This window comes from Mirounga angustirostris, unplaced genomic scaffold (assembly GCF_029215605.1).
Source record: "Mirounga angustirostris isolate CCGP_5_RB_7025 unplaced genomic scaffold, mMirAng1.0.hap1 SCAF_16, whole genome shotgun sequence".
In the NCBI taxonomy this organism is placed as follows: domain Eukaryota; kingdom Metazoa; phylum Chordata; class Mammalia; order Carnivora; family Phocidae; genus Mirounga; species Mirounga angustirostris.
The window spans coordinates 47,041,739-47,287,369 of NW_026991724.1; the positions used below are offsets into that span (position 1 = coordinate 47,041,739).

Sequence of the window (245,631 nt, forward strand, 5' to 3'; positions counted from 1 at the left end):
TCCTTGTTTTATACCTAATGTTAGGGGGATGATTTTAACATTTTGATATTGAGTATGATGCTTGTTGTTGATTTGTGTGGGGGGGTGAGTAAGATATCCCTCAACAGACTCAGGAAGTTGCCTTCTGGTTTCAGTTTTCTATGAGTTTCATCCTGAATGGGTCATGCATTTTGTCAAATGCTCTTTACTCACTAATTTTTTATGTACCAAGATGATTGTATAATTTGGGTTTTTTTTCTTTATTAGTGCATTCAATGTTAAAAATATATTTCATTCCTGAAATAAACCTCATTTGCTCATGATGTAATATCTTTTTATATATCACTGGATTTGATTTGCTAATGTTTTGTTAAAGATTTTTGCATCTTTGATTATGAGAACTTGGTCTATATTGTTTTCTGTAATATCCACCTGAGATTTTGGAATCGTGTTTATTCTAGGCTCACAAAAAAAGTTAGGAAGTGTTCCCTTTTTATGTTTTCTGGAGGAATTTTTGCAAGATCCATGCAATTTCTTCCACGTGTTTAGGCATAGGGTTTTCTTTATGACAAATTTTTAAATAGATTTTCTCTTTCTTCTTCTGCTAAATAAATTTGCAATTTTTTTCAGTGAATTTGTCTATTTCACCAGATTGTCCGATTTGCCATCTTAACGTTTTTCATAATATCTTAAGTTTTTAATGTCTGTATGATCTATATTAATCCCTCATTTTTCGTTCCTGATATTGTTCATTTGTGTTTTCTTTTTGTCTTGGACGAACCAGTTTCATAAATAGCAAGATTTTTGATGTAGTTTTTCTCTCTTGTACATTTGTTTCTATTTCACTGCTTTCTGTCCTTTATTATCTCTTTCCTTCTAATTTATTTAGGCTTGATGTGATGGTCCTTTTCTAGTTCCATGAGATTTGGAAGCTGAATTCTAAGCAGGAAGGTTTTCATTGCATATATTTTATAATATAAGATTTGGGTTATTTGAGGTTAAAGAATTGAACCCTGGCACAAATTAGAAGATGAAAACTAGTTAGGAAGATAACACGGTAATTCAGGGCAAAAAGAATGGGTTGTACTAATGCGGAAGCAATATATAGAGATTGATATAGAGAGGTCATAGAGCCAAAGGCACTTGTGAATAAGTTGGATTGTGAAAGAAAGGGTCAGCGAAATGTATCTTTTCCCTGTGTCCCTCCAGATCTGCTCTCTACCCACTTCTACATTGCTCTGTGCCTCCAAGGTTAATCATTATGGGCTGTATCAATGGACTACACCAGTATAAGACTGGCGAGCAGGAAGAGAGTGAAATTGGACTACATATTTCCCTAGTTCCCTCTCTACCTGATCAATCAAGGTTGGCTTTGACCACCCCCCATACACACACACCATAGGTCTCATTACACCTTTTGCTTGGTAAGCCTTACTTCTCTGTGTCCAGTAACTACTCCTTGCCTTGCTTTTTCAAACTTGGGTGCTATAATTGTTCTCCCAGGCTTGCCAGCCTCAGAAAACTGTACCATGTTTTATTGTTTTGCCTTAAGCTGCCACATATTTGTATATTATCCCTTTGTCAAATTCTCATCAGCAATCCTTTAAGCAATCCCTTAAGTCAGCAATTACCAACACAAGAGGTAATCGGACTGATTTCTAAGGATTTATTGAAGAAATTTATGGGAGCCTGGGGCATTTCCTGAGATACAGGAGAAAGCGAGAATGGATGAGGCCAGTAGAAAGAAAATTGTCCATTTTTAGATACATTCATATTAGAAATCCCAGCAAATATCCAATGAATATAAGTGTTAAGATAAAGAGAAAGATTATTGCAGGCATTATTAAAAGTCATTTACATATAGATGGAGTGACTTGTTTTTTTTAATTTCATTCATATATTTTTAATGATAAATGCTATCCTTGTTAGAAGCTACTTTTCAAATAAATCTGCATGTGCATCTTCAAAAATATTTAAATGACTGGAAAAAAGTGAACTATTCCTCTCTACCACCGAGGGTTATTAAATTTAAAAGAAAAAATACAGAAAATGGCCTGTCTGATTTTTATAACACAGTAATCCAAAGATCTTTTCCAATTGGGAAGAGCAACTTCCAAACATATATCTAAACAGATATGTGTCCAAGGTTTGGACTGCTTTTTGACAACACACAACATAAATCCCACTTAGGGAATAATTGCCTGGGATGGTGCCGAGTTACCAGGTCATTTAAATCGATGCTGTGTGCAACTGCACACTTAAAATTATTTACACTGCTCTTATCCTAGCTACAATCTGTTCTCTCTCGCTAATGCAGTGGAGAGAAATTTACTCCAGAATACCAAAGTCCTTCTGATTTCATTTTTGCTCCCACATCTGCTGCTGTAAGCGCAAGTCCTAGAAATAAAACCAAATAAAGAAGCCCATGGAAGCTTTGGGGGAAAGTGGGTTTTAGAGTAAACATCAGTGAAATCTTCAAAGTTCTGTTTCTGACACTTGGTTCTAATTAACTTTAATGGCTGCTTGCAGTTGTTCATTTGAGAGATTTGGAGGAGGTCTTTCTTTCCTCTTACGTCCTTCCTTCCTTCCCTCCTTTTTTTGGACACAGGCATTTGACACAGGATTGAGGCAGAGGGTGTACTTTGGCATTTTTCATTTGAAATGAGGCTGTGGTCTGTGACTCATGTTACTTGCCCCATTAAAGTTGCTGGCTGCAAAGCTGTTGAAAGTTCTTAGTTTTGTTTTAGTTTCTTATTTCTTAGGGTCCCCCCCCCCCCCCCCCCCCCCCCCCCCCCCCCGCCAAGGCCCCGGGAGGGGCGGCGCGGGAGCGCACCGCAGGGATCTGCTGGGTTTGGAGACTCCAAATGGGATCGGGTGCCAGAGATAGAAACGCTGAGTCAGGCCAGGTGAGCACGGAGTGCGGCAGGAGACTGGGGAGATGGGAGTGATTGACTGCGCACTGATGAGTGGGGCCCTGGGTTCTCGGCTCCTCCGGGGCGGAGATTGGGAGGCTGCCATTTTCACTCTCGGCCTCCAAAGCTGTTGTTTTTGCTTTTGTTTAAAGCCAAATAACCAGATGTGTATACATAAAAATAACATTAAGGTGGGGGCGCCTGGGTGGCTCAGTCGGCTGGGTGTCCAACTCTTGGTTTCTGCTCAGGTAGTGATCTCAGGGGTTGTGAGGTCAAGCCCCACATTGGGCTCTGCACTCAGCAGGGGTCTGCCTGACATTCTCTCCCTTTGCCCCTCCCCCATGTGAATGCTCACATTCTCTCTCTCTCAAATAAATAAATAAATCTTAAAAAAAAAAAAAAAGAATATGGGGGCACCTGGGTGGCTCAGTCAGTTAAGCATCTGCCTTCAGCTCAGGTCATAATCCCAGGGTCCTGGGATCAAGCCCTGCATCAGGCTCCCTGCTCAGTGGGGAGTTTGCTTCTCCCTCCCCCTGCTCTTGTGTTCTTGCTTTCTCTCTCTCTCCCTCTCAAATAAATAAATAAAATCTTAAAAAAAGAATATGAAGGTAGAGAAGAGAAGAACTAGGAACAACCCCTGGTGTACTACAAAATTAAGAGATCTAGCTCAAAAGAAGTGGGCAGCAAAGAATGTGGGGCAGAAAGGAATGTGGCGGTTCAGAAACTAAGAGAATGAAGTACATCAATAATAAAAGAGGGGCATCTGGCTGGCTCAGTCAGTGGAGTATGCAACTCTTGATCTCAGGGTCATGAGTTTGAGCCCCATATTGGACGTGGAGCCTACTTAAAAATAAACAAATAAATAAATAAAACAGGTCATATTTAAAAAAGAATAAAAGAGTTGCCCATTGTCATTCTGCTTAGATTGTAAATAATATGGGGACTGAGATTTGAGAAAAGTATGTGCAAACAGCAGTCATTAATGACTTATTAAGAGCAATCTTAGGGGGTATCTGGCTGGCTCAGTTGAGCCCACAACTATTTATTTTGGGGTCGTGAGTTCAAGCCCTACTTTCAGTGTAGAGATTACTTAAAAAAAAAAAAGAGCAATTTTACTGCAGTGAGGATGAAGGCTCAATTATAAGAGCTTAAAGAAGGCACCTGGCTGGGTCAGTCAGAGGAGCATGCGACTCCTGGTCTCCGGGTTGTGAGTTTGAGCCCCATGTTGGGGTGTAGAGATTACTAAAAATAAATAAATAAATATAAGAGTTTGAAGAGAAACTAAGGAAGTGACATCTGGAAACAGTGACTATAGACAGCTTTTTAAAGAAATTTTAAGGTCCCTGACATTTAGTTTCAACTAGGGCCAAGTAGTTGTTCTCAAAATTATGATACTTATGTACTTATGATGGCATGGATTTACTCCACAACCACAGGGATATGCCCTATGCCCTATGATTCTTCTTCTTTTTTTTTATTATGTTCAGTTATTGAGGTTTATACGGTCTCCACACATCAAACTGATATAACATAGATACTTTAGGGATGCCTGGGTGGCTCAGTGGGTTAAGCGTCTGCCTTCGGCCCAGGTCATGATCCTGGGGTCCTGGGATCAAGTCCCGCATTGGGCTCCTTGCTCAGCCAGGAGCCTGCTTCTCCCTCTGCCTGCCTTTCTCCCTGCTTGTGCTCTGTCTCTCTCTGACAAATAAATAAATAAAATCTTAAAAAAACCAACAAACATAGATACTTTAAATATCCTTACATTTTCTGTATTTTAAGGCCCAAATAGCAGCACTACCTGCTGTTCAGTTAAGACTTGCAAAATCCGAGGGGCGCCTGGGTGGCTCAGTTGGTTAAGCGACTGCCTTTGGCTCAGGTCATGATCCTGGAGTCCCCCATCGGGCTCCCTGCTCGGCGGGGAGTCTGCTTCTCCCTCTGACCCTCCTCCCTCTCATGCTCTCTGTCTCTCATTCTCTCTGTCTCAAATAAATAAATAAAATCTTAAAAAAAAAAAAAGACTTGCAAAATCCGAGCAAGGGAAGGAGCGAGAGCGCTTCAAGATGCGCTGCCTGACTACACCAACTTCGGGCCCTGGCCCAGGCTGCACGTGCAGGGCATCCCACTGGCCCAAGCGTCCACAGCAGCACGTGGCAGCGACCCACAAGTTCGTGAACATGCGGGAACCCTCGATGGACACGAAGGCGGTGACCGACAGGGCGGCTCAGACCCTGCTGTGGACTGAGCTCCTCCGAGGCCCGGGCATGACCCTGAGCTACCTGTTCCGGGAGCCTGCCACCATCAACCACCCATTCGAGAAGGGCCCACTGAGCCCTTGCTTTCGGGGAGAGCATGCGCTGCGTCGGTACCCATCGGGAGAGGAGCGCTGCACCGCCTGTAAGCTTTGCGAGGCTGGCTGCCCCGCCCAGGCCATCACCACCGAGGCCGAGCAGCGCGCGGGCGGATGGCAGCCGCCGGACCACCCGCTACGACATCGCCATGACCAAGAGCATCTACTGCGGCTTCTGCCAGGAGGCCTGCCCCGTGGACGCCATCGTCGAGGGCCCCAACTTCGAGTTCTCCACCGAGACGCACGAGGAGCTCCTGTACGACAAGGAGAAGCTGCTCAGCAACGGGGACAGGTGGGAGGCCGAGATCGCCGCCAACATCCAGGCCGACTACCTCTACCGCTGACGCCCCCCGCCCGGCTGGCCTGCAGCCCCTGCGGCCCAATAAAAAAGCTCTGCACCCCCCACCCAAAAAAAAGACCTGCAAAATCCATATGATTCCATAATTCCACTTCTGGGTGTTTATCTGAAGGAAACACAATCACAATCTCAAAAAGCTATCTGCACCCCCATGCTTACTGCAGCATTACTTACAAGAGTCAAGACATGGAAGCAACCTAAGTGTCTATCAGTGGATGAACAGATAAAGAAAATTACACACACACACACACACACGAATATTATTCAGCCATAAAAAAGAAGAAAACTTGCCATTTGCAACAACATAGATGGACCATGAGGTCCTCATGCTTGGTGAAATAAGTCAGAGAAAGACAAATACTTTATGATCTCACTTATATGCAGAATCTTAAAAGAAAACAGTAATGTGATTGTATATATATAATGTCAATTTATCTCAATAAAAAAGAAAAACCAAACTCATAGAAACAGAGATTGGGATTGCCAGAGGTGGGGTATGGGGGGTGAGTGGAATGAGTGAAGGGAGTCAAAAGGTACAAACTTCAAAAGTTATAAAATAAATAATCCCTGGGATTGTAATATACAGCACTGTGACTATAGTTAACAATATCATATATTTGATAAGATCAAAACATATATTTGAAAGTGGCTAAGATAGTAGATCTTAAAAGTTCTTACTGCAAGAAAAAAATGTGTAGCTATGTTTGGCAATGAATGTTAACAAAATTTATTGTGGTTAATCATTTCACAATATATGCAGATATCAAATCATTATGTTGTATACACCTAAAACTAATACAATGCTATATGTCATTTACATCTCATTTAAGAAAAAAAAAGACTTGCCAGGAGCACCCGGCTGGCTCTGTCAGGGGAGCACGTGGCTCTTGATCTCAGAGTTGTGAGTCTGTGCTCCACATTCAGTTACTTACAAAGAAAATCTTTAAAAAAAATTTTTAAAAAGACTTGCCAAATTTTCTCTAGCTTTGGGACCCGATCAATACTTCCTATTTCATAAGTCATTCAGAAAATGGGTCAGAGCAGCACATTTAAATGGTGTGTATGTTCGTTTTAAAATGTACAGAAACCAGGGGAGCCTGGGTGGCTCAGTCGTTAAGCGTCTGCCTTCAGCTCAGGTCATGATCCCAGGGTCCTGGGATCAAGCCCTGCATCGGGCTCCCTGCTTCTCCCTCTTCCAATCCCCCTGCTTGTGTTCCCTCTCTCACTGTCTCTCTCTCTCTCTCTGTCAAATAAATAAATAAAACCTTTAAAAAATAAATAAGTAAAATGTATAGAAACCGAAACCAAATAAACACTGCTTTTTTTTTTTTTTTTTTAAGAGAGAGCGAGAGAGCGAACTGGGTGGGCTAGAGGTGGGCAGGGGGGGGGGGGGAATCCCAAGCAGACTCCCTGCCCAGTGCAGAGCCTGAGGTGGGACTGGATCCCATTACCCTTTCAGCCCAAGCTGAAATCAAGAGTCGGACACTCAACTGACTGAGCCACCCAGAGACCCCTAACTCTGTGCTTCTGAGTAGAAGGAGTTGCTAAATGCAGCAATGACTTTCATTTGGGTGACATAACTGAGACCTCTGTACTACTGGAATCTAATATGAGTTTAACCTGCCATCATCTAACACACAGAAATTAGGAATCCTGATTGATTTAATGATAAACTACAGTCATTATCCAAACTCCATCCATTTCAATGCAAGCTAAACAAGTGAAGTAGGTGGAGATGTGATAGGAGTCACCACATTTGCATCTTTTATTCTTTGATAATATCACTCTTTTTGCAATGCCATATATATGTATCACTTGCAAATTGCTATTGCAAGTCAGATTAATTTCCAAGGACTCTTCCTACAATAACAGTACTCACTCTTCATATTAAGGAGGAAATATATGGATTCTGCTGTTGTCAAGTATGCATCAAAAAATGGAATAAATGACCATAGTTTCTTTTTTTTAAGATTTTATTTATTTATTTGAGAGACAGACTGAGAGAGAGAGACAGAGAGCATGAGCAGGGAGGAAGGGCAGAGGGAGTGAGAGAAGCAGACTCCCCGCGGAGCAGGGAGCCCAACATGGGACTCGATCCCAGGACCCTGGGATCATGACATGAGTCGAAGGCAGATGCTTAACTGACTGAGCGGCCCAGGCATCCCTCTACAGACATTTTTAAAGATAATAAGAGAATTCAATAAACAACTTTTCAATATTTGACAACTTAGTTCTTTGACGACTTAGTTCAATGACCAATTTTCTTGAAAAATAAAACCTATGAAAATTGGGTGCCTGGGACTGGGTCCTGGAATATTTGGAGCAACAGGGTCCTGGGATCGAGTCCCACATCGGGCTCCCTGCTCAGTGGGGAGCCTGCCTCTCTCGCTCTGTCTCTTATGAATAAATAAATAAAATCTTAAAAAAAAAAAAAACTATGAAAATTGACACAAGAAGAAATAGAAAGTCTGAATTCTCCTAGCGCTATTAAAGAAATTGGACCACTATTTTAAATATTTGCCACAAGAAAACGCCATGCCTGAATTGCTTCACCAGGGAATTCTAAACATTTAAGAAAGAAATAGTATTAATCTTACTCAAACTCATCCAGAGAACAGAAAGAAGGAAACACTCTGCAACTCATTGTAAAAGTCCGGTAATTTTGATACCAAACCTAATAAGGACATTTCAAAATGCATCTCATAAACATAGATGCAAAACTCCTTATCAAAATACCAACAAATCAAGAAAAATTTTTAAAAAATCACAACAAAATAGGGTTTATTCAAAAAATGCAAAATTCTTAGCAAACTGAGAACAGAAGAAAACCTCGTTATGCTTACAATAACATCTAAAATTTCTACATCCAATCACAATGATGAATTATTAAAATTAATGGTGAAAATTGAAAGCTTTCCCCCCTAAGGTCAGAATTAAGCAAGTATGCCCATTCTCACCATTTTGTTGGAGGTTCTATCCAATGAATTTAAGGCAAGACAAATGAATAAAAGACATATAGATTGGATGAAAATAAATAAACCTGTTATTATTCACAGATGACATCATGGTGTACATAGAAAATAAAACGGAATCTAAAGCAATATACCATAATTTAGCAATGTTGCTGGATTCAAATTCAAAATACAATGCTGATTTTATTTCTATGTACTTTCTAAATACTACCAACAAAGAAACTTTTTTTTTTCAACAAAGAAACTTTTTTTTTTTTTTTTTTTTTTTTTAAAGATTTTATTTATTTATTCATGAGAGACAGAGAGAGAGAGGCAGAGGGAGAAGCAGGCTCCCAAGGAGCAGGGAGCCCAACGCGGGACTCGATCCCAGGACCCTGGGATCATGACCTGAGCTGAAGGCAGACGCTTAACGACTGAGCCACCCAGGCGTCCCAACAAAGAAACTTTAAAAGTGATGCCATTTAGGGGCGCCTGGCTGGCTCAGTCAGTGGAGCATGTGACTCTTGTTCACAGGGTTGTAAGTTCAAGCCCCACAATGGGTACAGAGATTGCATAGAAACAAAATCTTTTTTAAAAAACGTTACGCCATTTAAAATAGCATCAAAAACATCAAATATCTAGGAAAACATCTAATAAATGATGTGTAAGATTCTACATTGAAAACCAAGAGTCACATGCTCCATTTACTGAGCCAGCCAGGCACCCAAGGCAACATTTTGAAAGAGAATTCACAAAAGAATCCAGCCAAATAGACAAAAAACATACATAAAGATTCTTCACTTCAGTAGTCACAGGGGAATGAAAATTAAAATCACAGTGTGGTATCACTACACACTCATCAGTATGGCTAAGATGGGGGGAAAATAGACAATACCAAATGTTGGAATATTTGGAGCAACAGAATTCTCATACACTGCTGGTGGAAATATCAATTCATTGGTACAACCACTTTGGAAAACTGTTTGGTATTGTCTATGAAAGCTAAGATATGCCTACCAAATGATCCAGCAGTTTTTACTATATTCTCAGAAGAAATTCATGTATAAATGTCCCAAAACACATATACAAACATATTTATAACAGCACTCTTCTAATAGCCAAGTCTGGAAACAATCCAAATGAACATGTACACTAAAAGGATTAAATTGCCTTGTATTTACACAAGAAGAATAAGACATAAGAATAAGAGAATTTCAACTACAGGGATGCCTGGCTGGCTCAGTCATAGAGCATGTGGCTCTTGATCTCGGAGCTTTGAGTCTGAGCCCTACATTTGGTGTAGAGATTACTTAAAAATTTAAAATCTTAAAAACTGAAACTACACACCATAACATACATAAGTTTCAGAATCATAATGTTGAGCCACAGAATTCAGGTGCAATGGACATACTGCTTGACTCCCTCCATATAGAGCTCAAATAGAGTCATACTAATGTACAGTGTTAGGAATCTGGACAGGGGTTACCTTTGGGATTGGTGACTTCACTATGGTATAAAAATCAATCCTAGGATATTGGTATTAGTCTGTTCTTAATCTGGATTTTGGTTTCATCAGACATTCATAAATTGTGAGAATGTCAGTCTGCCCACTTATGATTTGGGCCTCTTTCCTTATGAATGCTATACTGCTATAAAATTTATGGGGGGAAAAAAGACATCAGGTCGAGTAAACAAGAGCCTGGAATTTTTATAGATCTCATCTGTGTTGGGAGCCGGCACAGAAATAACAAGACAATAAAGACTCATGTTTGGGGCACCTGTGAGGCTCAGTCAGTTAAGCAGCTGCTCTCAGCTCAGGTCATGATCTTGGGGTCCTGGAATCGAGCCCCACATCGGGCTCAGTGGAGAGTCTGCTTCTCCTTCTCCCTCTGTGATCTCTCTCGCTCTCACTCTCTCTCAAATAAATAAATAAAATCTCAAAAAAAAAAAAAGACTCACGTTTGCCTGGGGATTGTAATTGCCTCAGAAAAGGAAAAAGACAAATGCATAAAAATATATGCAAATTTGAACAATGCTCACCACTTCCATCACACCACACGTGGATTATCACAGTTTGCCTTCTAGTGTCCTTTGATCTCCTGAGCAAGAACCCAGGAGGAATATCATTCAGTTAGAATTCAGTCAGAGAAGTAGAACCACTGGGAGGGGTATGGAATATGAGGATTTTTTTTTTTAAAGATTTTGTTTATTTGAGAAAGAGAGAATGAGAGAGAGCACATGAGAGGGGGGAGGGTCAGAGGGAGAAGCAGACTCCCCGCCGAGCAGGGAGCCCGATGCAGGACTCGATCCAGGGACTCCAGGATCATGACCTGAGCCGAAGGCAGTCGCTTAACCAACTGAGCCACCCAGGCGCCCCGAGGATTTTTTTAATAAACATTAGACCTTTCACCAGTGTGGGAGCTGGTAAAGAAGTCTATGGGATGGACCTGAGGTCACTGTAGGTTGGCAGGCCACATAGTCAGGATATAAAAGCTGGGTGTGAAATAGGAGAGAGTGAGAACAAACTGGGACCTGTGTTGGTGTCTCATGACCTCCACCTCCTGCAATGTGGGTGACCTGCAGAAGCCTGCTGAACAAGGTCACCTGGCAGGAGCTGGGGCATCATGCCCGCCGGTGAGTCAGCAGATGAGCAGCACTGTGGGGAGCTGTGGCAGCACCTGGGGCCCCCACTGCCCTTCAGAGCATATGGCTACTTCTTCTCTTCCAACTTCTAAATATGGCACAAACATGGCCCCCACTAACCCTATCCTGAAAGCATTTGGGAAGGGAGTTCTTGGAATTGATACAGTATAAAACCATCATCATCATTCTTTCAGAAAAATAAATAGGATCATGTCCTTCCTCTGTTCAAAAACATCTAATAGCCTCCCCAAAAAGTCAAAATAGTTACACTAACTACAATACTTCAATATAAGCTGGCACTTTTAACTCCTCCTATGGCTCATTCCCAAGTCTCCCGGCAGCGCCTCTGGTCACCTTATTATTCCCTCAACACACCAATAACTGTCCTTCCTCAATCTTTCCTCCACCTATCTCCTCCACCCTCTATATTCTTGCCAAAGGCTGTATGTATTACTTGCTCCCTCAAGTCCTTCAAATATCACACTCTCAGGAAGGGATCTCCTGACTAGGTTACTTAAAACTGAATCACCCAGGGGGTGCCCGGGTGGCTCAGTCAGTTGAGCGCCCAACTCTTGGTTTCTGCTCAGGTTATGATCTCAGGGTCATGAGATCGAGCCCCATGTCCAGCTCCATGCTCAGGGGAACGTCTGCTTAAGATTCTCTCCATTTACCTCTCCCTCCTTCTCTGTCCCCCTACCCCCACTCATGTGCACGCACACACACACTCTCTCTCTCTAAAAAAATGAATAAATAAAATAAAATAAAAACTGAATCACCCAGGGCATTCCTTGTCCCCCTCCTACTCACTACTTTTCAATAGAGCACTTAGCAGCAGCTGAAATACTATGGTATCTATTTAACATTTTCTGTCACTCTCAGTAGAATGTAAACTCCATAAGGACCATTATTTTTTCCTATCATATGTATTACTATATATTACTATATATAGCATCACCTGTAACAGTGACTGGCATATAGTAAGGAAGCATTAAATATTCTTGTTAAAATGAATGAATAAATGAGTAAATGAAGTGGACGTGTAGATCTACCTCCTCTATCTGATCTTTATTTTTTTTTAAGATTTTATTTATTTATTTGACAGAGAGACAGCGAGAGAGGGAACACAAGCAGGGGGAGTGGGAGGGGAGAAGTAGGCTTCCCGCGGAGCAGGGAGCCTGATGCGGGGCTCGATCCCAGGACCCTGGGATCACGACCTGAGCCAGAGGTAGACGCTTAATGACTGAGCCACCCAGGCGCCCCTCTATCTGATCTTTAAATGAAGCTAACTTGTTACTACGTTCTCAGGCATATTCTCTCCACTCTCAAAATGCTCTTTCTTATTTCAACCCTACCTAAGTCCCTATTACCAATATATGTTGTTGACAGCTAAATGTGTATTTCCAAAGCAAATCTTCCATCTGTCCCCCACTCATATATGTGAAGTATGTGATACTTCACCAGACACATGCATGATGCAGATGCCTCAGAGACATAACACATTCCACGTGCCAAAAAGAATATGTGGTATTTCTACACCCCAAGGACAGCTTCCCAATTTCTCAAGATCAAGAAACACCACCACAATCCATCCAGTTGCCCAAGTCTTTTTTTTTATTTTTAATTTTTTTTAATTTTTTTTTAAGATTTTATTTATTTGCGAGAGAGACAATGAGAGAGAGACAGAGAGCATGAGAGGGAGGAGGGTCAGAGGGAGAAGCAGACTCCCTGCTGAGCAGGGAGCCTGACGTGGGACTCGATCCCGGGACTCCAGGATCATGACCTGAGCTGAAGGCAGTCGCTTAACCAACTGAGCCACCCAGGTGCCCAAAGATTTTATTTATTTATTAGAGAGAGAGCACATGAGAGGGGGGAGGGTCAGAGGGAGAAGCAGACCCCCCGCTGAGCAGGGAGCCCAATGCGGGACTCGATCCAGGGACTCCAGGATCATGACCTGAGCCAAAGGCAGTCCCTTAACCAACTGAGCCACCCAGGCGCCCAGTGTGTAGATTCAATTCTTGAAACTTCCTCAAATGTGTAGATTCAATTCAGTATCAGTCAAAATAGCAAGACAATTTTGGGGGGAACTGGGCAATTTGTCTCAAAATTTAGCTATAATTGTACAAGAAAATCCAAGTAATTTTCCCCAACAATTTATTGCCAATATTTTCAAACATACAGAAACTGATTCATTTTTTTAAAATAATATTAACAATGGATTTCCTACCTGATTTCCTAGAACTTATTACAGCAATTAAAGTGTGGGTACAACTGAAGAACAGTCAAACATATCAATGGGTCAGGAAGAAGTGTCCAGAAAAAATTATAAGTAGAAAACTCAACAAATTAGGAAATAGCTGTTCGGTATGAGGGACCAGAATAATTGGTGAATGATTTGGAAAGTATAAAGTTGAAATTGTCAAATCAAATCTTAACAGACAAATAAATTTCAGGGCAAAAAAAAAATGTCATTGGAAAGAGCAGGAACCAGATACACATGCAGATAGAAATAGCAGCAGAGGTGCAGCTGACCTACAAAATACTGTGGCTGATGATGAATTCTGTATGGGTTCTGTGCTTGAGCAAAAAAATGTGAAGATGGCTCCCTAAAGTCCATGTACCCCAAGGTTCAGTGAGATTTCACCAAATCTTTAAGCCCCTGTGAGCACTGACCATGTGTTAGCCACAGCCCCGATCTGTCATATTTACTTTCAGGATTTTTATGTCCCTGGAACACAGAGCAGAAGGCAGGATCCACATCACATGTCTGATTCTAAGACCAATACCACATCTCAGAATTCTGGTTTTGGACCCAAGTATGCTATTGGAAATGAGAACCCAGCTATAAGATACTCACTGGTAAGAATGCCTTCTTCATAATTGGGTCTGTCATGTATTCCAAGGTGTATTATTTTTTTTTAAGATTTTATTTATTTTTTATTTATTTTTTTTAAAGATTTTATTTATTTATTTGAGACAGAGAGAATGAGAGAGAGAGAGCACATGAGAGGGGGGAGGGTCAGAGGCAGAAGCAGGCTCCCCGCCGAGCAGGGAGCCCGATGCGGGACTCGATCCAGGGACTCCAGGATCATGACCTGAGCCGAAAGCAGTCGCTTAACCAACTGAGCCACCCAGGCGCCCTTATTTATTTATTTGAGACAGAGAGAATGAGAGAGACAGAGAGCACATGAGACGGGGGAGGGTCAGAGGGAAAAGCAGGCTCCCTGCCGAGCAGGGAGCCCGATGCAGGACTCCATCCCGGGACTCCAGGATCATGACCTGAGCCGAAGGCAGTCGCTTAACCAACTGAGCCACCCAGGCGCCCTAATAATTTTTTTTTTTAAGACTTTTTAAAAATTTATTTGACAGAGAGAGAGATAGTGAGAGCAGGAACACAAGCAGAGGGAGTGGGAGAGGGAAAAGCAGGCTTCCCACGGAGGAGGAAGCCTGATGTAGGGCTCGATCCCAGGACCCCGGGATCATGACCTGAGCCGAAGGCAGACGCTTAATGACTGAGCCACCCAGGTGCCCCACCAAGGTGTATTATTTTTATTAGAAGATCAGAATCTACAATAAGATATAATTTCTTAGTGCACCAATCTAATTAAGATGCAGATAATGTCTTAAAATTTTTCATGCAGTGCGCACAGTGACACACACACATAGCACTTTCCCATATAAATAAATTTCCCAAATTCAGTCTCGTCCAGATAAGGTCCAGTGGAAACAGAAGACATTAATATTTATTTAAGACATTCTATGAACCAGGCCTATAATTTTCTCTATTATACATTTAATTCATCTTGATCCCACACTTAAGGAATCTCAGACTAAAGTTTAATCAAAGAACAGAGGTAAAAATTGGGACAGAACTAATGCAGGGAAAGAATCAAGGAGACACTGTAGGAAAGTGGGCAAGAGGAAGAGAATCTCCAAAAGATTAGAGAACATCCCTTCCCAGGCGGGCTCTACCACGGATTCTTGTGCGTTCTCATGAAAAGGTATTATTGTCCAGACATTGTGTAGTTTCCCATCTCTGAATATTCACCCCTTTTCTAAAGTTTAGAAACTTTAGACAGTTTCTAAATCTCAACTAAAACTCCACTCACCTGAGTAACTTTTGTTAGAAGATGGTAGACCCAATGTTTACCAGATTTGCCATGGGAGGGAAAAGCTGAGCCCTCAGTTATAGGCTTGGTTATACTGACCTCATCTCTTTAGAGTTGTGATTATTATATTATTTCTAGCATCAATGACAGTGCCTCCAAGAAAAGAATCTCTAAACATTTTTTTTCTCAGCATACTAATTATCCAAGTTAATTATGAGTGTTTCAAGAGAATATCCCAAGATGCTGTCAGAGGGAACTGGAAGAAAACATTTTTTCTGCATTCCCTACAGGGATGAAGTCAAATAATTGTGAGGTCTAAACAGTGAGGGCTTGGAGAATAACACATGACTCTGCCTATCTTCTGAAAACCTCTGAGGGGTATATTTCCTAGAAGATAATTTGTAGATCCCACAGGCTTGAATGACTTCCACCTATCATAGATTTGGTCGGGAAAACAAGAGGCCTTCCAAGGAAGGAGTTTGGGGGATATCTAAACAAGACAGAAGAAGAGCACCTGGTGGGCTCAATCGGAAGAGTGTATGACACCTGATCTTAGGGTTGTTGAGTTTGAGCTCCACCTTGGGTGTAGAGAGTATTTAAAATAAATACATGAAAATTAAATAAATAAATAAAATAAACAAGGCAGCAGATATTGACAGAGACCCATTATAAAAGATAAAATAGGGCGCCTGGGTGGCTCAGTTGGTTAAGCGACTGCCTTCGGCTCAGGTCATGATCCTGGAGTCCCGGGATCGAGTCCCACATCGGGTTCCCTGCTCGGCAGGGAGTCTGCTTCTCCCTCTGACCCTCCTTTCTCTCATGCTCTCTGTCTCTCATTCTCTCTCTCTCAAATAAATAAAATCTTAAAAAAAAAAAAGATAAAATAAATGAGATGGGGCTGTGTGATGGAACAACAATTTACTATGCACTCGGTGTATGGGAGTGAGGAAGTGGAGGAGAGTACAGATCACTCTATCAATAAATGTAACTGTAAAACAGTAACCAGAACTTCCTGGGGAAGAGAGAGAGTTTAAATACTGATGGGTAAGAGCTGATAGATCAGGATTTGTTGGATTACAGTAAAGACATATTTAATATTGGGCGCCTGGGTGGCTCAGTTGGTTAAGCGACTGCCTTCAGCTCAGGTCATGATCCTGGAGTCCTGGGATCGAGTCCCACATCAGGCTCCCTGCTTGGCGGGGAGTCTGCTTCTCCCTCTGACCCTCCTCCCTCTCATGCTCTCTGTCTCTCATTCTCTGTCTCTCTCAAATAAATAAATAAAATCTTTAAAAAAAAGGCATATTTAATATTAATTAGATCAAAGTCCATTACTGGGTAAAAAGAAGAAGCAGGAGGAGGAGGAGAAACACAGGATCCATGCATTAACAAAAAAATTAATCTTAGTCTTAAAGAGGAATACATCACCCACTTAACATAAGTTTAGGAAAAAAGAATGAGTATGGGGCACCTGGCTGGCTCAGTCGGAGGGGCCTGTGAGTCTTCATCTTAGGGTCGTGAGTTCAGGCCCCAGTGGGGTGTAGAGATTACTTAAATAAATAAAACTTAAAAAAAGAATGGGTGTAACATGAGGATCATTCTGAATTATGGAAGGAAACACAGGGATTCCTCAACAGATAACTTCAACCTCTCTATGATGCAGGAGAGAAGCATATCATAAAAGAAAGGAAGAAGCATAAAGATCTGAGGATAATTGAGAATATTTGAAAGCCCAGTGGCAGATAATGGTAGAAAGAGTTGAAAGATGAAGTAGAAGGGATCTACTAGGAAGAATCATAGGAGGAATTCAGGTTATTTCCAATGAAATATTTATGCTCACACCAATCTACCAAGTTGTGTATTCAGCTGCACAAAATTGCCATAGTGTAGCCACAGGGAAAACAGACACTAGATTCAATTAATGCTGAGGTTTTTCCAGGTCAGAGTAATGAAATAAGAAGAGAATTAAGGATACTAGGATTACAAAAGATTGACCAATAAATCACACTACAGAGAGAAAAAAAGAAATATTGGGATGAATTGACATGACGGAAAACTAAGAATATGTGGGGTGCCTGGGTGGCTTAGTCGGTTAAGCATCTGCCTTCAGCTCAGGTTATGATCCCAGGACCCTGGGATCGAGCCCCACCCTGGGCTCCCTGCTTGGCAGGGAGTCTGCTTGTCCCTCTCCCCCCTCCCTCCACTCATGCTCTCTCTCACTCTCTCTCACTCTTGATCATTCTCTCTCTCTCTCTCAAATAAAATCTTTTTTAAAAAAGAAAACTAAGAATATGTATATAATAGGCTTGAGAGGCAACAAGAGAGAATAGGGAGCTATGCAGAAAAAGAGCCTCAGAAATCTGCATGGGTCCCCCCTGAGTCTTTGCTGAATACTATGTTGTACACACATAGGGTGAAACTCCATAAGGTCGTACCTATAAAAGACAGGTAACTATGAACTAAACAGTTCCCAGAGCTCATTCAAAGCTGGAAGGTATTCAAGTTATGACCAGCCAGAAAGGAGAGTCCTCACTAAGCACTTTGGGCATTCAGTGGAGGCACCAGAGGGGCCATGCCTTACTGGTTGGACTAAATATCTCTACAAAGAAGGTTATTCTAAACCCAGTTAACAAAGCTTGAATGTAAGCTTTGAGAGAATCAAACTGAACCACAAGTAAATTAACTGTATATCAGAAGAAGTAAAATTGACAATGTCCATCATTCAATTAAAAGTTACTAGGTATGCCAATAAACCAGAAAAATATGCCCCTAAACAGGAGGAAAAAAGCCAATAAAACAGACCCATTTGTGTATTTTGTTTGTTTGTTTAGTAACTATATGGGACTAACAATAGATTACACACAGAAGAGGTCAGTAAACTAGAAGAATTTTCAGTAAAAACTACCAAAATGAAGCAAAAGAGTGAATTTTTAAAGGTAATAGAGCTTCATTTGTGTATGAGATAATATTAAACAGGTTAATATACACATAATTAAAATCATCAGAGAAAAGGAGGAAATATGGGGTACCTGGGTGGCTCAGTCAGTTAAGTGTCTACCTTCAGCTCAGGTCATGATCTTGGGGTCTTGGGCTCAAGCCCTGTATTGGGCTCCCTGCTCAGCAGGGAGTCTGCTTGTCCCTCACCCTTTGCCCCTCTCCCCAGCTCGTGCTCTCTCTCTCAAATGAATAAATAAAATCTTTTTAAAAAGGGGGGGGTGAAATACATATTTTGGAAGGAATAATAGATAATAAATTCCTAAGTTTGGTGAAAACTATAAACTCACAGATCCAAGAAACACACTTCATAAAAACTGAACTCCTGAAAACTAGTTAAACATAAAGTCTTAAAAGCAGCCAAAGAAAAATACACGTTAGAAGAAGAGGAACAGGGAGGACTGGGTGGCTCAGTCGGTTAAGTGTCTGCCTTCAATTCAGGTCATGATCTTGGGGTCCTGGGATCGAGCCCCACATCAGGCTCCCCAACTCATGCTCTCACTCTCTCAAATAAATAAAGAAAATCGTTAAAAAAAGAAGAGGAACAAAAATAAGAAACATTAATGATTTCTTATCAGAAATTACACAGACCCTAAGACAGTTGAGTTATATTTTTACAGAGCTGAAAGGGGGAAAAAAAAACTGTCAACCTAGAATTTTATACCCAAATAAAATTTCTCTTTCAAGGGAATTTAAAATAAAGACTTTCCAAAAAAATAAGAATAAAAGTAAAGACTTTCTCTGATGAACAAAAACAGAGAATTTATCACCAACAGAGCTTTACTGGAAGAAAAGTTAAAGGAGGTTCTTCAAATGGAAGAAAAGTGGTATTAGATGGAAACCTAGATTTACACAAATGAATAATGTGTGCTGCAAACGGGAAATACACAGGTAAATGCAAAAGGGATTTTTTTATTGTTGATTTCTTAAACATTATTTTTATTTTATTTTTTATTTTATTATTTTTTTTAAAAGATTTTATTTATTTATTTGAGAGAGAGAGAATGAGATAGAGCATGAGAGGGGGGAGGGTCAGAGGGAGAAGCAGACTCCCTGCCGAGCAGGGAGCCCGATGCGGGACTCGATCCCGGGACTCCAGGATCACGACCTGAGCCGAAGGCAGTCGCTTAACCAACTGAGCCACCCAGGCGCCCGCAGCTGTCCTTTTATAATGTCCTCATGGTTAGTCCATCTTGTCACGCACGTCCTAATTTTCTCCCTTTTTGTTTTATTTATCATTTTTTTTAATTTTTTTTTTAAGATTTTATTTATTTATTTGAGAGAGAGGATGAGAGGAGAGAGAGAGCACATGAGATGGGGGAGGGTCAGAGGGAGAAGCAGACTCCCTGCCGAGCAGGGAGCCCGATGCCGGACTCGATCCCGGGACTCCAGGATCATGACCCGAGCCGAAGGCAGTTGCTTAACCAACCGAGCCACCCAGGCGCCCCTTTATTTTATTTTTTAAAAAAGATTTTATTTATTTATTTGAGAGAGAGAGAGAGCACAGAGGGAGAGTGAGAGGGAGAAGCAGACTCCCTGCTGAGGAGGGAGCCCAACTCAGGGTTCAATCCCAGAACTCTGGGATCATGATCTGAGCTGAAGAGAGATGCTTAACCACCTGAGCCACCCAGGCACCCTTAAAATATTATTTTTAAAAAAATGTAATATTATGTTATGAGGTTTATAACATAGGTAGAAATAAAATCTATGTCAATTGCATAAAGAATGAGTGGAAGAATGGAAATATATTGTTATTATATTACATGTGAAGTGGTCCAATATTACTTGATGGTAGACTGATAAGTTGTCTATTGTAAACCCTAGAGCAACAACAATAAAATAAGATATATAGCTATAAGCCAATAACAGGGATAACAATACGAAAAACAACAACAAAAAAACCCCTCAATTAACCCAAAAAGCAAAAAGGAGAAAAAATAAGCTACAGAGGGTGAAAGTAGAAAGAAGATATCAAAAAAGGTAGATTTAAACTCAATGATATGAATAATCACATTATAAATGGTATAAATACTTCAGCTATAAGGGAGAGAATAGTAGGCTGGATAAAAAGGCAAGACCCGGGGTGCCTGGCTGCCTCAGTCAGAGAGGCATGCAACTCTTGATCTTGGGGTCATGAGTTTGAGGCCCTCATGGGGTATAGAAATTACTTAAATAAATAAAATTGAAAAAAATAAAATGGCAAGACACAACCATTAGCTATACATAAGAAATTCATTCTAAAAATTCATATAAAGATTTACAGAACAATTCAACATCTATATGCAAAAAAGAGAGAGAGAGAAAGAGCACCTGGACCCATACCTTACAGCATACACAAATATTAACTCAAATTTGATCATAGAACTAAATATAAAAGTTAAAAGTATAATGCACCCAAAGAAAATATTTATTTCCCCAAAGTAGGTGCAGAATTCTTTTTTTTATTTTTTTTATTTATTTTTTATTTTTTTAAAAGATTTTATTTATTTATTTGACAGAGACAGAGACAGCGAGAGCAGGAACACAAGCAGGGGGAGTGGGAGAGGGAGAAGCAGGCTTCCCACAGAGCAGGGAGCCCGATGTGGGGCTCGATCCCAGGACCCTGGGATCATGACCTGAGCTGAAGGCAGTCGCTTAACCAACTGAGCCACCCAGGCGCCCCGGGTGCAGAATTCTTAAATAGAACACAAAAAGTACAAACCATAAAAGAAAAAACTGGACTTCATCAACATTAAAGGCTTTTGATCTTCAAAATTTACAATTAAGAACATAAAAAGGCAAACCATGGGCTGGAAGGAAATATTTACAGTACTATATCTAACTTATATCCAGAATATATAAACAACTCTTGAAATCTATAAGAAGAATACAAACAACTCCATCTTAAAATGAGTGAGATATCAGTCACTTCCCAAAAAAGATATATAAATGGTCAATGCACACTCGAAAAAATGTTCAACATGGGGCGCCTGGGTGGCTCAGTCAGTTGGGCATCTGCCTTCGGCTCAGGTCATGATCCCAGGGTCCTGGGATAGAGCCCTGAGTCAGGCTCCCTGCTCAGCAGGGAGTCTGCTCCTCCCTCTGCCCCTCCCCCCACTCATACTCTCTCTCTCTCTCTCTCTCTCAAATAAATAAATATAAAAAATAAAAATCTTGGGCGCCTGGGTGGCTCAGTTGGTTAAGCAACTGCCTTCGGCTCAGGTCATGATCCTGGAGTCCCAGGATCGAGTCCCACATCGGGCTCCCTGCTCGGCGGGGAGTCTGCTTCTCCCTCTGACCCTCCCCCTCTCATGCTCTCTCTCTCTATCTCATTCTCTCTCAAATAAATAAATAAAATCTTTAAAAATAAATAAATAAAAATAAAATAAAATAAAAATCTTAAAAAAAAAAAAGAAAACATGTTCAACATCATCAGACATCAGGGAAACACAAAACCACAGTAAGATACCACTATATAAGTACTCAAATTGTTAAAATCGAAGACTGAAGATCATGAAACACTGGACCTCTCTTGTATTGCTGGCAAATGTGAAATGTTAACACCCACTTTGGAGGACAGTTTCAGCAGTTTCTTTTAAAGCTCAACATATACTTACCATACGACTCAACAACTTCAGTTCTACATATTTATTCGAGAGAAATGAAAAATACTTCCACACAAAGATGCATGATGTTCATAGCAGCTTCATTCATAGCAGCCAAAGTTAGAAACAACTCAGTGACTAGATAAACAAATTATGGTATATTCGTAGAACTGTTCAGCAACAAACAATGATAGGATTGAATGGAATTCTGCTCAAGAATGGACAACTGATACAATTACAAGAAATTTCAAAAAACCATTTTGCTGAACAAATCAACCAGGGACAAGAGAGTACATATTGTATGATTCCATTTATATGAAATTCTAGAAAAGTCAAAATTAATCTATAGTGACAGAAAGCAGGTCAGTGGTTGCCTAGTTGCCCATAGCTGGGGAAGGAGGTGTAATTGACCACAAAGGAACATGACAGAACATTTTGGGATGGTGGAAATGTTTTCTATCTTGACCATAGTGATGGTTACATAGATGTATACATCTGGCAAAATTCATTGACCTTATTAACAGTCAATGCGCTTATAATGGTGCATTTTCTTGTCTGTGGATTATACTGCAATGGAGTTGACTTAAGCAGAAAAACAGAAAAAGACTTTCATGTCTGGATAAGATGGAGTTGTCTGAAGCAAACCAGTGCTTCTACTCAGAACAACTAGAAAAGCCAGATCAATTACTACAACCATATTTCAAAGGTTATCAGAGGGCCGTGGAAGCAACAAAGATTAAGGAGATAAAATCCCAGAGAAGGAAGAATCCTTTGGACAAATGCTGAGGATCCTCAGGTCTCTCTGGAGTCATTTGCAAACTCAGTATGGTCCAAAGATGGTGTATCCAGGCTGAGCCACAGAGAAACCCGCAGAGCTTTTGGAAGTTGTGGGAGCATGGGAGGGGTCAACTGGAGAGTTGAGGAGCTTCAAAAAATTGATATCCTACTTAAGACATTTGCTGAATTACAAAACTAGGCCAAGTAGGAGGCTAAATAACTACACTCCAACCCCCAGAAAACCAGAGTTGAATTTCCCATGGTATCCAGGTATGCAAGAGACAAAGTATCCTTGGGGGGAAGGTCCTTGAGGACAGCTGGTGGGAACTGGAAATTCTCTAGGGGCATAGCAAATTGCCCCTGAGCATCCATAGTGACTTTCTACCTTGGTTATTTACCAATCTAGACTCAGAAACAGACTGAGAACTCAGACTTTACCCCGGGGGCAAAAGTCTAGCACTAGAATCAACAAGGAAACTCAAGTGGCTTCCTTCTTGAGACGCATTATGTTTAGAAATTGGTCAGGGTGGAATCCTGAATTTTCAAATATTTCAAAGTAGCTTACATAATCTCCTACCCCTTTCATCCTGATCCCTTATCCAGTCAGTAGTCTCAAAGGTTTGAACCCTTTCTGGGATAGCTGCATTGAATAAAATCACACTGCTTTCTGAAGGTACATGTACTGGGAGAAAGGGGAGGGAGCTAGAGTCAGGCTAGCAGTCCGTGGCTGCAAACTGAAACTAATCCAAAAAGGTGAACACGAGTCAAGAGAAATGAGACCTTCCCCCAAAAGAGCGGGCAAGAGTCTGATCTGTCAGGGGTGGGTGGAGGGGTTCACAGTTCTGGTGATGTCCTCCTCCAACCTGCAACATTAGGACAGGAATCACAAGTTAGGAGGGCAGTTAGTCTGCATCAGAAATACAGAGCTGACTAGGAGCTCAATTTTAGATTGTCCTATCAGAGAATAAGCCCTTTCCTGTGGGCACCTGTAGGTGACCCAGATGGTCCAGCCAGTATGCGCAACATTGTCACACCCCACCAAGGGATGCCTACATCTGTGACAGTCCCAGAGTCTGAGTTATTTTTTTTAAGATTTTTTTTTTTAATTTATTTGAGAGAGAGAGCACACGAGCAGGGGGAGCAGGGAGAGTGGGGGGAGTAGGGGGAGCAAGGGGAGCTGGGGGAGCAGTGGGGAGAGGCAGAGGGAGAAGCAGAGGGAGAAGCAGACTCCCTGCTGAGCAGGGAGCCCAATGCGGGGCTTGATCCCAGGACCCGGGATCATGACCTGAGCTGAAGGCAGGTGCTTAACCCACTGAGCCACCCAGGCGCCCCCAGAGTCTGAGTTCTATTTATTGAGCCTATATCTCCCAGTTCAACACAGCTCAGATTAGGTTTTCACTTAGAATCAGGACCAGGCATTTAGGATCTGTTCATTCAGGATTTTTAAAAAGCCAGCAAATTTTTCTTTCAGCAAAGACATTGCAGGGCCAGAGAGCCATGTTCCAAGCGCAAGGGACAAGTAAAGGCCCTTTTATCTTGTCACACTTAGAGTCCAGATTGATCCACTCAAACAGTGTACCTCAGGCCAGGAAATCCTCAGCCTCTAAGGATTGTCAGATATAGGGCTTGAAGAGCTCATTGGCAAACTGAACACTGCTCCTTACAATTGCAAAAGTATATCTCAACTGGAAAATGCCCTTCTTTTTTATGCTGTCTCCTTTTTTCCTGAGACTCCGACAGACAAAAATCATAGGAAAAAATCATCAGCTATGCACACTTGTTCTGTTTCCAATACTAAAAAAATTTCATTCTAATCCACCCACCAGTGGCAAAAAGCAAGGAAATCATGTCCCGCTAACACTTTTTCTTTGCAGCTTTTTCTATAAGGATGATCCCTCCAGCGTTTATGAAATTAAAAGCATTTAACATTTTTTAAAGATAGATAGATCGATTGATTTGGGGGAAGGGGCAGAGGGAGAGAGAATCCTAAGCAGACTCCGCGCTCAGGGCAGAGCCCCACACGGGGCTCCATCTCACCACCTTCCATCTCACCACACGGGGCTCCACCTCGCTACCCTGAGATCAGGACCCGAGCCAAAACCAAGAGTCTGACGTTTAACCGACTTCACCACCCAGGCGCCCCAAGCATTTAACATTTTATATTTTGACCATACATCCGTATGCGAGAGTAACAAGATGCAAAGCAATTAAAATATCCCCCATCCATGGGGCGCCTGAGTGGCTCAGTTGTTAAGCGTCTGCCTTCGGCTCGGGTCATGGTCCCAGGGTCCTGGGATGGAGCCTCGCATCAGGCTCCCTGCTCAGTGGGAAGCCTGCTTCTCCCTCTCCCACTCCCCCTGCTTGTGTTCCCTATCTCGCTGTGTCTCTCTCTGTTAAATAAATAAAAAATCTTAAAAAATAAATAAAATAAAATATCCCTCCCCCCTTTTGAGTAAATTGAAAATTTACTCAAACCTCTAGCAGTAAATTTAGCATTTACGAGGTTAATAGTACAACTTTCCGGGGGAAATCCTGGCTGGAATGCAAGTGGGGAAGGAGAAAGGGGATTTGGGGGCCCTTTCCTCTCCTCCTGGAGGAGAAAACAAAAACTAGAAGCATCACTCAGGCTGCTTTTTCTCCCCCTCACTTTAAGCCAGTAATGCCGAAAGCAGCTGGGCATCCAGTGAGCCAGGTGTCCTGGAGGTGATCCACAGGTGACCCTTGAAGAACTCAGGGGTCAGGGGCACCGACCCCCACCCCCGCACAGTCAAAATTTGTGTACAACTATTGACTCCCCCAAAATTTAACTACTAATAGCCTACTGCTGACGAGAAGCCTTACTGATAACATAAAGTTGATTAAGACATATTTTATGTTTTATGTATTATATACTAAATTATATAATATATGCAATAAAGTAAATTAGAGAAAAGAAAATGGTATTAAGAAAATCATAAGGAGGGCGTCTGGGTGGCTCAGATGGTTAAGCGTCTGCCTTCACCTCAGGTCATGATCCCAGGGTCCTGGGATCGAGTCCCACATCAGGCTCCCTGCTCCTTGGGAGCCTGCTTCTCCCTCTGCCTCTCTCTCTCTGTATGTCTCTCATGAATAAATTTAAAAAATTAAAAAAAAAAGAAAATCATAAGAAAAAAACGACATTTACAGCACTGTACCGTATTTATAGAAAAAATTTGCATGGAAGCAGACACACGCAGTTCAAGCCCCTGTTGTTCAAGAGTCAACTGTATTATTTTCATATTCCATCAGTAACTTTTACTTCTCTCAAGAGACTACAGCTCAGCACTGTTTCATACCATGGATGACTCCACAATCACCCAGGCACCAAAGGTTCATTATACGCACCCCTTCATCTTCATTTCATTTTCCCAAAACCACTCCTGTCAAATTTCAGTGAGTCAGGGGTACAACAAATTCCAATTCTGACACCAGCTGTATCAGAGGTCCCTAAGATCACCACCCCCAGATTCAATGATTCACTGAGAGGATTCACAAGATCCTGTTAATATTTTATTCCTTGCCTGGGTGATGGTTACCTGGGTGTGTTCACTTTAGAAACTCATCAAGCTGTGCATTTATCAAGACTGCATTCTTCTGTATGTTATGCTTCTATTAAAAAAAAAAAAAACCTAACGTTTTACTTTGCTATATTTTTTTCACTGTGCAACATTTTCTGATATATTGGTCATGAGTCCACTAAATAATTTACTGTGCCTATTCATAAGTAACTAAATATGAAGACTATACATAGTTTCTTTTTTAAAGATTTATTTCTTTATTTGAGAGCCAGAGAGCGCATTCCCACGCATGGCGGAGGCGGGGGGGGCGGTGGGCAAAGGAAGAGGGAGAGAGAATCTCAAGCTGACTCCCCTCCTAGCAAAGAACTCAACGTGGGGTTCGATCTTGCAACCCTGAGATCACGACTTGAGCTGAAACCAAGAGTCAGATGCTTAACCGGCTGAGCCACCCAGGTGCCCCCATAATTTCTTGTATCAGACCTAACTCCTCCACCTCAGAGACCTGTGATAACCTGTGACAAGCATAAATAAGAGACATAATTCTAGGTCCTGTTCTTTATATCTTATGCTGGGATTTTTCTACCACCATGTGCTTGATTATCTCTATACATACCCACCATACACACACACACACATTTTGTCCTTGTTTTATAGTGCCACATATATCTATCTCTTGATGTTGATATCCTCACAACACTACATAATGGTTATATATCAAGTTTGGCTTGTATGTAACTCATTCTTTTATTCATCTACCTAGTAGATAGATAAACTTCATGTACCACAATTTTTTCAACCATTCACTAGTGGGAATCATGATTGGTGTAAGTTTCCTACTTTTACCAACTCCAGTATAAGGAAAACCTCACATGTGCATCATTATGTAGCGATACTTTTATTTCCAAAGAGTAGACTCAAAGAATATTTCTGGATTGAAGGGTATGAGTATTTTAAATTTTTATTTATTTATTTGAGAGAGAGCACAAGTGGGGGCGGAGAGGGAGAGAGACAATCCCAAGCAGACTCCACACTGAGCATGGTGCCCAATGGGGGGCTTGATCTTACGACCCTGAGATCATGACCTGAGCCAAAATCAAGAGCTGGATGCTCAACTGACTGAGCCACCCAGGGGCCCCTGTGTGTGTTTTTTTAAGATTTTCTTTAAGATTTTCTTTTTTTCTTTAAGATTTTATATATTTTTTTAAGATTTTATTTTTAACTAATCTCTACACCCAACATGGGGCTTGAACTCACGAAACCAAGATCAAAAGTCACATGCTCTGGGGCGCCTGGGTGGCTCAGATGGTTAAGCGTCTGCCTTCGGCTCAGGTCATGATCCCGGGGTCCTGGGATCGAGCCCCGCGTCGGGCTCCCTGCTCAGTGGGGAGCCTGCTTCTCCCTCTGCCTCGGCCTGCCGCTCCCCCTGCTTGTGCTCTCTGTCTCTCTGTCAAATAAATAAATAAAATCTTAAAAAAAAAAAAAAGTCACATGCTTCAACTGAGCCAGCCAGACGCCCCTGGTATGTGTATTTTTTATTTCAATATGTATTGCCAGATTGATTTCCAAAATTTCTGTAACGGTACACATTGCCACCAGCAAGATGTGAAAGGATCTTTTTCCCAGCATTCCCATTAGCATTAGCTTTATGTCATTTTTGCTTTTGCCAGTGAATGGTCATACAATGATGTTTCGTTGTTGCTTTAAGTTCCATTTCCCTGGATACTAAAGGCAAAACATCTTTTCATGTTTATTGGCTTCTTGGATTTTCAATTCTTTAATTTGTCTGTGTATATCCTTTGCCCAATCTTCTATTTGATTATTGTTCTTTTATTTGCATAACTATCTTTCATCTGCCTTGTATGCTATAATTTTGCCCATTGTCTTGTTTATGACATCATCTGCCATATGATTTTTTTTTTTTAGAGAGAGAGCAAGAGCAAGTTGGGGGGAGGGGCAGAGAGAGAGAGAATCCCAAGCAGGCTCCACATCCAGCATGTAGCCTGATGCGGATCTCGATTTCACGACCCCAAGATCATGACCTGAGCCAAAATCAAGAGCTGGACGCCTAACTAACTGAGCCACATAGGCGCCCCTGCCATATGATTTTTATATTGCCCAATATATTAATATTTTATTACATGGACTTAAAATTCCTTATCTTGTTAAAGGATCCTGCCCATTACGAAATTGTACATAAAGTCTGTTCAATTTTCTTCTAAGATTTTTGTTGATTTTTTTATCCTTAAGTATTTTATCCATTTGGAATTTGTTTTCTGTATGGCATGAGAGGGGGTCATACTTTATTTTCTTCCAGTTATGCCAACACCAGTTTTTAAATAAACCATTCTCCTCCTGCCAAACTCAAATACCACCTTTACATGTAATAAAATCACATCTTTTGTAAAAGATTTTATTTATTTATTTGACAGAGAGACACAGCGAAAGAGGGAACACAAGCAGGGGGAGTGGAAGAGGGAGAAGCAGGCTTCCCGCTGAGCAGGGATCCTGATGCAGGGCTCAATCCCAGGACCCTGGGATCATGACCTGAGCTGAAGGCAGATGCTTAACAACTGAGTCACCCAGGCACCCCATAAAATCACATCTTTTCTGGGCTCTATTTCTAATGTCCCATAGTTGGTTTTTCATTTGTTCAGCTCTTGTTTTATGTCCTCCGAAATGATTTTACAGAGTTAATTTCATTTAGGTTCTATAACTTTTTTTTTTAAGATTTTATTTATTTATTCATGAGAGACAGAGAGAGAGAGAGAGACAGAGGCAGAGGGAGAAGCAGGCTCCCCGCGGAGCAGGGAGCCTGATGCGGTACTCGATCCCAGAACCCTGGGATCATGACCTGAGCCGAAGGCAGACGCTTAACCGACTGAGCCACCCAGGCGTCCCGGTTCTATAACTTTCTTGTTTAACGTATTGAATTTAAAGTATTTTGCTGGCCATCATTTCTTACTATGGTTTATTTCATAATCATATCTTATTTTGTATTCTTTTAACATAGGCTCCCCAGGCAAACAGAACATAGAAATACTTTTTACCAGGGCGCCTGGGTGGCTCAGTCAGTTAAGCAGCTGCCTTCGGCTCAGGTCATGGTCCCGGGGTCCTGGAATCGAGCCCCGCATCCGGCTCCCTGCTCAACGGGGAGTCTGCTTCTCCCTCTCCCTCTGCCTGCCTCTCTGCCTACTTGTGCTTTCTCTCTATCTCTCTGTCAAATAAATAAATCTTTACATACATACATACATAAAATCTTTATTAAAAAAAAAGAAATACTTTTTACCTTCACAAACAAGTATGCTCTCACCATCTATACTACTCAGGATAACCTCAGGTATGCTGCAGTAACAAATGGCCCCAAAACCATATAATACAAGTACATTTATTGCTCGTACTACATGTCCAACATGGGTCAACAGAAAGCTATACTTATTCTAGTCACTAAAGGACCCAGTCTGATAGAGATTCAACTCAAAATGTGTTTCCATGATCAGTACAGCAATGGGAAAGAGAAGGAACAAAATTAAATGTTGTCACTTCTCACATTTCTTTTCTTTTTCTTTTTTTTTAAAGATTTTATTTATTTATTCATGAGAGACAGAGAGAGAGAGAAGCAGAGGGAGAAGCAGGCTCCCAAGGAGCAGGGAGCCCGATGCGGGACTCCATCCCAGGACCCTGGGATCATGACCTGAGCTGAAGGCAGCCACTCAACCGACTGAGCCACCCAGGCACCCCTGTTTATTTTTATAATGAAATATTTCATATACATTCAAGTAGAGATGGGTACAGTGACAGAAAATAAGGTCGAGGAATCAGGTAAGACACCACAGAGATGTAATCACGGATAAATAAATGATATGTAAGGGCGTTTATCCACATATGCAGACTTCATATGTTCACGTAAATACTTATATTTGTGCATCATTCAGTAGAGAGGTTTACACAGACTGCACTCACATTGTGAAGTCAACAGGAGATGAAGTAAAAACAAAGCAGTTATCGAGTATCAGTCTTTTTTTTTTTAAAGATTTTATTTATTTATTCATGAGAGACAGAGAGAGAGAGAGAGAGAAGCAGAGGGAGAGGCAGGCTCCCAAGGAGCAGGGAGCCCGATGCGGGACTCGATCCCAGGACCCTGGGATCATGACCTGAGCCGAAGGCAGACGCTTAACCATCTGAGCCACCCAGGCACCCAGTCACTTCTCACATTTCATCAACTAAAGCGTGTTGTATGGCTATGCTTAACAGGGTGTGAAGAAGAAACTATTTACAAGCAGTCCAGGTGACTACCACGAGGTTTTTCTGGAAGCATGCAATATTATCAATCTACTTTCATCATATTGGATAGGGACAAGGGTGCCCAGCAATAATTCTATGTCATAAGAAAAATTATAGGAGTGGCATCAGCTTGAATGGTGGAGTGAGGACCACCAAAATCTTTTTGTCCCCCATAACATTAAAGAGAAAACTTGCCCCCCCCCCAAAAAAAGTACAGAAGATAACATTTTCAGGATTCTGGAAATTAATCAAAGGCTTGCAGCAATGTGAAGACCATTCATTCAAGGAAAATGGCAGAATCTCAATAAGAACAGTGAGCTCTGTGGCATTTTAATTTACCCTTGTCCCATTCTCCTGCCCTCCAACCCCACAGTAGCCTTGGAAGATAACAGCTGTCATTCAAGATGGAAACCAGCAGCTGTGCAGTCAGTCACCAGATGGAGTACAACAGAGCTGAAGCTCTCTCAAAGCCACATTCACAAAGAGTTGTCATTATTTGACCTGTGGGTCTTTGGAAGACCCCATTTGCAAGGCTGTCTGTATCTGACCTGACTTAGAGCTTTTCTCAGTGGAAAAAGCCTTATCACAGGTGGTGACATCTGTCAAAAAAGCTCCAGGCAGTTGTTTAACCCCACGAGGGCCCAAAGGAGGGGGGGGGCGGGAATAACAGTACAGGGAAACAATATATGAACTAAAAAGCTTAAAAGGATGAGCTGGAGAATGAGATGTCTATAAGAGCTTTGAAAATCTCTTGACAAAAGTCTGAGAATCTAGAAAGCCGTGCACCTGCATAGAGCTATGAAGAGGCCCAAGGTCGTGTGCATGCCAAGGAAAGACCTATGCTTGCACACTGTGCTGACCTTGAGGCTCTCCACAAGCAGAAAGTGAAGGCAAAGGCAGAGTTTTAAACTGCCAGGCTAAGTGCTGAAAGCATGTCCCAACAGACACACAGGTCCCTCAGTGAAACCTGGGGAACTGGCTCCAGGCATCTCAAGAAATCTGTCCAATCACTAACTGATCCGTAAGATAACTGAGCAGAGATTTCAGTATCCACACACAAGAAAGGACATAGACTTTGCAGAATTCGTTTAGAAAAGTTAGAAAAATCACTAAAATAATCACTAGAACAAACAGCAACAAAAACAAACCCTGGGAAGAAGGGAGCATATGATTTTCAGAGTTGCCCATTATAACAGTCAGAATGTCCAGTTTCCAACAAAAAAAAAATATTATGAAACATGCAAAGAAATAAGAAAGTATGGCCTGAAGCAAATGCTAGGAAAATATTCAAAAATATATATTTAAAAAAACAAGGAAATTAAAACCATATGATCATCTCAATAGATACAGAAAAATATTTGAAAAAAACCACAATAATATCATACTTGACAGTAAAAGACGAAAAGCTCTCTCACTAAGATCAAGACAGGAACCAAAATAACAATATTCTATCTCACCACTTCTAGTCAACACTGTAGCGGAGGTTCTAACAAGCGAAATTAGGCAATAAAGAGAAATAAAAGGCATCATATTGAAAAGAAAGAAGTAAAACTTTCTATTTGCAGATAACATGATCTTGCATATGGAAAATCTTAAGAAGTCCACAAAAATCTATTAGAACTAATAACTCAGTGCAGCAAAGGCATAGGATACAAGATCACGATGCAAAAATCAGTTTATTTCTATACACTTGCAATGAACAATCCAAAAAGGAAATTAAGAAAACAATCCTACTTATATAATAGTATCAAAAAGGTACAAATACACAGGTGTAGATTTAACAAAAGAAGTGCAAGACTTTTATACTGAAAACTACAAAACATCATTGAAGGGAATTAAATAAATGGATAGGCATTGCATGTTCATGAATCAGGACTCTTATTATTGTTAAATGGCAATACAACCCAAATCTATTGATACTACCCAAATTCTGGCTTATCCAAAAATTCATAAGGAAATGCAAGGGATCCAGAATAGCTAAAATAATCTTGAAAAAAAAAAAGAACAATATTGGGGAGCTTACACTTTCTAATTCCATTTGACTACAAAGCTATAATAATTAAGACTGGGTGATTTTGGCATAAGGATAAATATAGATAAATGCAATAGAATTAAGAGTCCAGAAATAAACCCATACATCTACGGTCAATTTATTTTTGACAAGGATACAAAACAACTCAATAGGGAAAGGATAAATCTTTTCAACAAAAGTTCTGGGTGGGGCGCCTGGGTGGCTCAGTTGGTTGGGCATCTGCCTTCGGCTCAGGTCATGATCCCAGGGTCCTGGGATGGAGCCCCAGGTTGGGCTCCCTGCTCAGTGGGGAGTCTGCTTCTCCCTCTCCCTCCACCCCTCCACCCGCTCATGCTCTCTCTGTCTCTCTCTCAAATGAATAAATTTTTTTAAATGTTTTTAAAAAAAGAAGAAAAAAGAAAGATTTTGACTAAAACCACAGTAGCGTGACATCTCACATCCAGATGACCATCAAAAATTAAAGTCAATATCAGGTTTTAATCCATAGAATAAAACAAATATCCATGAGTCCATACTGATCTAAGGAAAGGATCTGGTAAATAGGCAAATGGGGAGAAGGGACAACTCTTTCTCTCAAAAGAATTCAAATGCATAAGTGTAGAAGGAAAAAATGACACAAAAATCTCTATTAGGCACATAACCTGGTAATAACTTGCAGACAAGAACCACTGATGGATGCTAAAATTAGTAGGCAAAAGTTTGAGGGAACCAGATTTGTATAATCTCAAAGTATCTCCCTTAATTTACTTATTAATTACAAAGGGAAAGACAGTAACTTTATAGTGGAGAAGTGCAGCAGACAGCAGTATAACCAAGTGGTCAAGATCAACATCACCAGGTACTGGACACCAGGAAGCCCCAGATATAACGCACTGAGAAAGACACAACATCATTCCTGGGGTATGCTTGAAAAAATGCCTAATTCAATCCAACCATAAAAAACAGCAGACAAATCCAACTTGAGGGACATTCTACACAACGGCTGTACTCTTCAAAAGTGTCGGGCGTCTGGGTGGCTCAGTTGGTTAAGCGACTGCCTTCGGCTCAGGTCATGATCCTGGAGTCCCGGGATCGAGCCCCGCATCGGGCTCCCTGCTTGGCAGGGAGTCTGCTTCTCCCTCTGACCCTCACCCCTCTCATGCTCTCTCTCTCATTCTTTCTCTCAAATAAATAAATAAAATCTTTAAAAAAAAAGTGTCAAGGTCATAAAAGGCAAGGAAATAGAGAGGAACCACCACAGACTACAGGAGGCCAAGGAGATGTGACAAATAAATGCAGTGTGGAATACTGGGTTTGATCCTGGAACAGAAAAAGGACATCAGTAGAAAGATTGTTAAAACTCAAATCAGGTGGGTAGTTTAGTTAATTATATGGTGCTGATGCTAATCGCCTGGTTTTGATCATTGTACTATAATGGTAACATCAGGTGAGGAGACACAGCGGAACTCCCCGTACGATCTGCAACTTTCCTCCAAATCTAAAATCATCTAGCATTGTAGCTTCCGCCTCACTCTCTCTGGGTCCACCTGCTTTGGGGGAGGCCAGATGCACGCTGAAGACCTGAGACCTTCTACCACCATCCCCCAGCCCCAGGCGAGCCTTTGATGACTGCAGCCCCGGAAAATGTCTTCACTGTCAGGGCTCCGAGTCAGAACTATTCATCGAAGCCTCCCCAATACCTGATCCACAGAAAGTATGTGTGATAATAAATGTTTATCGCTTTGAGTGGCTCTTTAAGAGAAAATACTGCTTTTGTGTACAGTGGCCACCAGATGGCGCCCGGGCCCCAAGATGGAAACGGAGCGGCGGCCAACATTCTAAACAGGTCAATTGCCCCTGACTTAGTTTACAAATGTATCACAATCCTAATAAAAATGTCATCAGGGTTTCTTCGTGGACCCAAACAACTTGATTATGAGGTTCATTTGGAAGTACAACATGCAGAGATTGGGGGGGGGCGGGGCGGGAAACTGAAAAAGAGGAAGGAGGAGAAGGAAAAACCCAAGGAGTAGCTCTAGCAGATATTAAAACCGATATAAAACAATGTATTGTTAGTGGGTGAATAAGCATATAGATCAAGGGGAAAATTATAAAATCCAGAAATAGAACCAATTGCTTATGTAAATGCATATAACACTATAATAATTTTTAATTCAGGAAGGGACTTTGGGGAAGTTTGGTTTTTTTGTTTGTTTATTTTTGGGGGGAAGTTTTTTAACTTAGTAGTGTTGGAGCAACTAGACAACCAAGAGGAAAAGCTAGAATCCACTCCTTGCACTGGATATCACATTAAATTCAAAGTGTATCAAAGATCTAAGTGAAAGAATACAACCCTCAAATAATATGAGAAAACACTGCTGAGTCTCCCAATGATGCAGGAGCTGGGTAAATTTTCCAAACTATTCCTCAGAATTTCCAAAAATTTGTCAAAAGAAGCAAGAAAAGAGAATCTTGTTAAATGGCCAAACAAAAATGAAAATATTTTGCAACTTCAAAAGTTAAACCCACCCTACACAAATTAAAAAGTACAGATGACAAAATGAGAAAAATATTTATAACTTGTATCACAAAGGGTTCAGATCCCTAAAATACAAAAAAGCATCTAAAAATTGAGGGGAGGGGTGCCTGGGTGGCTCAGTCCATTAAGCTTCCACCTTCAGCTCAGGTCATGATCCCAGGTCCTGGGATCAAGCCCCACATCGGGCTCCCTGCTCAGCAAGGAGCCTGCTTCTCCCTCTCCCTACCCCAGCTCGTGCTCTCTCTCGCTATCTCTCTCTCTCAAATAAATTAATTAATTAATTATTATTTTTTTTTAATGAGGGGAAAAAGACCAAGAATCCTTTTGAGAGTGGGCAGGATATATGAGCAGAAAGCTCACCCTATAAGGAAATGCCAATGTCCCCTACGAATATAAAAATATGGTCTACCTCACTCATAATTTTTTAAAACCACAAATTAAGAACTACACTGAGGGGCACCTCGCTGGCTCAGTCAGTGGAGCATGAGACTCTTGACTTCGGGGTTTTGAGTTCAAACCCCATGTTGGGTGTAGAGATTACTTAAAAAAAAAAAAAAAAGATTTTATTTGTTTGAGAGAGACAGAGAAGAAGACAGACAAGAAGGGGAGGGGCAGAGGAAAAAGCAGGCCCGAGGCTGAGCAGGGAGCCCGATGCGGGGCTCGATCCCAGGACCCTGAGATCATGACCTGAGCCAAAGGCAGACGCTTAACCAACTGAGCTGCCCAGGTGTACCTTAACAGAAAGACTTTAACACATGGAATACATCATAAGGAATTGCCAACTTGTTATAAAGTTGTTTTCTAGGCAACTGAGAAGGTACCAAGAGGACAGCGGTTCTTAAAACTTCAGCAGAATAGCCTGGAGGACCCGCTTGTTAAAACACAGACTGCTGGGCCTGAGCCCCAGTCTCTGATGGGTCTGGGGGGTGGGGGCCTGAAACTGCATGTCTCACAAGTTCCCCAGGGGCTGCTGACCCTGCTTGCTGGTCCCCGGGAAGGGGTTCCCGGGAGGCAGAACTTTGAGTGCTAAAGCAGGGAAAAGTCCTGGGCCAAGCGGAACAAGTTAATCATCTGACTTCAGCAGTCTAGCAAACCCTATTGCCAGGATCTCACAGAGAACCATCTGGCAAAGCAGAAATGTGTTTTCCCAGCTCCGCATCACAACGCAGAGCAGAGGAGGGTGGGTTTGGAGCTTAGAGGGAATAGCTTCATCACTGATACTGACTCCTCATGGTCTTCCGGGTCCTCCGCAGTCCATCCCCGGGGCCCCATCGAGTGCACTTTAGACATAGGTAAAACCGATCGTTTCAGACTCTTGCCAAAAACCTTTCAATAGCTGCCCGTGACTTTGTGATTTAGAGTGAAAAACATATGTTGGGTCTTTGTCCCCCTTCCTGACACAGAGTCCCTAAAACCCTTGGATTTCCTTAAGTGGTAAGAGTGATAAAATGGAAGGAGTGTCTTTGGTTATTCAAAACAAGCCCCTTTCTTTTCTTTTTTTTTTTAAGATTTTATTTATTTATTCGACACAGAGAGACACAGCGAGAGAGGGAACACAAGCAGGGGAAGAGGGAGAGGGAGAAGCAGGCCTTCCGCTGAGCAGGGAGCCCCATGCGGGGCTCGATTCCAGGACCCTGAGATCATGACCTGAGCTGAAGGCAGATGCTTAACGACTGAGCCACCCAGGCGCCCCAAAACAAGCCCCTTTCAACCACACCTGCGTTTAGGTTAATGCAGCAACTTTTAGAAAGCCCCTAGGATGGTGCTGTTTGCTAGAGAACCAACTTCCAAGAACTTTCAGCCTCACCCCCACTCACCTCCAAGAAGGGAAGAGAAGCTGGAGGTTGAGTTAATCCCCAAAGCCAATGATTTAAAGATTGATTGATTTATTTATTTGAGAGAGAGAGAGAGCAGGGGGGCAGGGGCAGAGGGAGAGAGAGTCTTAATCAGACTCCAAGCTGAGCAAGGACCCCAATGAGGGGCTCGATCTCATGACCCCTGAGATCACGACCTGAGCCAAAACCAAGAGTGGGATGCCTAACTGATTGTGTCACCCAGGTGCCCCCCAAAGGCCAATGATTTAAGAAGTCGTGTCTAAGTAATGAGCCTCACTCAGAGCTTCCAGGCTGCTGAACACATGGAGATGCTGGGAGGGTGGTGCACCTGGAGAGGGCATGGCGGTTCCACATCCCTCTCCCCAGCCCCTGCCCTATGCATCCCTTCCATGTGGCTGTCCCTGAGTTGTATCCTTTACCATAAACCAGTAATCCTGTAAGTAAACTGTTTTCCTGAGTTCTGTGAGCTGTTCTAGCGAATTATGGTCCTCCAAGGAGGGGGTCACAGAAACCACAATTTGTAGCCAAGTCAGACAGAAGTTGCAGGTACCCCGCGGACCCAGTATTGGCGATTGGCATCTGGGGAGGGGCCCACCTTGTGGGACTGAGCCCTGAACCTGTGAGGTCTCATGCTAACTCCAGACAGATAGAGTCAGAATTGGATTGAATTATAAGACATCCAGGGGCGCCTGGGTGGCTCAGTCATTAAGCGTCTGCCTTCGGCTCAGGTCATGATTCCAGGGTCCTGGGATCGAGCTCTGCATCGGGCTCCCTGCTCCACGAGGAGTCTGCTTCTCCCTCTCCCACTCCCCCTGCTTGTGTTCCCTCTCTCGCTGTGTCTCTCTCTGTCAAATAAATAAACAAAATCTTTTAAAAAAAAATGAATTATAAGACATCCAGTCAGTGTCCCCAGAGAACTGGAGAACTTCCAGCTGTGAGAAAATCCCCCACACATTTGGTGACCAGTGCTGAGAGTAGGTCCATGAGTAGGCAGGGTAACAGAACTTTTCCTTTTCACTGCCTACCAGCCAATCACAGTGGAATTCCAGCTTTTTTTTTTTTTTTAAGATTTTATTTATTTATTTTAGAGAGAGAGCATGGGGGAAGGAGCAGATGGAGCGGGAAAGAATCTCAAGCAGATTCCCTGCTGAGCGCATGGAGCCCGACGCGGAGCTCGATCTCACGACCCTGAGATCATGACCCCAGCCAAAACCAAGAGCTGGATGCCTAACGGACTGAGCCATCCAGGCACCCCTGAATTCCAGCTTTTTAATGCAGCATAAAAGGCTCTTCAAAGTTATTTAAAAAAAAAATCAAAACAAACCAAAACAGAAACCGAAGTTATTTGCAGTTATAGCCTAGCCTCGTCCCCTTTCCTGAACTTTATGTTCCAGAAATATATAAATCTTCATTTCCAAAGTGCTATGCTTTGAATAGACTATTCCTGCATCTGGGTGAAAAACACATAAACCCCCTTTATAGAGCAAAACATCAGATTGGAAGATGTGCTTCCCCCTTTAAGAATGGAAATTAGGGGCGCCTGGGTGGCTCAGTCATTAAGCATCTGCCTTCGGCTCAGGTCATGATCCCAGGGTCCTGGGATCGAGTCCCACATCGGGCTCCCTGCTCAGCGGGAAGCCTGCTTCTCCCTCTCCCACTCCCCCTGCTTGTGTTCCCATTCTCGCTGTCTCTCTCTCTGTCAAATAAATAAATGAAATCTTTAAAAAAAAAAAAAAGAATGGAAATTAGTTTTCAATCGATAAAGCATTAGCTGGATTTGAAGGCCAGAGAAAATCTCAAAGCAAATGTATTTTTGAATTCCACAGTATTTACTGTTCTTGAGCTTCTAACACCCAAGGAGAAAAAAAATGAGAAGACTCTCAGTGCTAATGAAACTTGCTAGTTTTTCTTTCCTGTTAAAGATATTTATACCTGAATTCTTTTTAAGGCCCCAAACACTTTTAGATAAAAAGCAATGGTTGGTTTGAAAATTTGAGATGGTTTATAAAATCATATCTGATGATATAAAAAATTCAACAGTAGTTTGCTAAGCTTGTTGTTTCTTTTTTAGTAATCTCTACACCCAGCATGGGGCTCGAACTCACAACCCCAAGATCAAGAGTTGCACGCTTTTCCCACTGAGCCAGCCAGGTGCCCCTACTAAGCTTATTCTTAAACTCAAAGGCTATTAATTAGGTTCCTTGTATGGTTATGTGGTTAAGAGTGATTTTGTTTTTCTTCTCTCTTTCTACAGCAATCCTCTTTTTTTTTTTTTTTTAAACAAGTGATTTCTGACCAGTCTTGTTTGGTTTTTCTCCATTATAAATTCATTTGTGAGGACTTTAAAGGCAAACTCGAAGATCCTCATAGGATCCCACAGGATTCAGCACCTCCGTCCCCTGAGTGGGATTATAACTGCATGACTGTCTTTCCACTATGCCGATCCTCCTTTTGGGCAGTAACTGTGGGTTTTGGTCTTCTGACTGCACATTATCTTTCCTCGGGGGGACACAATATCTTTTTTTTTTTTTAAGATTTTATTTATTTATTTGACAGAGAGAGAGAGCACAAGTACGCAGAGAGGCAGGCAGAGGGAGAGGGAGAAGCAGGCTCTCCACTGAGCAGGGAGCTGGACGTGGGGTCAATCCCAGGACCCCAGGATCATGACCTGAGCCAAAGGCAGCCGCTTAACTGACTGAGCCACCCAGGCGCCCCGAGGGGACACAATATCTTTTCTTAGGGTGGACGCTCATCAGACATTTGTTGAGTGCATGCAACAGCACTTTTGGTAAGACTGAGTTCCAAGGCAGCCCCAAATGATGATTATTTCACCTCAAGCAAGTTTATGGTTACGTGAGTCTCAGCTGACTGGAAGGTGGAGTGCAGTGGGTATGAGTGAGTGCTCCGGAGCCAGACCGCCCTGCTCAGCTGCTGCCCAAACTGTGGCCTTGTGCAAACGACCCAATTGCCCAGGGCCTGCTTGCCTTTCCCACAGAACAGGGAGGGTAATGATGGCTCCTACCTCATCCATCCCAGTGAGAATTCATGAGGTGATGTGTATTAGGTCCAGAGCATAGGGCTTGAGACATTTTTTTTTTAAGATTTTATTTATTTAAGAGAGAGCACAAGCAGTGGGGAAGAGGCAGAGGGAGAGGGAGAAGCAGACTCGCCACGGAGCAGGGAGCCCGATGCGGGACTCAATCCCAGGACCCTGGGGTCATGACCTGAGCCGAAGGCAGAGGCTTAACTGACTGAGCCACCCAGGCGCCCCAGGGCTTGAGACTTAAGAGAGAATTTAAATGTTCACTGTTGGAGCTATTTTCTTGGAAATGTGGTCAGTCAGTGGTACTCACTTCATAGTTTTAAGAACTAAAAGCAGTGGGGCGCCTGGGTGGCTCAGTTGTTAAGCGTCTGCCTTCGGCTCAGGTCATGATCCCAGGGTCCTGGGATTGAGCCCCGAATCAGGCTCCCTGCTCAGCGGGGAAGCCTGCTTCTCCCTCTCCCACTCCTCCTGCTTGTGTTACTGCTCTCGCTCTCGCGCTCCCTCTGTCAAATAAATAAATAAAATCTTTAAAAAAAAAAAAAAGAACTAAAAGCAGTAATACGCTCAGTGATGAACAGTGATCTGGCAAACAGCAAGCTCTTGCTCAGTAAGTCCCTCACTTCAGATTCCTTCTGTCTCCTAGCTTTCCTGGGGCAGCTCTGTCTACCCCCCCAAATGCACCCTGCTGACCGGCTAGCTCGGTTGCTTCTTGTGTCTCCCCCAGGGAAAAAAAAAAAAGTGTTCTCCAAAAGAAGGACCCAGATGAGAGCTGCTCAGCCATACCACTCTCCATCTCTCTGACTCTTGCTGTGAAGTCATTTGAAAAACCAGAGCAACTTTCCTGGGCCTTGGGGTCACACCTCATGGGAAAGAGCTAATTAAGCGGGGTTAAGTGCTGGCCTCGGGTTTCATCACGGCAAACGCCACTCAAAGGCAGGGTCACCCCTCTGGGTTTCCAGCCAACTGCCCAGGGCCTGCTGGTTGCAGTGCTTCCTGCATCCGTGTCCCCAGGCAGGCAGCTGCAAGGTTGCATGAGGGTAGGGCCCTGCCCCCACAGGACAGCAGGTACCACAGGGTGGCTGTGGCTCAGCTCATGCCTTTGGGGGTGGCCCTGAACTCTCAGAGACCTGGTAGTGACAGAGGTCACAGTGCCTTTGTAATAAAAGAAGCCTGCTGTCACCTGCTCCAGCACCACCCTGGTGAGGACAGGGACTAAGGAAGAAGGAGCGGTTCTTGGGTGACGGGAGAGTCACTAACCCAGGGACCACAGCCGGCGGATGTCACCTGGCTACAAACGCACCTGAGCCAGTTTATCTCATTAGTTTGCTGGGGCCACTGTCACAAAGGACCATAGACCGGGAGGCTTACACAACAGAAACATATTGCCTCACAGTTCTGGAAGCTACAAGTCCAAAATCAAGGTGCCAGGAGGGCTGGTTCCTTCTGAGGGCTGAGAGGGAAGGATCTGTTCCAGAATCTTCTGCCTCTTCACATCGTCTTCCCGCTATGTGTACCTGCGTCCAAATCTCCTCTTCTTATAAGGACACCAGCCCTACTGGGTTGGGGCCACCCTAATGACCTCAATCTAACTTGATACCTCTGTAAAGACCTCTCTTCCACACGCTGAGGAACTGGGGGTTTGGCTTCAACACATGCGTTGTGTTGGGGGGAGAGGGGGAGGGGAGGAGAAGGGCACAATTCATCCCTCACAGCCAGCTTGAAAGTCATGAGTCATGAGAGATCTCAGTCACCCAGTCATTGAGAGCACTAGGTCTCCATCCCACAACTCACTGCCAGGGAGCGTGTCTCCTCAAAACAAGGCTTGTCCGAGTGCTGTCACTATATAAACACCGATTAGCAGACCCACAATACAACAGCCATACAACCTCCTCCGTACAATCAGTGAGGCCCAGGTTCTGCCACGCGAGGCACGTTCATTGTATGGAAGGTTCCCTGGAAACAGATGAAACTGTTTGCTAGTCATAGGTCAGCCAATCTCATCACGATCGGGGGGCAGCAACCCCCAGACCAGGGGGTGCAGGGTCCGGAAACTCCAAGGCTATGGTGCCATTGCCAAGAGGCGAGGCTCCTTGACTCACAGGACTCGAGCCTCCTTAGTGTTGTCTACCCAGGCTACCTCTTGACTATCGCTCATCTTGCTAAAGTGAAAGCAGTTCTAACATCTGTTACACTAATTCAAAGACCCTCTGTATTGCTGGAGAGAAAGATCGTTAAATGCCCACAGTAGCCACCTCTGGAGCGTGGCCCTGTGATTAGGATCTTTCAAATGATAATCCCACGTGCAGTGTAGATCCAAACAGAACATCCACATAGCCATCACTCTGTCCCAGGTGTCTTTTGTTTTTCTTTCAGATTTTTTTTAAAGATTTTATTTATTTATTTGAGAGAGAGAGAATGAGAGAGAGCACATGAGAGGGAGGAGGGTCAGAGGGAGAAGCAGACTCCCTGCTGAGCTGGGAGCCCGATGCGGGACTCGATCCCGAGACTCCAGGATCATGACCTGAGCCGAAGGCAGTCGCTTAACCAACTGAGCCACCCAGGTGCCCTCTTTCAGATTTTTAATAACCGTCTTGGCAACACTCTTCTTTCTTTTAAAATAAAAAATATAAATAAAATAAAATAAAATAAAAAATATAGGGGCACCCAGCTGACTCAGTCGGAAGAGCGTGCGACTCTTGATCTTGGGGTTGTGGGTTCAAGCCCCACATTGGGTGTGGAGATTACTTAAAAATAAAATCTTTAAGGGGCACCTGGGTGGCTCAGTCGTTAAGCGTCTGCCTTGGGCTCAGGTCACATGATCCCAGGGTCCTGGGATCAAGGTCATGCTCCCAGGGTCCTGGGATCAAGCCCCACATCGGCTCCCTGCTCCGTGGGAAGCCTGCTTCTCCCTCTCCCACTCCCCCTGCTTGTGTTCCCTCTCTCGGTGTGTTTCTCTCTGTCAAATAAATAAATAAAATCTTTAAAAAAAATAAAATCTTTAAAAATGATAATAAAAATGAATAAAATAAATGTATCTACATAGGGTTTGTAATGACAACAATCCCCCACCCCACCCCCCTGCCCTGCCCTGCCCATCCTCAACCCCAGCTCTGCTCCTCAGAATGTGTGGAAGTATCTTAAAGTCAATGCAGACAATATGACAACTCTCACCCGCAAAGCTCTCTCTTCCTGGACACTGTAGAGCTTGAATTTTACCAGTAGGGGGGAAAAAGGAAGTGGTGATGAAGCCTTTTTTTCTGAGTAAAATGAACTACAGGTGCAGTTTCAGAGGTGAAGTGAGACAGCAGAATCAAGGAGTGGAAGGAAATCCAATATGGCAGCATGAGGTTCTTAAAACTGAGATGTCCCTTGCATGCCATCAAATTTAGCATTTTCAAGGTATAAGTCAGTGGTTTCAGCACATTCTCAATGTGCTGCACCCATGACCAGAAGATTTTCACCACCCCCAAAAGAAACCCCAACCCCATTAGCAGTCACTCCCCACTCCCCTCTTCCCTCGGCCCCTGACAGCCACGAATCCACTTTCTGTCTCTTCCGATCTGCCTCTTCCGGACATTTCATGTAAACAGAATGATAGCAGTATTTGTACTTTTATGTCTAATTTCGTTCAGCAAGCATAATGTTGTCAAGGTTCAGCCACATGATAGCATGTCTCAGAACCTCATTCCTTTCCGTGGCTGAATAATATTTCATTTTATCCCACATTCTGTTTATCCATTCATCAGTTGATGAACATTTGGGTTGTTCTCACTTTTTTTTTTTTTTTTTTGAGAGGGAGAGAGAGAGCAGGGGTGGGAGGGCCAGAGGGAGAGGGAGAGAGAGAATCTCAAGTAGGTTCCACGCCCAGCGTGGAGCCCGACGTGGGGCTCGATCTCACAACCCTGAGATCATGACCTGAGCCGAAATCAAGCATTGGACGCTTAACTGACTGAGCCACCCAGGCGCCCCTGTTTCCACTTTCTGACCACTACAAATAATGCTGCTGTGAACGTTCGTGTACAGGTTTTTGTGTGAACGTCTGTTCAGTTCTCTTGGGCATTTACTTCACAATGGCATTGCTGAGTGAAGTGGCAATTCTGTGTTTAACTTGCTGAAGGACAGGTGTGTAGGGCCAGAGCTTGTGTTAGTTGACTGTTGCTGTTGCCACAACAGAACACCACAGACCGGGGGGCTCAGACAACAGACATTTACTGTCCCCACAGTTCTAGAGGCTAGAAGTCCAAGATCAAGACGTCAGCAGGGCTGGCTTCTCTTGAGGCCTCTCTCCTCAGCTCGAAGATGGCTTCCCTGTGTCCTCACATGGCCTTTTCTGGGTGTGTGTGCATCCTGGGTGTCTCTTCCTCTTCTTACAAGGACAGCAGTCCCATGGGATTAGGGCTCTACCCTTACGGCCTCATTTAACCTTAATGACCTCCCTAAAGGCCCCATCTCCAAATTCAGTCACACTGGAGGTTAGGACATCCACACAGATTTGAGGGGAAGGGGCGGACACGGTTCAGTCCCTAACGAGGTGATAAGGCAGGAGGTGAGTAGGGATCAGGACCAGATCACGAGGGCCTTGGGTAATACAGGTTTGGGGACATTCTTCTTGACCCACCCACCTCCAGAGGTCCCCAGGGAATTGGCTCCTTTCTGTCCTTTACCTTCCAAGTAGGACTAAGCACTGAGCACAGCTCAACAGTGCATTCTTCAAGGTTGTCCAGGTAAGAGTAGACCCAGTGAGGGGCGCCTGGGTGGCTCAGTCCTTAAGCGTCTGCCTTCGGCTCAGGTCATGATCCCAGGGTCCTGGGATCGAGCCTCACATCGGGCTCCCTGCTGGGTGGGAAGCCTGCTTCTCCCTCTCCCACTCCCCCTGCTTGTGTTCCTGCTCTCGCTATCTCTCTCTCTGTCAAATAAATAAATAAAATCTTAAAAAAAAAAAAAAAAAAAGAGTAGACCCAGTGTGAACCAGCAGAGAGAAACTGCTGGAAGAGTAAATGCCTAGGAGGGATTATGCAAATTAGATACAAGGGACCCTCCTCTTCCTTGCTTCCTTCCTTCCCTGGGTCAGCTGTCCAGGGCTATGGAAAAGAACCTAAGCCTTCAATCCCTGCATTTAACAGATCTGAAGGCCTAGTGTGCCAGGGATTGCACTAGGCCCTGGGGGCCCTTGCAGAGCTTTTGTTCTAGGCCCATTACCATCCAACATGGTAGCCACCAGCACAGTTGGCCAGTCTGAACAGAGACGTGCTAAAGTATAAAATACACAACAGATTTCAAAGGCTTAATATAAACTATCTCATTACTAATTTTTATATTGGAGGCATCTGAAATGGTGTTTCCATTATATTTGCTTAAATAAAAAGTATATTATTAAAATTAATTCCGGGGCGCCTGGGTGGCTCAGTCGGTTAAGCGTCTGCCTTTGGCTCAGGTCATGATCCCAGGGTCCTGGGATCGAGCCCCGCATCGGGCTCCTTGCTCAGCGGAGAGCCTGCTTCTCCCTCTCCCACTCCCCCTGCTTGTGTTCCCTCTCTCGCTGTGTCTCTCTCTGTCAAATAAATAAATAAAAATCTTTATAAATAAATAAATAAATAAATAAAATAACATTAATTCTATTTATTTCTTTTTACCTTTTTTTATGAGACTCCTAGAAATTTTGAAATCACATATGTGACTTACATTGTGGTAGCTCACATTCAATTTCTCTTGGACTGTGCTCTTCTAGACTAGGGTCCACCCAGAGACCATGTCTGATCAAGCTCATTTGGGAATCAAAGGGGACCTTGATCTGGACCACCATTCATAAGGATTAGGGAATTTGGAGCAAATGCCTCTAGCTGATGTATCTGTTTTAAAATTAGCTGTAGGGGCGCCTAGGTGGCTTAGTGGGATGAACATCTGGCTCTTGGTTTTAGCTCAGGTCATGATCTCATGGGTTGTGGGATCAAGCCCCGCATTGGGTCCCGCGCTCAGTGCAGAGTCTGCTTGAGATTCTGTCTCTGCTTCTCCCCGGCTTGTGCTCTTTCTCTCAAATAAATAAATAAAATCTTTTTTTTAGAAAAATGAACTGTAGGGCCAGAAATAAATGAGAAAAAGAGGGAAAGAAAGATGAGATCAGCACATAGCTGGGGAGACTGGGAGGGATGTAAAGAGTCTCTGAGGCTTGAGAGCCAATTTCCAACTTGCCCTCTGTGCTAGGCAAAATCATGGCCCCCCAAAAATGCCCATGTCCTAATCCCTGGAACCTGGCAATGGATTATCTTTCCTGGCGAAAGGAACCTTGCAGATGTGATGAAGGATTAAGGATTTTCAGTTGAGAAGATCATCCTGGATTATCCAAGTGGACCCAATGTAATCACCAGGGTCCTTATAAGTGAAAGAGGGAGGCACGAGGTTCAGAAGGGGGTGTGGAGGTGGTGCCATTGCCAGCTCCGAGGATGGAGGAAGGGACCACGAGCCGAGGAATACAGAAGCTAGAAAAGGCAAGGAAATGGATTTCAATTCCCTCAAGTTTCCAGAAGGGATGCAGCCCTGTGTTCTAGCCCAGGGAGACACCTTTCAGATTTCTGACTTCTCGAACTAAAAGATAATAAATTTGTGTTGCTGTAAGCCTCTAAGATTGTGGTGATTTGTTCAAGTATAGTAAGGAAAGCCCTGGGTTGGGTCTTCAATCTGCCTAGAGGGTCTTTGGACAAGTCGCTTTTCCTCTCTGCTAAGGCTGGGGGCAGAAAGGTTGGGGGGGATGGGTGGCATTCTAGCAGAGAGGAGTGACATATTTGTCTGCACTGGGCACAGATGTCATTACGAAAATTAGGACAAAACAATTGCCAAAAATCTGGATGGCTGTCCAGCATCTCATTTAGTTCTGAGAACAGCCCCATGAGTTAGAGAACTATTATTATCCCATTTTAGAGCTAAGGAAACCAAGGTCAGAGAGGTTGGGTAACTTGCCCTTGGTCAACCTTGGTCTACAGACTTGAGAGGCACCCTTTGCTGATGGAAGAGATTTGACCACGGATCCATAAGTTTCATTAATTCATTTATCCCACAGATAGCTGGCATTCAGGGTTGACTGATGAACAACTCAGGCCAGAAGAGTCTCATCATGGGACGGCGGGGGCGGGGGGTGGTTACTGAGGGGCTGTTTTCATAGTACTATGTGCTTCTGAGCCTCAGAACCCAACGCCCTCCCAGGATGCCATGACCAAATTCATCATGGTTCCTGTCTTTGCTTTCCTTGGGAATCCCCCCCAATACAGGCCCCTCTCATCATCCCGGGTTCCTTCTCTCATCTCTGTTGTTCTCTGTGTTGTCTTTTGCTCTACCTGTCTCCTCCCTCCTTCATCCTTCCCAAACTCTTCCACCCTGACCCCTGCAAACCACTCCCTGAATATTCCCTCCGACTATTACCCTAACTAAAACCAGCTCCTTCCCTGGAGATATCCCCACAGTCCTAACTGAAGGCTCTCCACTCCCCCAACTCACCAAACAGCTCAAGGTCTAGAAGAGGAGAGGGGTGGTCTGCATATACCACAGAAACAAATGAGCCCAAACCCCAGTGGTTCACACATATAAAGGTAGAGACTCACCCATGTCCCCTTGTCCAACGTGGGGTGGCTGGGCTCTGCTCCACACCTTTGTGCATGGACCCAGTCTCTTCATTCACAGGAGCCTCCGAAACATTGCAATAGCCTGGCAGAGAGAAAAGACACATGGGCCACCGTGAGCTAGCTCTTGAAGCTTCTGCTCAGAAAAGATGCACGTCATTTGCGTTCATATTTTTTTTAAGATTTTTATTTATTTATTGAGAGAGATAGTGACAGAGAGAGAGCATGAGAGGGGGAGTGTCAGAGGGAGAGGCAGACTCCCCGCCGAGCAGGGAGCCCGATGCGGGACTTGATCCCGGGACTCCAGGATCATGACCTGAGCCGAAGGCAGTCGCTTAAACAACTGAGCCACCCAGGCGCCCCCATTTGTGTTCATATTTCACTGGCTAAAGTAAGTCATATGGCCAAGCCTGATAACTGGGCATCCTTCAGGAGAGACAGCAAATATCGTGAACAATAATACCATACGCCATTGTATTGGCACCCCAGTAGTGTTTCCAGATATTATTAATCCTTCTTCCTACTCCTATTTTTAAAGATTTTAATTATTTATTTGAGAGGGAGAGAGAGCATTGCTCATGAGTGGGAGGGAGGGGCAGAGGGAAAGGCAGAAGCAGACTGGGCAGAGCCCAATTTGGGGCTCAATCCCAAGACCATGAGATCATGACCTGAGCCAAAGTCAGACGCTTAACCGACTGAGCCACCCTGGTGCCCCGATACTCGTATTAAAAAAAAAAAAAAAAAAAAATCCTGCTTCCCCTTGACAGACCTTGTAGAGTGATGTCTAGACCCTCTTGTCTTCCAGCTCTTCACAGTCTCACCCGAGAAATCTGAGTGTCACACTTAGCTCTCCCCTCTCCTTCACCCCCTATCAGATCCTTTAGAATGTTCCAGAGGTTCTCTGTCACTTCTCTCAGTCCCCACAGAAGCTACCCTCCTCCAAGCCACCATCATTTCTTGCCTGAACTACTGCTGCAGCTTGCTCTGCAATTAATCCACCATCTACCCAACAAACAGGGTAGATCCAGTCACACCGCTTAAATCCTTCCATAGTTTCCCACTGGCCTTCGGGAAGAGTCTAAAATCCTTACCTTTTCCTAGAAAGCTCTTCCCAGCAGGCTCCCGCCTGCTGCCTCAGGCCCTGGCCACCATCCTGGTCACTACACAGTCCAGCCCCTGGGCTTCTTCGGTGTCATGCACCGACACTTGAATTACTTTATGGTTTTCACAGCATAGTTCTCTTTGCCTGGAACTCTCTCCTCCCACCCTAACCCCCTTCATCTCTCAGGTCTCAACTTCCTCACTGAGGCCTTCAGATCCAGTATTCTTTCTGTGCGAGTGCTCCTGCAGTGCCCCCTATTGCCCCCTGTGAAACACTCAGCACACCCCATGGCGCTTGCTCAGTGCCCCTCCTGCCCACCCAGACTGGACCAGCATGAAGACAGGGGCTGTCTGCACCACAGCTACATGTCAGCACAGGGCTCATGCTCAGTAAATATTTTTTCAGTGACACAATGAACTTGTCATACATAGAGACCGAGGGAAGGAAATGATCAAGGTTGACAGCTGCAATGAGCTAGGAGGAAATTAGCCTCCTGACTTAATCAAGAGGCAGAAGAGGCTGGGACACTTGTACCAACTCTGGATCCCCTAGTCCTGAACTCACCATACACCATTCCCTTCCTGCCTTTCCCTCTATGTTTCTAGACCTCATAAAGTGCCTTCCTCCCCCACACCTATTGAAAGAAATCTGGTTCCATGACTGAGAGCGTGCTTCTTTCTCTCCTCCCTCATCCTCAGCCCTGCTGTTCTCACCTCTCCCCCAGTCCTTCCCAGTGCGTCCCACAGGTCCTCCCAGCCAAGGCAGCTGGAAGAGGCCGGAGCCTCACCAAAATGTTGCTTGTCCTCAGATTCGTTCCTGAGCAGAAGGACGTGAATGACACTCTGAAGGAAGAAACATCCTGAGGCATCCGTGAGACATGTCCCAGGCCCGGGCTTGTTAAATCCGGCTGCCAAACCAGGCTGTGTTATGGGTGTGATGTGAACAGCTTTGGAAAGGCTTCCGTGTCAAGGCCTAGTTCCTCCTTCTAGGGCTAACACGGGTCTGAAATTATAGCACTGGAGATGGTATTAGTTTACCGGGGCTGCCGTGACAAAGTACCACAGACCGAGGGGCTCAAACAGCAACAGAAATGAACTTTCTCACGGTTCTGGAGGCTATGCAACCAAGATGGAGGTGTTGGCGGGTTTGGTTTCTGCTGAGGCCTCTCTCCTTGGCTTGTAGACTGTTCACATTACTGGTTCAATTTCTGTTTTTCTTTTTCTTTTTTTTTTTTTTTAAGATTTTTTATTTATTTATCTGAGAGAGAGAATGGGAGACAGAGAGCATGAGAGGGGGAGGATCAGAGGGAGAAGCAGACTCCGCACTGAGCAGGGAGTCCGACGCGGGACTCGATCCCGGGACTCCAGGATCATGACCTGAGCCGAAGGCAGTTGCTTAACCAACTGAGCCACCCAGGCGCCCCAATTTCTGTTTTTCTTACCAAACCCCGGTTGCCTCCAAACTGCCACCTGGAGCCATATACCTAAATTTTGGCCAATTGGATATGAACAGAAGGAAGGTGGGTGTCTTCTGGGTCATGTCCTTAAAAGGAAGCTAATGGCTCCTTACTTTGAGTTCTGTCTTCTCATACACTAGGACATGAATTTGGTGACAGGGGGATGGCTTCAGCCATGTAAGTCAGGATGATGCTCAGAGCAGGGCGATACAAAAGGTAGGACCTATGACCTCTTGCGGGGGAGCCGCCTACCCACTCTGGGGCTTTTTTTGTGAAATGAATGTCTTCGGAGGCATTCTGTTCTAGCTTCCCTTTGTTCTACCTCAGTCCAAACTCTAATTCAGACAGCTCTAAAAATCAAAAATATAGAAGCCCCCCAAACTTAAATAATATAATACAAATAACTCTCGAGTTAAAAAAATAAAATATCAAAGAAAGAAATCCTTATAACTGGATGGCAATAAAAGCATGACCAAAAGCAGTGTTTGAGGGTAATTCTAGCTTTCAACACTTTTTTTTAAAGATTTTATTTATTTATTTGACAGAGAGAAACACAGCGAGAGAGGGAACACAAGCAGGGGGAGTGGGAGAGGGAGAAGCAGGCTTCCCGCGGAGCAAGGAACCCGATGCGGGGCTCGATCCCAGGACTCTGGGATCATGACCTGAGCCGAAGGCAGTTGCTTAAGGGACTGAGCCACCCAGGCGCCCTAGCTTTCAACATTTTTATCAAAGAAGATTGAAAACCGGGGCACCTGGGTGGCTCAGTCGTTAAGCCTCTGACTTCTGCTCAGGTCATGATCCCGGGGTCCTGGGAACGAGCCAAGCATCGGGCTCCCTGCTCAGCGGGGAGTCTGCTTCTCCCTCTGCCTGCCACTCCCGCTGCTTGTGCTCGCTCTCTCAAATAAATAAATATAAAATCTTAAAAAAAAGAAAAAGAAAAAGAAATTACATATGAAACAATAGAGAAAATCCAAAAAACAAGAAAAATGCTTTCAGGCGGAAATAAAGTAGAAAAATCAGGGAAAATTAACAAAAAAACAGAAGTTGGCTATTTGAAATGCTCCAGGCAAAGCTGTTGGAGAGAAAAAAGAAAGATGCCAAATAAAAATGTAATTCATAGTGAAAAGGGAGAAAGAACTACAGATATAAATATTTTTAGAGTAATAAAACAAAAATTCAAACTCTATAAACCAATACATTGTTTTTTTTAAGAGAGTGCACAAGTGGGGGCGGGGAGGGGCAGAGGGAGAGGAAGAGAGAGAATCTTAAGCAGGCCCCACACCCCGCAGGGAGCCTGATCTCACAATCCTGAAATCATGACCTGAGCTGAAATCAAGAGTCAGATGCTTAACCAACTGAGCTACCCAGGCACCCCTAAACCAATACATTTTAAAATGTTGACAAAATGGACGGATTCCTGTAAGAATAGAAAATGCCAATATTTAAAAAAAAAGAGGCAACAGCCTTTGAATAGACCAATGAAAGACCATGAAAGAACCAGAAATTTTAATTAAAAGAAGCCCCGGAAAGTTCACCAGGGGGGGTTCTACCAAACTTTCAAAGAACAAATAACACCTGCCATATACAAATTATTACAGAGAAAAGGAAAAGAAATTCATTTCATGAAGCTGGTATATCCTTGATTCCTCAACTGAATAAGGACAATATGGGGAAAGAATATTAGAGACCCATTTTACTTTCTAAATGCACACACAATTCCTAAATAATATATTAGATAAGAAAATACAAATAATTTGCTACAAATAAAATGGCATCGAGTAGGTTTTAATAAGCATCGGAAAGGTAACAATGTAATGCACTATATTATGGAATAAAGTAGGAAAGTCACATGGTCGCCCCCACAGATTTAAAAAAAATTGATAAAATTCAACACCTACTTATGATAAAAGTTCCCAGAAAACCAGGGATAGAAAGGAACTTCCATAATTTGATAAAGACTAATCTATCAAAAACTTCACACTTAATATAGAACCTTAAGCTCATTCCCTTTAAGACCAGTAAGCAGGGACGCCTGGGTGGTTCAGTCGGTTAAGCGTCTGCCTTCAGCTCAGGTCATGATCCCAAGGTCCTGGGATCGAGTCCAGCATCGCGCTCCTTGTTCAGCAGGGAGCCTGCTTCTTCCTCTGCCTGCCGCTCCACCTGCTTGTGCACTCTCTCTCTCTCTCTGGCAAATGAATAAATAAAATCTTAAAAAAAAATAAGACTAGTAAACAGACACAGCTGGCCTCCTTCACCATCACTATTCACTCCTGGGGGTCTTAGCCATTGCAACAAGCTATTATAAATATTACTATGGATATACATATAGTCTTTATAAATCTGTATATAAATATGTATATAAGGAAAGGGAGGAGAGATAACCAAATTGTCACTATTTGGATGTGATTTGGCATTCCATATAAAACCTCCAAACTGTTGGGGCGCCTGGATGGCTCAGTCCTTAAGCGTCTGCCTTCAGCTCAGGTCATGATCCCAGGATCCTGGGATCGAGCCCCATATCAGGCTCCCTGCTCAGCAGGAGGCCTGCTTCTCCCTCTCCCACTCCCCCTGCTTGTGTTCCCTCTCTCGCTGTCTCTCTATCAAAAACTAAATTTAAAAAAATCTAAAACAAAACAAAACAAAAAAACCCCTCCAAACTGTTAAAACTAGTAAGAGATTCAGCAAAGTGACCAAATAAAAGATCAAATTGGAAAAATGAATAGGATTCCTCTATGCAATAGCGAACAACTAAAAACTCTAACAAAAAAATTAAGATTCCACTCAGAATAGTAACAAAAGTTAAAAAGGCATGAGGGTGCCTGGCTGGCTCAGTCCCACGTAGGGTGTGGAGATAACTTAAAAAACAAAACAGTCTTTAAGAAAAAGAAAAAGTTAAAAAGGAATCTAGGTACCCACCCATCCATCCACAAGACATTTATGAAGAAAAAATGTTACTAAAAGGACACAAAAGAAATCAAACAAATGTGGAGGTGAGCCACGTCAGTGAATGCAACAATTAATATCATTAAGATGGCCCTTCTACCTAAGTCAATCTATAGCAAGCTCCAATTCCAGAAAGATTTTTTTTTTCTGTGAAACAATAAATGGATGCAAAAATGCATGTGGAAGAATCAAGACCTGCAAATAGGTAAGAATGGCCAAAGCGGGGCTTGGGTGGGGATTTTCTGAATCAGATAAGATATACTAACAAGTCAGAGTTCACAAAAGGAAACAAAGGTGATATGGCACATGAACAGACAAACTGATTAAAAGAACAGAATGTAGAGGCCAGAAATAGACACGTGTATCTAAAAGAACTTGCAATATTTCGGAGTAAGCATCCCAATCAGAAGGGAGGAGACGGATTGGTAATGGATACTGGGGAAACAGCCTCCTTACAAGAAAAGTGGGTTCCCTACCACTCACCATAATACAAAGGTCAAGTAAATGGATTAGAGACCTAATATTAAAGATAAATCTATAGGGATGCCTGGGTGGCTCAGGTTATGATCCCGGGGTCCTGAGATCAAGCCCCCTGTTGGGGCTCCCTGCTCAGTGGAGAGTCTGCTTCTCCCTCTGGCCCTCCCCATTTGTGCTCTCTCGCTCTCTCTCTCTCTCTCTCTTAAATAAATAAATAAAGATAAATCTAGAAAGCTAGTATATTGGGTGCCTGGGTGGCTCAGTCATTAAGCGTCTGCCTTGGGCTCAGGTCATGATCCCAGGGTCCTGGGATCGAGCCCCTCATCGGGCTCCCTGCTCTGCGGGGAGCCTGCTTCTCCCCCTCCCCCTCCCCCTGCTTGTGTTCCCTCTCTTGCTGGTCTCTCTCTGTCAAATAAATAAATAAAATCTTAAAAAAGAAAGAAAGAAAGCTAGTATATTACTTTCCCAGAGCTGCCAGAACAAAATACCAGAAACTGGATGGCTTAACATAACAGAAATGTATTGTGCCCAGTCTTGGAGGCTAGAAGTCTAAAATCAAGGGTCAGTAGGGCCATGCTCCCTCTGAAACCTGTATCGAATCCTTCTTTGCCTCTTCTAGCTTTTGGTGGTGTGCAGGCAATCTCCGGAGTTCCTCGGCTTGCAGCTACATAATGCCAATCTCTGCCTTTCTCGCTGTGTGTCTTCCACTGGCTGTTATCTTATAAGGCACCAGTCGTATTGGATTAGGGGCCTGCCCTACTCCAGTATGACCTCATCTTAATGTAAGTAATCTGCAACTACCCTATTTCCAAATTAGATCACATTATAGAGTACTGAGGGTTAGGATTCCAATGTATTTTGGGGGAAGGGGGGTGGAAATAATTCAACCCATAACAGCTAGGAGAAAAGTGTAGACCATCTTTATGACTTTGGAGTGAATAAAGATTATTAAGCCTAGAACACCATAAACTATATAGTGAAAATGAGATGAACATGACATATTAAAATTAAAGGTTTATCCCAAACAAAGACATAACTGAAAAAGTTAAGTAATGAGTGAAAAACTGGGAGAAGATATTTTTGGCTTCCAAAAAAAAGTGATTAATTTCCAGAATAAACAAAATCCTGCAAATATTTAAGAATGGAAAATCAATAGAAAAAAATGGGCGAAAAATAGAATGGACAACTAACACAAAAGAAAATCCAAATGGCTAACAAGTCTGAAGAGATGTTCAACCTCACTCATAATCAGGAAATTACAACATGTTAGTTTAAATCTATCAGAGTAGCCAAATTTAGAAGCTCAGAGAGGAAAAAAAATGAAGTAAAAATAAATAAATAAATAAATAAATAATAAATAAAATAGAAGCTCAGAAAGGAACTAGTGTTAGTGAAGATGTGTGGAATTTGGAACTATCCTGCACCTCCAGTTGGTATAATTCAGTATGTATATTCTATGATCCAGCAATCCCAATCTTAGGTGTATAATCCAGAAAAACTCTTGCACAAGTCCCAAAGGATACAAGTACAAGATTGTTGATTGAAATATTATTTGTAGTAGCAAAGAATTCAAGGCAATGTAGATCTTCATTAGTCGGTGAATAATTAAGGATGGTGAGTTAATAAACTGGACAGCTATGCAGCAATCAGAAGCAATGAACCAGGGGTGCCTGGCTGGCTCAGTTTGTGGAGTGTGCAACTCTTGATCTCAGAGTTTTGAGTTTGAGCCCCAAGTTGGGTGTAAAAATTACTTAAAAATAAACAAAAATTTTTAAAAAAGAAGCAGTGAACCAGACACATAAACAACAACATGGAATGTTCTTAAAACAATATTGAGTGGGGCACCTAAGTGGTTCAGCCAGTTAAGTGTCCGACTATTGATTTCGGCTCAGGCCATGATCCCAGCATCTTGAGATTGAGCCCCGCCTTAGGCTCCATGCTCAGCAAGGAGTCGGCTTGAGATTCTCTCTCTCCCTCTGCCTCTTCCCCACAGTGCATGCACATACGCACGCTCTCTCTCTCTAAAATAAACAAATCTTTTTTAAAAAACAATATTGAGCAAAAAAAAGTAAAAATAGAAATTCACTTAATACCATTTTTGTAAATTAAAAACATATAAAGCCCTATACATCTTTTAGGAATATAGGCATATTCCAAGAACCATAAATTAAACGCATTAGAAAATGTGTCTATGAGGTGGAGGAAGAGATAGAAGTGGGAAGGGAGATATGAGAGAAAAGAAATGACATAAAAAATATTTTTACACAAGTTACTGCTAATAGTGTGTCAGAAATAAAACAGTATGGTAAAATCAGTTCTCAGAAAAAGAAAAAAAAGAATGAATGAATGAGAAATGTTTCTAAGAAAAGGAAGCAATACAAACAAAAATCATAAGGAAGGACGGCAAAGGATATTTCATACTGATGAAAGGAGTAATTCACTGATGTCATGTTAATATCATAAATCTTCATGCACCTAACAACATAACTTTAAAATGTATTAAGCAAAAACTGGTACAGCTAAATGGAGAAATTGACATATCCTCCCTAATAATGGGAGAGATTATTATACGTTCCAGAAGCCAACAGATCAAACAGAAAAAAAAGTAAGGGTGTAGTAGATAAGAATTAGAGAATTAATAAACCTGTATAGTCAGATCTCTGATCCCAACAATCAAAATGCACATCCTTTAAAAACATACAGAACACTTCCAAAACAAAACAAAAAACCCACATTGTATCACAGGCCATTCCAGATTGCAGAATAAGGTAGACGGTTCCCCCAAATCATAGAACAGGGCTATCATTTCCCTAATGTCAAAACTGGGTGAGGAGAGCACAAGAAAGAAAACCAAGGGCCAATTCCATTCTGAAAACAAATGCAAAACAACCCTAAATCAAATATTATTAGAAGGCTGGCACAAGACAAGGATTGGTCATTATCACCACGATCGGTAACATTGTATTGGAACTCTTAGCCAAAGGGGAAGGGGTGAGTTATAAAGAGTGGAAAGACTAAACTGTCATTTTGTTACAGCAACAGGATCATCTAGCCAGTAAAGTATGGAGAATTAAAACAAGTAAGAGTGAGTTCAACAAGGTAGCCAGATCCAAGATTAGTAATAAAAACACAACAGCAGTAACTGATCAGAAGAAAAAAATCCACGTCATAAATAAATAAGTAAAAACAGTAAGGTCCCAGTGAGTGAACCAGAGAAAACATGTACAAGATACCCAGGAGAAAATTATACCTGTATCTAAGACAGAAGACTCAATATTACAAAATCATAAATTCTCCCCAAATGAATAACTTATTCATTACAATCCCAAACAAAATCCAAAGCATTTGTTATGGAACTGACAAGTTCCATCCCACTCCCCATTCCCCTCTGTAGGACCCACCAGGTTTAGAATCAAGCCAGGTCCCTTTGCTCACCCAAGTCCTGACAGCCACTTGGAAACCACCTGTTCTGCTGCTCACCTGCCTCTCTCTGATTTGAGTCAACCCATAAGCAATTGGTAAACAGAGTAAAAATGTCGGCATAACACAAGCATGTTAGTTAATATCAATTTTTTTTCCAGGAAGTTAATATTTTGAAGCAATCAGGGGCAAGCTTTCTCACAGTTAAAGGGGAAGCCTTAGTGATCAAAGATCTTCACACACAAAAAGCTGCAAATCTGCAGAAGTCTCTTCCTTTAGATCCACAGTGGCTCCTTTTGGTGGTTTAAAGACCATAATGCTTGCTGCAAAGCTATGGTACGTGGCCAAGCTGTGAATGCCGATGAAGAAACTACAGTGATATTTTCTCATATCAAAATGACAGATTAATGAAGACAACCCTTAAATCAGACTTCTAATTTTGATGGAAATGGTCTCCGTTAGAAATTAATATCTCCAGACCAGCATCTCCAAAAAGGAAGCACAAGCCCCAGCCTTTAAAGGTTGCAAAGAAGGGAATGAAGGTGTTGCTAAACACGAATATCCGTGGAAATTTAACTGTGCTAGTATTTCTATTAGAATCCTTATTGGCTTTGTAGCTCTCTGATTATAAAGTTTCGTACGTTTTGAACAATCTGTCCCTAGTTTTATTTTTCCTATAAAGCCTTGTTATTTTTAGCACACTGTTTTGTAGAACTCCAAGCTTTTTCAGGAATGCATATATCAGTTATGGCAAAACCGCCTATACTCAGAATAAGGGGAGACTGTCTTCCAACAAGCATTCTTGGTAGGTCCTAAGTTTCCCTGACATGTAACCAGGAGACCAGGTATCCACTTCCTTCTCAGAGTGGAACAACTTCCCAGGAGCTGGGGCGGGGTGAAGTTTGGGGGGTAGTTCTCTGGAGTTTGGGAACCAGAGCCCATCATAGGTCCTCTCTTCTCTCCTCCCTCCAGACCTCCGGACCACTCAGGAGAAGCCAGTGAAAAGGCCCAGAATTTTGCCGCTTACAAGCTCACAGATCTTGGGCCAGTCACTGAAATTCTGCAGGACTCAGTTTCCTCATTCTTTAAATGGGAAGGCAGTGTTTTTTAAAAATCATGTTTAATTTAAAAATCAGCCTTTGATTCTTGCTTTGCCATTTACACCTCTGTGCCCTCGGACAAGTGACTTTGCTTCTCAATGCGTCACCTGTAAAATGGGGTCTTTGCGACACTTTAATGATGCCACACGTGCAAAGCACTTAGCACAAGATGCGCATTAAGCCCCAATAAATTGGAAGTTCCAATTCTGGGAGGCGGGGAATTCTCGAGGGTACGAGGTTTGACTGCTGAGGCAGAAGAACCCAGAACTGGTGGGGAAAGACATGGCTGTGATTTCCCCACGGACGGTAAACACGTCCTGCCAGCCGGGTCCTGCCCGCTGAGGCCTCCCCATCAGCCGGACCCCCTAGCTTGCAAGAGCCACCAACCCGCTTCCAGCGTTTGGGGCCGCCTCCCGCCGCGCGGGTCGGAGAACGGACTACATTTCCCGGCGTGCACCTCGGGTCGGGGCCCCGAGGGACCGGTCGGCTAAGAGGACCTTGTCCCAGCCGCGTTAGAGGCTGGAGGCAGTAACCACTCAGGAAGCTCCTGTATTTCGCTTTGCGAAGCTAGTCAGCCACCGTCAATCCCACCTTGAGCCGCGGACCCGCAGGGTCTGTGAGGAGCGCTTGGCCCCCTCCTCCTTCCCTCCTCCAGGGCGTCCGGGTCCCAGGGTCCGAGGCCGGGCTTATCTCCCCGGGAGGATTCCTTCAGCCCCGCGGGGTCCCCACTGTGGCCCAAGGTTGGCAGCGGGGCTCTGGAGAGGGGTGGAGGGGTAGAGGACAGCCTCGAGGCCGCGCAGCCGGAGACTACAACTCCCAGGCGGCACCGCGGCGGCGGCGAGCACGTCACTTAGGCACCGCCGGCGGCCCCGGGCAGCGGCGCGGGCGGGGGCACGGCTGGGGCCAACCGGGAGGCCGGTGCTGAGGATGGGGGCCGCCCGGCCGCCCCGCGCGTGAGAAGGCCGAGGGGCGCGCCACCCCGTCCCGGGGCGGGCGCCCCCCGGGCTCGGCCACCCCTACCCCGCACGGCAGTCGTGGCCCGGGATGCGGAGCCGGGGGCCGCCGGTGGAGCTGCGCGGGGTGAGAGGCGCGGGGAAGGGGGCTGCCTGCTTCCCTCACCCTCGTCCCCCACCGGCGGGCCCCGGCAGGAATTCGGGAGCCGCGCGGCCAGGCCCTCTTAGCGCCCAGACATTTGGGGGGACAGGTGAACCCGCCGCCCTACCCGCACCCCGCCCCGCCTGGGCAGCTGAATCAGAGGGGACGACCCTGCCCTTTTAAGGAGGCTTTTTGTTGCTCCTGCGGAGGGCTCTCCCCCCACCCCGCCCCCCAGCCATGGCCTCCAGGAACCCCCTAGAACCCGCAGGGACTGCCCCCCATCCTGGCCGCCGGGGCCCGCCCTCTGCATCCCGCGGGCAGCCGGTGTGAAGCGGCCTCCTGCAGCCCCCGGCCCCTCCCCCATGGAGGAGGAGGAGGACGGGGGGGGGACGGCCAAGGAGTGGGGCACGACCCCCACGGGGCCCGTCTGGACCGCGGTGTTCGACTACGAGGCGGCGGGCGACGAGGAGCTGACCCTGCGGAGGGGCGACCGCGTCCAGGTGCTTTCCCAGGACTGTGCCGTGTCGGGGGACGAGGGCTGGTGGACCGGGCAGCTACCCAGCGGCCGCGTGGGCGTTTTCCCCAGCAACTACGTAGCCCCCGGCGCCCCCGCCGCGCCCGCGGGCCTCCGGCTGCCCCAGGAGATCCCCTTCCACGAGCTGCAGCTAGAGGAGATCATCGGCGTAGGGGGCTTTGGCAAGGTCTACCGGGCCCTGTGGCGCGGCGAGGAGGTGGCTGTCAAGGCCGCCCGGCTGGACCCTGAGCGGGACCCGGCAGTGACAGCAGAGCAGGTGCGCCAGGAGGCCCGGCTCTTCGGAGCCCTGAAGCACCCCAACATCATTGCCCTCAGAGGCGCCTGCCTCAGCCCCCCACATCTCTGCCTGGTGATGGAGTATGCCAGGGGGGGCGCACTGAGCAGGGTGCTGGCGGGCCGCCGGGTGCCCCCTCATGTGCTGGTCAACTGGGCTGTGCAGGTGGCCCGGGGCATGAACTACCTACACAATGATGCCCCTGTGCCCATCATCCACCGGGACCTCAAGTCCATCAACAGTAAGTGGTGTCCTCCCCCCAAAACTTGCTTCCACAGAACCTTGTGAGGTCGAGCGTAGGTGGCGGGAAATGGGGACACCAGTAGACGCTGCCTAGGGCGGGAAGGGGCAGCAGTATACCTTCCGGGCCAAGTGAGGCAGGCCTTGCCCGTTAAGGGAGGAAAAGGAGGCTCAGAAAGGTTGAGGGACCACCTGTCCCCCAGACTACGGTCACAGTAGCTCAATAAATATGACTGGCCCTGCACTCCTGGCATAAAACAGCACAGATGCAGGGCCTGCCCTCAAGGCATCGACGGTCCAATCCTGATGCCAGAGTCCGCCACACAGAGACAGAAAGAACCTAGCCTGGAGTTGGGGTTTCTCAGCCTCCGCACTATTTACATTTGGGGCCGGATGATCGTAGGAGGCTGTTTAGCAGCCTCCTTGGCCTCTACCTGCCAGATGCCATGGGCATCCCCCACCCCCATCCCCAATTATGATAACCGAAACTTGTCTCCAGACATTGCCAAATGTCCCCTGGGGAGCGGGGGAGAGGGTAAAGCCACCTCCACCTGAGAACCACTTCCTGGAGTACTCCCAGGCCTCTGCCCCAGCTAGCCGAGGCAAAGTGGAGGTGAGGGAGGAGGAAAAGGGATGTGCCTTACGTAAAAAGCTTCCAGGCTGCCTGGCTTATCCCAGGCTCTCAGAAGTTGATTGGTTGGTTGAATGGGAACTGGGGCCAGGCAGAAGGGAAGGCTCCCCAGGACGCCCACCTAGACCCAGGAGCTTCTCCTGATGTTAGCACATATTAATTGAGCACCTATTCGCAATGGTTTCCACCCTTAACCGTCCTCCCAAACTGAAGATTTCATTCATTCCTCACATATTTCCCCGAGCGCCTGGGGCGTGCCACACCCTGCCCTGGGTCCTAAGTATATGACCCGGGAAAAATCCCACCTTCCTGGCTCTCCTCCCATCCTTCCTCTGCCCCACCTCACTCCCTTTCCTTTTGACACTGATGTATTCATTCTTTTCTTTTTTCATTTGGTGTTTGCTGGGCCAAGTCATGCGCCAAGGAGCGGGCTCAGCAGTGAATGAGGCCAACGTGTGCCCTGCCCTCACCTGAAATGTGACGGGTTCCCCTTTGCCCTCACCTTTGGACCCCCACATCTCATCTATTTCTGATTCCTGCCAATTCCACACCTTGACATTTGTTTGAATCTATCCCATTTGTGTGTGTGTGTGTGTGTGTTTGGTTTTTTTTTAAAGATTTTATTTATTTATTTATTTGAGAGAGAGAGAGAGAAACAGCATGAGAGGGGAGAGGGTCAGAGGGAGAAGCAGGCTGCCCGCTGAGCTGGGAGCCTGACGTGGGACTCGATCCCAGGACTCTGGGATCATGACCTGAGCTGAAGGCAGTCGCTTAACCAACTGAGCCACCCAGGCGCCCCGTGTTTTTGGTTTTTTTTTTTACAATTTTGTTGCTCTGCCCCCGCCACCGCCACCGCCACCGGCAAACCCCTGCAGCAGAGGGATGTGTGTTCCTTACCTTCCAGGCCTCGCATTTGGGCACTAACAGAGCTGCCAGGAGCTCGAGGGGTGCCAAGCGCTGTGCCAGGGCTGGGGAATGGAGCGGGAAACACAGAAGGCTCCTGCCTTCCCTGATGCTCGAAAATGCTGGGCAAGTGGACGCAGGACGGGCAGCATGCTCCTCTTGAAGGCTGAGCATGCTCTTCTTGGCCCTTCCTCACCCCTGCTGATTCAGCAGCCTGAAGGTGGGGTGTAAGGACACACACCTGGGCCCCCAGGGTTTCCTGCAGCCAGTGTCACCAGGACATAGGGTTGTTGGGGCTCTGTAGGCCAGGGCTGCCTGCCCCGGCAACGGGACAGCTCCATGCCTGGGACAGGTCACAGGGCCTCCGCAGGAGCCCCTCACCCGATGTCGCTCATACACTGGTTCATTCAACCAGTATTTGGAAGCAAAATTAAGTATACAGGCCCCTTCTTAAGCTCTGGGATTTCAGAAGTGAACCAGGCAAGATCTCCCCATATGGAAGTTAGAGGCTAGTAAACAGAAGTTGATGATCGATATTTAGATAGATAAGTAGATAGATAGATGACAAAGTTTCCGGAGAGTATCAGGGGCTCTGAAGTAAATAAAACAGATCAAGGATGAGGCAGAAGGAGCTCTTTCAGTCAGATGGTCAAGGGAGGGAATCCTGGCGCAGAGACCTGAACAAAGACGACCAGGCCTTGTGAAGGTCTGGGCAGGGCCAAGGTCCCGACGTGGGAATGAGCACACCTTGTTGGAGAAACAGGGAGGAGACCAGAGGGGTTGGAAGAGGAGAAATGAGGCAGAGTTAGGAGATGAGGTCAGAAACGTAGGCAGGGCCCAGATCAGGATGACCCTGGGGGTGATGATGAGGATTTGGGGTATTTTATTCAATGCCATGGAAGCCATTAGAGGGTTTCTAAGCAGGGGGTGACGCAGATGGGAGATGCAGAAATTAAGTGTGAGACCGTAGTGTGTTTCCTCTATCACAGGGTCACCCACAAACAGGAGAGGTGGGGACCCAAGAAGGGAGGGATGGAGTCACATGCTAGAGAGTCGAGGGAGGCCTCTGGGCTTTGATGATAGTAGAAATAGCTTGCCGTTATGATGGGAGAAGTAGCCAGGAAGGGTCAAAGATCCAGGTGGAGAAATAAGGGCCAATTTTGGCGACATCACGCACGAATAATAATAGCTAACATTTTGTAAGGACGTGTTGTTGCTTCAGGCCATAAATCCTTCTTACAACCCTCTAAGATAAATATGACCACCATCTCCATTTAACAGAGGAGAAATCTTCACGTTAAGAAGAATACATTAACAAGGTTATGCAGTTAGTAAGTGGCAAAGCTGGGATTCAAACCTCGGCAGGACTCTGCACACTTTGGGGCCTCTGTTTGACAGAAGCTGGTAGAATGTCATAGCAGTTAAGAGATTGGGCTCTCAGGTCAGATCTCAGCCAGGTCTTTGCTGCAGTTTTTGAGCTGTGTGATCTTGGCCAGGGGACTTCATCTCTCTGAGCCTCAGTTTGTCAGTCGATAAAACAGGCTGCTTTCTAGTTAATTCATGTGAAGGGCTTAGCACAGTGCCTGCCATATAGTGGGCTGCTGGTAAACACCAGCTATGATTATAATTGTTGTTCGTAACAATCCCAGGCAGCAAGTTGGAGACACTTGATATGCTTGGGGGATACATCTGTCCGATTTTGTCACTGTAATGCTGCGAAACAAGCCACCCCCAAAACTCAGTGTCTTAAAGCTTGATGTCATTTATTACTGCTCACACATATGCACGCCTGCTGGAGGGTAAGCTGATTTAGGCCGGGCTCAGCCGGAGAGGCTTGACTCCAGCTATCTCCCATGTCCCTTGGACCTGCAGGCTAGCCAGGCATGGTCTTGTGGTGATGGCAGAAGCACCAGAGGGCAGGCAGACGGGTGAGGCCTCTCAAGGCCCAGGCTGGGAGCTGGCATTCTGTCACTTCTGCCTCATCCTGTTGACCAAAACAAGTTACATGAACAACCCCAAGTAAAGGAGGGGGAAATACACTCTGCCTGTTTCGGGGAAAGAAATGCACAGTCACGTGGCGAAGAGTGTGACGCTGCAGAAAGGAGTAGAACGGGGGCCCCCCCGCATGCAATTTGTCACAAGGGGTGACAAAGACAAAGGAGAACCACATTCATCCCTTCTGCTCATGCTCTGTAGTTCCCACCCCTGGGCTGGCTGGGAATTCAAAGCCTGGACAAAGGAGAACCAAGGTGTTGGATACCGACCTTGCGATGAGCTCCCCAGAGCCTAGGCTGGAGTCAGGAGGGTAGCGGACCCAGGGGAGGCCCCCTCCCCCCTCATGGGAGCCCCAGGGCAGGGACTGGACAGCATGGAAGGGTCCGCGGTATTCCAGACCAGGAAAGGAGCCGCCGCAGAGGGGGCAGCTCGAGGTGGGGGAGAGAACAAGTAGGAGATTCCAGCCAAGGCAGGGGCCAGGACACTCGGGTCTACAGCCCAGAAGCTCTGGGGTGACCCGCCTTTCTTCCTCACCCCCCAGTCCTTATCCTGGAGGCCATCGAGAACCACAACCTCGCAGACACGGTGCTCAAGATCACAGACTTCGGCCTCGCCCGCGAGTGGCACAAGACCACCAAAATGAGCGCTGCGGGGACTTATGCCTGGATGGCTCCAGAGGTTATCCGTCTCTCCCTCTTCTCCAAAAGCAGTGACGTCTGGAGGTGCTGACGGGGGCGGCTGGGGAGTCCTGGCAATGGGGGAGGCGGGGGGGGGGTCAGAACGGGAGGGGCGGTCTCCCGCCGAAGTGAGGATCCGGGCCTGGGGGGCCCGCTGGCAAGGTCAGGCCCTCCAGGCACCAAAGCAGGCGTCTGCTCTGTTTGCGGAAGTGGCAGCTGAGAAAGACTCGGATTTGAGTGGAAAATTCCAAAGATCTAGAGATAGGGTGTCAGCACCAGGGCCCTCAGACACCATCCAGCACACCGCCCCACCTGTCAGCAGGAAATTGAGGCCTTTGGAGGCCTCTGTCCATCCATCCTTCCATCCATCTGTCCGTCCGTCCTCACTGGGTGCTAGGGATACAGCACCCTCCTGCCCACAGGGATAGTAAATAGGAAATAAACATACAGGAAAGCTGGGGAAATAGCTGGTTTCAAGTTTAAAAAGTCATAAAACAATTTTCAAAAGATAGTGAGCTAATCCCCCAGAACAAAGCATCAGATAGTATTAAGAGCCAGGAGGTTTGATCGAAAAGCCCTCTGAGGACCGGAGGATGACTTTAGGGAAGGCTTTTCTGGGAAGCGACCCTTGAGCTGAGTTTGGGCTGACAGGAAGGAGAGGCCATGCACAGTTTGGGGGAAGAAGTTTCCCAGGCAGAGGGGACAGTGCCCACAAAGGAGACACCGGCGTGAGAACGAGCTTGGTCCATTCCAGATACGACTACAAGGCCCACGCGGCTAGCGCACGGCAGGCAAGGAGAAAGGTGGTAGGAAATGACAGAGGAGAGAAAGCTGGACGAGGGACCAGACGCCGGGCTTTATTCTAAGTGCAGGGGAAAGCCGAGTGGCCTTTATGAACGGCATGGTCCGGCCGAGCATTGCAAGGCTCCCTGGGCTGTAGGATGAGGAATGCGTTGTAGGGGACAGGAGTAGTGGGGGCGGGAGGCCAGTGAGGAGGCTGTTGCCCTCACCAGCGAGACTGGATGGTGGCAGCTGAACCTCTTCAACCCCTGGCCTTCTCCTGGGAGGGAGCCAAACCCGGGTCAGTCCCCAGCTGAGGCACCAGATGGACCAACCAGCAGTCATGGCTTTGGGGCAGACAGATCAGACGGGAAGTCTCCATGAGAGCAGCGCAGCCCTTTGGGGAAGGTTCTGCGTGGCTTTACATTGAGGCATTCATTTATGGTACCAAACATTTAACAGAGCCAGGTCTCAGTGGCAAGGAGCAGAAAACCCCAAACGAAAACAAACGTAAGTTTCGGCTCGCATGTAAAGCCTGGGACCACTGTGGTGCCCCCCGCGACAGGAATTCAGGATCCTGGGGTAAGGGGGGGGTTCCTCAACAGGGGTGTCATTGACATCAGGCAAGATCATTCTTCCTTGTATGGTCCCGCCCTGTACTTTTCAGGACACCAGGTATAGATGGTTCCTGGCCCCCAAACATCACTGTGGCCATCCAGACATCCCCACGGGTTTCCAGCGACGTGGGGAAGGTGGGGGTTAATGCCATGTCCAGCTGAAAGCCACTGTTACTGTCCTGTCCTCCACCTTACGTGGCCTCCGCTCCCAAGCTCACTTCATCATCCAAAATGGCTACTTGGGCTCCAGCTTTTAGGTCCACATTACAGCCAGTAGGAAGGACAGAAGCAGAAAAGACACCCCTTCTCTCTAAGGACACTTCCTGGAAGTGAGTTGCAGAGGACACACCCTCCCCCATCCCACTGGCCGGAAGTGTCACCACAGGGGCTTCCTTAGCTGCAAAGGAGGATGGAAAAGTATTTTTTTTTTTTAAATGAGAAATGTTTTTTGTTTTTTTTTTTAAGATTTTATTTATTTATCTGAGAGAGAGAATGAGATAGAGAGAGAGAGCATGAGAGGGGGGAGGGTCAGAGGGAGAAGCAGACTCCCCGCTGAGCAGGGAGCCTGATGCGGGACTCGATCCCGGGACTCCAGGATCATGACCTGAGCCGAAGGCAGTCGCTTAACCGACTGAGCCACCCAGGCGCCCGATGGAAAAGTATTTCAGACAGGATGCGCACAGCTCAGATTCGCCAGCGCTGGTCCTGAGAAGGGAGACCACCAGCTGTAGGAGAGCGGACGTTGTGTCCATCTTGCTCCGGGGCCTAGAACAGTGTCTGGCGCCCTGCAGATGTGTTTCTATGTCGAATTAATGCACGTGTGGATGTGGGGGAGCCCAGGGACCTACTGCATGCCGGGCGCTGCACAAAATGGTTATTAGGCTCCCGAGGGAATTCAGATGGGCCCACAGGTGACTAGCAGAGTGGTGCACGCCCCGGTGTTGTGTATCCATGAAGGGCACTGCCATGGGCACATCAAGCAGGCCTGAGTCCAAGTGTGGACTGAGACCTGTCCACTTAACTAGCTATGTGACCTTTGGGCAGACAACTTAACCTCTCTGAGCCTGCACCTGCTCGTCGGATAAAACGGGGGTCATACCAATACCTTCTGCCTTACAGGGCTGTTGTGAGGATTACTGAGAGCGCCTAGCACAGTGCTGGCCTGGAGTAAGTGCTTTATAAATGTTAAATAGTGTTAACTTGTTTTTAGAGGTAAGTGCCGAGGGTTCTTCTGGGAACAGAGGAGGGGCCTCTAACCTAGCTTTGGAGGCTGTGGAATCAAGGAAGCCTTCCTGATAGGGCACCTGAATTCTGACTTAAAGGACAGTTACACAAAGGGAAGGATGTCCTCGACAAAAGGAACAGCATGTGTGAAGCCAGAGGTTAGGAAGAACGGGGCTTGTTCAACTTGTTCACTGTGGCTACAAGCTGACGCTGGGGTTGGTACGGGGGCGAGAGCACTTAGAGGCAAGTCTACAGTGGTCATCAGAGGTCAGGGCTAAGAAAAGTGGCTTTGCCCCGTGGGCACAGGGGACACACTGAAGGTTTTCAGGTAGGGGTGAGGGGAGAGAGAGCAAAGGCAAGACGTGAGAGAGAGAGCCAACCCCACAACACCCATTTGAAATCAGGCCAGCAGAAGTCAGTCATGTTCTTGTGGCCTCATTGGGAGATGTTGGGGTGAGGGAGGCCCACCAGGGGACCGGAGGCAGGGCTGGAGTGTAGGTGAGGATTGGGGTGAGATGCAGCATCACCCCTCCCTCTCCCCCACCTGCAGCTTCGGGGTGCTGCTCTGGGAGCTGCTGACGGGTGAGGTCCCCTACCGTGAAATCGACGCCTTGGCCGTGGCGTATGGCGTGGCTATGAACAAGCTGACGCTGCCCATCCCCTCCACGTGCCCCGAGCCCTTTGCCCGCCTTCTGGAGGGTGAGCCAGGGCCCTGTGGAGATAGGCTCAGCTCGGGCGGCAGGGGCCCTCGGGCCAGACCTCACCCCTTCACACCCATCCATCCCAGTGGGTCCAGGAGTGAGGGAGAAGGGGCCGCAACCATCGGGCCACAAACTGCCTCCAGGGACCCCAAACTTTTGTTCTGACCAGGCCCACAGCTCCTGAGGGCAACCTGTTAGCATTCACTGGCCCCAGGATTCCTCCCTGATTCTTGATTCTGCCACACGTGAGGGAGTGGGTCCCCAGGTTTCTCTGCCAGAGTCTCACTGAGTTCAATGTTGCCAGGAGTTTGGCTCTACATTCCTTCCCCTCGGCTCCATGGAAGTTGTCCGTCCACAGTCCCCTGAAATCCTGCCTGCCACGGAGCAGGCTGATGCCCCAGAGCACGGCCACTGACATCTCCCCTCCCACCGCTGTCCTCCCCACCCCCACCCCCACCCCAGAATGCTGGGACCCAGACCCCCACGGGCGGCCAGATTTCGGCAGCATCTTGAAGCAGCTTGAAGTCATTGAACAGTCAGCCCTGTTCCAGATGCCACTGGAGTCCTTCCACTCGCTGCAGGAAGACTGGAAGCTAGAGATTCAGCACATGTTCGATGACCTCCGGACCAAAGAGAAGGTGAAGGCAGGGGATAAAGTGGGAGGGGTGGAGCAAGCTCCTGCATTCCGGTGCCTTTGGTGGGGCAGAGGCCCCTCCCCTGAGCCGCAGTCTTTGAGTCCATGCAGAGCCAAGGTGGCCTTCTTTGTATATTAAGGAAAGACAGCCTGTTGATGGATTAATAAGAAAAGGCACCCTGCACTGACGTTCTTACAAGTGATACCACCTGATGTGTGGGATCGGTTCTAAAACACAACAGCCAAAATGGGAGGGAGGGAGGAGACAAGGAAGAAATGACAAGAAAAAAAGGATTTGCAAAGTATAAATAAGTTGTTGACCTCGAATGATGAGTACACTGGGGGCTCTGTCTCTGCTTTTGTGGATGTTTGAAGTTTTCCAAACTGAGGAGCCAAAAAGTTAAAAATCAAAGGGGTCAAAATCAAGCCACCCCTTTCTTTGTGCAAACAGCCCCGTGTCCTGGCACCCAGCTGGTCTGGTAAAGAGTGAGCTGCCCCACGTGCCGCGCCCCGACGGACCCAGCAGCCCCGGGACCATGGGGGGCGGGGCAGGGGGAGGAGATCGGTAGGGCCCCTGTCCCCCAGCCGCCCATCTCCTCCCCAGGAGCTCCGGAGCCGGGAGGAGGAGCTGCTGCGGGCCGCCCAGGAGCAGCGCTTCCAGGAGGAGCAGCTGCGGCGGCGGGAACAGGAGCTGGCGGAGCGCGAGATGGACATCGTGGAGCGGGAGCTGCACCTGCTCATGTGCCAGCTGAGCCAGGAGAAGCCCAGGGTCCGCAAACGCAAAGGCAACTTCAAGCGCAGCCGCCTGCTCAAGCTGCGGGACGGCGGCAGCCACATCAGCCTGCCCTCCGGTACCGCCCCCCGCGCCGCCCCCGGAGGCCGCCTCGAGCCGTCGCACGCAGGCTTTACCTCTTCCTTTTAGTTTGTAAACGTTTTTTCCGTGCTAAATATATCACCCACATGGAAAAGGACCAGAAAACAGCTTCAGGAGCGCATATAATCACCCGCATGAAGGCGGAGAGAACCGCCATCCACCCCTCCAGATGCCCTCCTCATGCCCCCTCCAAACAGCCCCTGCCACCCCCTGCCCCAAGAGTAACCTCTGTGATGACTTTCAGGGCATTCACTCCTCTGCGTCTCTTGATTGTTTCGTCTCCCACCTATTTTTTATAATTATCTTTTAGTCTGCTGCTTTCTCCCCGCTTGCCAATAATTTGTTGAGGAACATCATTTATCCTGCGGCATCTCCCACGGCGGGAGCGGATGTTGCGGCTTGCATCCCGCTGTCATCCTTAACGCGCCCCTCCGTCCCCTGAATTTCCTATAAAGTGGTATTAAACCATGTGAAATTGCTGACGTTCAGCCTTTTTTGTTTCACGTGGCTTAATCAGTTTCAAGTTCAGGTTTGGGCTCTTGTTTCCCCACAGCCTGCTTCCTAGGCACTGTTAACAGTGCTCACCTCCGTCAGGCCCATGATGTCTGCTCGACTCTCTCTCTGGGACATTAGAAGCCATAGTGCCGCGCCCAGAATAGCACTGGCCAGCAGAAATCTAATGCGAGCCACACGGTGAAGTTTTAAATCTCCTCATAGCCGCCTTAAAAGCTGGAGAGAGAAACAGGTGCCATTGATTTTAACAATATATTTTATTTAGCCCAATATATGCAAAACGTTACTGGGTCCCATGCAATCAACACAAGAAACACTGTTAGAGATTTTACCTTTTTTCATACTCCACCTTTGAAACCCAATGGACGTGTTACAGTTACAGCGCATCTCGGTCCAGGTGCTAAATTTTCATCAAAAAATACTTGACCTGCATTTGGATTTCATGAAATTTACAGTTGAGAAAGTAGATTCTCTTTCTCTCTCTCTCTCACACACACACACAAGTAGATTCACATACCCAAATTGTTCAAAACACGCTTCAATGTTTTCAATAACAGAGCTGAGTATCTGTTTTTAGTTTAAATTTAAATTCATTGCAACCACACAGATGAAGTTTAAACTCTCCAGTTCCTCAGCTGCAGTCCCACATGGCAAGTGCTCCGTGGCCACATGTGGCTAATGGCCACCACGTTGGACACTTAGCCCTAGATCCGTAGTCAATCCTTAGTTAATCAAGGACCCAATTAGGATCTTGCCTCTCAACCTCGCACATACACCAGACATCTCTGGCCGGCTCGTCACAGTTACAAGGCTGCCCTTCACTTCGGAGTTGCCGATGCAGAAGGCCCAAGAGTGAGCACCCCCCACCCCCCACCCCCGGTCTCCAGGTGAGATGGGCAGTTTGGGAATGCAAAACAGTGGCATTCCCATCCAGTACTCCTATCCTTCTACAAAGGGACCTTCTCTTTGGTTACCCACGATGCTGTTTGCTCAGGGAAGTCTCTTTCTTTTCGCAGGCTTCGAGCATAAGATCACAGTCCAGGCCTCTCCAACCCTGGACAAGCGGAAAGGATCCGACGGGGCCAGCCCCCCGTCGAGCCCCAGCATCATCCCCCGGCTGAGGGCCATTCGCCGTGAGTATCTTCCCAGGCCCTGATCCGTCAGTCGTCAACGACCTTTCTCTGTGCACATACCATACGCTGAGCCGGAGGACCGACAGGGACAAGACAGGCAGGGTCCCCTCCCTGATTCGCATCGGGGAGACAGACCATAAATAAGCCAACAAGTCCGTAAGCGGGACAATTTCCTGCAGCGATAAGCGCTGTAAAGGAAAGCAGGGAAGGGAATAAAAGAGCAGAATGGCTGTTTGACATCAGGAAGGTGGTGTAAGGACCTGGGGTTTGAGCAGGGACCTGCGGGCTGAGAAGGAGGGAGGAGGGCCAGGATCTGAAGGAAGTATGTCCCTGCCAGAGGGACCGGCAAGGGCCAAGGGGGGTGGGGGGGTGGGAACCAGCAAGGGAAGGGTCCCGTCTGCAGTTAGAATCCAAGGTCCCTTGGACTTGTTGGTGGAGGGCGGATCCGAGAGTGAGGCAGGGAACGCAGCGGGCACAGACTGGCCTCCAAGTGGCTTCTCTGGGCCCAGTGACTCCTGTGGACGGTGGTGGCAACAGCAGTGGTGGCAGTGGGACATGGGGCCGCAGTGGGCCCCCAAAGAAGGAAGAACTGGTTGGAGGCAAGAAGAAGGGCCGCACCTGGGGACCCAGCTCCACCCTGCAGAAGGAGCGGGCTGGAGGGGAGGAGAGGTACTTGCCGCTGGCAGCCCACCGCTGGCCCTGCCCCTGCCCCCCCCCCCAACCCCCGCAGCCAGCAGCCAGCAGGTCGGCACTGCAACCCCTCCCCCATCTCTGGTGCCCCCTGCAGGCTGAAGGCCCTGGGGGAAGGAAGCAAACAGTGGTCATCTAGCGCCCCCAACCTGGGCAAATCCCCCAAACACACACCGATCGCCCCAGGCTTCGCCAGCCTCAATGAGATGGGTAAGAGGGTGAGGGTGCCTTTAAAATGGAGAGGGAGGGGCATCCGGAGGGAAACATCGCCCGAGAGGAAGAGGTGACCGCTCCCTTCGGGTTGGGGGGTAGGGAGGGAGCCGACGGCACTGGACCCGTGGGTCGGCAACATTCCTGGAAGGGGGGGGGCGCCCATGGGTGCAGGGGGCTCTGTGGGGGGAAGGACTGGCGGGACTTGGTGGCCGCACTGCCGGGAGGGTCTTTCGGGGCAGCCCCCTCGCCACCAAGTCCCCTGGGGGCCGCGGGGACAGCGGGGGCGGCGGCCAGCCCCGGAGGCGAGTGACCGGCCCTCTCCCGGTTGCAGAGGAGTTCGCGGAGGCGGACGGAGGCAGCAGCGTGCCTCCCTCCCCCTACACCACCCCGTCCTACCTCACGGCGCCGCTGCCGGCCGAGCCCTCCCCGGGGGCGCCCGCGCCCCTCTCCCGGCCGGGCCACGGCGGCCGGCGGCGCTGCGAGCTGGCTCTGCTGGGCTGCGCCACGCTGCTGGGCGCCGTGGGCCTGGGCGCCGACGTGGCCGAGGCGCGCGCGGCCGACGGCGAGGAGCAGCGGCGCTGGCTGGACGGCCTCTTCCCCCGCGCCGGCCGCTTCCCGCGGGGCCTCAGTCCGCCCGGGCGCTCGCCCGGCCGCCGCGACGACGCGGCCCCCGGCCCGGGCCTGGCGCCCTCGGCCACCCTGGTGTCGCTGTCGTCCGTGTCCGACTGCAACTCCACGCGTTCGCTGCTGCGCTCAGACAGCGACGAGGCCGCGCCGGCCGCGCCCTCCCCGCCGCCCTCCCCGCCCGGCACCAACCCCCTGGTGGACCTGGAGCTGGAGAGCTTCAAGAAGGACCCCCGCCAGTCGCTCACGCCCACCCACGTCACGGCCGCGCGCGCCGTGAGCCGCGGGCACCGGCGGACGCCGTCGGACGGGGCGCTGGGGCAGCGGGGGGCGCCTGAGCCCGCGGCTCCCCGCCCTGGTGAGTGAGGCGCCCCGCACCCGGGGCGCAGAAAGCGACCCTCCTCCCCTGCCCCCACCAAGGTCCGAAGGTCCCAGCCCGGCGGCGAACCCCGCCCCAATGCCAGGGTGGCCTCCTGCTTTGCATGGGAGGAAGGGTCTGTGTCCCCACGGCCGTCACTGCTGGGGGCATGGTGGGTCCCCGGGTGATTGAGCCCCAGGGATGCAGGAGAGGTGGCAAACCGCAGCGCCTCCAGGGGCCGGGCGGGTGACATTATTGGCAACAGTAACAACCATAGCGAACAGTCCTGTGCTGGACGATGTTCCCCATACATTTATTAACAACGACAAAGGCGAGCAGCATGGGAGTCAACTACCTACTACCAGGCACTGTGCTACTTGTCCTAAAATTACCGTTTTATTTCCCCTCGCCTAGGGAGGGTGCTGCTCTCCTGCCCCTCAGAGACCGTGCTATGCCTCGGGTCTCTCCGCAGGCCTGTGTGCATGCACCCAGCACCTCAGAGGGGGGTTGGGGGGATGACGGCTTTATCTAGAGGGGTGACAAGGGAACAGGCTCTGACAGCTTAAGGAAGATGCTCAGAGTTGATCCCAGATGAGTGAGCGCTTTGGAGCGCTCGGGGCCTAGGTCAAGGTCGCACCCCCGGCTGGAAAGCGGGCCCAACAAGATCAGCAGATACTTCTAAGTAAGTCAGAAATTCCAGTTCTCACGTAAAGGTCCTGGCTTTTCAATGCCACCCTCTGGCCCACCCCATTGACCTCATCTGATCCTCTCTTACCAGGCCCTCGAGAACCCCTGGACTTCCCCCGCCTGCCCGACCCCCAGACCTTGTTCCCGACCCACCGCCGGCCCCCCGAGTTCCCTGGCCGCCCTACCACCCTGACCTTCGCCCCAAGACCCCGGCCGGCTGCCAGCCGCCCCCGCCTGGACCCCTGGAAACTGGTCTCCTTTGGCCGGACACTCAGCATCTCGCCTCCCAGCAGGCCGGACACCCCAGAGAGCCCTGGACCCCCCGGCATGCAGCCCACGCTGCTTGACATGGACATGGAGGGGCAGAGCCAGGACAGCACAGTGCCCCTGTGCGGGGCCCATGGCTCCCGCTGAGGCCCACCCTCCACCGCCCGCCTGGGCAGCCATGAATGTAGCGCCCCAGGCCCCGCCCCAGCCTGCCGTGCCACAAGGCGAGGGGAGGCCCTGGGCAGGATACTCACTCTATTTATTGGGGAAGGGGGGAGGGGGTCACTTAATTTATTCCTTTGTACCCCAGAGGGTGGAGCCCAGTGCCCACCCTGCAGTGGGTGGGGGAGAGGGTGGGCAGGGATACTCAGGGACAGGGCATCATAGGGATTCGGCACAAAATGCAGCATTAAAGGTAACCCCTGCCCCCTACCGCTCTTGGCTGTGTCTTTCCCCAGCCCGGGGCCCTGATCCTGGGTCATCCCCGGGAGGGCACCCCCACACCCCATCCCACGCTTCCCCCCCTGAGCCTCTGGGTCTCTGATCCAGAGGGTGAAGCTCAGGCCACACGTCCCCTCCCTGGTCCCCACAAGAACACCACACAAAGAGGTTATGGTCACCAGTGACAAGTGCTTTACCAGCAAACACACGAGTCGGGGGGGAGTTACACGGTGAGGTGGGAGTGGGGGGGAGGGCAAGCCCCCCTCTGCTGGCCTTAGCCAACGACATCCCGAGTCCCGGCCCCGGTCCCACTGTCTTCCCGCTGGAGGCTGCAACGGTTCATCTTCAGCTGAGTCAGCTGGATGTAGCGTAGGACATTGGTGTCTGCAGGGGAGGTGGGCACGGCATTATCTGGGTGTCCCGGGGCAGCGGGTGACATCTGCACCACAACAGTTCACACCTCATTGTTCCCAGCCTTCAGTGGCTCCCCCGCACAGCTGCTCTTGCCAGAGCCCTTCTCCCAAAGCCCCAGCCACAACAAGCGGAACGGGGGGCCTGTCACCCCTCCATACTCTTGCTTTTGCTGTGCGCTCCGCCAGGAACGCCTCTGCTCAGACGCGGCTGGCATACTTCTGCCCACCCTCCAACAACTGCGACAAGTCTCTTCCCTCCAAACCTCTCACCAAGAAAACTCATCTTGCTTCTGCTCCCACAGCCCTGGGTCCTGTACCTGTCCTGTTCCCTTGTCATTGGCCCTCAATACAAGACTGATATTGTGTCTGTCCCCCCCCCCCACACACACACCCTATGATGTCCTAGAGGGCAAGCAACAAGCCTCCAGCTCTGCCAAGCCTCCCCACCCCGACCCTGACCCCGACCCCACCCCTGCAAATGTCTTAGCTGTGTCCGCCCTGGGGTCTGCCTCCCTGCAAGTGCTCCGTGAGCAGTGGGTTGGTGTGTGAATGGGTTAGTGAGTGGATGAATGAGAATGGGGGGTGGGTGGAGATGGGGGGGTGAGTGGGTAGGGAGTGGCTGAGTAGGTGAGTGGGAGGCATCGATGAGTCAATGATTGAATAGATGGGAGGTGGTTGGGTGCATGTCAGAGGAACATGGGGGAGGGGAGGGGTGAGTGAATGGCGGGTGCGTGCCTGAGTGGGTGTGTAAGGAATAGGTGGATGGAGAGGTAAATGCTGGGGGAGGCGGCACAGCTCTCCCTCGAAGCAGTTCTGCCCTGATCCTCCCTTGTTTGTTTCCTCTGCTCTAGCCCCTTTCCCTGCTTCGCCCGGCCCTCACCTGTGGGCTCCCGGCTGCGGGCCTCCTGCAGGTAGCGCAGCGCGCGTGCGTAGTCGCCCAGGTGGTAGAAGGCAATGCCGGCGCGGTAGGTGGCCTTGAAGTTGCCCTGCTGCTTCTCCAGGACCTTGAGACAGTACTCACGCACCCGCTCATAGTTCACCAGCTCCGACTGCAGCAGGCAGGCTGCGGAGACACCGGGACCGGTGGTCGCAGAGCCTGGGGCACCCCCAGCCCTCACCTGACTGCTAGGAGCCAGGCCTTCAGGCTGCAGGAGCCCCCAGCCCTTTCAGGTGGCTGAGCCGGGCCTAAGAGATTGCTCAGGCCACCTGGGCCGCCGATCTTCTGACCAATCAGGATAGAATCAATCTGCGCCGCCGCTAGAGGGCGCGAAAACAGACAAGCGCTCGCGGGCGATTAGCTGGGAAGTTTCTGCAGGGGAGAGTACTAAAGGCGATCTCAGGTGAGGGATGGGGCCTTGAATCGCTAATCCAGGGTAAGATTTTCTCACCTGAGGTTCGCAGGTGACAGCCCAAAGCCCATTTCTTGCATCCCAGCCCTTCCATCCCTGTGTTCCCCTACACCCCAACCCCTCTCCTTGATAAGCTCTTGGGTCTCCCTTCACAAACCCCAGGTCTGCGTCCTTCAAGCCTCCAGCCCCCCCGCCCAAGGCTTCATGGTTGCCCGTCACTCCCCACCCCTCTCCGTAGGCACCCTCTGTGCCCCCCCCCCCCCCGACGGCCCCATACCCGTGAGAGAGTCATAACATTCCACCTCCGTGTTCTCCACCAGGCGCCGCTGCTCCTCGCTGAGGCGGGCTGGCCCCGGGCTGCTGGCGGGCCCGGGGGAGGGGGCGGGCAGGCCTCCAGGGCGGGACCCCTGAGCCGCCTTCAGCTGCAGCAGTGCCCGATGATACTTGCCGATGGCTTCCCGGAACTTCTTTTCTCGGTAGCAGCGCTGGCCCTCCGCCTTGAACGCCACGGCGGCCCGCAAGCTGCTGTCGAGCGCCGCGCCCAGGCCCCCCGACGGCTCGGGGGCAGGGCTGGGCCGAGCCGAGCCATGGCGGGGGCCCGGGCCCGGCGGGGAAAGGGCGGGAGGCGGGCGCGGCGGAGGCTCCGGGGCCGCGCTGAGCATCAGCACCGGGGACAGCGCGCCGCGCTGCATTGTGGGAAACTCCTGCGGCCGCCGCTGCAGCTACCGCATCGCCCCCCGCGGGGCCGGTCCCCACCCTTTCTCCGCCCCCGCACCTCCGGCAGCCGACTCCGCCTGCCCCCTATGGGTCTGGAGAACCCCTCAGGACTTTCCCTTTCTGTCCTCCAAATCAGCCCCAACCCTGGGGAGAGTTCAACCGGCCTCTCCCTTCTTCCCACTCCCCTTACCTCCCACCCTCCTGCCTGCTCTGCTCCCCCCTGCCCAAAGCTCCCAAAGCTTTCTGGAAGGAAAAGACAAGTCTGGGGGAAAGAGCCGGGAGATAGCAACCTCGTGGAAAGCAGGTTTTCAGATCCCTAGGCATTTCACATATTTAGATAGGAACACGGTTTATGGGCTCGGGCTGCCCGGATTCAATTCCCTGCTTTTATTTCTCACTAGTGGTAGTACTTGGGCAAATCACCCAAATTACCTGGAACTCTCTATCCTCATCAGTACCGTAGGACAATGATAGCAACTTGGAAACTCATTTGTTTATCTATGCAACAAACAAATATTCACTGATATCTCTTCTGTGCCCAGCTCTGGTCTGGGTGATGCTGAGAAAGAGCAGGGACTGGGACAGCCTCAGCCCCTACCCTTACTGAACCCCTAGTCCAGCGGAGAGACAGACCAGTGACCAGACAGTGACAGCCCTGATGGGCTAGCCTGGGAAGCTCTGGCAAAGTGGCCAGGGTGGGACGGGAAAGGAATAGGGGGTCGAACCCTGGGTGGGGGAGGCACAACGGGCTGTGAAGGTCCAGAGGAGGTGCCTGCCCTAGACTGAGGTGGTGAGTGAAGGCTTCTTGGAGGAGGGGATAACTCAATGAACAAGAGATCTGCTTTTTGCCCTCCTCGAGCTCACTGACTGGGTAGGAAAAGCAGTGGGAACGCAGACAAGTGACAGCCCAGAGTGAGCAGCACAATAATACAAGAGTGTACAGAAAAGAAAGCACGTGAGAGGCTTTTAAGAGAAAAGCAGGGTGAATGAGACAGTTGATCTTCAACTCTCCTTAGCTGCTTACTTGGTGGTGGGACCTTGGCTTCCTCCTTGCCTTCCTTCTGTGTAACCCGGGGATAACAAGTGAGTTTACTTCAGAGTAGTTGTAGGGACAGAATCATGTTATGCAGATAAAGCAGTTAGCACAGGGCGTGGCACAGGATGGACAATGAACAACCCATTTCTTATCACCAATGAGACTGTGGGGTATGTGACCCTAAGTGCCTGGCTGAGTCAGCATCCATGTATAGTTGTTGAAGGAATGAGTGCGTGAATAACTATGTATTACCACCCTCCCCTGCACCCTGCAAGACCCTGGCTTGGGCCTCAGCCCCAAGCACCAAGCTTAGATTTCCACTCTCCCCTCCCCCTGCACTGCACATTCTCTTCTTGGAGGCCACATGGCAGGTCCCACCCGACAGGTCCAAACCTGAACACAGCACCTTCCATCCCAATGGCCATATTTGCTTCTATCTCTTATCGAGCTTTGCCGAGTGGGTTTCTCCCCCTCTCTGGTCCTCCAACCTTGAACATCTCCAGGGCAAAAGCTTCCTCCTCTGTTGCACCTTCAAACCTAAGCTTGGTTAAGAGTCTAATATATTCCTGAGGTTGGATTCCTGAGATCACCTCAGGCGTGTTTTAATTTAAAAAGTGTGGAGATCCATTGATTTATAACAAATATTTTCTGAGCACTTACTAAATAGCTAGGTGCTGAGGGTTCGGCAGAAACGGGGGACAAGTGTACCTAGCTCGCAGTCCTGCTAGGATGCAGTGCTAGTAATTCCATAACACCTACTAGGTGTCAGGCACTGTCCTAAAGCTCTACATCTATATTATATTAACTCACACCCTCATCACACCTCTATGAGACCGGTGCTACAATTTATACCCATTCACACCGTGGCACTCTAGGGGTTAAGTACATCAGATCTCATTTATAGAACACTTGCTATCAAAGACCCATACTATCACAAACTGATGACTCCCACAGGCCAGCATGTGATGTGCTGGGCTTGTGCAACCATTAAAAAATACTGAATTAGTTGCTAACATATGGAAGTAGAGATACTTATGGAATTGTAGATTTTCAGCTTCACTTGAACAAAATCTGAAAATCTGGCCACATCGAGGTAGCATTCCTTATGAGTGGGGCAGCTTCCCACAGTCCCCATCCCTCCTAGTTTCTTCCCAGCCCTGAGGCCGAGAGCCACTCGGGTTGCCGCATCTCTGTCCATTTGTCTCCAGCAGACGTTTGCGCTGGGGAGCCTAGTTTTAGCTCGCCGAGCCGCGCTTGCGGCAGTCCGCCAGTGCCGCCTGGCGGAGGGGTCCAGAATTTGCATCGTGTCTCGCAGCCGCCATTAAGGGACTCGGTAAAGAGCATCCAATCAGAAAGATGAGAAGCCTGGGGAGTAACCAATCAAAAGCGAGAGAGGAGTCGGAATTCGCCCAATGAGGACGGAGAGCGCTCAGAATTAAAAAAAAAAAAAAAACCTCTTTTATTGAAGTGGGAGACGGATACACACGGACAGTCTTTTTTGGTGGGGTCTCGGGCTTAGGGAGGCCCGGGCTGGGGGCGGCAGAGCAGGCGGGCGGCGGCGAGGCTGGTGCCCTGGCGCTGGGGTCGCGCGTACTTGAGGAAGATAGCGGCGCGGCCGGGCGCGGGGCCTCGGAGCGCGGCGCGGGCCATGCATGGCTCGAGCGGGCGCAACTCTGCGGGGCTAAGGCGGGGAGACGGAGAAACTGAGGCGGGGGCAGGGGCAGCGGTGAAGACGACCTGTTCTCGGAGCGGGGGGGCTCGAGGCTGAGAAGACACGTTGCCTGGGGTCCCCGAGGACCGTTCAGGGGCTCTCTCGAGCCAGTGGAGAGCCGGAACCTCGGGGAGGGACGGAGCGGGGCTGAGGATGGACAGACATCCAGCTCTACCCTGGGGGAGGCGGGGGGGGGGGGGGGACGGGCTGGGAGAAAAGAGGACTCACCCTGACCCCATTTGCGGCCACAAGGGGAGCTGGGGGACCCGAGGTTGGCAGATCTCTCATTCTCAACCCTGGAACGCAGTTCGGATCTCCCGAGGCCCGGAAGATATGCTATCTTCCACCCAGGGGCAAGGTTAAGGGTCCCCAAATCTGGACAAACACCTCATTCTGACACCCCCAAACTAGGCAGACACCATTTCCTCTCACACCCAGAAAAATCAAGTCTGGGTGCCCCCCCTCCATTGTCTCTCATTCTCAGAGGGGAAAGACAGTGACCAGGAAAGTAGGTTCCTGTAGCCACAGGGGCGCTCCCCTGGAGCCGTACCTGTAAAGCGAGGGCTCGAGGCCGGAGCCCGCCCCGTCGAGCAAGCGGTGCGCCAGGCTCAGCGCCGCAGCTGCGCGCCGACCGGGCTCCCATCCTGCGGCCTCGGCCTCCAGCAGAGACAGCTCCAAAAAGTAGGTGGCAAGTAGCACCACCTGCCAAGGCCCACCGGGAGATCAAGCCACGCCCCTCTCCCGGTACAGGCCACGCCCCTACCCGCGGGAGATTGCCCTTCTGCCCCCTTCCCCCTCTGCACCTGGGGGCTGCTCCCGGCCAGCGCGGCCAGTAGCCCGAGGCAAAGTAGCGGGCCCGGGTGATGCAGCCGGAAATCCAAGCGGCTCAGGATGCGGCGCTCGGCGCGCAGAAGCTCGGCCCGCGAGAAGGAGCCAGCGCCCAGGAGGCAGAGGGAGGCCGACTGCGGATGGCGGGGAAAGAGGTGGGAGTCTTCGGCCCCGGCTGGTTGCTCCCTGCCCTGTAGCGCCTGGGATCGGTTCAGTCTCCGTTCTGAACCCCGATTTCCTGGTCTGTAAGATGGGTCTATTGATTTGTTCTCTGGAAGCCATGGAGAGCACAGGCTTCAGAATCAGAAAGACCTGGGTTCGACTTGAAACCCTACCATTTTCACACTGTGTGACATGGACATCATTGAAACTGAGACCGAGTTTTCTCGTCTATAAAACGGAAGTATTTCTCCGTACGTCACCTGGCAGCTCTGATAAGGCACGGAGTTCTGATCAGGCACTCACTATAACTGTTCAAAACTGAGTCCAAGTCCCACCTGTTTGGGGCAAAGTATTCCTCTCTCCGGGCCTCAGTCTCCTCCTCTGCTAAAGGGACACATTGTATCAGGCCTCATACAGATATGCTGGGATTCCAAGAATAGATAAAGCGCTAGCTCGGCACACAGGAGGTGTTCCCATCTGTGACGCAACGAGCGAGGGTTCCACCTTCCCAAGCCCCACTCCAGAAAGTACCTCGGGAAGCACGCACTCTTCCATTTTGCAGGCCACGAACAGGCAGGCCACGCCCAGCAGCTGCAGGCGGTGTAGGCGCACTCGGCCGGCGCGCAGGTACGAATCCAGCAGGTGCACCGCCAGGTAGAGCGTGTCCCCCGCCAGGCCCAGGTACTCCTGGGGAGGGGCGTGAGTGACCACCAGGGTTCTAGGCCGCGACGCGGGCTCAGCCCTGCCCCCTGCCGGATACGTACGTGCACCTGGATCAGCCAGTCCACCACTAGCGCGCGCATCTCTGGCGTCACGGTCGGGGGCAGGGCCCTCCGGGGCAGCGCGCGGCACACCTGCGGTTGGGCAGGAACGCCCTCACTCTCTCCACCTGTGCCTCGGCTTCTCGCCTGAGCTCCAGCCCCCAGTGCAGCAGCCTCCTTGCACCAACTGGCCGAAGCGTGAGCGCCTCACTGAAATTGGCCTCCAACGTCTTCTTCCAAATGTGTTTCTATTCCTTATCCCCCATTAGAGCCTTGGACTTTGTTCTGCACGCCTCCCTAATCCACCTCTCCAATCTGTAGCCCCATGGCCACGGCTCCTCCTGAGCATCTCCCCCTGGGTCTCCAGACCACTAGCCGACACCAAGCCTCAGCCCATCCTCCTCAGAGCAGCCAGAAGGGTCTTTCTAAATAACAAAACTGGCCAAGGAACTCCCCAGCTTAAAACCCTTCCACGGCTTCCAGTACCCTCAGGAGAAAACCCTAATTGCTCTCTCAGGCGCTGCCCCCTGAGCCAACACCACCTCTTCCCTCTCTCCCTTCACAACCCATACTCCAGCTACACCAGCCTTCTCTAGCCCTAGACTAGGACAGGCTTGTTCCTACCCCAGGGTCTTTGCACTTATGCTCAGTTCCCTCCACCTGGAATGGTCCTTCCCCAGCTCCTTGCACTCAGTTCCCTCCACCTGGAATGGTCCTTCCCCAGCTCCTTGCACTATTGAGCAACAGCTCAAATTCCCTGGACTTTTCCTATACAGAATTCTCCCTGCACCCATCCCGCTTTGTGTCAGCACTTTATGGTCCTCTTAGCATTTTCAGTCTGGAGATGTCTGGTGTTCCCTTGTGTGTTGTTTGCCTCCCTAGGCTGCTGGTACCACAAGGGCAGGTATCTCTCTCTGGATCACAGCTGTCTCTCAGTTCCTAACAGAGTCCCTGGCTGGGGAGAGACACTCCCCACCTCACTTTCTGAACAACTTCATGCCTGCAGTATTTCTTCGGACAGTGCCTGGCCTGCAAAGGTATCTGCAGATGACCGTGTCTGCACTGCAGTCTCCCTTCTGCTGTTACCGCCTACGTTTGCTTGGTTGTCCACAACGAGCGCAGACTATGTTGTTCATCACAGCACCCCCAGGGCCTAGAATATGCTCAAAAACATGTTCATAAATTGCTAAGTGTTTGTGAACGAATACATGCGAGGGACAAGTAGGAGGGGCTGCAGGGAGGTGTGAGTTTGGGAAGCCTTGCGGGGTGGGTGTTGGGCCAGCCGCCAGCTTTTACCTCGTCTAACCCGAACCCCTCTGCTGCCCTCCGGGGCGCGCTCACCATGACTTCGGCGAAGATGTCCCCAGCGTACTCGCGTTCTCCCTCCAGCCCCAGCGCGCTCAGCGCCTCCGCCAGCCCCGGCGGCGCGCACGGCCCAGGGGGCCTCTCCTGGCTGCCCTGGGGGATGCTGTCGGGGTGTGGGGCGCTGGGAGGGTTGGGGGAGGCGGCGGCGGGACTCTGCAAGGGAGAGGGGTGGGGGTCAGCACCTGGAGAGGGACCCGGGCCAGGAGGCGAGACCCTGGCTGCTGCATCTCACCAGCATCCTCCACGCTGGCGTCCGGGGACCAAGCCAAGCACCCCTCTTCCTGCTGGAGCGAAAGACCCGCCTCGGCGCTTTAAATTGCATGCGCGCTGAACACGGCTCACCTAGGCAGGTGCAGAGGTGATGGCGAATACTATGCAGATTGGCTCTGGCTCCTCCAAAGCTAAGGTCAGGCAGCTGGAGTCAAATCCTCTTCCTGCTACTTACTATGGGATCAGAAACAGCCCCTCCGAGGCTCCCTTTCCTCAGCTGTAAAGTAAGGACTTTTTCAAAACTACTAAGACAAGTGGCCAGCGATGGGTCTGGACTAGCTCAGTGAACTCCTCACTGCTCCCTGGTTTCCATACCCCACAGTCTACCCCCCCCACCGCCCCCACGCAGCCAGAGGAATCCTGTGCACACCCAAGTCAGATCGCACTCTGCCTCTTCAGAACTCCATCGTGGCTCCATCTCTCTCAAAGTCCACGAGGTCCTTTTTGATCCTCCCACCCATCCCCACACACCTTTGAGTTCATCTCCCAACCCTCCCCCAACTCGTGTCTCTCCTACCACCAGTCTCCTGGCTCATTCTCACCCACACCAGGCACGCTCCTACCTCGGGGCCTTTGCACTGGCTGTTTGCTTTGCCTGAAATGCTCCTCCCTCAGAGATCCCTTATTTAAGGTATTTACTCAGACGATACCTTCCCTGTGAAAAAGGCTATCCTGAGAATTTCCTATCACCACTCTTTGTAACTTACACTCTCCTTAGCACTTACTGCCTGATCTTATTTACTGCTTCCCTCCCAATGAGAATGTGAACTCCAGAAAGGCAAGGCTTGTCTGGTGTTTTGTTTTAATTGCTGTATTCCCAGTGCCTAGAACGGAGTTTGGCACGTGGCAGGTACTCAGATATTTCTTGGATGAGTAAGTGAACAGGCTGCACATAACTTAGAAATGGTGACCTGGAGGGCCTCTCTGAGGAAGTGATGTTCGAGTGAAACCTGAAAGGCAAGGAGCCAGGAATGCAAAGGGAAGGGAGAATATTCCAAGTGGTGGAAATAGCATGAGCAAAAGCACCGAGGTAGGAAAGGGGTTGCTATTTTCAGGCACTGGGAGGTCAGCAAGGCTGGAAAAGTGAGCAGAGGAATGTGAGATGCTGAACCAACGACTTCCTGTCACACAGTAACACCCAAACTCCTTACCTTGGCCACATGGTCCCTTCAGCCCATTGTTACCTCTCTAATCCCATTTCCTTCTGTTCTCCCACTCCCTCGTTCTATTTGACACACCCTCTTTATGTTCCCCAAACACATCCAGCACCTGCTGGCCTCAGGGCCTTTGTGCTTGCCCTTCCCTTTGCCTGAACACTTGATCAAAACCTAGATATCTACATTTTCAGAGTATCTCTACACAAGATACTAACTACAAAGGGAAAGTAGGAACTTTCCAGTGGAGACACCTGACAAGACACCTTAAGCAAGGGATCAAAGTCATCACCAGTCATGGGACAGAATCTCCTCTCCCTCTTTGAGGATGCAGGGAGAAGGGCACATTTCTCAAATTTTCTGTTAAAGGTAGCTTGACTATAACTGTGAGGAAACACCAGGCCACAAGCCGTAAATGAGGGACGTTCTGTGACATAACTGCCCTGTATCAAACCTGACAACCGAATGTAACAGGAGTCATCAGCCAGGGGACTGTCCTTCTGTGTACAAGGACAGGAGTGGGACCATTAGTCAAATTTGATAAAGACCTGAGAGAAGAGGGTTGTTTTCAGTATTCAGTTCCCGACCTGGTTAATTGAACTGTGGTTGTGCAAGAGAATGTTCTCGCTTCAGGGCGGATATGTAAACACGGAGGGGGAGGAGGGAGTGAGCAGAAAATGGTCACAGGAACCTGTGTGAAGGGTCAATGAGAATGCTTTGTACTTCCTTTAAAAATCAAATTTTAAAGTAGGGTTTATGGGAAGCTGCAAAGAGAGAACAGAGTTCCCGGACACCCCACACCTACTTTCCCCTACCAACCTCCTAGTGTAGTGCATTTGTCACAAGCATGGACCAACTGGGATAGCACCCTCATCGCCTATCGAGGGCACTTCCTGCCAACAGGAGTTACAGGGTTGATGTTGACCTTGATCACTGGCTGATGTAACGTTTATCAGGTTTTTTTCATGGAAAAGTTGCTTCCCCCCTTTCTATACTGTCCTCTTTGGAAGTCACTTTGCAGCCCACACGCAAGGAATGAGGGAGATGCTCCCCCACCTTGGGGGCGCAGCATCTACAGAAATTACCTGGAAGTCCGTTCAGTTACGTCTGTTCCAGCCATTTATCATTTATCTGCTCGCGAACTCCCTGATCGTGAACTTTGGGTAGAAGCCGGCGCTATGCTATTTCTTTTGCTCCTCCAAGTACTCTCAGCCCAGCGGGGTACTTTCCACGGGCCCCCAGGTCCCTTCACGTACCCCCCATCGGGGACGATCTGCTTAGCCCGCTTTTGAGCGGGTCCTTCCTTCAGGGCACTACAAGGTGCTCCAGGCCTAGAACTGTGTTTAGTACTATTCTTTGGAAGTTCTCTTCTCCAAGCCTGCACCTGCAATTATTTAAAAGATAAAGGTAAAAATCTGTGAATCCGCACACTCTGGAAAGCTATCGGACACGTATTAAATTCCAGCCACCCTAGAATGTAGGCCACAGCTGGGAGGCAAGCCACGCAAAAACCAAACCAAACCGAAGGTAAAGAACCTTTATCTGGTGCCCTGTGCATCTGCAAAGAAACGAGCGAGCACCAGGATGAGCACTCAGGAGCTGGGATCCAGGCTCATTTTCATTTTACTTGCTTCCTCAGACTTTGGTGTTGCTCACGTTCTTCTCACACACACACACCACGAGAAATTTCCCACAAGCACATGACAAAAGACAGATTAACCCACTCAAAACTAAAGGTTTCCAATTGGTGAAATTTTATTAAAATGCTCCCCAGCTGAAAGGCCCTTTGGGAAAACTACTACAGAAGGAAGCACCACTATAGCGAGGGAGCTATCTTTGCCTGAGGGAAGCGGTTCATCAGCCTGTGGGCCCCGCACTGGGGACCCGGGGACCCGGGGGCCGCGAGGTGACCCAGCGGACTGAGGTAAGCTCAGGATAACCCCCGCAGGAGAGCAAGGGGTGACGCGAAAACGAACGGGCCCCGGCCTCCTCAGGGGCCTCAACTGGAGGGAAAACTAGGCAGCTTTTTTCTAGAAGCTTCTCTGCTGCTTGTCTTATGACCGCCAGGACATACTCTTGTAATTAAATAAAGTCCACATGAAGTGAGAAAAAGCCACGCATTCCTTGGGTCTTAGCTGCAGCAAATGCAGATTCCTATGCACCGAATCTGACTTTTCTGCTACCCTCACTCAAGATCTCTGAGACTCCATGCATGTGAAGAAGCCCTACCGCCTTCTGGCAAAGTCTGACATTCAATTCACCTGTGTGGGGGCCACCCTGGTCCCCAGGTGTGGGCAGAGTGAGTCAAGCACAGGAACCCCAGGCTAAAGGGGGGGGCCATCAGAGGACCCCAGAGCTGTGAGGGCTGTAACCAGAGCTGCCCCCAGCTGACAGCCACCACGATTCCCATTCATACACCACGGACTGTGTTGGAATTTGGGGGCCTCAAGGCTCCTTGGTTTAGCCTAAGTAGGGAGAAGACAACATGTAGGCAATGCCCAGCTCTAGGGCCCAAGGGCCCCACGCACTGAACCCACTCCCTCGCGCTCACTTCCAGGGCTCAGTGACGCCTCGCACGCCCTCCTTGTTCAGAGCCACCCACCCGACTACCCCACCTTTGTCCTCCCCCCCCCTTTTCACCTGGGCAGCTTCCAAAGACCTGGCATGGTCTCTGCCCGCCGTATCCGCACACCCCAGGAAGCTTCCCAAACCCCTCAGCAGCTTCCACCCACAGGGGTGCCCACCCCAACGGCCAGAGGGCGAGCGCGGCTCCAGGTGCCCAGGTCCTGCCACAGCGGACACGTCCCGGGCGTCCGCAGGGCCAGGCTCCGGAGGCAAGGAATGGCCCAGGGCAGCGGGCCCCCGTCTGAAACGAGTGTCTTTATTGCTTGTACCGTACAAATGGGAGGAATGGGGAAGTCCAGTAAGGAGGATAGAGAATTGTCAAATAAATGACATACACACAAAGAAAAAGACCCCCCACCCACCCAAACCAACCCTGCATCCCACCCTAGGATGTCTCTCTCTGAACTACCCAGTACAGGAGGTGGGGCAGGGAGATCAAAGCCACAACTAAATTCCACACACCCAGAGATGCTGGGGGCAAGGGCGGGGGGGGAGGGGGGCTGGGCAGCAAATGGACCCCAGGTGTGGCTCCCCCACCAGGCCAGCACCCCTCCCCTACGGGATGAAATGCTCGGGCCGGGGACAGGGCCCAAGCCCACACACACCACGCATTCAAGGCCCGGACACGCTTGCCCTCACACACACACACACCCAACACGCATGCACACACACCCCAACCCGTGTGCATCCTCATCCCAGAGGCAAGGGGCCATCCACAAACACAACAGCCTGAGGCCGCACACACGTGCCCACAGCACTGACACACATTCACCTTAAGGCTGCAAAACGTGGGGCCCAGGGAGGGGGGAGGGAGGAGAGGGCCCTGGAGCCTCCCTTGCTCAGAGGCCGCCCCCCCCAACTCCCATCCCCTCTTCGACCCCAGTCCACGGGGCCCAACACTGTCTCGGTGCGAGATGTGTAACAGCAGAGCTGGCAGCCCCCTGCCCCCATCCTTGGCAAGGGCTGGGGCCAGCCCCGGGCCCAGCAGGAGTGAAGGCCGACCGGAAGCAAGCCCTGGTAAGGCACAGGATGGGGCAGCAGGGAGGCCCATCCCCAAATGTTCCTCCTTCCTCATCCACAGGGTCAGGAGAGCAGCTGGGGATTGCTGAGGAAGGCAGGGCAAGGAGGCAGTGCCCATCACCTGGGCCCCCCTCATGCCCCATGGGGCAGATCACGCCCCATCTACACGAGGGATCCCCGAACCCCCAACCCTGGGGCTTCCAAAGGCCCCCTGCCTCTCCCTGGACATTATTGCTTTTCTGCCCCTGTGGGGGAGGGGCCGGGCCGGACAGCCCACGCCAGGCCGCCCTGAGCCCGACCACCAGGGCACTGTCCGCCGGGCGTCGTGTCCCACAAGGTGTCCCACGAGAAGGCAGTGGCGCAGGGGCAGGCGCCCGGCCAGAGACCCGGGTGGGGCCCGCAGCTCCACGCGCCGCCCCTCGCTGGGGCTTATGTTGATTGAAAACCGGAACCTCTCCAACCGCCCGAAGGCTTGGTCCTGGGGCGGGCAGTGGAGAGTCTCCCAAATCCAGGTCTGGGCACAAAGGTGAGGACAGGACAGGATCCTGGAGGCAGTGCTGCTGGGACCGCTGAGGTGAGTTTGGCAGAGGGCTGAAGAAAAAACTGGAAATGGGGTGAGCAGGTGAGGGATGGGGATGCAAACAAAAAAAGGCAAAATATAAAGTCTAAGAACAAAGAGACAGGCCCCCAGGGCGGTGACTGCAGCCGAGCGGGCGTGGGTGTGGGCGTCCGGCGGCGGCGGCGGCACTGCTCACTCGCGGATGCTGGCCGAGTAGGAGAACTGGGGGAAGTGGGTCCGCTGGTCCAGTTCGAGGGAGCCCAGGCTGTCATCTGTGGGGGGCGGGTGGAGGTGGATTGGGGAGAACGGGCCTGCAGAGGGCCCAGCACCCCGAGTGCCCTCCCGGGAGTGGGCAAGGGGAAGGGGACCCGGGCTCAGGAAGGAATGCAGGGAGCATGAACCCCCAGCCGACGGGCCACCCGTGGGGACGGGGCAGAGAAGACTTAGAGACTCCCGCTGACATTGGCCCACCCCCGACCAGAGTCTGGGCCCAAAGGCTGCCCCCTCCGCCAACTCCGCTCCCCCCTCTCACGCCACACTCTGGTCCAGCCCAGGCCTCGCCCTGTCCCCTACCTTGGGGGCCACTGCTGCCCCACCAATCCAGCCTCCAGCTGCCCAGGTGCATCCCTGCCCCCTCCTGCACCAAACCTTTCCCAGCTCCCCACACAGTAAGTCCCTGCTCCTTCCAGAGGCCCCCAAGATCCTCTTGCTCCGGCCCTGAACCCCTTTCTCCCCCCGACTACTCCAGCCTCTGCAACACTCCTACTCCTGGGCTCTATTCCCACATGCCATTCCTTCTGCTCAGCTGCCATGTCTCCTGCTCCAGGAAGCCACCCACCCTGACTCACAGGCCAGGTCAGGCATTTCCTCTGGGTCTCCCCAGTCCCTGGGCTTCTACACCCTAGACCTAACCACTCTGGGCTGTCACCCCACCTGGCCTGAAGCTCCCTTAAGGCAGGGCCAAGGTTGTCTCAGTCACTGCTGTATCCCCATCAATGGGTGAGTGAGAGCAAGAACTCTAACAGGTGCAGAATCAATGCACCACTCCAGCCCCAAAGACAGCTACGAATGTGCCATCGTGGCACTGACAGCTTCCCATGTGCCTCCTGCCCAGACAGACCTCTCCCCGCTGAGCTCTGGAATGTGCTGTGGCCAATGGCTCCCAGTGACCTTCACTGGGTCCAAAGGTGCACCGCCCAAAGGCAAAAAGCCCTGCAAGCAAACTGCAGGCAAACTGCAGGCAAACTGCCCAGACTCGGGGAGGGGGCCCATGAGCTTACTCTCCGGAACTGGGTCAAGGGCAGACCCCACCCCTCCACACCCAGCCAGGGCCCCCCGAGGGAGGGCCAAACACTCACAGCGGTCCGGGGGCGTGATTGTGATGGACTGGGCGGTAAACTCATCATCAAAGTACCTTGTGTCAACCTCAGAGGTGACCTGAGGTTTGAAGGGTGGCAGAAGCTGCGGAGGAAAGGAGCCCAGACTCAGGACCCTGGGAACAGGGGAGCTGGCCAAGGTCACCCTTGAGCAACGGGGCTCCTGCAGGAGCAGGTGGGTGGCGGGGCTCACCTTCTTCTGTACCACGTCCTGCCAGCTGACGCTGAGGAAGAACCTGTGTTCCATGACCTCCCTGGCATCGCTGGGCCCCCCGCCGAGCCTGGGCAGAGAAGGCCATGAGCACCCGCCTCCCAGGCCAGCGGGTTCTGAGCAACAGGCTTTCAGCGCAGGCCCTGCACAACCTTTAGTGATTCTGGCCCGACCACAGACCACTTCGAAGAGGAGGAAACCGCGGCTCAGGGAGGGAGGGCTCACAGGCCCAGGGTCAGAAGCTAGGGATCTTGCAACCTGGACTCTGAGTCCAGAACACGAGCCGAGAGGGCAGGCTCAGCCACCCTCAGCCAGGCTCGGGGCTGCCCTCTCAGTGTTCCCAAAGAACAAGTGGGCAGAGCGCTAAGGACAAGCCCGGCCCCAAGAGAGTTCTCCCTAGGCGCCCGTGGCAGGGATGACTGCCAAGTGCTGGAGGGACAATACGCAGGCACGCGCCTGTGCACTCAGCCCCTCCAGGCCGAGGGGACAGCCGCAGCAGAAGGCACTGGGCTGGGCAGGACAGACTCCAGCCCTCACCTCTGCTTGGGGTCCTTCTTAAGCAGCCCAGCAAGCAGGGACTTGGCCTCGGGGCTGAGCGTGCGCGGGAAGCGGATCTCCTCCATGAGGATGAGCTCGAAGAGGCGCTCGTGGTCCTGGTTGTAGAAAGGCAGGCGGCCGCACATCATCTCGTACATGACCACGCCCAGCCCCCACCAGTCCACCGCGCGGCCGTAGTCGTTGTCCTCCAGCACCTGAGCGGGGAGGAGCAGTGAGGGGCCGGGCCCAGGCCCCCCCACCGCCGGGGCCATGGGGCTCAAAGGGACCCAAGGAGGGCCATCCAAGGGGTCTGAGCTAGGGACACCACACAGGTCTGAGGGCCCCTCCTCCCTTGGCCTCGCGGCCCGGGGACCTCCAGCCGCAGGCACCTCGGGGGCCAGGTACTCGGGCGTCCCACAGAAGGTTTTCATGGTGGCCCCGTCACTAATGCCCTCTTTGCAGAGGCCGAAGTCAGTGATCTTGATGTGGCCATCTTTGTCCAGCATGAGGTTCTCCAGCTGTAGGAAAAGTCCATGTATCGGGGTCATATCCTCCCAAAGCTTTCCACCAGCCACCCTCCTGCCCCCTGAACCCCACGTGCCCCAGCCATTCCCTGGGAGGGCTCTGGCCTGGGGTGATAGCGGTCATGCCAGGGCCTTCAGGTTGAGCTGGGCACACACCCCCAGCACAAGGTTAAGCCCTTGAGGCTCAGAGGGAGGCCAACCCCCAGGGCAGCTAGAAAAAAGCTGGGGTAGGAGAGATGGGAGACAGGCCCTGCCCACCTGCTGCCCCACTGTGGGCTGCAGCTTCCCAATCTGGCATGTGAGCAACACTAGCTTTCTTCCTCCATTTTTTTTTTTTTTTTTTTTTTAAAGTAAGCTCTGGGCCCACTGTGGGGCTTGAACTCCCAACTCTGAGATGGGGAGTTGCATGCTCTGGCCACTGAGCCAGCCAGGCGCCCTTCTTCCTCTACTTTTAACTAAACACAAATGGGCAATTTGAATGGGCCTTTGTGGAAGCTCCACCAGGTGAGACCATTCCCAGACCCCCAAAACCCCCCATGTGCCCCTTCCCTGTTACTAACCATCCCTCCAGCTAAGGAAAACCTCTGCTCCTCCGCTTTTCTTTACAGTTCCCCCACCTAAGGATGCCCCCTATAAAAACACAGCCGCATGCGGTCCATCCCGGATTCCCTTCCACGTGAGCCTGGGCGGCGCATGCGCACGGCCACAGGGGTTCACTCACTAAGGGCTGCACAGAGCCTGGCCGAAGGCCCTGCAGTGCATTCTGGCCGGGCTTGGACAGCGGGCCCTGGGGCTGCTTCCAGCCTGGGGCTAGTGTGGACAGTGTTCCGGGAGTGTGTGTGTGCCCAGGCTCTGAGGGGGACACAGGGCCCTGCCCTGGCCGTGCATAAACCTAGGGCGGAATGGCTGGCTCACAGGGCACACGGACAGTCAGCTCCAGTAGATTCTGCCCAACTATCTCCTACGGTGCTTGGACCGATATGACCACCCCCCTAACCCCGCCGACTCCCTGCACAGAGGTGTGTGTTCACCAGAGGCTCGGAAAGGCCCGCAGGGCAGCTTAGGCAGGAAGGTTGGCATCCTACAGCAAGGTGGACTCAGGAACACCCATAGGGTAGACCCTCCTGGGAGGGGGAGGTCCGGAGTTGAGGGCCTATGTCCGGCTTCCCTGGTGTGAGCCCTGCGGCCCCGGGGCAAGGAGGCAAGCACACGCTCACCTTGATGTCACGGTACACCACGTCCCGCGAGTGCAAATACTCGAGGGCAGAGACGATCTCTGCGCCGTAGAATCGAGCCCGCTCCTCCGTGAAGACACGCTCCCGGGACAGGTGGAAAAACAGCTGCGAGAGGAGGGAGGGGCAGGAGGTCAGACCTCAGCCCAGAGGAGCAAAACACAGGACCCTGCCCACTGGCCCCCAACACCCAGCCCAGTGACGCGGTGACACCTACTCCAGGAACCTGCAAGTGACAGCGGGAAGAACCAAGTGAGAGGTGGTGAGCAGGGACGGACTCCCCGTGAGGAAAACACAGAGTGAAGGACAGTCAGGAGGCGTCAAGGGGAGAGTAAGGAGGGACAGTGTGAGGGGACAGAGGAACGAGGGAGTGACAGCAAGAATGCACAGAACACAAGTCACGAGCAAGTGACAATAAGCCGTGAGACCAATGGGAGAGATGAAGCCAACAATCTGGAGCCAGTGGGTGACCCCTGTGTGCAGAGAGGAGGCTGTGAGGGATGAGGAGCAGGTGACAGCCTGAGCTGGCGCAGCCCAGTGACGAGCGGCGGATTCCTCCCAGGAGGAGAGCTTGGGGAGAGCAGAGCACCAACCAGCCTGCCCGCCCCCCTCCCCATACATTTTCCTTGCAGCCTCACAGGACACTCTCCCTAGCCCTCCACACCTCTCAGCGCCTGCGTGTGCATCCTACCCGACTCACTAGCTGGGTGAACTTGGGCAAGCCACTTAACCTCTCTGAGCCTCAGTCTCCTCGCCTGCAAAATGAAGGTGATGATGCCTGCCTCAAAGGGGGGGGGGGGCACACGAGGTGACATCCAGCAAGGCCCCCACCACCCCCTTCGTCTCACCCACAGTTCCCCTCTGCTCCCCTGACGCTTGGGAAGGAGACATGAGAGCCCTGGCTGGGGAGCTGAGGCTCACCTCACCCCCGTTGGCATACTCCATCACGAAGCACAGGCGGTCGTGGGTCTGGAAGGCGTACTTCAGTGCCTGTGGGGCAGGAAGGTGGCCAAGATGGGAGGTGGGAAGAAGGCAAGCTCTCTGCTGATTCTGCAGGTACCCCCCCCACCCTGGCAGCCGGGGCTCCAACTTCAGCTTTGCCTTTTGGGGTACGTGAGTGAGCTTGTGGCCCTGAGAGCAGTGAAAGGGCTACTGGGCTGAAGGATGCGGTCTTCAGCCTTCAGCTAAGCTTCTGAGAGGCTCGGCCAGGGAGACATTCAGTTCTGAGCCACCAGAGCTGTTTTACCTTTCCTCTCCAGTCAGGCTTGTTGCACGCACATGCGCACACACGTTTGCTGGCTGGGAGTTGGCAACCCCAAAGACAGGATGCACAAGTGATCTGCTGCAATAAACAGCAGTTCTCAAACTATGCTCTAAGGAGCCCTACAGAAAGTTCCTCAGAGAACCCGAGTGACCCCTCTGCTCATGACAAGTCTACTATTCTCTGTCTTCCACATCAAAGTACCTCACAGAATTTCATTTGAACAAGTGCCATGGCTTAATACACCTGGACAGACACTGAGCTAAGGAAACGACCCATCTCATAAGCCATCCTCCAGCCGGTCTATTTAACTGATGGCTGCTGGTCTTGATGGAGACTGTGGCCCAAAGAGGTGTCTCCCCAGACTAAGCTGACAGGCAGCACAAATATACATCTCCTTCTAGGATTACACTTAAAAACAGAAACAAAACGTTCCCACTTTGACCGGCAGGGCTAAACGCCTCTAACTCATGAAGAGTAGCCATGCTCTCCTGGAGCCATCTTGTAATGTGGTATCATCAGTCAGCTGAAGCACTGCCATGAAGCCACCATCTGTGAAGAAGCTGCCACCCCCTGGGTTTGGTTCAGGCCATGTGGTCTGGCCCTGGCCACCTGGCCGACACGAAGTCCATGCTTCATGGTGGCAGGACTGGGCTCTTATTCCTGAGGCCCGCCTGAAGCAGGCCTCTCATGGAGCACAGGGCACAGGAAGGCCAGGCCCTGCCTGAGAGGGAAGTACCACTCACGGTGAGGAACGGGTGCCTGGTGTTCTGGAGGACCCGGCTCTCGGTGACCGTGTGGGCGACTTCATCCTGCAGACAAAGGCTGGGTGAGGGGCTGGCGGGCAACACCACACCTGCCCCCGCCCCCACCTAAGGAATGGGGGAGCAATGCTTCAGGGAAATGCACTTCTATTCCTAGCCGATCCAGAGAGAAAGGCAGGAGTGGCACGGTACCATCTGCAAGCTGGAATGAAGTAACGGTTCCAGGGGTGGCCTGGGTGGCTCAGTGGGTTAAGTGACTGACACTTGGTTTCATGATCTCATGGGTTGTGAGATCAAGCCCTGTGTGGGGCTCTGTGCTCAGTGGGGAGTCTGCTTGCAGATTCTCTCCCTCTGCTCCTCCCCCCATTCGTGCTTTCTCTCTCAAATACATACATACATCTTTAAAAAAAGAATGAATGAATGAATCATCCCAGACAAGGCCAATCAGTGGCTCACTCTCAAAGCCACAAGGTGAGAAGTCGATGGGGACTTTATGACAGAGGGCTCGAGATGTCACCTGCAGAACCCACAGGCCAAGTTTAGCATCTAAGGAGGGAGAAGCAGACATTGTAAGACCCTGGAGCTGACCCCAGAGGCAGGGGGAATCACCACCGGAAGTGCTGTTGCGGAGACAAGGAAGGGATCTGATCAGGACCCTACGCTTGGGAACAGCGGTTCCCAGTGTGTGGTCCCCACACTGGCAGCATCATGTTGCCTAGGAACTTGGGTAAATGCAGATTCCCAGGCCCCTCCGAGACCCACCGAATCAGAAACATAGGGGTGGGCCCAACATGGGCTTCACAGGCCCTCCAGGCCCCTTGAACACGGGCTCAAGTGTGATATCTGAACACACAACAGGCCCCTAAGAGAGCTGCGGAAAATCCCGCACCACTTGCAGTAAGGGACACTGGCTCTTCCCGGGGCTGAGTCTGTCCCCAGGGGACACTTGATAATGTCTGAAGACATTTTCGATGGTCACAACTTTGTGCTACTGGCCTCCGGGGGGGGGGGGGGGGGGGGGGGGGAGGCCAGGGTGCAGTTACTCATTGTACAGTGCACAGGGCGGCCCCATTGTGGAGAATGATCTGGCCCCAAAAGCCGACAGTGCTGAGGCTGAGGAAGCCTGCCTCGGACCAGTCACATAAGCGACTGTTAGTTTTGCTGGATGAGATCTTAGTACCATCATAGTCTTTAAAATCTTCAGCTGTTAAAGGTACATATCTAAGTATATATGGGTGTAGGGCGCCTGGGTGGCTCAGTTAAGCATCTGTCTTCAGCTCAGGACATGATCCTAGGATGCTGGGATCAAGCCCCACATCGGGCACCCTGCTCAGTGGGGAGTCTGCTTCTCCCTCTCCCTCTGCCCCTGCTTGTTTGCTCTCTTGCTCACGCTCTCAAATAAAATCTTTTTTAAAAGTATATATGGGTGAAATTATATGGTGTCTAGAACATGCCTTAAGATACTCCAGAACAAAGGGGAGGGCAGAGCTAATGAAACAAGATGGGCCAAATGTTGACAACCGTTGAAGCTAGATATTGGCTACATGGGAGTCCACTGTATTTATTTTTCTTTTAAATACTTTGTGTATGTCAGGAATTCTCCCTTTTAAAAACTTGAAAGGTGGGGGAAAAAAAAGGGAAGAGAATTCCATTCTGGCCCAGCCTCCTATGGAGAGGCCCTGAGCCGAGCCCCACTCCTAGGGCCTCCCCACCAGCCCATTCTGCTGCCGCAAGCGACCTGCTTTGAGGCCCTGATAACGCCCTGATAACGCCTGCTGGGTGAGACCGAGTCGGAGGCTCCACCCTAGTCCCCTGGTCGCCCGGAGGGTGGGGTGGGCTGGGGCGAGCGCAGTCCCACCACGACCACAGAGGCCGCTGCAGCCCCGGGCACGCCCACCTTGGCGATGATTACTTCCTTCCGCAGGATCTTCATGGCATAGTAGCGGCCGCTGGCCTTCTCCCGCACCAGAATCACTTTGCCAAAGGTGCCCTTGCCCAGGAGTTTAAGATAGTCGAAGTCATTCATGGTCTGCCGAGGAGGGGGAGAGATTGGGGAAGTCAGTGCTTGGCACGTGGCCCACGGGAGGACATTTTAACAAAGAGAAAGGAAAAATCAAAGGCCACTGTTGCCAAAACGCTTGGGCATGAGCAGGAAGGGAGGCTCTGGGCGGCAACTGTTTGCTCTGAAGCGGCCTTCAGACCAGGGCTCCCCCAGGCAGGGGGCCCCGGGAGGCTGGGATATGGGGGTAGACAGGTCTTCACGAGCTCTGAGGATGCAGCTGCCCCTCACTCCAGGGGCAAAGAGCAGCCCTGGGGCACCTACACCCATACATCACCCATCCCACAGGGCAGTCGCAAAGGGTCCCGGCTGCTCCCCTGTGCGCTCTGTATGGAAACCGAGGGCGGCAGGGCCAGTGTTGGTGGGGAGAGGGGTGCTCCCAGACTGGCCGCCTGCCCCCCAGTACTTACCACCTTGGCCCGAGCCTTGCTAACTGCCACTTCCATCTCCTCAGCCGCAGAAGGGTCGCTGGGGGAGCCACACTTATAGTCCATGGGGTCCTCACCTGGGCCCCGCTGCTTGAGGCTGTTGGCGACCATCTGAATGGCCCGCATCCACTCCTCCCTTTGAGGGACAGGTCACAAGAGCCATGAGTCCCACGGACTCTCGGCGGGAAGGACGGAGCCCCACCCCCTCTAATGGGAGCAAATGACCCAACATCTTTGGGCATTCTGGCAAGATCTGTCCGACTGGGGGGAGCAGACGGGACAGGACTGACATTTTACAAATCCTCTGGCTGCAGTGGGTAAGAGAGGACAAGAGTGGAATTAGGACAGAGTCTATCTATGTCCTGGAGTGGCCTGACCTGAGGGACGCTTGAAGTGAGCAGCAATTAAATGACCAAAGAGGGGAGACCACCTTTATTCACAGCCCCCTGAAAATGAGCCACCACCCTGAGCCACAGCGCTCCTCAGGATTCCTCCAGAACAAATGACAAGCGTGATGTTTTGTAAAAGCAAACCAAGAGTAAGTAAAAGGAAGAATTCATCAGCCGAAGAAAGCTGAAGATCACCGGAGGGAGCTGTCTGCCAGGAGAGCTCAGGGACAGAGGTTCCTAGTGGGGCAGAGACGTGAAGCAGAAGGTGGCAGACAGGGAAGCAGGTCCCAGCCAAAAGGAGCTTGGTTTAAGAATAAACTATTTCTGTCACTCACAATTTAGAACTTGCTCGGAAATAGCTTTCTTTTGATACTTGCAAACTGTTCTGTCTCTAGAAAGGGAAACTAGATCTAGTAGAAATACGTGAACACAACCAGAGACCACAAAAAAAGTAGGGGGCTGAACGATACTCAATTTTCCATACCCCTCCCGTGTTTGACTCACCACACAATTTTAGGTGGCTCGACCCAGTGTATGCTGAACCCTCTTTGGATTCTGCTTAGAGCTATAAAACAGGCCCATGAACAGTTGAGAAAAATAAAATGCACACCTAAGAACGAGAAAATTCTAAGAGCCCAAGTGGGCAACCTCCCAAATCGCAGCAATTCCGATCAGCCTCAGTGAGACCGGATGGTCAGCCACGCTTCTTCCAGAATCACCCCCAGCCCCAGCACAGGTGAAACTGTGCTCTCCCCCGAGGCACAGAGGCCCCTGGCCAAGGTCACGCAGGGAGCAAGGGGCCTGAGGAGCCGGGACCACCCTGGGGGCGGCTGCACTCAGCCCCCAGCTCCTCACGTCCCGAGGGTACTAGAGCTACTCCGTACAGCCCAGCGGTCCCATGCGCACATCTCCCCATGTTCTGACGCTGCTGGGATCCGGGGGCACCTTACAGTCAGTGGCCTATCTCAATTGAATTGGGCATTGCTTTTGCTTGGTATTATGGAAAATAATGGTGTGCCTCCAGGGGAGAGCATCTTGCATTTCCTGAAGGGTGGCCACAGTGCTGAGCTCCCCGGGCGCCGAGGGGAGCAGGGAATGTGTGTGAGGAGTCCACGCACGGAACGCCCCTCAGCTCAGAGAAAGGAGGAAGATCTAGATGCGGGGGTGCCTGGGTGGCTCAGTCAGTGAAGCCTCTGCCTTCGGCTCAGGTCATGATCCCAGGGTCCTGGGATCAAGTCCTGCATCGGGCTCCCTGCTCAGTGGGAAGCCTGCTTCTCCCTCTCCCCCTGCGGCTCCCCCCACCCCCCACCAGCTTGTGCTCACTATCTCTATCAAATAGATAAATAAAACCTTAAAAAAAAAAAGAGCTCTAGATGCAGACTTGGGAGGGCCTGAGACAACTTAAGAGAAAAAAAGAAGGTTCCGAACAGGGCAGAGTGTCCTGCTCCTGGAGTTAGAAGCAAGAGGAATGTACGCACAGGCACGTGTGCTCACCGCAGCACGGACCCCTCTGGAAGGGCGTGCATGACACGGGGCCCTAGCCGCCTCCAGGGACGGGAACTGGGAGTCAGGGGCAAGGAGGAGTCTAATTCCACCATCGACCCCCATCACATACACTCCCAGAGCACTCCCCACCAACTTTTACATTACAGATGGGGAAACCAAGGCACAGATTGAAAAAAACAAAACAAAACAAAACACAATTCAAGAAAAACACAGTGGGTGCTTAGTCTGGCAGCTGGAATCACAGAAGGCCCATGACCGTCCAGAGCCAACGGGGAGGGCCGTTCTCGCTCAGCTCCATGGCTTGCTGAACCCACACGTCCCAGCGCACCACCAGCCTCGCTCCCAGGAGGTCGTGCTTCCTAAGACAGATGTGTGAATACCGCCCTCATCAACATCAAGTGCTGGCACACTGGCCCTCCCTGGGCAGAGTCTGGGGGCCCCATAACCCTAACCCATGTGTGTCAGGCCCACGAGCTCAGGGATTTCGTCTGTCTGTCCCTGGTACACACAGCACCTGAGCGGGCACTCAGGAGGTGCCTGGGGAACGAGTGAGCAAGGAGGCCAAAGTTCAAGTGGCCCCAGACGTGGTGCACAGAGGCCCAGTGCACACACGGACACGTCACACCAAGGCCCAACACACATGTAGGCTCAGGAGCACGGGCCTCCAGGCTGCCATTTCTCAACTTGTTTTAACCCATGACCTCTTTGGGAAAAATATAATATAAATCCTTATCCCCACATTCACATTTTATTTTTCAAAAACGGGGGACGGGTGGCCGCATCCCATGATAGGCTTTACCAGATCATAATTGTCCTCTTAGAAATTTTTAAATGCTGACTTCAGGTAGAAGACCAAGGATTGAGAAAGAAAAAAAAAAAAAATCACCAGGGCACCTGGGTAGCTCAGTTCGTTAAGCATCTGACTCTTCAGCCCTGCATTGGGCTCCAAACTGGGCACAGAGCCTACTTAAAAAAAAAAAGAAAGAAAAGAAAAGAAAAAAATCACCAATCTCCTGAGACGTTAAAAAGAACAAAATACGTATATATCTCATGTACAGAGATCCTGAGGTACTGTCACGTGAGAAAAGCAAGTTACAGACTAAGACGCAGAGGGTGCCATCATCTATCATCTCTGTTTATAAGGGAGAACACACAAAGTCCATCGACAGAAGCCTGGATAAATAAACGATGGTTCATCCACACCACGGGAGCACTGGAAGCAGTTCCAAGGGGCCTCCCTGGGCTGCAGAGCTGGTGATGAGGAGCAGGAGCTCCGGAGCCTCGCGGGCTGGGGCTCAAACAGCAATTCTGCCCCCAGGGCAAGCTCACCCATCCTCGGCAGACCAGGGACGCTGAGGCGCAGGTGAGCCGCTGCATACAGAGCATGGCCCACGGGAAGCGTCGGACTCCAAGAAGGTGTTCAAAACGCTGGGTGAGGCCTGGACCTATGCCCTCCACCCTGGCTCACGCTGCCCAGGACCACAGGGAGCCAAGGAACCCGCAGACGTGGAGGAGGTTGTTCAGGGGTGACTGGGGCTCTCCCACTGCCGGACAAACCCCCGATCCTGTTCCAACTGGACCAAAATTACAAGGTTGCAGCACAGAATTCCAGAGAAAAAGCAAGGGCCTCTGTCCAGGGTACTCCTTAAGGGTTTGCAACATGGTGTCTGGGGCAGAGGGGAGCTCCCACCCAGAGCTGGGACTGCTGTGCCTTCCAGCCCTCAAAAGGGAGCCCCCAGGGGGACCAACCTCCTTTCTCCAGAGACATGATGAGAAAAATAAAGGCTCCACAGACACCAGCTCCTTCCACACTCATCAAGAACACTGGAGAGAGGGGGGCATTTCTGATGTGGAAACAGAGGCACACAGAGGTGGAGTCACTTGTGGGGGTCACAGACACAGGAGGTGACAAAGCTGAGACTCACATCTGGCCCTTGTGCTCCTTCTGGCACCATGCCACAGTTCCCCGACAGTAACAGCTTCCTTCCCAGATGAGGCCCAAGGTATCAAGCAGGGCCCTCCCGCAGGAAGGCTCAGGGAATAAGGGACACAGCGCCGTGGAGCCCAGGCTTGGAGTGAAGGAAAGCGCCCACTGGGAGTTCTGGGCCCGGCCACCGTTTTGAGCAGGCCTCCCCCACCAGAGAGCAAGGGGAACACCATCAGCTCGCAGAGCGCACTGCGGCCAGAAGCTGTGCGGGTGCTTTACGTGCCATAACCTCTGAGTCTGCTCCCAACCCTCCCAAGTAGGCGCTGCTACTCACCCCGTTCTATAAACGAGGAGACTGAGGAAGAGATGCAAGCAGGTACCCAATGACACAGCCAGCCAGCAGAAGCTGAAGGACACAAACCCACCAAGTCCCTACCGCCCTCAAAGCACTTCTCCCGTCAACTGAGTACTTTCAGAGGCCTTCTCATCCCTCCTGTGGGCTCCGGGGCCGCGGGAGGCCCAGCGGGAGGAGCCACGCTCCCCCATGCAGCACTACGCCGAGTGCAGACCAGCCTGGGAGCAGGCTGCTGGGCCCAGAGTTCGAGTCCAAACTGGCCGTGGGGCCCTGAGGGACCTTACTTCTCAGGCCTTGGTCTGCATCCCGTGCACCAGGGCACAACACACAGGCTTGAAAAGCAGACTCTGCAGCCAATGGCCTGGCGTCAATCCGAGGTCTGTCCCTTCCTGGTGGCGATGCCAGGCCATCTGACTTTCCTGCGCCTCAGCTGGCTGACAAAGAGAGCGGGGACGAGGTTCATGCACATTAAGGGCGAAATGAGCAGGAAACACAAAGTACTTAGGGCAGTGCCTGGCACAGAACAAGCACCTCAAAGGGCTGCTGTGAGAATTCACCCAGCCAGCCGGCAAGCCTGGGGTGTCTGCAGGTGGTCGCATGGCTGTGGTGACAGAGGGGAATGGAGGGGTTGAGGGCAGGAGGCAGGACCGGTCCAGCACATGCCGGGCTCCATGTTGCACTGGGTTAGGGACAGACATCTTCATCCTTAATGGCCCAGGAAGCCGCTAAAGGGTCTGTGCAGGGGGTGACTTCTGTTTTCAACCTGCAGCTGCGGTGGGGTGCAGATCGGGGGCATGGAGAGCAAGCATCAGGAGACTATGGCAGTCGTCCAGGCAAAGGCTGCCAGGTGGCCGAGGGGCGGAGGAGAGACAAGGCACCAGCAAGCACGATTCCATGAGGGCAGCCTGGGCCAGCCGCTTCCTCCCCTGTCCCCACCACGGCGAAGGACCCGAGCTCCACTGTGGGAGTGACACAGCAGGACCGACACTGCGGCCTGAGGCAGGAAGTGTGTCTGGCAGGTTTAAGGAATCGCAAAGAGACCAGTGTGGCTACAGTGAGGAAACCAGCAATAGAAAAGGATGTGGAGAGGAGACCAGATCACATAGCACTTAGGAGGATATGGCATAAACTGAGGCCCCTGGCTGGCTCAGTCTTAAGCGGCCACCTCCTGATCTCAGCTCAGGTCTTGATCTCAGGGTCTTGTGTTTGAGCCCCGCATTGGGCTCCATGCTGGGTGCTGGGCGTGGAGCCCACTTAAAAAAAAAATGGATGGCTCAGTTGGGTGAGCATAGGACTATTGATTTCAGCTCAGGTCGTGATCTCAGGGTCGTGGAATAGAGCCCTGCATTGGGCTTCATGCTCAGTGCGGACTCTGCTTGTCCCTCCCTCTCTGCTCCTCCCCCCATGTGCACACTCTCTCCACCCCCCAAATAAGTAAAATGTTCAAAAAAAAGAATATGGCATAAACTCTGGAGTTTACTCCCAGTGGAAGCAAAGCCACTCAGAGTTCTAAGCAGAGAAATGACACAGTAAGATTTACATTAAAAGGTCATAATAACATCATGCACTATTAAGTATACCCACTCAGACCAAACATCTGCAAACTTCTCCTGGGAAGGGCCAAAGAATAAATATTTTAGGCTTTGTAGGCCATACAATCTCGGTTACAACTATTCAACTCTGCCAAGTAGGGCAAAACAGCCATAGATAATTTGTAAATGAATGGGCATGGCGTGTTCTAATAAAACTTTCTTTGCAAAAACAGGAGGCCAGCCCGTGGTTTGCCAACCCTGCTCAAGCCCTAATTTCCGGTTTACAGGAAACATAGGCACAGAAGAACAAAGCAAACAGTGCCAAAAGGCAGTAGAATAACACATCCCTAGCGTTGAGACATTCCACAAGACAACTAGCCCGGCTTGTTGGGAAAAAAAAAAAAAATCAATGTTTTGTGGGGGGAAAAGACAGGCCTGAACAAGGTTAAAAGGCCAAAGAGACAAGTACCTTGAAGGAATCCTGGTTAGAAAAACATTTTGAGGACAACTGGGGAAATTCTAGTAGACATGGACATGCAGAGATTGGTAAGTATCTGCTACGAACAGTCAGCTGTGGTAACGGCATCATGACTCTGTAGGAAAAGTCCTCATTCTTAGCAGACGCCTGCTGTATGAAGGAGCAAAGTGTCACGAAGTGTGATCGGAAGTGCACAATTCAGCACAAAACAAAGCCAGATGAGGCAAACACGGCAGATGCTGGATTGCTGAGTCTAGGTGCAGGGTACCTGCACATTCGTTTCTTAGACTCTTTCCACTTTCCTGTATATCTTGAACAAGGGGGCAGGGGTAGGGGTAGGGAGTCTGGGGGGAGGCAGGAGAGGTTCCCAGGAGCCCAGGGAGCAGGCCACTGTGGCCTCTACACAACACCCCCACCCCGCGCCCCCCTCTCCCCAGGCTCGGGCCTATGTGGGGCAGGCCAGTGAGGACAGCCACAAGTGAGCATCCTCGCTCTCGCTAGCTCACTCCTCCACCAGGGTTAAGGCCAGGAATCTGGGGTCTGGCCTCAGAGCAGCCCCAGCAGATTCCTCTCCAGCAGCAGCAGGTGCTAAGAAAAGGAGCAAGGCAGGGCCTGTCCAACCCCCACCATCCTGGTAAAGGGATTCTTCCCCATGCTGAAGAGCACAGAATCTCACCAAAACGGAAAGCAGAGCAGGGCTCTTGCCTACTAAAACGCTTTGCCAGCTCCCCACTGCTCCTTTTCCAGGCTTGCAAACTGTGCACCAGGTACTGCTGAATCAAGGGTTTCCTGTTTACCATCCCCCTGAATCTCTGAGCGACCCTGTGACAAACCCCAATTGATTCACGACCTGCCAAGCCCTGGAGGGATCTCCAAATGGAGTCCACGACCTGGCTGAGCTCACCGGCAAGGCCTCCACTGGCCCTCTTCCGAGGCCCCTGGCCCTTGATTCTTTGGTGACGGAGAACCCTCTGTGGTCCCTAAGATGACAACCTGTCTCACTTCCGGGCCTTTGCATATGCATATGCTGGTCCCTTTTCCTCCTTCGTCTTCCTATCCAACACCTTCCGACACTCAGGCCTTATGTACCTACTGGTCTCCATTTGCTTTTACTGGCAGTCCATGGTTTCTGTCCCCAGCTTTCAGCAGTGTCACACCTCAGCTGGCCTGAGATGGTAGGGAGCTCTGCTGCCCGTGGCGGGGAAGGCATATTTCTAACTTTGGGAGGCCACATGATGACAATTACACTACAGACTATGGAAATACATCTTATGATAGTTTTGCGTATCCTCTAGATACACACTGTCCGAGAGGGAGCCACCACCGAGAGGGAGCCACCAGCCATATGCGGCTACTTAAGTTTAAATTGATTAAATAAAAATTAAAATTCCAGCTCTGTTGCACTAGCCACATTTCACATTTCAAAAGCTCAAAAGGCACCTGTGACTCCTGGCCCCCCTCTCGGACACCACAGGTACTGAATACTTCTGTCATGGCCAAAGATTCTCAGGGACGGCGCCATTTTCCTGGGTTCTCCACAGGGTCGGCTGAATCCTCACCCAAACACAAGCCAAAGAAGTGTTTCTCAAAGTGAGGTCCAAAGGGACAAAGTGGGGGAAAAGATATGTGCTACTCATTACGAAGGTCTAAGCTTCCTGGTACATAAAGGGGTTTCAGAAATGAGATGAAGACTGACTACCCAACAGAAAAATAAGCCAAGGTTATGAACAGACAGTTCAGAAAGGTAAACTCGTGTGGCCCCTGAAGGTAGGAGAGGATGCTCGACCTCACCCGTAAAGACAAAAGGGTCAGTGAAAACCACCTTAAGGTGCCACTTCCCACTGATCAGACTGGTAAAAATCCAAATGTTAGACAACAGAAGGCTGCGAGGACTCTTAGACATCACTCTTAAAAATCACAAATGCATATTCCTGGTGACCCAGAAATCCCGCATCTAAGAACTCCTCTTACAGGCTCGCCTGCACATCCGTCGAATGAGGTAAGCACAGGGTACTTCACCGTGGCACCACCTGGAATGAGCCAAAGCCTGGAAACAACCCCGATCACGTGCATCAAGAACCCGCTCAGGAAACTTGGGGACACAGTGTGCCACTGTCTAAAAGAAAAACCAAAGGCAGTGCGGTGGAGGCGGCAGCTCTCTGGAGACTGAAGAAGGACGCCCCAAGACACAGTGAGGAAAACACAGAGTTCAGAAGTCTGTGTACGATGCTACCTTTCGTGTAAAAAGAACCAACCAGGGGAGCAGGGTGCAAACGTCTATCTGAACGAGCCGGTCCACCCATGAAGCTCTCCAAGAAGACAGAAGAAGAGCGGTTAGCGGGGGGCGGGGGTGAATGGGGCAGAAGTGACAGACACCTCCTGGCACTGTTTGACTTTTGAACTAGGTAAATCTGTATCATCTCTTCTGATGATTAAACTGATCCTTTTAATACTGAATCTCTGGACCATCTGCTTCAAAATCAATGGCGATGCTCATTAAAAATGCAGCTCCCTGGGAGCCTGGGTGGCTCAGTTCGTTAGGCAACTGCCTTCGGCTCAGGTCATTAAAAATGCAGCTCCCTGGAAGCCTGGGTGGCTCAGTTCGTTAGGCAACTGCCTTCGGCTCAGGTCATGATCCCAGGGTCCTGGGATCGAGTCCCGCATCGGGCTCCCGGCTCAGCAGGGAGCCTGCTTCTCCCTGTGACCCGTTCCCCTCTCATGCTGTTTCTAATAAATAAATAAAATCTTTAAAAAAAAAATGCAGCTCCCTGACCCTCCACAGATCTGCAGGCAGTGGGAGGCCCTGACGTGGGCCCAAAGCTCTGTACTGTTGAGCTCCACCCATGATTCCAATGTTACCCTCCAGTCTGAGAACACAGAAGAAGGTCTACAGACCAAGAACCCCTGCTCTTTCTAGCTCTCAGAAGGGCTGAGACAGGAAACTCCTAGGCAGGGGCCCAAGGGACTCTGTCCATCTGTGGACCTTCTCCTCACGCTAGTCCAGGCCACCCTCAAAGGGTGGCCACACGGAGGCCCAAGCTCACCTCTCATCTGGAGAGTCTACGTGGAAGGTCCTCTCGATGACCGTGGTCCACTGCAGGCAGCGTATGACAAAGGTGTTGGGCCGTGGTCTCTCGGTCTTCATCAGCTGGCATTCTGCAGACAGAAAGAGGGGACAGAGCCGGGAGAGTGAGGGGACAGCCCTGCTGCCCTGCAGCCCACATTCCCTGAGCCACCTCCTGCATGCCAGATGGTGCAGAGATACGTTAGTGACAGAGTCGGCCCTGGCCTTGTCTCTATGGGGCTCAAGGTCCAGTGTATGTTGGGGAGGGGGACAGACCACCAGACAGTGACAACTCAGTGGTCAGGGATTTGGGCCTGCCAAGCTTTCACTGGCCAGAGTCCAGCTGGAAGGCACCACTTGCGGTACCACGGAGGGGACAGAGGATGTGAAGTTAGCCCTGTGATCAGATGAGCGGGAGGCCACGCTGTCTGTCTCTAGCTAACGTCAGAGGAACAGAAAAGTGGACTGTTACCAGAGCGCAGGAAGGATGGCAGGTGCCTGACACCACCAGAACCACGGGGCCTGGTCGGCAGATTTAGAACCGCGGAGGCGGTGCTGCCTGGGGCGGGGGGCTGGGGAAATGCCCGGCTCCCCACTGGCCACCAATTCAGCCCTCCCACTCCAGGCCCAGCTGACACAAAGGTGGGGCAGGAGGGAAGGGTGGGAAATGGATCCGAGGGCAAGCAGGCCCTGGACAGGCCCACACCCAAGAAAGGCCAACCCCCGGGTGCCCCTGGACCCACCAGCGGTTGGTTCCCCGAGCACCTGACCTCTGGCCTGGCGTGCCCCGAGACGCACCTGCGACAGAGAAGTTGTTCAGGGGGGGCAGGGTCTGGTCAGGGGCGTCAGGCCGCTCCTTGTATCCAATGAAGGAGCCGTCACTCTTTAACAGGAAGTACCGGGGCCTCCAGGTCTTGATGTATTCACCTGAGCCGAAGCAGGGGGGAGGGAGAGAGGTCAGGGCAGGCAGCCCTGTGTCACAGCACCCCACAGAGGGCACCCGGGTGGGAGGAGGGCCGATGAGAGGGCGGGGAGGAGAGAGAAAACCTCCAGGCAGCCCCTGCTGACGCAGGCTGGGCCAGGCCGGGCGCTGGGCTGGGCCCCAGTGATCCAGAGGTCAGGCCTGGCAGGAAGGCGCCTGCTGCAGTGCCCCAGGGCACCAGCTGCCTCCGCGTGTGGCCAGCAGCAAGCCATCCTGGCCGTCCTTGCCAGCGCGTGGCCCGCTCCCAGGGGAGGCCCAGGCTTCCAAACACACATGCCCTGTGGCCCTGTAAGGCCAAATCCCCTGGGCTGGTATTCACCAGGACAGCCGTGCAGGTGGATCAAATGTCAAAACACTGTGCCAGGCATGGTATAACTGCTGCTGCGCCCTCTGAGTGCCCCTTGATTGCTTCCATTTGTTCGAACCATGAATATCCAGGCACCCCGTGTACACACACCCACACGGCAAGGACCCACTCCTCAGAGGGCCGCTGAGGATTAAATTAAGATGGTGAAACATACCTCCAGAAAAATATGTGTGTAAATGGCCACAGCAATTATTATTCATAATTGTAAAAAGGGGAAACTCTAAAGTCCCATCAGCTAATGAAGAGAGACAGAACGTGGCATATATCCATACAAGAGAATGTTACTCAGTCCTATGAAAAAGTTATTACTACACACTACATACAACATGGACGAACCATAACCTATGCTAAGTGAAAAAAGCTTGGGACCACAAATTATGATTCCATGTGTATAAAATGTCCAGAGTAGGCAAATCTATAGGTGAAAAGCAGATTAGTGGCTGCCTAGGACTGAGAGGGGGAAGTGTGGGGGGAAGTCGGAGGGGAATGGCCAAGGGGAAGGGCAGGGTCCTTTCCAGGGGAGTGAAAATGCTCTAAAATTGACTGCGGTGAGGGGTCTACAACTCTGACTACACTAAAAGCCACTGAACTGTATACTTTAAATTCCTGAATTGTACGGTGTGTGAATTCTAGCTCATGCTCTTAAAAGAACATGAGATGGCCACCATAAGACATCCAGCCTAGGGCCCAACACACCACAGGCACTCAGTAAACGCTTGTTATCATCAGCCCAGCGTGCAAGCGAGTAAAACAAGACTGTGCCAGGCCCCCGACCCCCATGGCACACAGGAAGCAGGACTGCAGGGTGGGCTCTGAGCTGGGTGTGCTGTATGGCCTCCAATAAGTCACCTGACTTCTCTGAGTCTTTGTCTCCTCTCACAGGGAGGTATCCATTAACGGATGACAAGGATTAGGTAACACTCTAGTATATACTGTGTCAGGTGCTACCCTAAGTATCTTTTAGGACTTAACTTATTCAATTCTTTCCAATGTCGATATAAAGTTCAAAACCCAGCAAAATCCCAAATCCAACAGCGCAAAGGAGTATACAGACATGACCAAGCAGGTTTTATCCCAGGAATGCAAAGGTGGTTCAATATATGAAAATCAATCAATGCAATACACATTAATAGAACAAAGGAGGGGGGGGAACCACATGATCATTTCGACTGCGACAGAAAAATATTTGACAAAACCCAACACGCTTTCTTGATAAAAGAATACTCAGCAAGCTAGGAATAGAAGAGAATTTCCTTCACATGATAAAGCGCATCTATGAAAAATCCACAGGTTTTATCATTCAATGATGAAAGACTGAAAACTTTCTCATTAACATCAGGGAAAAAAACAAGATATCTACTGCTTTCACCAAACACTGCACTGGAAGTTCTAGCCAGAGAAAAAGAAAAAGAGATAAAAGGCACTAAACTTGAAAAGGAATAAGTAAAACGAACTTTACTTGCAGAAATCACAAAGAATCCACAAAGTAATGATAAGAGCTAATAGATGTGGCAAGATTAACACACAAAAACCAGCTCTTGTTTCTATATGTTAACAATGAACAGTCCAAAAAGGGAATTTAAAAAAAATTCCATTTACAATAGTACAAGGAGGCAAAAGATGTACACACTAAAAACTACAAAACACTGCTGAAATAAATTAAAGCCCTAAACAAATGCAAAGATGTCCTATGTGGTGCGCCTGGGTGGCTCAGATGGTTGAGCATCTGCCTTCGGCTCGGGTCGTGATCCCAGGGCCCTGGGATGGAGCCCCACATCGGGCTCCCTGCTCAGCAGGGAGCCTGCTTCTCCCTCTCCCTCTGCCTGCCACGCCACCCCTGCTTGTGCTCCCTCTCTGTGTCAAATAAAATCTTTTAAAAAAAGTCCTATGTGCATGGATTAGAAGGCTTCATATGTTAAGACGGCGACACTCCCCAAAGCAATCTACAGATTCAACATGGCATGGCACCTATTGAAATTCCAACAACTCTTTTTGCAGAAATAGAAAAGTCAATCTTTATACTTCCCGATTTCAAAACTTACTACAAAGCTACGGTCATCAAATCAGCATGGTCTAAGGATAGACAGACCAATGGAATAGAACTGGGAGTCAAAAAAAAAACCTCACACATATGATCAATCAATTTTCAACAAGAGTGCTAAGACCATCCTGTGGGGAAACAATAATAGTCTATTCAACAAATGGTGGAACAACAGGACATCCACATGCAGAAGAACAGAGCTGGACTCCAGCCTCACACCATATACCATATATAAAAGTTAACTCAACGTGGATCTACTTAAATATAAGAGCTAAAATGGTAAACTCTTAGAAGAATACATGGGGTGAGCCTTCATAACCCTGGATTTGGCAATGGATTCTTAGATATGACACCAACATTACAAGCAACAAAAGAAAAAAAGTAGATCATTAAAAATAAAACTTACGTGCAAAGGACATTATCAAGAAGATAAAAAGACAACCAGAATGGGCAAAAATATCTGCAAATCATAGCTCTGATAAGGGTCTAGTATCCAGAATATATAAAGAGTTCTTACAACTCAACAACAAAAAGATAAATAGCCCAATTAAAAAACGGGCAAAGGGCTCAAATAGGCATTTCTCTAAAGATATAAAAATGGCCATCAAGCACATGAAAAAATGCTCATCATTAGTCATTAGGAAAATGCAAGTCAAAACCATGATGAGCTACCACCTCATACCAACTAGGACTTAATTTAAAAGAGAGAAAAGAAAAGGGGCGCGTGGGTGGCTCAATCATTTCAGCGTCTTTTTTTTTTTTTTTTTTTCCCTGAAGATTTTCTTTACTTATTTGACAGAGAGAGCGAGCACACAAGCAAGGGAAGCAGCAGAGGGAGAGGGGAAGGAGGCTCCCCGGCTGAGCAGGGAGCCCAACTCTGGGCTCGATCCCAGGACCCTAGGATCATGACCTGAGCCACCCAGGCACCCCACGTCTGACTCTTTATTTCAGCTCAAGTCATCATCTCAGGTTGTGAGACTGAGCCCTGCAACCGGCTCCATGCTGGGCTTGGAGCCTATTTAAAATTCTCTCTCTCCCTCTCCCTCTGTCCCTCCCCCTTCTAAAAAAATTTTAAAATAATAATAATAAAAGAGAAAGAAAAGAAACAGAACAAGTGCTGGTGAGGATGTGGGAGAAAGTGAAACCCTTGTACACGGCTGGTGGGAATGTGAAATGCTACAGCCCTATGGAAAAGTCTGGTGCTTCTCAAAAATTTTAAATATAGAATATGCTGTAGATCATAAATACAGAATATACAACCCTGATAACATAAAAACAAATATATTATCAAATCACACAGAATGCATTAAATTATAATTATAGAATATGTAACCCAATTTATATAACCTATATAAATACCGATTATAAATACAGAACATATGATCCAGCAATTCCACTCCTAAGAATGTACCCAAAAGAATTGAAAACAAGTACTCAAATGCTTGTACACAAATGTTCGTAGCAGCTCTATTCACAATAGCCAAAAGGTAGAAATAACCCAAATGTTCACCACTGATGTATGGACAAACAAAATGTGGTATTCTCATGCAATGGAATGTTGTTTGGCCATAAGAAGAAAAGAAGTGCTGATCCAAGGTACGATATGGATGAACCTCAAAGACATTATGGTAAGTGAAAGGGAGCCGAACACAAAAGGCCACCTATTTTATGTTTCATTTGTATGAAATGTCCATAATAAGTCAATCCTTAGAGACAGAAAACAAATCAAAACAAACCGGAGGCCGCCGGGGCTGGGAGGAGGGGGGAATGGAGAGTGACTGCTTAATAAGTATGGGGTTTCTTTTAGGGCGATGAAACTGTTTTGGAGTGACTGCTTAATAAGTATGGGGTTTCTTTTAGGGCGATGAAACTGTTTTGGAACTAGACAGAGGTGGTGGTTACGCCACACTGTGAATGTACTAAAGGCTATTGAATTGCACACTTTAAAATGGTAAATTTCGTGTTATGCAACTTTTACCTCCATTTTAATTTTTTTTTTAAGTTTTATTTATTTGAGATAGAATGAGCACGAGCTGGGAGGGTGGCAAAGGGAGAGGGAGAAGCAGACTTCCCGCTGAGCAGGGAGCCTGCCATAGGGCTTGATCCCAGGACCCTGGGATCATGACCTGAGCTAAAGGCAGACCCCTAACTGAGTCACCCAGGTGCCCCCATTTTACCTCCATTTTATTTATTTATTTTAAAGATTTTGTTTACTTATTCTAAAGATTTTACTTATTTGAGACAGCAAGAGAGAGAACAGAGGGATAAGCAGACTCCCTGCTGAGCAGGGAGCCCGATGTGGGGCTCGATCCCAGGACCCTGGGATCATGACCTGAGCTGAAAGCAGATGCCTAACCGACTGAGCCACCCAGGTGGCCCCAATTTTACCTCCTTTTTTTTTTTTAATATTTTATTTATTTATTTATTTATTTGACAGAGAGAGAGAGAGTACAAATAGGCAGAGTGGTAGGCAGAGAGAGGGAGAAGCAGGCTCTCCGCTGAGCAGGGAGCCCGATGCAGGGCTCGATCCCAGGACCCTGGGATCATGACCTGAGCTGAAGGCAGCCGCTTAACCAACTGAGCCATCCAGGAGCCCCAATTTTACCTCCATTTTTTTTTTTTTTTGAAGATTTTATTTATTTATTTGAGACAGAGAGAATGAGAGAGACAGAGCACATGAGAGCGGGGAGGGTCAGAGGGAGAAGCAGACTCCCTGCCGAGCAGGGAGCCCGATGCGGGACTCGATCCCGGGACTCCAGGATCATGACCTGAGCCAAAGGCAGTTGCTTAACCAACTGAGCCACCCAGGCGCCCCTCCCTCCATTTTTAAGAGCAAAACAAACCAACCCAGAAACACACACCTAAGGCTACTATCAGTTAGGAAAGTGTTCCTGTTTGGGAAGGGCAGAGGTCTTCTGGGGACTGTCTTGTTCTACATCTTGATCTGGATGTTGGTTTTAGAGTGAGTTTATGATCCGGGCACTCACCTGTGGTGGTTTATATGTTGGTAATAAGGAAAAATGAAAAAAGAAAAAAAAAAAAAAAAAAAAAAGGAAACCTAGGAGGAAAGGAAAAACATCCTCACAACAATCCCATTTTACAGACAAGAACACTGAAGCCCAGAGGCTCCATTACTTGCCCGAGGCTCACGGGGGTTAACTGGAGAGGTGGGATCCGAACTCAGGTTTGCTCCATCCAGAGCCCCCCACTCCTGACCACTACACTGCCTGCCTCAAAACTGGCAGACGGGGGCTGGCCTGGTGGGGACCGGCAGAGGGTGTGCTGAGGCCATGTCAGGAAGGGGACCAGCACAGGGCATGAGGGACTCCAAGAGCTGTGCTCTTGCTTGGCCTGTTCCTTGAGCAGACCCTGCTTAGCAAGAGGCAGCCTGTAGGCCAGGCCTTGAGAGAGCTGGTTCAGGAGGCAGAGGGTAAGTCTTCGCTGAATCTTGGGGTAAATCAGTCTTCCCGCCGAGCCTCAGCTTCCTTGCCTCTAAGATGGAGCCCGCCTCCCAGGGTAGCTATGGGGAACGCAACAAAACTGGGCTCGCCTAGAGCAGAGCCCTGTGCCTGGCACCGAACAGGCACATGGTCAACTGGGGCTCTACTACTTTTAACCACCAGAGGTGGGGTGAGATGCCAGTGGTGCCCACCTGCCCTTGCCCACCTCTGCTCAGAATGGTGGGCCACGGGAGGGCGCTTGGCTGGCTCTGTCAGTAGAGCATACGACTCTTGATCTCGGGCTCGTGAGTTTAAGCCCCACATTGGGCCTAGAGCTTACTTTAAAAAAAAAAAAAAAAAGAATGGCGGGCAACGGGAGGCCCGGGAGCACCGTGCTTCTGGGTGTATACGGTGCAAACCCAAGGTGGGTATGTCCTGGCTAGGCCATCCCAGCAGCCCATCGGGGTCCCTGCAGCATGAATGGAGGTGCTGAAGGCGTAAGAGGGGCTGAGACCCATTTAATGCCGTCAGCGGCCCTAAACCAGACCCAAGCTCCCGCCCCAGCAACAGCTCTCTGGCCGCCTCCAGAGCTCCTCACAGCCCAGCCCAGCAAGCCGCTGGCCTGGGGACACTCAGGAGCTGAGACCCCGGCAACACCCTAGCACCCACATAGCACGCCCACACAATCCCAATCATTCAGTCAGCAATCAGTTATTGAGCACCTACTGCATGCCAGAAACTTTCCTAGGCCCTGGGGATACCATAGTAAATGGCCAGATAAAATCCCTGCCCTCGGAGAACTGAGGTCACAGGCCTACACTGTTAACCCATTTTACAGATGTGAAACCAAGGCTCAGAGAGGCAACAGAGCTTGCTCAGAGTCACCAAAAGGAAGTAGCAGAGCCAGGGTTAGAACTGTGACATCTGCCAAAGCTCAGAAAGCTCCACCGACAGCCCCAAACTCACAACTCACAGCCCACCCTGAGCAGGTAGGGTCAAGGTGCCTCAAATACCACCCCTGCCTGCAAAGGCAGTGGGAAACAGGTTTCCCCTGCCCAGTCTGATGGCGGAGGCCTGGCCCTGGGGATCACCTCCATCCCTCATCACTGCTCTGTGTCTGCAGACCAGGACAGGGCACGATGGGTGGGCACTTCTCCTGGTTCCCACCAGGCGGGCCCCACATCAGCCTCCTTGTCTCTTCAAACACGTCCAGCCCACTCCCCCTCCGGACTCATGGCTGGCCCCTTCACAGGCACTCTCCTGCCCCAGTTAGCCATGGGGCTCACTCCTTGCACTCCTGCAGGTTGTTATCAAATGCCCCTTCTCAGTGAGCCCTCCCTAACCACCTGTTTATGACAGCTCCCCCTGCTTCCTCCCACATCCCTTCTCGCGTTGCTTGATTTTTCTCCATGCCCCTTACCACCACTGCTCGCACCGGTCCCCTTGGGTGCCGCCCACCCTCCCCACTAAATGTAAGGCGCCAACGTGAGAAGGGAACTTCCGCCTATCTGGTTCACTGCCGAGTCGCCAGCACCTGGACCATAGTAGCTGCTCAGTCCGCGTCTACTGACTGAATGGACGCATACGGAGCGCGGCTACCACCAGGCTTCGCCCCCTCCCACCCTAGGAGAAGGTCCACGGAAGCCGGGACAGTCGGCCTCCACCCCGCAGTGCCTGGACAGCTGCCCCTCCCTGCCAAGCCGGTGGGCACCACGCTTCTGGGGCCAGAAGGCCTGGGCTCTAACAGAATAGGCTGGTAGGCTCTTCACTGTCAATGACTTCATTTCTCCAGGCCTCAGCTGCCCACCCGTACAAGCAGACAAGGCCATGCCCTAGCTCCCGGCGCCCTGGGCTCAGGCCGCCTGAAGGGTTAATTAAAGCCACCGCCTGAAGGGTTAATTAAAGCCAAGGTCCTTCCCGTGGCCTCCAGGGCCCAGCACGGTTGGATGCCACATCCGGCTTGCCCTCGCTCTCTCCGCTCCAGCCAGCCTGGCCAACTCAACCAGGCGCGCTCCCGCCTTCATCCCTGCTGTCCCATTCCCTGGGACAGCCTTGCCCAGCTCTGTGTGTGGCTCACCTCCTCGCCTCCCCTCTCCCTCCGGGGCCTCCATCACTGTCCCCTCCTCAGAGAGGCTCGTCCTTAGAGTCCCTACTGCTCACAACGGCACTCCTCACCACCTGACATCGTATGTCTGCTTCTCTGTTCGCTGTCCCCAGCCCCCACTAGAATGTGAACTCCATGAGGGCACCACACGTCCCAGGAGCCTGGGAGCCCGGACGGCCTGGCACACCACACATACTCATTGAGTATTTGCGGAATGAATGAATGTTGAGTATTGCCTCACTGTGTTACTTCAGTTAAGTGACTTCCCCTCCCCGAGCCTCAGTTTCTTCATCTATAAAATGGGGCTATGACTGAGACCACGAATGCAGAGGCAGACTCGAGACCTGGCCCGGGAGCTCATGCCGGATGATGCCCAGGAGCATCCCCAGGCTGCTGCTGAAGAAGTCCATGAAACGGGTTTTAAGGAGCTACTGGCCTGGGGCAGGCGGGTAGGGCTCAGCACCCTGGCTCCTCGGGCTGCAAAGACCCTGTACCTCTGCCTCCCTGGGCACCAGGTGCCAGGAGCAAAGCCAAGGCAGGAGGGGAGAGACGCAATCCAGTGGACAAAAGCAGCCCCTTACCACGCTTGTGGAGCCAGCCTTCTTTGATGACAGACACCTCATTCATGGTGGCAGCGTTGACACGCTGTCACCTAGCTTAGAACAGCTCAGGGCAGCAGGACATGCAGGAGGCACAGTGGACAGAGCACAGTCTGCAAGACAAGAGAGGAGCTCATGAGAACTCGAGGGGGACTCACCACAGCCCCTGGCCTCACGACAGCCCGGCCGGCCGGCCCCTCCAGCCGCTCTGCCTGCTCTGCGCAGGGTGGAGGCGGTGGGGATAGGGAGCCCTGCCCACTTGGCCCAGTCCGAGGAGGAAGATGTGGCCTCGTCCTCAGGGACTCCAACTGGGGGCGGGAGGGGGGGGGCTGACCCTGCCCTCGGAGCCTTACTCTGGAGGGAACGAACAGAGCTCCCCGGCCTAGGCAGGCCTTGCTGAGCGGAGGCAGCCTCTCCACCCACCTTCACCCCAGAGTGGCCTCCACCCCGGTCATTCCCAGGCCCCCACACTGCGGTGACCTGGGATGAATCAGACAGCCCTGGGCACCTGAGGGACTGCTCAGAGCCGCCAGCATCTGCCTGCCGCCCCCCCCCACCCCGACACACGGACACACGCGCGCTCGCACACTCTCTCCGCCCCCTCCCCTCCTTCCAACCTACCACCCTCAGCAAACCAAGTGCCCCCAAACCCCTGCGCCAAGCCACCCTGTGTCACTCCCTCAGCCTCAGCCCCTCTTTGCCCCCACCAGATGACTGAGGGAAGACAAGTTTCCGACGCTCGGGATCTTGAACAAGACAGCAACCTACTGCGAATGCACTTGTCTGGGGCTTAGGAGCCGGTCCCGGGGGCTCAACCAAGGCCCTGGTCCCTTCCCCAAGACCTCCACTTCCGTCCTCAGGGACCAGCAGCCGACAGACTGACAGACGCCGAGGCCGCTGCTTCGTCTCAGGTTCCCAGGGTGGAAGGGAGGAGGGCGGGAGGCAGCCGCCCACTGGGCCCCTACCTAGAGCCACAGGCCTGGAAAGGGGCCACGGAGCCCAAGGCGCCTTTCGCCTTGCCCGGCCCGGGGTTATTTGCGGACAGCAGGTCAGGAGCTACAGCGGCCCCCAGAGAAGTGGCAGCTGGCTCTAGGGACACCACGGGCATCGGCTTTCTCTCATGGCCCAGGGGAGCTGGGGGGCCGGCCACACTACTGCCTGGCATGTGACGGTGGCAGGCCGCCCAGACCCGGGCAGGGAAGGGAGGTAAGTGGGAGGAAGCGAAAGGAGAGACAAGACGGACAGTGACAGGGAAGTAAACAGTGGGGTGAGAGATCACGTTCTGGACTGAGCCGCAAAGGCAGGGCCAGAAGCAGCACAGGGGCTCCCGCCTGCAGCAGGCGGGACCAGCCCCGAGGGGCTCCCGTTCCACAGATGGATGAACGGACGGACCACCCAGGATGGGAGAGCCTGACAATCCCACCAGCCTGCCTTCCACCTCTAACGTGACCAGTCTCTGCCCCTGCCCCGCCCCCTCCCGCCCTGGGGATGGCCTGGCTCACTGGCTCAGGTCCAGTGCTGTCCTCTCCCTCGAGGGCTCCCGCACCCCCTCCCTAGACTCCCCACCCACTCCCTTATTGCTCTCTCCAATCTGTCCCCGTTCACCAGCCAGACCCCTTAAACCTAACCCTATCCTTCCCCCACTCAAAAGGTCTTTCGTGGCTTCCCGCTGACCTCAGGAAAGAGCCAAGCTCCCTCACTTGGGATTCAAGGCCCTTTAGGACCCAGCCTCTACTGACCTTCACTCCAGCTGCCCCCTGCCCCTGCTCTGCCCAGCGGCCCCCACTGTCCATTCACCCGCGTCCTGACGCCTCTCCCAACTGCCCTGGCCTTCTCCCTGGGCTCTGAGTCTCTGCTTTCAACCCTTAGACTCCATCTAAATCTGGCCCCGTTCCTCCAGGTTAAAAACCCTTCCCAGGCCCCCCAGTGTGCTCAGACACAGAACAAAGTCCTTTCCACCACGAGCTTAGGGTCACCTAGAAAGCTCTCTATAAAACCTAATAACCGTGACAATAATTATACCTGGTACTACCTCCGTCTCCAGCCCCCCACCCTCCCCAACCAGGCTTCTGTCTCTCAGGCCCATCCCTCTGGCCTCCATTCCCTGTACCTGTACCTTCTGTGGGTTCTCCCTCCTCCTGGAGGTCTCAGCTGAACCAGCCTCCTCCGGGAAGCCTTCCTGACCTCAGAGGCTGCCTGGGTACTCTCTGCGCACCTCCTCAGCCAATTCTTCCGACACCTATTAAGTGCTAATCTAGTGGACCAGCACAGCATCTGGATATCTGCTGAGTACATAATGAAAGAACCCAAGTCTCCCCAGCCCAGGACCAGACAGAGCCATGGAAACATTTCCAGAGTCTATTCATGCCACCAATCTCCTCTGAGCGTGTCCTAAGCTCCAGACAACCAGAGGGATACCAGAGATGAATCATCAGGAAGACAAGACACGGCCCCTGCCTTCATGAAGCTCTCACCCTGGTGGAGGCGGCAGACAACACACAAGTATGCGTGTAACAATGTCAGGTGGTGAAGAGGCACTGAGAAGCAAAGTCAAGCAGGAGAAAGGGTGGCGGGGAATGTGGGGTGCTATGTTAGCTGTGTGGTAGGGGGGACATGTGAGGAGGGAGGGAGCCACGCTGCCCTGTAGGGAAAAGGATTTCGGGCAGGGGAAGAGCAAGTGCAAACCTCTGAGTCAGGAAGTACTTGTAGAGCGTGAAGAACTGCCAAGGGGCTGGTGTGGCCAAGGAGCCAGGAGAAGTGGGAAGGAAGAACAGTTAGGGCCTGGCGTGAGGGGGTGGTGGGAAGTTCGAGACGTTGTCCCAACATGGGGGCGAACACCACGCTTCCCCTAGTACCAGCTCAGTTCGCAAGTTCCAAAGAACCGGTATGGAGAACCCAAGTCCCAAGGAAGGGTGGCCATGGAAGGACAGGACCGGGTGGGCCTGGCGTCCAATCTCGACGTTCCCCTCCCATCCCCAGCCCGGCGACTTCACCTCCGTGATTCTGCGTGTCTCGGGGTAGTCAGCAGCGCTGAAGCACCCGCTGCGTGCAGAGGCTCGGCCTACTGCCTGGCCCAGACCCTGGGGAACACGTGAACACGTGGGTGAGCATTCAAACACGCAGCTGCCGTGATCAGAGAGAAGCAAAAGCAGCCAGGTATGGCCAACAGTGGTCAGGGTCGCAGAGTCCGCGAGCCACTGCCAGCCGGGTGGCCTTGAGCAAGTGGGGAGCCGGTGCCCTCGTGGGGTCCCTCCTCAATGATCTCAACCGCCCCACCAGAGGGGCAGTGACCATGCCCAGGGGAAGGCAGAAGCTCGGAGAGTGGAAGCAAGCCATTTACCTCGGGTCTCCCCACTGCTCGGCACCCCGGGGCCACTTTCTACATTCTCATTTCAGCAGCTTGGGCAAGGGCAGGGGGAGGAACTGGAAGATCCCCTGCGCCCCGCCTGGATCCCGACCCGTCCTCCCGCTGAGGGTGGCGCCTCGCTGAGGTGTCTATGACGCAGTCCTGGGGTGATGAAATACCAGGCACCGATGCCAAGAGGATGGCCTGCTCCCCAGGGAGCTGCCGGCAGAGGCTGCCCAGGCGGGATGACAGAACAGCCTCTGGAAGCCAGGTGTCAGCACGCAGGGGCCTGCCCTGGCCGCCCCGGCCCAGAGGCAGCACACCCCACGGCAGGGGGGGCCTGCACGGCCCCATCCCCACGCGCTGCTTCCTTGAGTGTCCGGGCCCGAGTCGGACGGACGAGGGCCTGGGCCCGGGCGGCAGCTTGTAGGCTTGAGGTGAGCCCCCTGGGAGACAAGGAGAAAAGAGCAAGGCCACTTCACAAGAGTCACCCACGCTACCAAGGAACGCACACAATCTCGTTATTTAGGAGGAAATACAAGTTACCATCCACCAGGATGGCTGAAATTTTAAAAACGGACGGTGCTAAGTGTTGACAAAGATACAGATGAACAGTGGTGGAAGTATAAAATGGTTCAACCACTATGGAAAACTGCTTGGCAGTAAAAATTAAAACTCAATACATGCCCACACCCCATGACCCAGCAATTCCACAACCCAACCCGACAAAAAGGAGTGTGTTTGTTTACCAAGGGACATATACTGGAATGTTCACAGCAGCAATACTCACAGTAACCCCCGAACTGGAAACAGACCAAATGTCTACCCACAGGAGAATGGAGAAAACAAATGGAGGTAAATTCATACAGCAGAACATTCCTCCACTCACTACTGACACATTCAACAGGGACAGAGCGTAAGAAGGTTACCACAAAAGAAATGAAAGACGACACACACACAACAACACATCAAGTGTGGGTCCATTAGCAATAAGTTCGGAACGGGCAACAACACTACATGTTTAGGGGTACCTTCCTCACTTACAAAACTATGCTGAACGTCAAGGAAACAAATCCACAAAAGTCGGGGGAGTGGGTAGCTTTAGGAGCAGCAGAGGAGTTTCCAGGAGCTGACCGGGTTCTGTTGTGGTCACACCGGGCTCTGTCCTGTGGCCGTTTGTTATACTGCACCACACAAAACAGGTTTAATACCATTTTTCTGTGTCGTATGACAAGAGAAGTAACTATAAAAAAAGAACCTGGGTTTGAGAGTCCAGAGAATGTGCGGAGCCAAAATCAGGCCTCCTGGCTTCCAGAGTTTGCCCTTCCCAAGGCTGGCGTGCCTGGATTTTCCCCTAAAGAAGGTCGGGTCACCAATGAGGAAGGAGGAAGGAGGCGGCATCCAGGGTCCAGAGGATCCGAATTTCACCCCCAGGCTCTGCTGGCTTCCCGGCTGTGTGGCCACAGGCAAGTGACACCCTGCCCTCTGTCGAGTGTAGAGCTTCCCTCCGTACAATTATCCTGCTGGAGAAGGACCACGCACCCCAGGAGGGAGCAGGCACACACTCCGGGCCCCACGGCGTGAGAGTGGGCTGGACGGAGGGGCGGGGACGTCTAGCTCTGCACAGAAGACAGCTGAACAGGGATGAAGATCACTGCTCTCGGTGGTCACTGTGAGCAGGGACAGAGACAGGAGACTCGACAGGGGTCCCCAAGGAGGCTCTGACCACTTTGGCCAGCTTTTATCCGTCTCAAGAGCTGCTGAGTACATGGCTGTCACTGACTTACTCCACCGTTAGTCTCAAACGCTCTACAGTAACTTATTCTAAAACTTCTTTAAGACATTTGTATTACCACCTATCTGACTCACGGGTGTTACTTACTGCTCAATGTTTCCAAACTGTAGCTCCTTCAGGAGCTTCAGCTCACAGAGCCAGAGTCAGATCTGTGAGAGGCAACTTACAGGACGATGCAGGGCCACTGGGGGGAGGTCCTGGTGGCAGTCCTGGGCAGGGACTGGGTCCTGGAAAGGGTCCTTCCAAACCTGTTTCCACATCTGTAAAATTAGGGTTGTGTGGTTCCTGCTGCTCGGGGAGGGCGAGGGAGGGTTGTGAAGGCTCACTGAGCTCTAGCACTTGTCTTCACCCTTTCTATGGGCTCGGACCCTGTGACCACCGAGTCAGAGCCCATCCCTCCTGTGCTCAAACCCTCCGGTGTCCCCATCTTACCCCGAGTAAAAGCCAGAGTCCTTACAGGACCCTCAGGACCCTATGAGATCTGCATGGTTCCCCCTTTACTTCTCCAAATACACTCCATTTCAACAGTGCCTAGTCCTGTGGCTCCTCCAACACACCAGGACATCCCTACCTCAGGGCCTTTGCACCTGCTGCCCCCTTGGTCGGAATGCTCTGCTCGCAGGTATCTGAGGGGCCCCATTCCGCTTTCTTCAGCCTCTGCTCACATGCCACTTTCTTCAAGAAGTCTTCCTAAACAGACAAAAGGGAGCTCCCATCCTACCTCCCCTAACCCTTTATTTTTCTCCATACCTCTACCTCTCCTTATCCTTTTTCTCTGTAAGCATTTTTCATCGCTGTCGTGACTTTATGGATTTACCTGTGTATCAGCTTATTGTTAACCTCTCCCCACTATAATGTCAGCACGGTAAGAGCAGGGGCTCTGGCCTGTCTTGGGCCCTGCTGGATCCTCTGAGCCTTGCAAGGTGCTGGGTACACAGTGGGCACTTAAAAAGTTATTTGCGGAATGAATGCGCAATGTGAAGCCCTGTGCCCAGAACAGGCTCAGAGTGACTTAGGTTCCTTTCCTTGCCACTCGTCAACTCCTTTTTTCCTCTGGGCCCCCCTCCCTGACCTCGTTTCTATGCCAGACGACACAGATGGCATAAGGGAGGCAGGAGGGGAGGCTGAGGCTCTGCAGCTCCTGGAGCTAGAGACAGCAGGGTGGGGCTCCTTCCTGGGGCTACAACCCCCCAGGGCCCTCTGCCACCTGCCCTCTAATCTGCACCTTCCCTATAGCTCCCTGAGGAGGACTTGCTCAGGAGATAAACGCAAAGACAACAGGAACCTGTCCTTCAACAGGCAACACCTGCTTGCGGGAATCTGGGAGGAAACACACGCGCGGGGTGAGCTGAGGGAAGCAGCTCCCTTGTTTGCCGTCCCCAGCTATGTGAACTGGTTCCGTGCTTTGTGAGCGCACTTTAGCAGTACTAAAAAAGTGGCAACCCGCCGTCAGAATTTCTCCTGCAGATCATTGCCTGTGCACAGAGGTTCTAAGGTGGGGTTTCTCCGCCTCAGCAGGAGTGTTACTTGGAACCAAGTAATTCTTGGTGCAGAAGCTGCTGTGTACACAGGAGGAGGCTTTACCAGCATCCCTGGTCTCTACCTGCACACCTTCCCCTGAGCTGTGACTATCAAGGAAGTCCTCACAGGGGCACCTGGGTGGCTCAGTCAGCTGAGCCAGCCACTCTTGATCTCAGCTCAGGTCAGGTCATGATCTCAGGGTCGTGGAATCGAGCCCCGCTTGGGGCTCCTGGGGCTCCGGGCTCAGCGCAGAGCTGGCTTGTCCCTTTCCCTCCCTCTGCTCTAAGATAAATAAATAAAATCCTTAAAAAAAAAAAAAGAGTCCTCACACGCTACCAAATGTCCCCTGCAGGCAGAGCGCCCCAGAGCAGAGCCCACCGCCCCACCAGCTGCGAAGCGCTGTGCCGAGGGTACACTTGCTGAAATCGTGCAAGACTGGAAGTGACCGACACGCCGGGCCCAGGGCTCTGTCACCCTAGCAACGGTTAATGTGGCGGCACCAAAAAGAGGGAGCGGATGCCCATGTGCCCGTGTCTCATTTACCACAGGCCAGGCATACCCAAGTGCTCTGCGCGGGGGAATTCAACCCTCCCGGGCACTTTTACAATCTTTTTTTTTTTTTAAGATTTTTTAAATTTATTTTGACAGAGAGAGACACAGCGAGAGAGGGAACACAAGCAGCGGCAGTGGGAGAGGGAGAAGCAGGCTCCCCGCCGAGCAGGGAGCCCGATGCAGGGCTCGATCCCAGGACCCCGGGATCATGACCGGGGCCGAAGGCCGACGCTTAACCGACTGAGCCACCCAGGCGGCCTTACAATCTCTTTCTAATGAAGAACCGTGTCACGATGTGCAGTGACCACTGCCAGCCCCTCGGCCAGGAAGTGTGGAGCCGGCGGGGCCAGCGGCCACATGGCCTCTGGAGTCCCGCACACCGGGAGCCGGGCCCTGCTCCCCAGCTTTGTGGGCTTCAAGCTTCCCGCCCTGGCTGAGGGGCCCTCCCCGGCACCGCCGCGCAGCCCTCGGACGGAAGCAGCCTCCACGGGCAACCTGCCCATCGGCACTGAGCGTGCGCTCAGCTCCACGGAACATCCCGCCTGATCCCCCTCCTGCCACACAGACGTGCGCCCGCACGGGGCCTCCATTCGGGTGGCTGGAGCCAGCCCAAGCGGAAACGTGAGCCACAGCGGCCTCTTCAGGAAAGCAGTCACGCGATGGACGACTGACAACAGATCTCACGGGGGAGAGCGTCTTAGGCCAGAGGCCACATGGAGGTGCGTGTCTCACCGTGGCCCACGTGGAAGGAAGTGCTGAGAGAGGCAGGACCACGGGGGCAGGAGTCAAGGCTGCCTCAGGAACCAGATGCGCTTCCACCTCGGCTCTGCCACCTCCTGTGGGACCCCGGGCACGTGGCTTCCCCTCTTCCCCTCAGTCTCCTCATCCACACACCAGAGACGGAGCGGTACGCACTCCCTGCGGTGGGGCCTAGAGTTAATCCACACCAAGTCCCTCGAACTCTGCCAGCGAGCCAACCGCTCGGCACCCGGCAGGTGTTAGTGCCTCCGCTGCGGGGAGGCGGGGGGACCCTCGCTTCCCACGTCGCACGTTTCTGTAACATGAGAGTTTTTACCTATCCCACCTCCTCGGCGGGAAGGCCGCGTTAAAGACACTTTTTTTCTCTTCAGTGGCACCCAGTCCCCTCAGCTGCCCCATCGGTCTACTTGGAGCAGGTACAGGACTAGGAGCAGGCTCAAGACGTAGGTGGACTGCAAGAGATACTGGGACAAGAGTAAGCAGAGCAGATTTCCTTCTCTTCCTTGCCACCCCCGCCCACCCTTCCCCCTCAGCCCACCACCCAGGGCCTTACAGCACCCCACGGAAATCACGTCCCATATCGGAGTCGTCCTGGCCACGGGCTCCAAACACACCGAGTGCACCAGGCTGCAGCCAGGCAGAGACCCTCCGAACACAGCTCTGACCCTGTCCCTCCCCTGCTTGGGGATCACATCCAAGGCCTTCATGGAGACAGGGGTCCACCTGAAGTGGCCCCTGCCTATCCTCCTGCCTCTTTGATCAGCAGCACCATCCCCACAGGCACTCTTCCCTTCTCCCGGTCCCTCGAACAATCCTTGCTCTCTCCCCCTCCCTCCCTCCCTCCCTCCCTCTCTCTCTCTCTCACACACACACACACACACACACACACACCCAGGACCTTGCACATACTAGTCGCCCCACCCGGCGCACTGCTCACCCATCTTCACCTGCTAAATCCGTATTTCCTCAGGGAAGACTGCCCTGAGTGCTCCTTGCCCCACAATGAGTCACAGATCCTCAGAGCTCAGCGTCCCTGCCCCCTCATGGCTCTTACCTCGAATGTGCTCAGTCACTTGGACAAGTGTCTGGGTATTGGTGCCTCCCCCATTCGATGGGGTGCTCCACAAGGCAGGGATGGGAATGTCCTGGTCTCCACTGTGTCCCCACCACAGGGCCAGGCCCAGAGCTTCCATAGACTCAGGGTAGGGGTAGCAACCCCAATCATACCTTTGAGGTCGGAGTTGGGTCAAGTGAAGGTGAAACAAAAATCCTGCTTTCATTCATTCCACAAATATGGCACCCAGGCTGTGTCAGCAACTGCTCTGGTCACCAGGGAGGCAGCAGTGACCAAAACAGAGCTCCCTGCCCTAGGGGAGTTTATGGGGGGAGGGGGGAGGGTGGACAAGCCTTAAAGCAAAGCTAAATGAAGAGCAAATTACATGCTGTAACAGAAGTTGACAAACGCTATGGAGAAAAGCAGCACATGGGGGACTAGGTATGTGGGAAGGGGAGAGTGTTTCTGGTTTTATCCAGGGTGATCAGAGAAGGGCTCACTGAGATGGTGAAACGTGAGCAGAAATTCTCCCTGAGAGATGAGGCAGCCACTGGGGCCAGGGGAGAGGGGGGAGAGCACCCCAGGCCCAGGTAGAGTAGCACCAAGGCCAGGTGTGACCGAGTCAGGAGGGTGGAGGGGAAGGAAGCACGTGAGACTGGGGGGGGGGGGCGGCTGGCTGAGCAGGCCTGGGAGGCCGCTGTAAGGGCTGTGACTGTTTCTCAGGGACAGATGGGGAACAGTCTGGCTTGGGGCGCAGCAGGATGCGGAGTTCCTGGCCCCGGTGAGGCAGAGACTGTATCACAACCGCCTCCTGCAGCTGTCCCCAGAGAAGCCCGATGCACTGGCCTGACTCTCTCACCTGCTGGCCCCCAATGGGGAAACTGAGGACAGGAAGGATGCAGTGAGTACCCAATGCTGGGCAGCCAGGACTTGGCAGAAGAAACCGGATCATGTCCGTCCCAGCCCTGAGCGTCTTCCACCTCCTTCTGTCCTCACTCCCAAGAGACCGAGCCCCCTCTCGCACTGGGGCCAGCCCTCCCTTACCATCCCTGACAGCTTGCAGACCTGGGCTGCCCCTGTTGTACACAAATGCACGCGTGCGCACACGAGCAAGGCCCCTCCGGTCTGGCTAAAGGCTTCTTCCCTCACAGGCATTGCTCCACATCATCATCTGCCTGCTTCCCTGGCCAGCAGTTTTGAGGCAGGGTCTGGTGGCATGAGTGTCCATCTTATCCCTGGGGCACTTAGGAGCAAGCACCTTGGGTCCTACCCATGGATAACATTTACTGAGTGTTCATGATGTGCCAGGTCTGGACTCCTATGAATCCTCATGGCAATCCTGGGAGGTAGATGCTATTGTTAACCCCATTCTTCAGAAGAGGAAACTGAGACCCAGAGAGAAGAAATCACATGCCCAAGATCACACAGCGGGTGAGTGCAGGAGATGACTGACCTAGCCAACAGAAGTTTCTGTAGTAGAAATGCAGGCATAGGGGCTAGTGCAAGTAAAAAACTTGTGGGGCACCTGGGTGGCTCAGTCGTTAAGCGTCTGCCTTCAGCTCGGGTCATGATCCCAGGGTCCTGGGATCGAGCCCTGCATCAGGCTCCCTGCTCGGTGGGAGGCCTGCTTCTCCTTCTCCTACTCCCCCTGCTTGTGTTCCCATTCTCGCTGTCTCTCTCTCTGTGTCAAATAAATAAAATCTTTAAAAAAAAACAAAACAAAAAAACTTAAATACAAGTAAAAATTTAGTTTAATTAACTAAAACTCAAAATAGCCACACAGAACTAGTAGCTAGCATATTGGGAGGTGCAGCTCCACAGAACCTCTCTGATGAAGCACCAGGGGGCTGAAGGCAGGAGGGGGGGTGGGGGCAGATGAAGGCTGGGGATGTGCTCACAGGCCCAAGGGGTTGGATCACCCCAGCCTGCTGCAGAGAAGCTCCCATGTGGTATCATCACTCCCAACCCCTGACCCATCAGCCCAGGGAACTGAAACAGGGCTCAGAGGCCCAAATCCATACCTAGAGTGCTGGTCAAGTCAAATCCTGACTGCTACCTTCCAAGATGCACAGGTCGCTTCCCCAAACCTCAGTGTCTTCATCTATAAAACGGGATCTTAATGCCAACCTGAGCATGTGTTTGTATTATTTCAAAAGATGTTTTGTTTTTTGGGGTGTTTTTGGGGGGGGTTGTTTTTTTGGCAATCCAGGGTCATGAGGACCCAATGAGACATGCTTCAAGCACAGCTGGGGATGAGGCCAGCACTTGCAACAGGCAGCAGTTACACAAAGGCAAACTCCAAAGTCAAGGGCCAGCCTGAGCCTGAGTTAGTCAGAGCTATGGAAGTGGCAGCTATGTTCATACTGTCACTAGCTGGTTAAAAGGAATCATCCAGATGATTCATGACATGCCCATATTAACTTGTTGAAAATATCATCTAAATGAGAACACACAGCTAAAAAAGAGTAGACAAGTCGCAGACACTACCCCAAAACACATGCTCAACCCTTGCCACCCCTCCAACCCCCCTCTAGGTCTTGGGACACCAGTTTGAGAAGCACAGACTTGCCTGCCAGACCTGGGACCCGCCACCCTCCTGTGCACTGACCCCACTCCCCCAGCTGCAGTGGCGTGTACTCGGGGTCACCACACTGAGGTGTATCCCTTCAGGGCCTTTACGCGTGCGGCACCTCTGCCTGGCCCATTTCTTTGGGCTTTCACGTCAAGGCTTGAATGCCTCCCCTCAGGAGCCTTCCCCAAGTCCCCCTCCTGCCAAAGCCAGCCAGATCGGTGTTCCCTTCCTCTGTGGCACCAAGCACTCACAGGACAAACGCTACTTCTCCGCCTCCTCCAGCAGACTGGGCGCCGCTCCCTGACAGACACAACTATACACGGCCCATAGTAGGTCCTCAATAAATTATCTGGTCAAAGAACGGAATACACAATGACCAAAAATAGCCAAGGGCGGGCTCCAGAGCCATTCAGGAATCAGACCCCACGGGAAGGAATAGGGGAGTACCTCCCAACTCTCACCCCTGGCCCCTGGCCTCTAGGGAAGGAAGGGGCTGGCCAAGGCCAGGGCTCCGTGGGCACTGTGGGGGGGGTGGAGAGAGGCCACTGCACCCCATCTCCCAAGCAGGGATCGAATGGAGCTAATCCAGTCATTTCCAGAACAAATGAGGCCTACTTCATGTCAGCTCTGTCCAGGAGGGGAGACAGCAAAAAAGTCATTAGGACCACAGTAGTGAGGGGCGCCTGGCCGGCTCAGTCGGTGGAGCGTGCGACTCTTGATCTCGGGGTTGTGGGGTCATGCCCCATGTTGGGTGTAGAGATTACTTAAAGTCTTTAAAACCGCAACAGCAGCGATTACCTCAGAAACAGTGGCCATGGCATTGATCGGAGGCAGAAGGGCCAGTCTCAAAAAGGCAGACTCAACCCCAGATACAGCTGGCTTCCAATTTCCTGTCTGTCACCAACACTGTGACTTTGGGCAAATCCAGTAACCTGCCTGGGCCTTTGCAGGCTCACCTATGAAATGGGAGGAAGAGTTGCGCTGAGCTCCCGGGTCACGCTGAGGATTGGTGAGAGCAGGCACATCAGGCCCCGGAGCGGGCCCGGCACGGAAAGGCCGCCCTGTTAGCGCTCAACAACGACAAAGCAGTCTGCGTAGCTTTCTGTGCCTCAGTTTCCTAACCACCAATGGTGGTGCCTGTTACCCACCTCACAGGCTGCTGTGCCCAAGCTAACAGACACAGGCTGCTCAGAGCCGAGTCTGGCTGAACAGGGGCGCGGTGATGGGTATGATTAATATTCCTGTCAGGAGCCCACCCCAGCAGGAACCTCGGCTGATCGGCCTGCCACCTCCTCCCAAGACTCCAAACACACAGCGGCTCCACCAACCAGCAAGCCCAGGCTGGCTGCGCCCAGGGGCCCCCGTCCGCTCGCAGATGCCCAACCTGACCCAGGCTCACCATCTCCTGCAGCAGCAGCACGGATCTACCAAGCACCCTCCCAGGAGGCCCCGTATCAGGCACTTTCTAACACACGAGATCCCTGAATCCTCCCGACAGCCCCACATGGCAGGGTTGTTCCCATTTCAGCAGAGCAAAATGCACCTCAAAGACATGATATGAGGCCCCCAGGGCTCCAGAGCAACCAAGGGAGAAGCTAGGAACAGGGAGCACACCCAGGTCAGCCCAGACCACTATGCAATGACCCACCCGATGAAGACCTTGAAATCAGACCGGGAGGGGGGAGGGAGGGGGGCAAGGGAGTGGCAGCTGCCCCCCCCCCAGTCCATTTGGAAAGGGCCCACAAGGTGGCAAACCAAGGCAGGCTTGGATTTCTGGCCTCACCCTTAGAAACAACATCTGTGGACGAGCTTCCTGGGCAGAATGGCAGAGCTCGAGGAACTTCCTGCACGGACCTCTACATGTAGTCTCCCCTTAGCCAACCCCGGCTTACCGTCCCCTGCTTCAGGCACCCAGTACAGCCAGGCCCCACGGCGGGTGCTGAGTTGGCGGTGGGTCCTGCCCCCAAGGGGGCCAGGCCCAAGCTCCCACCCCCCACCCCTGCCCCTCCCACACCCGCTCCCTTGTTCCCTCCCTCCTGGTCCTGCTCCCAGGGCTGTCTCCCCTAGCTGGGCCTCTTGCTGCTTGGCTGGTTGTCCAGAAGAGCCTGCCACGGAACCACCCCACCGTGCAGCCCAGAGGCCTGGTGGTTGGGAGCCTTCCACTGAGAGCTCTTGGGAAGTTGAAGAGGCCCAGGGAGGGGTGTCCCTGGGTCCTCCAGAGGCCTGGAGATAACTTCAAAAGACACTCCTTTCCATCCCCTCATCCCAAAGGATTTCCGGAGACCCCAGGAGGTTTGCTCTGAGTCTCCACTCCTTCCAGGAAGACAGCCCAGGGCAAGCCTGGGAAATTCAACAGCCTGGCCTCAGCTTACTGCGCTAAGCCTTCAGTGTGGGGCCCCTCACCCACAATTACCTGGTCTCGGAAGACTCTGGAGCCACACCGCCCAAATTCAGAACCCATCCCCAAAACTGCGGGGCTGGGGACCCAGAACTGGTTACTGAGGCTCTCCAGGCCTCTGCGAGCTGGGAATCAGAGCCGAGTCCGCCCCGATCTAAGGGGTCTTCACTGAAGTCCTCCCATGGCTCCTTCACAGCACTCGAATCCCTACCGCCATGTCACCTCCTCCAGGAGGCCCTCCCTGATCATCCCACCTAAAACACAGTAATATCCGCACTCTCTTTTCTCTGACCCCCATTCACTTTGCCTTCCCAACACTGACCCAACACTGATATCCTTTCCTAGATTCGTTTGCTGGGCACCTATCTCCACTAGAAGATAGGCCCGTAAAGCCTGGTCATCCCAAGTTCTAGAGCAGCAACCGGGAATGTGGCAGATCCTCAGGCACACAAGCGACATGGAAGGTCAAATCAGCCAAGTACAGGTTTTATCAGGTATTACTGTTGTTCAGCACTGTTATTTGATATTAGCCCAGCTGTCGGGGTTGGGGAGGGGTGGGCCCAAATCACCTCACTGAGCCTCCCCCCATCTGTCCCTAAACGGAACAGCCCCGGGCCCTGGGGAATGCGGTGTGAAAACCACAGAGGAGGGAGGCGACCATCACGCCTTCGCCGTTTCTAAGGCAGTGATTCTACTCAAGGGGGAAGTGGGAGGCATGTGAAACTCCCTGACCGGCTCGAAAATCTACCCCCCGCCCCAGGCAGAAGCCTGAGAACCTCTTCTGGCAAAAGGCACTTTCTGAAGCTCAAAATCTGACCAAGCTGTTCCTCAGAGAAGTCTGCAAGGCTCTGACCCCCACCTGCCCTCCGCCTCGGCCTCCCCTCACTCACCCTGCCCCGCCACTCAGGCCTCCTCCATACCGCAGGTCCCTGCACCTCACCAAGCTTTCAACTCTGACCCTGTGGTTTCCCCACCGCCCTCCAAGGCCGGTCCTTCTCCTCACTCACCTGGTCCATCCGATCGGGGATCAGCAAAGAGGCCTTCCTGACAGCCCAACTACGGAAGCTCCCAGTCACACCTGATTTTAACTGCCTGCCTAGCACCTTCCTCTAACCTGTCCCTTGCTTATTCGCCAGGTTGATGGTTTGTCTCCCTCGATGCCACGGAAGGAGTGGCTCTGTCGAGGGCACCGCTGCATCCCTAGCACCCAAAGCGACACCAGGCATGCAGCAGGTGCTCAGTAAAAGCTGGTGGATAAACGAAACCCTTTGGCTCTGCAATGCCTTCGGGATCCAATGCACACTTCTCTCCCCCGCAACCCCAGCCCAGGTGGCTCTGCACAGCTGGGCCCCTGACTCCCATGAGCACTTTTGCTCCTCACCCAGCTTGTGCGCCCACCCTTCTGCCTCGCAGCCTTCAAAAGGGCTGTTCTCACTGGGGTCAAGGCCCTTCCTGCCACTCCCGGGGGCTGTGGTGGAGATTCAGTAAAAGCACATATAGCAGAGGAGTGTAGCACAGCCTGACACCCAAAAAAGAGCTAGAATTTTTACCTCGGAGGAGCTCTGGGCAGCAACTGTGTGGGAGGATGAGGAGGTCTGGGCGCTGCACTTGCTACCCTTTATTTGATTATATGTCCCCACCCCCGCCCCAACCCTCCAAAACCTGTTTCCTCATCTGGAAAATAGAGATGCTAATTTCAGCTGGGCCCTCCTCCTGGTGGTACCCGCCAAGGCTCTGCAGCCTGGGAAGGGCCTCCAAGATAATAAGAATTACAATCGCTAAGATATCCTGAGGGCTCACCGTTTGTCAGGCGCTCTTCTGAAAGAGCAAGAACAGGAAACGTTTACTGGAGACTGTTATGCTAGTGAGGCTATGAATGCTTTCCACCAATTAACCCATTTAACCTTCACGACTATGTATGGGGGTGGGGGGAGGGGGAATGACCATCCCTTGACACAGACAATGAAAGCTCAGAAAGATTGAGGAACCTGCTCAAGGACACACAGCCAGGGAGTGCTAGGGCTGGACTTGAACCCCATGCTCTGAATCACCTTGGTGCAGCTCTTTAGAGGTCAGAAACCAGGACACGGGATTCCCAGATTCTTGGCTGGGCCAGCTGGGGAGCTGGACATCAAGACAGTTGAGACGACTGAGGGGAGGGCATGGGGAAAGATGGACGTATTCAGGACTGCCGACTGAGCACCTGCACAGTGCCAGCCACCATCCTAGGAGCTTCTCATGGATGAACCCATTTCGTCCTCACAACAGTCTGAGTTGGGTGCCGTTCAGAGCCCACTGCACAAGAGGTGAACACTGAGGTCCAAGGTCACACAGCCAGAACATGAAAGCTCCAGAAAACTTGCATGCAGGCCCAACCCATCCTTGGGCAGCGACCTCTAACACGGCTCCCCTATGTCACCCCCTGCACGGCTCCCCTGTTTTCTCCTGGCTCCCAGCACGCATACTGCACCGGGTCAAAAGACACCCTGGCTCAACTCTGAGGAGGGACGGAGTTTCACCAGCTAGCCCAGAACTACTAGACTGGCTGCCGAGATGCTCACAGCAGCCCTGGGCTCGGAGGGTGAGGGGAAGGAAATGCCCAAGGGTGCAGCTGACAGGGGCCAGGGCAGGGCCTTTGAGGTGCCAGAGACCCACTCGAGCTTGGGACCTGGGGAACAAGGAGCGCACGACACTAGAGGCAAGCCGACCTGGGTTCAAAGCCCAGCCTGCCCCCTAGGGTCTGACAGACCGAGGACAAAGCAATTCTTTCCCCTGAGCCCCAATGTCTCATTTTGCAAAAAGGAAAGAAATACCATATCCACTGCTGGGGGCAACTAACCCACGGTTCTAGGTACTTGTAGACAAGAGGTTCACTGAGGGCAAACCGGGCCGGGAGTTCACGTCTTGGTTCTACTACTTCTGACTGACACATCAGGCCAACCCTTTCACTTCACAGTCTCAGTCTCCTCATCTGTAAAATAGGCACTACACTCCTACTAGCTCACAGGAGTCTATAAAACAGGCATAACCGGGCGCCTGGGTGGCTCAGTCGTTAAGCGTCTGCCTTTGGCTCAGGTCATGATCCCAGAGTCCTGGGATCGAGCCCCGTGTCGGGCTCCCTGCTCAGCGGGAAGGCTGCTTCTCCCTCTCCCACTCCCCCGCTTGTGTTCCCTCTCGCTATGTCTCTGTCAAATAAATTAAATCTTTAAAAAAACAAAAAAAAAAACACGCATAACCATACCTATCCTGCAGGTGCGTTTTTGAGATACAAAAGAGCTCACGTGTGTAAAAGGGGTGCCACACGCCTGACCTACTGTGGAGGGCCAATAAACTCCAGCAGTTCACTAGCTCTGGAAATGACCTGCCTCTCTGTGCTTCAGTTTCCCCTTCCAACACGGAGATCGTGCAACAGTCCCTACGGCTCTAGGATGTATTCAGCAAGTTAATCTATGTGAAGCATTGAATAGTGTGTGGTACACAGAACGCACTCAATAAATGTCAGCCATCAGTCTCACAATTATTGTTTTTATTGCTGCTGTTAACCCCATCAGGCAAACCCTCTAAAAGCTGGCAGAAAGAGACCAGAGAAACAAACCCCTAGTGGAGAAAAATTCTAGAGCCTCACAGTCTCGAAGAGACTCAAGGACCTCTAGGAACCACTACCAGAGAAGCCGGTCAGCTTGGAAGCCAAGGATGTGGACCAGCCTTTGACCACATCACCAGCCCCCATTAGCTGGGTCAATGAGGGACTATAGCCAGCCCTCCGGGAACTCCAGACCCGGGGCAAAGGCTACTGGGCAAGCCAAGGTCACGAGCTGGCCTAGGGAGCCCGGGCACTGGCTCCAAGCATTCACTCAGTGACCACACTGAGAAACTAGATCTGTGGGGGTTTTGGCTACCCTAAGTCCTCCAGAGAAACCTTCCTCCCTGGTTCGAGTTGGGCCAGGGCACCCCCACCCAGGTCCCCTTGGCCTGTGCAGAGAGGAACAGCTGGGAAAACAGCTCTCAGCCTCATTGTCGCCTAGTGGTGAGACCAACTGTTATCGCCTGGTGGGGAGCGTAAACACGATAGGAGGCAGGACAGCTAACCAGGGAGTCACAAACAGCCTCATGACTGGGATGGAGACTGCCATGATCTGTACTGGTGCCTGGCTCCTCTGCACCCACCGCCAAGCAAGGTCTGGCCAGGGCTGAATTGGGAAGAGAGGACAAGGTTGAAAGGCAGACCATGGAGGACCAACCTGATTACTCCCTCTCGCTGAGCCTAAGCAGAGAGGAAGAGGGTCTTCAGAATCCCAAGGATCTAGAAGTCCCCAGCCACCTTCCCTTGGCAGGGAGGTATCCCTTTAAACACTCCTTCCTCCTAAGTCTTAACAAGCAGATCCAGGGGACACAGCTCCTCAAATCTAAGCTCAATACCTCCTCCCCTCCCTAATATGGAGCCGAAAACTTCAGACAGAGGCTTCTAAGACATCTCCTGCCCATAGAAACAAAGAATTTGCCGCAGCAGTGCCCCACACACCTTAAAATGAGGTTTAGTAATATGAAAAGGTTGTGGGAAAGACAGCAATCCCAGCGACCATCCAGTTCCCCCCCAAAGTCATTAAGAAGTTCAATAGCGACCCTCCCTCCTCCGGCTCAGTGTAAACCCCCAAGCCCCACCCACCAAACTCGGGAGGCAAAGCCCTTCCTCAACACTCCGCATTACCGCCCTCCCAAAATACTCCCCTCAACACCCACTGGGGCCTGCCCCCCTCACCCCCGCGCGTCCCTCAACGATTATAAACATCACAAGCCTCCTCCTTTGATACAGCGCTCCTCCACGCTCTCAGGATGCCCCCCCCAGCACCTCAATGGTATAACCCACACGGCGCTACCCGGGCCGCACTTGGTACAGCTCCCTCCGCAGCAGCCCCCCACCGCCCTAAACACGCTAGAGGAAAAGCGCCCACAGCCCCGAATAGGTACAACCCCTACACGTCGTGAGGCGCGCGCCGCTCCTCCGCCCGCCCCCCCCGCCATGGCTCAGCTCTCGCACACCGGGCGGGCTCCCTTCCCATCCCACTGGTTCAGTCCGCAGCTCCTCAGTGGTTCGGTCCCCGCACTTCGGTGTGCCCCCCCGCGCCGCCTCAGTGGTACGGCCAGCCGCCCCCGCCCCCGGCCCCTCAGGCGTAGTCCGACCGCCCCCGCGCAGCCGCCCCCACTCAGTCCCGGAAGGGGGGGCTCGAGGACGGCGGTCCCCGCCCGGCAGGCACTGGTGGTACGGCCCGACGCCGCACTGCGGGGGGTCCGGACGCGACCATCGCTGGGGGAGGCGCCCGGGGACACGCGCTGGCGCACTCACCTGTCACCGGCGGCCGCCCAGCCTCTCCGGCGGGGCCCTACTCCCGCCCATCGCCACGCCGCGCTTGGTCCCGCTCCTTGTGTTTCCTGGCGCCGGCAACTGCAGCAGCAGCGGCAACGCCTTCTCCGAGCCAGGCCCAACGGCTCGCGCGGCGCGGCCCCCCCCGCCCCCTCCCCCCAGCCCCCGCTTACCGCCCCCTCCCACCCGCTGGCCGGAAATACCGCCTTCTCCCGCCACAAACAGGAACTGACGTAAAAGAGCGAGAGAGATGAACTCGGAGAGCGCTAGAGCGCAGGCGGAAGGCCGGGCAAGAGGCTGACTCAGAGCGGGACGCCTGCGTACTTTAGGCAAGTTTGGGTCGAGGTGGGCTAGCGAGGTGCCACGCGCAGGCGCCGGACGGAAAGAAGAGACACGATTGCGCAGGCGCAGCAGGACTCTGACGCCCGCCTTCCCTAAAGGCTCGCCGCAGTGGTACTTCCCGGCAGCCCCTGGTCCTTATTTACATACGCTTTGATCTCGCTTTACTGTGATCTCGCCTTTCCCTTCGGTTCCGAGGCTCTTAAAGAGCCCTGGAGCGGGGTTTATGAGAGTTGTCTTTTCACTGTGTCCCGTCACTGCGAGCACAGGCTCTGAAGCCTCACAAACCCAGCTTTGCATTTCCTTGCTGGTGATAGTAGACAGAAGACTTCACCGTCTTCTGTGCCTGTGTGTCCAAATCTGCAAAATGGAAACAGAGTTGCGTCACTGGGCTATTGGACTTTTTTATGTAAATAGAGCAGTTTATAGCAATTAGACACTCTGGGACTCCAAAATATTAATCCTACCTGCCTATCATATATGTGCAATTAAATAGGGATATAACTTTTTTTAACAGGGTAACTTGGTCCTAAAAAGGCTTTAAGATCGCCTTGTAAGAAAAGAGTTTTGCAGGGGCATCTGGGTGGCTCAGTCGTTTAGCGTCTGCCTTGGGCTCAGGTCATGATCCCAGAGTCCTGGGATCCAGCCCCGCATCGGGCTCCCTGCTCTGCAGGAAGCCTGCTTCTCCCTCTCCCACCCCCCCTGCTTGTGTCCCCTCTCTCGCTGTGTGTCTCTCTGTCAAATAAATAAATAAAATCTTCAAAACAAAAAAAAGAAAGAGCTTTGCAGAGATCGTGGTCCACCTGTCAGCTAGTGTCCTAGGCATCTGTCTCCCAGTCCTTCTCTCTCAAAGGTTGGGTCGGGCTTGCTGCCTTCTGAATTTGGGTTCCAGTGTTCCACAGAGCTTGGCAGGTATGCATTGGTTAGGGCATACTTCTAGAAGCCCTAGCTAGGAGTTGAAGAACCCTAATTCCACGTAAGTCTGTGAGAGTGACGCAGGCAATCCAGCTCAGAGGTGGGCCTTAGTTTCCTCAGAGGTAAAGGTAATACTGGAACTAGACCTTAGCTAATGGGTTTCCAGCTTGGAACTTGCTGCTCTGTATCCCTTACTCATGGGCTTCCCCCAGCACAGTGTTGATAACCCGCCAATACCTCCCCCACCCAAGCCCTGATCATTTTAGTCTCTTACTGTCTGGTGACAGGTCTGTCTCAGAGCCCCACGAGGGAAAAGACCAGGACTGCCTCAATCGTCACTGTGTAGCTAACACTGCCCAGCAAAAGTCTTGGCACAGAATATGCTCTTGGGGAATATTTGTTTCAAGAATTAGTCCTTTCCGCTCTAATCTAGACTCAATGTCACTGTGGCCTACCCTCTTTGCCCCCTTCTGTGCTGAACAGTTCATCGCCCATTCCCCTATTTCCGAGTCTTCCCGAGTTAACTGGAATATCTGCCCGTCCCGGGATGGATTACAACACATAGAGATCTCACTGAAACCTCCCGTGTGCTTGTGTATAAATTCTGTGGGGCACCAGTGGTCAAGGATAATGGCTTTCAACCTAAGACCTAGTACACACATAGGTATACTTACCTATGTACATATATACTTGTATGAAAGTGTCATCAAATACTATTTACTGGTATGTATCATGCACTCAGATTTTTTTCCCCCCAGTGCTGTTCGAGGCCCTGCTAAACTGATTTTCTGACCCACTAAAGGGTCATGCCTTGCAGTTTAAAAAACACTAGCCTGAGGGTGAACAACACTCACTGGCTTTGGAGATAGGCCTGCCTTTCCTGTGTCAAAATAACTTCACTTCTCTCATTGCAAAACAGTATCAATAGAATTGACTTAGCAATTGTTACAGGCCAGATTCTGTTCTTGACACAGTTCCACCAAGGCTATCCTGTTGCCATCAACACCATCTTGGAGGTCAGGTACAACAGTACTTAAGGAGCTTGCTCGAGGTCCCAGGACACATTAGGGGTAAGACAGGATTTGAACCCAAGCCGTCTGATACAAGAGTCTGTGCTTTGAATTCATATCTTGCTGGAAAATGGGAAGTCATAGCCCTGTTAATGCCCCGGCAGACCACTTAATTATCACTTGGGAGCCTCAGTCCCTCAATTTCCAAAACAAAGGTGATTGAGGAGAAAACTCCCTAAAACCTCAAATTGTTCTATACCTTCTAATCAATTCTGCAAATGCCCTGCCTATAACTGTAAAGATGAACTACACACGCACTTCTGCGGAGATGGGCCAGTAGCTTCTCATCGGAAGGTTGCCCAAGGGCCTCTTGATTCAGAAAGAATGATTAAGAATCCTTTCCTGATGGGCGGAGAGGGCATCTCATCAAAATACCCTTCTGTCGCCACGGAGCAGAAGTCAGGCCCTAGAATATATTTCAAACCTTGTCAGAGATGGGGCTCCCAGTGGTGACTGGACACGTTGCATGGACCAACCATCAGGAACCTCTTAGGGGCAGGCGCCTGAGTGGCTCAGTCGTTAAGCGTCTGCCTTTGGCTCAGGTCATGATCCCAGGGTCCTGGGATCGAGCCCTGCATCGGGCTCCCTGCTCAGCGGGAAGCCTGCTTCTCCCTCTCCCACTCCCCCTGCTTGTGTTCCCTCTCTCGCTGTCTCTGTCAAGTAAATAAATAAAATCTTAAAAAAAAAAAAAAAAAAAAAAGAACCTCTTAGGGGCGTCTGGATGGCTCAGTGGGTTAAGCGGCTGCCTTCGGCTTGGGTCATGATCCCGGGGTCCTGGGATCGAGCCCCACATGGGCTCCCTGCTCAGTGGGGAGCCTGTTTCTCCCTCTGCCACACTCCCCCCGCTTGTGCGCTCTCTCCAATGAATCAATAAAATCTTAAAAAAAAAAAAAAAGAACCTCTTAGTAGCTGCAAACAGGGAGCTTCCACTCCATCCGCACAAGGTCTGGGGGGGTCTGTGGCAGTAGTGAAGCTGGCCATGGGGAGGAACCCTCTCTGCCACCCGGGCAGTCAGGAGATACAAGCAGGAGGACTCAGATTTACCCCCTTCTTCATCCTAAGCAGAGCATTTTCAGGGGGAGAAAGTCCATAGCATTGATCCGATCCTCAAAGAAGTCTGGAACTTAAAAAAAAAAAAGTTTTTATTTAAGAGAGTTTCCCATGTTCCACAGAAATGTTGAAATATCTTTGACTCCCCAGCCAGAAGTTTACTAAGGCCCCAACCCAGATGCTACTGTTTGGGAAGATCCTTTTAGAGTAAATTTAAGGGTTCGACAGAAGTACAGATGAGCTTCAGGGATTCTGTAAATGTTGGTTCTAGTTTCCTTTTTATACAATATGTTTCTGTTTCAAAAATTGTACATGGAAGACACCATGCGTCGTGCACATTCAACTTTTTAACACATCGGAGATTCCCAAAACATTGACGTGGTCACGAGAGGCTAACACTCTTGTAGGCAGACCTTGGGATGAAGCTTTTTCTACTCTTGGTAAGATCAAACACTTTCCATCTGCTCTGAATACATAGATGGCTTCCCATCACATGTGGAATAAAAGCTAAAGGCCTCATCATAGCCTTCAGGGCCCTCACGGGAGCTGCCCCTGCTTATCTTTCTAATTTTATCTCAAGCTCCTCTTGCCCTTGACCACCATGTTCTGGACACACTAACCTCTGCCCCTCCCAAAAATACAAGCTTGTTTCCACCCTGGGGCCGTTTCACTTGCTGTTCCCTTTGCCTGGACTATTTACCTCCCTGATCCTGATCTTTGCATGACAAGCTCTTTCTTGTCTTTCAGAATTGAGTTCAAATCTCACGTCCTTAGAGTCTTTCCTTGCCCACCCCAAATCCAAAAGAGCCACACTGTTACTAGTTCTGAAAACATTTGAATTCCTGACCTAGCACTTAACGCTAAAGAATATTTTTGTTAAAAAAAGAATATTTTTGTTGTTGATGTTGTAGCTGTCTTCCCCCAAACCAGAATATAAATTTGCCCATGAGGGTGAAGACCTTGTCTTGGGTGGGCACCACTGTATTCCCACCCACTAGAACAATGCCCGGCACACAGTTAGGACTTGCGGGTCAATGAATAGTTGTTGACTGAATGTGGTTTTGTTTGTTTGGGTTTTTTTTTTAAGATTTTATTTATTTGAGAAAGACAGAGCACAAGCGGTGGGGAGAGGCAGAGGAAGAAGCAGACTCCTCCCTGAGCAGGGAGCCCGATGTGGGGCTTGATTCCAGGACCCTGAGATCATGACCTGAGCTGAAGGCAGATGCTTAACCAACTGAGATCCTCGCCCTAGTAGCTTTAACCTTTTTAGTCAAAACCACATTCAGGGCCGCCTAGGTGGCTCAGTTGGTTAAGCGTCTGCCTTTGGCTCAGGTCATGATCTCCGGGGTCCTGGGATGGAGCCTCGCATCAGGCTCCCTGCTCAGTGGGGAGTCTGCTTCTCCCTCTCCCTCTGCCCCCCTCCTCACTGCGCATGCTCTCACTCTCTCTCTCTCTCTCTCTCAAATAATAAATAAATAAAATATATTTTTTTAAAAGCGGTGGGGGTGAATTTTACTTCAGGTTTGTATTTGTCCACTCTCAAAAAGTTGAACAAATAATAATCTCTGAACATTTATTAGTGAATTCCCACATTTCAGGGACATTGCTAGGAACTATACCCATGACGTTAAATGATTCTGCAGGTAGAAGGCTCTGTAAGGTTTATTTTGCAGGAATAAACATAGGCCCAAGGAGGAGAAGCCTCTTACCAAATACCACGTTGCCAGAATGTTGTGATGGCCAGATCCATTCCCACAGATGTCTCAGGCCAAGTCCTCACTTTTATACAAAGCACTGGACTTTACATGTATGGGCCCAGATTTGAGAAACAGAAAGTCACATTTTATGCTGAAGCATATGGATTTGAAACAGTGAAATACTTAAAACAGAGTTTCCTACATTATTAAGAAAAATTGAGATAATATGAATGTTACCTAATTTTTTTTTTAAAGATTTTATTTATTTATCTGACAGAGACAGACACAGCGAGAGAGGGAACACAAGTAGGGGGAGAGGGAGAGGGAGAAGCAGGCCTCCCGGCGAGCAGGGAGCCCGATGCGGGGCTCGATCTCAGGACCCTGGGATCATGACCTGAGCCGAAGGCAGACGCTTAACCGACTGAACCACCCAGGCGCCCTTCACCTAACTTTTTTTAGGTTCTCAATCCTTCACAGCTGCCCGGCTCAGTGGTTTATAAACTATTCCTGCTGTTGCCACAAGATGGCGCAATATGAACTGGCCATCTCCAGGGGAACGCAGGCTGCCTTGCAGGCATCAAGCCTTCCCTGAGCCAGTGGAGGGAACTTTGTGCTGTTACTTAAACGTTGAGTGTAAAGGAAGCTGGCATGACACCTAAATGGAACACGTGATCCAGAATTGGACTGTGAGCCGGGAGGCGGGGGGGGGGGGGGGGGGGGGGGGGGGGGGAGATGGCCATAAGGAACATTATTGGGACAGTTGACGAAATTGAAGGATGAACTGGTGTTTAGAGGAATACTGTATGTTAAATGTCTAGGTTTTGATAGTTACACTGTGCTTATGGAAGAGAATGTTCTTGTTTTCAGGAAGTACACACTGAAGTATTATGAGGTTAAGGGGCATGATGTTCTTCAACTGAACTTTCAAATGGTTCAAAACACGTATATGTGTGTGCATATGCGTGTGTGTACACGCATGCGCTCATGGAGAAGGGGACAGGGAAGAGGGAACAATAAGACAAATGGAGCAGACAGTTAGCAAATCTGGATAAATAACATACAGAAATCAGGGGTGCCTGGGTGGCTCAGTTGGTTGAGCATCAGACTCCTGATTTTGGCTCAGGTCTTGATCTCAGACATGAGAAACCCCTTGTACCATTCTTGCTACTTTTCTAGAAGTTTACAATTATATTATTTTTGAGAGAGAGAGAGCGTGCACAAGCTGGGGGGGAGGGGGCAAAGAGAGAGAGAGAATCCCAAACAGGCTCCATGCCCAGGGCAGAGCCTGACATGGGGCTCAATCTCACAACCCTGAGATCATGACCTGAGCTGAAACCAAGAGTGGGAAGCCTAACCGACTGAGCCACCCAGGCGCCTGAAGCTTACAGTCATATTAAAATAAATAGTTACCGGGGTGCCTGGGTGGCTCAGTCGTTAAGCGTCTGCCTTTGGCTCAGGTCATGATCCTACAGTCCTGGAATTGAGCCCCACATCAGGAAACCTGCTTCTCCCTCTCCCACTCCCCCTGCTTGTGTTCCCTCTCTTGCTGTGTCTCTCTCTGTCAAATAAATAAATAAAATCTTTTAAAAATAATAAATAGTTACCCAAAAATCTTTTTTTGTAGCCAATGAGAATGTCATGAAAGAGTTCTTTAAGTGTTGGTGCTGAAAATCATCAATTTCAGAGATAAAATTAGATGACAACACTGTGCCAGGCACTGTGAAGCCCTTCACAATCATCCTGTGCGGTGGATGCTACCATTACTCCCATCTTATTGTAGAAGAAACAAGCCCAGAGAGGCTGAGTAACCCGCCCAAGATCACGCAGCTACAGAGCTCATGCATTTTAACCATAACAGACCATCAGGAAGGCCAAACGATGGCCACGATACGCTATACTGGTCATTTAGGAACAAGCACTGCACTCAGTGTGAGAGGCCAGAAAAGGCAGCTTTAGGGAAAAGCTTTGAAGCAATGAAGGTAGGTTTATGTGCTCTGAACCCCTGCCTCAACTTGATAGTCAAGTCTATGCCAAAGTCAGTCTTGAATTATGCAAGATTTAGCCAAGATAAAATTGGGAAATCAAGTGGCTGCTGATTCGGAGGTGAATGAACCTGCTAGCCATTAGCCTGGGTGGAAAAATTATACTATTCCTCAAACAAATCTGATTATTCTCTATATTTACTTGTAACATAAATTCAAACTTGTAAAACATAGGTACAGTCCCTTTGCCCCTGCAATCTAACTCCTAGGTATCTGCCCAATGCATACGTCCACACATAAGCAAAATGTGGTGGACACAAGAGGCCCTGTCTGTGATAGAAAGACCTGGAAACCACTAGGTTCCCCAGTAAGAGATTGGTTCAGTATCTCAAGGTGCATCCACACAAGGGGACACCATGCAGCTACTTGAAAAGGACGCTCTTTCCAATAAGCACGTTAAAAGGCATTTAACATCACTGGCCATCAGGGAAATGCGAATCAAAGCCACAATAAAATGGTATCATTTCACACCCACTAGGATGGCCACAATCAAAAAGACAATGTGGGGGTGAGCATGTGGAGAAATTAGAACCCCGTACACCACTGGTGGAAATGTAAAGTGGCGCAACCACTTTGGAAAACAGTCCAGCAGTTCCTCAAAGGGTTAAAATAAAATCGACGTACAGCCCAACAACTCAACTCCTAGGTACAGACCCAGGAGAACTGAAAACATGTCCACACAAACACCTGTCCATGGGTGTTCAGAGCAGTATTAATTCATAATGGCCAAAAAGTAGCAACAACCAACATGTCCATCACCTTGACAAACAAAATGTGAAAAATCCACACACTGCAACATTATTCATCAATTTTGGAAAAATGAAGTACTATGGAAGATCTATGGCATCACATGGACGGACCTCAGAAACATGCTAAGTGAAAGAAGTCAGACACAGAAGGCCACACACTGTATGATTCCATTTATATGAAATGTTTAGAAAAGGCAAATTCTATAGAGACAGATTAGTGGTTGCCCAGGGCTTGGAGCGGGGGGCAGACTATGGGAGGACTTGAAGAAAGATGGTTAAGGGGGAGGGGGTTTCTTTCTGGGGTAACGAAAAAATCCTAAAAGTCTAGTGATAGATACACAACTCTGTGAATAACTAACAGCCACTGAATTGTGTGCTTTAAACGAGTGAATGGATATGTGAATTCTATCTCAATAAAGTTTGTGTGTCTATGTGTTTTTTAATTGTTTTAGAATTGTTTTTGTTTTTTTTTTAAAGATTTTATTTATTTATTCATGAGAGACAGAGAGAGAGAGAGAGGCAGAGGCAGAGGGAGAAGCAGGCTCCCCGCGGAGCAGGGAGCCCAATGAGGAACTCAATCCCAGGACCCTGGGATCATGACCTGAGCTGAAGGCAGACGCTTAACCGACTGAGCCAACCAAGCGTCCCAGAATTGTTTTTAATTGTTAAGAGATACCAAAAAGCATAAAGAATAATACAATGAACACCTGTGTGCCCACTGCCCAGCTTTAAAAACCATGCCTATGCTGTTGGGAGGTTTTTAATTTTTAAGTAATTTCTGCACCCAGTGTGGGGCTCAAACTCACCACCCCATGATCAAGAGTCGCGCGCCCCCACCGCCTGAGCCAGCCAGGCACCCCCACCATTCCTAGACTGTTGAATCTTTTCATGCCCTCTCCAATCACATCCCACCCCCCTCCTGGAGGGAACCATTACCCCACATTTGGAGTGTATCTTTCCTATGCATTTCATACATTTGCTACATTTTAAATAGTAAAGTGATTAAATTCTTAATAAATATTTAAGTAGTAAATAGTTTGCGTATTTTAAAACTACACGTATTCGTCTGCAATTTGCTTTTTGCACTCAAATGTTTTTGCTTTATTCATATTGATACGTGCGACACTAGTTCATTTCATTGATGTACAATATATCGCATCCAGTACACCATACAGTACATCCGATATTGATGGGTAATTTGCCCAGATGGCCACAAAACCATCTCTCATCCCCCCACACTCTTCTTCCCAGGAGACACTGACATTTCTGTCATTGAGAGGCAGGGTCTATGGTCCCGTCCCCTCTAATCTGGGCAGAAGTGAAGCAACGTGACTTCCAATGTTAGCTCAGAACAGGCAATATGGTCTTCCCTGGCTCTCTTGAGCAGCACGCTGTTGGAACCCAGCCACTGTGTTGTGAGGAAGCCCAGGCCACGTGCAGAAGCCATATGTAGGCATTCTGGCTGATAGCCCAAGCTGAGGTCTGAGCTAAGTGGCAGGGTTAACCACCGAACGACTGGGGAAGCATTCAAGAGGACATTGGCCCCAGCCGATACCTTACTGCAACCACAAGAGAGCCCCAAGTGACACAGTCTAACTGAGCCCAGTCAACCCCCAGAAGTACAAGAGGTAATAACTATTGATTTAAGCCAGTAAGTTTTGAGGCAATTCATTGTGCATTAGATAATTGGAACGAGGCCCTGTTGCGTCCATTCTCCAGTTGAGGGACAGCTGGGTTTGCTTCCAAGTTAATGCTATTACAAACAGTGATCCTATGAACACTCTTATGTACATGTCTCTGTATGCACGTGTAAGTTTCTCCAGCATGGTAATGGCCGGGTTGGGGAGTATCACATCTTCAATTACACTACAACCTACCAAATTATTTTCCAAAACGGTTGCTACCAACTGACACTCCTAAAGCAGTGTACCACACTCCCATCACTCCAAATCTTCCCCAACACTGGGGACTTTAAATGTTGTGCCAATCCCCTGGGCACAAAACAGTCTTATTGTATATGTATATGTCTTTTGTACCTTTGATTTTTTTTTTTAAGATTTTATTTATTTATTTATTTGAGAGAGAGAGAGATAGCAAGAGAGAACATGAGTGGGGAAGAGAGGGAGAAGCAGGCTCCCTGCTGAGCAAGGAGCCCGATGCAGGGCTCGATCCCAGGACCCTGGGATCATGACCTAGGCCGAAGGCAGTGGCTTAACCGACTGAGCCACCCAGGCACCCCCTGTACCTTTGATTTTTTTACTGTTTGCATGAATTGATCCAAATAAACATTGAAATGTACACTAATACATTCTTGCTTTCCTATTTTGAACATGCTTGATATATATTGGGGTCCCATATTAAGATAGCATTTCTTAAAAAGGAGGTGTTGCCCCAGTGGCAACGAGCTCATCTCATGCCTAGATCTGGGTTTCGATTCTCAGTCACCGTTCTAAATAAAATAAGCTGGGGCTCCTTGGAGAAATGGTGGGCTCTAGAACCAGGGCAGGAAGTATACAAGACGAGCCTGGAGTATCTGCAGTGCCAGAAAGTACAGAATCCTAAAAATAAAAACACAAAAACACCCACCCCCCAATAATGGAAGTCGGTCAAAGGACCCAGGAGCCAACTGCAAGAGTCCCCAAATGCCAAAGCTAGAATAACGTGAACAAAATAAATCAAGTAGTACTGGATATGACCCAAAATATAAAATAAGTACCCAAGAGTCCCTACTGATGAAAAGAAAATGATTGAATAAGTTAATAGAGAAAAGAGACGCATCTCCCTTGCAGAAGAATTCCCAGATTTATTTAGAATTTATGCCGGTACTTTGCCCTCAAGGAGGTGAAACATAAGCTCCGTGCTCCTTAGGTGTGGGCTTAAAGGAGTGACTGACTTCCGTTCCAAGAGTTCAGTACGGAAAGGGAGAGGAACGTGACAGTGGAGAAGTCTGGCAAACAGCAGGCAATCAAGCCAGGTAATCAAGGTTAGCATCAACAGGGATCCATCCTGTGGAGAGTACGTACCCTAGACATGCCGGGTTAAAATGCCACTTTACCTCTGAGCTCTTCCTCTGAAAAACACGTAACCCTGGTCTAATAACGAGAAAGGCAAATTCCAATGGAGGGACAATCTCTAATAGAGATTGCCCAGTATTCTTCAAAACCGTCAAGACCATCACCCCACAACCAAGAGGGGCCTAAGGAGGCATGACAACTCCCTATGTGTCTACACAAATGCTGGACAACACAAATGTAACATGGGCTCCTGGAACAGAAAAATATATTAAAACTAAGGAAGAAGCTAAGGAAATCTGAATAACGATGGGCTTTAACATTCACGACATCAACATTGGTTCATTCGTTGTAATGAATGAAGCACAATACTGTAAGATACTAATAATAAGGGAAACTGGATGTGGGGTATATGGGAGCTCTATCCTATGTGTACTTCTGTAGGCCTGACATTGTTCTACAAAATGAAGTCCAGAAAATAAAGTCTTAAAACACAAATGTAAAAAGGCGAGGCTCCTGGCCCTGGCATCAGACCCAGTCCTGCCACTTGCCAGCTGGCTCAGGCTTTGAAGTTTGCGGAGGACCCGGCGTTCACAAAGCAGGTAAAGTTCAGTGTAGGTGAACATCAGACCGTCAGAGGCGGGTGTATAGAAGCAGGACTCACCAAACTAAGTCAGCTCAGATCCCCAAAGGAGGGAAAGGAGGGATCGAGGTGGTCACAGCCCAACGCCTGGCCCATCCGGACGGCACCAGGCTGAGACACTGGAGGGAGGGGCAGTGGGGCTGCCTATCACAAGCACCCAAAGTTCCCTGATGTGAGCGACCAGAGGAGGTGGCCTCATCCCAAGATCACCATCCAAACAGAATCATCCCCCGGGGCTGGCTCAGATCTGGCTCTCTGATTTACCATGAGCCCTAGGCCCACTGTACCTGCAGTTCACATCTGTTCATGGGATGAGAATAGGAAGCCCCTGAACTTCATGCTGTTGCCCTTTCCCGGAGGACTCGGTAAGTCTGCTGACTTCACAGAGCCTTAGTACTTCCTGGCACAAAGATGTGGTGTTAGCTCTCAGCATTCCCCAACCTGCTCCCTCCGGGGGTCTCCAGCTACAAGAGTCCAATGGCTCTGAAGTCCCTTTTGGAATGGGGCGACAAGTGTTATGAATGAATCATCTGGAAAATGCCAATGATCTCAGAGGAGAGCCTGGTTCGGATTTGCTATTGACCAAATACCAGTATTTGCACTGAAGTGACATAATTGGAATTCTGAACTGACCCCACATGCAACAAGGTTATCTATCCATTGAAGTACTGCTTGTAATAGCCAGAGACTGGAAGCAACCTGAGTTCCCTTCCAGAAAGGGCTGGTTAAGTAAATATACGTGTGTGCTTATATATGCGTTACTATTATCTTCCTCTGTCTGTATGCCTGTAGGAGTGTGTGTGTCTGTCTGTCTGACTGTCTGTCTGCAAAGCACACACACCATAAACACATCTCTGGAAGGGTTCCTCGAGATACTGGAGATACTGGTGGCCTCTGAGGAGGGGACTGGGGGGCTAGGAGACTCAGGAAGGAACTTCTCCCCATAAAGCTTTTTGTATCTTTTGCATTTTGAACCATGTGAATGTATAATAGCTCAAAAATATTTAATACAACCAGAGGAACAATAACGCACTGCTGTGGGTCACAGATGTGGAGGTTGGTGTGGGGGCATCGCCAAATCAAATGGCAGGGATTCTGAGGCACGGGAGGTGTCTGGTCCGGTCCAGCCAGCAGACGGTGGCAGGATGGGGCGTGACTCTCAAGGCCTGCAGCGTCCCAAATCTGTAAATGCTTCCTACGGCAAGTTGATGCGGTGGTGGTGGGGGAACATGTACATGTAGATAACTCTAGAAAATCCAAAACTCCTAACCTAGGACCCCACCCTCGTCTTTCCAAAAGGTCCTTGTTTTAAACTGCATTCGAGACAGCACAGGGCAGGGGTCAAGGGGCAAGGCTGCCGGTCAGCGGGGTGACACCTTGGGCACTGCACTCCCCTCTGGGTGTCCGTAAAGAGCAACAGTGACCTGACTTCCCTCACGCAGATGAGCCTTTCATGGTTAAGTGAACTATTCGTGTTTTTACATCATTAAACATAAAGAAGCTACCCAGGGGGGCGCCTGGGTGGCCCAGTTGGTTGGGCGACTGCCTTCAGGTCGGGTCATGATTCCAGAGTCCTGGGATCGAGTTCCACATCGGGCTCCCGGCTCATCAGGGAGCCTGCTTCTCCTCTGACCCTCTCCCCTGTCATGCTGTTTCTCTCTCTCTCTCAATAAATAAAATCTTTAAAAAAAAAAAAAGAAATTACCCAGGGCTCTTAAATTTAGTAACACAGAGTTGAAGAGCAGTAAGGAAAGTGCGGAGGCGTGCGAGCCCCTCCTTGGGGCACCACCACCACGAAGGGGCAGCCTCCGGAATCACCACTGTCCACGTCCACTGCCCTCCAGAGGCCTGACCTCACGCAGTGCCCCGCGGGCCTCGCCTGGGCCCTACCACCAGCCCTCACAGCGACGCCCAGCCCTTCACACCCCGGGCCCCGTGCTCGGCCCACTGCCCAACACACAGCAGCCCCCCGACGTGACAGGACTCAAAACCCACAAATAAACAGACAATCGGCTCAGGAAGATGACACAGGTCTGGGGACGGATGGTGGTGATGGTTATACAGCAACAGGAATGTACTTAATGCCACTGGACAGGGCCCTTACAGATGGTTAAAATGGTCACTCATGTATATTTTACCGCATTAAAAAAAAAAAAAAAATGGATGAAGTCTCATCTCATCCTCACCTGCTCTTAGGTCTCCCAAACTGCAGCCCATTCCTTGCTAATCACATCAGTTCTGTTCTCTAAATGAGAAAACGGCCCCCAATTCCCTTCTGGGTCCTCTCCTGCTTCTATGCTCCTCTCCAGCTGGTATCACCAGGCCCTCGGCTTTGAACAGAGTTCCCTGAGCGCTCCCCCAAGCTGTGGGTCCCCAGCCCAGGTGCCACCCCCTCTGAGTCCCAGCAGCCCAGTGCCCTCCTGCCCTCGCCTCCTCCCTCCCCAACCTCTTAGTCTCCACAAACAGCACCAGCTAGATGCTCCGGCCCCTCCTCTAGGTGATCCCTGCTCCCCGCCCCCTGCACCCCAACTTCCCATCCATCTGCGCTGCCCACGCCTCCCTCCTCCCCATGCTTCGCCCCACGCCACCTTCCTTCCTTGCCCTGGCTCCTGCACGGCTGCCACCCTGCCTCCACCCCTGCCCTCCCCACAATTTATCCCCTCACGGGGGCCAAAGCCATCTTCATAAAAGGCAACTCAGACCATCGCTTGCCAGCTTTAAACCCTCCCAAACTTCTCAGGGCTTCTGGAAGATGTCCAGATTTCTCACCTCGGGTCACAAAGCCCCAGGTCATCTGGTCCCTGCCCACCTGCCCCAACCGGTGCTCTGTGGCAGGCCCCTCCCTCCCTGGCCAGCCCCCACCCCCCCACCCCCCCACCCCCCCCCACCCCCCTGCCCTGGCCTTTGTGTTCCTTGCTCCTCCGACCTCAGACCTTTGCCCTGGCTGTGTCCCCTGCCTGGACCCTCTCTCCTCCTGCACCTCACACAGCCGCTTCTGACCGTTCCCAGCTCAGCCCTTAACCTTGCCTCCTCTGAAAGGCCTCCTTACCCCCAACATCGGAAGAGGCCCTGGCCACTTCTGCTCCTCCCTCCCATTCTTTCGACAGCATGATCCCCCTACCGCCATCTGCCTGGCTAGAGAGGTCAGCCACGCAGGCAGGGGCTTGTCTGCCTTGCTCCCAACGGATCCCCAGCTCCTAGAACAGGCCTGGCACGGAGTAAGGGGCTGTGCAGCATCGAGCAGGTGTATGATCAGATCAACAGGAACCTGCTGCCTCACAAGGGAGCCTGCAGCTTGGAAAGCCACCAACAGGCAGAGTGGCAGAAACAGGTAAATTATACGGAGGGGGAGGACACAGTGGCGGAAGAGGAGCTGGGTGAGGGGAAGAGGAAGTCCACCTGAACGGTGACCGTGACCATTACTCCCTGCAGCAAAGACATGGCCCACGTGGAGCCTTGACCTTCACGGACAGAGCCCAACCCTTCGTTGGCACCCCCACCTACACTGTGCTTCGTGTGAAAAACAACCCTGTGACTCACCCTGAAGGAGGGGAGGGAAACAGTTTGAAAGTCACAAAAATATATTAAAACAGCTGTTTTCTTCTCTTTCTCTCTTGGTACTGGCCTCCCTTCCCGGCAATCCTTGCCCACCACCCACCACGGGCTTTCAGAGGAAAAGGTGCCCAGGGCAGGAAAACAGAGGTGCCCCCGCTGCAGCCCAGGGTCAGGGGAGGTCCCTCCAGCCCGTGCTTGAGGGCGGCTAACAGTCTCTACAGGCTCGACGCCACCGCCGACGAGGGGGCCGCTGGGAGGCCGGAGGTGCAGGAGGGTCAGGCAGGACGCAGCGCACAGTCGGGCCTTGCCACGGGGACAGAAAACAGAAGAGAAATGAACAGTGTGAAGAGAGGGAGAGACAGAGAAGTTAAAGGAGCGGGGGTGGGGGGGGAGACAGAAGGGGGAAGGGGCAGAGGGGCGAGGGGAAGTGGGGAAGTCGGGACGTCGGTAAGGTGGGGGGACTCTGGGGGGAACTGGGGAGGCCGGGGAGCTGGGGCGGAGGCAGCAAATGCTGCCGAGGGGCAGGAGGGGGAACGGAGGAGGGAAAAGAGCACTTGGCTCTGGGAGAGGTAGAAAAGTGGGTCCTGCCAAAGGCCACAGTCCAAGAGGAGAGAACAAAGGACGTGAGAAAGGAAAGTCCTAGAGCAGCAAGGCCAGGCCACAGCGACCATGTCGGACTCAGAACACTGGGGTGAGCCCCCAGAAAGCTCGGGCCGGCTCGAATGCCTGAGGGAGACAAGCAGTGTCATCCAGGAGCCAGCAGAGGACTGGGCATGGCCTCACGGGAGCCTCTGCCAGAGCCAGGAACCTGGAGAGGGGCCCGCGCCCCGCCCAGAGGCTAGAAGGTCCTGCGGCCCAGTCTTTTGAACACGCTCACTGTGCCCGCATGGTCCATCTGGGCACCCAGGCCCTCGCTGGAGCTGCTCCCCCGGGGCCCCACCAGAGTCCTCTTAATGGTGACCTTGACCTCGGCCAAGGACTTACTCTTGGTGCTCGTGACCTGGCTGTCCTGGGCCTCGGGCACAAGGGCAGCCTTGCCCAGTCTCTGGATGATGCTGACTTTGGACAGGGACTCTGGCTTCCTCTCAAGCCCTGGGCGGGAGGAAAGGGCCAGGCGTCGCAGTGTCGGGGTGGCAGCCGTCGCGGCCGAGCTTGTGGCCTTGGCTTTGACAGTCAGTGCTGGCTGGGGACTGGGCTTGGCTGGGCCCCGGCCCAGCTTCTTCAGAACCCCGGCATACTGCAGAACAGAGCTGCTGCTGTCATTGTCGCTGTCCCAAGCCAGATCCTCGTCCATCTCTGGGGTGGCCCCCAGGCGGCTGAAAACTCCTGTGGGCTGCAGGGGTCAGAGACGGGACAAGTGAGTCATTTAGTCATTCAACACACATGCGTGCAGTGCTGCCTCACTGTGCCTGGCCTCACTGGGAGGAACACCCATCGGTGACACGGTGACACACTAGCCAGTGGTGAGAGCCACTGACCTTGGCCGAAGTTCAGGAGAGACTCCCTGGACAAGGGACATCTGAGATGAGATCTGAAAGTTCCGGCACATAGGTCTAATAAAGATGGGGAGAGGGTGGGCCACACACAGAAGACCATTTGCAAAGGTCTGCAGGGGAACATGGCAAAAGACAAATTTGGTCATTCACTCAACAGGCATCTCCTGAGTCCCAACTGTCCCTGGCCCTGCCCTCAGGGGGCTCACAGTCCAGTGGGGGAGACAGATCTGGCCGAGGAAATGACACAAACAACTCCCTAATTACGACAGTGGTGCATTCTCTGGACGAGACAGGAGTGCTGGCGAGACAGGAGTGCTGGCGAGCGGGAGACGGGGAAGCCTCCTCTGGGAGTTCAAGGACACCTTCTCCCAGGTGCTGATGTGTAAGCCAGGCCCTCAACGATCAGTCAGCCGAGAAAAGGGCGAGGGCCAAGCCCCCAAGGCAGGAATAAGAATCATATGTATGGAGCACTCGCTCTCTGCTAAGCTCTTTATGCTAAGCTCTTTACGTGGCTGCATCTTCTAACCACATGATCCCGAGTGTGATTATCATGCTCATGATAAGATTATAGGAGGTGAGAAAAAGGTCAGATAAGCCCTGGTGAGCAAGGGGTGGAGAGGCAGGAAACGCAGCCGGGGAGCTCCGGCGCAGTTAATCAAAAGTGACATTCAAAGCGTGCCTACCACGCATCAGACACCCCCAGCACTGTGCAGGTGTATCTCACTTAATCCTCAAAACCACCCGACGAGATGGGTCCTAGACAGATAAGGAAACCGAGGTACAAGGAGCTTAAGTGACATGGCCAAGGCCATGCGGCCAGGGAGTGGCAAAGCTGGATTCACACTGGGCAGGGCTCAGGCCGTGTGCTCCTAAGCACACACCGTCCCTGGGCCCTGCAGGCCAAGGCAAGGAGGGTGGCGCTTATCCTGACCGCGGTGAGCAGCGTCTGATGGGGAGCAGGTGGCCTGTCCTGTGGGTGGGCACACACTGCCGCTGTGGGGGAGGGGCAGGAGATGGGGGGAGGTGGCAGAGCAGGGAAGGCAGATGGAGCCATCACTGGAGCCTGCCTGGAATGGGGGCACTGGGGCATCCCTGAGACAGGGCCTGGGAAAGGAGTCCCTTTAGGGGAAGATGCCGAGACCAGTCTGGGACAAGGAGGTGGGAGCGGCCCGAGGGCAGCAGGCAGGAGTTGGCCAGACCCCAGGCGCTGTAAATCAGGAGAGAGGTCGAGGTGCAAAGAAGGGAACTGAGGCTGTTAAGGCGGGTGAGGCGGCGCAGGGAGCATGAGGGGCTGGATGTGGGACCGACACCTGCAAGGAAGACAAATTAGAGAACTCAGGCGGTTTCCCCATTCCCAACTCACTTTATTCCCCGTCGTCGTGTCTGCCTTGGTCTCGGCGCCGAGGCGGTCAAACACAGACGTCCTCTGGAGACCTGGGAGGGAAGTGAGCCCTCAGCCAGCACCTGCTGAGCAGCGCACGGAGCCCAGGCCTGGCCGAGCATCATGCATCGTGCAGACAAGGGAGGGGAGACACGGCTAGTCCAGGCCCAGGCAGCTGTGGTCCAGGCAGGCACAGACTCTGTGTCTACACCCTGGCTAACACTGACCCACACGTCTCTGGCTAGTGCCAAATGTGGGAAGGATCCGATGAAACTGACCCTTGGGCTCCTTGAGACTGTACAAGTTCAAGAAATGTGTGTGTGCGCAAAGGGTTCTTAATCCCTACTTGTTCCCTTCACTCTTTTTGGGGTCATGGGGCTCTGAGAGCCTGCTGACTAGTGATGAGCCCTCTCCCTAAATCCCAACCCAAATAGCCATTGATAGAATGTTTACTAAGTTATGATATATAAATAGGATGCAAATATAAAATGACCATTAAAAAGAGTGAAAGCATGGGGCGCCTAAGAGGCTCAGTCGGTGAAGCGTCTGCCTTCGGCTCAGGTCATGATCTCGGGGTCCTGGAATCGAGTCCAGTGTTGGGCTCCCTGCTCAGCGGGAGGCCTGCTTCTCCCTCTGCCCCTCCCCTGCCTGTTCTCTCTCTCTTTCTCTCTAATAAATAAAATCTTTAAAATAAATAAATAATAAAAAATAAAAAGAGTGAAAGCAGATCCACAATCCAGGTGAAAAGATCTCAATACAAAAGTTCTAGAATGGGGTGCCTGAATGGCTCAGTCAGTTAAGCATCTGCCTTTGGCTCAGGTCATGATCCCAGGGTCCTGGGATCAAGCCCCACATCGGGCTCCCTGCTCACTGGGGAGTCTGCTTCTCCCTCTCCCTGCACCCCCCACCCTCTGCTCATGCTCTCTCTCTCTCCCCCTCCAAAAAAATCTTAAAAAAAAAAAAGTTCTAGAACAATACCTACAGGACGGTGCTATTTGTGATTTTAAGAAACACTCATATGGGCCTATGTACAAATGCATGCTTGCAAGCTCACAGATGCTGGTCTGGGTAGGTTAACGATGGCGTAGGATATGGGAGTGAGGGAACAGAGTCCGTTGGTACTGTATATTCTTCTGCACCATATGAATGTTTTTCCATGAGGACACGTACAATATTCTAAAGGGAACACTGTGGGGAAGACCCTCTCTGTACCCCAGCTAGGGACTGAACCTCAACCAGGCTCCTCTGGCTCATAATGATGGTTCCCACGCTTTGGGCACCCACCCTCAGCCAGGCATGGTCCCCACGTCACAGGCAAGGAGTCACGGAGTCCAAGTCCCCACCGCTCGGGGAAGAGGCGCCAGACGAGGCACTAAGGAACCCTGCTACACTAACTGCAGGACGACAGGGCGGAGGCGGTGACATGTCCTCCTCCTCTACGGCCACCATCGCTGTCCCCTTGGTCCAAGGCCCCCTGGATCTCAGTAGAGCCTGCTTCTCGGCCAGGGCCTGCAGGCGTGACCAACCCCGCACCATGCAACCAAAGGGAAATGCAGCCTCTACGCCCAAGGGCGCCCCTACTGGGCCGATACCTTTGGCCGCCTGTTGCTGCTCCAGAATCTTGCGGGTCCGGGGGGTGGTGCCTTTGGGCATGTTGATAATGTACTTCCCCTCCATCTCGGCTGTGACCCGGCGCCGCTTGGTGGGGACAGCCAGGCTCTCCTCCTCCCGGCGGGCCAGGGCTGCTGGGGAGGAGGGGGGGAGTGAGCATCTTCTGGGATGGAATGTTCTCCTGAGTTGGGGGCTGGACGCCCAGTGAAGGGCACAAATGTGCCCTTTACTTCCATGTGTTTGAATGACTAGAATCCCTCATCTTCCCAACCACCACTGACTCCGAATCACCAAGAAATTCAGAGGTCTAGGTGCAACAGGGTTGTTGATGGCGCTCAGAATCCCCACTCGGTGGCAGGCCTCGCAAGGCTCCCTGTGGCTCCATCCCTGCCCCCCGTAGGCTCACCTCCCAGCCCAGCCAGAGTCCCCTCAGAAAGAGGGAAAGGTTCAAGAGCTCCAGCTAGGTGGTGGTTTCACGGGTGTAACAATTTTTTTAAATTAATCAAACTGTATACTTACAATGTGTACATCGTACATAAGTAAATTATACCTCACTTAGATTAAAAAAAAAAAAAAACAGCATCCCCTCAACACATCTGAGCCAGGTCACTCCCAGGCTCACCGTCCTTTTAATACTTCAGAAATGAATTTTAACTTTCTTGCTCATGACACACAAATCAAAAAGGCCAAAGACGGGGAGGAGGCGCTTCTAAACACACAGGGCAGAAAGGGAGCACGGGCGGTGGAGGTGGACAGGGCCCTTCCCTGGGCCTCGGTTTCCACTTGTGCCAAGATCTTTGCTGTGGGGGTGAGGCCAATAAAGGCAGGACTGTGGGGCAGGCAGCAGGAGGCGGGCTTGGAAGCCCAAAGGCCGGAGTCCTATTCCCAGCTTTCAGGCTGAGACCTGGAAGAAAAACAAAGGCCAAGCACAGAAGTCTTTGGAGGAAGAGTGTGCTGGGAGAAAGGAACATCAGGGCAACGGCCCACGACGGGAAGGAGCCTGGAAGGGACCCATGGGAGGGAGCCAGGGGAAGAGATGCAGGAGATGGATGCACATTATACGGAGCCTATAAGGACATGTGGGAAGATGACTTTACTACCGGGACAATGGGACGCTCTGGAGAGTCCTAGCCCAGGGTGAGAGGATCAGGTCGAAGGTCTGGAAGGATCCTCCTGGCTGACCTCTGACCCCTGCCTCAAGCACAGGGCCTGGCACCAGTATGGGCCCTGGTGAGCATCTGGGAAAAGAGACTGAGCCACCTACAGTCCACAGCACTGTACTGAACACTTAAGACTTTATGCAGAGAGTAATGTCAATGTTAAGTGTTTCTTTCCACAATAAAAAAATAGATAAAAAATCTAAAACGATTGAACCGCAATGCACTTGTACCGTTAGGTACACCGTCTCAAGGGCTTCCCGCTGTCCCCATTCTACAGCCTGGGTAAGCAAGGTCCACAGAGGTGCAGGGGCTTGACCAAGCCTGAACACTTTGGACACCCTGTGGTCTTCAAAGCACCCTGCTACATTGGGAACATGACCTCCGAATACCATCTGCCAACCCACCCTCACTCCCAGCTCCTCCCGCCATCCACCCAAGTCCCCTCACCAGCAGCCTTGGCACTCTTCGCTGCCATCTTGTTGGATACAGTGACTGAGATCTTGGAGGTGCTGGTGTCCGGCCGCCTGGGGGGAGTGCCAGGTGGGGAGTCGCGGTTCAGGCTGTTGGTGATCATTCGAGAGGCGGCTGCGGGGAGGAAAGGGGAGAGTCATCGTGCCAGGGGCCTGGGGATGGAGGCCAGGACGGAGAAGGAAAGCCTTGGGACTGAATGGGGAAGGGGCAGCTGGAGTCACGCTGTGTCTACACGGCCATGATGGGGATACCTGGGGGCGGGCCAGTCTAACCAGTAGCCAGCCCACCCCTCGCTGCGTGGGGGCCTTTCCTGTGGCCCTAGATCAGCCTGGTTCCCATCACACCTCACCCAAGCTCCTCTCCCGGCTCCACTTCAGCCAAGCTGGTCTGGGGGATCTTCCCCACCCAGCACCTCTTCATAGCACATGCTGTTCCCTCGACCAGGCATGCAGTTCCCTGAGCACCAACCAGCTTGCCTTGGCTCTTCACTCAGGTCTCCTCTCCGATGGCACCTCCTCAGAGAAAACTTCCCGCACCACTCCATCAACCTCCACCGGCCTGACCCTATGCTAGGCTTGCTTTTGTCTCACAACCCTAGTTACTGCTTGACACTAAATGACACAGATTTATCTACTGGTGGGCTCTCTGGTGAGTATGCAGGCCCCACCAGGAGACAATGCCTGTTTATTTCTGTATCCCCAGTGGCTGCAACAGTTTCTGGAGCTTCACAGGTCCTCCATAAACATCCACTGGCAAAAATGAACACTCTCACGGAAAATCCCAACACCCCTACCAGAACAGGATCTACTGCAGGCCAATTTTACAGGTGAGGAAGCGGGGACTCTGGGAGGGGGTCCCTCCGCCAGGCCCCTGAGCAATGGTGAGTCCGTCTCCAGGGAGGCCACGGGAAGACATGCAGTGACGTCCCTCTGGGGATGCGGGACAGGAGTGAGGGCCGTCTCTGGCAGCTCCAGTCTTCTGCAGAGCAGAAGGAGGGATCCCAGGGCACCAGGGGGGAGCTACAGCACGCAGACGGGAGGGCCAGCCCCAGTGTGGGAAGGACATGGGTCTCGTCTCGGGCACAGTGTAGCTGGTTTTAGGGCCCGGGTTTCAAAAGCTCTTGGGGAAGAGCTTCATGCTGCCACAGCTCGCTCCACAGTCCCGGGGATCCCCCACCCCCACTGGCTTTTAGATTTTGGTATTCCATCTTACCCACCCCCCAAAAGCCTTCCCTTTTTCTGCTATGTGCTCTCTCTCAAAACCTGCTGAAGTCCCCCATACTGACCCTTGATGTGCTATTGCAATTATATGTTGCTTGGTTGGTTTTTGAAATTATAAGTATAGCATACAGAAAAAATACATCAAACCCACACAGACCACTTAACAGAAAGTCAACTCCCACGTACCCACCACCCAGGTCAAGAACTGGAGCCTTCCTCATGTGATGTGATGAGCACTGGGTATTATATGAAACTGATAAATTATTGAACACTACATCTGAAACTGATGGATGTGCTAGAAATTGGCCAATTAAATTTAAATTAAACAAAAAGAAGAAGAATTGGGGCCTTCCAAAGTCCAGGGATTGGCCCTTCCCAATCAGACCTCCTCCTTCCCCCTACCAGGAAAAAATGGTCGGTTTTCAGCCCTGCTCACTCCCCTGGTAATGACCGGTATATACCCTTTCACAATTTTCCCAAGACTTTTCTTCAGACAGCTCTGAAGCCGGATAGGGATGGCTTTCCGGAGAGCTGTGCAGACTCTCCTGGGATGACTGGGATGGTCTGCTATAGAAGGTAAGCAGTTGAGAGGCCCTGCCTCTTGCAGTGTACCCAGAGGGAAACGTCTTGCTTGAAAGGGATAAGGGATATGATGTTTCATCACGACAGGTAAGCACCATTTAGGTGGAAGAGAACAACTCTGTCTTTGCCCTAATGAATTTAAGCTGTAGTCAGACGTCAGACACACACAGATACAGACACGCATATTCAAAAGCGTACGTTATAAAGTGTATACAAGTGAGTGTACCAAAAATGCTGTTCTGGAACATTCTTCCCTCCTCCCTTTCCCTCTTTGCCTGTTTCCCCTATTCCTCCCAATTGCCTATTTTCTCCACTAGTATTTTTGTTAGTTTTACTTCTTTAAATTTGTTTTAAACAAAGACCTTCAGAAGGGTATAAAAAAATACATGCTATCTGACTTCAGTTATATACACTTGACAGACTAGCAAAAAAGACTAACAAAAATAGACATCCTGTGCTGTGAGGAATCAGGGTAATGGGTGCCCTGGAGAGGGGGGCAGTGATGCTGGTCAGGTTTCTGTTCCTGGATTTGGATGCTGCTGGCTACACGGCTGTTGGCCTGTGGAAAGTGAGTCAGCTGTACTTTCATGATTGCACCCTTTCCCATATGTAAGTTCAGGCAGACTGTCCCAGGAAAGAACTCCCAATTTGGGGCGCCTGGGTGGCTCAGTTGGTTAAGCGACTGCCTTCATCTCAAGTCATGATCCCAGGGTCCTGGGATCGAGTCCCGCATCGGGCTCCCTGCTCGGCGGGAAGCCTGCTTCTCCCTCTCCCACTCCCCCTGCTTGTGTTCCCTCTCTCGCTATGTCTCTCTCTGTCAAACTGAGCCACCCAGGCGCCCCAGGTTTATTTTTCTTAAAAAAGGTATCACACTGCTGAAAAAAACAAATGTATAAATACAGTCTGTTCTCACCATTCACAGATTCCCTATTTGCAAATTTGCCTCTTCGCTAACATTGATTTGTAACCCCAAAACCAATACTTGTGGCCCTTTTGTGGTCATCCACAGCCAGGCACTGAACGGTGAAAGACCTGAGTCACCTGACATGCACTCGCCCCCTGAAGTCAAACGAGGTGACGCTCTGCCTTCCTGGGTCAGCTCTCACACAAGTAAACAAGTAGGCTTCTCACGGTCTATTTCGTGCCATGTTTTTACATTTTTGTGCTTTTTCTTAGTGACTTTGCTGTTTAAAATGGCCCCCAAGCATAGTGACAAGGTGCTTTCTAGTACTCCCAAGTGATGTGCCTTACGGAGAAAACATATGTGTTAGATTAGCTTCGTCCAGGCACGTGTTACAGTGCTGCTGGTCCCCAGCTTGATGTTAATGCGTCGACAACATATAACAAATGAAAGGTCTTTAAACAGAAATACACATAAAGTCGGGTCTGCACTGAGCAGTTGACAAAGATGTTGTAACCAGAGGCTCACAGGAACCTAACCTTGTATTTCCTCCGCGAGCAGCGACTCGGGACTCGCTAATTCAGTGTTCGCTTTATAGAACTTTATAGAACAGAACAGCCACCAATGCAAATCGGCCGCTGAGAGAACCTCAGATGGCTTTGTTTCACCCCTGCAGACTCCAGATGTGTCCCCCTGACAATTAAACTCCATGAATAAAGGGAAGGGACCCCCGGTGGGTGGGACTCACCGCTGGAGGCGCCGCGGCGGATCTCGCCTGGGATGGGGCTGGGGTTGCAGGGCACTGACTCAGTGGCAGCCTTGCACATGTCCTGTAAAATACAACAACAACAACAAAAACAGGTGTCTGGGTTACCAGAGGGACAAGGGCACGAGGTCCGGGAACAGAAATCTGAGCAACACTGGAGGGATCAGAGCCCGAGCTGCTAGAGAAGAGATTGCAGAACATTTCACCCCCAACCATGAGAAAGCAGCAGAAAGACCCAAACTGAGAAACGTTCTGCAAAACACCTGACCAGTACTCCTCAAAACCGTCAAGGTCATCAAGCACCGGGCAAGACTACGGAGCTGTCACAAATTAACAGAGGCCAAGGAGACGTAAGGAGACTTAAGTGAATTGCAAGGTGGTATTCGCGGAAGAGAAAGAAGACATCGGTGAAAGAACTGAGAAAATCCAAGCAGTCTGTGGTGTAGTTAGTGGGAGCGTGCTACCGTTCGTTTCTTAGTTTTGACAAACGCGCCATGGCTGTGTGTGGTGCTAGCCTGAGGGGAGGCTCGATGAGGGAGATAAGACACTTTCTGTACTGTTGTTGGAATTTTTCTGTAAACCTAAAGTTGTTCCCGAATTTAAAAGTTTTTTTTTTTTAAAGATTTTATTTATTTATTTGAGAGAGAATGAGAGAGAGCACATGAGAGGGGGTAGGGTCAGAGGGAGAAGCAGACTCCCTGCCGAGCAGGGAGCCCGATGCGGGACTCGATCCCGGGACTCCAGGATCATGACCTGAGCTGAAGGCAGTCGCTTAACCAACTGAGCCACCCAGGCGCCCCAAATTTAAAAGTTTAAAGGGGAAAAAAATAGCTTGGCTCGGTGACCTGCTCTGTGGTAACTCAGGGAACGCCCCCAACTTGAGAGAGCGCTCACTGTGGGGTCCTGGCTGGATGGGATGATGGCCAGGTGAAGGCCTGTCCCTGGGTGGGCGAAGCAGCCAGTGTTCGGTAAAGTGAGAGTCTGAGAGCACAGCTCTGAGGCAAGCTTCCTTCTCAGTCGAGTGCAGTGAGCCATAAACGAGTTAAAATGCGTAAAGGATGGAGACAGGTCCTGGCAGGCTATGGGAAAGCCTTGGTAAGTGTCTGCTATCAAGAGTCAACAAGCTCTTCGTTCCAGGTCTGGCGCTTGGTGCCATATACACTATCTGGTAGGTGGCCACAGTCCCCGATACAGGAGTGGAGTGTGAAAAGCCTGTTTCAGAGAGACTCAGGGAGGTAAAGATCACTCGTCTAAGGTCAGTGTAAGTGGAGGGGCCAAGAATGGAATAACCATGCTGTTGGCCAAGTCACTGACTGAGTCCCACAGCGGGGGTTCCTGTTCTGGGGACAGAGAAGAGTCCTGCTAATGATGATTATCCTGAGGAAGATGAGAACTAGTAATGATAATAGAGAGCCTTTACTGAGGCCCCACTATTTGCACTGTACTGGGGCTTTATTGAACTCAATACTTACAACCACCTTGCAAGATACGTCGGCCTAGCTGCATTCTACCAATGGAGAAAGAAAGGCTCAGAGAGGTTAGGCAACACGCCCAATGTCACACAGCAAATGGTACAACCAGCCTTGGAACTCAGGTCTGCCCGCTTTTGCTTCCAAGCCTCCTGTTGGCTCTGCTGCTGTCCCTCCACCGCACCGTAAACCCAGGGACCAAGGGGTTGGGCTGTGCACCCACCTGGCGGTGCACCACCTTGGCATGCTTGAGGATGGCAATGATGTCGCCCACCACAGTCACGCCCAGCTCATTCATGATCTCTTTGTTGAGATCCAGCAGCATGCTCTTCTGGATCCTGCAGGGGAGGGTTACCAGTGAGGCCACCAGTGGGTCAGGATGGATGGGCCGGCCAGCTCCCTTCTCCCCCCACCTCTCCCCTCCTCTCTCCAAGTTCCCGCTCTGTCCCCTCAGCCCCCTTACCTATTATCCACAAACATCACGGCGTAATTGACAGCAGGCCCCGGAGGAATGCCGGCTTCCTTAAAGAACTGGATCCATTCGGAAGTGGCTAGGGGATGGACAGGGCTCATTATTCCCATTATTCTCTCCAGAGAAGAGTAGCCGCAAAACGACGGCTCCCACAAATTAAATGCTCACCACACGCCAGGCTCTGGCCAAGCGCTTCACGCGGACTGTGGAACTCAGCCCGCCCACACCCCTGCGAGGAGCTCGGCAGCATTAGGACTCCCTCACTCTGCCAACCAGGAGACTGAGGCCACAAAGGAGGCCTGAGGAGACTGAGAACACGAAGCCCATGTGCTTCTGTACGGCCCTTCTGCCCACAGCTCTGCCCTGGCTGCGAGCCACCATGATCATCCCCACGCTTGGCCAGTGCCCGAGTTCAGGGAGCCGGGACTCTGGGTTCTCCACCCTGGTCCCCATTGGCAGGCCCAGCTCCCGAGGGTGACAGGATCCACAGGTGACCGGAAAGAAGGGACACAGCCGGCCTGTGAGCGTCAGCAAGCCCTCTCCTCACCACAGAACCAGCAAGCAGAGGCTTTGGTGCTTGGGTTCAAATTCTGGCTCTGCCACCTCCTGGCTAAGGGCCTATGGGAAGTTAAAGCTTGGGGGTCTCCGTTTCCTCCTCTGTAAATTTAGGGATAATACACTCAGTGAGGATTTACCGAGGACCTGGCACAGGCCAGGTCCCGTTCTAAGCACCGGGGATTCCAGGACACAAGACAACGTCCCTGCCCTCATTGAGCTCACATTCCAGTGATAACGCCCACATCCTTACATCCTTGGATCACTGTGCAGACTCGGTGAGAGTCCCCATAAAGGACTTTAAGTGACACCTGGCCCAGGGGACAATCTCATCTCATAGCAGCTGCTGCTATGCTATTCTTATTCTGCCACCACTACCACTGCCAAGGCCAAGAGCAGGGACACACCCACCCATGAAGCCTTATTTTTTCTAAACTTCTCTGTTTAGCCTCTTGGGTGTGACCTTCAAACTGACCCTGGTCTGGCCAACAGGTGTTAGATAAGATCACTAATTCTAAGAACTTTCTTTTCACATTTTAACATCTCTGAAACTAAGAGCCACCTGGCAATCAATGGTGTGCCGTGGTTTCACCGGGGAAACTTTCTTCTTTAATAGCACTACACCCAACAATCAAAACAAGAAATTTGCTACTGCTATGCCCATTTTGCTTACAAGACCACTGAGGCTCAGAGTGGGGAAAGAGACTCTGGTCTAGGTGACTTCAGGGCTCGGGCACAGGCCCAGGGGCCACCCCTCTGCCCACCTGGCCACAGGCCTATCTCCCCAAGATTTGAGGGGAGGTGAGGAGCTCGTGCCCTCAGGACTTCTGCCACCAGCCCAGAGGACAGGGGGCCTTTTTCTGCCTTACACTATCCACCTGCCCAGGCATGGGGCCCTGGGTTCTATTAGCCAAAAGCAGGCAACCTTGTCCATTAAAAAAAAACACATAATGATTCCATTTATACGAAATGTCCAGAATAGGTAAACATCTATAGAGATCTACAGAGACAGAAAGCAGATTAGTGGTTGCCAGGGGCTGGCAGGGAAAAGAGAGTGACTATTGGGGTGCCTGGGTGGCTCAGTCGTTAAGCGTCTGCCTTTGGCTCAGGTCATGATCCCAGGGTCCTGGGATCGAGCCCCGCATCGGGCTCCCTGCTCCGCGGGCAGCCTGCTTCTCCCTCTCCCACTCCCCCTGCTTGTGTTCCCTCTCTGGCTGTCTTTTGTCTGTCAAATAAATAAAACCTTTAAAAAAAAAAATTTAAAAAAAAAAAAAGAAAATAGAGTGACTATTAGTTAATGGGTATGGGGGCTTTCAGGGGAGTGATGAAAAGGTTTTGAAACTGACTGTGCTGATGGTTGCAGAACTCTGAACACAGAATATAAAAACCACTGAACTGTACACTTTTTAAATAGGGGAATCGTGTAAAATGTGAACCGTATCTCAGTTACATTGTTATTAAGGAGGGAAAAGGGGCCACATCGTTTGGGGGTGGCTAGCAGCCTGAAACAAAGTCGAGGAACTGCAAACGTCCCCACATCGGGTTCTTGCCATCATTTCACTAAAGAGAAAAATATGTTGCCAAGTAAATGGTCAGGAGCACCCCCGTTCCAGAAAGAGTAAGAGGGGACACACAACGTGCGTCGTGGACTCAGTGAGGTACGGCTTGCCGTACACAGCAGGAGATGCACACTGGAATATTCACAGCAGCTGGTCTGTTAACAGCCCCAGCCCAGAAGCAATGCAGGATCCACAGCCAGAAGCAGAGAAATCAAGGGTGGTCACTCACGCAGGAAATACTACACAGCCGCTCAAAGGAAAGAACTGCAGCTACACGCAGCCAGAGAGGACTTCCAGCCGTTAGGCGGAGCAAAAGAAGCCACACCCAGAGCAAGAGATAGACCATTCCCAACATCCCAGAAGCGCCCCCCCCCGCCCCCACCACATTCCCTATGTAGTGACGTCTCTCTGTTTCTCGAGGGCAGCCAGTACCTTCCAACAGCATGGATTGGTTTTGCCTGTTTCTGTGCTTTATAGAAATGGAATCATTAAGGATGTAGTCCAGCGTTTGCCTTCTAATTGCTCTCATGACCACACAAGGATGTCCTATGTACTTCTCTATACGCACAAATCTCAAAAGACGTACAAGCTACCCGCTAACCTCTGTGCTTTGGCAATCCCACCGTGCAGAGCCTAAAGAGAATATAGTGATGAGGCTTATGAGAATCCTAACGGCTAACATTTGTTGGGAACCCTGCCCAAGGTCTGACATGTGATAACCTCCTTAACCCTTACAGCATCCCAGGACATGGGGACTGCTAGTTTCTCCATTTTACAGGTGAGAAAACCGAGGCTCTGCTGGGCTCCACATCACCAAGTTCTTAAATGCTAGACTATGCCATCGGGAGGCCAAGATACAGAGCGGCTAGGCCCCGGGCAGGCCCTGGGCAGGCCGCCGCCCCGCCGCCTCCGAGGTCCTCAGGCAACAGCTGTTCCTGCCAGTGACCTGGCCCTCCCTCCCCCACCTCGTCCAAGGTCATACCTCAGAAAGGGCAGTGGGGAGGGGGAGCTCCAGGAAGAAGGCCACAGACTCACCCATAGTCACTGAGACCATTGTCTCTCCGGCCCTGGTGCTGCTCCCGGGAGCCTGGAAGAGAGAACAAGGGCAGAGGGCCCATGAGTCGCTGCCGGGCTGTGAGTGTTTGTCCCTCCTTTGCTGCCTGTTGGGCCTGCCTGCCGGCCAGAGAAGACTGCCCAGGCTGGGGGCTCACAGCCCAGGAATAGCCTGAACACCTGGCAGGAAGTCAGCCTGGGACAGAGCTGCCACAACTCTCATGGTTGCCTGGGACAAGGCCCAGGGACGGCAAATGTCCACAGCTCCATCCCCACACACCTCAGAAGTTTCTGGCTGGGATAAGAGAGGGAGAGAAAAAAAAGGACCCCCCCGCCCCTCCCCCGCTCAAGACTTTAACCATAAATACCCATTAGTCATCCATTCACAAATTATTTACCGACAGCCTACGACATGCGAGGCACTATTCTAGGAGCTAAAGATCCTGAGGTGAACAAAAATACAGAGCGTGGCATCTAGGTGGAACAGGGGAAGGGGGACGAGAGAGTAAACAAGCAAAACGGATCACAATACGGTGAGTCAGAAAGCCCTCGGTGTCACGCAGAACACAGAGAGGGCCTGGCAAGGGAGGGAGGGGTTGTGATTCGAAATAGGGCGAACAGGGGAGACCCCTCTAAAGCGACAGAGACCCGAAGGAGGTGGAGGAGTGAGCCCTGTGGTTTTACAGAGGAAGAGTATTCCAGGAGAAGGTATAGCAAGTCCAGTGTCCAGAGCCAAGAGCCCATCTGGCATGGGTGCGAGACGGCACGGAGCCAGGATGACTGCGGGAAGTGGAGGCGAGGGGACAGGGGGAGGCAAGTGGGTGGAGCTGAGGGCAGAGAGGTGGGCCACCACATCAGGAGAGCCTCGGACAAGAAATGGAAAACCAACGTCCGCTTAGGTAAGACGAGCAGGTGCCAGAAAGCTGTTAAGGACATATTAGCACCACGGGGACTTTCCCCTGAACATTACTGGGCGCCTAGGTGGCGCAGTCGGTTCTGTCTTCGGCTCAGGTCACGGTCCCAGGGTCCTGGGATCGAGCCCCGAGTTGGGCTCCCTGCTCAGCGGGGAGCCTGCTTCTCCCTCTCCCTCCGCTGCAGCTCCCCCTGCTTATGCTCTCTGTCAAATAAATAAATAAAATCTAAAAAAAAAAAAAAAAAAAAAGGAAACTAAAGGGAAAAACTTCCTTGCCTGATAATTCACTGTGATCTGCCTCCAGGACCACTTGTCCCACTCAGCCCTCCTATCCTTCTCTGGCCCTACCCTCTGCTCCAAGCCCTCTGCCCTCTTCCTTCACTATACTCCCTTCTACCCACACCGGCCCAATTTTTTTTTTTTTTTTAAGATTTTATTTATTTGAGAGAGAGCATGAGAGTGGGGGGAGGGGCAGAGGGACAAGCAGACTCCCCACTGAGCAAGGAGCCCCAGGACCCTGAGATCATGACCTGAGCCAAAAGCAGACGCTTAACCAACAGAGCCACCCAAGCACCCCCTGGCCCCCAATTCTGATCCTTCTCCCTTACCCTTCCTCTGCTTGCTCCACGGGGTGCAGAAGACCCTTTCTGCTCACCATCACACTAAATGCCCCTCCCTGCCCCCATTCTGTTGGTACAACAGAGACGGTATGAGAGTAAGGACTCTGGAACCAGACCACGGGGTTCAAATCTGGCTCTAACACTTCCTAGCTGCGTGGTCTCAGCAAGTTACTTCACCAGTCAGGCCTGGTGTCCCCATCTGGAAATAAGGACGGTATAGATGTTACTTCTCTTGGAGGACGGCTAGAACACCAGATGAGCTTCTATGCTCAGAGCACCTGAGGCAGCGCCCATGCACCCTAAGAGTCTGGAAGCATTGGCTATTCTTACCTCCCAGGCCTCCTGTCTTAGCCTTTCCTCCGACTAGGGCTTTGCCTGCCTCCCGGTTTTCCCACGCTCACATGTGCCTGAAATGCTTTCTTATCCTGTCCTCCTGGCAAGCTCTCCTTCACTCTGTTTGGCCGTCACCCACTTTGTGAAGCTTTCCCAAAGTCCCCAGAGACTCTCCTCCAGAGACTCTCCCCTCTGCCTCCAACTGGGGTTCATCCTGACCTTCTCTGATGCTGCTGTTGCATCTCTTATTGATGAACAGGACCATAGACATCACTCTGCCCCCGTACTTGACTCCTAAGTTTGCCTTCTGGATTTTGCCACTGGACAAAGCCAACGCCACCAGCGTCTCTCCAAGAGCAGGGCATGGTGAGGCTTCAATATATCAGACAGAAAGACAACATGTCACATACCAAGCACTGATTATGCCCCAGGACCAGAGCCAGGCATCATGCTGACACCTCACAACCTCCTCATGAGGGAGGACTATTATTAGCCCCATTTTGATCGATGAAAAAAAACCGACTCATCGAGGTACAGTCATTTGTCAAATGCCACATCTACCAAGTGACTTCACTGGGATTCGAAAACAAGTTCTCCCTGATCCACTGCCCATTCGGTAACTCTTGTCCAAAGTTTACGTGCCAGGCACTGAGTATACACAGCTCGGTGTCTCCTCACAACCACCTGGGGAAAAAAAGTTAAAATGATCCCCATGTTACAAATGAGAGCGGCAGGTCCAAGGTCACACAGCAAGGAACTATAGGGCCAGGATTTGAATCCAAGTCAGCCCAATGCCTATGATTAACACTGGCTGAGGGATTACTACAAGCCAGGCGCTGTGGTCAGTCTTTGCGAGGTGTCAGTTAATGCTTACCAGAAGCCTTTGGGAACTGGTATCCTCTCCCTACATCTGCAGAAGTCCCCCTGCTGGACTCAATTGCCTCTCTCCTCCATTAAAAGCCCATCTCCAGCGCTAACTTTCTAAACAGTGAAAATTGGAATGTTAATAATAATAGCAAATGACGGTTCCTAAAACTCAAGTAATTACCATGTATCAGACTCCCTTGCTAAGCCCTTGAAAGGCTTGGATCTACATCCTGACTTTACCACTTCCAAACCCCGCCCCTGGGGGCCAGGGGTTAACCTTAACCTTTCTGGATCTCACTTCCCTCAAATAGAAAACAAGAATGATAGGGGTATCTATTCTTAAAATGGTTAGAGGGATGAAGTGAGTTCATAAACACCAAGTCCTTAAAACAATGCTGGGCAGGTGATAAGTGCTATGTACATATGCATTAAATAAATCAAACTTCGGTGAGGTAGAGAAAGGGTAGGACAGTCACTGACCTAACGTCAGCCACGTGCAAAGTGTGAGCAAAGAACAGAGTATAACTTGACAGTGCCCGTGGGACCGTGATATTCCCTTTTCAAATCTCTTTCAGCTTCCGTCTACAATTTAAATAGACTATTCGGCTTCTGTTGTATTTCAGGTTACGTTTTCCTTCTTTTCGTGGCCAGCAATGCTAGTTTTCCATAAGTACGCCAATACGAAATTTCCTGCTCAAATTAATTGACTGGAGGAAAAATGCATCAGTGGTTTTAAAAAGGAAAATCTACATCTATGAGATCTGGCAAAATTGGTCAAATAGGAAGTGGCAGGATGTCGATTTGCCCAATTCCAGATTCCGAGTTTTTCCTATTGCTGTCTCTGAGCTTCCTCCTACCCTCTACTTCCCTGAAAGTCCCAGCTACAGCAATAACTCTCAGAATCATTATTATCATAGTCCCAATACACTGAGCTCCTACTCAATACTGTGCGAAGCCCTTGTGCTAAGGGATTTACACGCACATTTCATCAGCATCCTCACAACGACCCTATGGTATAGCACTACTAACCCTCATTGTATAGATTCGGAAAATGAGGTCCAGAGAGGTTCAGGCATAGGCCTACTGCCAAAAGCTGGGCTGGGACTTGAACCGAAATCGGCGGGCCTCCAATTGCACGCTCCCACACCCAGACCTTCCATGCCAAGCGCAAACATTATCATCGGTACAGTACTAACAATAACAGTATAGTAACGAAGTGTGCAGTGTGCTAGGCGCTGAACTAGGGTCTCCGACATGCACGAGCAGACCTCTCACTCTAAGCCATAAGGAGGATGCTACAGTCAGATTCTGGCCCCCATTCTACAGAGGAGGAAACTGAGGTTCAGAGAAAGAAGTCGCTTGTCCGGGCCGCAGAGCGACGCCGAGACTGATTCCAGAACCAGGACGCCATCCATCCCCTCCGCATCCTGCCCGGTCCCACCACCCCCTGGCCCGCGCCTCACCTGACCCTCCGCGCCCGCGCCCACACGCGCTGCCCGCCCTCCCTCCCGGCAGCGCCAACTGTCAGACCCTCCTCCCTCGCCCCGGCTGCCCTCCCCGGAAGTACCGCCTTCGCCACCGGAAGCCGGGTCCACCAGCCCGCGGCCGCTCTGGCCCGCCGGACCGCCACCAGCGAGAGTGCGGCCGCAACTGTCACGTGACCTCCCTCTGTCTTCCAGGCGCTTCCCTCCGCCCAGCGCTAGCGAGGAGCGCGGCCAATGAGAAAGGCAAATGCCTAGCCCCCGTCGTCCCGCAGTCCTGCCGGAGTGCGCCTGCGTGCGGCGGGGGTGGCCGGGCGGGGCTCCAGCCTGGAAGGTGCGTGCCGGGCTGGGTCCGGGAGTGGGAGACGTGGAGTGCAGGTACTGTGCGATCTGGGGCGCGGCGCCGCTGCTGCCCTTTTCGTGTTGTCCTTCCCTCTGTAATGCATTTCTCCCTTTATGTCATCCAATGTCCCTTTATGTAGCCATCCCTCCCCTTATTTATGTCGCATCCCGGTTGAATGGTCACCACTCCACTTCTGTCGCCATCACCCTACCTATGTCGCTGTCAACCCCTTTAATTCGCTTGCGTTCTAAGCCCCCGTTGCCACCCTACATTGCAGCCTTTCCGCATTACGCCGCCATCGCCTTATGTCGCCTGCGCCCCTCTTTTGTTGCTATTTTTCCTTTATGAAGTCCTATGTCTCCGTTCCTGCCGTGTCACCTTTGCTCCTGACAGTCACCGTCCATGCCTTATATGCTCCTAGTTTTCCCCATAAGGAGCCACTCTGCCTTCCAGTTGTTTTTTTTCCGTCCATGTCTCCTTCATTTTCCCGTGTCACCTCTCACATACTCACCACCGTATGGGCTACTAGAGCCCGTTTCCTGGGGTATACCAGACTCCCAGCTCTACCATGAAACCTCTGGGTAACCTTGACCACCTGATTACACCTTTGCAATCTCAGCTTCCTCAGCTGTAAACCACACACAGGGACACCTATGTCAAGGATGATTGTGAGGATTCTGCGAGTTTATTCTTGTGATGTGTGCAGCTTGATGTGGCGATTTGGGCTAATAATGTTATTAACCATGTCACCCTCACGCTCATGCAGTCTGCAGTCACCTTCATCACCTCTTCATTGTCACTACCCCCCCTCTTCCCCTCAGCTGCCCTCTTCATTCCCATGGCGCAGGTACACTCCCTGTATCATGATACCCTCTGCCACGGCAACCACCCCACGCCACCCCACGTCACAGTCTCCCATGTTTTCATCTCTGCCACGTCACCCCACCTGAGGGGGTGGCCCATCGGCCATCACAAACCTTGCTCGGGTAAATACTTAATCCCTATCTCTACCTTGATGGATTGAGTGGTTCCCCCACCCCCAAAATGGGAGCATTGAGCTGATGCTATAGCGGGAGTCCAGGAGTAGTGGGGGGGGTGGGGGGGACTAGCTAGCTTAGATCCAGATTCCCTTGACTTCTAGAATCGGGGGTACAGAGAGATGAGGCAGGTCCCAGCACACCTCAGTCAAACCTCAGCAACCCTGAATGCTTGGGTAGAGAGGTAAGTATCTTATTCACTCAGCTTACCTTAGAGAGGCAGTGTGGGACAGTGGTTAGCAATGTGTGCCTGGGAGCTGGAACCCTGGTTCCAATCTTGGTTCTAGCACTTAGTACTTAAATAGTTGCATGGCCTTGAGAGGTGGCTTCACGTCCCTGTGCCTCAGTTGCTGCATCTGCAATATGGGAATAAAAACAGTCACTCATTCAACAAATATTTACTAAGCATGTTCTACATGCCCAACACTGTGCTAGGCTTGGGGGACACAGCAATGAACAAAACAGAGATCCCTGGCTTCATGGAGTTTACATTCTAGCAGGGGTAAGAGACAACAAGCGAACAGGTAAGTAGATTCAATGATGTGTCAGAAGAGGGGTGGGAATACATGGTAAAGGTTACAGTTTTAAATAAGGTGATCAGGGAAGGTTTTCTGAGATGGTGCATTTGAACAAAGACCTGAAGGAGGGGAGAGAGTGACGTGGCTCTATGGGGAAGGGCATTCTAGGCAGAGAGAACAGCAAATGCAAGGGCCCTGAGGTCGGGGCATGCATTGAATATTTCAGGAATAGCAAGTAAGCCAATGAGGGAGGAGGGGGTGGGGGTGGGGTCAGAGGAGGGAGGAGGCAGATCGTCTGAACTCATGGGCCATGGAGAAGACTTGGGCTTTACCATGAGTGAGGCGGGAGCCACGGGAGGATTTGGAGGAGAAGAGAGACTTAATCTGATATGATAGGAGACAGTAGCCGCAGCTCCAGAACTTCTGCCAAGGATGGATTGGCAAGAGCAGCCTGGTTGGAAGGAGAGCCAGAGTTGTCTTCTTAAAGCTGCACTCACATATCCTTTATATTTGGAGAAAGCTTCCGACGTCCCTCTCAAAGACTGGGAGGGAGAGGAGGAGGAGATGCTGGGAGAGTTTTTGAGAAGCCAATGCCACCTCTGGGTTCAGGTGCTATTGGGGGCAGGGCGGGGGGGAGGTGGGCGGTAGTGGGCAGCCACAGATCTACAGATGATAAATAACACGACAGGCAGCTGTCTACACCCGGGACCCCGAGGCAGCTCGGGATCAGATCCTGGCTCCACCATTTCCTAGCTGTGTCCTTTTGTGCCCATGACTTGACTGAGACAGCCCCGTGCTGCCCTCTGGGTCTTTAGTTTTCTTATCTGTTATATGGGGCTAAGAAAAGGACCAGTGTGAGAAATTAAATACATAAAGTGCTTCCAGCAGCTGTTGGCTAAGTAAACAAGGAGCTCTGCCCTCTTCCGGGGAGGGGGCAGGACAAGGAAAAGACATTCTGCCTTATTTTATGTTCATGAGTTGGTTCCACATCATAGTGTCCCGGAACAGAACTGAGCTCTGGGTTCGAATTCCATACCGACGAACTGACGCCGTACAACCTGAGCAGAGATTTCCCTGACCCCTCCTGCCTCATCTGAAAAACGGGGCTAACAATGCTTCGCCCCCAGATGTGCGGGGGCGTGGTGGTATTTTTGAGCTGAGACATCAACCATTTTCCATTGTGATGCTGCTCTGCCCCTCCCCTACTTTATTTTTCCCCAAAGCTCATACTCTATGTTTCACTCCTCTATTGTCACCCACAAGAGAATGTCATCTTTACTAGGATTTTTGGTTTTTTCTGTTTTGTGCTGTATTCCCAGTGTCTACACAGGCCTTACCAGCAAGTAGTCACTGAACAAATACTAGTCAAATGAACAGATGAATGAATTGAGCACCCGCCATGTACCATCCCTATACTGGGTGGTACTGGGCACATAGCAGTGACTGAGACAGCCCCACGCTGCCCTCATGGGTTTCACAGTCCCGTGGGACAGACAGCCTCATCACCAGGCAGGGCCAGCCCAGAGGGCTGGGATTGGGGAAGCATAGGCAGAAGGGTCAGGGCTGGGATGGAGAAGCCCAGGGACTGTTGGAACCCAAAGCAGGGATTCTGGGCCAGCCCAGGAGTCAGGAAGGGCTTCCTGGGGGAGGGGGCACAGGAGCTGATAGGAATGAGCGACATGAAGAGAAGAGAAAGGTGTGCTGGGCAAGGGCAGCATCTGTGGGAGTGTTTGGTGGTAAAAGTGTGGTTTCAGTTCAAGGAACCGAAAGATATTAAATATGGATGCGATCTAAAGGATGGTGAGACAGTAAGCCGAAGAGGTTATTAAGGGGAGATCATTCAGAGCTCTAGGAACCACACTGAGGATCTGAGACTTTGTCCTGAAGACACCAGGGGCTGGTGGGGGACATAGAGAGGTTTTTGAGCAGGAGAGGGTTGAGTTTGACTCAGATGGAGGGGGGACTAGAAGGGTTGGGTGGAGGTTGGGAGCCAAGGGAGGTGGCAGGAGTGGGGACCCAGGTGGGAGAAGGCAAGTTGAGGCTGTGGAAGGGAGAAAAAAAAGGGGTGTGTGGGAGAGACCCTTAGGAGGTCAAGTGGACAAGTTGTGGAGGGTCCAGGATGAGGCCTAGGGCTTCAGGGCAATCAGGGAGGGCTTTCTGGAAGAGGTGACACACAGACTGAGACCTGTGGGATGGATAAGACAGCTGTCCTTAAAAAAAAAAAAAAAAAAAAAAGATAGCTGTCCTTGAAGGAGGGACCAAGGAGAGGAACAGGTTTGGGAGAGATTTTAAGGACAGTTGGGGACATGGTAGATGTGAGACAGTTGGGAACCCCTGGGGAGAAGCATCTAGAAGGCCATGGGACTTCCAAAGTTGAAGTTCAGGGAAGAGATGAGAGCTGGAGAGAGCTTTGGGCCCTAGAGGACATGGTAAGAAGTTTGCCCTTTGCCCTGAGGGCAGTGGGGAGCCACAGAGGGGTTTTGAGTAGGGATGAAACAGCTTAGATTTTTGAGTTCCAACTCAGAAATATTCACCAATCATGATGTGGTTTTGTTGTTGTTGTTGTTTTGATCTATTTAATTGTTTTTCAGACCCAGCATCTTCTCTCCCTAGGAAGGGCACCTTCTAGGGGTCCTTTGAAATAAAGTTTCTACTGCTAAAAACCAAACCAACAAAGAAAGTTTACAAAACCAGTGCTCTGTTCTGTTTTCTGTAGACTTGAGCTCAGACAACTGATTGTTCAGTCCAAAAGGGTCTGCACAATCAAGTGAAAATCAGCTCCTTTTAAACACATTTCTGTTTTGAACCATATGAAAGGTCCCTAGGTTCATAAGTGTTTCCTGTGGTATAGTCTGGTACAGACTGTGGTAGTTCTGCAGCTCTCTCGGATGGCTTGAATCAACCTTAAATTGACCTTGAACTTTACTCTCAGGCCGAAAGGCCATAATATGCACTTACCCATCTGCTCTGGGCTTAGAGCACATGCCGGTTATCATTGTGTATAAAACAAATGTCACTAGGTCTAGAGAGACCTCTATGAAGGTCTTTTCTCCAAGATTCCCATTCTACTGCTCCATTTCTTCTGTTTTCAACAAACATTTATGGAGTGGTTATGATGTGCTGGGCACCCAGGAGTAGAGAAAGAAACCAAACACAAACTTAGCTTTTTAAGGGACACATAAGTAAGGGACACACAGATCTCACCAGCAAGATTGTTTTGGGGCTTTGCTAGTCTGCCTGTCTGCCATGATGGCTTCATTGACTCTTCCTAGCAAATATAAGGTTGATATGTTCATCCTCCCATTGGTCTGAGGATGAAAGTAAGGCTCAGAGAAGGGAGCCTCTCTAACACATGGCTGAGATCTGAACCCAAGGTGGTGGGACTCCCGAGATCTACCCCCTTAAACCATTCAGAGATCCCCCAGCCTCCGCCCTCCCCCCAGCTGAGTATGAGATGATCCCCATTCTGTAGATAGGCCAGCAGGGCTAAGAGAAAGCCCCATGCCTGAGGTCACTCAGTAAGAGTGACAGGTGGGATTTGAATCCTGGGTTCTGCAATCTAAAGCCCGGCTATGAAGGAAGGATCAAATCTCCCGCCCCCCACCCAAGGGTGGGGTGTTCAGGAAACTGTGACCCAGCACGTGTCTCAGAAACCCAGTGGGTTTTGCTTCCTCCTTTTCTGTGGGCTGTGGTATCACACCCCAAGGCAGGCAGGGCATAAGCCAAGGGGCCGGGGATATCCTCCAGGCTGGGAGGGGCACACTTGCTGGCAGAGATGCATCCCATGACCAAAGAAGCAGAGCATAAGGACCAGCCTGGGCATTGCCCTGGAGCTCCATGGGGGTTCTAGGCTACTGGGAACGCAGGAGCTGAGCTGAGGGAAATGCCAACACCTGTTATCCTGGCTCTGTCAGTCCAGCTGCCCATGCCCATCTTCAATTTCACCCTGCCCTGCGCCCCCCAGGGACCTGGGGACGGGGATGCTGGATACTTCTCCAACTGAGGCCATAGTCTTTTTCTGGAGACTGATGTGGAGGAAGGGCCACCCCAGCTAGGAGCCGGGGCCTCATAATTTCATTTCCAAAGAAGTCCTATGTGCATTAAAAAAAAAAAAAAAAAGTAAAGGCCTACAATGGAAAGCAAGCATCTTGCCTTGGGGGTGGCTGGGGAAGGGGGGAAAGGGAGCCTTTTTCTTTTTTCTTTTTTTTTTTTTTGGCTGTCAGAATCCTAGACACAATCACATTTATTGAGAACCTCTTGCGTGTCCATTCTATATACTTGATATTAATTCCTTTAGTTCAATTCTCAAATTTTATATGTTCAAAATACACACACAGTTTATTCATTCATTCATTCATTCATTTAATTTCCTTCAGCCTTCTCCCAAATTTGCTCCTCCTCAGACTTCCGCAGCTCAGCTATTGGGGCTTCTGTCCTTCCTCAGACCAAAACCCTTGCCTGTCTCGCGCGTGCACACACACACACACACATACACACGCAGCCAGAGGGAGTCTGCAAATACCTATATTAGTTCCCTTTGGCTGCTATAACAAATCACCATGAACAGGGTGGCTTAAGACAACCGAAAATTATTCTCCCCGTTCTGGAGGCCAGATGTCCAAAATCAAGGTGTTCGCAGGGCCATGCCCCTTCCTGAGGCTCTGGGGAATCCCCGCCTCCCTGGTCACGTGGTCTTCTCTGTATCTTCTCTTCTGTCTCTTAGAGACACTTGTCATTGGATTTTGTGCCCACCCAGATAATCCAGGATGATACCATCTCAAAACCCTTAATTTAATTACATCTACAAAGACCCTTTTTCCAATTAAGGTCACGTTCACAAGTTCCGGAGATTATGGCCATGTTGGACGTATCTTTTTGGAGGCCACCATTCAACTGACTGCAACACCCAAGGCAGGCAGATCATGTCTCTCCTCTGCTCAGAACATGCCCATGGCCCTGTCCTCCTCACCACAGTCCAGGCAGCCCTGCACAATCTGGTCCTGTCACCTCTCTGACTCATCTCTCTCTCTTCCCCACTGCCTACCCCACTACAGACACACTGGCCTCCTTACTCTTCCCTACCCAAATCAGGCACATTCCAGCCTCAGGGCCTTTGCGCTGGCTGTTCGGTCTGCTAGAAACACTCCCTAAGAAGTCCATGTAGCTCCCTCCCCCGTCCTTGAAGTTTTTTTCTCAGGTATCCCCTTCTCAGGGAGGCTCTCCCAGACCTCCTTAATTATTTTTTATTAAAGATTTTTTTAAATTTACTCATTTGAGAGAGAACACAAGCGGGGGTGCGGGGAGCAGAGGGAGAGGGAGAAGTAGACTCCCCGCTGAGCAGGGAGCCTGACATGGGGCTGGATCCCAGGACCCTGGGATCATGACCTGAGCCTAAGGCAGACTCTTAACCAACTGAGCCACCCAAGCGCCCCTAGACCTTATTTAAAATTGCAAACAATCCCAACCCCACCCCTTCCCCTGCCCTGCTTCTCTATGGCATTTATTACCCTCTAACATATAGTTTACTTACTATCTCCTTTTTTGTCTTCCCTGGTGTCTGTTTTATTCACAGCAGTATTTGCAGTGCCTAAAACAATACCTGGTACACAGATACTAAGTATGTGTAAAATTAACATGGTACTATTGTCACCATGCCCATCTTACAGACAGGAAAACTAAGGCACAGAATCGTTGTCATTTCTCAAGGTCAAACGGTCATATAAGGGCTGAGGCTCATATTCAAATCAGGCATCTGGCTCTGGAATCCAAGGTATTGACTGCCTTGCAAGCTAGTCCAGTCTAAACCACTTATCCAGCACTGGTTTTCTTTTTAAACACCTTAGGGGTATTTTGATAAAAAAAAAAATAACATAAGTTAAAATTAAACCTATTGTTATTAGACCTGTAATCGCCATACAAGTTGGAAGCCAAAAGGTCGCTAACAATTTGAATGAACTCCCTCTATCTTCTTCCTATTTGTGGTGTATTCGTGGGCATCCGTGCCCTACCTCTCCCTCAGTTTTGTTTTTGCTCATTTTATCTTCCCTAATTTTACATCACCTGCAGTTCCAACCCCAGGTTTTTGTTTGTTTTTAAGTAATCTCTAGTGGGGATCAGACCCACGACCCGGGAGACCAAGAGTCGCATGCTCTACCGACTGATCCAGCCAGGCGCCCCCCAACCCCATATTCTTAAAACATTTCTCACCAAGGTGTTCGCAGGTCAATGAAAGGCAAATGTTTCCTGCCCCATGCCTCCCCTCCCCCACCTGGCAACCCTGCGGTCAGCCACCTCTAAGACTGTTATCTTCTGCTTTTCCTGATGACCTCTGGAATATCAAATAACCTTGATCTGTTGCCATTTCTTGCTGGATCCATTTGGCCCATCCTCGTTTGTCCCTCTACAATAAGAGGAGGGAATCTAGCTCTGCTCTGCCCTTGCCAATCTGGGATCGGACCTTGCGGGGGAAGGGGTTTCCAAATTATCCTTTCAGATCTAGGCTGGATCTTCCGGTGAGGGGAGAACCCAGCTCCCTCTTGGAATTTTCTTTTTTTCTCCCTTCTTTTTTAAAAATCACAGTAATGCTGCGCATGCCCGTGGGACGCAGCAACACCTGTGTTGGCTTAATAATTATTCCTTAACCTGCAGAGATGGTTTTTTTCCTCTACTTTTCTGTAAGTCGCTTATATTGCACAATTTTTATAAAAAAATAGGCGTGCAAAAAAAGCAGTCCTCACCCACCCCAAATCCCACTCTCGAGGCAACCACTTCTGACGCTGTTGCTTCTCTCCGTGATAAGCCTTTTCTGCAATTAACCGTTGACTTCCTGCGTGGATGCAGGGGAGAGCGTCCTGCCCCTTTTTCACCGGGAGAGGTGGGCGGAGAAGGGTTCTTCAATTCGTTTCTCCAGCGGTGGTCTTAAATCCTACTTGGGAGATACGAGATGGGAAATGGGAAATCTTGTTTATCCTTCCAGCCAGAGCCTGGACTTGAGAAACCAAATTTTTAAAAATCCCTATCAAAATATCAATTGGCTTTTTTAAAGAAATCAAATACTGTTATCCAAACAGACTCCAGCAGAAAACCCACCGTCTCCTTCCGCCACCCCGCTCTTCCCCCCCCCCCCCACCCCGTAGCTTGGGTTGTCTTCTGATTTTATTCGCTACACCTAGAAATCATATCATTCAACCTTGATCTCTCCGTTTTATTTTATAAGGCTTTTTTAAAAAAAATTTTTTTGAGTAGAGTTGACATTTATTTTATACGTTTTTTAACAATTAATTTTGTTTATTTATTTTTGACTAGGTAATACATGCCCATGGTACAAAAATTCTCAAGGTTTGTAGACAAGAAAGATGTGGGGTTCCTCTTTCTCTTTACCCGCGGCCTTCCTATCCCACACTGCAGCTCTGGGGGGTTGGGGGGGTGGCAAAGCCCATCCCCCAGCCATGTACTCTATCCACCCCCGCTAGGTTGGCGGGACCGTAACTGGGGGACCCCGGCCCCCCTTCTCCTTGCGGTGAGCCGGGGCGGCCTGCGCACTGCGCAGACTCCCCGCTGCAGTGGGCGGAGCCCAGCCTGGTCCCGCCCCCTCCTCGCTCCCGCCCCTGCTCAGCCTGTTGGGGCAGTAGCTGGGGCCCCGCGGAGGTAGCAGCTGCCGCCTGCGGAGTAAGGCCGAGTCCCCCCCGGGGTAAGGTGGAGGAGGATGGCTAGGGGGATGGGCTAGGGACTGGCGGTGAGGCCCCGATAGTCCCGCGCTCCCAGCTTGAGCTGTCTGGTGGGTACCTGAGGGTGATGGCAGAAGAGCCACCTGGAAAATGCTCCCTGGGTGGTCTCCGGCTTGCGAAAAGCCAGGCAAAGATTTGGGGCTCTGCTGACCCCATCCAGAGTTGTCTTTTGGGGAATGTCTAAATTAGAGCTCGGAGAAGGGAAGACGCTAATGGGGAGCAGCGTGAGCATTAATGAGGAGCAGTGTGGGCGCTCGGGGGGGGGGGGGTGCAGAGTGGGCGCTCAGGGCGGCAGGGTGGGCATTATAGACTGATGGGAAGAAAGCTAGACGTTAGACCTTAAGGGATTTCGAAATCCCTGCTGACCAGCGGTCAGCTTCCTCCTTTTGGGGTGACTGGCCCCATGCCAGTGGCCCCCGTGATTGGGGACAAGGAGACCCAATGGATCCCGTGAGCCCAAGACTAATCTGCTTTCCATGATGTTCCCCTAAGGCCCAGAGCACCCCCACAGTGCCAGCTTTTGTTCCCCACAGTTTGGAGACCCTGACACACCCACTTCCCCACCTGAGCTCGGCATATCCCCTGGCTGTCTGGCAAGATGAAGCCTAAACTGATGTACCAGGAGGTAGGTGGATCTGGGGCCCAGTGGGATGGGGCTGGGTACAGTGGACGCCCAGTAGACACCCCCGCCAAGCTGCCCTTTCACCCCCTCTACCATCCCCATCCCCCAGCTGAAGGTGCCTGCGGAGGAGCCTGCCAGTGAGCTGCCCATGAATGAGATCGAGGCTTGGAAGGCTGCAGAGAAGGTAGGAGTCCACAACCACCCTCAGCCTGTCTCCATCATGGGCTGGGCTGCCCGCCATGGGCTGGCTCATCGCCGCCTCCTCCCCTCCACAGAAAGCCCGTTGGGTCCTGCTGGTCCTCATCCTGGCGGTTGTGGGCTTCGGTGCCCTGATGACTCAGCTGTTTCTATGGGAATATGGCGACTTGCATCTCTTTGGGCCCAACCAGCGCCCAGCCCCCTGCTATGACCCCTGCGAGTAAGTTAAGGAGGAGGAGGGGGTCCTCAGAGGGTGGGGAGAGGAGCCCTGAGCCACACCCACTGCCACCACCCAAGTGCATCACCACAGGGTCTTCCCTCCATCCCCAACCCCTTCCCCCAACACTGTTCCCATGACAGCCACAGCATCATTCTCTGTCCAGATCTGTCAACAGATGGTCACACAGAGACACACAGCATCGTCCATGACATTTGTGGACACACAAATGCACACACACACAGAAATCTACATACACAGTCTTCCTTCTGCACGTCTAGACAGACAAACGAACAGACACACAGAGAATCGTGAATACGGGCACACACAGATACATCATCTTCCATCCTCTGTGGGTAGACAGGTGAGCACTCACATTCCAGCCGGTTGTCTCTGGCCCACTGTGGCTGATACCACCCCCCTCGCCCCCCCAGAGCAGTGCTGGTGGAGAGCATTCCTGAGGGTCTGGACTTCCCCAATGCCTCCACGGGCAACCCCTCCACCAGCCAGGCCTGGCTGGGCCTGCTCGCCGGTGCCCACAGCACTCTGGACATCGCCTCCTTCTACTGGACCCTCACCAACAATGACACCCACACTCAGGAACCCTCTGCCCAGCAGGTACCTGGCAACCTGGGCCCTGGCTGTCAGCAGGAGGGGTGGGGGCCTGGGGGGTGGGGGTAGGGTGGTGAGGGGGGATCCCCTGCAGCCCGGGAGATGGGTGGGCACATGTCACACAGCAGGTGGGACACAGGTGATTGAAAGCACTGTCTTCACATGGCCCTCTGGACTGGGGGCGTTTGTCACAGTCATCTGGAGGCCTCTGAATGTCAGGGTGTGGGTTTGCTTATGGGGGATTAGGCTGACAGATGTGCTCGCCCACAAGCTGCCCCCAAACCCTGTCACCCAAAGAAATGGAGGGAGCAGGGTGAGTAACAGCCCAGCCTCGAGCCAGCCTGCCGCTGCTCTGCTGTGTGACCTTGGGCAGGTCACCTCAGCCCTCAGTTTCCTGATCTGTGGAATGGGGCCAATACATAGCAGGCGCCCTTCTGAGAAGAAAACAGGCCCATCCATGCAGATGTCAGCTCAGCATCTGACATGGTCAGCTTTGTCGAAGTGTCCGCCTTATATCCTTGTCACGGTGTGCAGGCACGCTCTTAAAAAACGGAAAACTTCAAGATGCAGAAAAAGGAATAGCCTGGGTGGATAGCCCCTTCCTTGCAAAACACACTGAATTTGTCCCTTCTTTTTTCCTCCCCCTGCTGCCTTTTTGTCAGAAGTGGGCTTAACATTTAGTAAAATTGTGGGGCTCCTCGAGCATCGCCTGAAAAAAAAATAGTTACGGAAGTTAAAAATGATATGAGCACCCACTCCCTGCTGGCTCCCACTGGAGCGGCTCAAAGCACAAAGCACCGCCATAGGCGGCAGGTGATGTGGGTTCAAATCCCATGTCACCCCTGAGTTCTCCAGTGCCCGGTTTTCTCCTCTGCACCTCGGGGATTATACTCAGCCCTGCCTCATCCATGAGAGTGGTGAGAAATCGGTGAGTTCAGATGTGAAGGGGCTTAGGGGGCCCGGCTCACAGTAGGAAACAGGGAATCCTTGGCCGTTATTGGCCTCATCAAGCCTCGGCCATACCTTCCTGGACCCCCGGCCTGTGCCATGGCCCCCAGCATCCTGCAAGGTGCTCGGAGGCCCCTGCAGTGCCAGGCATTGATGCTTCCAAGGCAGGATCTTGGGAAGGTTCCTGGCAGGACAGGAGTGGCAGGGAGGCCCTGGTGGGGCCCAGAGCCCCAGTAATTAAAACAGATGAAAGGTTTTAATAGCCTATAAAGCCATCCCTTGGTGTGCAGGCGAATGGAAAACCTGTTTCCTCCTGATCGTAAATTGAGACCCAATAGGAAAAGAGCCTGTTTTTGCGGGGCGGGGCTGCCTGGGGTTGGAGAGCTGGCCTGCCCAGCCCCTCAGAGGCTGTCCCCTCTCTGCAGGGTGAGGAGGTCCTCCGGCAGCTGCAGACCCTGGCACCTCAAGGTGTGAAGGTCCGCATTACTGTGAGCAAGCCCAATGGGCCCCAGCCACAGGCTGACCTGCAGGCGCTGCTGCAGAGTGGTGAGCTAGGGGGGCGGCTGGGAGTGGGCTGGGCCCAGGGCTGCCTGCATCGGCTCCTGACGAGCTGTTTGTTACAGGTGCCCAGGTGCGCATGGTGGATATGCAGAAGCTGACCCATGGCGTCCTGCATACCAAGTTCTGGGTGGTGGACCAGACCCACTTCTATATCGGCAGTGCCAACATGGACTGGCGCTCCCTGACCCAGGTCTGCCTGCACCCTGCCCACCCGCCCTCCCCGGCGGCTCCCTATCCCCCGGGGCCCCCAGCCTCCAACTGCACCCCTCTTCAGTCCCAGAGTCTTGGTCTCTGCAGTGGCTTCATTCCTACCTCCAGCATGGGCTGGCTCATTGCTGCCTCCTTCCCCCCCCACCCACAGAAAGCCCGTTGGGTCCTGCTGGTCCTCATCCTGGTGGCTGTGGGCTTCGGTGCCCTGATGACTCAGCTGTTTCTATGGGAATACGGCGACTTGCATCTCTTTGGGGTGCATCCCCCAAATCCAGCCCTCACTGCCTCCCCCCTGCTCATGGAAGCCCGGGGTTTGCTCTGATCCCTGATGACAGCTGCCAGCCCCTCTGCAGGGCATTCAAGGCCCTGTCCACCAATTGGCCCTTCATTGTTCAGTTCTTTGAGTGCCTGCTCTAAGCCCAGGCCTGTCCTGGGTGCTGCTGGGAACGTGGTGGTAAGCGATGGATCCCTGGGAACCACCAGTCTGGTGCGGTGACAGGCTGGTCACCGGGCAGTGGCAGCCCAGAGGGTCAGGATGGGGGACCCAGGCCAGAGTATCAGGGAAGGTCTTCCAAAGGAGGTGACAATTCACATGACACCTGAAGGATTCGCCAGGTTTAGCACAAGACAGGAAAGAAGGGACAGCTTAGGCAGTGATCATTTATTGACTCAACAAATACTTCCCAAGCCCCTAATCTTACCAACTCTTGTGAGGAGATGCTGAAGTCACAGCCATGGCTGAGACATCCCCAGTACCTGTCTTCCCGGTGCAGTGTCACCAGAGAGAGAAATGAGGAAAAGCCAAGGGACCATGAAAGCCCAGAGGAATGCCTGAGACAGTCGGGGCAGTCAAGAGAGGCTTCCTGGAGGAGGAGGCTGTCAGCCGAGACCTAAGAATGAGTAGGAGCTTGTTCTGTGGAGGGTAGAAGCAATAGCTTCCGCAAAGGTTCAGGAAACCTGGCTCTTTGGAAAAACCAAATGATTTTTACCAAAACTTGGCCAGATTTTAGCCTCGAGTCAAGTTCACGCCCATCCCGGGACTTCAGTTCCGGTGGTGGTGGCAGGGGGTGGGGGGATGGGAGACTGAGGGGCCAGGGACAGGAAGCGGGGAGGGGGGCCGTGGGTGTCCGTGTCACCCATGGGCGCCAGGCCACCACCCCAAGGCTCAGCACCGCCCTCCCACAGGTCAAGGAGCTGGGAGTGGTCATGTACAACTGCAGCTGCCTAGCTCGGGACCTGACCAAGATCTTCGAGGCCTACTGGTACCTGGGCCAGGCGGGCAGCTCCATCCCGGCCACCTGGCCCCGGCCCTACGACACCCGCTACAATCAGGAGACACCCATGGAGATCTGCCTCAATGGAACTCCTGCTCTAGCTTACCTGGCGGTGAGTCTTAGGGAGGAGGGGCCGGGTCACTCACAGTCTCTGTCCAGCCCTGCCCGGTGTTGGGGTCGGGGGAGGGTCCGACCACTCACCCCCACTCACTCTGCTTGGTCTGGGGCTGGGGCTATGTCCCAACCTCCCCAGGTTTGGGTTTCTTCTCCACAGTGGCTATAAGGATCAGCAACCTTTACGGCTAATGGGGGAGTCCGGCTGGGGTTTATGCACGCTAAGCCCCTAGTGGAGCCCTGCGCTGCCTGCTGTAGCTGCATTCGGCTCTTTTCATTTTAAGTCAGTTAAAATTAAATATCGCTACAAGTTCAGTTCCTGAATTGCACTGACCCACATTGCAGGTGCTCGGTAGGCCCAGGGAGCAAACGGCTGCCATGTTGAACAGTGCAGCTATAGAACGTTTCCATCACCGTGGAAAGTTCTCTTGCCCCGTAGACAAGGCGCTGCTGTTTGTAGCTCTTGATATTGCCCCCGCTAGGGGTGGCCAATCTGGGTTCCCTTCTGTCCCCCCCCAAAGCGAGTCACCTGGCCAAGCCCGGAGTCATTGTGGAGGGCCCCAGAAAGGCATGGATGCAGGGATGCATGACTCATTGGGGTGCTTCGCTTCAGTGGTTTCGCACAGAAGCTTAAGGGTTTCCCATGGCCACTTCCCCTTCAGAGCTTGAGTTTGCTCCTCTGTCACGAGGATGGAGGGTAAAGGGCCTGGTGTCGAAGGAGTGCCATTCGGGTGGGCTGTGAGGAAGTCGGGGACACAGGTGATCACAGGAGAGGTGCTTAAACCTGAGCATGCATCAGAAGCACGGGGAGAGCTGGTTAAAACCCAGATCCCTGAGCCCTACCCCGGCACCTGGTTCAGTAGGCCCTGTGCAATGGAGCCCAAGAATTTGCAAATCTAACAAGCTCCAGGTGATGCTGCCATTGCTGGACCAGGACCCTTATGTCCAGAACCCCTGTGTTAGAGCGTACATTCTGGAACCAAACAGCTTGGATGCATAATCCTGGCTCCATTTGTCAGCTGTGTGACCTTAGGCAAGTCACTCACCCTCTCTGAGCCTCAGCTTCCTCGCCTATAAAACGGACATGGCAATTACCTTCCCCTTCCTGGAGGCTGTAGGATTCAGCACGACCCACAGGACCTGACTTGAGACAGACTCTCCGTACATGGGGTCTGTGGTGACGGCACCCTTGGCAGGGCACGTGTCTTGACTGTCCCCTCACCCCCCAGAGTGCACCCCCACCACTGTGTCCCAGTGGCCGCACCCCGGATCTGAAGGCCCTGCTCAACGTGGTGGATAATGCCCGGAGTTTCATCTACGTCGCGGTCATGAACTACCTGCCCACCATGGAGTTCTCCCACCCGCGCAGGTATGGCTGCCTCATGGACAGGGCTCGGGGCAGGGACCCACCATGAGTGGGAGAGGGAGTGACGAGGCCAGAAAGCAGGCAAGGGGACAAGGCAAAGGGACAGATGGCGGGAAGCCCCAGGGAGAGGTAGAGGAGACAGGGAGAGGGGGTCTAAACACTCGAGACAGAGGAAGTGGGGACAGAGAAAAGGATGGGAATCCTGGGGGTGGGACTGGGGCAGGGGACCGGAGGCCGGAGGCCTGGGGTGTGGGACGTGGGATTTCCCGAGTTAGGGAGCAGGGTATATGGGCTAGAGACAGGATGAGGGGTTTGGGGGCAGGAATGGAAGCCAGAGATAGGGCGGTCTTGGGGTTTAAGGGTGCCTCGAACCTCAGGGTCAGGCCATAGGTAAAGCCGCCCTCCGAATCGTGCACCCCCGTCCCCGAACCCCAAGGTTCTGGCCTGCCATTGACGACGGGCTGCGGCGGGCTGCCTATGAGCGGGGCGTCAAGGTGCGCCTGCTGATCAGCTGCTGGGGACACTCTGAGCCGTCCATGCGGGCCTTCCTGCTCTCCCTGGCTGCCCTGCGTGACAACCACACCCACTCCGATATCCAGGTGGTAAGCACCCACCCCAGACCCGCCGCTCAGCCCCAGTGCAGGGCGATGCCGAAGGCACAGTCCTCATGGAGCTCACCTGTCACTTGACAGGGCTGACTCCGAGGGACAGGGCCCTGCCATGATGGGGAGACCCTGAGTCGGGCCAGGATGGTGGGGCAAGGGCAGAGCGGGCAGGGCCCAGATGGAGGAGGCCTCATGGCCAGGATAGGGGGACCCAGAGGAAGCCTCTGCCCCAGCTTGCGAGGGGGTGGGGGGGTCAGTGGTCAAGGAGGACTTCCTGGAAAAGGAGACATCTGAGGCGAGACCTATGGGATGAGTAGGAGCCATACAAGAAGGAATGACAAGTGAGGCAACTGGGTCTCCCCTTTCAGCCGGTGTTACTGGTACCCCCTCCGCTGGGCCCCGTTCTGGCTCCTGTGGGTCCAGGGGAAGCAGCTGAGTCCCCAGTCCCGCAGACCCGGTTCCCCTCCCCAGCCCGGACCCTGGGGCTTCTCCACCCCCACCCTGCAGCTCACGCCCCTTCCCATTCTCCCCTCCCCCGCAGAAACTCTTTGTGGTCCCCGCGGATGAGAGCCAGGCCCGGATCCCATACGCCCGCGTCAACCACAATAAGTACATGGTGACCGAACGGGCCACTTACATTGGTGAGTGTCCCGAGCACCACCAGGGGGACAGGAGGAGAAGCCGAGCACAGCTCTGGGCTCTGACTCTCTGACCCCCCGACCCCCACCCCCTCAGGAACCTCCAACTGGTCTGGCAGCTACTTCACGGAGACAGCGGGCACCTCACTGCTGGTGACGCAGAATGGGCGGGGTGGCCTGAGGAGCCAGCTGGAGGCCGTTTTCCTGAGGGACTGGGACTCCCCTTACAGCCATGACCTTGACACCTCAGCCGACAGCGTGGGCAACGCCTGTCGCCTGCTGTGAGGCCCTGGTCCGGCAGCCGGGCCGAGGCCCGCGAGGCCCCCCGGGGACCCGGACATCCTGGGTCCCGGCCCCCGTCCCCGTGCCCCCCGCTTCTGTGTGCCCCATCGTGGCTCACTGGCTCGCCCCTGCTCTACCCACCTCTGTCTCCATCCCTGCCGGCCTGATGCTGTGGCCCCGGGACCCAGCCCAGTTGGGGGGAGGGATCAGCCCCCGAAGAAACGGGGGTGCATGCTGGGCCCGGCCCCCTGGCCCACCCCCCTTTCCAGGGCAAAGAGGGCTCCAGGTTATAATAAGAAGTAAATCACTTGTCTGTATGGCTTGTGTCTGTCTGTCTGATGTGCAGTGGGGCGTCGGGGTCGGGCACAGCTGACACGCTCCTCTCTCGGCGACACAGCGTTTGCAGAGCCCTCGGCGCGTTGACCCCTGTCCGGAGCCCACAGCCTGTGCTATGCCCTTAGCGTGGATTTGGCTCGTGCTGGCGTGAGTGCTCGTGAGCGAGTATGTGCTGAGCGTGCAGAGCGTGACCACAGGGCCTGGCGTGAGCGGAGCCTCACGTAGTCAGCATAGGTAGTATGTGCTATACATCGAGCATGTTCCCAGACGGGCACGCTCCGAACCATCACCGGCTCCCAAGGCTGGCCTCGCATGTCCAAACACCCGAGTGTGCACCGAGCGTGAGTTTATGCCTGCCAAGGGAATTCGCACTTAACCATGACCCGAGCGTGGGTGAGGAGGGCATGCCAAGCCCATACGCGTGGCAAGGGCAGGTCTACAGATGAGACCTTGGCATATGGCAAGCTCGCCTTGGCACCTGCTGAACATGGGGAATGTTCCAAGGGCGGATTCTCGCGTGCCAAGCACTTAGCATACTTAGGGGATGGGTCAGCCTGTCCCTGGCAGGGACCAGCTGAGCGCAGCCGCATCAGAGATCAGGGTCCCAGGCGCCAAACTGAACCCCACCCCAGCTCCAGTCCAGGCCTCAAGCAGAGCTGCTCAACAGTTCTTTATTGAAATAGGCAGAGGCAGCAGGGCCGAGGGCATGCTCAGGGCCAGTGGGGGCAGCCCCCTTCCTGTGTCCCTTTGCCCCCACCCCCGGGCAGGGGGCCCACAGGCCAGACCCCAAGGCCCTCCTGCATTCGGGGCGTTCTGTGCTGGCATGCACCATGGGCGAGGGTAATGGGGAATTTCTGGATAACTATCTTTCTGTAAGAATAATTTGTGGGTTCAGGAAATGGCTTCTGAGGAAGGGAGACCAGCCCAGCTAGTGCAGCCCCCAGTGAGGGGCAGGGGTGGGGTCACCATCAATGGTGCCCACCGACGTGCTGCAGAAAGCTGGTGGCCCGGGGCGGGCCGTGCGGGTGAGCGTGGCGGGGTGGGAGCCCCTGAGCCCGTGGCCCCCTGACACCCTCCAGGGTCCAGTCTGGCTCACTCAGCCACTCCCCAGGGCAGCTGCTGGGGTCGAAGAGCTCAGGGCCCAGCCTCTGTTGGGGAGGAGAAGAAAGGACCATCAGCCAAGGAGCCCCTGGCCAGCCCCTCCTGGACTCTCTCCAGTCCCAACTGAACCCTTGTCACTTCCTGAGGGTGATTTTATAGGTCCTGAACCCTCATCGCAACTTGGGGGTTCAAACAGTGTGTGCGGAGACCTTAATGTGCTCTGAGGGACTATTAGTGTCTCTGAGGCTTTGTCACTTCTTCCTGAGGATGGGTGAGCACCTGCTAAGGCCTTGTACTGAGTGCTGGGCCTTTATCACTTCCTGTAGGTGGATTAAGGTGTTCTGAGTTTCTATACCGCCTGAAGGTGGATTAGTATATGCTGAGCCTCATCACATCATTAAGAGCAGGTTAGTGTGTGCTGAGCCTTATATCCTGAATATGGGTTAGTGTGTGCTGAGCCTTACATCCTGAAGTGATCAGTGTGTGCTGAGCCTTATCACCTTGTAAAAGGGTGGGTTAGCGTGTGCTGAATGTTACATCCTGAATACAGGTTAGTGTACCCTGAGCCGTATCAAATCCTAATCATATCCTGAACGTGGGTTAGTGTTTGCTGAGCCTCGTCACATCCTGAGAGTGGACTAGTATGTGTTGAACCCTGAGCCAGCTGCAGGCAATGCAGATGGGGGGGGCGCCAGGCCTGGTTCACTGTACCCCCCCATCCTGGAGCTCAGGGAGGCCCTGATCCCAGAACCACCCGCACCCTGGCCAGCCCACCGGGCTTACATCAGCATCCATGGTCATATCCTTGATGTCTGGTCCATCCCCATCCCGCTGCGGGAGGGTGGGCAGCTCCGCGGAGGCCCCGAGGCGCTCTCCTTCTGCCCAGCCGCTGCCCCGGCACGATCCATCATCCTCAGGGGAGGCCTGGCTCAGCCGGATGAGGTTGCTGAAGTTGGAGTCCGACTTGGAGCCTGCGGGTGGCTTGCGGGCCTTGTGGCGGCCTGCCAGGCGGCTGCCATAGAAGGCCAGGATGGGCTCGGGGCCCGAGTCGGGCACACGGCGGCCCGCGGCGGCGGCCTTGAGAGGAGCCAGCATGTCAGGAACCACGTCGGCTCGGCTCTCGCCCCACAGCCCCCGCCCCACCTCCTGTAGGCTCAGGTCGTCCAGCTGATCAATGGCCCTTTGCACGCCCGGCGCCTTCTCGCAGAAGAAGGGCCCGCTGCCCACCACGCTGCCCATGCCCACAGCCGCCTCCTCCTCAGCCAGACGGTGGTAGGGGGGCCCGTCTTCCGCCGCAGCTGCCACCGGCGTGGGCGGCTTGCCCTCCACCTGCAGCGAGAGGCGGCAGCCCCGCAGGGAGAGCTGGTAATAGCGGGTAGTCTCGTGGGCGCTGCGCAGCTGCTGCATGGACACGAAGGGGTGGCGCAGGGCAGCGCTGGGGCTGATGCGCTCATGCGACTCCCACGTCAGCATGCGCTTGATCAGCTCGACCATGCTCTTGAGGTCGGCGTGCTCCGCCAGCGCCTCGCGGTCCGCGAAGGGCAGCCGACTGGCCGCCCCGCCACCGTTCACCGTCTCGATCTGGTCCAGTGACTTGAGCATGTACTTGCGGCGCTCCAGGGGGCGCACCTGGTGGGACACAGGGGGGGCCCGGGGTTGACATCGAGTCCGGGCCTTGGGCCTCGGGTGCTCCTGCAGCGGGGCCCACGCATGACCTACTCCCTCCGCCCCCGGCTTCCAGTCTGCCCTCCGGTCTGGTCCAGGGCTCTCTTGTTGCCATGAAGTCCACACACCTGAACCTCGACTTGCAGTTCTGCCCATAATCTGACTTGGAGCTCTCTTGCTGCGGGGAGAGCCCCTCTGGTCTGCCCCAGAGCCCTCCTACTGCTGCAGGAAACATACCAGGTTGGGTTCTTTGGTCCTCCTGCCACCTCACCCAGAGTCTCACTGAGCCAAGTTTCACTCCTCCCCCAGACCTCCGGGCCTCCCCAGAGCCACGGCTCCAGCCCCTACCAGCCGCTAGCAGAGGAGCTGCCCCCAACCTCTAGTCCCCCTTGGAGTCAAATCCAGATCCCTCTTGCTCCCGGAGCCTCCACCCCCAAGCCCAGCCCGCCAGGCCTCCCAGCTTGCTTGCTACACGAGCTTGCCGAGCCCTCGCCATGAAACTCAAGAGGAGCCGCCATGTACTTCCAGTGCCACCCGGGGTCTCACCCACATCTCTCTTGCTGTGACTTGCTGTGATTTGAGCTGACCCTCAAACTTCCCGTCCTCTCTGAGGTCTAGCCCAGATTGTTTTGTCGATGTAGCAGCCCCCACATCCCCTGCCCTCCCCTACCTTGGTCTCAGCCAGGTAGTCGGCCGAGGACTTGAGCTGCCAGGGGTTGCCAGCATCGGGGTGGGGGTTGCGCTTGAAGAAGTGGTGGGCCTTGCGGGCGGCGTGCAGCAGGTGGGGCTTGGGCAAGCCCTGGGTCTCACAGATGTAGCGCACCTGGTCGTACTCGTTGTTGCCCGGGTAGAGGGGCCAGCCCAGATGCAGCTCGGCCATGACACAGCCCAGTGACCACACGTCCACCTTCTCGCAGAAGGGCAGCCCCAGCAGAATCTCGGGGGCCCGGTAGAAGCGCGACTGAATGTATGGCTCCTTGACATAGCGCACCTCGCTGAAAATGCTGGCTGAGCCAAAGTCAATTACCTGTGGGGGGGTGGGGAGGCAGGTGGGCAGGGCAGGGGACAGGGACAACCAATCTAGGTCTCCCCTGTGGCTCTCGCCTGTGTCTCTCTGCACCTGCTATCTGACTGTCGCTGTGTCTGAGAGTCTTTATCTCTTGTTTATGTGCCTGTCTTCGCCCGTCTTTGTCTCTGGTTTTGTGTGTTTGTCTCTGTTTCGTTCCACTAGGACTTATGCCTGTGAGGGTTAGGATCCCTTTCTTTGTCTTTCATGCCACACCTCGCCCATCAGCAAAGGTTGTCGGCTCCACCTTCTGAATAGATCCAGACTCGGCCCCCTCTTCGTCCCAGCCTCGGCTCCCCCCACACCGCCCCGTCCTCCATCATCTTCCACCGAGGCTGATGGAGGGGCCTCCTTGCTGGTCTCCCTGCTCCTCCCCTCTGCACCCCAGTCTGCTCATCATGCACACCTCCCGAGGCATCTTGTGATAAAAGCCAACGTCCTCACTGTGGCCCCCAAGGCTCGAGTAATCTGCCCCATCACCTCTCTGCCTTCAGCACCTCCTGCTTTCCCTCTCACAGGTGTCTCACTGTCCCTTGAACAAGCCAGACGCACTTCCAGCTCAGGGCCTTTGCACTGGCCGTTCCCTCTGCCTGGCATGCTCTTCCCCCAGATGTCCACACAACTCCCTCATCTCAGGTCTCAAATGTCACCTTTTCAGTGGAGGGGACCTCCCCTGGCCATCCTATGAAAAACAGCCTCCCCCACCGTTCCTATCCCCCTTCCTGGCTCCCTGCTTTTCTCCAGAACTCTTTTTTTTTTTTAAAGATTTTTTTATTTTATTTATTTGACAGAGAGAGAGAGAGAGAGCTAGAGAGGGAACACAAGCAGGCGGAGTGGGAGAGGGAGAAGCAGGCGCCCGGCCGAGCAGGGAGCCCGATGCGGGGCTCGATCCCAGGACCCCGGGATCATGACCTGAGCCGAAGGCAGACACTTAATGACTGAGCCACCCAGGCGCCCCTCTCCAGAACTCTTAACACCATTTCACATCCTATATATTTTACCTTTTTAGTCAAGTTCATCGTCTATCTACCCAGCTAGGATGCAGTCCCATCAGGGTAGGGATTTTGTCTGTTCACTGCTCATCCCTAGCCGCCTAGAACAATGCCCGGCACACAGTTAGGGGCTCAGTCAGGAATGAGTGAATGAATGAATGAATGAATGAATGGGCTTTTATGTCCCTGCCATTCTGCTTCCTTCTGCCTCTTTTTTCATATCTGTCTCGTTCTTTCTTTGCCTCTTCATTGCTTTGCTGTTCGTTGTGTCTCTCATCTCTCTGTGTCTCTCTCCGTCTCCATCCCTGGGTCACCTGCTAGGAAGACACCTCCCTGAAGCCCGCCCTGTTCTGTCTTCATCATTAGGTACCTTGGACACCCCTCACAGCAGCCCCCTGCCCTGCTCCAACAGGACCAGGATGGGACTCGATGAATACCCACTGCTCTAGCGCCCGGGACGGTTGAAAATCTTTCCCAATGCAGCTGGGAGGCACCCTGTGCCACTTTCACTCTGAATCTCCAAGACTCTATCTTGATCCCTGCCTCAGTTTCCCCCTCTGAGTTTCTCTGCTTTTCATTCAGCCATCCCTCACCTTCTATTTGCAGAAGGTGGTACGATGGAAGGGTTATTAACCTGCACTCTTGAGTGCGGACGGCTGAGGCCTGAATCTCAGAGCGTGAGAGACCTGGGGCACTCAGTGTTCACGGGATCCAGTCATTCATTCATTCCACAGACACAGGAGCGGGCCAACGCCGGCCAGGTGTTGTGGATCTGTCCTGTCTGTCCCCTGCTGTGTTTGTGGGAGTCTCTCCTTCCTTGGTGCTCTGTCCTTCCATCTCTTAGGGCAAAATGATCTGCCTTTTCCTGCCTGCCTATCTCCCTGTGACTCTGAATTCATTTAGCATTGACCCCGCCTCAGCACTGTGCTGGGAGATGCCAAGGACACAGTGGTGACCAAAACTGACCAGACCTTGACTTCATAGCCCCGCCTGCTCCTAGTTCAGACCCTTCACCAGACAGTGACAAGCCCAGAAGTGGACAGAGGGGCCAGGTCTGGGATTGTGGGACAGAGGGAGGAAGGGGTCCTGAGTGAAGGGGCCAGGCCTGGGATGGGGGACATAGGCAGGGGGCCAGAGCAGAGGGGCCAGGTCTGGGATTTGGGGGCAGAGATAGGGGTCCAGGGTGAAAGGGCCAGGTCTGGGACTGGGGGTCACAGGCAGGGGTCCAGGGCTGGGATAGGGGGCCCAGGGACTTGTGACATGTATGGGAGGTGCTTCTGTGTGCCCAGCACAGGGTCAGGTCCAGAGTGGGTCTTCAGTAAGTGTTTGTTTTTTGTTTAAAGATTTTATTTATCCATTTGAGAGAGAGAGAGAGCACAGGCAGGGGGAGAGGCAGAGGGAGAGGGAGAAGCAGACTCCCCGCTGAGCCAGGAGCCCGACATGGGGCTCGATCCCAGGACTTGGAGATCATGACCTGAGCCAAAGGCAGACGCTTAACCATCTGAGCCACCCAAGCGTCCCAGTAAATCTTTGTTAATGAACAAACTGTCTGTAACGAAGAATGGCGCTTCCATCCTTCTAGTCGCTCGGGCCATCAGGCTCTCATCTCCAATCAAGTGCTTTCTTACACCTCACATAAGATCAGTCAGCAAATCCTGTTGTCAGTAGCTCCAAACCTACCTAGAACGCACCATGTCCCTTCCTCCCACTACCCGACTCCACCCCCACACCCAGGCCTCCCACCTGGAGCAGAGCAGACACCCCTCACTGCCCTCCTGATCCTGCCCCTAGCAGGCTATTGCCTTCATGCAGCCAGAGAGACCCTGGGAACACCTGAGCCAGATCACAGCCCCTCTTTGCTCAGAAGCCTCTTGTGGCCCCATCTTACACAGAATAAAACCCATCCTCATTGTGGCCCATGAGGCCCTGTGTGTCTCCCAGCCCCATCACCTCCCTGATCCCATGTCCTTCCTTTTCTCACTCTGCTTCAGCCACCCTGGCCTCCTGGCTGCTTCGCAAACATATATACTCAGATTACTCCTACCTCAGGGCCTTTGCACTAACAGTTCCTTCTACCCAGATGCTTTTCCCCCGATGTCTACATGGCAACCTCCTTCCTTTGGGACTTTCCTCAAATGTCACCTTCTCAGTGAGGTCTCCCTGACCGACGTGTCTACAGTTTCACTCACTACTACCACCACCAATCAACACCCCACATGCTCCTCCTCCCTGCTTTATGTTTTCTCCTTCTCACTCACATACCACATTTGACTCATTTATCTTGGCGACTCTGTTTCCCCCACTAGAATGTCAGCCCCACATAGACAGAACTGGGCCAGAGGAGCTGAACTATGAATTGGAGAAGGAGGGGGAGGTCTCAGGTCCAGGACAGAGAATGTCAGAATCGGGACAAGCAGATGGGCAGGCTTTTAGGGCCAGAATGTGGGGAGAGGCATCATGGGCAGGGAAGGGGAGACCTCAAGGCTGGGAGGTGGAACAAGGGAGACCTTAGCGACAGGAGAGTGTCCAGGGCTGGGGGAAGCTGGGAGAAGACAAGAACCAGGGATGCCGCCACGCCAGGGCCGCCCCACTCACCTTGACCCTGAAGGGGCAGCGGGTCTGGTCCACCAGCATGATGTTCTCGGGCTTGAGATCAGCATGGATGATGGCCAGCTCCTTGAGCCGGGCCAGGGCTCTGAGCACCTGCAGGGTGACCGTGCGGATGTGGCGGGCAGGGAGGGGTGCGAAGTTGTTCTCCTTCTGGAATTCGAAAAGGTTTTGCTCCAGCAGCTCGAAGACCAGGTAGAACTTGAGGGCGTCGTGGAAGAACTCGAGGAAGCGGATGACGTGGGCCTCCTCTGGGTCCAGACCCCTCATGCAGCGCAGTAGCTTCAGCTCGTTCTTGATGATGCGGTTGCGGTAGGCGTCGTTCTTGAGGATCTTGATGGCCACCATCTCGCCCGTGCTTCGCCGCCAGCCCTTGGCCACCTCCCCGAAGGTGCCCTTGCCCAGCACCTCGATGATGTCATAGCAGTCGGTCTCCGACTGGATGGTGGCCATGGTGCCCCTGCCACTGGACGCGGCCCTGCCACCACCCCCGCCCCGCAGGCTCTGCCTTCGAAGGCTTCCCGCCCGCCACCGGCTCCAAGGCCCCCCCAGCGAGGGAAGGAGAACCGCACTCGTGCCTCCCGCTTCGAGGTTCGCCCCCACCTCCCTGGCGCCCCCCAGCCCCCTGGGCCACACTGCCAGTCTGCCAGGGGCCACACCCCTCCCCCAAAGCCCTCCTGGCTTGGGACGAGGGGCCCCAGGCCCCCCCGAGTGGGTTCCAGCGTTGCTGAGTGGCTCTGGTTCTGTTGTCGGAGACCTGAGCCCCAGGCTGGAATGGGGGGTGGGGTGGCAGGTCGAGCCCCCTCCCCCACCCCAGTGGCGGAAGCCCGGAGGGGCTGGACCCAGGTGAAGGGTCAACTGAGAAGGAAGTCCAATCCTGGACCTCTGGCATGGAGGACTGGGACATTCCTAAGCAGAGGTGAAGAGCTTGGGAGATGCGTGTGTGCGTGCGTGCGTCTGTGTGTGTGTGTGTCCCCGTGTTCAGCAAACACCCGCCCCTGCCTGTGGCTGCCATGGGGGAGGGAGGTGCCGCTGAAGCAGGACCAGGTGGTAAAAGGTCTTGAATGCCAGGCTAAGGAGTCTGGACCCATTTATCTGAGGGCAGTGGGGAGCCACAGAAGGGCTCTGAGCAAGGGAGGACAGGGTCAGATTTAAGTGTCAGAAAGCTACCGTGTGAATAAGAGTGGCGGGGACAAGAGTGGAGGCCCAGAACCTGGAGCGGGGCCCAGGGGAGGGAGGTTGGTGTGCAGGGGAGGAGGCTGGTGTATGAGACAGGCGGCCAGGAGGCCAGGCTGTGGGACTGACAGGTTGTGGGGGGGAAAGAAAGGAACCATCCAGAACAAGGACCAGGGCTCAGGGATGGTCCCTGGGACAGGGACGTGGATAAGGAGCACTTTAGGGGAGAAAATGCTGATGTCAGATTAGGAGATTGAACACTGAAACCTTTAGACACGTCTTGAGTGCTTTAGAAGACTTATCCGATCCCTACACATACATTTTAATAGCTCCATTTTATGGAAGAGAAAATCAAGACACACACACAAAAAAACGCCTAAGGGCACCCAGCTGGGTGCCAGCGACACGCTTTGACCCCAAGCATTCTGGCTCTAGACCCAAGCTCTGAACCACTGCCACGTCCAGGGGAGGCACACAGGGGACACTAGATTCCCATGTGGACCATAGGGAGGGTGACCTGGCCTGGGGGGGATGTGGGGAAGGATGAAGGCCTGGGAGGAGTCCTGAGGGCCCAAGGGGCAAGAGGAGAGAGAGAAGGAGTGGGGAAGAGAGAGAAGAGAGAGTTCAGGAAGGAGGAAGGGACCCCGAGAAGTCAGGACAAGGGAGCCAGGGGAAGCCCTCAGCGTGGCCACAGAGAGATCACTATGGACACTGACAGGTCAGCTGTGGTGGGAGGGAAACCCCAAATGTTGGGGGGGGGGGTGCTGGGCAAAGGGTGTGCGCCATAGGTATAAATCATTCCTGCCATATTTGGTGGAAATGAAGAGAAACCATGCGCCCCGGAGGTGACCCGAGGGAGGCCAGCTTTAACGGAGAAGGTGCTGGAGTAAGTCAGGGGTGTGGGACAACTCCAGGGCATGGTGGGATGTGAGGACAGTGGATGGGCAGATATGGGGACGTTGGGGGGACACTCAGGACTGGACAGAATGTCTTCTTGGCCCAGCCTGGGGCACTGCAGAGAGACGTGTGGGAGTCTGGAGCTCCTTGGTGGGGGCTTAGGTCCTGTGTGGGACTGGGGCCCTGGGAGCCGAGGCCCAGCCCTGACAGGAGCTGAGGACCCTGGGACCTAGTCCTAAGAGGCAGCCAGGGACCTGGGGTGGAGGCTCTGAACCCTAGAGCCTGGAGAGCGGACCAGGAGGGGCCTTCCTGGGTGGGGCCGGGGCAGCCGGGGCAGTCAAACCAGCCAGACAGGAAAGCGATCCCCAGGATGTGGAGGTGCTCTTGTCGATGAGAAGATGGCCAGCAGAGGGCAGATGGGTAGCAATTGTTCTGCTCTCTCAGGGACCCCCAGGGAGGTCCTGGTGGGAGGGGTTCCCCCAGGACAGGCAGAGAGGTCTCAGCACAGGGGTCTCGCTCAGAGGCCCTGGGGAATTCTGAATGGCTAGGGCAGGCCCCGTTCCCCCCGGCCCACTGCGAATCTTCCCTGACTCTCTTCAGACCTGGGGTGGCCTGGTGTCTCCCCTCAACACAGACTCTCCTCAGGCTCAAGTAAGTAGTCCCCCTCCTTGGGGACTTCTTTCCCTGCACCCTCTCCACCCTCCCCTGTACCGCCCCCCCCCCCCCAACGAAACCCAACACAAGGCTACCTCTGGATTATTTTATTCACATGGCTTGGCCAAGATACAGGTACTCCTGCCAGGGAGCCGGACATGAGGCCTCCCTGGCCCCGTCCCTGTCTGTCACCCACCTCCCAGCCCTCTGAGGGTTAGTGCTAGTTATCTCACACACAAAACAAAGAGGAGGCGGGGATGGGAAGATGGGAGGGGACTCTCCCTCTGCCCTGGGGCTTCAGACAACTGCAGCCTGAGCCCCCTCCATCCTGGCAGGGCCCGGAGCCCCTGTCTCCGAAAACCCCACGCTGGGCAGCCGGACCCGGAATCCACCCTCTTCCTGGTCCCCGCTCCCACTCCGGGCCTTGGGGCTTAGGGACACCCGGGGGAAGCGGAACTTGGGCGACTTCTCCCCACCAGGAGACTTGGGGGCTGCCTCGCCCTCCTGGCCCCGAGAGGCCTTGGAAGGGGTGGCCAGGCCTACGCGGGGCAAGTGGACCCGGACTCTGCCTCGGCGCCCAGAGGCCCCGTCCCCGCCGCCCTCCTCCTCCTCAGGGCTGGGGGAGCCTTCCCCAGTGACCGCCTCGCTCTGGCTGAAGCCCACTCGGGGCAGCCTGAGTTTGGGGCTCTTGGTCTTCTCACCCTCCTCAACGCCCTCCTTGGCCCGAACCAGGCCAAACCGGGGCAGCCGCATCTTGAGCTTGTGTCCGGCCTCCCCATCGCCCTCGGCCACCTGGTACTCAGCATGGCTGCCCACGGCGGGTGGCGAGAGCTCCACGTCGGGCAGTGAGAGGTGGAAGGTGCGCTCAGCCCCCGGGGACTGGTCTCCGGGCCCCCCTTCCCTGGCCTCAGCTCTGGCCCCCAGCGTGGGCATCTTCAGCCGCAAGCCACCCTCGCCTGTGGCTGCCTCCCCCACCTGCGCCTCTCGGCCCAGCCCCACGTCCAGCTCAAGCTGGGGCACTGACACAGCGGGCATCTTGAAGACGCCCTCACCTACCAACAGCTCGCCACCTGCCACCTGGGCTCCAGGCAGAGACAAGGTCACCTGAGGCACCTGGACCCTGTAGCCTGCTGTGCCCTCCGCTGACAGGGCTGCACCCTTGACCTGCTGCCCAGCGGTGGTGCCCAGGCCGGCCTCCCCGAAGCCAGGCAGCTCTACCTGGGGCAGGGAAATGCCCTGGGGCATCCTCAGCGCCCCCTCCTGGCCCTCAGTGCCTGCCGGCCTGGTCACGGACACTTGCGGGCCTGATAGCTGTACCCCACTGACAGCCACCGCCCCCTCAGCCCTCCCTTCCTCCTGGGCCCCCAGCGTGACCAGCTCCACCTCAGGGATCTTAAGCTGCCCAGCCACGGACTCTGGCTTTTCTCCCGGGCTGACACGCCCACCCTGGATTTCAGCTTCCTTCCCTCGAGCCAGCCCAAAGGAGGGCATCTTCAGCTTGGGGATCTTCACCTTCCCATCCCAACCCCAGCCCTTGCCCTCCAGCTCGGCCACCCCTGGCGCTAGTTCTCCCGCCTCAGCGTCCCGGCCTCTGACCCCAAACTTGGGCAGGCCAAACCTGGGCCCCTTGACCTTGACATCAGCCCCCGCCACCTCCACCTTGCCTGTGGGCAGATGGGCATCCAGGCTGAGCTGTGGGATGGACAGATCGAGGGCGGGCAGCAGGCCTGCCTCCCCTGCCCCTTTGGACTCAGCTTCAGTCCCCGCTCGGGCCTTGGGCAGTGAGATGGCGAACTTGGACACCTTCAGCTTGGTGACTCGCCCGGCCCCCTCAGCCTCTGCCTTGGCCACTTTGGGCCCCGAGAGTCCAAACTTGGGCAGGGAGAACTTGGAGGAGGGCTTGACTTTCATCTCCATCACCTCTAGCCGCCCTTCCTCGACTTCCACCATGGGCAGCTGCGGAGTGACGATCTCAACAGAGGGCATCCGGAAGGCCGCTTCCCCGACCCCTGCGGCCGCCCCACGGTCCTCTGCCCACTCCACCTTGCCCACTTCGGCTGCTGGGACCTGCCCCTCCAGGCTGAGGGCCTGTGGCAGGTCTAGCTCCACGGAGGGCAGTGTGAGAGAGGGGACACCCACACGAGCCTCGGGACCCACCTCCGGCTGCAGACAGGGAAGTGTCACCAGCTTCCCAGAGACCTCAGCCCCTGCCTCACCTGGCTTGCCTCGCGATGGGGACTCTGCCCTCCCTAGCTTAGGCATGGTCATCTTGGGCATCTTGAAGCCAAATTCCATCCCCTCTGCCCGCTCTGCTTTTAGCTGCACCTCTGGAGCCTTGGGCAGCTTCACCTCGGGCGCCTTCGGGAGATGCACCTCTGGGACCTTGGGCACCTGCATTTCCGGCAGCCGCATCTCCGACACCTTCGGCAGCTGCACCTCTGGGAGGTGGACGTCGGGCATGGCCATCTCGGGCACCTTGGGGAGTTTTATCTCCGGCAGTTTCATCTCGGGGAGCTTCATGTCAGGGACTTTCATCTCTGAGACCTTCGGCAGCTGCACCTCGGGGAGGTGGACGTCGGGCACGGCCATCTCGGGCACCTTGGGGAGCTTCATCTCCGAGACCTTCGGCAGCTGCACCTCGGGGAGCCGCACATCGGGCACGGCCATCTCGGGCATCTTCAGGAGCTTCATCTCGGGGACTTTGGGGAGCTGCACTTCGGGGAGATGCACGTCGGGCACGGCCATCTCGGGCACTTTCGGGAGCTTCACCTCGGGGAGCTTCATCTCGGGGACTTTGGGGAGCTGCACATCGGGGAGCTGCACGTCAGGCACGGCCATCTCGGGCACCTTTGGGAGCTTCATCTCGGGGACTTTCGGCAGCTGCACTTCGGGGAGCCGCACCTCCGGCACGGCCATCTCTGGCACCTTCGGGAGCTTCATCTCTGACACTTTGGGGAGTCCCACCTCTGGGAGTTGCACGTCCGGAAGGGCTGCCTCCGGCACCTTCGGGAGCTTCACCTCAGGAGCCTTCGGGAGCTTCACCTCAGGAGCCTTCGGGAGCTTCACCTCAGGCCCCTTGGGCATCCTGACCTCAGGGGCCGAGACCCCAAGGCCAAAGGGCATCTTGATGGTGGGCAGCTTTAGCTTGCTCTCAACAGCAACTTCGGCGACAGCCGACCGGGGTTCCAGGAGCGAAAGCCCGAAGGTGGGCATCCGAAGTCTAGGCCCCTTCACCCTGGCCTCAGGGCTGCCCTTGGCCACCTTGGCCTCAGCGACTTCCTTTGCTCGAGCCCCAAAGCGGGGGAAACTGAGGCGGGGCATCTTCAGGGCCACCTCAGGTGCCTCTCCTCGGGCCTCCACCCCCACACCCGGCAAGGCCAGGTCCACCCCTACGACAGGTGCCACCACATCCAGGGTGGGCACCGTCACTGCCGCAGCCCCTTCCCGGGTCTCCAGGCAGGGAAGTGTGGGCAGAGTGGGTAGCGAGGGCAAGGTGGGCAGCTCCACTTGGGGGACCTGGATCCCTAGGGCCGCGGGCTCCACAGCAGGTGCAGCGGGGGCTCCTAGTCCACGGGTTGGCAGGTGGAGGGCCACCTCTCCCAGCCCCTTGGGGGCGGAGACCTGGGGGACACCCACCTCGGCACCTGGCAGCCGGGGCCCAACCAGCTCCACCTGGGGGGCTGTGAAACGGGCTCCTGCTGCCACCTCGGCCTCCACTTTGGCTTTCCTTGGGGAAGGAACAGCAACGGCCTGCCGGGCCGCCTGGGCCTCTTCCGCCACTTCTCGGACGCGCAGCCGAGGCAGCTGGAGGCGCCGGCGGGTTGGGGCAGCTGGGACGGGACCCTTGGCAGCCTCGGCTTTGAGGCCCCGACGCAGACGGGAGAACTTGGGAAAGGAGAATTCGACGTCAACAGGGGCCAGGTCTGCAGGGGCCCCCAGGGCCCCAGGCACCACCATCTTCTTCTTCTTCACAGGGGACAGACTCTGGATGTTCTGGGGAGAGAGGAGAGATGCGGGAGGCGGTGGGACAGTGGGAGGCTCGGGGAAGACAGGGGGAACCCATCTGGCATTGTGCCAGGCTGGGGATGTGTTGGATGAAGCATCTTGTCCCCCAAAACACCAGCCCCACTTCCTTCCTGTCATTTCAAGATGACTGCCCCTGTAGGGCAAAGACATTCATTTAGAATCTGATAATGAGTCAACAGGAGTGTAGGAACTAGGACCCAAGACTTCTAGGTCCTCATCCAGGATTTCCCCCAATACCTTCATTCTAGAGATGGGGAAACTGAGGCCCAGAAAGGGAAAGAAACTTGCCCAGGGTCGCTCAGCAGTTAAGTGAGCAGCACTCAGGCTTGAACCTGGCCTTCCTGGTTTGGAGTCCCCTGGTTCAGGACCACTGGCAAGCCTAGAGCTGATGCCTCTCCAAAGTGGGTAAAGGCCCTGGTCTGAGATGGGTGGGTCCCCCTCCCCAGGAAGGAGTTTAGGGGTGGAGAATAGGAGGTAGAGGGTGGGATTAGCGATGGGTTAGTGACAAGACAGAGGGCAAGGCTGGCCCACGGTGTGGAGGAGTAGGGCTCACGGCGGAGAGACTGGATCGCTGGGGCAGTCCAGAGCCGGGGCCGGGCTAAGCACGCGTACCAGCTTGGCCACCTTGGCCCGTGGGCCCTTGATCTCGTAGCCAGCCACGGTGCCAGGCCGCAGCGCCAGGTCCCCAGTGGGCACAGTGCGCTTCAGGCAGAAGGAGACCTTGTAAGGCTCGGCACATTGCAGCAGGCGTAGCGCGTCCTCGTACTTGAAGTTCTCGAAGAACACACGGGCGCTGAGCAGCTGGTCTCCTGCAGGCAAGGCGGAGGTGGGCAGGGCGTGGGCATCTCCTGGCTCCACCCAGGCCTGGTTCCACCCACTTCCCTGGAGCGAGCTCAGAGAGGCCCCGCCCCAAACTAAGGCCCCTCCTATTCCCCTGCCCCCACCCCCAGCACAGACTTGAGAAGCAAAGTTCCTCCCAGTTTGAGGTCCAGATACCCTAGGGTGAAGCCCCACCCCATGGCCTTAGCCCCGCCCCGGCTGAGCAAAGCCACACCCATTCAAGCCACGCCCATTGCCTTTCCACTTCCCTTCCCCATTCTCACATTTTATTTTATTTTATTTTTAAAGATTTTATTCGCAGGGAGCCCGACTCAGGCTCAATCCCAAGACCTTGGGATCATGACCTGAGCCCAAGGCAGACACTTACCGACTGAGCCACTCAGGCACCCACCATTCTCACATTTTAGACACTGATTTTGTTTCCTTTACTGAGAGGACAGAATCAGAACTTCCAGAAACTCCCATGCCATTACTCACCCCCCTGCTCCTGTGGCTATTTACTCTACTCTTCACCTATTCCTAAGAATGAACCGTGCCCACTTCTACCTCAGGTCAGCCTTTCCACTGCCTTCTCAGGGGACATCCTGTAGCAGTTCTCCCCTCTCTCCCCACATCACCAATTTGTCCCTCTCCTATGTTATTCCCATCAGCATACACGTACCCTTATTTGTCCCATAGGAAAAGCTGTCTTGACCTCACTCCTAGAGCTCCTGATCCATTTTTCTGTTCACCTTAACGGCAAATGCATTGAGTTGTCTAGCTGCCTTACCTCCACTTCTCCAATCACACTTCTGACACCCCTTTCCAGAACCTTGAATGGCTTCTCTCAAGGTCCCATACCTCTGTGTAGCTAAGTCCAATGATCAAGTCCCAGACTTCACCTGAGGGGACCTCATAGCCTTTGACCTAACGTCACTCTCTCTCCTTCATCCACTTGTCTGGCTTGGCTTCCAGGATGCCACACAACCTCTAGAACCTCCTGGAGGTTTCTTCTCAGCCTCCCCATCTCCTGGATCTCTTAATGACACACTGTCCCAGAGTTCAGGCCTTGGACCCCTTCTCATCTCCATGCTACACTCACCCTCTAAGGAAGCTCATCCAGATTACGGTTTAAAGACCATAAATTGGGGGTGTGTGTGGAGGGATGGGTTAGCCCGGTGATGGGTATTAAGGAGGGCACGTACTGCATGGAGCACTGGGTGTCATACAAAAACAATGAATCGTGGATCACTACATCAAAAACTAATGATGTATTGTATGGTGACTAACATAACATAATAATAATAATAAAAAAAGACCATAAATGGGCTGACAACTCCCAAGTGTATCTCTCCAGCCTAGCACTCTCCCAGCCATTCTAGACTCATATATCCATTTAGCCCTCCACACCTTCACCTTGGCCTCCAACAGATACCCCTCACTTGACAGATCCAAACTGTACTCCTGGTCTTACTCCAAACAAGCTCCAGCCCCAGCGTTGCCCATTTGTGGAACCAACAACTCCATCCTCAGGTCAAGAATCCCTGGACACATCCTTGACCCTTCTCTTTTCATCGCTCCCCATATCCAGTCCTGAAGACCCCTCCTTCAAAATATATCCAGTATCCAAACCTTTCTCTTCATGTCCATTAACACTGTTTTGGTCCTGAGCATCACCACCTCTTACCTGGATAATCAGAGTAGCCTCTATGTGTGTGTATATATATATACACATTATATATAATGTGTATATATATAAAATATATATATTTATTTATTTATTTAAAGTGATCTCGGGACACCTGGGTGGCTCAGTTGGTTAAGCATCTGCCTTTGGCTCAGGTCATGATCCCAGGGTCCTGGCATCAAGCCCTGAGTTGGGCTCCCTGCTCAGTGGGGTGTCTGCTTCTCCCTCTTCCTCCCCTCCTCCCCCCACCCCTGCTAGTTCTCACTCTCTCTCAAATAAATTTTTAAAATAATAATAATAATAATAAAACCCCAATCTCTACACCGAACATGGGGCTCAAACTCACGACCCCGAGGTCAAGAGTCTCATGCTCTACTGACTGAGCCAGCCAGGGACCCCCGGAGTAGCCTCCCTGCTCCCCACCCTGGCCCTTTCAGTTCAGTGTACTGCTAATACAGCATGCTGTCCAACACAGCCAATTCATGTGCCCCCTCCACTCACTCACAACCCTCCCAGATTAAAAGTCAAAATCCTCACCATGGCCTATAAAGCCCTCTGAAAACTGCCCTTTCCTTACCCCTCGGGCCTCATCTCTTCCTCTCTTCCTCTCTAACTCTACTGCATCCACACTGGCTCCCTTGCTCTTCATCAAGTTAGGCACACCCCAACCTTGGGGCATTTGCACTGGCTGTTCTCTCTGCATGGAATGCTCTTCCAGATGGCCCTATAGCTCACTCCCTGCCCTCCACTAGGCCTTTCCTCCCTTCCTGGCTCACCATATTTAAAAATACAACTGTCCTACAGGCACGCATAGCACACAATGCCTTCTAATTTACTATGTATTTTACATATTTTGCTCAAATCTCTCTCTTTCTACTAGAAGGTAAGCTCCATAAGTGCAGAGAGTGTTGTCTGTTTTGTTCACTGCAGTAGCCCAAACACCTAGAATAATATCTGAAAATAGAAGGCACTTAGTAAATAGTTGTTGCATGAATAAAGCACATCGGCCTCATCCATGTCACCTAAAATATCCCTTACTTCCTAAAGCTCCCCTCCATACCCCCTCCAAGTTAACTCCACCTCTTTTCTCCAGCCCCAACAACAAAAATAATAACTAGTGCTTAAATAGTGCTTACTGCGTGTCACTTAGCTATGCGCCAAGTGTTTTCAAATACTGACTCATTTAATCCACGTAATAACCCTGCGAGGTGCGTACTAAGATTATTCCCATTTTCGAGATGAATAAACCAAGGCACAGAAGATCACAAGCTAGTAAACTGCAGATCTGGGAGTCAAACCGACACAATGAACCTCCAGAGCCCGCACTGAGCCACTGCAAGGCCGACACACAAAGCCCCGCCCCAAGCCATTCTCCCCGCCTCCTGGGGGCTGGCCACGCCCGGGACGGGGGCGGTTCCTAACCCTGCCGCCTCGGAAAGGCCCCGCCCCGTGCTTCCGCCCCGCCCACCTTCCTGCAGGCTGAGGCTCCTGGCCGCGGGCGAATCCTCTCGAAGCTCACGGACAAAGATTCCCTCCTTGCCGCCGCCTGCTACGTTGATGCCGCTGACCCCGGTCTGCGCCTCGGTCTCCACGATGATCTCCACCAACTCCGCCCGCCTCAGCTCCTGCGGAGGGCAGCGAGAGGCCGCCATGGGGCGCTAGGGCCGGACCTCGCCCAGAGCCCGGCATCGCGCTTAAAAGCGGCTCTTAAACGGGTCCTCCAGTTACACGCCCCCCCCCGAGCGCGGCTCAGGCCGGCCGTGCGGGCCCACCCACTCCGGCATCTTCCCTTTAAAGAAGCGCGAGGGCCGCCTGCTCTCTCGCACCCGCTGCCCGGCTCAACGGTTCCGTCCACTCTTGGGCCGGCAGGAGCCCCGGGGCCGCCGTCGAAGGGGCGGGGCGAGGGGCGGGGTTGTAGAGGAGGGGCGGGGTAGCGAGGCCAGAGGGAACCGGAGTCGTGAGTGAGGGGCGGGGCTAGGGGTGTGGCGTGGGATCCGACCGCTCTCGCGTATAGAGCTCAGGCCACGGAGGAGGGGCCAAAAATCTGAGAGGGGTGTGGCTAGAGAGTAATACGTGGAGGTAAGCCAGGGACACGTATTCTAAGGGTGGGTTTGAGGTATGGGAAACGGCCTTAATAAACAGCCGAACAAGGGGTGGAGTGAGGATGGGATTCCGAGGAAGGGGCTGGACCTTTAAGTGGTGCAGGATGGAGGGGTGAGGGTGAGACGGGGCTCTTTGGAGGCTTGAACGTGTGTGAGACTGTGCCCTATTGTGGACTCTGTGAACCCAAGACCTGCACAACGCCTTTGGGAGAGGGAATCCAGCGAAGGGGGGTGCGTGGGTAACGAGTGGTGGACCAGCAGACGTGGCATTCCTGGTATTTACTGTAAATGGTGCTGCCCTGGCCCAGCAGCGCCCTCCGGGATTCACATCCGGGGCTTAGAAAAGGCCGTGAGAGACCTCAGTTCCACAACCGTCTAGGAACGCAATCTGCTGTGTGTCTCTGGGGGGAGAACTTTGCCCTCTCTGGGCCCATTTCCCTACTGTAAAGTTGGGGGACATGGGTGTACCGGAAGGAGTGCCTGTGAGCTGAGACCTGAAGCAACAGGGATCCGAGAGGATGCTGTAATGGGCAGGGCATCAGGGCTGACATAGACTGGAGTTGAGCCAGGTCTTGGAGAGGGTTAGGGAAGCAGGTCTAGGCCCGCAGTGGCCCTGGGACTAGAGGGCTGGGAGGAGCATGGTGAGAAGAGGTGAGAACAGTTGTGGTAGGGGCAGCAGGAAACAGCAGGACCATCACCACCACCCTGAGACCCTGGGCTAAGGATTTTATGTACAGCATCTCATTTCATCCTCCCCACAGCTTGGACAGACACAAAGGAAGATGCAAAGGCAAAGAGAAGCAGAGTGATTTGCCTAACGCCACACAGCAGAGTTAAGCAGCTGGGCCTAAACCCCCAGTCTGTGACCTCAGAGCCCATAGGCCTACCTGGAGGCAGTGACCTCCTTGCACTTTACCCCCTGCCTGCCACCCCTCAGCCTCCGCTTGGCTCCCGGAAAAGTGGACCCGCTCTGTGCCTAGCATCCGGTAGGAAGCAGTCTGTGTGGGTCCTCTAGCTCCGTACCAGTGACCCTTGTCCCATTTCACCAATGGGAAAACAGGGTTTGAGAGGTCAGGTCCCCTGTTTGGAGCTGTGCAGTTGAAGTGGTAGGGTTGGCATTTAAGCCCATGGGCTCAAAGCTCAGGTATTTAACCCCCATACCATCCTACCTCTTCCAATGAAAGGTTTCTGCCTGATTTTCTTTAGCTTGTTATTAATATAACTCCACTATGCCCCCAGTGAATTTGCCGCTTTGACTCTTAGTCTGTACCAGGCACTGTGCTAAGCACGTTCCCTATGTTAAAATTCTTTTCCTCCCGGTGACCTATAAAATAAGCGCTGTTGCTATTTCTATTTCACAGATGGGGAGACTGAGGCACGGAGAAACCAGGAAGTGTCTTCTTGCTGCCTCAGTCTGTGTCCCCCACCTGGACCTCCCCAAGTTCCCCTTGCAGAGCATGTGGGCTGCTCACCTCAGCGCTCCGGCTCCTGGCCTCCATGGCGCTGCTGGGAGTCACCCGGGCCCCAGGCTCCTGCGTCCTCTCTCCCTTCTGCTGCAGAACCAGCTTCAGTTCTGCATGGAGCCGCTGTCTGTGAGCCTGTGGGGGACCGGGAGGGAGGCTTGAGGCCAGGAGAGGATGCGAGGAGGAGGCCGGGCGTGGAGGGGAGAGGCCAAGATGGGTATCAGAAGGGGAGAAGGGCCCTCCACCCCTGTCCTCTCACCGCTGCCTGGGCACGGGCACCCCCTCCTAACAGGAGCCCAGCCTGGGGTACCGCACAGCCGTCTGCGGGGCTCACGCCCTTCCTCTGGGGTCTTGCTGCCTGCCAAGAAGAGACCAGGGCATGAGGTTCCAAGCAGGCCAGGGAGGGGCAGGAGGGGCGGGGAGGGGCACGTGGCCCCGGCCAATGCTCACCTCAGGGTCACCTCCAGCTCCTTGGGCCTCCTGGGTCCGGGGCTCTAAGAAGAACGTGAGCATTACCATCAGCTAACCCCATCCACTGCTTCCTGAGGGCCTGACCCTTCCTGCGCTCTGTCAGTTTCCTATCCCCATAGTGCAGCGGGGCAAATTGAGGCCAAGAAGACCTTTATTGGACAACAAACAGTAAAGTAAAGCCAGAGCTGACTCCTAGGACTGCCTGACAGCAGAGGCCCTGCGCCAACCACCTGGGTCGACGGAGAGAGCCAAATTCACTATAAAACAATCCTAACCACTCCCATGTCCTCCCTGTGGGCCAATCACCTCACCTCTCTGGGCCTCAGCTTCCTCATCTGTTAAATGGGGAGAAGGAAAGCACCTACCGCGTCAAATAAGTGAGTAAATACAAAATGCTGGGTACATGGAGGGGCTTCAGAAGCCCTATTATTATTACTAAGAACTTCCTGTGGTCCTGATCTTGTGACAAATGTCCCACAGGGGTCATTCATTGCCCATAAACCTCAGAACACTCTTGTGAGGTCAATACAGTTATCGAGCCCATAATAGAGAAGTTACCGAGCCCATTATAGAGAAGACACCTGAGGCTGGGAGAAGGGCAGCCACAAATGGTCACGAGGGGCTGAGCCAGGACTTGAACTCATCTGAGAGTTCCAGACTCTTCTACGGAAGATGGTAACTAATGGTTACTGAGTGGTTATTCGTCAGTCCTGTGCTCCGCCTCCTCTCTGCAGAAAACCCATAGCCCCTCAGAGAGGCCAAGAACCTCGCATAAAGTCACACAGCCCAGTGAGAAGGAGGCAGAACTGGGATTCCCAGGCAGCCTCCCCAACAGGCCCTTCTGGGGAAAAGGGAATGGATACCGTCTCTCCAGCCCCCCACCCCCAGCCGACTCTGGCCTTGTCCTCCCTGCCCCCACCTGGCATGCCAACCCGCCAACCCCCACTCTACAGGGAAAGGTCAGACCTCACGCGGCACATTCCCTCAAACAATGGCCCATCTGCTGTGCCCAGTCACATTCCGCCCCTGCCCACCCACCCCCAGCAGCACAATGGCCCTTCATAGCCCACCACTGGCCAGGATAGAGGACACAGGGACCCTCAATGGTCCAGCTGTACCCACTCCACTGCCAGGGACCCCACAGTAGCAGGGGGCTCCTCTCTGGCCCTCCTAGGAGTCCTGGTTTCTGTGGCTTTCGCCAGCCTCCCCTCTGAGCCCTCAGCTGCTCCAGGTCAGGTGGGCTCCCACATCTGTGGCATTTCCTCCAAACTGGCCCCAGTGCCGGCCCCCATGGGTCTCTGAATCGCCCTGAATGTGGTGGCTGTTTTAGGTTTGGAAACTGAGGCTCAGAGAGGGGAAGTGACCTGTCTGGGGTCACCCAGCCAAGCCCCTGCCCTTGATCCCAACTCTGGACCTGAACTTGCATTCATGGCTCTGAGCACTGCGGGATCCCCAGGGCAGGGGATGGGCTGGGAAGGGAGGTGGGGATTGGGGATGCCCCAAACAGGCATCCCTGGGCTGGACAGGCACTTTATAGATGTGGCCTCAGTACCCCATTTTATGATGAATAAATGAGGGTTAAGCTATCACAGTGACAGAGTCGGCACTTGAACCCAGATCCAAAAAACTGAGTCACTGACACCACGCAGCATCCTGAGCTGGAGGTGGGAGACCTGGTACTTGTAGGGGTAGTGGAGATGGAGGGGAGGCTCTCCTGGTCTGCCAGCTCCCTGTTTCAGGCCAGGGCGGCGAGGGTCACACCCAGAGGCTGGCACAGGAAGCTTAGCCAGGGCGGGAGCAAGAGACAGTGCCCTCCTCCCTCATCCCTGCCCAGGGCAGCCGCCCAGCCCAGGTTATATTTAGCCCATCTGTGCCCTTCCTGAACCACATACCCAGCTCCTGGGGTGGGGTGGGGGTGGCTTCGGAAGGAAGCCCCCCCCTACAGCCTGGGCACTCTCTGTTCCCAGCTCTGCCCATCCCACTAGGTGGGGTGGGTTGGAGGGGGGAAGTGGGGGAAAGTTCCTGGGGGTCCCTGGCTGTGTTAGAGGAAGATCTTCTAAAGGGGTTCCCCTGGTGACTGAAGGCCAGGCAGGACCCTCCAGATGCCAACAGCCATTCTTGAGTGGTTCTTGTGGCACTGCCCTGGTACATTCCTCAGCTTCCAGAATTTTCCGAGTCCCCATTTCTTGAGCACTTCCTATGTGCAAAGATCCTGGCCTACCTTGTCTCATTACATCCTCACAATACCTCCCTGAGGAAGGTTCGCCTGAGATTCCCATTTAAGATGCCACTAATGCCCTTCAGAGCAGGTTGGGGTGAGGGCCTGTCATTTGGGCCCTGGGCCCTTCAGCTGAGCTGGGCCTGCTGGAAGAATCCTCCAGTTGGCACCCTCTTCTCCCCATGGCTGGTGCCAATCCCATTTAGGATCTCTCCCCGTCTAGAGCTTCAGCTTCCGCAACTGCCAGCGATCGGGTGCCCTCAGCAGTGGGAATGAGGAGTGGACCCAACTCGTCTGGGCACCTAGACCTGTCTAGGGGGAGGCACTCCGGCAGTGGCCTCCCAGCGGCCTCAGTCCGTCCCTTCTCCAGCACCTCTCAGGTTTGAACACCTGGGCGAGGTATTTCACCTCTCAGGGACATCGGAGCCAGCGATGAGTGGCTTTGAGGATTCACAAAATAACAGCAGGTGCTTAGAATAGTCCCAGTATATAGTAAGCACTCAAGTAATGCATGATAGTCTCAAGTGACAGCGATTGGAGGGGGGGCTCTGCATCTCAAAGTGTCTCATATCCAGCTTTTGCTCACCGGTGGCCCCACTTTCTCTCTTACCCAAGGGGAGCTCTGGGTGAGGGACAAAATCCAGCTCAGGCACTGGCCTCCTACCACCAAGCTCAGTCCTGCCTCCCCAGATCCCTATCCCAAGCACCAAAAAGCTTGCCCCAGCCTAGGCATCCTGCCCCAGCTCTTCGGAAGCAGCAACTCATCTACTCTCGCACCAGCCCTGTGAGGTGGCCCCCATCAGCCCATTTCACAGATGGGAAAGCAGAGGGACAAAGGGTGCAGTATCCTGCCCAAGACTGCATAACCAGAAAGAGGGGAACCTTGGGATTTGAACCCAGGGTCTGGCTCCGAAGTCTGTGCCTTTAACTCCTATACCACACTGCCTCCTGAGCCCCCAGGGATCCTCCCAGCACCTCCCAGCGCCTCCCAGGACCCTGGGTCTCATTCCCACGGTTTCTCAGCCTGGCCAAGGATCAGGTAAGACCGGCTGATCTCTTACCACTAGGCCTCCAGACACCTCGAGAGCTCCCGGTCATCTGCTCAGCCCCAGCCCCAGGCTTGGGGGGGAAAAGGAATGGGGAGGGGGAGGAGGGGGGGAGACCCCCAGCCATTGGCTGCCGAGGCATGACATCACCAGGGAGTGGGTGGTGGGGAAACAAACATCCCCCTCTCCCAGCTACATCCACCGGCAAAGGGGGTGGGGAGCCATAAGACGGAAGGGACAGCCGCTGCCCTTGCCTGGGCTGAGACCTCCACCGGGAGCCTCGGTCCAGGGACCTGCACATTGCTGCCACCACTTGGAGGCTAAGCACCCGACTAGCATTATTTCCTGGCTTCCAGACCCAGGCACGGGCCCCGCTGGCTCCTGGGGCCCCTAAAATAAACTCCTTCCGCTGCCTCTTTTCGGTCATTTTGGATTCAAATCCCAGCCCAGTCACCTGCTGGATGAATGACAGCATCTTTCTAAGCCTCATTTTCTTCATCTCTAAAACAGGGATAATAAACGTGCCCACTTCCTGGGGTTGTCAGAAAGATGAGATGAGTTAAAAGAGGCTAAAAGCCTGGCATCAAGTGAGTGCCACTTATAAGTGTTTTGCATTATTCACAGAAATTAGGGGGCTGGCTACACTGGTCATGGGGAGGAGGGCTTTGGGTCTGAGTGAGACTGGGCACAGAGGAACCCCACTTCTCTGTTTAATGGAGTTTCCCTGTTGGCGGGACACCTATCATGTGCTAAGTACTGTGCTGGGCACCCTAAGCTCTGCTCCCAGAATCCAGGGTGCAAGGTGAGCACATTACACCCGGTATTTAGCTACACGACCAGGAAGTGGTGGAGCTGGGGTCCAACCCCACTTCTGCTGGGCCCTGGAGACCCTGCAACTCTCTTCTGTCCTCTTCATATAACACACAAGGAGGCTCAGAGATGGTGACACCCAAGGTCACCCACCGCAAGTCATTGGTAGCAACAGGCTTTGAACCCAGACCTGCCCAACTCCCAAAGCAAGACCACCAGGCCTCACCCTGATCCCCTGGCCCCCAACCCCAGCCTGCCCTGACTCACCAGACCCCGGGGGGCGGCACAGAGAGCACAAGTACCCCCACATGCCCCTGGCGCCCACCCGGCCCGCTGGTTCCGATGCTCCCGGCTCTCTGAGCCCCGGCCTGGGGCCAGGGCTGGGATGAAACCCGGGATTACCCCCAAAGCGCACGTCAGCAGCTTCTTTCCCATTGTCCAGCTAGACACGGCCATCAGGCCTTCACCTCAGTTGTCAAACTCGCTCCTCACACCAGCCCCCTGGCCCCTCGGTGGGCCTGTACCCCACCCCACACCGAGAGTTTGGGGCCTACTCCCGAGGGCGTAGGGGACCAGGAGCAGGTTGGCAGGATCCCAGAATGCTAGGGGCCTCCCCCCTTCTCTCCAAAATGCCCCCTGCCCACTCTCAGCCGCCAGGGAAGGCAGGAATGTGCTGAGCTCTGGGAAATGCTTTCCAGGCCTGGCAGCCGCCAAGGGTTGGGGTGTGGCCAGGACTCCACCAGAATCCTTCTCCTGGGAAGGGTGGAAGGAACAGAGTGATCAGGGCGGCTGATGGGCCTGAGGAGACTCTCACCCCAGTGCATTCTCTCTGTCTCATTGATTCATTCAACCATTCGTGTGTTCGTTTATTCACTCAACAAACACAAGCCCTGGGCGGCAGCCTCTTTGCTGGGCATCGGCAACACCAACAGACCTAAATTTACCGGGGGCAGGGGCAGGCTCAGGGAAGGATTTCTGGAAGACCCGACATCTGAAGTCAAACTGGTTGGTTGAGAAGGAGGGAGCCAGGTAAAAAAAAAAGTGTAGGAAGGGGTTTCCAGGGAAAAGGACAAATGCAGGCAAAGTACCAGAGGGGAGAAAGGGAACGGTCTTTATCCAATGTCAGCAGTCTGTGAGCATCTGGTCTGGTGTCCAACCCTATGCTGGATGGTGCCGAGGACACAGTGTGACTTAGATAGCCTGGGCCTGCTTTCACAGAGTTCACAGTCCAACAGGGAGATAGACCCAGAACGGCCAGGATTGTGATGAGAGAGTCGCAGGCAGAAAAGTCAGGGCCTTGATGGGGGAGCCCAGGAAAGGTGCCTGCTCCAGCCTAGCAAGGGAGGTCAGGGAAGGCTTGCTGGAGGAGGAGACATGTGAACTGAGACTTGAGTGACCCACAGGAACCAGGCAAGAGAGGACGGAGAACAGTTTTATGGGCAGAGGGAAAAGCCCATGCAGAGGACCTGAATCCAGAGGGAGCTCAGCACATGTGAAATTTCTAGAAGTTGAGAACTGAGTCCGTGCTCATGGCTGGGTCTGCAGGGCTAAACATGCCATTTCCTCATATCTCCTCCTCATTTATACATTTATTCAGCAGCTATTCGCAGACACCTCTTCTGTATCCACCCCTGTGCTGTGTCACGGCAGTGACCATGACCGTGGCCTCACAAGGCTCACAGTTGGGGGGTGGGGTATGGGGGCAGACATTCAAGAAGTGCTCAGTGAAAGGAGTGCATAATTCACAGTGAGTTAAGCAGTATGAGGGACAGATCTAGGTCTACAAGAGGGGCCTGGCACTCTGGGACCATCAGAAAGGACAGGGAGGGGTGCCTGGGTGGCTCAGTTGGTTAAGCGACTGCCTTCGGCTCAGGTCATGATCCTGGAGTCCCGGGATCGAGTCCCGCATCGGGCTCCCTGCTCGGCGGGGAGTCTGCTTCTCCCTCTCCCACTCCCCGTTTGTGTTCCCTCTCTCGCTGTGTCTTTCTCTGTCAAATAAATAAATAAAATCTTAAAAAAAAAAAACAAAAACATTTAAAAAAAAAGAAAAAAGAAAAAAAAGAAAGGACAGGGAGGGCTTCCTGGAGGAAGTGACATTTGAGCCGGCACCTGAAGGATACATAGGCATTCATGCAAGGCTGCAGGGCAGGTGGTGGATCAATGAGAGTGGGTTTCAAGGCCAGGGAATGGTTTGTGCCCGTGACCCCTTTGAGAAATCAGTGAATGTGAAGGAGTGAGGGGAAACTGAGGGGAGGCCCGTGGTCAGCAGCGCCTGCAAAGAGGGGCTGAGACTTTGTCCTAAGGGCCTTGTGTGCCTTGTGCCTTCAGGAGGGACAGAGTCAGTGGAGTTTGTTTTTTTTGTTTTTTGGTGTTTTTTTTTTGAGAGAGAATGAGACAGAGAGAGAGAGCATGAGAAGGGGGAGGATCAGAGGGAGAAGCAGACTCCCTGCTCAGCACGGAGTCCGATGCGGGACTCGATCCCGGGACTCCGGGATCATGACCTGAGCCGAAGGCAGTCACTTAACCAACTGAGCCACCCAGGCGCCCCCAGAGTCAGTGGAGTTTTAAGAGTCGAGGCTGGAGGGGCGCCTGGGTGGCTCAGTCGTTAAGCGTCTGCCTTCGGCTCACGTCATGATCCCAGGGTCCTGGGATCGAGCCCCGCATCGGGCTCCCTGCTCCGCGGGAAGCCTGCTTCTCCCTATCCCACTCCCCCTGCTTGTGTTCCCTCTCTCGCTGTGTCTCTCTCTGTCAAATAAATAAAATATTTAAAAAAAAAAAAAAAGAGTCAAGGGTGGAAAGTCTGACTACAGGCCAGGCTAGAGTCAGGAAGAAAATCCTCTCTGCTCGGGGTCAGCCAGACAAGGGAGGCTGGTATGCACTCTTCGGTCTCTCTCTGCCTCTCAGAGCGCAGATACCCTTGAACGCAGGCCCCAGAGATTGGGAACAAGCATTCAGCCTTTTGCTATGTCAGCTGCATTTTGTGGTTGCCCTTCAGCGGGTGAAGGAAGCTTCTTTTCCTAGTTTGCTGTTTTGTCACGAAGGGTGTGTGTCTGTCTGTGTGTCTGTGTCTCTCTACTGTGTTCCGTGTTCCTCTCCTTGTCTCTGTCCTCATTCCTTGTCTCTGTCTCTCTCTCCGTGTGTCTGCCTCTCCCTTTCTCTGTCGCTCTCTCTGTGTCTCTGGCTTTCCCTCTCCCGAGGGGGTGTGGCCATGGGCAGTTGAGTTTAGGGGTGGCACCAGTGTTCTGGTTCCGGCCAAGTTCACCTCAGTAAACACAGGACATCCTGTGGGGCCGGGGAAAGAGGTGGAAGCTTGTCCTCAGGGACCACCCTCTCCCACCCACTTGGAGCCAAGTGGCAGCCGGGTCCCCAGCGGCGCAGCCAATATCTCCCTCCCTCCGTCCCATCCTCTCTACCTGCTCCTGCCTCCTAACCTCCCTACCAAGCTCCAGACCCACGGGCCCAGCAATCCGGATGCCTTCTCCTGGTTATCCCCCTGGAGCCCCTCTCACCCCCTGTGTTCCTCTCTGGCTTCAGCACCAACCCCAGGCCTGCTTGTCCCCCTAGTCACCATCCCAGGGCAGCCCCGCTGTTCCCCCCCTCCCCCAGGTTAGAGCCCTGGGCCTCGTCCTAGGCCCCTGCCCCATTGAGGCTCATCAATCCCAGAGCCTGTCCTCTTGGCTTGCCAAGCGCCTCTCCCTGTCCTCCCAACCACCCTGCCACGGGCGTGGTGTCCCTTCCCAGCCTCCCCTCAGGGCTCCCACCTCATCCATGTGGCAGCCAGAGGGATCCCTGCACTTCGTGACTCCCTCGTGCCTTAGCAGTAATGTCCCTCCCCCGGGGCCCCTTGTGCGCTGGCCCCCCGCAGACCCTTCCAGCCTCATCACTTGCCTCACTGCTCCTCCCTCTTTCCAGCCAAACCCAGAGCTTCCAGATCCCTGAAAACGTTGTAAAGTCCCTCTTGTCCTAGCTCTTGCTTATGCTCTTCCCTCTGCTTAGAACACTGTTGCTGTTCCAGTTTACAGATGAGCTCCCCGAGGCCCAGAGAAGTGAAGTGCCTTGCCTAGGGTCACACAGAATGGCAAAGCAGAGGTTCAAAGGCGGGTGAAGCACCACCTCTGCTCAAAGGCTCATTGGGTCAATAATCATTGCCAAAATGATTTCCGCACTGGGATTGTAGGCGCTCCGTAAATGTTCATTCAATGCGTGAATGGGACAGTGTTGGAAGGCGAGCCTTGGAAGGGGCAGAGTTCAGATCTCAGAGGACTGAGATAGATTCTGAGGGCTTGGAGCCGAGGAGAGACGTGGTCAGGTTCGCCTTTTACATCGGGCCAGGCACGCAGTAGTTACTCATAAATCTTCGCTGAATGAAAGGAGGGAGGGAGGAGAAGGACAGCAAGGACAGCTCTCCCAGGTGTCCAGGGGGAGAGGTGGGTGAGTCATGGGGTGTCCCCATGAATGCCCCTGGAGGGGAGCTCGCCTGGGGAGTGTCCTGCTGGGAGCACACAGAGGCTCTGTAAAAAGCAGTGCCAGGGCTGGTGGCTCAGCTAGGAATGGTGTGGGCTCTGGAATCTGCTAGCTGAGGTAGTGTGGCCTCTTGGGGTTGAGCCTGAGGGCGGAGGAGCACACGAGAGCCAGGGAGCCTGCACAATCATCTGGGGCTCAGACTTGGGGAGGGTGGGGGGGGGTCCTCAGGCATGAGCTGCTCATAAACGTGAGGGTGCCAGAGGGAAGGGACTAGCGCTGATCTAGCCCATATGGTGCTTTTATGCAAAAGGCCTGCCCCTTGCCCAAGGCGCTTGACCTCCATCTGCTGGGAAACTGTTGTAGTAAATATGTAAATGAATGGTGCCTGAAACATGCATGGTAGCCCCTTAAATATGGAGTTTATGTGCAGTGCACAACCTGTACAACTGTCTGCAGAGGCTCTGGGGAGAGGGGGCATCGCTGGCCAAGCAGGAACAAGGGCAGATGGGAGCATCATTGACAGATGGGTAGCCTGTCTGCACCAGCATGTATCACAGATTATCCCCCAATTTGGCCCCAGAGACGTCAGAAACAGGCTCCTAGAGTGTTGTAAACAGAGGGCATTGCTGACCTTACACTGGGGGGCCTTCTTGACCACACGACAGACCTCAAGGGAACCTAAGGCAGTGGCATCTCAGACCCCCAGACTGAGCACCAGGGGGCATTGCTGAGCCCAACACCCAAACTCCCAAGGTCTGGGTTCGGGTCAAAACTGAGTCTGAGTCCCAGTGCCCAGGAGCTGGAGTCCCCAGGTGTTGGAGTCGGGCACCCGGAAGACCCTCAGCCACCGCACCAGCTCGCTTTGGGCCATTTCCACTCCCCCTCCCTGGGCCGCCTCATCCACTTCCAGAAATGGGCAAGACTTCCTCTCCTCCTCCAGGAAGCTCCACTCTGCCCGCCCCTTCCCGGCCCAAGGGGCCGCCGAAGCTGCCCGCCTCCCCCAGTTCCACCCCAGTTTCAGCCTCCCTAGAGCTTCCGGCCGGAGGGGAGGCCCCGGGGCCCAACGATTTTGGTGTCCTCTCGCCGGCGTCTTCCCCCTTCGAGGCCCAGCTGGCCCCGCAGTTCACCGTCCGGCCCTCTGCTCCTCCCTGTCCCCTCCCCCCCCGCCGCCTCCGCCCCCGCCCCCCGCAGCTTTCACCGTGCCCCTCCCCCCGCCCGCACCCGGGGCGCTGCCCTGCCCCCACGGCCGCCAGGAAGGACGCCGCCTGGGTCCCGTGCCAGGCCTCTGAGTGTGCGGCCCCTCCCAGCCCGGCCAGGAATGCGGCTGGACCGCGGGGGCGGCGCAGACACCCGGCGCTCGGGCCAGCGCGATCACACAGGCAGTCGGGCAGGTGACCCCGGCTCGCCGGCTCGCCAGGGTCCTGGGCTTCTTCTAGAAGGAAAGCAGGACCGCCTGCCTTGCGGTCAAGCCACTAAACCCGGTGGCTTTCTTTCAGAGTCCCCCTCCAAGTTGCCCTATCCCCTGCCCGAAGACAGATTTGAGACCGAGTGGATTTTTTTTTTTTTTAACTTGCTGGAGTCTCCTTGTCTTTCCCCTGGAGAGCTGGCTCTCCATGCTCTTTGGAGAGGCTCCATCCAGCCTCCAGCTTTGGGCTCTTCTTTCTGGCTCATTCTGAAAGCTCCCTTTTGCCCCCTATCCCCAGCCCCAAGATACACAGGTAGACTCCAGGCACAAGGACATGATTTCAAGCGACCTGGGGCTCCACCACCACCACCATTATGTACACACTGGGCACACCAGGGAAACCTGGCTGAGTACGTTCTGGGGGTTTTCTGGAGGGCCAGTTACCAGAGCTAACTGGTCTGCTTATCAGACCAATTTAAAGCAGTGAAGTTCATAGTCTGAAACCCACTTCCTCAAGGTTTCTGGGCTGTCAAGTGGGGATAGTAATCATACCCATGTTGTTTGGGGGATGGGAAGAGTTAACACACTTCCTAAGTGCTCAGCACTGTGCCAGGTGCCCAGGCCCCGCTCACTAAATGTTGGAGGTTATTAGGTCACCCTTGCCTTAGCCCAGAGACAAAGCACACAGACTTGACATTTCCCAGGACTGGTTTTAATTTCCATAAAATGGTGCGGTCTCTTCCCACATCAGGGGAAAGAGTCTCCCAGGATCCAACCCCTGGGGATTCAGTCCAGCACAGGGCCTGGTCCTAATCACCTTCCAGCCACCAGGCCCTATCCTCCCATCCCCAGGGCCAATCCCAGATTCCCCTCATGAGTCCTAGACAAGAGGACGGAGGTGGAGTGGCTCAGGACTGGATTCTGTCTCTCCAAAGCCCCTCTCTCTGTTCTAGGGAAGCCAGCTGTGTCTTTCCAAGGAGAGTTGGTCCAGCCACCAGGCTCAGTTTGGACACCAGACCATCATCCCCGCTGTGGGAGTCAGCGCCCCGGACCCGGCGGCCGCTCCAGGGCCTGTGTGCCCACCAACACGTCCAGGAGGTAGTCCAGTTCGGCCTCATCGAGCTCCAGAGCCTCCTCCTTGCCAGGCCCATCCTCAGGGCCAGGTTTGAGGCCCTCGGAGGCTGGTGCCCAAAGTTCACTGTCATACATAGAGGTGTCTATGTCCTCAAACAGGCCCTCAAGCTCATTGTCCAGCAGACAGCCAGTGGCTGGGCCCAGCAGGTCCAAGGCACCCAGGTTGGGGGGGGATCCCCCCGTGGGGCGGCCTAGGGGCCCCTCATCCACCAAGGGCTGGGGGGCCTGGCTCAGGCCCTCGATATGGCTGAGGTCCTCCAGCAGGCTGGCCATGGAGGCCGAGAGGGCGGCGTCGGAGCTGGCCAGCAGGCTCTCAGCCACACAAGGGGCCGCAGGTGGGCTGGGCACAGGTGGCAGGGTCGGTTCGGGCGCCATGGACGCCTGGATGCGCCGCAGCGTGTTCACTACCAGAACCAGGTGCCGCAGGTCCGGCTCGCTCTGCCGCAGGCTGTGGTGGAGCTTGAGCACCGAAAGGTCAAAGAGGGAACTGGAGGCTGCGGCCGGGGGGGCCTGTGCCACTGCTGGGAGGCTGGGATCCAGCCACCAGGCATCCACTGCCAGGCTTTCCTTCTCCTGCTCCTCCTCCCGCTTGCGCTTCAGACCTTTGCTCAGCATCATCTGCAGGGAGGGAGGAGTCATTCGGTTATAGAAAGTCAACGTGAAGTTCAGACCCTGGCTCTGAGAACTGATGTCTGGTGGGATCTTGGGCAGACCATTTAATTTCCTGAGCCTATGCTTTCTTAGGGAAACTTTTTTTTTTATAGGTTTTATTTATTTATTTGAGAGAGAGAATGAGATAGAGAGCATGAGAAGGGGGAGGGTCAGAGAGAGAGGCAGACTCCCTGCTGAGCAGGGAGCCCGACATGGGACTTGATCCCGGGACTCCAGGATCATGACCTGAGCCGAAGGCAGTCGCTTAACCAACTGAGCCACCCAGGCGCCCCCCCTTTTTTTTTTAATATTTTATTTTATTTATTTGACAGAGAGAACGCGAGAGAGGGAAGACAGCAGGGGGAATGGGAGAGGGAGAAGCAGACTTCCCGTGGAGCAGGGAGCCCGATGTGGGACTCCATCCCAGGACTCTGGGATCATGACCTGAGCCGAAGGCAGACGCTTAACGACTGAGCCACCCAGGCGCCCCCTTAGGGAAACTTTAAGATACGAATGATAATAGTCATCTACTTCATAGAGTTGTTTTATGGAATCAGTGGGATAATGTACAAAAAAGCACTTATAACACTGTAACTCTTCTGATTAACAAGTCCTCTTAATAGCTATTATGTATTTCTTCAGCAAACCAGGTGAAATGCCCAATATTCAACCTTTTTTTTAACCCATGAAAGCAGCTGTTTCACATAGTTTAACATTTATTGAGTGTCTACTACCCATCAGACAAATAAATACAGGAAATGTACAGATGGTGCTAGGAAGATACTAAGAGGTTCTGGGGAGTGGTCAGGGAAGGCTCCTGTGAGGAGGTGACATTTGAGCTGAGCCCTCAAGCAGGAGAAGGAGTCAGCCACAGAAGAACCAGGGAAGCATTCAGGGAAGAGAGAAGAACAACAAAGGCAAAGACAGACCTGGAGGCTAGATGAGCTTGAACTGAAAAAAAAAAAAAAAAAAACCAAAAACGAAAAAACAAACCCCAAACACCAGTGTGGTCGGCGCAACAGAGCGACGCGGGAGGGGATGGGATTTGGAGAGCAAGCAGGGGCAAGGAGTTTGGATTGCACTGTGAGTGTCATTGAAGGATTCTGAGCAGGGAATAGAGTGGCGTTGTGAAATGATTAGGTTTACAGAAGATCCCCCTCTGCTGCTTCGAGGAAGGTGAGGGGGTAAGGAAGGGAGACCGAGGAAGAGCGTGGTCCTGAGCTCCATTCAGAGGCTACTGCACTCTGGGGAGGGTGATGATGGTGGCTTGGGGTAGAAGGTGGTTGGCAGTGGACTTGGAAGGAAGTTGGTTGATTCAGGATTTATCTGGGAGGCAGAGTAGATAGAGCTTGCCGGGAAATCCTGACGGGCACCGGGGGTCACTGAGAGAACTTTGAGGACCCACACTTCCCCCGGGGTAGGAGCTCCTGGAGTTCTGGACTCCATGCCCAACTTGCTTTTTTGAGTCTGGAAGCTTGCAGGATCCAGTCCCCGGGCCCTTGCCCAACAGGACCTTAAGAGTGACCCCTCACACTACTCAAAAGGGTCCTCGCCTCCTTCCCTGAAGACCAGGGAGTCCAGAACCGCAGGAATTCAGCCCCCACCCGAACTCCGCCCCCCGGTCCCGGCGCCCCCTAGCGGCACCAGGACGGCTTTCCCCGGGGATCCGGCTCCTCGGACCCCGGGACCCTCGACACTGCCCCATGCCCTGGCTGTCGCTCCTGCCTGCCCCCCGGGGCCGTGCGGGCCGGGATCCCCGGAGGGCTGTTTTGCCCTCTCGGCCCGTGCTCGCTTCCGGCAGGCAGTGGAGGCGGCTCCTCCCGAAGCGGCGGCGGCGGGGGCGGGTGAGTCACGCAGCCGGAGCCAGAGAGCCGGCGCCTCCGCCCCCTTCCCGGGCTGCGGCGTGATTCACCCAGCCCGGCCGGGCGGCACTTAGGAGCCCGCGCATCTCGATCCCGGGCAGCCCCTGCGCTCACCGGTCGGACCCGGGGATCGAACCTGCCAAACGACCCCACCGCGGGTTTCCCTTCTCTCCTCAGGCCCCTTCACTTCATTTACATACCTAGCTTACCCGCTGCCAATCAGAACGAAGAGGGATCCACGCGCAGCCAATCAGGAAACGGCGACGGAAGCATCGCTCGCTCGCTCGCTCTCCTTCAACGACCGGCGCCTGGGTCGGGAGACGCAGTTCTGACTCCGGCGCACGACTCCAGGCTCCTGACTCCCCTTAACTACCGCCCCCTCCCGTAGTGGCCCCGCCCTCCACCCGGGGATTGGCCTTGGACGGTGATGGGCGGAGCCTGTAAGGGGAATGTTCGGAGCGGGGGAGGGTGGCTTCACGGCGCATGCCCGGCGACTGCGTGAGGGGACGGGGACAGGTGGGTTGGCTGTTTTCGCTGCGGGACAGTGGCGGGGAGGGGTTTCTTGCTTCTCAAGGTGCGGGCCCCTCATACCTGCCCAGACACTTGCCAAAAGCCAGCAGTTAAGCTCCTTACAGACCCAACCCTAACAGGGGTCTGCATTCGAAGCCAGATAGGCATGGGTTCAAATTCTGACCATTCCCAAGATCGATGTGCGATCTGGGAAAAATGCTTGGACTTTTCTGAGCCACACGAAGTCTCTTAAATGGGCATCTTCTTGCCTACCTCTTGAGAGTTAGGAAAATTAAAATAAGGTGGCGTCTGTGAGAGCACTACAGCACACTGACCAAATGCGGGGCAGTTGGACTCAATGGTGGTTACAGGAGGGGGAGGAGGAGCGGGCGGGGTAGGAGTGGAGCCATTGGCGTCGCGTCCTGGGCTCCATTCCCTAAGTAGCTGTGCGATTTGGGGCCAGTGTTTTAATCCCCTAGGGTCTCAGTTTCCTCACCTTTTTAAAATGAGATTATTTTGAGGATTAAAAAGGATAATCGCACAGTGCCGCCAGGCTGGCTCAGTCGGAGGAGCCTGCGCTCTTGATATCCGAGTTGTGAGTTCAAGCCCCTCGTTGTGTGTAGAGATTACTTAAAAATAAGATCTAAAAGAAAAAAGAAAAAAAAGTAATTGCACAAAATGCTCAGAATGGTGCACAACATGTTCTTTTGTTGGTGGTAATAGCCGTGTGGTTACAGCACACGCGCTTAGTTTAAGGCGGGACACACGGGGTCGGGTGTAGGTAGACAAGAGTTTAACACTTGTCTGAGAAACTGACAATGGGGCTTAGCTTCTCCAAGTAGCTCATTTGCTAACTTTTCTGGAGTTGTGGGAAGAACTATTATGAGCAAAGCTCTGGCCAAATTAAGCTCCAGAAAATGCTAACTATACTAGTTGATTCAGGCAGCAATTATCAATGGATGTTCAAACCTTAGGGTGAAAGGTTAACAGGATCTTGGCAGGCTCCAGCACATTCCCCCACAGGTTACTTGCTAACTGCCAAGGGGGAAATATCCTTTTATGGTGTGGAGATGTGGTGCTCACCACCTTAACCATGTAAAGAAACTCTGCATCCACAATCATGGGGCACCCCGACATTGGGTGCCACCCGATATGATGCATTAGGAAGTACACAACATTCCCTGTGGAGCCTCCCTGTTAAATTTCATAAACTAAATCTCATGAAGCCTCTATACCTAACATTCAGCTTACAGGAAACAGAGAGGAACAAATTAAACGAACACAATCAGACAAATACAGAATGTGGGACATCTGTAAGCACAACTGGACTGTTCCATCAAAAATTCAATTTTGAGGGCGCCTGGGTGGCTCAGTTGGTTAAGCGACTGCCTTTGGCTCAGGTCGTGATCCTGGAGTCCCTGGATCCAGTCCCGCATCGGGCTCCCTGCTCGGCAGGGAGCCTGCTTCTCCCTCTGACCCTCCCCCCTCTCATGTGCTCTCTCTCTCTCTCTCATTCTCTCTGGCTCAAATAAATTAAAAAAAAAATTCAATTTTGAGAAAACAGAAAAAGGGATTGGTGGGGCTGATGGTGGAGAACTTTCTGGAATGAAAGTTACTATATAATTTCGTTATTACAACCAATTAAGCATATGAATCCTGATTTGGGGAGGGGGGTACAGCTACAAAAGATATCCTGGGGGGGGCGCGCCTGGGTGGCTCAGTCAGTTAAGCATCTGCCTTCAGCTCAGGTCATGATCTCGGGGTCCTGGGATCCAGCCCGCACTGGGCTTCCTGCTCAGTGGGGAAGCCTGTTTCTGCCTCTGCCTCTCCCGCAGCTCATGCTCTCTCTCTCAAATAAATAAATAATAAAATCTTGAAAAACAAAAAAGAAATGCCTGCTGAGCCATTAGGGATAGAATGTTAAGATATCTACAATTTGGGGCGCCTGGGTGGCTCTGTCGTTAAGCGTCTGCCTTCAGCTCAGGTCATGGTCCCAGGGTCCTGGGATCAATCCCCGCATCGGGCTCCCTGCTCAGCCAGAAGCCTGCTTCTCCCTCTCCCAATCCCCCTGCTTGTGTTCCCTCTCTCGCTGTCTCTCTGTCAAATAAATAAATAAAATCTTAAAAAAAATATATCTATAATCTACTTTCCAATGGTTCAGCAAAAAAAAAAAAAAGCATATATACATATGTAGATAAAGGAAACAAAATATTAACAATTAAATCTAGGTGGGAGGGTATACAGGCACTCAGAATACATTTTCCCCCCATCTTTTCTATATGCTTAAATTTTTTTCCATAATAAAAAGAGGGTAAAATGCTAATTAGAACCGGTCCCTGCCAGGCAAATTCACATAATTTCCCCTACAACCTATCCTTATGGACTGGGGGAAAAAAAGGAGGCTCTGAGTCTCCAAGTGGCTTGCTCCAGATCACATGCTGGAGAGCTCAGAGGAATCTCAAGAGCTTGGTCAACCTGTATTTATTAAGCACCTACTATATTATGGGCACCGTTGTAGACACTAGGGGAACAGCACTGGATAAGCCTCATACCCTCATACAGTCTCTCTTTTCATGGATCAGGGGAGGGGGTAAACAGAGAAAAGAAGTCTGACAATAAAAACATCCATGGAAGTCTGACAATAAAAACATCCAGGCACTGTTGTAGGCATTAATGATAGGCAGTAAAACTATAGACAAAAATCCCTGATGTGAGGGCGGTGGACAATACACTTAAAATAATAAAGAAATAATTTAGTGTCTTAGAAGGTGACAAGTGAAAAGGAAAAGAATAAAGCAGAGCAGGAGGAGAGGAATGAAAGGGCCTGCAGTGTAGATAGGGTGCTGGAGCTGGTAGGAAGTTCCGAGTAGACCCGATGAAATGAGAGAGGTAGTAAGGTTCTGGGAGAAGAATGCTCCAGCCAGAGGGGAAGGGCCAATGCAAAGGCCCTGAGGAAGGAGTCTGCCAGGCAGCGAGGCCAGTGTAGCTTGGGGGGGGGGGGGGGGGTCGGAGAAGCTTTCAGGCCGTTTAGAGCCCTCTACGGAACGCTATGTTTTATTCCGAATGGGATGAGACCCTGGAAGATGAATAAACGAGGAAGATAATTTCGGCCTCTGTTCAGTGCCTTGAAGAAAACAAAATAGGACGGGATAATAGAGAGGCCTGTGCCAGGGTGGTCCAGGAGAGCGTCCTTGAGGAGGTGACCCTGGAGCTGAGACCAGAAAGAGCAGGAGCCAGGAATTCAAAGGGCTGGGGGAAGGGAGAGGGAGAGAGACCAGGCCTTGGGAAATGAAACCAGAAACAAGCCACCGGGTAGGGCAGGCCTGGGGAGGAGCCTCCGCCCGAGGGGGAGGGGGAGGGGAGAGGGAGGGGAGCGCCCCGCCCCCAGCCGGCCGCCCCACCCGGCCTCTGGGGAGGGAGCAGGCGCCGGGCCGGCTCCAGCCGCCGCCGCCTCCGGGGTATTCCGCCGCCCCGCCCACTCGGGGTGGGGGAGTGGGCAGGTGGGAGGGCCCTGCCCCGCCGGCCCCGCCCCGCGGCGGCCGCGCCCCATCTCCCCACCGCGGGCCGGAGGAGGGCAGTTTGGGGAAGGTGGACTCTGCCCTCAGACCCGGTCCCTCTGCGGGCGAGCCTTTGTATTTCTCTCATCAGTTCTTTAATCAGGCAGGAGCTGGGCCTCTCTGAGCCGCAGTTTGTTTATCCGGAAAGTGGGGGTGCTCCTCATACTGCCCTCACGGTGGTACTAGCAAGCTACACGATTCCTTTTTACTCAGTTATCTGTAAGGCAAAGAGGGCCTCTTAAAAGGTGAGTCAGGTCTCATCCCTGCTCTGCTCAGCAGCCTTCCATGGCTTCCATCTCATTCGATAAAGCTCAGTCTTTCACTTCATGTCCAAGGATGCTCTCTTCTTGTACACTCTGCTGCAGCTACACTGACCTCTTCAGGGTCCCGCACTCCACTCATGCACTCCACTCATGCTCTGACCTCAGGGCCTTTGCACTAGCTGTTACCTCTGCCAGGATCGTCGTCCCCCCCCCCCCCCCCCCCCCGGGCCTGACATGACTCACTTCTCACCTCCTTCAGGTTTTTACTCAAATGTCACCTTGTCAGTGAGGCCTTCTCTGGCCATCCCATTGAAATAACAATACCCCAGCCACTTTCTTGCTTTCTTTTTCTCTCCAGCATTTATCACCTCCTAACAGACTGCATATTTCACTCATTTTTCTATGTATTTCAGCCTTCCCCAACTAAGCTGTGTGAGAACAGGAGCTATTTTATTCCCGTGCCTGGAAGAGCACCAGGCCCACAGTAGGCACTCAATAAATGTAAGCAATTATTGGAATCCCTAGGGTACATCGGGTCCTCCTTTTCGTGGTTTACACAGTCGCTCGGTGAGGTAGGTACTACCGGAGGGCTGAGGTTGGGACATGCTGGTGTGTTTGAAGAACTGTAGAGAATGGTATAGCTGGAGCATAAGAGTGGCAGGGAGCGGGCAACGTGAGGAAGATTAATTCAGAGAGGTAAGAGGGAGGGTTGACCGTTGCAAGGTCGGGAGTTCATTTTTGCAACAATAGAAAAAAACCCAACCACATTGTTTTTGAGCACACACCTGTACTGAGCATAGTTCTATGCACTGGGGCATAGAGCTGGGCTAAGACCAGCAAAACCCCTCCCTCTCAGAGTTGCTAATAGACCAGAAGGCTAACCATAAACAGGTAATAAATAACTTGAGATAGGATAGGTGCTACTAAGAAAATCAAATAGAGTGTGGTGGGGGGATGGTGCACCTGGATGTGTTGAGCTACGCAAGGTAGGGAAGACAACTCTGAGAAGGGGACATTTGCATTGGTGAAGCTATAGGAGAAATGTCCCCTGGGCCATTAACAAGTGCAAAGGTCCTGGGGTGAATGAGCTTGGGATGAAATGAGACCAGTGTGACTGGAGGTGAGGAAGAGTGGGAGATTCAGTTGTGAAGTTAGGAGCAAGATTGCCAGGTCTTACAGGCCTTGGTGAAGTTCAGGTTTTATTCTGGGTATGAGAAGTCACTGAGAGTTTTAAGTAGGGGTAAGATATGATCCAATGGGCATCTATATTGAGATGTGAAACACATGTGCCTCGAGGTTCTCATGACCATCTCTTCTCGATGTTGATTGGCACCCATTGGTCAGCTACCCCACTGCTTTCAGATTTAGATGCAAAGCCCCTCTCTGGGCAAGAATCTTGGCTTTGGGCCAGAAAGCACAGGCAAAATCCCCCTCCTTTCCTGGCCTGTGGACTCCGCCCTGATGTGGTTCCTTTTTGCAGACCTTCCAGAAAAGTCCCTAATGCGGTGTAAACTCACCTGCTGAGTCTTCAAAGGTCTTTGCAGACTTAGCCAGTACAGCAACATATCACACTGCACCTTCCCAGCCTCCCTCTTTTCTCCACTCACCAGCCTGGGCTTGTACCTCCTAAATAAACCCTTAGCACTGTAACTGAAGCCTGATCAACAGTTTTCTAGAAAGATCTTTTTTTAAATAGTTTTTTTTTTTTTGAGAGAAAGAGCAAGAGAGCACACAAACGGGGAGTGGGAGAGGGAGAGGGAGAAGTAGGCTCCCCGCTGAGCAGGGAGCCCTACTCAGTTCGATCCCAGGACCCTAAGATCATGACCTGAGCTGAGGGCAGACGCTTAACCGACTGAGCCATCCAGGCGCCCCTAGAAAGATCTACACTTAATGCTCTCTTTGGGCATTTTCTTTCCCCTCTGGACCTCAGCAATACCTTGCATACAATTTTAAGTGCTAAGAGTGACCTATCCTTTTGGTAATTCATGGGACTCAGCTTCTCCCTCCTGTGTGCACCCATGTGGCTAGGGATCCAAGTTTACCAAGAAGCAAAAACACAAATAGTTAAGAACCAGTGTCTGGGGGCGCCTGGGTGGCTCAGTCATTGGGCAGGCGTCTGCCTTCGGCTCAGGTCATGATCCCAGGGGCGTGGGATCCAGCCCTGCATCGGGCTCCCTGCTCAGCGGGAAGCCTGCTTCTCCCTCTCCCACTCCCCCTGCTTGTATTCCCTCTCTCGCTGTCTCTCTCTGCCAAATAAAATCTTAAAAAAAAAAAAAGAACTAGTGTCTGGAGGCCAACTTAAGAGTCCCCTGGTCCTTGCTTTTCTTGCGGTGTGATGGGGAGCAAGTGATTTGGCCCCTCTGAACTTGAGGTTCCTCCTATGTAAAGCCTGTTAACAGAATTCTGTATTATCATGAAGATTAAATGACTTAATTCAAACAAAGTGGATAGAATAGTACTCTTAACAAGTACTCAGTAATTATTATGTTTAATAATACGCCTGCCCCCACTTTGGCAGGTAAGGGGTACAGGTGGGGAACTTACCAGGTCCCTCCCAGTGACCCACTGAAATTTAGAAACTTTAGGCAACACCATCCCTTCCAAAATACTTTTATTAAAAAAAAAAAAAAAAAGTCATTACAAACAAGCAAAAAACAAAGAACAAGACCCACCACAAAACCCGCCTTTCTTTTAAATAATGCGGCATGGAGCAGTTTGGTTTCCACCCTATTGCACGTGGTCCGGCCTGGTTATGAATCAGGAGACTGCTGGGACTGGGGTCTTGCCAAAGAGGTGGGGTTCAACCTTGGGGGAGGAGGCCAGCCCCTCCTGCTCCCTTGAGGTGCAAGAGGCAAAGTCTGAGTTCCCATAGCAACCAGGCAGCACATCCCTGTCATCCTCTGACAGGCCCAGCTTTATCTTCCCTGAGGCCCCAGTGGTCACAAGGGGAGTAGGAACTGGAGGGAAAGGCAGAAGAAATGTGGGAAGTGGGAAATCAGACTCCCAGAAACAGAGTCACGTTAAGGCATTTGGAACAGATAAATTAATTCAGGAAGACCCACCTTCACAGAAGGCTGTGGTAACCACACACACATGCAAGACGGTTGTGGAACCCTGAAATGGGAGGAAAGGAGGCCACAGTCATTGCTTAGAGACCCCACCAAAACACACATACACACACACACACACACACACAAACAGGTGCATCCAGGGATCCAGCCCACCGAGGCTGAGATGAGGAAAGAGCCCCCAAAGTTTTAGGATCCCAAAATGATTTCCATAATGTGATCGAGTTCATTCCACTCCCAGGACCCTGGGGCACAGAAGAGGTTGTGAGGGGGCTCCGGTGGGGCAAGTGCAGGCTCCTTCTCTACTGCAGATGTGTCAATGTCCAGAAAAAAGTCATCCAGACCCGAGTCCCCCAGGTACCGGGAGCTCAGAGCTTCTAAGAAGACTGGATCAGGCTGGGGCAGCCCTTCGTTCTGGGGTCCTGGGGGAGCCACTGGATTCTGAGGGGGCTCTGTCTCATCCATGGACGTCTCCAATTCCCTGAGAATAGAGCCGATGGTGGCTGACAGGGAGAAGTCCTCCTCGCCCAGGAAGAGGGGCTCAGGGGGCAGGACAGGTGCTGGAGTCAGGCACAGGGCGGCCTGGAGCTGCTGGAGGGTATTGTGGATGAGGACATGCCTGCGTAGGCTCGGTGCTCGGGGACCCAGGCTTCGCTGGACTTTGTCTAACGAGATTCGAAGCAGGGCTTGCTGGTAGCTCCGCAGGCCTGCTGGACCCCAGTCCCACTTCTCATCCTCCTCTTCCTCCTCCAAATCTGAGTGTTTCCTCTTCAAGCCTCCTACCATGGTGCCCTATAGAGAGAAGAGGAGCAAGTCAGACGCAGAGGGGCTAGTTCAAATCCCAAATCTATAAAATGGACATAATATGCGGGATGCCTGGGTGGCTCAGTTGGTTAAGCGGCTGCCTTCGGCTCAGGTCATGATCCCAGGGTCCTGGGATCGAGTCCCACATCGGGCTCCTTGCTCAGCAGGGAGCCTGCTTCTCCCTCTGCCTGCCTCTCCCCCTGCTTGTGTTCTGTCTCTCTCTCTGACAAATAAATAAATAAAAACTTAAAAAAAAGGACATAATATGAATCCCACAGGGCTGAGGAGGGGAAAACAAGATCTGGACCGAAACATAGCTGGGTTCGCATCCCACTTACTTGCCTGTGTGGCCCTGAATAGTGAATCTGCCTCCTTCAAACACAATACTCATTTCTTCAAAAGTGTCACATATGACAGGTGTGGAGTATGGGGACCTGGGCTAGAGGCAGGGAAACTTGGGTTTGAACTCTGGCTGTGACACTGCTCAGCTGTTTGATCTTTGTAAGTTATGTGACATTGCCTCTCTGGGTCTCAGATTCCTCATCTGTAAAGGGAGGACTGTAAAATTTCTTACTATATTGTCAAGAAGATCCCACGTGTAAAATACGCATGGGGCCCATCTAGTTAACCTTAAGGAACAAGAATTTAATTGTCATTTATTCATTCAGTATTTTTACCTATTGACTGCCTATTATATTAGAGACACCTGGAGCCCTGTTAGGACACCTATTTGTAGAGACTCTGCTTTCACAGCGATGATTATTTTTCTTTTTTTTTTAAGATTTTTTTTAAATTTCAGAGAGAGCACAAGTGGAGGGGAGGAGCAGAGGGAGTGGGAGAAGCAGGCTCCCCACTGAGTGCGGAGCTGTAAGTGGGGCTCCATCCCAGGACCCCGGGATCATGACCTGAGCCAAAGGCAGCCGCTTAACCGACTGAGCCTCCCAGGCGCCCCAGGGAGTGTATTTCTTTCCATGCCCTCTTCCTAACGCACTGAAAGCACACCCAAGAACTGGGAAGGAGCCTCCCTCCTCCTCTCTGGCGCTCCTTCGGCTTTCCCCAAAGCGTGCCTCATAAGAAAACTCGCTAACACTCAACTCCTGCCAGGCTCCGCCCCCTCCATGGATCTCCATTCAGTATCCAGGCAGGCAACAACTTAGCCCAGGGGCTTCTGGGAAATGTGGGCCAATTGAGCATGCACTACAATCTCCAGAGGGCTCCGCACGCCAGAGGGCGCAACCTCCCCCGCCCTCCCTCAGGGCATGCGCACAGGGCCCGGGGCCGGTGGGGGAAGGGAACCCGGACTTCCAGCTGCCCGGCGCGGGCCGAGCCCCGCCCTCCGCTGCCTCCAGGGCGGCGGGTCTGAGCTCCACGCCTGGACGCCCCTCCCCCACCCCAGACTCCGGCCCTGAAACTGCTTTCTCCCAGTCCTTCGGACACCAAGAAGGCCCTAGATTCTTCCCCAAAACTACTGTCGGGTCCAGAGACTCGGGCCCCAACACATGGCTCAAAAACTACAAATGCTCTCCGATCTACTCTGTTCGGGATACTAATTTTGAAGCCCTCACCCGTCAACTTTCCCCTATTCTCCCGTCTTTCAAACGTCTTTCGACTTCACCTCCCAACTCTCCCTCTGACTCCAAGACTTGAACATGGGACTCTCCCCAGCACCTCCTCTCCTCCACTGCGTCTCCCTCACCAAGATTCCTTGCACGTAGCTTTCTCGCTTTTCCAAATGCTCGGGATCCCAGCCCCAAGCCCTCACACCTTTTCCAGAACACTGGAGCCCCGAATTCAACCCGCCCGGGAGACGCGAATTGTCCCAATCTTTAGATTTCCTGCCCCAGAAGTTGCTTCCTTGGTTCTCTCGCTTCTCCAAACACCCCATGTCCCAGCTTCAAACTCCGTCCACTTGGAGATCCTGCCCCAACAACTTCGCCTTCGGTCCGGGATCTTGAATTCAGTCTCCAGTCCCCAAAGCCCACCAATCCTATCAGTCACCCTTATTTGCACCCTCTACCCACGCCCAGACCCCGCCTCCACAACTCTCGGGGGGCGCGCCTCCACCTCCCCTTACCCAAGGCAAATCTCAAGCCGGGTGGCCTCTCTCTCTCTCTCTCTCTCACCTTCGCTGCCAGGTTCGCAATGACCAAGTCCTGGAACGTCCGCAGCTTTACGACCCACACCAGCGCTGAGTAGGAACCTCGCTCACCTCCCCAGGGCCTCTCGGTTTGGCCTCCGGCCCACCTAGCTCCGCCCCGGAGCCGAAGCGCGAGACGTGATTGGCTGGAGTGCTGCCCGCTGCGGGGCGAGGATTGGCTGGGTGGAGCCACCGGTCCGTCGCCAGGAGACGCCGGACCCGCCCTCCCTTTCCTTACACCCCGGACCTTTTAAAGGATTCCGACTCGTCCGGGGGCGGGGCCGCGTCTCGAGGGTGGAGGGTGGCGAGGACGTCAGAACCGTTTCCTTCTACTCAGCCACTGTCCTCGCTCCAAAATCGTCAGCATTGCTCTCTGCGATCCCTTTATACCAGGTGAGGACCCCGTAGCGGGAGGGGCTTAACACGCCCCTCCCCACCCCGCTTTCCGGGCGGGTGGGGCTGAGCCCCTCGCGGAGGCCGCGCCCCCGGGGTTCCGAGGGCGGACGCTGCGGGGCGGAGGATGACGCAGCTGAAGACCAGCCAATGGTTCGGCGCGGTCTACGTTGCCTGGGCGATCGCAGCCGGGTTTCTGTCTTCCTGCCCCCACACACTGTGCCCCGGGCCCCTTCTTAATCCTAAAGACTTCTCTGCACGCCCTGTGGTGGTCTCTCCTGCACCCCGCCTCCCCCCGGCGCCCTAGCCTTCCTCTCAGGCAGGATGGCATCTCCACTGCTGGGAACTCGTTCCTCGGTCGCCAAGGTCCTGGGGACAAAGTCCCAGCTCCTCCCCTTTTGCCACAAAGCCCTTCACGGTCTGGCCTGATGCACACTCCTGGCTCCCTGTGATCCGGCCCCACTGGTTGACTTACAGTTTTTCCAAAATGACTTCACGTGCCCGCGCCACCATAAACGCTGAGATTTTTGTCTTGTCTTTTTCCCTGCCTTATCCCTAGTGTTTTAGGTACCGTAGCAAGTACTCAAAAATGACAATAAAGGGCCTCTGGATCTTTAAACTGGTTTCCTCATCCTGAAAATACACCTTCAGTTCCCAGGCTGCCTCTCGCCAGAACTCATCTCAAAAGTTTCCTCCTCTCAGAAGCCCTCCCTTGAAGCTCGAGAGCGGGTGAGGCTCCATTCCATGGTGTCCTGGGCTTCTCCCCGTGCTGGCCCTGACTCCTCTGCCCTTGCCTCCCAATCCTGGCCCTGTGCACTCGAGGTCGGGATTGTGGGCCCTCAGAGGGCAGGTACCAACCAAGGCTATCTTGGTCACCCAGGGCTTGGTCCGTAGCATCACCTAGCACATGGCTGGACACAAAGAAGGTACCCAGTGAAAAGTTTTGTAAATGACCAATATGACAGAAAGAGAAAGAGGGCAGGAAAACAAAAACAACAGTGCCAGTGCCCTGAAAGCCTGAATCAGTAGTGCCCCACCCCCACAAGTTTCACCAAGAGGAGTGGGGAGGCAGATTTCTGCAGGCAACCCCTGGGAAGGGAGGTTAAAGTTCTTCAGACCAGTTCTCATTGGTTGGAACTTGCCACCAGTCATCCTGCTGCTTGCAGAAGCAATATAGGAAGGGAATGGATTTTTTTTGGATGGGGGAGGGGAAAGTTAAAGGTGTTGGGTGGGTAGGTCAGGGAAGCTGGAAGTAGGAAGAGAGGAGTGGCTCACCCAGACCTGGGAAAGGTGTCTCTGGGGAACATGGGCAGGGGACAGTAGATTATCAAAGAGGGACATGATTAGGAAGGGGTCATTCTTCCCCTTCCCCGTCCCAAACCCGCCCCTCTTCCAGGGCCCCCATCTCGGACTGGCCCCACCATAACCCCATCTCCAGGTTCTAGCTCTATGCTTCTTCCTGGATGCCTCTCCCTGCGCACCCCCGCACCCCCATCATGGACTGTCCATTCTGCTCACACCCACTCTCTTGCCCCACTTAAGGCCTCTGTCTTGGTACCCTGGGGCTCCAGAGCCTGCTTTTGCAGGCCTCTGATCCACATTCACCCAGCAGCCAAGGGCAGCTTTATAAAACACAAACCTGACTGTGCCCCCTCCCCGCTTCTCTCCTGCTCTGCCCCTTGCACAGAACTTCAGAATAAAGCTCAAGCTTTTTACAATGATTCTGCAGAGTTTAGCTTCCATGTAACAGCCTCTTGGGGCTGATCACTCCTCCTCTCCGACTTGTTTGCTCTCCAAGCTGGGTCAGGTCATTCTGTCAGCCCTCTGGGCTTCCTCCTTCAGAGCTACAGTCACTCTGGGTTGTCACTCTCACGGGCCGGGGTGTCTTCCTCGGACTGTGAGATCTATGAAGCCAAGGTCACCCCTCATAGTCCTCACAGTCCTCACCGGTGGTCTCTAGCACAGGGCCAGACAAGGACATGAATGAAAACCTTCCACAGAGGCAGAGAGAGACCCTGAACCACCCAGACAAAGCCACACAGAGGAAGTCACAGAGTTGGGTCTTCTAGAATAATTTGAAGCTCTTGGCTCAAGATTTATTTCCTCCTTTCCTCTGTTCTCCATTTCCCAGAATGCTGTCCTCCCGGACAGGGTCAGACCCCTAGTCTCTAGTCGTACTGGTGGGAGGGGTAGGTATTGTGCCCGTCGTACTTATCGGTGGTGAGGCAGCTCAGCATGAAGTGGCCCAGGTCATGTTTGGAGATGACCCTGGAGGGCCCTCGTCCATCCAGGGTCACTGTGTAGGCCCCTGTCAGCGGCTGGTCTCCTGCAAGGTAAGGACACAGGGGATGGGTGAAGCCCATGTCCCTTCCCCCTCCCACAGCATGTGACCACTCCAGGGTGCTTACGGTGTGCCCAGCCCAGAGGGTATAAGAATCAATGATGTATGAAACCCTTACAAATGCAAAGGATGCCAATCTATACCCCTTACTTCATTCATTCGACAAATCCTTACTGATGGCCTATTAGGTGTCAGGTGCTGGGCACCCAGCAAGGGACAAAACAGCCAGGAACCCCCTGCCCTTTGCATGCAGATGTTCCCTGGGAGAACAAATAAGAGAGTAAAATAGACAATATGTTATAGGGAGAGAAATAAAGCAGGGACTAGGCTAGGAACGATTAATAACTCAGTGTTACCCATGGGCAAACTGAATCTGCAAGAGAGAAAGTCACTTCCCAGGGTTGCAAAGGGTGACTTCCCAGTGGCAAAGGCTAGATTTGCTCTGGGTCCTTCCATCTGGAGGCATAACTTGGCCAATAGGAGGGCACCTGTTGGCTGCATTATGATAATTAAAAATCTCTGACAGTGACCAACTTAACTGAGGGATCGAATGTAGCCGACCAGGGTGCAACCTGGAATAATGTGCAGTAAGAAACATACACCCTCACCCAAGTGGCATTCCTGCCAACAATGTTTAATCTGAGCCTGAGAGAAAACAAGCAGAGAAATCCAGAACATGAAATATTCAGAAAGACACCTGGTTTGGTTAATTTTATGAGACGTTTTAAAGAAGAGAGATGGAGGATTGTTCCAGATTCAAGGTGACATGGCAACTAAACACAACCCATGATCCTTGGTCAGATCCTGATTTTGTAGGGAGGGGACATTGAAAAAAAAAAAAAATATATATATTTTTTAAGGATTTTATTTTTAAGTAACCCAATGTGGGACTTGAACCCACAACCCTGAGATCAAGAGTTGCAGCTCTTCCAACTGAGCCTGGCAGGCACCCCAATATTTCTTGACAATTCAAGAAATTTGAATATTGAATATGGAATAGACACTAAATGATGTGATCGAGTTAACATCCATTCCCTTGGCGCATTAATGGGACACTGGGCCATTCCCAAAGATTTTTTTTCTTGGGAGATGCCTATCAAGGTTCTAGGAGTGGAGTGTGATGATGTCTGCACCTTACTCTCAAATGGTTCAGCCAGAAAAAAATTTTAAATATACACACACACACACACACTAAGTGAAATAAGTCAAGCAGAGAAAGCCAATTATCATATGGTTTCACTTATTTGTGGAACATAAGGAATAGCGTGGTGGACATTAGGAGAAGGAAGGGAAAAATGAAGGGAGGGAAAATGGAGGGAGAGATGAACCATGAAAGACTATGAACTCCAAGAAACAAACTGAGGGTTTTAGAGGGGAGAAGGAAGGGGAGTGGGGGGATGGGTTAGCCTGGTGATGGGTATTAAAGAGGGCACGTACTGCATGGAGCACTGGGTATTATACGCAAACAATGAATCATGGAACACTACATCAAAAACTAATGATGTACTGTATGGTGACTAACATAACATCATAAAAAATAATAATAAATATATATATGCACACACACACTATAAAAAGATATATATCACACATGTATTCATATATACACATCAGAGGTATGCATAAAAGAGAAAGCAAACGGCAAAATGTTAATTGAATCTAGATGGTTTATGGATATTCATAAACCAGGGTGCTTACGGTGCTTAGGAAGGGGTCATTCTTCCCCTTCCCTGTCCCAAACCTGCCCCTCTTCCAGGGCCCCCATCTCGGACTGGCCCCACCATAACCCCATCTCCAGGTTCTAAATTTTTACACGCATACTACCAAAAAAAGAAAAAGAAAAAAAGAAACTGAAGAAAGGTACTCTGTGTTTTGTTTTGTTTTTTTTTTTTTTTTAGATTTTATTTACTTATTTGAGAGAGAGAGAGCATGAGCAGAGAGAGGGGCAGAGGGAGAGGGAGAAACAGACTCTCCGCTGAGCAGGGAGCCCAACACAGAGCTTGATCCTGGAACCCTGGGATCATGACCTGAGCTGAAGGCAGACACCTGACTGAGCCACCAGGCCCCCCTGCCTTTTTTTTTTTGAGAAAGATACTTTGTGTTAAATAATTTTTAGGCATGATGTCTCTGGGCTTCACTTCAAACCCGGGAGGTCAAGATATGTACAGATGTTCTGTAATATGTGCTCTGTTCAGAGATGACAAAACCAAGGCTCAGAGGCCGTGGGCCTGAGGTCCACACGGTGCCGGGGCTGGGATTTTCACCCAGCTCCACCCTGCAGCCTCACTGCCACCGATTCAAAACTTAGGATTCTGGTCCCAATAGGGCTCTAAACTGAACCCAAACACTGAACCTTATTTGACCCTCTAGAAAGTGTGCAGGCCTCCTCCTGTCAGGGGCCCCAGGAGGCAGAGGGCAAAGTAGAACTGCTCAAAGCAGGGGTGACTGAGTGGCTCAGTGGGTTAAGTACCTGCCTTCAGCTCAGGTCATGATCTAGGGGTCCTGGGATCGAGCCCTGTGTCTGGTGCCCTGCTCAGCGGGGAGTCTGCTTCTCCCTCTCTCTCTATTCCCCACCCCGACGCCCCCACTCATGTTCTTTCTCTCTCTCTCTCCTCTCAAATAAATAAATAAAATCTTAAAAAAAACCAAACTGCTCTTTCAGTGAGCAGGCAAATATGAAGGAGATACAACTGTCTGGCCTTTGGGCCTTTGGGCCTTTGGGCTTCTGCACCGCTGTTCCCTCATCCCAGTCCTCTCTTCCATGGACATTCATCTGCCTCCTTTCCTTGTTGCACAAAGCCATCCCTTTAGGGAGCCTGTGCTCCATGAATGGCTCCCTGTTACTCCCTTCTCTGTGCTTTACAGTTTCTCCATTCCCTGCAGCATACCTAACAGGAAGAGCATCCAGCTTCCTTGTCTCCCTGCCAGACACGTGAGCCTCATGAGAGGGCCTATAAGGGCACACACTCCGTATGCGAGAGACGTTTGTTGAATGAATGAATGAATGTCTCCCTGTGTCTGTCTCTGTGTGTCTCTCAAGGAGGGTTCTAGACCTGAGAGGAAGAGGACGTAGGTGTACTTTACTGATCCTCTCCACAACGCCACTGGGAAGTGTGGTTCCCCTGGATTAGTTCATCCAACATTAGCTCATATTTACTGAGCATTTACCATATGCTCAGCCCTGTTCTGGGCACTGGGAACACAGCTGTGATCAAAACACGACAAAATCCATGCCTTCAAGGAGTTGACATTCTAGTTGATAGAAACCCACACTAAATAAAGAAAGGAATCGGGCGCCTGGGTGGCTCAGTTGGTTAAGTGGCTGCCTTTGGCTCAGGTCATGGTCCCTGGGTCCTGGGATCAAGTACTGCATTGGGTTTCCTGCTCAGCAGGAAGCCTGCTTCTCCCTCTCCCACTCCCCCTGCTTGTGTTCCCTCTCTTGCTGTGTCTCTCTCTGTGTCAAATAAATAAATAAAATCTTTAAAAAAAAAAAGAAAGGAATGATATGCTGTGTGTGGTGAAAGGTAAGTCCCCTTCCCTTGAATATGGGCTAGCCCCAGGAACTCAATAATAATAATAATAATAATAATAATAATAATAATAATAATAATAATAATAATAATGGTGGTTGTTTTACATTTCTAAATTTGGGGTGGTTGGTTCAACAGAGATAGCCGGAAGGGTGTTAGAAAGGAGTTAAAATCAAGCAAGAGAGAGAACAGAAAGTGTAAGGGGAAGGTCTGCAATTTTACACTGTCCAGGGAAGGCCTGGCAGATCTCCCCAGCGGATAGGAGGGCGCAGGCTGGTGGCGACCCTGCCGCCAGGTCCCAGCCCCACTCACCTATATGTGGTGGCATCACGGCCACGTACTTCAGGCCCGATTCCTGCAGCACCTTGTGCATCCGGATGTGGTCATTGGTCACATCCTGCAGTCGTGGGGGCACCTTGGTCGGGTCCCACAGAAGGAAGGCTGTGGGGGGGGACATAGGACACAGTGAGCCAAAGCTTGAGGACAGACTGGCCAGGCCACACAGCCTGCTGGCCTTATGCCAGGACAAAACCCTACAGGGGCTCTCCATGGCCTTCCAATTGTCCCAGCCTCCTGTCTTTCTGACGGCCACACAAGGGATGACCACTTCGCTCCCCACCTGCTCCTGTCCAGTTACCTCCTACCTGGCCCGTGGGAGCAGCCTCCTCCCTGGTCTGCCCACCTCTGTCCCCACACGCAGCCAGATGGGGCCTGTGCACACCCAGAGGGTCAGAGCTCATCTGCGGCTCCGTATCACTCGGGGTGAAAGCAGAGTCCCCATCAGAGCCCACGAGGCCCCACCGCATCTGGCGCCATCAGCCCCCTGACCGCAGCGCCCAACACTCTCCCTTTCACACACTCTGCTCCAGCCACGCTCCCACCTCAGAGCCTTCACAACTGCTGGTCCCTCTGCCCTCCCTCAGGTCGCTTCCCTTCCTGGCGAGGATGGAACCCAGAGGCAAGGCATGGAGGCGGTGGAAATCAGCCATGAGCCGTGTGAACTCAGGTCAGCTGGTGGGCCTCCCTGTGCCTCCATTGCCTTCCATAAGAACAGCTACTATTAACTGAGCACCTACTGTGTGCTATGAGCATAAATACTCAGAACTTGGTGAGGATTAAGTGGCATTCATCCTAAGGCACTCAGATGGTGCCTAACACACAGTAAGTGCTCAGTAAATGCTGTTCCCGTTAACGGTTCCGGTTATGAACCCTGTACCCTGTGTTTTGGATTATTCGAGGCAACCAGTTGTTTAATGTGGCTCTCCTCGAAAATGGGGAGCTCTGTGAGGGTAGAGACCTAGTCTGTGTATGCCTGGCTCTGTCCTTTCCTGCAGGAAGCTCTCCCTGCCCCTCTCTCAGACTGGGTCAGGTGCCACCTCGGGGCTTCTCCTGTTCTGGCCCTGATCCCTCTGTGTCCCTCCGTCTTGGCCCCGACCACTCTGGCCTATCACTGTGCAATGATGGGTCTATTCACCACTTCCCTCCCATGTACGAGACCCATGAGTACAGGGCCCAGGGCTGTACTGGTCACCACTGTGTCCCCAGCATCACCCAGCAAGGTTCATGCACACAGTTAGTGCTCAATAAATGCACAGGAACTTGGGATGGCTCCAATGCCACCTTGCAGAAGCCCCTTGGCTGCCGGTCCAGTACCTACCCCCCACCCTTCAGCCCCATCCCTATGACCCCGCCACCCACCCGAGGTGCAGGCCACGACCTTGTCCACGCCATGGGCCTTCATGGCCGCCACAATGTTCCGGGCGCCCTCGGACATAACTGTGGTAGGACCTTAGAGGGGACAGAGAGTGGCTGTCACTAGCAGGCGGCGGTGGTGGCTGGGGTGGCAGGGGTGGGGCTGGGGGCGGGGGTGGCGCTGGGGGCCGAGGCCCAGGGGTGGGCCGTGGGCAGAGGGGGGGCTCAGTACTGAGGTCATTGCGGGTGCCCAGCAGCACAATGATGGCATCCTGCCCAGCCACGGTCTTGTCTACATCGGCCGCACGCAGAACATCACCCACTACCACGTGGGCCGGCTTGGGCACTTCTGGGGGCAGCCTGGAGGCGTCCCGCACCAGCACTGTCACCTCATAACCTGTGGGCAAAGAAGGGCAGAGAGGCAGGTCAGTGGACTTGTGGGCTGGCACCCCCAGGCTCCAGGGGCTGGGTCCTAGACGGTGCCACGAACCCCCAAATCCACCCCCAGGTCCCCTGTGGTGGGGCAATACCTTCATTCCAGTTTATAAACAACCTGCCTCCAACGCCCGCCCCCCCCCCCCCGCACTCCCCAGACTTCTCCACTCTCCAGCAACTAAAGGGTTAAAGCCTGGCATCACACTGGCCTATGCCCCCCATCTATGGTCTTGGAGGAAACTGAGGTACAGAGGAAAACATGAGCTGCCCAAAGGTCGCCCAGTGCTGGGATTGGTCCCCCAGGCTTACTTCTGAAGGGCTGGGCCCGGTCTAAGTGGGCATTAAAGATTTTGAACATCATCTTGGTATGTCCCCTCCCAAAGAATTTTGAATGAGTCTGTGTCCCCACACATACACATCCATTTTAAAGTTCACAACCAACACATTTCTTGCTTTGTTCTAAACACTGGCAAAAGGGCGCCTGGGTGGCTCAGTTGGTTAAGCGACTGCCTTCGGCTCAGGTCATGATCCTGGAGTCCCAGGATCGAGTCCCGCGTCGGGCTCTCTGCTTGGCAGGGAGTCTGCTTCTCCCTCTGACCCTCCCCCTCTCATGCTCTCTCTCTCTCTCAAATAAATAAATAAAATCTTAAAAAAAAAAAAATAAACACTGGCAAAGGATGTTAATGTTTGGGTGTATGCAAATGATGATATAAAAAAATTATTAATTGTGGTCACTGCTATGGACTAAATGTTTATCACCACCCCCCATCAAATTCATATGCTAAAGCCCTAACCTCCAATGTGATGGTATTTGGAGATGGGGCCTTTGGGAGGTAATTAGGTTTTGATGAGTCATGAAGGTGGGGGCCCCATGATGGGGTTAGTGTCCTTACAAGAAGAGGAAGAGGGGCACCTAGGTGGCTTGGTCAGTTAAGCATCTGACTCTTGACTTCGGCTCAGGTCATGATCTCAGGGTTGTGGGATTGAGCCCCAAGTTGGGCTCCATGCTCAGCAAGGAGTCGACTTGAGACTCTCTCTCTCCTTCTCCCTCTGCCCCTCCCCTTCGACCCCCTCTATCTCAAATAAATAAATAAAATAAATTAAAAAAAGAAGAAGAAGAAGAAGAGAAAGAGACCAGAGCTCTCTTTCCACCAGGTGAGGGCACAGCAAGAAGACAGCTGTCTGCAATCCAGGAAGAGGGTCCTCACCAGAGGCCAAATCTATCGATACCTTATCTTGGACTTCTCAGTCTCCAGATCTATGAGAAACAAGCATCCATTGTTTAAGCCACCAGTCTATGGTATTTTGTTATAGCAACCCGAGCTGACTGAGACAGCCTCTAAATATCATTCTTGTGATAAGTGAACCCGAGCTCCTTCGAGAAAGGGCTGATTGCCAGCCTGGGGCAGACAAAGGACAAGATGAGCCTGGAATATCTTGTGCTGTCGGCTGCTAAGGCCGTGCTTAACGGATGATGCCATTTGGTATTTTGAATAGATTTAAATGTAGATTTAAATAATGTATCTAAAGGTTTAATGTGGTCAGTTGATTTTTGGCAAGTGTGCCAGGACAATTCAATGGGGGAAAGAATAGTCTTTTCAACAAATGGTGCTGGGGCAACTGGATATCCATCTGTAAAAAGAATGAAGTTGGATCCCTACCTCACACCATATATGAAAATTAACTCAAAAACGATCAAAGACCTAAATGTAAGAGCTAAAACCATAAAACAGCTTAGAAGAAAACATAGGTATAAATCTTTGTGACTTTGGATTAGGCAATAGTTTCCTAGCTATGATATGAAAAACACAAGCAACAAAAGAAAACATAGACACACTGACATCATCAAAATTAAAAACCTTTGTGCTTCAAGGACACCATTAAGGGGCGCCTGGGGGGCTCAGTCATTGAGCGTCTGCCTTCGGCTCGGGTCGTGATCCCAGGGTCCTGGGATCGAGCCCCGCATCGGGCTCCCTGCTCGGCGGGAAGCCTGCTTCTCCCTCTCCCACTGCCCCTGCTTGTGTTCCCTCTCTCGCTGTGTGTGTCTCTCTCTCTCTCTCTCTGTCAAATAAATAAATAAGATCTTTAAAAAAAAAAAAAAGTCCACCTTCAGCTCAGATCATGCTCCCAGGGTCCTGGGATCGAGTCCCACATCGGGCTCCCTGCTCGGCGGGAAGCCTGCTTCTCCCTCTCCCACTCCCGCTGCTTGTGTTCCTGCTCTCTCTCTCTCTCTCTCTCTCTGTCAAATAAATAAATAAGATCTTAAAAAAAAAAAAAAGTCTACCTTCAGCTCAGGTCATGATCCCAGGGTCCTGGCATCAAGCCCCACATCGGGCTCCCTGCTCTATGGGGAGCCTGCTTCTCCCTCTCCCTCTGCTGCTCCTCTGTTTGCACTCTCTCTCTCCCTCTCTATCAAAGAAATAGATAAAATCTTTAAAAAAAAAAAAAAAAAGACTTATTTCCTGTCCTGGTCTAGGCCTCCCTGGGCTCCTGGCCCCTGTCTCAGCCCCTCCCATCCATATTCCACGTGGCAGCCAGACAGAGCTTTCCACAGTTATATTGGAGTACCCTCCTGCTCATATCCCTCCCCTCAGTGCCCTGAGATAAAGTCTATGCTCCTCATGACAGCCTTCCAGTCCCTTGGGGTCTGGCCTCTCCACCTCCAGACTGTGCTGGAACCACTACCCTCTTCACCCACTGCACCTCTTTCAGTTCCTCAAATGCATCATGTCGTTTCCTGACCCCTGGCCTTTGTACGTGCTGCACCCTCTGCCAGGAGCACCTTTTATCCTTTCCCCGGGCCCCCAGCTACTTGGGTGTCCTCTGTCACAGTTCTACTTACGCTGCCCTGGAGTATATCAGTGGCCCTGCGGGTCCGGGGACATTGTCATATTTGCTACCATCTCCCTGGTGTTTTATAAACACAAAAGCACAGACTTTACTGCTCCATGGACCTGGGTTCCAGCTGTGCCACTTACTGGCTGAGGAACCACAGGAAACACCTTCCCTGATTGGACCCCAGTCTCCTCTCTAGCGTGAAAACGATAAATCCCGGTGTCCCCATCCTGTGTGACCACCTTTCTTAAGGGAATGACACAAAACCTGTGTTGTACTCTCACACATCAGGGAGCAGCGGGGGCTTCCAGGGGGCCAATGTGGGCACTGGTTAACTACCAATGGTTAAAACGGACCCTAGTAAATTCTGGGTATTCTGGGGGAGAAAAATGTCCTCCTGGAGAGTGAGAGCTTCGACACAGGCTCACTACAAGGGTGCCCATTAGTGTTCTATTTTTGCTGATTAGTGACATTTATTGAGAACCTCTTATAGGCCAAGTGCTGTGCTAAGCTCTTTCTACAGACGAATGGTACTTTTCTCCAAAATTTTGTTTTAACACAATCCGCATTTAAATGTAAATTTCAATAGCCACATGTGACTAGTAGGCGACCATACCAAACAGTAGTGTTTTAGAATTCACAGATTTTTACCTTTGGAAAAAAGAGCATTTGGAAAGTACTTCCAAACTTCTTCTGTTTTTCGTTTTTTTGTTTTTTTTTTTACAAATTCCTTACTTTATATTTGTCTCTTAATTTTTTATTTTGAAAAAAATTGAGACATCTAGGAAAGTTGCAAGACCGCAATTCTCATGCTTGCTTTTGCTTTAGCTTTCTCTGTGTGTGTATATATAACATATAACATACATAATTATATATGTGTATATAAATACATTTATACATATATAATTTTTTTTCCTATTTGAGAGTAAGTTGCAGAGATCATGCCCTTTTTTTAAGCTTTTTTGATCTCAACCCTCAGTACAAAATGGATTTCAAAGCCTAACCCAGTATACACAAATCCATGCATATGTAACTGAAAGAAGGTTCATAAAACCAAGATTCAACATGCGATACACCCTGACACCTTTATGACCAATTAAGTATATTTCAAAACTCACTATCACCCACGGTTTGAAAAGCACTAGATTGCAACAACCCTACCCATTTTGAAGACGGAGAAATTGAGGCAATTTTAGACAACTAAGCCAGGATCACACGGCTGAGTTTGCTTAGCCTAAAGAAGGCCTATTGAGCACCAACTATATACTGGACACAATTCTGCGCATTTTCCATATATTATCTCATTTATTCATTGCAAGCAGCCCAGAGCAAGCGCTACTAGTTTTATTCCCACTTTGCAGCTATCTAGGCACACAGATGACAAGGCATTTGACCATGTAGGTGGTAAGTGTCAGAGTACCAGCCTACAGAATCACTGAGGTAAATAAAATCCCAGCTCAATCAAGCTCTTCTTTTTCTGATGGGGAGAGTGAGGCTTAGGGGCTCGCTGTGGCTCTGGAGAAGGCAGAGCCTCCCCTAGGCCTCAGCTCTCAATTCCCTGGGGTGCAGTCCCAACTGTGACCAGCAGGGTGGACAAGCCCAATTCAGTGGAATTCAGGATTAAGGGTAAGGTAGTCACATGGGAATCCAGATCCTCATGGTGACTCAGCACCTCTCAACTTCTCCCTCTTACTTCCTCCCCCAGAAATGCTTATCCGCAAATTTCTTTCCCCCCTCCCCACAAATCAAGATCCTCACTAGGTCTTCTTGGAGAAGGGGTGAGCAGTGGGCCTGATGAGGAACTGTCAGGCAGAGTCTGCGGAGGGTGGGTTGGGCTACGAGATATCAGAGAGTGGGATCCTAGCAGCCTCCACCCCTATGGGGCACCCAGATAGTCAATATCGTCAGAGTCACTGAGGCCAGCAAGGGTGGGGTCCTATATCTGGAAGTCCCAGGCCCCGCTGGGGGTTGGTGAAGTCTGGATGGTGGAGGCAGGGAGGATGCGGGATGCTTATCCCCTTTCTTGAAGCAATTGCGAATTTCCAGCTCTCACCCACCTTCCCACGACCAGCGCCCAAGCCTTCACCTATGTCTCCGCTATCCTCTTTCCATTAGGTGCTCACAGCAACAGGCCCCCCAGCCTTCTCGACTTCCAGCCTTGCCTGCCAGGCCAGGAGCCGGTGAACTTTTGGCAGTTAAGAGCACAGGCTGGGTTCAAATCCCAGCACCACCACTTTCAGCTGTCTGATACCGGGCAAGTCACTCTCTGGGCCTCAGTTTTCTCTTCTGTCAAGTGAGGTAATACTAGTTCTCACCGCACATGAAGAGCAGTAGGTGCTGGGAGGCAAGCCGCTGCCTGGTTGAGTAAGCCCTCGCTGGGTGCGCTAACAACCACCACAACTACAATAACAACGTTTCATAAGAGCACTGTATTTAAACCTGTCACTGGAGTCCCCCTTGCCTCCCAGGACCAATTCCTAGTCCTTGGACTCACATAAAATTGGATCTCACAGCGTCCCCCACTTCTGTCCCCGTCGCCACCTGCTTTGCCCCTAGGTCACAAACCAAAGTACTGATGGCCCAACCAGCCTCCCCCGGGTCCCAGGAGGCCCTTTCCTAATGCGCTGCATGTGCACCCCGTGACATCCCCCGCCCACCCCAGCTCATGCCTGCTTGCACCGCCTGCGCCAGGGTGGTGAGCCCGGTCCTGCCCGTGGCGCCGAAGATGGCAATCTTCTTGACGGCCATTCTGCGGAGTCGTGGGGGTGCGAGGCCACGGAGTTGCACGACGCGCGGGAACCGACTGGCTGCCGGGCTGCCCTCTCCGTCCTTCTTCGGCGGGAGGGACGGGGCGGGGCAGGCACGGAAGGCCACGCCTCAGCCTGCCTCTGGGCCCAACAGGCCACGCCTCTAGCTAGGAAGAACGCGGTGGGCGAGACAGTAGGCGGTACGCCTCTGCCTGCCGCCCAGCACCGCCCCCTCCGCCTGCCACTTAGATTGGGAGGCGGGGCCTATCTGGCCAACTGGGAGGAGCGTGGGTGGACCCGCTTCCCCGCCCCTGCTCTCCAGCAGGGGGCGGGGCGAAACTCGGGCCACGCCCACCGACCTCTCCTGGCTCACGCCCCCTCTCCTAGGGCCTGACGCTGACCTGCGATTCACACTGTGCCCCAAGGCTTTCTGGAAGCTATGAGGGAAGAAAGTGAGGGAGGGTGTGACACTGTAACTGTGTGTATATGTGCCCCTGTGACCCTGTGGGACTGTGTGAGTAACCCCAAGGGAGAGCAAGATTGTGGATGACACCATGTGCCATCCCCTGTGTGTAGCGCTATGTTGCAGTAGGGGACTGCGTGTGACACCACGCGTGGCAAGCGTTGATGCTGTTCTTTCGTGACCTTGTGGTGCCACTGTAGATGGATGACATTGTGTCTGTCTGTCATGCTGTATGCATCCATGAAGCTGGGGGATATGGTATGGGACATGTGTGAGATGTGTTTTATGGGAATGTGTGACTGTTAGTGACAGTGAAGGAAACCCCACGTGTCATGTAAG

The 245,631-nt window shown here is 52.1% G+C and overlaps 11 protein-coding genes, 1 long non-coding RNA gene and 1 pseudogene across 38 annotated transcripts; 3 read left to right on the forward strand and 10 right to left on the reverse strand.

The window, feature by feature from the left end:
* The first annotated feature begins 4,951 nt into the window (after positions 1-4,951).
* Positions 4,952-5,635, forward strand: LOC123855018 (NADH dehydrogenase [ubiquinone] iron-sulfur protein 8, mitochondrial-like; annotated as a pseudogene). Its single transcript, XR_006793438.3, has one exon. The product of XR_006793438.3 is annotated as an NADH dehydrogenase [ubiquinone] iron-sulfur protein 8, mitochondrial-like (transcript).
* A 39,660-nt stretch (positions 5,636-45,295) lies between these two features.
* LOC123855663 (uncharacterized) lies at positions 45,296-58,784 on the reverse strand. Its single transcript, XR_006793572.3, has 3 exons — positions 58,593-58,784; positions 47,486-47,588; positions 45,296-46,369 (listed from the first exon to the last, which is right to left on the reverse strand). It is a non-coding gene; the product is annotated as an uncharacterized LOC123855663 (long non-coding RNA).
* MAP3K10 (mitogen-activated protein kinase kinase kinase 10) lies at positions 58,774-74,104 on the forward strand. Its single transcript, XM_045891525.3, has 10 exons — positions 58,774-60,146; positions 64,216-64,396; positions 67,523-67,671; positions 68,136-68,311; positions 68,912-69,158; positions 70,711-70,827; positions 71,337-71,496; positions 71,615-71,727; positions 72,062-72,712; positions 73,491-74,104. Exons 1-10 carry the CDS (start codon positions 59,459-59,461, stop codon positions 73,811-73,813), a joined length of 2,805 nt encoding a protein of 934 aa, XP_045747481.1. The 5' UTR covers positions 58,774-59,458; the 3' UTR covers positions 73,814-74,104.
* A 91-nt stretch (positions 74,105-74,195) lies between these two features.
* TTC9B (tetratricopeptide repeat domain 9B) lies at positions 74,196-82,552 on the reverse strand. The gene is made up of 4 exons (XM_045890379.3): positions 82,426-82,552; positions 76,147-78,987; positions 75,401-75,583; positions 74,196-74,491 (listed from the first exon to the last, which is right to left on the reverse strand). Exons 2-4 carry the CDS (start codon positions 76,559-76,561, stop codon positions 74,382-74,384), a joined length of 708 nt encoding a protein of 235 aa, XP_045746335.1. The 5' UTR covers positions 76,562-78,987; positions 82,426-82,552; the 3' UTR covers positions 74,196-74,381.
* Positions 79,060-84,747, reverse strand: CCNP (cyclin P). Its single transcript, XM_054511555.1, has 7 exons — positions 84,693-84,747; positions 82,426-82,676; positions 81,088-81,177; positions 80,855-81,010; positions 80,137-80,295; positions 79,884-80,035; positions 79,060-79,303 (listed from the first exon to the last, which is right to left on the reverse strand). Exons 1-7 carry the CDS (start codon positions 84,745-84,747, stop codon positions 79,138-79,140), a joined length of 1,029 nt encoding a protein of 342 aa, XP_054367530.1. The 3' UTR covers positions 79,060-79,137.
* A 1,986-nt stretch (positions 84,748-86,733) lies between these two features.
* Positions 86,734-134,755, reverse strand: AKT2 (AKT serine/threonine kinase 2). 7 transcript variants are annotated; one of them, XM_045891528.3, is made up of 14 exons: positions 134,595-134,755; positions 115,236-115,366; positions 106,519-106,647; positions 105,701-105,812; positions 96,452-96,605; positions 95,880-96,011; positions 93,965-94,030; positions 92,879-92,947; positions 91,943-92,065; positions 90,591-90,719; positions 90,202-90,416; positions 89,647-89,734; positions 89,436-89,538; positions 86,734-88,349 (listed from the first exon to the last, which is right to left on the reverse strand). In XM_045891528.3, exons 2-14 carry the CDS (start codon positions 115,279-115,281, stop codon positions 88,270-88,272), a joined length of 1,446 nt encoding a protein of 481 aa, XP_045747484.1. In that variant the 5' UTR covers positions 115,282-115,366; positions 134,595-134,755; the 3' UTR covers positions 86,734-88,269. The 7 variants fall into 7 exon arrangements, with proteins under 7 accessions (XP_045747484.1, XP_045747488.1, XP_045747485.1 ...); XM_045891532.2 differs by lacking the exon at positions 134,595-134,755 and adding an exon at positions 118,594-118,612; XM_045891529.3 differs by lacking the exon at positions 134,595-134,755 and adding an exon at positions 116,022-116,170.
* A 362-nt stretch (positions 134,756-135,117) lies between these two features.
* On the reverse strand, positions 135,118-168,660 carry CUNH19orf47 (chromosome unknown C19orf47 homolog). Of its 9 annotated transcripts, XR_010408267.1 has the most exons (10): positions 164,362-164,665; positions 161,204-161,291; positions 160,964-161,078; positions 159,254-159,335; positions 155,779-155,916; positions 154,153-154,305; positions 152,543-152,613; positions 150,668-151,016; positions 137,836-138,059; positions 135,118-135,311 (listed from the first exon to the last, which is right to left on the reverse strand). XR_010408267.1 is itself a non-coding variant. In XM_045891539.3 (9 exons), the coding sequence occupies exons 1-9, from the start codon at positions 164,378-164,380 to the stop codon at positions 149,889-149,891; spliced, it is 1,110 nt and encodes a 369-aa protein (XP_045747495.1). In that variant the 5' UTR covers positions 164,381-164,662; the 3' UTR covers positions 149,709-149,888. The 9 variants fall into 9 exon arrangements, 8 of the variants coding, with proteins under 8 accessions (XP_045747495.1, XP_045747494.1, XP_045747491.1 ...); XM_045891539.3 differs by lacking the exons at positions 135,118-135,311; positions 137,836-138,059 and adding an exon at positions 149,709-149,986 and having other exon boundaries at positions 154,153-154,302; positions 164,362-164,662; XM_045891538.3 differs by lacking the exons at positions 135,118-135,311; positions 137,836-138,059 and adding an exon at positions 149,709-149,986 and having other exon boundaries at positions 164,362-164,662.
* A 157-nt stretch (positions 168,661-168,817) lies between these two features.
* PLD3 (phospholipase D family member 3) lies at positions 168,818-186,182 on the forward strand. Of its 7 annotated transcripts, XM_064581585.1 has the most exons (14): positions 168,887-168,971; positions 170,409-170,497; positions 177,797-177,829; positions 178,752-178,843; positions 178,950-179,024; positions 179,116-179,258; positions 179,690-179,873; positions 181,241-181,361; positions 181,439-181,566; positions 182,772-182,972; positions 184,204-184,343; positions 184,777-184,942; positions 185,487-185,586; positions 185,681-186,182. In XM_064581585.1, the coding sequence occupies exons 4-14, from the start codon at positions 178,817-178,819 to the stop codon at positions 185,866-185,868; spliced, it is 1,473 nt and encodes a 490-aa protein (XP_064437655.1). In that variant the 5' UTR covers positions 168,887-168,971; positions 170,409-170,497; positions 177,797-177,829; positions 178,752-178,816; the 3' UTR covers positions 185,869-186,182. The 7 variants fall into 7 exon arrangements, with proteins under 7 accessions (XP_045747499.1, XP_045747500.1, XP_045747497.1 ...); XM_045891544.3 differs by lacking the exon at positions 170,409-170,497 and having other exon boundaries at positions 168,830-168,971; positions 178,711-178,843; XM_045891541.3 differs by lacking the exon at positions 170,409-170,497 and having other exon boundaries at positions 168,830-168,971.
* Positions 186,183-186,326: 144 nt separating this feature from the next.
* On the reverse strand, positions 186,327-196,330 carry HIPK4 (homeodomain interacting protein kinase 4). The gene is made up of 4 exons (XM_045890380.3): positions 193,621-196,330; positions 189,638-189,994; positions 188,086-188,931; positions 186,327-187,349 (listed from the first exon to the last, which is right to left on the reverse strand). Exons 1-4 carry the CDS (start codon positions 194,083-194,085, stop codon positions 187,170-187,172), a joined length of 1,848 nt encoding a protein of 615 aa, XP_045746336.1. The 5' UTR covers positions 194,086-196,330; the 3' UTR covers positions 186,327-187,169.
* Positions 196,331-196,454: 124 nt separating this feature from the next.
* PRX (periaxin) lies at positions 196,455-220,850 on the reverse strand. 2 transcript variants are annotated; one of them, XM_045891546.3, is made up of 6 exons: positions 206,907-206,984; positions 206,716-206,814; positions 206,466-206,591; positions 204,360-204,516; positions 200,998-201,194; positions 196,455-200,352 (listed from the first exon to the last, which is right to left on the reverse strand). In XM_045891546.3, the coding sequence occupies exons 1-6, from the start codon at positions 206,973-206,975 to the stop codon at positions 196,657-196,659; spliced, it is 4,344 nt and encodes a 1,447-aa protein (XP_045747502.2). In that variant the 5' UTR covers positions 206,976-206,984; the 3' UTR covers positions 196,455-196,656. The 2 variants fall into 2 exon arrangements, with proteins under 2 accessions (XP_045747502.2, XP_064437652.1); XM_064581582.1 differs by lacking the exons at positions 200,998-201,194; positions 204,360-204,516; positions 206,466-206,591; positions 206,716-206,814; positions 206,907-206,984 and adding an exon at positions 220,718-220,850.
* On the reverse strand, positions 217,561-220,858 carry SERTAD1 (SERTA domain containing 1). Of its 2 annotated transcripts, none has more exons than XM_045891547.3 (2): positions 220,718-220,858; positions 217,561-218,622 (listed from the first exon to the last, which is right to left on the reverse strand). In XM_045891547.3, exon 2 carries the CDS (start codon positions 218,620-218,622, stop codon positions 217,909-217,911), a length of 714 nt encoding a protein of 237 aa, XP_045747503.1. In that variant the 5' UTR covers positions 220,718-220,858; the 3' UTR covers positions 217,561-217,908. The 2 variants fall into 2 exon arrangements, with proteins under 2 accessions (XP_045747503.1, XP_045747504.1); XM_045891548.3 differs by having other exon boundaries at positions 220,727-220,849.
* Positions 220,859-227,441: 6,583 nt separating this feature from the next.
* Positions 227,442-231,292, reverse strand: SERTAD3 (SERTA domain containing 3). Of its 4 annotated transcripts, XR_010408280.1 has the most exons (3): positions 230,843-231,271; positions 227,910-228,707; positions 227,442-227,804 (listed from the first exon to the last, which is right to left on the reverse strand). XR_010408280.1 is itself a non-coding variant. In XM_045891553.3 (2 exons), the coding sequence occupies exon 2, from the start codon at positions 228,699-228,701 to the stop codon at positions 228,105-228,107; it is 597 nt and encodes a 198-aa protein (XP_045747509.1). In that variant the 5' UTR covers positions 228,702-228,707; positions 230,794-231,292; the 3' UTR covers positions 227,442-228,104. The 4 variants fall into 4 exon arrangements, 3 of the variants coding, with proteins under 3 accessions (XP_045747509.1, XP_045747508.1, XP_064437766.1); XM_045891553.3 differs by having other exon boundaries at positions 227,442-228,707; positions 230,794-231,292; XM_045891552.3 differs by having other exon boundaries at positions 227,442-228,707.
* A 2,027-nt stretch (positions 231,293-233,319) lies between these two features.
* On the reverse strand, positions 233,320-244,937 carry BLVRB (biliverdin reductase B). The gene is made up of 5 exons (XM_045891555.3): positions 244,752-244,937; positions 239,045-239,209; positions 238,819-238,908; positions 237,433-237,561; positions 233,320-233,575 (listed from the first exon to the last, which is right to left on the reverse strand). The coding sequence occupies exons 1-5, from the start codon at positions 244,828-244,830 to the stop codon at positions 233,418-233,420; spliced, it is 621 nt and encodes a 206-aa protein (XP_045747511.1). The 5' UTR covers positions 244,831-244,937; the 3' UTR covers positions 233,320-233,417.
* Between the last annotated feature and the right edge of the window lie 694 nt (positions 244,938-245,631).

What these genes read in the sequence shown, in the direction of transcription:
- SERTAD3 (XM_045891553.3), bottom strand. Translation starts at nt 228,701, where the DNA reads ATGGTAGGAGGCTTGAAGAGGAAACACTCAGATTTGGAGGAGGAAGAG.
- CUNH19orf47 (XM_045891535.3), bottom strand. An exon ending in GCAGCAACAGGCGGCCAAAG is followed by an intron (nt 152,614 to 154,152) that starts GTATCGGCCCAG and finishes CTTCCCTCCCAG; the next exon opens with GTCTCCAGAGGACGTCTGTG. An exon ending in ACACGACGACGGGGAATAAA is followed by an intron (nt 151,017 to 152,542) that starts GTGAGTTGGGAA and finishes TGACCCCTGCAG; the next exon opens with CCCACAGGAGTTTTCAGCCG.
- PRX (XM_045891546.3), bottom strand. Translation starts at nt 206,975, where the DNA reads ATGGTAATGCTCACGTTCTTCTTAGAGCCCCGGACCCAGGAGGCCCAA. An exon ending in GAGCTGGAGGTGACCCTGAG is followed by an intron (nt 206,815 to 206,906) that starts GTGAGCATTGGC and finishes TCTTCTTGGCAG; the next exon opens with GCAGCAAGACCCCAGAGGAA. An exon ending in CCAGGAGCCGGAGCGCTGAG is followed by an intron (nt 204,517 to 206,465) that starts GTGAGCAGCCCA and finishes TGCCCTCCGCAG; the next exon opens with GAGCTGAGGCGGGCGGAGTT.
- TTC9B (XM_045890379.3), bottom strand. Translation starts at nt 76,561, where the DNA reads ATGCAGCGCGGCGCGCTGTCCCCGGTGCTGATGCTCAGCGCGGCCCCG. An exon ending in ATGTTATGACTCTCTCACGG is followed by an intron (nt 75,584 to 76,146) that starts GTATGGGGCCGT and finishes GTGTCTCCGCAG; the next exon opens with CCTGCCTGCTGCAGTCGGAG. An exon ending in CCGCAGCCGGGAGCCCACAG is followed by an intron (nt 74,492 to 75,400) that starts GTGAGGGCCGGG and finishes CCTCCCCTGCAG; the next exon opens with ACACCAATGTCCTACGCTAC.
- AKT2 (XM_045891528.3), bottom strand. Translation starts at nt 115,281, where the DNA reads ATGAATGAGGTGTCTGTCATCAAAGAAGGCTGGCTCCACAAGCGTG. An exon ending in AGGAAGTAATCATCGCCAAG is followed by an intron (nt 94,031 to 95,879) that starts GTGGGCGTGCCC and finishes CTTTGTCTGCAG; the next exon opens with GATGAAGTCGCCCACACGGT. An exon ending in AGGACGTGGTACAGAAGAAG is followed by an intron (nt 89,539 to 89,646) that starts GTGAGCCCCGCC and finishes TTTCCTCCGCAG; the next exon opens with CTTCTGCCACCCTTCAAACC.
- MAP3K10 (XM_045891525.3), top strand. Translation starts at nt 59,459, where the DNA reads ATGGAGGAGGAGGAGGACGGGGGGGGGACGGCCAAGGAGTGGGGCACG. An exon ending in CCACATCAGCCTGCCCTCCG is followed by an intron (nt 69,159 to 70,710) that starts GTACCGCCCCCC and finishes TTCTTTTCGCAG; the next exon opens with GCTTCGAGCATAAGATCACA. An exon ending in CGCCAGCCTCAATGAGATGG is followed by an intron (nt 71,728 to 72,061) that starts GTAAGAGGGTGA and finishes TCCCGGTTGCAG; the next exon opens with AGGAGTTCGCGGAGGCGGAC.
- SERTAD1 (XM_045891547.3), bottom strand. Translation starts at nt 218,622, where the DNA reads ATGATGCTGAGCAAAGGTCTGAAGCGCAAGCGGGAGGAGGAGCAGGAG.
- BLVRB (XM_045891555.3), bottom strand. Translation starts at nt 244,830, where the DNA reads ATGGCCGTCAAGAAGATTGCCATCTTCGGCGCCACGGGCAGGACCGGG. An exon ending in GGGCACCCGCAATGACCTCA is followed by an intron (nt 238,909 to 239,044) that starts GTACTGAGCCCC and finishes GTCCCCTCTAAG; the next exon opens with GTCCTACCACAGTTATGTCC. An exon ending in CGTGATGCCACCACATATAG is followed by an intron (nt 233,576 to 237,432) that starts GTGAGTGGGGCT and finishes CTTACCTTGCAG; the next exon opens with GAGACCAGCCGCTGACAGGG.
- PLD3 (XM_045891543.3), top strand. Translation starts at nt 178,817, where the DNA reads ATGAAGCCTAAACTGATGTACCAGGAG. An exon ending in CCCTGCTATGACCCCTGCGA is followed by an intron (nt 179,259 to 179,689) that starts GTAAGTTAAGGA and finishes TCGCCCCCCCAG; the next exon opens with AGCAGTGCTGGTGGAGAGCA. An exon ending in GCAGGCGCTGCTGCAGAGTG is followed by an intron (nt 181,362 to 181,438) that starts GTGAGCTAGGGG and finishes TGTTTGTTACAG; the next exon opens with GTGCCCAGGTGCGCATGGTG.
- CCNP (XM_054511555.1), bottom strand. Translation starts at nt 84,747, where the DNA reads ATGAGGGTGCTATCCCAGTTGGTCCATGCTTGTGACAAATGCACTACA. An exon ending in CAAATGCACTACACTAGGAG is followed by an intron (nt 82,677 to 84,692) that starts GTTGGTAGGGGA and finishes GATGCTGGTGAG; the next exon opens with ATGCAGCAGCCAGGGTCTCG. An exon ending in TGGCCGGGAGCAGCCCCCAG is followed by an intron (nt 80,036 to 80,136) that starts GTGCAGAGGGGG and finishes GGGCCTTGGCAG; the next exon opens with GTGGTGCTACTTGCCACCTA.
- HIPK4 (XM_045890380.3), bottom strand. Translation starts at nt 194,085, where the DNA reads ATGGCCACCATCCAGTCGGAGACCGACTGCTATGACATCATCGAGGTG. An exon ending in ACTACCTGGCTGAGACCAAG is followed by an intron (nt 188,932 to 189,637) that starts GTAGGGGAGGGC and finishes GTGTCCCACCAG; the next exon opens with GTGCGCCCCCTGGAGCGCCG. An exon ending in ATATGACCATGGATGCTGAT is followed by an intron (nt 187,350 to 188,085) that starts GTAAGCCCGGTG and finishes CCTCCCCAACAG; the next exon opens with AGGCTGGGCCCTGAGCTCTT.